At 39.6% G+C, this 271,464-nt stretch overlaps 25 protein-coding genes across 39 annotated transcripts; 12 read left to right on the forward strand and 13 right to left on the reverse strand.

Annotated features, from left to right (window-relative positions):
• Positions 1–14,599: 14,599 nt before the first annotated feature.
• On the forward strand, positions 14,600–60,744 carry RB195_017527 (uncharacterized protein; the record flags this gene model as incomplete). 4 transcript variants are annotated; one of them, XM_064184558.1, is made up of 19 exons in its annotated part: positions 14,600–14,679; positions 30,661–30,789; positions 49,025–49,123; positions 49,539–49,613; positions 50,554–50,646; positions 52,854–52,889; positions 53,116–53,215; positions 55,360–55,532; positions 55,626–55,789; positions 55,864–55,972; positions 56,040–56,132; positions 56,483–56,663; positions 56,739–56,758; positions 56,904–57,003; positions 57,493–57,553; positions 57,621–57,633; positions 60,347–60,400; positions 60,490–60,541; positions 60,604–60,744. In XM_064184558.1, the coding sequence occupies 19 exons, from the start codon at positions 14,600–14,602 to the stop codon at positions 60,742–60,744; spliced, it is 1,773 nt and encodes a 590-aa protein (XP_064040437.1). The 4 variants fall into 4 exon arrangements, with proteins under 4 accessions (XP_064040437.1, XP_064040438.1, XP_064040439.1 ...); XM_064184557.1 differs by lacking the exon at positions 52,854–52,889; XM_064184559.1 differs by lacking the exons at positions 14,600–14,679; positions 30,661–30,789; positions 52,854–52,889 and adding exons at positions 46,364–46,458; positions 47,624–47,659.
• Positions 35,513–35,773, reverse strand: RB195_017528 (uncharacterized protein; the record flags this gene model as incomplete). Its single annotated transcript, XM_064184560.1, has 1 exon — positions 35,513–35,773. One exon carries the CDS (start codon positions 35,771–35,773, stop codon positions 35,513–35,515), a length of 261 nt encoding a protein of 86 aa, XP_064040440.1.
• Positions 44,530–44,850, reverse strand: RB195_017529 (uncharacterized protein; the record flags this gene model as incomplete). The annotated part of the gene is made up of 1 exon (XM_064184561.1): positions 44,530–44,850. One exon carries the CDS (start codon positions 44,848–44,850, stop codon positions 44,530–44,532), a length of 321 nt encoding a protein of 106 aa, XP_064040441.1.
• On the forward strand, positions 58,335–60,484 carry RB195_017530 (uncharacterized protein; the record flags this gene model as incomplete). Its single annotated transcript, XM_064184562.1, has 2 exons — positions 58,335–58,400; positions 60,347–60,484. 2 exons carry the CDS (start codon positions 58,335–58,337, stop codon positions 60,482–60,484), a joined length of 204 nt encoding a protein of 67 aa, XP_064040443.1.
• Positions 60,745–61,097: 353 nt separating the features above from the next.
• RB195_017531 (uncharacterized protein) lies at positions 61,098–66,943 on the reverse strand (the record flags this gene model as incomplete). 3 transcript variants are annotated; one of them, XM_064184563.1, is made up of 17 exons in its annotated part: positions 61,098–61,196; positions 62,168–62,248; positions 62,307–62,444; positions 62,498–62,584; positions 62,720–62,805; positions 62,872–62,987; positions 63,605–63,693; positions 63,758–63,854; positions 64,047–64,171; positions 64,297–64,408; positions 64,868–64,965; positions 65,059–65,246; positions 65,404–65,563; positions 65,643–65,758; positions 66,363–66,471; positions 66,637–66,791; positions 66,865–66,943. In XM_064184563.1, the coding sequence occupies 17 exons, from the start codon at positions 66,941–66,943 to the stop codon at positions 61,098–61,100; spliced, it is 1,935 nt and encodes a 644-aa protein (XP_064040444.1). The 3 variants fall into 3 exon arrangements, with proteins under 3 accessions (XP_064040444.1, XP_064040445.1, XP_064040446.1); XM_064184564.1 differs by having other exon boundaries at positions 62,307–62,438; positions 66,865–66,910; XM_064184565.1 differs by having other exon boundaries at positions 66,865–66,910.
• A 759-nt stretch (positions 66,944–67,702) lies between these two features.
• On the reverse strand, positions 67,703–72,781 carry RB195_017532 (uncharacterized protein; the record flags this gene model as incomplete). Of its 2 annotated transcripts, XM_064184567.1 has the most annotated exons (13): positions 67,703–67,779; positions 67,909–68,032; positions 68,090–68,269; positions 68,343–68,486; positions 68,541–68,677; positions 68,779–68,897; positions 69,019–69,182; positions 69,742–69,808; positions 69,889–69,953; positions 70,097–70,251; positions 71,976–72,060; positions 72,138–72,156; positions 72,699–72,781. In XM_064184567.1, 13 exons carry the CDS (start codon positions 72,779–72,781, stop codon positions 67,703–67,705), a joined length of 1,419 nt encoding a protein of 472 aa, XP_064040447.1. The 2 variants fall into 2 exon arrangements, with proteins under 2 accessions (XP_064040447.1, XP_064040448.1); XM_064184566.1 differs by lacking the exons at positions 72,138–72,156; positions 72,699–72,781 and having other exon boundaries at positions 71,976–72,057.
• A 2,839-nt stretch (positions 72,782–75,620) lies between these two features.
• Positions 75,621–85,955, forward strand: RB195_017533 (uncharacterized protein; the record flags this gene model as incomplete). Of its 3 annotated transcripts, XM_064184570.1 has the most annotated exons (16): positions 76,917–77,003; positions 77,058–77,171; positions 77,354–77,441; positions 79,304–79,403; positions 79,679–79,754; positions 81,062–81,169; positions 81,276–81,477; positions 81,677–81,766; positions 82,502–82,657; positions 82,717–82,818; positions 82,872–82,962; positions 83,922–84,079; positions 84,182–84,363; positions 84,418–84,528; positions 85,709–85,804; positions 85,860–85,955. In XM_064184570.1, 16 exons carry the CDS (start codon positions 76,917–76,919, stop codon positions 85,953–85,955), a joined length of 1,857 nt encoding a protein of 618 aa, XP_064040450.1. The 3 variants fall into 3 exon arrangements, with proteins under 3 accessions (XP_064040449.1, XP_064040450.1, XP_064040451.1); XM_064184569.1 differs by lacking the exons at positions 76,917–77,003; positions 77,058–77,171; positions 77,354–77,441; positions 79,304–79,403 and having other exon boundaries at positions 79,704–79,754; XM_064184568.1 differs by lacking the exons at positions 76,917–77,003; positions 79,304–79,403; positions 79,679–79,754; ... (9 more) ...; positions 85,709–85,804; positions 85,860–85,955 and adding exons at positions 75,621–75,746; positions 76,568–76,666 and having other exon boundaries at positions 77,016–77,171; positions 77,262–77,855.
• Positions 85,956–86,820: 865 nt separating this feature from the next.
• RB195_017534 (uncharacterized protein) lies at positions 86,821–94,947 on the reverse strand (the record flags this gene model as incomplete). Its single annotated transcript, XM_064184571.1, has 20 exons — positions 86,821–86,899; positions 86,978–87,081; positions 87,163–87,227; positions 87,295–87,357; positions 87,440–87,530; positions 87,595–87,765; positions 89,700–89,828; positions 90,082–90,282; positions 90,336–90,408; positions 90,508–90,620; positions 90,773–90,869; positions 91,146–91,233; positions 91,313–91,493; positions 91,838–91,962; positions 92,752–92,924; positions 92,987–93,180; positions 93,310–93,452; positions 93,556–93,646; positions 93,703–93,792; positions 94,885–94,947. The coding sequence occupies 20 exons, from the start codon at positions 94,945–94,947 to the stop codon at positions 86,821–86,823; spliced, it is 2,334 nt and encodes a 777-aa protein (XP_064040452.1).
• Positions 94,948–96,652: 1,705 nt separating this feature from the next.
• Positions 96,653–102,397, forward strand: RB195_017535 (uncharacterized protein; the record flags this gene model as incomplete). The annotated part of the gene is made up of 26 exons (XM_013442184.2): positions 96,653–96,700; positions 96,752–96,899; positions 96,977–97,083; positions 97,162–97,276; positions 97,359–97,467; positions 97,587–97,686; positions 97,747–97,872; positions 97,970–98,125; positions 98,207–98,395; positions 98,454–98,546; positions 98,634–98,729; positions 98,832–98,916; positions 98,998–99,150; positions 99,291–99,450; positions 100,098–100,187; positions 100,253–100,383; positions 100,445–100,590; positions 100,677–100,827; positions 100,958–101,052; positions 101,118–101,200; positions 101,275–101,428; positions 101,594–101,683; positions 101,742–101,827; positions 101,881–102,012; positions 102,067–102,215; positions 102,276–102,397. 26 exons carry the CDS (start codon positions 96,653–96,655, stop codon positions 102,395–102,397), a joined length of 3,114 nt encoding a protein of 1,037 aa, XP_013297638.2.
• A 39-nt stretch (positions 102,398–102,436) lies between these two features.
• RB195_017536 (uncharacterized protein) lies at positions 102,437–110,021 on the reverse strand (the record flags this gene model as incomplete). The annotated part of the gene is made up of 17 exons (XM_064184572.1): positions 102,437–102,688; positions 103,184–103,411; positions 103,470–103,646; positions 103,706–103,798; positions 103,919–104,111; positions 104,430–104,530; positions 104,603–104,956; positions 105,718–105,955; positions 106,044–106,318; positions 106,386–106,709; positions 106,797–107,157; positions 107,295–107,518; positions 107,575–107,781; positions 107,846–107,989; positions 108,386–108,571; positions 108,630–108,921; positions 109,915–110,021. 17 exons carry the CDS (start codon positions 110,019–110,021, stop codon positions 102,437–102,439), a joined length of 3,756 nt encoding a protein of 1,251 aa, XP_064040453.1.
• Positions 110,022–115,175: 5,154 nt separating this feature from the next.
• Positions 115,176–131,634, forward strand: RB195_017537 (uncharacterized protein; the record flags this gene model as incomplete). Of its 2 annotated transcripts, XM_064184573.1 has the most annotated exons (35): positions 115,176–115,225; positions 115,374–115,569; positions 115,755–115,924; positions 117,423–117,628; positions 117,685–117,805; positions 117,878–118,039; positions 118,116–118,326; positions 121,306–121,383; positions 121,442–121,597; positions 121,658–121,795; positions 122,713–122,769; positions 122,855–122,939; positions 122,999–123,131; positions 123,185–123,338; positions 124,055–124,206; positions 124,276–124,432; positions 124,650–124,748; positions 124,965–125,128; positions 125,198–125,289; positions 125,563–125,705; positions 125,928–126,027; positions 126,092–126,186; positions 127,975–128,063; positions 128,132–128,219; positions 128,290–128,454; positions 128,522–128,599; positions 128,813–128,962; positions 129,028–129,219; positions 129,277–129,416; positions 129,502–129,608; positions 129,992–130,179; positions 130,266–130,388; positions 130,482–130,608; positions 131,259–131,401; positions 131,470–131,634. In XM_064184573.1, 35 exons carry the CDS (start codon positions 115,176–115,178, stop codon positions 131,632–131,634), a joined length of 4,674 nt encoding a protein of 1,557 aa, XP_064040454.1. The 2 variants fall into 2 exon arrangements, with proteins under 2 accessions (XP_064040454.1, XP_064040455.1); XM_064184574.1 differs by lacking the exon at positions 115,176–115,225 and having other exon boundaries at positions 115,441–115,569.
• Positions 131,635–137,682: 6,048 nt separating this feature from the next.
• RB195_017538 (uncharacterized protein) lies at positions 137,683–138,420 on the forward strand (the record flags this gene model as incomplete). Of its 2 annotated transcripts, none has more annotated exons than XM_064184576.1 (1): positions 137,683–138,420. In XM_064184576.1, the coding sequence occupies one exon, from the start codon at positions 137,683–137,685 to the stop codon at positions 138,418–138,420; it is 738 nt and encodes a 245-aa protein (XP_064040456.1). The 2 variants fall into 2 exon arrangements, with proteins under 2 accessions (XP_064040456.1, XP_064040457.1); XM_064184575.1 differs by having other exon boundaries at positions 137,953–138,420.
• Positions 138,421–138,724: 304 nt separating this feature from the next.
• Positions 138,725–140,315, forward strand: RB195_017539 (uncharacterized protein; the record flags this gene model as incomplete). The annotated part of the gene is made up of 2 exons (XM_064184577.1): positions 138,725–138,941; positions 139,996–140,315. 2 exons carry the CDS (start codon positions 138,725–138,727, stop codon positions 140,313–140,315), a joined length of 537 nt encoding a protein of 178 aa, XP_064040458.1.
• A 9,939-nt stretch (positions 140,316–150,254) lies between these two features.
• On the reverse strand, positions 150,255–150,503 carry RB195_017540 (uncharacterized protein; the record flags this gene model as incomplete). Its single annotated transcript, XM_064184578.1, has 1 exon — positions 150,255–150,503. One exon carries the CDS (start codon positions 150,501–150,503, stop codon positions 150,255–150,257), a length of 249 nt encoding a protein of 82 aa, XP_064040459.1.
• A 7,401-nt stretch (positions 150,504–157,904) lies between these two features.
• Positions 157,905–165,294, reverse strand: RB195_017541 (uncharacterized protein; the record flags this gene model as incomplete). 2 transcript variants are annotated; one of them, XM_064184579.1, is made up of 6 exons in its annotated part: positions 157,905–157,971; positions 158,440–158,515; positions 158,570–158,834; positions 164,836–164,955; positions 165,004–165,102; positions 165,217–165,294. In XM_064184579.1, 6 exons carry the CDS (start codon positions 165,292–165,294, stop codon positions 157,905–157,907), a joined length of 705 nt encoding a protein of 234 aa, XP_064040460.1. The 2 variants fall into 2 exon arrangements, with proteins under 2 accessions (XP_064040460.1, XP_064040461.1); XM_064184580.1 differs by lacking the exon at positions 165,217–165,294 and adding an exon at positions 165,156–165,158.
• Positions 165,295–167,702: 2,408 nt separating this feature from the next.
• Positions 167,703–168,173, forward strand: RB195_017542 (uncharacterized protein; the record flags this gene model as incomplete). Of its 2 annotated transcripts, XM_064184582.1 has the most annotated exons (3): positions 167,703–167,719; positions 167,877–167,963; positions 168,017–168,173. In XM_064184582.1, the coding sequence occupies 3 exons, from the start codon at positions 167,703–167,705 to the stop codon at positions 168,171–168,173; spliced, it is 261 nt and encodes an 86-aa protein (XP_064040462.1). The 2 variants fall into 2 exon arrangements, with proteins under 2 accessions (XP_064040462.1, XP_064040463.1); XM_064184581.1 differs by lacking the exon at positions 167,703–167,719 and having other exon boundaries at positions 167,869–167,963.
• Positions 168,174–173,239: 5,066 nt separating this feature from the next.
• On the reverse strand, positions 173,240–178,608 carry RB195_017543 (uncharacterized protein; the record flags this gene model as incomplete). Of its 2 annotated transcripts, none has more annotated exons than XM_064184583.1 (5): positions 173,240–173,367; positions 174,227–174,394; positions 175,684–175,829; positions 175,893–175,971; positions 178,461–178,608. In XM_064184583.1, the coding sequence occupies 5 exons, from the start codon at positions 178,606–178,608 to the stop codon at positions 173,240–173,242; spliced, it is 669 nt and encodes a 222-aa protein (XP_064040464.1). The 2 variants fall into 2 exon arrangements, with proteins under 2 accessions (XP_064040464.1, XP_064040465.1); XM_064184584.1 differs by having other exon boundaries at positions 175,893–175,980.
• An 8,199-nt stretch (positions 178,609–186,807) lies between these two features.
• RB195_017544 (uncharacterized protein) lies at positions 186,808–205,555 on the reverse strand (the record flags this gene model as incomplete). Of its 2 annotated transcripts, none has more annotated exons than XM_064184585.1 (8): positions 186,808–186,821; positions 194,211–194,391; positions 196,428–196,529; positions 197,040–197,144; positions 197,199–197,348; positions 200,882–200,989; positions 201,062–201,159; positions 202,928–203,042. In XM_064184585.1, the coding sequence occupies 8 exons, from the start codon at positions 203,040–203,042 to the stop codon at positions 186,808–186,810; spliced, it is 873 nt and encodes a 290-aa protein (XP_064040466.1). The 2 variants fall into 2 exon arrangements, with proteins under 2 accessions (XP_064040466.1, XP_064040467.1); XM_064184586.1 differs by lacking the exons at positions 186,808–186,821; positions 202,928–203,042 and adding exons at positions 191,641–192,103; positions 205,369–205,555 and having other exon boundaries at positions 194,288–194,391.
• An 8,745-nt stretch (positions 205,556–214,300) lies between these two features.
• RB195_017545 (uncharacterized protein) lies at positions 214,301–217,523 on the reverse strand (the record flags this gene model as incomplete). The annotated part of the gene is made up of 9 exons (XM_064184587.1): positions 214,301–214,326; positions 214,782–214,897; positions 214,956–215,162; positions 216,479–216,595; positions 216,680–216,765; positions 216,819–216,884; positions 216,987–217,147; positions 217,264–217,335; positions 217,463–217,523. The coding sequence occupies 9 exons, from the start codon at positions 217,521–217,523 to the stop codon at positions 214,301–214,303; spliced, it is 912 nt and encodes a 303-aa protein (XP_064040468.1).
• Positions 217,524–230,235: 12,712 nt separating this feature from the next.
• On the forward strand, positions 230,236–234,419 carry RB195_017546 (uncharacterized protein; the record flags this gene model as incomplete). The annotated part of the gene is made up of 4 exons (XM_064184588.1): positions 230,236–230,296; positions 230,382–230,440; positions 230,491–230,607; positions 234,327–234,419. 4 exons carry the CDS (start codon positions 230,236–230,238, stop codon positions 234,417–234,419), a joined length of 330 nt encoding a protein of 109 aa, XP_064040469.1.
• A 1,293-nt stretch (positions 234,420–235,712) lies between these two features.
• On the reverse strand, positions 235,713–247,941 carry RB195_017547 (uncharacterized protein; the record flags this gene model as incomplete). Its single annotated transcript, XM_064184589.1, has 15 exons — positions 235,713–235,788; positions 235,850–235,975; positions 237,737–237,927; positions 238,445–238,565; positions 238,640–238,719; positions 238,832–238,936; positions 239,023–239,152; positions 239,220–239,313; positions 239,620–239,780; positions 241,846–241,954; positions 246,038–246,189; positions 246,239–246,342; positions 246,421–246,519; positions 246,650–246,816; positions 247,899–247,941. The coding sequence occupies 15 exons, from the start codon at positions 247,939–247,941 to the stop codon at positions 235,713–235,715; spliced, it is 1,758 nt and encodes a 585-aa protein (XP_064040470.1).
• Positions 247,942–249,529: 1,588 nt separating this feature from the next.
• Positions 249,530–249,973, reverse strand: RB195_017548 (uncharacterized protein; the record flags this gene model as incomplete). Its single annotated transcript, XM_064184590.1, has 3 exons — positions 249,530–249,661; positions 249,716–249,867; positions 249,931–249,973. 3 exons carry the CDS (start codon positions 249,971–249,973, stop codon positions 249,530–249,532), a joined length of 327 nt encoding a protein of 108 aa, XP_064040471.1.
• An 8,969-nt stretch (positions 249,974–258,942) lies between these two features.
• On the forward strand, positions 258,943–261,881 carry RB195_017549 (uncharacterized protein; the record flags this gene model as incomplete). The annotated part of the gene is made up of 2 exons (XM_064184591.1): positions 258,943–259,046; positions 260,939–261,881. The coding sequence occupies 2 exons, from the start codon at positions 258,943–258,945 to the stop codon at positions 261,879–261,881; spliced, it is 1,047 nt and encodes a 348-aa protein (XP_064040472.1).
• A 3,419-nt stretch (positions 261,882–265,300) lies between these two features.
• On the forward strand, positions 265,301–267,361 carry RB195_017550 (uncharacterized protein; the record flags this gene model as incomplete). Its single annotated transcript, XM_064184592.1, has 1 exon — positions 265,301–267,361. The coding sequence occupies one exon, from the start codon at positions 265,301–265,303 to the stop codon at positions 267,359–267,361; it is 2,061 nt and encodes a 686-aa protein (XP_064040473.1).
• Positions 267,362–267,460: 99 nt separating this feature from the next.
• Positions 267,461–268,099, forward strand: RB195_017551 (uncharacterized protein; the record flags this gene model as incomplete). The annotated part of the gene is made up of 1 exon (XM_064184593.1): positions 267,461–268,099. The coding sequence occupies one exon, from the start codon at positions 267,461–267,463 to the stop codon at positions 268,097–268,099; it is 639 nt and encodes a 212-aa protein (XP_064040474.1).
• Positions 268,100–271,464: the final 3,365 nt, after the last annotated feature.

Genomic DNA, 271,464 nt, shown 5'->3' on the forward strand with positions numbered 1-271,464 from the left:
TCCATGTTTCTTTAGTTGTGTGGATATTCTTCTGCCCTCCTCAGCAGTTAGTTTCAACTGCTTCGCTAATTCAGTGTTAGTTTTTTGCATTTCACATACGGCACCCTTCAGGAAGCGGGAATAAGGTGATGCGATATGTACGTTGGCTGAAACTTGTGAACAGACTTATTACATATTTAGCAAAAAAAATTCTAAAAATTCAAACTATAGGAGAATGAAGCTCTCTCCTCCTTTTTTTCAGGTTTCAACGCACTTCTTTTCTGCTATTTCGCTATTTCTCCTTTTTCTTTTCCCAGACCTCGGATGTTGTGAATTCTGACAAATTCGTATGATGAGAATAAAACACAAGTCTTCTCGTACCTATTTTTCCTAATCCTACATACTTAGTCACTTGGTTCACGCTTTCAACTATTATACTTACTACTTCTACAAGATAAAAGCAGTCAGATCTTATGGAAGAAATATGCCTCGTTAACGTTTTGAGAACTAGTATTTCACGAAAAATGCACCACAGAGATACTTCTTCGTTAGAAATACCATTAGAGTGAGTCACGAATAACTTCCCGCAAGGGATTTCTGTTATCGCTACACAGGAGGAAATTCATTTAGTCTTTAGGTGGCAGTCCCATGTTGTGGAAAATTTAAAATAAAATTACAATAAAAAAATAAAACAAATAAAATAAAAATACACTTACGCTATGTGATGCTTGGGGAATTTAAACAAGGTAATAGTGCTGCGGCCACAAGTCAAAAAATATAAAGTGTACATAGTGGAAGAGTGTGAACCGATCGAGTGGTTGGAAATTGGTCGGTCAAATTTTGTTCCCGAGATGTGACTTCGAAAACCAAACAGAAAAAATAAACCAAAAACCAACCAACGAGGGTCGCCCTTTAGAGATATTAAGATATTTTGATGCCAATAATGGGATAAAATCCACGTCAAACAGTGAGAAAGTTAGAAGAGAATCTCAATACGGCACAAACAGAATAAATCATCGTTAAAATAAATGTTTGGAAAGACAAAAAAGGAAATTATTTGTGACTTTACCTAATAATTTGCTGAGTGATATTTGGTGTCCGAAAGTTTATGGTTTAGGAGGCGGCGGCTACGTTTATCGTGACTTCAATTTATATTTTTTTTTAGATTTTCGCGTAAATCAGTTTGGTTTGGTGTATGAAAGTGGAGGAAAATTTGGTTGAGTGCTCTTTTCGTTGGTGATTGAACAAATCGTTTGAGTTCTTGAAGGAGCAGGTGTAGCGCAGTCGGAAACAGTCTTCGCTGTGACTCGTCTCGATGGTCCGGAACCGTCCCAGTGATAACGGTGCCTTTCATTCCTCCTGGTTCGATAAATCGGTACAATAAGAATTGCCTGGGAGAAAAAAAATTATTGATTTGACATCTCGGCTAGCCCCGCAAGTTATTTTAGGGCCGCATAAGCGTTCATAGGGTCTCAACGAAGTCTGAACTGAAATCGAACTCGTAGGCTCCTTCATATAGGGATTGATCAACGGTATCCACTTTTTATCCCACCTCTTCTTCTCAACAAATCCTCAAATCTTCTCGTTAAACCTAGTACATATATTACATGGGGATTTTTCGCAATGAAGGAGAACACCTTCAGGAAAATCGTTTATTTGGGCATGAAAAAGAAAATTAAGAGGCCCAAAATCCAATATTGATCAAGCAGCTCTTCTTCTTTTCAGAATCATTTCAATTTCATGCAAATTTGTCCGTTTATTGTTCTTGGAAAGTTGCAATACTGGAATTATTATTATTATTATTTATTATGTCATTATTATTATTATTTATTAAGTTATTATTATTATTATTACTATTACTATTGCTATAACTATTACTTTCATCATTATTCATTATTATTTCACGATTCATCGCCGGTGTTCAACTGAAAATCTCATTCTTCTTTGTCTGAGAAGACAATGACACTGGCTCATTACGCTGTTCGGTACTCTAATTTGTTGTGTACACAAATGTTTCCATACCAAACTTCTGGAATAAATCTGACATCTGATTAGAGCAACTGTCGATGGATGGCGGTAATTATCTGCAATCCCACCTACGCTCGCCGCGAAAAAAAAAACAGCCCTCATCGACTGCTCTCCGCTTCAGCTCACAGCTATAGGTGTTCGTTGTAAAGTTAAGCGGGATTACCTGAGCAAAGTATGTTACATCAAGTCGGCGGATCACATAGACACCGATATTTTCGCGTTCGTCGTACAAAAATAACTCTATGCAAAAAGAAATTCCCCTGCGGGCTTAGAGTTATTTGCACTTGACGCCTACGGCGGTTCTTTGGTCTCTCTAGATTCCCGAACACCTCTATGATGTTATTTCCGCAAATTTTATGGAGATGAATGAACGTTTTCCGAAGATTTCCAGATGATCCGTTGAAGTGCGTGGGTTTTCGTGTAGCTGAAGGAATAGACGGGAATTGCTGAGCTTATCTTATTAGCTGTATGGATGTGTTGCAGAACGAACGTCGGTACTGCCATTAGTGGCTGAATCGATGGATGCCCGCACATCTGACTCTCTTATTCAAACCTAATTAAAATCATAGCATGGAACGTTTTGTAAAGAACGTGTCGCCGAGTCATGATTTTCACGCTTTTACACCCAATTCATGTTTGTTTTTTTTTCTAACTCCTTAATAATAATAAAATTTTCTTTTCCTTTTGTAATTTTTTCCACTCTTTATTGTTCTATCATTATTTCTTTCAGTACCTTTTAAACCTCTTCCAGTAGCCTGCAGAAGTTTTTTTTGAGGCATTCATCTTTTCTTTAAAAGAAAAATGGAGACGTTTCCCACATCAATTTCTTATTTCACTCGGTCTACTCCAGAGTTCGATCTGGAAGAATTAAAACTATTGAGCTTTATATTCCTTAAAATGATGATAAGCATCATTAAGTGAAAATTTAAGAAGTTAAATGAAATTTATAAGTTCGTGGGTGTATCGAGATTGGTAATTAAGCTGAGTGCTCCTTTGACTCCTCTGCCTTCATCTGCGGCCACTAGCGGAAATGATACTGTAGAAGTATAACCGCTGTTTTTTTTTGTTTTGCTTCTCAGCAATCAAATTTTTAAGAACTCTTGAGGATGTCACAAAGCGTATTCTTCTTAATCTGGAGAATCTACAGAATTTACGGCAATTGTAAAAGTCTAGGCTAAGGACTTCTTTGGCGTTTGAATTTGAATCGCCAACGGGGCTTGACCGTAATTCGTAACCGTTAAGGTTTTGGAACGTGTGTTGGCCTACACAACGACTTGCGGGCAAGCCGATTATCAAGTCAATGCTTTTATCCTTCCAGATAAGTATGATACCATTTTCTCTTCCTCGTACTGATGAAAAGCTTAGTTGGCACTGAGGCGGCTCCGAACCATCGATCCGTCGTGCACTCACAGTCGTGCCTCTTACTGACTGCGCTACATCCGCCCCACACCAAATATGGTTCGGTTGAAAAGGAAGTAAAATTGCGAGTCTTCCGTCAGCTTGGAGCAAAGTCATGAAACCAATGGTTTTTTTATTTTCTATAGTGGGAAGGGAACAGAACTTATTGTATCACAAAAATCGTTTTGTATCGTTTTCGTACGTAGTAGTACGTTTTCTATTTAAGAACGTTTTTCAGAAATTGAGATTAGCCACAGTTTACATTATTTGAAAAGGAACCCACCTGCACCATCTTTCAATCTAGCGCATGTGTGGTCAGATGTATTTTACTCCCCCATTCACAAAATAATTTTCAATGGGTAAATTTTTTTTGTGAAAGACAGGAGAGGTTCACTTGTTTGAAAAAACTCTTTCTGAAGTCGTGCCGTGCTCTGACTTCTACGTCGTTACTGCATACCTAGTAAAGGTAGTAGAATCTATTGAATTCTAGTGAATTTGTGAGAAAATGAATTAATTTGTTGTTGCTAATTGCTGCATATATAGTTGCGCCGTGGAACTTTCGAGAATCTCCGTTAAAGTTTCTATCAATGTGATTTCAATTGCTCTTACTGGGGAAGGAAATCTCTTAAAAAGAGCTTCGTCCCAACTCCGAATTTTGCTGCTTGCAGGAGAAACATTCTTTTTTTCCTTCTATAAAAATATTTGTAAAAGATGTGGAAAATGTATTACGAATGGGATGTCATGTGTCACAGCATGTGACCAGGACAAAATGTTTTCTGCTACTTCTTTGCTGCAGTTGTGCGTACATTGTGGAGCATCTGTTGATAGATAAAACTTTACTAGCTATTCAAAATCTGCCTCCTCCTGTTTCCTTGTTATTTTCAAGCACTTTTACTGCATTTATTTTATTTTCATTTATTTTTCAGCCCCTACTTTTATTATTTTTCTGAACATCACTTGTTTACGATAGTGCAATTTGTTCCTGGAAGTCGATGCATTCTTTTTCGGAACATTTCCTCTAAATGTGAAGTGAACAATAACAATAGGAACAATAACAAAAAAAAAACAAATTTTTGGAATAATTACATATTTAAAATACAACGTGCATTCGTTGTGAAGCCATTTTTTTACAAAAATAGTGACGGTTCTGCTGATGCTCAACAGCTCAACTTTCCCATAACTTTTACATGTTGGATCTCCACATATAGTTGGGTTAAAACGACACGACGCACGGACAACTACGCAAGCAGCTGCGTTCGAAGCGGTGCGGTGCGGTTGGAATCGAAGTGGGACTATCGCGAACTGCAGAGATCGGTGGCGGTAGTGAGGATCCTTACACGATCCCGTTACGCTCCACCGCGCCGCTTTGAGCGCAGCCGCTCGGGCAACTGTCCGTGCTTCATGTCGTTTTGATCCAACTACACAGATGCGTACAAGTATCGAGCGGACAGTTGTTTGGTTTAGATTCACTGCTCCTGCGTAAATCTTTGCCGATCGTTGTCGGCTCACTCCAATTGAACCCCAAACTGCTTCAATTTTCTTTGGGGTTCGCTGAGGGTGCTACTCTGATGGTTTCTTTTTAGAGCTGAAGCTTTCTCCTCCAAATCCTTAATGGGTATTAGTATTTGGTGACATACCTGGCTGGGAAGCTAGGATAAATCCCTAAATTGTAATGGCAACGAAGTTCCTGCTGTTACGGCATTGAGGGTTCCGGCGCCCTATTATCCACAACGAGTTCGATTGGAGCGCGCCGCATCTTCCGGGCCGGTTTTTACAGCAATTAAGAAGAAATGAATGGAATCACCCTCCTCTCCATAATCTACGACCCCGTATAGGAACTCTCCACCTGAAATCCGTACCACCCCAGATTTATGGGTTGATGCTTTTAAACAGCAGTCGCACTATCACAATTTTTGTAAATGCGATTTCAGAGCAAATCCACTTTGTGAACCGATCCACCAGTCCATGACTACTAAATGTCTAGAAGTTGTATACTGAAGGATTCCACTCCCACCCGTCTACCAACTTCTTAGAGCTGGCACAGAAATATTCAAGATTTCCCGTTTCCCTACGCAACACTGTAGAAGTATGGAAGAGCATGGTAGAGTTTGGTTGGAGCATCGTCGAGTGTAGTGGTGTATGGAAGAGTATGGAGAAGTGTAGAGGAGCGTAGAAGAGCAGGTAAATGTGTTTCGGTATCATCGAATCGCAGCGAAGGTTTAAAAGTCGTTCCTCATTTTGCTCTGGAATTTGATTTAATCAACGTTTGTATGAGATCATATCACAGATAAAGAAAATAGATAACGAATTGTTTTACTAACTCATTTATGCAAATCATATTTTGGCAAAGGTTCCAAGAAAATCATATTCAGCTGAGGTGTTTTTTTTTATTTTCCTCATCTTTTCGGATTATTACACATAGCAGCTAAGTATGGAATTAGATTTGTTTCACGGAAAATAGGGACAGTAATGTAAAGAAAAGCCGTTGAAAAAGCAGAAGCAACTTTTTCACCGTATTCAATACTTTTGTCGGTTTACTACAGACTATGACTCAAAAAAACATGTGTTTTTTCTGGAGCTCAACAGCCACTAGGCTCTTTAGTGAATTTATCGAATAGCGTTATGCAACTTGGGACTCAGTCTTTTCTGACTTTGAAACTCTGAAAAAGAAAAAAGTGCCTGTTCTGTTCAGACTCTGTCCTATTTTTTTTGAAGACGTCACCCTTCTATATTCGGCGATACTTTGCTCATATTCCCTGACTCCGAATGAGATTCCAGAGGTTTATTTTAGCTAGAAAGTCATTTAGTTAGGTTTCAGTTTTGCATACAAACCTTCACAATACATTTAAAGTTTTTTTTACTGCAATGTTAAACTGCAAGTAATGGCAACATTTTTCACAAATAATAGAAACGAAAGGAAGAAATATGTTCTGTTTATTTTGCTCTTTCTGGAAGTTTTGAGTTAGTTTTTTGAAAAGAAGTGATAGATTATTGGTTATAATCCTTTAGAAGATTGTTCCATTCAAGACACACCTCTTTTGATTCTTGGATTCAAAACTTCCATGAGCCTTGGGATTTTTTGAGCACAAAATGACATCATGTATTCGATTAATGCCTATCGGAATTTTTTCAGTAGATTTTAATGCTCGGCTTAATTAGTTCCTCATTTTGACGATATATATTTTTTTTGCTTATCATTCCATCATATTCCTGAAAGATTTCTACGATATCTTCCAAACTTTCCTTACTCCTTCACTTCCATCCGTTTTTGCACATTGTGTAGTCCATAAGCTTCTTTCGTTTATTTCTTGGCTTTGCTTTCCACCTTCTCCATTCTCTGTTTCAAACAAGGATTTTTCTGGATTTATCTATGTTTTCCATTCCTTAGTGTGTGTGAACCCCGAGATTTACACATCATGGAATTTAATGACATATTGACCTTTCTTCTAAATGTTTACATCTAGGTAGTCGGTCGTTTTTGTCGGAGAATAATTCCAGAGTTCATAGAACGATCAGGTTGAGAATAGAATGGCGTAATGTCGCATGGATTATTCCACATATGATTCCGGGATGCAAATTGCATTTATTTTTGAATAAGAAGCAAAGAAGAAGATTGAAAGAAAAAATAATACAAAATAAAGCTAATAATACAATAAAGCTATAATATGCGGAATGAACGATAAAGACAGTTGTTTCAGCTTGTGAGAGTCCATCTCTCTTTCTCTCCGTAATAGCGAGCATAACTTCTTCCAAACTTCTTCCAACTTGTTGCTGCTTTCATGTGGATCTGGTAAATTCGAGAAGAATACATAGCTCTAGATTGTTGTTTAATATTTAAGCACGCTTTCGCTCAACTGTTCTGTCATGCACGTGTTCACTGTTTCGTCTTTCGTCAGTAAAAAGTCCTTAGTTTACCCTCGATAATTCAGTGCCACTAAGGTTTTATTGAGGTGAGTGTAACGCATTCGCTAAGACAGCCAACTTATCCATGGTAGAAAATATGAAGATAAAAATTAGAGCACAAAAAGCGTGTTCACTTGATTGATACCGTATTTAAACTTTGTTTTTCTGGGACTTGAAGGTGGAGTGTAGTTCTAGATGCTGCTGCTTGGCCTGACATTTTAGGGAATCACAGATATCGTAAGCTTTTTTCTGGATCATATGAGGAAGTCATTAAGAAATTTAACTTGGGCTCCAGATATCTATTTGAATTTGGGGGAAATCAAACGCCTGCGGTCACTTCATGATAAAATTACGGCATTAGGTCCGATTTGGCCAGTTAGGAGTGTAGGTAAGAGGTTCGGCTGCGGCTGGACGATCGATCGATGGTTCGGAACCGCGCTAGAGCCGCAAGAGGCTTTCATCTCTCCCGGGTCGATAAATTTGTACAAAACTTGTTTTAGAGGATAAAAATACTGATATGACACATTGGCTCGCCCCCGCAAATCACTGCGTAGGCCAGTTACACTTTCGTAAACCTTAAACGATTCCGAATTGAAGTGAACGTGGGGGCGCATCCCAAAGGGTTACGAAGGTTCGTCACCGAAAAAAAAAACTCAGATGATCTCATAGATGCTTGTGGGTCTTCCAGCCATGTACGCCGTTGCCTCCATATATCATATTACATATATCTTTGTGGAGGTGTTTTCTTTCGTTGGGAATCGTCCGGCAGGATTAGTAGTGATGCCGAACACTTTGGCGTACTTATCAGAAGGTACTTCATTTGTTTTCTACAGTTGAATCCTCGACTAACGCTAAATACCTTATTGTTATTCTTAAGCTTTGCCTTCTCTAGTGTCTTTTAACGGTTGCCCAGACACAAAATCCGACAAAAAAAATGATTGTTTACTCGAAAACAATACCCTTCGTAAACATGGTTAACATAACTTTACATTACCATACTTTACAGACACCTTTTGACAGCTTTTCCTAAGGCATCCCGAAACGTTGATCTCACTTCCAAACATTCCCTAAATTAGTCTTGTAACTGAGGCTGAATGAACCCAAATGCAATAATTTCATAATTTTTTCGCTGACATCTAGCATGGTAAATTTGTTTTCTCGTACAACTGTTGTTGGCATTTCTGAGAATTCGCCACTCGTAAACATAAACCAGGCTCTTTCATGAGAAGAAGCTCCTTTCACTGTGCAAATTTCGGCATCATCAGAGCTTTTGGCGTCCTCGCCGTTTCTCTTCGCGCCCACTTTTGCTTCGCTTTGATCTGTCCTTGCAGCTTATCGGTTTCGACCATGAATTCGATAGGTAACTGGAGACCTTTTAACTAATGAACAGCTCTTGAAAATAGATTAACAGTTGGAATTTGCTGGATTCATTGTCGTTTTCCTGTGTGAGCAATTGAGAAGGAAAAAAAAAACAGCACTTTCGGTAATTATTCTTGGACAGCGATGCCTCATTCCATTTATGAGACAATTGACGGTGTGCCCTTGGGAAAATGAATGTAATTGGGGTCAGTTTTCATTCGAGGGATCTAATGTGCAGCTTTTAGAACTATAAATATATAAATATATAGCAAAATTAGGAGAGTACCTGGACATTTTGCGATTTTTTAGAATGAAAAGACTAATTTTGGTTCCGTTTTCTTGTTTTTACTAGTGGAATTCAACTGTAGTGTTTGTTTAGTGAAGGAATGATAACCGATCTGATGGTAAGAAATTGATTTATTAATTCTGTTCTGGAGAAATGGAAAAAAAAAATCCAGACCAACGAGAGGTGGTAGATGAGATCAGTACGTCACAAACACAATAAATCATCACAATAAATATAAAACAAAAAGGAAGTTAACTGTAACTCAACCTAAAAATTTGCAGTGTGATTTTCGTAGACTGAAAGTTATGATTTTGGAGGCGGCGACTTCTTTCTGTCTTTAATTTAATTTTTTTTTTCGGATTTTCGTATAAACGAGTTTAGTTCGAAGTATGAAAAAGGAAGGAAATTGGGATAGGTGCTCTTTACATTGGGGATTGAACGAATCGTTCTCGTCGTTGAAGAGCCCCGCATAGCGCAGTCGGAAAGAGGTTGCGCCGTGATTCGATGTTGTCTAGCCGCTGTAGTTAGAACGAAGCTTAAGAACAAAGAGGTAGTAGATGAGATCAGCCTCATCTACTACCTCTCGTTGTCTCAAACACAATAAATCATCACAATAAGGCTGTGAAAAAATTATAGGAAGTTATTTATGACTTAACACAATATTTTGAGCGGGTGTAGTGTAGCGGTTAGAGATTTCGCTGTCTGCACGATCGTTCGGAGGTTCGAATCCGCCCTAGTGCTCACCAAGCCTTTCATCCCTCAGGGTTTGATAAATTATTATATAAATTATTTGAACGTGGGGGCGCATCCCAAGCGGATTGATTAACGCCAGAAACTTTATCCTTTACTTTTAACATAGTATTTCTACAGGTATTGCAAAGGCACATTCATCTTATTCATAGAATAAAGTTCTTTGTTCGCACGTTACGTATTCCCGAAACAAAATGGAGAAAATGTCATGTACAACCGGAAGTGAGCTGTAGTTCTCGTGATAAGCTGCGCATTTGCGGCACTTCCCATTCAGAACGTTTAGATGCACTTCATCCCTCCAAGGATTCCTATCCTTGTTAGAAACTTCTAGAGACAGCTGCACGTTTGATGGTCATGCACTTCTCTTTTTAGACGATTCTTTTACAAAAGTACAATTACTTTAATATTGTCTCTGGGGAGCAATGTATCGCTGAAAAATCGTCCAGCAGTGGTGTTTGGATTTCCGGTTTCTGGAGACGTCGTTTTCGTCTGTTTTTCTTTTTTCGACTCCTTGTTTGATGTTATTCAGACAGAAACCTTTTGAACTTGTGAATAGACGTCAATCACGAGTCACGTGGATACGTTTCCACAACTGTTCGCCCTCGAACACCTGAGCGGATGACGTGAGGAGAATTTAAGCATCATGTTGCCTCCACTCAACTTTTTGACTAATCTTTTTGTTTCCGAACTACGTTTCCAGGCTTCAATTTTGGTTTTTTCCTCTGAATTATTTTTTTTGGACGGAGAATACGAGGAATTTGTCGACTAGAGTGGGTAGTGTATGTGACTACAGCTGTCGTAGATCTCCCTATGGAGTATTGCATCAGTGCGTCGTTTTCTATTACTTCAATGTGATTTCGTCCATATTTCTGGATACGAAGGCAATTTTGTTGCTTCACTGCGTTGGCCGATGATCGCTGTGTTCCAGTTCTCAGTCCAGTCACTTCTTCTCTTTTCAAGTACACATTTATTGTCAACTCAAGTTGCATACATTTAGGAGACTTCTTTTTTTTCGGTTTCTGTTTCCTTGAACATCGTAGCTCAAAGATCCCTTTAATATAAATTGGACGCGTCTATTCATAGAACCAATACGAGCATTCTTCAATGATGATTGCACCTAAGGGAAATTCCCTGAGTGAATTGGCTTGGAATTTTAATGCGGATGCAATGAACCAAATCAGGAAACGCGTTCAAAGCTCATCGAAGCGCAAATACCACCCAGAATCAGAGAAAACAGCCAAACACGTGTTTGAAAATTGTTGTGTCTTAAGCCATGTCAGTAAAAAAGTAAAAGTAAAACAAACAAAGTAAAGAAGAAAGCAACTGTTGGCGTTACTTATTGACTACTAGGCTCGTGAAAGAAGTTAGCATATCCATTTAATGCAAACGTGAAGAAGTTAGAAATTCGTCGGGATGTGATGGTGGAGAACCTCTTTTGTTCTCGAAAACTCGGATTACAAAGCTCTGGAAGTTTTTATCTTGTAGTTAAGCAAAGTTCCAATGCGTGGGCAGTCTCGGATTTCAGTTGCACGCGAATCACAAGAAATTCCTTTTATTATTTCAAAGTACTCCACAGAAATGAAGGATTCTCGCCTAATATCTTGCTTAGGATTTTTTTCAACAGTTTCTTTTGTTGTGGATATAAGGTTACAGTAAACGCTGTCTCTTCACAAATGGGCTTTCTCGAGTCATCCTATTAATATTCCCATTTAAAGTGTGCCTAACACCTAGTTTCAGTGAAAAACTGAGCAACCGCGACGCACACTCGAAGTTCTGCGCTTTCACTGTTTTTCGGCAAAAGAAAGAATTCGCCAGATAGACGAAATAAGTCGAGGAAGGAATGGAGATGGTAGTGGATGATAGAAAGTATAATTACCTATTGATGTTGTTATCACAAGCTATGCGCTTATTTCTACTTCACACTTCATACCAAACATTTTGTCCCCTTGGTTGACTGCATTCGACCTCAGCTTCCAGTTGCGCTTTGCTTTCGTTATTTGCAATGCTCAATTTTTCTCACGATTCATACAAAAGGAAAGACCAAACATCTGGATAAAGATTGTGTGTCTGGATTACTCAATCCGCTCAGAATGCGCCAATGCGTTCACATCAATTCAGAATCGTTTGAGGTTTACGAAAGTGTGCATAACGTACAGAATGACTTGCGAGGGTTAGCGGATGTATCACATGAACGTTTCTATCCTCCGAGACAAGACTGGTAGCCATTCGTCGATCTTGAAGGGATGAAAGGCTTGGTTGGGATTGGGGCGATTTCGAACCATCGATCGATCGCGCAGTCACAGTCGTAACGTCTCACCAACTGCACCAAAAACAACCCATCCCCAATATCTGGATATTACGATACTATTGTTTGTTAAAAGTAGATAATAATATGACATTCATGACAATGCGTCTAAATGAGAAATTTAGATGAAGGGACATTTGGCCTTTGAGGTTTACTGTCAATAGGATCAACAGGATTTGATACACTTTATATTTTTTGTATAAAATACAAAAACAATTGCAAAAAAAGTCATTCTCTTTCGGACCTTTAGGTTTGTTCCCGTCCTACTTGCTTCGCTCGAGCTGACCTCTCAAATCGGTGAATGTTTGACTAATGAACAGTTCTTTCTCCTTCTTGCTTTTTTGTAATAATATTGGAAAATATTTGGGAAAATTTTGACTTTCTCCATTTTGGTATTTTCTCAGCCTTTCTTCAAAATTTATTCTCTTTAATATAGTGAAAATATGATATAATATAATACTTAGCAGATCATCGGCTCCTCTTCCCAAAATAACTTCTTTTTGAACTTTTTCATACGTCATCAATTAAGTTAGCTCCTCAAAAATAGATGAACTATATTGATACTATATTGATACTACTATACAGTACAGTCCTTTACATATGTAGTTATCGAAGAAGATGGGTAGCTGTTGAAAAATTAAATTATGAAAAAATTAGATTTTAGACATCTGAAAATAAAAACCAAATTATTTTTATAATAAACAACTTGAATTAAATTCCATATACGTATTTAGAAAATTCATATAATAAGCTTTCCAGCAATGTATAATACCTCGTAAAAAAAGCCTTAGTTTATCAAAAAAAAAAATAGTGTTGAAACTAATAAAACAAAAAAACCTGCATTGCTTTTGCACCAACCTAATAATTCGAACTAAAATGTGAATGATAGAAAGAGTCACAAAAATGAAGTTGAATGTGGATTTGTTAAAGTTTTAATGTATGGACACCAGCTGGATCCACGTATTTTCACATTGTTTCGTCTTTGATCAGCTCAACTTCAATAGTTTCGGATGATGCAGCCACCACATAAAAACCTTTAATGTTACTGGGTTTCACTCTCTATTTCCCTCTTTACGTTTCCTCAACTTGATTTCACCTAGAGGTCTGTCCATCACTTTGTAATGAGGTGATCACTTCAAGACCATCTGTAAAAAATCGTAACGAGTTTCGCGATGATGTTTTCTCACCAAATATTACTAAATATATGTACAATTGCATTTGTTTGCATGATAAACAACCAACAACTACCCATAACGAATAAATCTGTGGATAGGGGGATATCTTCGCTTCCCAACCAACGTTATTTATATATTTATTTATCTATCTATTTATTTATTCACACCATATAGGTGGTGCACCGAGGATAAATAAAAGTAAATACGCTGCGTTTGAGTCGGAGAACAATAAGAACAAATCGAGAAATTTATTCTCGGTGGAGCCGGGGACAGTCCTTTTTCTGTGGCGAATAACATGTGGGACCCTTCTCCTACTACACATTGTGGAGAATTCTCTTATGAGATCGGTTTCCTTAGTTCAGAACGCTTACCATTGATCAAGTTATCCACATATCAGGGTTTGGGCAACCAACATGGCCGAAGGCAGAAAGAGCGCGTTGGAATCTCGCACTAATGCAGCTGATACCCACCCCAATTCAATTTTAGAACTCATCATTCAGTCCACTTCAAGGATTGAGAAGACTTGAACCGGGTAAGGATTCCGTAGCAGTAAAAATGAGACGTTGATTTGAAAAAAAATTAACAGTGGTAGATCTCTCTTATCCCTATTTCATTGTCAACATTACCTTTGTTGCCCCGAGTGACCGCAACGCGTTCACAGAAATTTGGGAGATCTTGCCGAAACTCCACCCGTCTGTCATCGTTACTCGTCCGAAACTACGTGGTGGCCGCGCTGCAAATCGCGTGCGCGTCACGGCTCTTCGGTGCTACTTAAGTGATAGTAGTACGGTAGTAGTACATGTATCTCTTACATGCGTCAAAGATATTTCTTCCTTCTATCACTTCCATTGTAAAAAAATTTCAGATAACCTTAAATAACCAGTGAAAAAAGAGCGAATTCACAACATTCATGCCAATTGCTTTCATGTCTCCATAACTTTGAATGCTTTGCAAATATTTTCGTTTTTTTTTTTTGATAGCTGGGATGATTTCCCTTTTATTTGCACGTTGTCACTTCTTTGTGATCCTATTCGAGCAAGCGTTGCATGGATGCATCCGTCTTTTTTAATCATCCAACGATTAGGGGCAGCCGTGCGTTAACGTCCCTGATTAATGCCATTATCTTAGCCATCTATATGATTGAAATGCACGCGAGACACGTACACGAGACGGGAATTTTTCGTCGCTCAGCTGTTGCTGCTCTAATCCGCTGGAATACATCAATACCATCTCGCAACCGTATAATGTTTAAGCTGTTTTGATCTATAGCTCATCGCGTCTAATCCATTGCTCACTGGAGTTAGGATCATCGCTTTTTTTCCGTTACGAATCCATTCAACGTGTCGTCGCGTTCGTTATTCTCTCCTCATTGTCGTGTTCTAGAAAACTGCAATCTTTGGCAGCTGGCTGCGCCCCATGCGCACACGTCAACCGAGTGAATTTAGTATCAAAACTCATCACACCGTCGACTACGACTGGGCACAGAAACTCACGAGGTAACTAGGAAGTTGGATGGGTATCAATGTATTCGTACTCGCAGAAGTATAGTCGGATAAAAACGACACAAAGGCTGATGCAGTAGCGCCTGCGCTCGGAGCGATGTGGTGGATCTGGCGGCTGCGATTTCGCTGGACGATCGCGAACTGCGGCGATGAACAGTGTTAGTGAAGATTTCTCATCGTTCCTAACCGCTACGCTTCAACGCACCGCATCCAGCGCAACCGCTTGCGCAACTGCACCGAGCTTCGTGTCGTTTTGACCCGACTATAAGGCTGCATTCTTCTGATAGTCGAGAAAAAAGTGTGCATTATGATATTTCTAAAATAGTCAATAGTCCTAGTAACTTCCGAAAAAGACGAGGATTCGTGATAGCGAATCCATCGCGGCAATTCATTACATTAGAAAAAGCTGCGCTTCCGACAAATAGCGCAAGTTTCAAATTTCATGGCAGAAAAAAAGAAAAGCTACTGGGAATTTCATATTTTCATCAATGTGTCTTCATAGCCATATTTTCCATTCATTCATTATTCGTTGGCACTCGGAACTTATTACTACTTTTTTTTCAAAGTGAATTTACGGGAATACCAATTCCTTGCGTATACCAGATGGTTGAATTTTCTTTTGACATTTTCACCAACAATTTTGCGGAACTTGTAGAAAAACCTTGGATAATTTGTGGGTTAATTTTTTTGTTATTGTTATTGTTTGGTTATTGTTTGTTACGCAAAACAGTTCAATATCCTACAATAAAATAATAGAAGGTGTTCGAGAAGCTTTTACTCTCAACATTGAAGGACCTCGATCGTGTTTTTTGAAAGATCCAGTCATTTATTTAAAAAATGTTAGGAATGTGAACAGGAATGCTCCTACATTACGGTAACGGTTTGTGAATATGGATTGAGCATACACGTTGCGTGGATACGACATGTCTCCGACAAGATGTACACCCAGTGAACCTTAATTGTTTAATTTTCAGTCCGGTAACTACGTTTCTCTCCTTTTGTATAGAATTTTCCAACAAATATTGATTGATCTAGTTATTACAGTAATTTCTACTAACCTAACCTGCATCCAAGCAAAGTTTTCGCTGTCATCATCATAGTTCTCTGGCTTTTACGAACTGCACCATATGTTTGGAATAGTAGGGTTTAGATGCAAATTTCTCAATTAAAACTGGCATTATGGGGATAGTGGATGAGGAAAGGGGGAGGGGATAATTGGGTGAAAACTGCACATGAAATGTTAGTGAGAGCTGCTTGGCATCCCTACTCGTTCCGATATTTTTTCGTTTTCCTCGTTATTTCGACGGATTTCGATAGTAGCATCAACAAGATTTTTTGGTTTTCACGGACGATTAAAAAGATCTTTTAACTTTCTCCTATTAGAGAAAACCTAAAATTTTCTCAAATTTGTGCAACTTTCTTTAGAAAAGATTTAAAATTTGTGAGTTAACGCTTAGAATTTCCTATCCTTTGCTTCGACATGATAGTGGTTATCAGAACAGATTTTGTTCATTTTGCTCTCCTTGTTTTTTTTCTCTGAAATTTCTCTTTTTACCTACCAGGAGTTTCGTTAACTCTAATTTCCCATCGAGCTTCCTTTTCACATACCAGCTTTATAATTCCTTTTTCTTTCTCTTGTTTTTTGTCGAATATTTCTTTTTCACATTCCAAAAATTTCCGGCTAATAAATGTTATATATTTGGTGGTAAAAGTCGTTGTAATATTAGACCACTTTTGTTTCCGTCCTTTTTATTTTCATCCTGAGTACACAATGAAATTTGACGGTGGAGCTTATCCTCTCTCTTCTTCAATGGAGCTCCGATTTTTGGCTAAGTTAGTCTCTCTTATCCTCAATTTGCTGAGAATATTTCCTTTAATCTCGTGCAGAAACTGGAAGGCGGTGGATTATTTCTTCGTAGAAGTTAATAACATAAATTATGCTAGATGTATTTAGTTAATCACGTGTTCTGTAAAAAGTTTGCAAAGATTTAACCAATCTTTCCGATATTTTTCGTTTTTAGTCTTTTGAAAATTCTTCTTTTGAAAACATTCGTAGAAAGTGTTTACTGTTTGAAAAAAAGTAATCTACGAGATAAATTGAAATTTCGCGGAATTCAATCTGTGAGAGTCAATAGATTGAGAGTGGGACCATAAGATTTTGAGGGAAGATCAAGCAGAACGTTTCTCTGTGTAGCTAAATCTTTGATTTCTATCCAGAAAAAGTTAACTTTTCTTACTACTTAACATTTTCTTTCATTACCCCTTCAATTAAACATGACTTTTGCTGTTTTGCTAAATTTATAGAACAAGAAAGAACGCTGTGATCCTCCTTCCCAATTTTCATCTCATTAAACCAATGGACATTATTAATATGTAATGAAAGAGATGATGATGGCTAAGCCGATGCTTTCAAGCGAGCAAAAATTTCCTCTTTTTGTATTGGCGACCACTCGCAAGCACTGCCCGTATTCGATGCGATGGCGCTTCATCCGCGTGGTTCAAAACTCGCACTCGTAACTGTACCAGTTCCCTTCACACCTTCGGAAGGACGCAGGTGTTGTATTTTTCTGCATTTTTTGCACACTCTTCCGTAAGGAAACTTTTACGCAAATTTGCTGCAGTGCGTTCAAAATCAACAAACAAGAACCTAGAAGTCAACGATCAGCGCAGCGCAAATCAGTTTGACAGCTTTAAAAAAATCCAAGGTGGTACATTATTACACTTATATCCATTAAAATGCCACTGAAAATGCACGGAAAGTAAAAATCACGATTTTTGTGCTGTTCGATCCCTAATTAATGGTTGAACGTAAACCTAGAAAGCAGATCAAATTTTGCGCACAACTCTGAAACAAGATACTCTCAAAACAATGTATTGTGTTTTCACTTAAGCACTACATTGCCTTAAAGCTACTACATAGCTCATTGATCAGTTCCGATTCTTCCGACCCCTTCAAAAATTGCTCACAAAAAATTTTTCACCTAATTTATCAATAATGATTTAATTATATTTTTCGCTGCAACAGCTTCTTCTCAAGAAGCGATGTGCCAAAAATCCCTTTCTGGATGCAACCACTTGGTGATTTCCCCATCTCCATCCGACATAACATGTCATTTTCTTTTGCTCACAGTAATTAGCGGCGATTTATTGCCTCTTCGTTGGTGGATTTTTTTCCGTTGTAAATGAATTGTTTCTGTTGTTTATTCCATGGCGTATTTTCCTGGAAGCAGGTATTACAAAATAGGAAGTTTTGCAATATCTTCCCTTTTCTTATTCATTTCAAAAACCAGATATTTTTGTTTTAGGAGAATTGCTTGGTTTTTGTCGGATTTTTTTCCGTGTTGTGCAGTTATCTGATTAACGCTTGCGTTCAAAAGAAAAAGAAAGAAGGAATGAATTTTTCAGTAAAATTTTTCTTCGACAAAATTACATTGCTGTTATTAAATTCATAACCTTTCCTCAAGGAAGCGGAAAGGGCAGAAAAATCGAATCCCATATCTATTCTTCTGATAATTACAAAGCAAAAAAAGATGAAAAATTCGAAAAAAATCAATTACTATTTAAAGTTTATGAATGTGCTATTTGGATTTTTCTCGAAAAAATCACAAGCAAAGCTAAGAAATATTTTTTCTTACCATTCTCTCTTTGCATCTCTAAGGAATACTCAAAAGTATGTTATTTGAATTCGATGGTGTAAATTTCCCTTTTCACCAGATTTTTTTTTTGAGAAAATTGAGAAAACAAACGAATTATTCGGTGGACCATGCTTGACAACTTCGATGCTGACCTGAAAACAACCGGATTCGCAAAAATCAAACATTCAAAAAAATAAATCCAATTTTATAGGTGTAAAGTAAGTTCACGAAGTGAATGAAGCAAAAAAAAAATCCAAGGTACTAACTCTGTGATTCTGGTCTCTGTGATTTTATCTCTGTCTCTGTGATCTCCGTGATTTATGAAAAATTGTTAAACGTTTATGAATAATCAATTCTTGTTAATAATTTAATCTCAATAGTTTAATCTTAAATAATAATTAAAGTTATTAAATAATAATATTAAATAATAACTTAATGTTTAATCACATTTTCTTGTGCGTAACTAATTTGCTTGTTTTCGTATTCATTCTTTTTTGTTTTCATTAAGTTTGTATTGTGTGTTATGGTAGAAGACGCATAATCTGTGTGTTTTATGATCCTGGGCACGTCGAAAAACACCGAAAGTGCGCCTTAACTTAATTCCTTGAGAATTCAGCGAAGGTACTTATCATCTTTGATGTCTACATCGTATGTAGTAAATAGCAACGTAGAATTTGAAATTATAATCTCTATGGGAATTAGATTCTTTCCGTCAGTCCCAAAGCTTATAAGTCCAAACGCGTCCCTTTCTTTTATTTTCATTCTTAATATTGAAGTTCCATTTTGATAAGAAAATCTGCTTTTGATGAGGAAAAAAAGAAAGAAAATATATTCTAAAAGTTTGTTCAAAAATTTTGTTTTTCTACTTTCCCCTGCTTCAATTCTCTTCAAAAACTCATGTGTTCGTTTGTGTTTTCGAATGACGTGCACTGAAAGGCACATTCTGCTCAGATCGTACATAAAATCGATAAAAGAAAGTAATTAAACTATTTTTGCTAATTATTCTAAAAAGTAAAAAGTCAACCTCTAGATTGATTCAGCAGATCACATAAATTGTTCGTTTTGTCTTATTGTTGTTATTCCCCTTCACTTCTTTATCTAGCCTATAATATCAGAGCTTCCTTTTCTACTCACCGGCTGAGCGAGGTGAGCCGGTATACCCGCTTGCCGAACTGCCGGTGTTGTACCTATTAATTTTATGAGGGCATCTTGCTGGCTGATGTGATTGGAAGCCACTAATTTTTATAGCCTACCTATACTTTCTTATTTTCCAAGAGTTTTAATTTCCAAGAGTCCCCACCCTGTCGAGTTTATGTGCTTTTTGAAATTACTAAATCTTCCCTTGCTTTACTGTTCGTTTGGCGTATCCCTGCTTATTCTCATTATACTCTTTTCTCGTTGCTGAATTTTCTATTGTTTATTTGTATTTACTCCTTGCCTCTTACTCTGGGTACGCCTTTGAGCGTAATAAATAAATAAATAAATAAATAAACTTTTCTTCTCGTTTTGCAACTTGTCGTTTTCGAAAAAAAAATCAGCTGTTAGAATTTTCTGAGAAGTCCTTGAATGTGCGTTAACATCGCTCTTTTTCTGAGTTGTGTAAATCCTGTAGGTAATCCTCTATCTTCTCCTTAATATCCTTTAATGCAATCATCCTGTTATTCAATTATTCCTTCTGGGACTTTGTTTTCGTTGGTGTTAATCTCATTCCAGAATCACATGACCAATCAATTTTACAACCTTTAAGGACATCGTGCATAATCGTGCATAAATAATGGCGGAATAATTGTTTAGGATTTTCTTCAATTCTTCGAAAAAAGACACCTAGAAAATATTTTCAAGCTATTTTTTTTGAAATTGTTGTAGTAATTCTTTACTATGAACTGAATTTACACCTTTGTGAGAAATAACATTTCTTATAGGCAGTAAAAAGGAATGATATTCTACTCACTAAGCAACTAAAAGAAGAACGACGCAATCAATGCATATATGATTTCTTGTTAGGACCCATATTTGGTTTTGAATTCAGTGAGATCAGATCGTATTTTCGCTACAACAGTGATGAAGGGAATTTCGAGGAGTTCTAGAAGTTTTCCTTAGAAATCCTCGACTTTGTATGTCCGGGAATTCCTAAAGATTTCAGAAGAAGCTGTGTTGAATTTTCACGTCCTTGTTTCTTTAATAGTTAAAGGCATCACCCCACGAATCTGATGTGGTGCAGATTTCAGGTGGAGTATTCGTATACAGGATGGGATACGGAGAGGGGGGTGATTCTGTCCATTTCATCCTAACTGCCGTAAAAAACGGCCCGGAAGATACGGCTTCGTTCGTTTTGGCGCACCATTTTCTGAAAGAGGTTCGATTGGAGCGCGCCAGTCTTGTGCGGCGCCGCAAGTTCCGGGCCGTTTTTTACGGCAATAAGGAAGAAATGGACGGAATCACTTCCATTTCCGTAGCCTCCCATCCCGTATACGAATACTCCACCTGAAATCTGCACCACCTCAGATTGGAGGGGTGATGCCTTTAACTCTCATGAACTAGTAGGAAAATCCTGAAAAAGAAACTAACCGAGCGGTTTTATTCTCTGAAACGCTGCTCCACCATATAATACAACTTCGTCTATCAGTCACAGACCTCTTCGGTCAGATTTCGAGTTATTTGGCAAAAAGTTCGGCTGCCAATTGAGTAAAGAGGATCCCAATAACCATTTATTTGTTTTTTGTCGAAAATCTCATCTGAAAGGTAATTTGATGTGGTTTTTTCTCTCTCAGAATTCAGGGATTTGAAAGAGAAAATTGCAGAGAAAAACTCCGTTGCCTAGATTTGTGGTTTAATGGACTCATTCTCTATCTGTGCGACCAACCACCACGTTCACGTTCGAGAATATTCTGTACCCCAAACTTGTGAGAGCGCTGCTTCACCACGTAACTTTATGGGGATCTCCTTGTATTCTCATATTCGGAAAAAACCACTGGAAACTGTTTTCACCTCCACTGTACTCCAAATGCTGCCTTTATGCCGAAAAAATATCGAGAATTCCCGTACAACATTATCAAAGTCCTCTCTTCTTGAGAACTCGGCACTGTGTCTTGAAAATAAGTTTTCCTATTGTGTCAACTACGTTTTTGTGAAACTTTGGGAAGCAAATTGCCTTGGGTGAAAATCCATAGCGCTTGAGCAGCTTCACTTCTCGGTGTCCTTTGATAAAAACGAGAAAGTCGAAAGAAAGAATTGTTGAGATGCCGGCGCATCGTAAAGTTTCGCCAAAACCTTGTTGGCGCAACAAGAGAACATAAATATTGAAGATTTGATCAGTTAAGGACATTTTTCTCTTTTTTTGAACATAATAACATAACATATAGAATTTGAATAAGAAGAATCTGGATAGCACCAAAATGATTCAGAGTGTAGAAGACATAGTCGGTGCTGAATATGTTTAAAGGAATGCCCGCGACGCATCTGCCGCAACGCACGTTCTTCGCCTGCTTGACAAATATCCGCTCTTCGTGCTTCGCTGCTTCGATCGTACCCGTTCGACTGAATAGATCCGACCACTATTATGTATACATATGTACCATAATATTTGCGCAGAAAGTTTTTTTTCATTGTTCAACTAATTTTGCGAAGTTTTCTTTCCAGAAAATCCATAATAAGAAGTTGTAACTGAAAGAAAGGTAATTTATACTATTTTTATTCTGTATTTATTTCTTTATTTTCTTTCTATTGTATCAGCAACAGTTTGAGATTTAAAAGAAAATAAATCATAAAACACATAATGGGGATTCGTTTAGAATTATTGAAGATTTGAGGAAACACTGTGGTTTTTTTCTTGTATTAAAACAAAGCTCTTTTTACGTCTATTTGTATATATTTAAATGTATTTGTATATATATATATATATTAAGATCACGTTGCTTTTATATTATATTTGTTTTATTTATTATATTTATATGTTTCTATATCTTCTTCACAACGTCGTTGTTTTCCACCAGATAGCGAATCTTTAATTTCATATTTGCAAATGGACGATGGGTTTGATTTGATTTTATTTGATTTTAAAAATGACAATACTGTAACAACGCGATTGGCTATCACTCTTTGGCCTTCCTTATAGTACGGCACGCAATTAGTCAGCTTTTTTTCCGGACTGAGTTATGGATAGGAGTCGAACAAGCATACGAAATTTGACTGACATGTCAGCCGCACTCAAATAACGCAAATTTGATGAGGTTTTAGAGCAATCAAAGGATGGAGCACGCATTATGCCTCGGTAATCTTGTTTACGCAATTTTTGCGACCCAACGCTATTCTTGAGCGGAATTTTTGAAAAAACAGTTTTTTTCACTCCATAGAACAATAACAAAAGTCATGAGATCATCGGTGAGAGCTAACACGCTAAAAATTCCCTTTTTTTTCCACAAAAAATCTCTACAAAATCAAAATCAATGCTTAAAATCACATTTTAGTGTACTGAGAACTATGAATCTTTTCTCGAGAACAAAGTGTATATAATTCACAATATCTCGTTATGTAGGTGCTTTCCGTGTTTCTCATTTCTATCCGCAATTATCTCATTTGTGTTTCCAAACAGCAAATTTATTTTTTGCTCGTCTCATAAATTCCTTGTAAATTTATTGAAATCTGTGGCAAGCAAGAATTCACCTCAAGTGGCAGTTCAGTTTTCCAACGATTCCTTACGTTTCAGAAGACGAAGGGGATTTTTTTGTTTGATTTCTAGCTTCGGTGAACCGTTCGTTGCTTACGGGTGCTATAAAAGTGCATTGATGCGGGTAACAGTAGAAAATCTGGAACTATCATTTTTTTAATCCCTCGTATGTGAATAAGAAATTGAGCAGTGCTTTTCTTGAGAGATTTTGTGCAATGCGGTTGAACGTACGTATCTTAGGCTTTGATCTTGCAGAAGAGGGGTTTTGTTGGATTTTGTAACACGATTCTCTTTCAGAATCCATTCAAAGATATTTGTGCAGCTGTCTAATCCACAAACTTTCGAACTATTTTCTGTTCAAATCCATGAGCACCTGATCATTTTGAGTTTTTAAATAGCACGACTTTGCTATTGCAAATTTTTGGACTTTTCACTTATTTTCTTTCTTTCTACCTACTTTACTAGCAATGCTTCTGATTGGACGTTTTAGTAAAATTAAAGGCATCCCCCACAATCTGCGGTGGTATGGGTTAAAGGTGGGTAATCCCTGGACGGGGTTGTAGATTCGTGGATTGCGGGGAAGAGCGTGATTCAGCCCATTTCTCCTTGTATCAGTGTAAACGGACGACACCAGGACTGTTTCTTAGGACGGCTTCTGTTCAAATCCGCAGCCTTTGTGCTCCGCCCGGCTGCGACTCGTGTGAGTGGGCTTCCGACAAATCCGCAGGCGGGGGCACCGCGCAAAAGTTGCGCATTCAAACAGAATGCCGTCCTAAGAAACAGAGTTTCTTAGTCGTCCGTTTCCACTGATGCAAGGACAGATGAACGGAATCACCTTCTTCCCCACAATCTACGACCCCGTTTCGGCATTACCTGCATGAAACCCGTACCACCCCAGATTAGTGGGGTGATGCTTTTAACTGTCGTTATTCTTTGGTCGTCGTTCATCTTTGGATATCGGAACATAAAGAATACTCTTAAAAATGGTGCACGGATGTCATCCTAATTTGTCACCAATTTTTTTCCCACTGCTGAAACACTTGCATTTTTTCAACAAAAAAAATGCCAGCAAACCAATGATTTGAACGGAAAAATCCACCTTAAATAATAATAAATAATAATAAATAATAATAGATAATAATAAATATGATTCTTAAATTTACCTTGATTATAAATCTATTAAAAAAGATAAATCATTATATTTCACCTATGTACAATTAGATAGCTTAATGGGGAAGAACTCAACTTTTTCCTCCTCAGCTACCTTTTTCTCCTTTTCTTGCTCTATATAGTTTAATAGCACTTCTGAGCGTAGATCTGTTCTGACTCGCTCCGTATCCGGTTAGAAGACTTACATTTACCTTTTACGATCTTCAATATCCCGGTGCGAGTTTCCGCTTCATCTCCTCAGTTACTCATATCCTTTGCGATTTACGATAAGAGGTCTGCTTCGATTGCGTCTCTACAGCATTTTCATCTCCCATCGTCCGTCATTCCCGCTTCCGTATCACCTCAACGACGAGCCGGCGGCGGCGCAGCTCGTACGACGACAGCGCCCGACGAGGGCGTGGTCGGTGAGTGCCGCACATTTCGGCAGATGCTCGATGCGTTCGTCAGGTGTGTTCAGTTTAATGTGGTTTAATAATGCGTATTTCGAACTTTCTACCAATCGTTTGAACTTAATTTCCCGGCAACCAACTTGATACGTTTTTTTTTCTCGGTCACAGAATAACATTTATTCTTTTTTTAGTTGCTCTTTTATTATTTTGATGCCAATTCTTTTAGTTTTTTTCACTTTTTTTTTCATTAAATCAACATCTTCAAAGGAACAGATGCTCCCTTCCCTTTCTGCTTTATCTACTGCTCCTCATGAAAATTTTTCACGTTATATTTCTACCAAACATTTTTTTGAGACACTTCAATTGAGGCGTAGAAGATAAATAAAGCAAGAAAATGAAGGGAAACGAATGAAGAAGCGAAAAAAAAACACAGAAGGAGTTTTCTTATTATTTCTTAAGTGAAAATATTTAAGAATTTAAAAAAGAACAAGATTTAACATAAAAATAAGGAGTAATGAAAAGCAAATTTTTACAAAATACTAGTAAATTAGCGTCAGAGGGAACAGGTAAACCTTAGAAGTGCTATTCCCTTTCCAGAAGTCTTTCCCAGAAACTGCGACTTCTAATAGAATAATCAGGGAACTTTCTACTTTTTCAGTGGAACACGCAACTAAAGATCTCCGTTATTTGTTCTCTTAGAAAAGCGTATCTATGGAGACCTTGTCGCTATTGCAATAATCTTACGAGTCGTTCAACTGATGGCTGATCTCACTAAAGCCGAATTCTGGCTATTTACGCAATTAACCACCAGAATGATGCGTGCGATTACGATAGCTATTGTGCGGTTGCGGAATGTCCTCGTAAAATGTTTATGAACCAAATGTGTCTCAAATCACGTGGGGCAGTGAATTGCCTTTCTGAGGGTTTTTGCGAGGGTTGACGGGTAGGCTTTGTCCCTACTCGAAAAAAGCTACTCGAAAAAAAAAAAAGATTTTTCGCTAAAAATGCGTGAAGCCACCACATAAAAATTCCGGCTATAAAGTTACTAAACGCTCAAATTCTCACTCTATTATGACTATACATTAAGTTTTCTCTAAAAAAGTAAATGTTTTTCGAGTAGAAGATACATTGGGACGTTCCGGAGTAGTGAGAGATTTGGCGCTTTTCTGCCGATTTAACGGTGCCCCGTCCCATTTGATTAATTATGGAGCCACCTTCACGAGAACCACGGTTAAGCTCCTCATAAGGTGAATGTTTTTCCCGGAGTACAGTAGCGTGTACTTGAGAAGAAGCGCCCTGTGTTGTTCACACCTCCGCGAAAGGATTCACTTTCATTTTTCTGCGTAGCGTAGCGTAGCGCGTAGGAATGCAATTTTCACTACAAGTATGAACACATTGCTGAAGGACACGAAGCAAAAAAACCATATGAGCACATGAACCCAACATCATTGCTCTGGAAAACATATAAAGCGAAATATGCGAAATATCAGTCGGTACCACTTAATACTTATTTTCAATTATCACTATCGTTTCTTCGTTTCTCTTTTTTTTTGTTAAAGCATTCTCATTTCTGCAGTTACCTGATTTATCCTTCCTTTTAATCAGTGATCAAGAAGAACTGCAATAAAAACGCATTTTTATCCGTTACTTTTACGCTTGCACTGCTAACCAGTTTACTTTTTTACTTTGCTAAAAACGATATTTAGGATTTGTTAACCAAATATGCAGCATAGCCGGGTTCTTCCGGGAAATCGCGATAAAAATGGTTTAAAAAATAGTGTAAAAAATGGGAAAAATCAAAAAAAAACTCGTGTAAAAATACAGTCTGCTTTTCGAAAATATCTGGGTGTGCGTTGCTTGAAAAAAAAAATACAGCATTCTCCTATAAAATTCTGGCGTTAAACAACTTTTTGAGTTTCTCTAATAGTGGAAAACATGGAAAACGAAGGAAAACAGTATCAGTAACAGCTCTACAATTTTTTTTTTGTATTACCATAGCTCTGCCGCGCTAATTTTCTAATTTATACACTTAGGACATATTGCAATAGCTTCACCTTAAGGACGCACATTTGCAATCGCTTCAAATTTCCTTCCTGTGGATAGCAGGATGCATTCACTATCAAGAAATGCGTTTCTTTCGCCGAAGTAACGACATGATGTCGTGTAATCCTATTCTGATCCGTTAAACCCTAAGGGCTCATCTCCTTGCTATGAAAAAAAGAAAGAAGAAGAGAGATGAAAAGAAAAAGAGTCGAATAAAGCTCTTAGGGATCTTGTGGTCTGCTAATGAGCAGAGTTGTATGGTGGTACGAGCTAATCGTGGGAATCAGCTGCCAGCGCTGCTTATCTCCGGACGCATTTACGTATGTGAATGATGGATTCGGCGAATGAATTCCAGTACTATACATGACCGCAATTTTAATAATAACAAAAATATCCTCCATCTGTCAGAAGTACGAGCAAAATTCTCGGAATTTTCGAATACTTCGGCAATAACGCCTTAATTTTGACAAGGATCTCAAAAGAAGAAAAGAAGAAAGAAAGAAGAAGTCAAAAATGTTCTACTCTTAACATGGTCACATTTCCGTACCATGTGGAAGAAAAGAGACGAAAATTAGATTCATTGCATTGAAACATTTTCAATCAATTAAATCAAGCAATTTTTTTAAGTTTTCTGATCGTTTTGGAATAAAAATAAATAAAAATAAATAAATAAATTTTTACACCGTAGATCAACAATCATATTTTCTGCAACTTTCTGTCTATCATGATTTCACGTCGCTGTGGAAGGTAGAATTTTTTCTTGAAATTGTCAAAATGCTTCCGAAAGATTTTTGGATATGGAGACATTTAATATTATATTAATGCTCTTTTAAAAATATTATTGATTCTTCTCTAATCACCATTTCAGTTGGTTATCTCTTTTTTCTCAGTTTTTGATTACATCACTGACTTTAAAGGTATGGGAGAAAATCACTTCCAAAAAGCGTAAAAGAGAGCTAAAATCTCCGGGTACGTTCCAATTCTTGACATCATTCGTAAATTTTCTAATTTGTATCTTAGTTGTTTCAGTGTAAAAATAGATTACAGAAGCTTAGCGAATTTCTCCACATTTTTCTGTATATTTTAACAATTTTATCCAGCTACCAATATTTTAATTTGACGCTATTTATTCTCCTTCGCTTTGAAGCAGCTAACATATTTCTAGTGATACTTCTAAACAAGGTTATTTCCAAACAAAAGAATTTTCCCAAACCAATGTTGGTGTTCTGGTTTTGTGCTTTCTGAGCATAGAGGAAGACTAGGTCCTTCTTTTTCTCTTCTTTCATCTCCTTATATTTCTTTTTTTTCTGAGAAATATGAAATATTAGAAATGATCTTCTCATTGACTGTATGCGAATTTCTAATCCAACGACATATCGCGCTATCTTTCACTGAATTCAAAATTGCTACGAGACGAACTTTGGTTTCGTAAGGAACAAATCTAAAAATTGGGGGCATCTCCAGCACTTTTCGGAAGATATTACTCGATACTCCGACACTTTTCGGACAATATTACTTCTTAATCAAACAGGGTACACTCATTTATGAGCACACTTCTAGGTTTAATTAAGAGGACGCAATGGGCTTAATTAGAAAGTGAATCGCCGAAATTTCTCATTGAAAGTTCAAACATTGTTTTTCGAGGATCAACGGGAATAAATTCTCGATGCTCTGCATATGTGAAAAATTGCATTTCAATGAATGTTTAGCATGTCGGGAGTCACATACTCGATACTGTATTAAACTGTAGCCTTGTGGATCGAAGAAATCCTCTTTGGATTGCATTATCATACACTTCTAGCTTCACATTCGTGACATAGGTCAAACCTCGCCGAATATTTCTAGAAAACTTGTCTGTAGAATTTCTAGGCGGTAAATTTTAAAGGCAAAACATCGAATGCAATTTTGTAAAGTGGGACGTTGAGACTATGTTTCATGAAGAAAACTCTTGAAAATTTCATACGTCGTCACACTAATGCTTAGTCGTCAAAAGTGCCCCAATTTAGTAAAAAACTTTTAAAAAAGTTATTGTGGTATCCGAAATGTTTATGTTGTGTGTCAAATTTCAATTTTGGGACAGTTGTGAATTACATAACTTGGACGCTTTTATTGTCAAAGATCACATTTTAATTTTAATTCTAAGTAGAAATTCTTCTACAGCACCACTTTTACGAATTTAACTTAACTTGATTTGATTTAACCTTTGGACTGAAACAATGCAAAAGTTTATAAACCTAGGACAAACTCATTGGTAACGGTGCTTCGGTCTTCTTCTCTACGTATTTTCAAATTTCTTGCATTTGCCCACAAGATACTCACTATAACGAACAACCGTTTCCAATTTTCTTGACAGATGATGTCGGAAACGTCAGCGATTAGCGATTTACTACATTGAATAGCAATTTTATCTTCATTCAAATGAAAACTACAACAATACGACGATTAGAAGGCGTGTACGTCGACGCCGCGTTTCCTCATCCTGTTATGACTACGGTTATCTGTCAACGTCAGCAAGAGAGTAATTGGAGATTTCCTACCATATGTTGTATCGTTCCCATATTCCACAGCTTCCTGATTTCATAGAATGTTGTCAGATCGCAAGATAATAGATCTGAGCATAGCTCGCTTGCCGATTCGTTCGGAAAAATTCATCATTTCAGCTTTTGATTATAAATTATTAACGCGCGCGTCCATTGAGGTTACACTTTGTGGAGGATCGATTAGTTTTGTGAATAAGATATGACCATCATTATAACTCGTATAGTCGGAAAAAGAGGAAAAAAAGAAGAAAGAGGGAGAAATACTTTAAAAATGTTGAGTTTCAATCAATTAAGTATTAATTTATTTAAATAAAAACATCCATAGATGTGCCACAAAAGAGAAACAAAAAAGGATAGAGTTCACTAGAATTTCGTCTACTTTTCGGCTAGCAAAGTTTGCGGTTTTTTACGAATTTAAACTGAACTCTAGAATATTAATAAATCAGTTTTTCACATAAATTCCACTTAAATTTGTTATGTGCCTTTTTCTCTTCTTAGGAATATGGAAATTTGAGAGATATCATTTTTCAAATTTTCACTGAAAAGTTGTCGCAATCCCAGTAATACACACAAATGAATCAAAAGCTCACAGAAAATTACTCGCGCAGAAAATAAAAGCCGTCAGAGAATTAAATGTCGCCGGTAACTGGATTTAGAGCAGAAATTTTAAAACTAAGTTACAACCACCGTAACACAAATGATAATGGGATCGCTTAAGAATGAACTAACGCGAGCAAACAGCGTTTACTACATACTGTAATGAGTAATCAAAAGTCCACGGTTATGGCTACAAGTAGATCAACGAACCCTAACGAAATCACATGCAGTGATTTGGATTATGTTTTTTTTTTTCTTTGTTACGATACTGAAGCAAAAAACAGTCTTGCATATAACCGATGTAACAATACTTGTAGTAATAAAACTTAAAATAAAATAATAATCACAAAAATAATATAATGAATTGCAAAATAATAATAAATTGCATCTTTTGGATGATTATGGACACAAATAGTTCACTGAGCTCCAAGGATTTCAGCTCTAGTTATTTTGGCCGAGAACGTTGAGGTTTGGGTTTGTTTTTTTTTTGTTTATTTGTCTTTTGCTATGATTCTGAAGCTAACAAACTCTTCAACATAATCACTGTAATAAAGATCGAAATAGTAATAAATTGTCTTGGGATTTTGGTTTTGGTGAAAACATCCCACAAATCCTTAGTCGTTCGACGCTGTGCTGTCCAAGTGGTTACCATCTTTTACCTTACGAGAGTGTCCTTCGACTTTTTGTTGAGGAACAAAGAAGGACTGGCGTACCTGTTATGTCTCCATTTCTCAAAATTGAACATGCACGTATCCTGCGAGACATGTAATTCATCCTGAGAAAATCGGCCGAAGAAGTTTCCCAGAGGATTGTTTTCATCCAGGAGTGTCAAGCTAAGCAAAGCCTGGCCAAAACGTTACGAAAATCTAGGAGTTTTTTTCCTATCTACCACATTTTGTAAAAATTGTCTCTATTGGAAAAATTTCCCTTTTCAGACGACTCGAGCAGGTTCTGCACGTGCATCCGGAAAAGTACCAACATTCACATTCCGATCGAAATAGTCGCTCTTCACGTCATGAAACACCGAACGAAAAGGATCGAAGTTCTAGCGTCGAATATACGCTGTAAGTTCGGCTATTCTATAATTCTACTATAATTCCGTCCAGAGATAGCTCCTCGACGGACATGATTAATATGCGAGCGGTTGCTTAACATCCGCGGAATACTAAGGAGTTTATTTGTTCTTCAGCAGAGGAAATTATTACGGTCATATAAAGTGGTGGGATGTCGACGGTGGGTAGAATGTCGCCTCAATGGCTAACGAAAGGTTCCGAGGAGATTTTAAATTCTCTCAGAGTAGTTTTCCCGAGGACCAAATTTCGAACCTAACGGTAAACAATTCTTTGTGGAGCAAACCCGTTGGGTTGCCGGAAGAGTCGTGATACAGTTATGCAACGGTGCAATGATGCTGGTGCATTTTTTAAAGGCATCACCCCACGAATCTGACGTGATATGGATTTCCGATAGTCAAAGACTATAGGGGATCGTAAGTTGCAGAAACGGGTGAGATCTTCTTCTCTTTCTTCCTGATTGCCGTGAAAAACGGCCCGGAAGATGCAGCTTCGAGCGTTCCGGGGCGCTATTTTCTACAACGAGTTCGATTGGAGCGCGCCAGCCTTGTGCACACGCCGCATATTCCGGGCCGTTTTTTACGGCAATTAGGCAGAAATGGACGAAATCACCCTTTTTCCCCACGATCAACGACCCCGTATAGGCATAACCCACCTGAAACCCGTACCACCGCAGATTTGTGGGGTGACGTCTTTGAGCAGTAGAGACATCTACGTCTATGTTATTGTTATGTCAGTTGATAGCCGGGAATTTCAGCTTGATTATTCAAAAAAAAAATAGCTGATCATGTAAAGATTTGCAAATTTTGCAACAAGTTAAAGATGAGAGGCAAAAAATGCACAGTCGCCATATCGTACTGTTTTACTTCCGTTAAGGGTAGATCGCGCGTCAGGCATATGGGACCTTACGTAAAGTACGTACTGTGCTCTATAAGTACGTTAATGCGAGCAATCTTTCCGGATCGTTGAATGAATGTTTTGTTGAATAACTGAACTAAAGTTGACAGAAATGGTCCCAACCTTGGTGATTATCAGAAGAGGTCTTCAGAAATGTCAGTGGAATATCTAAGAAGATTCCACTGACATTTCTGAAGACCTCTTCTGATAATGATAAAAATGTCAGATTCAGCAATTTCGTTCCTCTTGAGATCTGTTAGTTAGGAAAACCGAGAAAAACCAAAAAAAAAGAAAAATTTGTTGTTCAAATAAGGTGGCTCCTTTTGAAGCAGAGTGATGTTTGCCGAATTATATTGAGGTTTTAGTTTTATTCAATCAAACTGTTGTAGAAAACCGAGAACATCAAAGCAGCTGCATGGTAATCTTTGCTAGGGACCCGAAAAATAAGAAATTTCTTTATAATTTAACAATTTTATGCTAACAAATATTTAATTCGTGAACCATGTCCTCATGCACGACGTTAGAGCACTATAATTTCAAAAAGACGGAAGAAATGAGGTTGCCACAGCTACGTCTAAAAACATACGAGCTAATAACTCTACGGGATTATTGAATAAAGGATTATCCGTAGTATTTGCCGTATTTCAAGCTACATAGCTTTCAAAATTGTTCTTTTCTCATTCAAACACTTGTGTCAATTCTCTTTATGCTCGTACTGCTGTTCAAAACACTTCTGCAATCCTCTCTCAGAAGGATCCTTCAGCTGTCGCTAATTTTACTCACTTTCTAGGAATTCTTCTGAGAAGTTTTTCCCTAATCCTGTAGAGAACTAGGTAGAGAGCTGCGGACACGCTCTGGACAAGAAGAATGGATGTTGTACCGTTGTATCAATATTCTTACACGGGTAATTTCTCAACACTAGTCATATCGATGTGATGTGATGTTGTCATGCTGCAAAGCTCCAATCATTTCCACCGATTATTCAGGATTTTTACTTCTGAGTTGATTTTTCCCATTAACTCGTTTTTAGATGTTTTAATTAACCTTTGCGGTAAGAAAAAAAAGGTGATTTAAATGACGAAGCGCCTAATTTATGTTTCCATGGTAGCCGATAAATGAGATTTCGAAATCCGGTGACAAGGAAACATTATCTGAACGACCTTCAACGTCCATGTGCAACGATTGTGCAGTTTCTCGACTTTCCTACGATTTCTCTAACTGTGATACCAAGCTAGAAAAAATAGTTCCCATCAGTTATCACTCAGCATCTGTTTTTTTTTGTTTGAATTTTTTGACAAGTGCGGTAATCAAGCGTCTCTTCTTCTTTCCTATTTGTCCGTGAAACATTTTTTTTCCGTAACCCGGTGGACCTCTGTAACCATCTAATCTTAAACGCATTGGGAACCAGTCGGACGGACGCGGACGAGTTGCTGCCCCAGAGGCGGGGCCGAGACGGTTGAATGAGCCAATCACAAGGAGGTGATCCGCCAACCCTTTGATCAAAACCCGCCCATCCTTAGAAAGGGTCGGTATAAGGTTTTTGTGAAATCAATAAACGAAGCCAAAGAAAAGAACAACACTTAATCCATGCTAATCTTCTGCCGTAGCGGACCCATGGTATGGTAGATCAAAGCCCCGACCCAAAGTTTTTCTTCAAATCAAACCACAGTACTGTTCCTATCGTTGGCTCGGTGTATTGATTGAATTTTTCACCTATAAAACAATATAGCATTCAGTTTCTATGCGACTTAACGTTATTTCAAGACTACGGTCTTGAATGAGTCTGAAAAATTGGATGTAGTAAAATATTAATTGATCCTCATCTCATTTCCATGACCCAATGAAAACTACTTTGGTATTTTTTTCTGTGCAACTGCAACGCTCCATCTTTTTCTCATATGTTATTTTGATAACTCAAAATATTCCCACAATGAGAAATTATGGAGATTTCCGTGAGAATGGTGCGCAAAAGAAAATGGTTAGTGAACCATTGTGCAAAGAATACGTATTGATTGGCACAAAGTATGACTCAATTCTGAAACAATGCTGGCAAAATTTGCTGAGGTCCGAATTTTCTTAGACCTTGTGGATTTCCCTGGGATAGTATTTGATTCAGTAAATAAAAGGCGTATGTTAATCCCAAACACTTGTCGTATTACATCGACATGCCTTTAAATTCATTATGTTCCAAACCTATGCGTGTGAAACTGTTACTGTAGGATGTAATCAATAGGTGTGTGTATATAGAGAAAAGGAAAAACGACAATTTGGATTTTCTTATGCATCGTAGTATTTTCTAGGAAGTAAGGGCGTTTTACGCAGCATTCTACCCGGTGCACCCCAGTGCTTCACAGGGTGTTTTCTGGAAATTACCCACTGGTTCATTAAGTTTTCTCACTGCTCAATTTACTTGCTCCGTTTCCTGGAAATGCACCTTGGATTTTTTTTCGCTCACAAATCGTTCCCTTCATTTAGTTCGCCGTATCGTAAGAACTACCATCACCACTGCTCCGATGTTTCCATTCATACGTATATCTTTTGCACCATTTACTTCTACGCTTCATTGGATTGCTTAAAGCTTACTTCTCTCAGAATGCCAATATTTTATGAGCAGAAATTCGGAAAGAGAAAAAAAAACCACGAATCTTTGGCATCCGAAACAATGCACCTTGGATTTTTTTTTTTGGAAAAATCATCGGGTTCAAATCATTGTTTGCGTACAGGTTTTACGACTAAACATTTCTTATTTAATTTACAACCAAAAAAGCGAAAGAATGTATTCCTCAGCCAATATCTTCTTCGACTTTGCAGCTGTAGCGCAAGTTTAGTGAAAAAAAAATAGGTGCATAGTAATTCTTTTCTTTTTCCACACATCCTTCGCTGAGAATTCGCAAAAGAAGGAAAGGTTTTATAGTAATTTCCCAAGGTAGTCCTTCTTTCGATTAATAAACGTAACAGATTGTAATTAACCTTACATGCATTTGCTCCGTTTAGCAATGTTCCTACCACTTTATTACGAACATTTAGTTAATTAATTTAATAATTAATTATTTCAAGTGTAGCCACATTCGTAATAGCTTTTTATAACAATCTCTCTATAGTTCTTCGGGGAAAATTTATCTCTAATAATCACCAGAAGCTAAAATTTTCACGTTATGGGACTTCAGTCACTTTGATAGAAGAATATAATATTATAAAAGAATACAATGTTAGATTCTGTTAATCTTCTCACGATCTACAAAATTTTAAATTGTACTCTTTTAATGTATTATTCTATTTCCATGCTCTTTATTAACGTTTCTGCTACTGCGAAAATGTTGCTTTCGTGAAGAAAAACTTCTCTGACTTTAGTGAAGAGCGAGCGATGGATTTCACTGGTTTTTTAGGTGAGAACGTGCACTGAGTGATCATTGAGGATCACTTGAGGGAATCCCATTCTCTGATGTAATTTGGTGAAATACGAAGAAAAAAACATGGGAAAGATTGCTCATCTCAGCAAATCTACTCACCTTTGACCCAAAAACAAATAGTTTTCAAAAAATTGAACTTGTAGAAAAAATTTTTGGTTCTGGGTTTTTTCCACGCATTTAACCTCAGCTGAGTTTCTTAAAACTTGCATTGTCTTCCTAATATTTCTTTTTTTTTGGTTTTTCCTATAGATTTCTAAGAGATTTCCTGATACCGTAAACGAAATTCCAGCAACTCGAGTGAATAAGTTGAGAGCTGGAAAATTTCGAAAGTTTCGTATAAACAGAACATGATGTGGAATTATGTTACATTACCCGCATCACTTCCAAGTCCTTCAACGCAGTGTCGCACTTCAAAGGGCGGTCAACCTCGAGCTGAACTTAAGAGATTTTTCTACGTTCACAGCTGTGCTCATATTTCCGTCGAACAACATGCAAATGTGTTCTGCGTCAGCTGCTTTGATGAAAGTTCGAGAAATTCGAGCGTAGGCGGCGTGGCTGGCGTTGAGATCGAAGTCGTTAGTCAGCACGTCCAACCGTTGAATGAATGGTGGATCTGGATCACATGTCACATTTCGTCCAGTACGACTTTCGCAGCTGGAGCAGTTGAGCATCGTTTGAATTCTCATTTTTATTCTGATGCGTTTGGATTTGCATATATTACCTTTGCAGTTCATCTTTTTGCAAACCTCTTCATTCCAGAAATGTTACGGCCTTCGTCTTCCCCGCCTTAGTTTAATAAATGTAACCCTAGAGCATTAAAAAAAGCTCTTCGCAACCCCGCAACATCAAGCGTCCGCCCGTCCGTTGTCACAGGTGTTAAAAACTCTCCTACTTTTCAGCCCAGTTGTGATTCAACAAGTGATTTTGGCTTATTTGGCTTGTTCTGTTTTAGATGCCGTATGACTTTTTTGAATGTGGATTCCTCGTTCCAATCTTACTTTGTTCATTTAGCATGGAAAAAGAAACTAAAATAATAACTCTCATAACCGCGTTTGAAAAGTTGAAAGCAATTTAAAATGGTATTTTATGGGATCTACGGCGAAACCTTAAGTAACTAAATAAATCGTTAAAGTAATTTCAACGGACATCAGAGATTTGGAATATATTATGTCATTCTGAACCTCCTGATGATTTGTACTGTAAAGAAAACGGGAAGAAAAAAGGTAAACATTGAAAAACGAAGTAGTCTGGCGCGGCAAGACGTTGTTGCCGTTATAAATTAAGGATAAAAATCTTGATTGCCGACAAATCCTCTCCTTCAATGTCTTCTATGTGTTTTTGTAGGCGAAAGTTTGCCTGATAGGAGAGGAATTAAGTAGGAACCTGAACCTGAAGTAGGAATTAAGAGTTAATTAATTATTAATTAGGAATTCTTCATGCCCTCATGTTTTCCCAATACCAAAGCAATCCTAACCTAATTGCAGCCAGCAGAAAAAAAATGCAATTTCGCTTGAAATAATCGAACTGCATATATGTCTACTGCAAACTGCTGAACGTTTCACTGGTTCCCATTCAGCGAAAACAATTCAAAAAAAAGTACAGTAACCTATAGCACTTTTTGCGAAATTCTATTGAAAAAAATTGGAGATGTTCAGCAGGAAAGTCCTCTTTGTGAGAGTCAACACACATGCGAATGTAGAGAAATTCTTGAGAATTCTCAGCGTCAGTGGTTTTGTGGCTCGACTTTCGAATTCGATAGGACTGAATGTCGAACTGTTTTCGCTACACAGAAACTTTAGTGCAAGATTGAAATAATTTTTTTGTTTTTGTTTACAAAGATTTTTCCGTTCGCATTTCCTGTCATTCAGCTTTTAACGAAGAAAATTCTATGATCTGATTGTTCAGAAAATTTAAGGACGAAACAAAAAAAAAATTTGAAAAAATAAGAATAAGATTCATTTTGCCTTTATTTCTTCTTTGCCGATTTTCAATCTGCTCAAAAACTTCTAAACTAGGCAGTCATTTTTTCAATGAAGTATTTTAGCGCCAGTTTGAAAATGAGCTGTCTCCACAAAGACAAATTTAATTTTAGATTATGGCAAAAAAGATTAATTTTGAATGGATTTCTTCTCCAGTTTACGATGATTCCGCTCTGAACAATGAATCTGTAATGGCGATAAACGACCGATGAAACATATGCTCCTGATGCGAGTTCTACCGAATCTTCGCGAAGAAAAAAGCTAGTAGTCGTTCCGAAAGCACAGGTAGACATAAATCGGCACAAAGGATGCGCCACAATTTTTCCGTGCTGTCATAGCGACCGAAAACTGCGTTCTGGCTAGGAAGCATCAACGTAGTCTCGTATCGGTAAGCTTGCCTATTGCTATTAATGGGACCCTTTCGTAATTTGCTCCGATATCTATCTTTCATAGTGTCACACCACTTTCGGACCTTACCTGCTCCTTTACCTAAAAATGTCCTCTTTTCTTTGAACCTCAGCATTACGAGCCTCATTTCATTCTTCTTCGCCAACGAGATTGCTACAGGTTTAGGAACTAATTGATTTGATCGTTTTGGCCACGTCTGAAAAAAAATTGAAAATTGAACTCGAAAAGGAATTGAAAAGTTCGACTTTCAATGAACCTCGACATAGTTGGATGCCCTATTGATTTTGATAAGCTGTACACGAGGTTCCAAACTTTTTATTGTATACGATTTCAAAAAATCAACGTTGGCAGGAAAAGCCAAACAAAAATACTAGGAAAAGAATACATCTTTTAAGGGACGTGCCAAACTAAGATTAACTTACTGATCATTCCATTGTTTCGTTTTCGCGAATAAAAAAAAGCAAAAATGTTAGTTTGAAGCCACTACATAGAGGACAAAAAAAACGACTCACTGTCGAAACTTTAGGGTTGAAAGTTCTTAGGCAAATCATCTATTTTTCGCAAAAAAGCGGATGTAAACTATATCTTAGTTCATCTTAATGACTGCTGAAAAAAATGTAATATTAGTATTTCAAAGGATCTCACTAACCCTATTACTGACTATCTATGTAACTTAAGACATCGATTTATAAATAAGTCATCAGACCTGATCCATAATTCGTTATTTACTGGTAGTTTTTCACTGAAAAAGGCGGTCTCCTCCAAATTTCTGCTGAAATTACAAGGAGAAAAAAATGTTATTTCGTTTGTAATCTATTTCCGACGTCATATTCACTGTTTGCTATTGTTATTTCGGTAGAAATTACCTATTTGAATTATTACAGTCTCAAAATTTGTCACCGGCAAGATACTTTTTTCCTGTACCTGCAAGGATAAAACTTCTTTCTAGGATGCATAAGATAAACTAAAAATAAAAAAGAATTCCCAAAAAGCACCGCTGACATCATCCATAGATGCATTTGTTTAGTGATCCCCAAGTGACTTTTTTAGGTGAATTCTCACGTGATATTCGCACGAATATCAACTGTTGTATATATTTTCTTTGTACTGTTTTCTCTGAAATATTCTCTGAATGCAAAAGAACTATTCTTTGCCTTAGCGATAGTCGACGAAAGTCGAATAAAAAAATCTGAATAAAATTTTGTAAAGTGGTAAAAGAGCATTTCTCACCTCTGTACTTTGTATTTTCTCTCGAAGATGAAAGAAATTTGTGTGGCAGCCTATGGCATCCATGCATAATTCAGTCTTCCAACGTTTGCAACGTCGTACGCGTTTCCTTTTGCGCTAATTTCTATCCATCGAACGTTTCATCATCTTTTCACTGCAATGAATTCGGAGAAAAAAAAACGATGAAAAAAGAAAGAGAAAACAAAGTTGAAAAGTTCTTCAATTACATTCTTAAATTATACATATTCATTGGTGGGAACCAACTGGAATGTGTGCTACTTCTAAGTGCAATTGATATTATATTTATTTGAATAGGAAATGTAGATGTAGCGCCTATCTCAAATTTCCTGTGCAAAACAACTCTTTGACATCCTGTGTACATTTCCGTTTGGTGGTTAGTCGCTTTCCATCTTCGCCGTACTTTACCTCCTTCTTCACGGTATGTTCCCCCGGAACAGAATGTACATATCATAGTTAGTGTGAAAAGTTTTCGATTAAAAGAACGACACTTCACCGCCGTGGTTATGGCCGTTATACGGCTCATTCGACAAGCACCTCTTCACATTGAAGCGCATGTTATCGGCTGGGTAATCCAGGATTCAACGCTTTGTTCTCTGTCTGTTCCGCTCACCTCCACTTCTGCTTATCGACTTTAGTTACGACTCATTTTGGCGGCAACGGTTAACAACTAAATTCTCCTCTGCAATTATCTGACATCCGTTGTTACGATTTGCATTGCTTTTAGCTCAAATCGAAGCGTAATCCCGGAGCATCACTTTATAGAAAGATCTCGTAGGCATCACCTTATAATTATCACATTTCGATTGAATTATCCGGATTTTCTGTTTCTTCTCATTTTTCGGGTGGGAAATAACTGTGATGCCTTTAAAATGATCAATCTTTCACACATCATGTGTAGTGCAGCCGGTACCTATGTCCACTCGGACGACTGTGGCGCGTTCGCAGTAATTCAGGACCTATTCGCGGCACGTCCTATCGTGTACGAGTTTCGGATAAAGTAGCAGTTCGGATAAAAATAAGCGATCGGGTATACGTCCACTACTTTCGATGTATGTAGAAATTTGACTAACTCAAGTTATTTGACGCATAACACTTAGACAATGAGCATATTTTGACTAAAACTGAAGTCTCGAATTTTTGTTTTTTTTTCCTCATTAACAATTCGTTTTCTTGTGATTAATTGAGAAAAATGAGGAAAATTACTTTTAAAAACTGCTTAAGCTCAAGTAATGGGATTGAGAAACAGGCCAGTAAACAATTCGGTGCAGAGAACGTTTCTAGCAAGATTCCGTCTAGCTACCGCTGTCAATCAATTCATTTTGTTTATCGTCTCTTAGTTAATTTCAACTTGTCACAAACTTTTCTTTTTCTTCATTTGATGGGTGGGAGAATTCATTAATCACTTTTGAAAGCAATTATGATGGCATTCTGAGGAGTCGAACTATTCAGGATATCACGGATCAGCGGAGTGAAATTTTGTTATCCGATTGAATGGCATTGAAAGGCTAGAAAATGTAATTTCATTCCAATAGCGAACTTAACAGCAACACCTACTTAGTCCGCCATCAAGCTGTAGAGTGTGAAATTTGAATCCTTTCCTCAGGCAACTTCAAGTTTGAAGAGTTCAAACTTTTTCTGTGAATGAATTTGCCAACTATTTCGGAAAAGTAAGAAACGAGAAAACGATTACACATAGTAAAACAATTTTACTTTTGTTCTTCAAGAATAGGGACATTCCACGCAAGAATAAGACTTTTCTTTTTTCTGCTAAAGTTCTTGAAAATTTATGGGGTCCCTGATGCCTATATCCACAAACTCCATGGAAACACGTCTTAGCTTCTCGCATAAATTTCTACTACTCAGCTTGCTAACGCAGAAAAATTGAATGTTCCAATTGAACGTCACGGCTAATATCAAATCAGAAAATGATACTTCAAGAAAACTTGTTAAAATATTCAAAAAGATATTTTTAAAAGCATTTTCAGCTTGCTCATCAGTTGTTTTTGTCCTTGTTACCAACGTTTGATTTCCCGAAAAATTCCTCGCTTACACAAAAATTTGCACACGAAATTTTTGAGCGGGCCCGAAAATTCTCGAATCGAAACGCGAAGTTCACATGTAAGGAAGGTTTTGCAGCTGTAACGTTGCTCAATTTGCGATTTTTGGAAGTCACGAGAAGCCAAAGCTAATTTCGCTGGCGATTTGTTAGCTGTCAAATTCTGAAATGATGGATAATAATAAATTCGATTTGGATTTGACATGCACTGACAGACGATGCGGGTCTCATTTAAATCAACCGCATGGAAACGACAATTTCAGTTAGTTGAAATTTCGAAGCTCTGCTGCCAGGGCCGCTTATATTACTATTTTCTCAATTTTGAGCACTTATTTTTTGCTATTCAAGATAAAAGTGCGAAAGAATGTAAACTCTTTAAGGTTGTACTAAATCGTTGCCGCAAATCGTTGACGTCCCAGTCGATATTCTCTGGAGAAGCTTTAGTGCTTGGAATAGAAATCAGATTAGATTGGACTTAGTTCGACCTAAGTTTCTGCGTTGTACTATTCAAGCAGCGCATCCCAGAGTTGCATGAGAGAGCTTCGATTTCTTCGTCTTCATTGGTACAATCTTTTTTTTCCAAGTCTTGAGAACGTTTTAATGTAGGACCATATCAAGAGATTTATTTTCGGGCAAATCTTTCGGGAAAAAACATAATTGTACCCTAGATTCTATTTTCTACCAAGTTGCCTGGTTAATTGTTCTAAGTTTTCACAAAAATTCCATATTTATTTCAGTTTTTTGTGTATATTCATAGACGATAGTCAGGAATCTATGCGAATATACTTTATTATATTTTGAAACTATTTTCCCTGCACCGAAAGCAATTTAAATCCGAAAATCTAGATGTTGTGCTTTTATGTTCACAGGTCGTTATTACCGGAAAAAAAATATTGTTCAAACTATCGGAGAATATTCGGAAATTCAGCTGTACCGCTATTACAATGTGTAGGAAAGCAAATACCCTAAAATAAACCGTGGTTTCTCAGCAACACATCTTTTTTTCCATCAGGTAAATGGTGGTTTCCCAGAAATTTGTGTAGAACTTCCTCTCATTTGCAAAACGAGAAGGACATATCGGTGTAACAAACTCAGTCTTAATCCTTTCCTTTGTTTTTGCTGGTCGCACCGGAAGATTTTCGCCAATTTACGGCCCTATTTATGGACAAAAATGCCCGTAAATGTGTCCAGAATCTATGCGTTAGCGATTTCGCCCGTCCAAACACTTATAAGCTATGTGGCGTGACCGCAACTCATTCATTATACGCTTCTCAACCGTCCGTCCAGAATTTTACTTCGGCTCCATAGATTTGCGATAATATTCTGGATAGTTGTATACGTTTACACACATTTCAAACATGATTAGTTACGCATGTGTGCTTTTCATGGGCTTCTGGTTTACTTGATCACGCACGAATGCACCTCTGACCTCTATGGCCTTCCAACGACGTGACTATTTCCGGTTTAGAGTTACGCTACCGCTTTTTTCCGTTGACTTACCAGTTCCACTCAACTACGCAGCTTCTCTTCTGCTGAGACAACACCTGTGTCGCCATTTTATTGCTCATCATTATCCTAATTGCTAACCAAGCCGTTCATCGCTTGGGGACGATAAATTGGTGCAAAACTAGGACTACGACCTATCGGAGGACAAAAAAAAAACAATAATTTGACGCATCGGCTTGCCACCTCAAGTCGTTGTAAGGCTGAACCCTCACCCATAAACCTCAAACCATTCTGACTTCTAATGTCGAACGCGTAGGTGCATCCCCATGGGAATTAATCAGCGCCGTGCACTTTCTTATCCTTCATCCCCCCTCGTTATCCTCAAATCTGTGGTTCATCTTCTTTTCTAATTCACTCATTACATCCGCACTTTGCTGACACTTTATTTCTCGTCGACAAGGTTATTCCAAAAATCAGATTGTTGAAACTAGATCATTTGCATTTGAACACATTCCAGACATCTACTTAAAAATCCTATGCTTTACAAGATAATTCCTCAGTAATTCAGCTCAAAATGTGGCGACTTCCGCGAAGATATCGTGGGTGGGTTTTTTTTTCCATTTCAATCCGATTCACCATGAAAACAATCGCCGGCTCATTAAGCCATATGCATCACCAAGTAGCACTGAAAAGCCCTGAGCACTGCGGAAAAAACGGACGTTCCACATGTCAGATTCCACCTGAAAGCATGGATGTTACTCAGTTGTTATGACCACGGTGTTCCTCGGAACGCCACATGCACGCGCACAGCATTGCTCTTACGTTTCTTATATTTCTTACGGTTAGCAGACCATAGTAGCCTCCACCTCCCCAAGTATCACCCTGCTCCGATCTGTGAGTCTCTCATTCAGTGCACAAGGAAGATTCAAAAAACAGCATTCAATATTATTTATATCATATTTATTTCAATATTTATCAAGTTGGTATATCTGCGTCAATGGAGCGGGTGTAGCGTAATCGGTAAAAGGATCAGTTGCATCTGAACGATCGATCAAAGGTTCTAATCCGTCCCGGTCGCGGCCAATCTCTTCATCCCTTCGGAATCGACAAATTGGTAACAGATTTGTGTGGGAGGATAAAAACAATGACTTGACACATCGGCTAGCCCCCGCAAGTGCCAGTTACACGTTCGTAAACCTCAAACGATTCGGAATTGAAGTGAACGCGGTGACGCATCCCAAGCGGATTAATTGACAACAGACAGTTTACACATTTATTACTTATTTCAATGTTTATTAAGTAGAAATGATACTGTCTTTGAATTATTCACTAATGATAGTGAATTCCATATGATTCCATTCAACTTTGAGAAATTCCTAACTGTATAAACCTTATATGAACCTCATCGTTGTGAACTTCTGTTCTCTATTCCGGCCATATTTTTCTCATTTATTTCACTTTTTCAATAATAATAGACAAAATTCAACATTCGAATCCGAAATTCCTGTTGAAGTGTTAAGAGACTATTTACCATTTAGACGCATGTTCATTGATGTTTACCATTCCGGAAACCCAACCCATTCCTCCCTATATCCGCGTAACTTTGCGCTTGCTCCATTCAACAAATGCCTATTTTCTCTGTTATGTAACGAATCTCCTCAGCTTTGTATGATATCTGCTCAATTCTCTAAAGACCTTAATCTCCCTGAATTCCAATGCTGTCCATAACCCTTATCCTGAAATGTCCTACATTGTCGTTACAGACATCTTTGTTCAACGCGATGAATGTTACATGCGTTTTGGTCTGCTTCACTTAAAGGCATCACCCCACGAATCTGACGTGATATGGATTTCCGATGGTCAAAGGCTATAAGGGGTAGTAGATTGCAGAAACTGGTGGGATCCGGCTCTTTTCTTCCTAATCGCCGTAGAAAAAAACGGTCCGGAATATGAGGATTAGGGCGTTCCGGGCGCTATTTTCTACGAGTTCCACTGGAGCGCGCCAGCCTTGTGCACGCGCCGCATCTTTCGGGCCGCTTTTTACGGCAATTAGGAAGAAACGGAATCACCCTCTTCCTCACAGTCTACGACCCCGTATAAGCATAACTCACCTGAAACCTGTATCACCCCAGATTCGTGGGGTGATGTCTTTAATTTTACTAAAAATTCAATTAGAAGGATTGCTAGTAAAGTAGGCAGAAGGAAAGAAAATAAGTTAAAAGTCCAAAAATTTGCCATAGTAGAATCGTGCTATTCAAAAACTCAAAATGGGGGTGATGGCTTTAATCTGCTACCTGTTTATGAAAAAGTTGGTCGAGGGAACATTCGGAACTACCGTCTGATATGTTTGTTGAGCGTTCTGTACAAGCTGTTCGCGAAGGTCATCCTTATCCGCATCTACAGGATTCATCCGTAAAGATTGCACGTACCACATCCGACAGTCTCGAGGGTCATAAAGGTTTGCCGGGAATACCGTCTCGTATTCAACGTATTCACTAGTATCGCCTGACACGGTTGCCAGCGTAATCCTCTCTGTGTGCCATTCTTGAACATGGCCATCTACCCAATCTTCTCGATTTACAGCAGGAGCTCGCACAGAATCCGGGGCCATTCGCCAGTGTTCCGCATCCTGCGTGACTGGGGGTCTCCAGTGAACTCCCTATCGATGCCGAGTGACCCGAGTAGCTTAGGTCGGACAATCTCTGGCGATTCACCGAAACGAAGCGGAGTTTTGTTATCAAAGATTCCATGCTCCCTCTAAGTGTTTGACCTACTTGAGTTGGGCTTTGGCCGTGTGGTGGATGACAGCACTTTTTTGGAATATCTGAGCAACTTCTGCCATATAACGGTGCAAATTAAAATAACTCGTGCGTGCCCACTTCGTATACTTAAATGTTCCGTCACGTTTGATACAAGCAGGGTCACCGGGAGCAGGTGGCAATCGGACTTCTCTGGACGTGGAACTCTCTACATATTTTCCAATGCACCGACTTTACAGATGTAGATAATATGCTGAGAGAACAGCTGAGAACACCTGCACTATCTTGTAGATTATACTTTGAAAGAAGAAAAGAGTCATTTATCTTTTTCTTTACTTTGCTGTTTTCCTTGAAATGAAATTTTGGCTTTTATCATTGGTGCAAATGTTTTCCTTAACTAATTTTCCCCTTTGAATGCCTTTTAGCTGCAATTTCAATTTCACGCAAACGTTGTGCAATACTGATTTGTAGAAACAACGGTATGTCTGTAGATGTCACCGTCGCTTTTCAGAATTTTAGAAACGACAACAGTCTGGAAAAGGAAAACTATCAGTATTTAGGTCTGTTCAAGATGTTTACAAAAATGTACTCAACACTGAAGTTCATAACTTCCCAAAAAAAAACTGGTATTTAGCCGTAAAGAACCACTTACAATTCTAGTTTAGTATGCTCCTTTGAGTACGTTTACATTTTGAGGATGGACGTCTTCACACTCAATTCCCCCTATTCTTCCCTATAAACAGACTATGAAACGGGGTTCCAGTGTGAATTTTCCGACGAGGCACTTAGTAACGCGCCACACTGTACACGCGACACGTCTCGAACCGACGATAATCGAATAGTTTCTCACGGCGCGCACACAAAGGCGACGTCATAAGGCGGCACGTAGGAGTGATCGTACACTAGGGCCGTTTTCCGTCCTTTTCAGTACGAAAGGAATTGTTTTCCTTCTTCAGTCTGAAAGAAATTAAGAGGCTTCGACCTAATACTAGTAATCTACACACGTAACCAGTTTCTTGTCCTGCTGAGACCTCGGCATCGTAAATTTTGTAGTGATGGCTTTAGAAGTATCAGCGTACTCAAATTATTTCAGTATTAATTATTCTTACAGGTTTTTGATAGTTTTCATTAACAAAAACTCCACTTTATGCAAAATGGTCTGAAGCTACCTCAGCTATCCAACTTATGACGAAATTGGGTTTGGGGCCAAAGTAGCATGTTACTTGCTTACCACATACTCCGTTTATCCTGCCATCTCCAAGGAATTAGTTAAACTGACCAAATCATAGTTATCTGCTTCTTGATTTGTTTGAAACATTGCTGTTGGTCTCTAGATGACGTGACTCTTTCTCCAGTTTTAAGTCTATGGCATTGAACAGTACTTGTTACCGTATCCTTCAAAGCTCCCCGGAGCTACATACGCCTCCATCCAAATCGTCACTTTCCCACACTTTTTTGGGGTACGCGAAAGACCTTTTAAAAAAAAATCACAAACTTTCAAAGTACATGGAAACCTTGCAAAAATTCAGAAATTCGTTTTATTGACATTTCACTTGACGAACAGGCTGCCTGGATATCGTTTCCATACCATAATGAGTGGATCTTGAACTATGAATGAAACTTTCCCTCAGTTTATGGGTTATTTAGATTTAAATGTTATTATCTTTGAATTACTACAAAACGGAATGGCAGATTTTGGAAATTGTGGTTGTATTTTAAAAAATTGTGTTTTTAATGCTTCACATCCGACTACGATTAAATACAAATTGACCTTTTTTTACTCCAAAAAATGTTCCACCCCATAAATTTTTCATCGGTCGCATTTCATTAAACCTTCCGACCTACTTTTATAGTCTCAGAGTCGACACTTTACACAAAAGTCTGAAAAAAAAAACTGAACTAGAGGTCCTCTTGATACAATAACAATAAAATCTACGTCTCCTATTCTTTATGAGCCTTTCAAAAAACGTATGTTTGGAAAAGTGGTGAATCTAGGAAGTAAAATTTAGCGTTGAGTCACAAGTGAAAAGCAGAGCGAGTGGAAAAATTTCACATTGTTTAGTATGTGAATGCCTTTTATTTGAAGCATTCATTAACTTTAATTTCGTGCATTTCAAATGAGAAGTAAATGAGAATGATGAGATCCTCAATAAGGGTACCGTTCCTTGCCAAGATCTGCTTCACCTCACTGACCATTTGCTTGGTGTTCGTTAGTAGTGAGGAGGCAATGAGTTTAACTGTGCAGTTTATCTGTGCATTTCACAGGCTATTCATTCGTCCATCGTTTTCCCATGGTTCCCTGGAAATGTGTTTGTGATTAATAGTGTTTTCAAATAAGAGGTCAAGTTGATGCCCTTAGCAATTCCTTCATCGAGGATCGGTGCCCGCATTGTTACTGGTGGCTTAAGCGCTTTCGATCATCGAACTTCGTTGTCCGTCCGTCTCCACCCCAGCCGGCGATCAACAGCTGTCCGCTCAGTCATTTTCGTCTTCAACACCGCCATCCATCGGCTGCGCCTACTGCACATCGTTGTTGTCCTCGCGCCTCCCCTTAAACTATTCCCTCAACATTGGCTCTATTGATTAATCTCATTGTTATCACCTTCTCCATAAATTTTGGCGGAGGAATTCTGTTCCATCCTCATTATTGAGAAAATACAGGTAATTCTTTTGATCCAGCACATTTTTTCGTAGAGGTAATTAATCTTTTCACCTCTTTACTCTTCAACCTTTCCGTTTAAGCTAACGAAATTGATTCCTCTGAGCGCCTGTTTACGATGCATTTCCGGAGGCAGCAGACATAACAAACGAGAATCCAGCTTTCTCCCTCATACCCGTTTCGGCACCTTTCGCCAAATCCATGCTTTTCATACCTCCTCCATCCTCGTACATTCGCGCGATCGCATCTCATGGAGATGCATATGGAATTACATCTCTTTCTCACAGGTCTCTTCTTTTTCGGACTGTTACATAAATTATTGGCAAAGTATGCTTTTCATCAGATATGCATACGTCACGTTTCTTTCATGGCGCATCAATAAGGTTGAAAAAGAGGTATTAGTGGCGCTAGTTTTCTTTTCTGAAGTTTTCCGCGGTCCACGGGGCGGATAATCTGCAGTTTCTGCTCACAGATATTCCATTCCCCCATTTTGTACTTTGTGTTTTCCAACGACAGTTCGAAGACTGACTGTGTCGACGTCTTGAAAGAAATCAATCTGAAGCAAAGTACGACTTATCAGCTTTCCAGATAATCTGTTTTTTTTCCTCAGAAAAAGGTCTAAAATATTCATGATTAGCAACCTTTTCAAGAACTTGGAAGGATCCCAGATATATATCGTAATAAGAGTTTTGGGGTTAGACGGAGAAACGAGTTCATCGTTCGTTCAGAGCCAAAAATGAAGAACATCAAAAACCAAAAAAAAGGTGAGGAGGAAAAATTAGCCAAATAAAAAGCACTCATTGAATGGATTAAAACATGAACAATAAAAGTTATGAAGCGGGCACTTTGAAAAATTGCACTCATAGTTTTTCCGATGTTCAAATTCCCCTCCTCTGAGCGCCTCTTCGCATTCCTTCGTGAGAGGAGCTCATTCGACGGCAGACGACTTGTTTTTACTGACTCCGAGTCACATTATAAGCAGATGTTGCGCTTTCTTCTTTATGGCCTACAAAGTATTTCCTCTACAGCGACCATCCACCGTAATGTAATCGAAAAGTGCAGCCGTTCGGATATTTTTGAAGGAAAAAAACCATCTTGGTTTTCATCTTTGAATCATCCTCAAAAACGAGTAACAAATAAAACAAATAAATAAGGAGCCGCCCTTCAAATGGTATGAAAGGCTCTTAGTGAGGCGCAATTTTTCGTTATCATCCTAATTTGTCTAGACGAAAAAATATGAGCAACTGCAATGAGATGCGGTTCAGAATGAATAGCATTCTGAAATTATTCCAGATTCTAAAAAAAAAATTCCCAATTGCCCCAACCAGTTGAATATTGGTTTAATTACATAGTAAATGTTATTGCAGGCCTCCAATTATGGATCTGGAGGAGGCCAATGGGAATTTATTAGCAGACGACACAAGAACGGTCAGTCCTCAACGAGGAACACCGATGACAGATGACAGGCAAGCTTTTGAAGTTTTTTTTTTCAGATGAATCCACTAGAAAGAAATGTTTGAAATGCTGCGTACGTTGACAAAGAAGTCTGTGAAGAGTAATATCCTCAAAAAGTTAATAAATCATGAGAAATGGTGTGAATGATGAATTTTGATGCAGTCTCTTCATTTTTGCACTCCCGTTTTGCAACAGTATGGCATTTGCGGTGAATGAAATAGAATTGTTTACTTTGGATTTGCTCCTAACTTTTTTTCTGAAAATTTTACCATAAACACAATTTTCTGTGGGAAGATTCCCACCAGCAACATTTCAATAAAGAATTTTTCAAGTTCTATTTCGATTATACCACTTCCATCATTAGGATTGTATTTCCATGATCTTTGTCCTTCTAAACCATATACGTACGTGAATACATTCATTTAGGGTCAGCGGAAGCGATCTGGTTACGATCAACGTTTCCGGACTACGATTTCAAACATTCGAGAGGACGTTAGCCAGGTGAATTTAATTCCGACAATTCCTTACGTTGGGCACACTTTCAGGAAAAGAAATAACGAATCATTCAAATTCAAGGCACACACGGAAAAATCATCCTGCATTTTAAAGTCACACGCAGATTTTGGCAAAAAATGCTTACCTTTTTTCTTCATCAAACAGCTTTCCGTTTCGGATATGCAGTGTTCATGTGCAACAAGCGATGTATGCGGACACAATGAAGAGTTCAAAGATATCAAAGTTTTTACTAACAGATGAAACATGTGCAATCTGGTGCCGCTGCAGTAGAAAAAAACTATTCCATGTCTTTTATTTTAAAAAAGTTTTCGGCAGTAGCAACGACATTATTTTCAAAAATGCAAGAAATTTATGCATTTTCATGAAATGCAGTGTTTTCGGATCGCTGAACGGAAATTCGTTCTCTTAATTAGTTTGTTATCCAACTAAATTTCCGCTCGCATTGGGCGCTAATGAAGTCCTTTGATGCAGGAAAAAAATTATAGTTTAGAGGATCTATTTGGAGGATATAAATCCCTTAATATTGTTCCTGGACCTTAACATTAATAACCGTTCTCTTCTGGCAAAAGGAAATTGTACAGATCCAAGTACGTTGACCATTTTCTCAAAATCTCAGCCCTTTAGCTGAATGAACTTCTATAAATTCACAAAAAAAAGGAAAGATCAAAAGCCTAACACTGATCGCTTTTTGCAACGGAGCAAATCTTTACAGTCTCAGCAGTGATGACGAATGAAAGTGTTCATAGTCGATTGTAACAGTCGTTGATTGCAAGGAGACTAGCATAGTTGTGCTTGCTAAATTCGAATATGTTCCTAACTCTTTTTCTATTTTCCTAATTTTAGAATTACTTTTATGGAAACCTAGGGACTGCATGCGCCTAACAAAAAGAAATTAGTGGTATCTGTACACGTCCTATTCGTTCAGATTCCCAAACAGCCTTCTCGGAAATAAGGCGAAACGAGAACGATATTATGTGCAGGATTTAAACGAGTATTTTTTCGATCGACATCGATCCACGTGAGTTCTGGTGCTTTCAATAATTCTCACATACATAATTCTACGGCTGTCAATCAGCGAAAGAAGCGGAAAAGCTGAACCCGCTTGTTTCGTTCTCGTAAAATGCATTATTTTTATTATTCCCTCGCCCTAGTTCATATTGGATACAGAAAAATTGGCAAGAGGGGGATGGGGTGGCCATTCAACGAAAATACTCTCTAGAACTACAGTATTTTTGGTTCTCTAAATATTTCTATCTTTTGGATAGTAGCATGAGGGTGAAAGGAACGATAAAATATTTCAAATTTATAATTCGGAATCTCCTTGACCCCTGGTTCTTGTTGATGGATTTGTGAGGAGATGTTCCAGGTTATCACTGTGCTCTATGCAGTATTTAGAGTACTCGCGTGCGAAACTCTTCTTCCCATTGCGGGAATAAGGATAAAGGATAAAGTGTCTGGCGTTAATCAATCCGCTTGGGATGCGCCCCACGTTCACTTCAATTCAGAATCATTTGAGGTTCACGAACGTGTAACGGCGTATAGAATGACTTTCGGGGCCGATTTATCGACCCTGAAGGGATGAAAGCCTTGGTGAGCACTAGGGCGGATTCGAACCTCATTACGGGAATACCACACTAGAATTTCGTTAGAAATCCGTCCATTTAAGTAAATCCATGTCATCTGAAAAAATAAAACGCGTCCTTTTAAACGAATTTCACCTCATGGGATAGGATGTAGTGTAGCGGTTAGAGGTTCCGCTTCCTGCACAATCGATCGGAGGTTCGAATCCGCCCTAGTGCTCACCAAGCCTTTCATCCCTCCGGGGTCGATAAATTGGTATCAGACTCGTCTGGGAGGATAAAAACACTGACTTGACACATCGGCTAGCTACCGCAAGTCATTGTATAGGCCAGATACATACACGTTCGTGAACCTCAACCGATTCCGAATTGAAGTGAACGTGGGGGCGCATCCCAAGCGGATTGATTGAAGCCAGAAACTCTATCCTTTATCCTTTATCTAGCTGAGCTGAAACCTACATTACAGTAGTAGGTGCAGAAAATCTCCAGTTTGAAAGTGCAAAAGAATTACAACAAAAGGAATCATAAATTAGTGAAGGAGGAGCTGAAAGGACATAATCTTGTGCATTGTTACGTAATGAAATATCCTAATTCTAATCATCGATGAAGAAAAAATACAATAGATATGGACTTCGATGCTTTGAGAAGAATCTCAGACTTGAAACATTTTGAAGAATGAAGGCGACAAATGCGCTGGCAACGAAATATCCACTAGCCAGTAGTTGCGGTTACGTCTGTTTCCCAGAGTTTGCGGTTCTGGGCCTTTATCCAGTGAAATTCTTCCAGTTTGATAAAGCGCTTTTTGAGAAAAAAAAAAGAAGTGCTTTGGCTGGATTCATTGCTATCCAATATAAATATCCTCGCGTACAAACCCATCATGAGGCGGAGATATGTTTCCACTCGTTTTAGCACTGGAAATGTTTCCGCAACAAATGGCTAGGTCCCGCTGCGAAGTGCCCTTGCACCGAGTTTGCGTCTGCAAACCAGCCATTTATACTCTTAGGACATTGGTTGCTGTCTCGAATTGCAACCTCGAGACCCATTTCCACGCGAGATTTGCTTTAGAAGATCCATGGTTGAACATTTTAAGTGTAATGCAAAAACGATGCAAATACATAGCGCACTAAACCATAAAGAACCGGATTTTTTGCTTAAAGGCATCACCCACGAAAGTGAGGTGGTATGCACTTCAGGTGGAGTATTTGCATACGGCATAGTAGGTTCTGGAGAGGTGGGTGATTCCGTCCATTTCTTGCTAATCGGAGTAAAAAGTGGCCCGGAAGATGCGGCGCGTGCACAAGGCTGGCGCGCTCCAATCGAACTCATTGTAGAAAATGGCGCCCCGGGACGGTCGAAGCCGTATCTTCGGGGCCGTTTTTTACGGCAATTAGGAAGAAATGGAAAGAATCACCCATTCTCCTTAATCTACGAACCCGTATACGAATGCTCCACCTGAAATCCGTACCACCTCAGATTCGTGGGGTGATGCCTTTAAGCAGAACTTCAGGCTCTCTTGACTCCCTTGACTCGATTCCATTTTTTGGGTTCTGAAAAGAAATGCTGAGATTCATACCGTTGTCCGTTGTATTACAACAGGAATTTGAATAATTTAGCAGCAGTACAATACAATTGCTTTATATTTTAGCGATGACAACATCGATTGGAAAACACACGCGAGTCTGTAAGCGATTTGTGTGCGCTACTATCGTTGACTTCCCCCTCTTCCCAAAATCCCAGCACGCATCCTTTCGTAATACGATTTCATCATCTTCTAGGCGTTAGCTCTTTGTAACTAAGGAAGAAACAACTAACAATCCACACGTTCTACCAGCACGTGAAAGCATTCCTTGATGTTCTCATTTTCTGCGAGGAGCTTTTTCGACTCCGACACCAGCTGTTCATTACAGGTTCGAATCGATTCTATATATTTATCAGAGCGGAGGACGTGTTAAACGTCCAGAATCTGTGCCTATCGACATATTTCTCAGAGAAATGCGATTTTTTCAGGTCAGTCCCAGTTTTCCCGCACATATAATCTTGGTTAATAATACTTCCAGGGTGTAAACAACTGGGTTTAAATGCTTTTAGAATATGTCATTTTTTTACGGATGAGAAAGCATGGAAATGTTGCGTCACTTTGTTTTTGCCAATGACTGATTCACAAAGATGTTGTGTAATTGACGAGAGAAATGATTCTGTGCGTGTTAAGAAAATTTGTAGGAAAAGAAAGAAAGAAGGCAGGGAAATATTTCATTTCGTCCCTGTCCCCGGGGAATGAATAACAGTGGGAATAGGCCACTTCTAACGAGTGTAATATACTGTAACAGAATGTGCTCAGGTGCTTAAAACTTCGGCTTTTACAGCACATTTCTAGAGAGGAGAATGCTAGAGAACGAAGTTCTATGAAATGAACCTGGGCTAAAAGTAAAAGAAGTAAGGTTGAAGAGTTGAGACTTGACATAATTATTGAGGTTCTGAAGCCGTAAGCATTTCTGTGAACTAAACTTATTATTGACCTCACATTTGAAGATAATTTCGAAAACAATATTTTTAAGGGTTACGATGCGATTTCGTCGTTGTAAAAAAGAGTGTCCAACAGATCTTTGCATTTCTATCAGTCGTAGACGCTGAAATTCTCTTTTTGTGTCTTCTCTTCAATTACCTACTTTCACGCACACGCATTGTGACATGGGGATACGGATCTCTGAGTTCTCACGCGATCCCGTACCACTACAGCGGAATTTGCGCTAACCACTATGTGACATTGCTCTCGTTCCTCACAACTCGTCTTTGGACATCTTTTTTCTGTCGGTGACGGGGACACACTTTATAGAAGAGTCAAAACTATATGAAACACAGTGCAGTTGTGTAAGCGGTTGCGCTCGAAGCGCTGCGGTGGAGCGTAGCGGTTAGGATCGGCTGAGGACCCTTGCTACCACCGTCCATTGCTGCAATTCGCAATGGTCCCACCTCGATTCCAAAGCTCTCTGCACCGCGCCGCTTCGAGCGCAACCACTTACGCGACTGCACCGTGCTTCATGCCGTTCAGACCCGACTATACATCAGCTGTTCAGTTCACAACATACCTTTGCTTGTAAACAGCGACCAAAGGAACTTGATATCTCGCTTGAAAAAGTGACCGTTTTGTGTGTTTGTCTCAGCATTTTCTTCCCCAAAGTAGATAAATCTTTCTGTTACTTGAAAAGTTCGTGTACAACCTCTCATATAGGAGGGATTCGAAAAATTATCTGTCCACTACACATTCCTTACAAAGTTATCTGTCCAATACACATTCCTTACCGAATTCAGTGTTTCGCAACTGCGCCAGGATCTAAGCAAAAATCTTTGGTCAGTGAGATCAAAAATGAGTGAGGTTGCTAGTTAATGAGAACTAGCAAAGTAGTAAAAATCATGATCATTTCAAATTAATAGGAGACTCCTCCAGAGTTCTTAACAGTTTCCTGCACTGCGAGTAACGGCAGCATCAAGCAATATAAAGAAAAACATAGTAAATCCAAAACCAGTGGAAGAAATGTTAGTGAACAGAAAGAAGAGCATTAGCATTTGGTAAAATTGGTAAGAGCAGTGAACTGAAGAATAGATCTGGTTTCGGTTCATTACCAATTACATCATTACAATTGACAATTTTGGAAGCATGATAGACGGATCAAGATGAATGAAGAACTCAGAAATCTACCAGCTTATTTATTTACTCATTTTACACACACCAAAAGATGTCCTATTTACTGCTAAAGAAGATGGCAACACTATACGTACCCAATCCAACTCACTTTTTTTTTTTCAAAAAAGTTAGCACTGCAATAGACGAAAGTGGTTAGTTCCAGTTCTAAATTACAAGTTATATAATATTTAAAAAAAACACCCAGTGATGAGAAGGCACAACGAAAGGTTCGATATTTCCTATGCATCACTTCAGGCAGTAAATTGGGAACAGTGGGACATAGGGTAATCCTCGTAATGGAGAAGGAGAAGGAAGCTCATCATTATCAAAATTATATTAGAGGAGTAAGACCTTAGGGATATTCACCATTAAATAACAAATTTAAGTATCGTAGAAAGTGCTGGATTCTTCATGTTTTCCATCTTTTCTCTGATAATTTTCCATTCATGTTCTAGAAAATATTATTCAGATGGGCGATCATCTTGTAGAAGAGTTCTGGATTGCTGAAGGTTACGAAAAACCAAAGGAAGCAATTATGCCGACGAACAAATCGCAGCGGAGATTATGGGAATTGATGGAATATCCAGATAGTTCATTAGCCGCTCGTATTATCGCTTTTATATCCATAGCCGTGATTATAGTGTGAGTTCAACGCGGCACCACACCAATCCATTAACCTTATTACCGTAGTAACCTTATTAAAGTAGACCTAATCCTAACAGACATCAATTTCAGCTCAATTGTGTCCTTCTGCTGGGAAACGGTTCCGTCCGGTGACAACAGAGATCCTGGTGGTCTTATTACAATGTCACCGAATGCCACAGAAAAGGAAGAAGGCAGAAACTTCTCCAATCCGTTCTTTTGGATTGAATTCGTCTGTATACTTTGGTTCACTTTAGGTACGTTTTCATCAGAGGGATGTTCAAACAAATGTTTTAAATCGTATAACTTTACAGCATGAAATTTTTTCCAGAATTAACACTGCGCTTCATAAGTTGCCCATCAAAAGTCACATTTATGACGTCATTTCTTAATATAATCGATTTTGTTGCTATCGCTCCTTTCTTTGTCAACTTAATATGGTGAGCTTTGCTCTTTTTATCCTATTTAATCGTGAAAAATAAAAATCAACTACTTTTCATCATTCAGGGCCGACGCTAGCAAGTCGGGCTCGTCGATGTCATTCGCCGTTCTTCGAGTTCTTCGACTTGTTCGAGTGTTTCGTATATTTAAACTGAGCAGGTACTTCTGTCTAATTATTTTTTTCTTTTTTTCTTTTCAATGGATTTCTTCTGTATTTTTGAAACTCCATCGAATTCCTTGACTAGTCCAGTTCGATTTTGTTATTTCTGATCTCCACTTTTTTATGTTCTTTTTTCTTTTTTTCCCAAAAACATGTTCCATTTTATAATGAACGCTATCAAATCATTTCGGTTACTCTCAGCTTGTTGTTCCACTTCTCTGACTTAATGACATAGTAAGAATTCAGTAAATTCACCTTGTTTATGGGGTAGCTTATCTATCTATGTATACATAACCTTACTTTCAACATTTTCTCGAAAATGCGATACTTACAAGGATTGCGAATTCAGGCACTCGGTTGGTCTGCAGATTCTCGGAAAAACGTTCCGGGCATCAGTCCAAGAATTCTGCTTGCTCATCTTTTTTATGGTAATAGCACTCGTACTATTTGCCTCAGGAATGTATTTTGCCGAACAAGGCGAACCACAATCGAAATTCACCTCAATTCCAGCTTCATTTTGGTTTGTGCTGGTAAGCTGCTCTCATTTCTTTTGTAAATTTCTTAGTACAAACAAACTAAACAGGTGGTTTCGCCATTTGTTCCAGGTGACAATGACAACAGTCGGGTAAGCAAAATTGTAGCGTGGTGTGATTAATTAGTGTCCAGCGAGAACAACATTAGTGCAACTTTTGTTTTGTGACGTCCTCTACGTGTTACTAATCTGGAGCACGAGAAAAATCACTTCCAAAACTTCAAATGCATTCGTTTAGATATGGGGATCTCGTCCCATTGAGTCCACAAGGAAAAGTTGTTGGTTCGATGTGCGCTTTGATTGGAGTGCTTACACTCGCTCTGCCCGTACCGATTATTGTAAGTTTATACCACGTCGAACGATATCAACACAAACTGCTTTAACTTCCTCGACCATCCTCGATTGAGCACTGAAGGCAGTCAGGACGTCAGAGCTGAAGCTCTGAGTAGCCAATGCATCGAACGTTATATCCTATTGGTTCAGAATCTAGACTCATTCATTTCCTTCCTTTAAGCATTCCACGACATTAAGCCTGCACTTTAGAGAAGTTCAGACAAGAACTTCGCGTGGAAAGGCCAGAAATTGAGGAAATAGCGCAAAGAAAACTTTGTATAATTCCTAAAAAAAAATTACTTAAAGAAGTCCAGAAACACGTTTCCTCATATGGTTTGCGAGCGATCCGTTAACAACACCGACCGAACTTTATAATAGGCTCGCAAAGTCTCCAAAGAAAACGTATTCTTAATACTAGACAAAGTATTAGGTGGTACATACTGAGCAAACGGTGAAATGCTAATGTGGGTATCTCACGATTAATTTAATTTAAGGTGGCTAACTTCAAGCATTTCTATCGCCAAGAAAATCGTCTAGCCACTATGCGAACAGCTGGTAAGGATTCGGACGTCTTAGAAAGTGTGGAAGATGACAGCTGACTACTGAAGGGACTGCGACCCAGTGCGAACAGCGAGGTACCTTTAAACTTCCATGACATAAAGTCTGCATTTTAGAGATATTCAGACAATAACTTCGCGTTGAAAGGCCAGAAATTGAGTAAATAGTGCAAATAAAACTTTGTATAATTCATACCATACATTTATGTCATCTACCTCATTCATTTATATAATAGCAGCGGGCATTCTCGTGCGGAAAACGAACAATTAAGTTAATTAAGTAGCAATTAACTTGTTTTTCTTATTTGAATCGAATCAAAGAGATTCTCCAATTTTTCAAATAACACAACGGACCAAGGTTGTAGATTATTTCATTTCAGAGCTCCGAGCCCTGAAGTTAAAATTCAAAAATGCATCTTGGAAAGGTTAGGGAAAGTTCGAAAAGTTCGAGTCGTTCGATTCATTAGCGAAAGAGTTTACGATCCTGCTTATGACCACAGAATGAATGTACGTACTATTTTGCAACAGTCTTCTTCGTACAAGAGATATGCAGCTCGAGAATAACAATTCAGAAAATAAAAACGCACATAAAACTGATTTCGTATATTTTCTAAAGCTCAATTCTTGCTTCTTTTGTGTCTTGCACAAACTCAAATGAATTCAATAGCGCAGCATTTGTATCTGCATAATATTTTCGCACATATCCTATTCATCACTTGTTTACCTAAAATGCAGAGAAGCTTACATAAAGAACAATTTGCAATGACGGTTGGTGTGACATGATTGCGTGGTCGGAATGTAACAAAACACAAGGCAACAAACGTCGAAATTTTCAAGCCGAACTTGTACGTAAAGAGACTACTAATTAATATGAAAAACAAACTTTTACTTTCACAATTTTGGTTTCATTGGCAAATTATTTTAGAAAGAAAAGTCGCATTTTCCTGCCTAAACTTCGTTGCCAATGAAACCAAGATATAGATAGCAGAAAACAGTAAACAGACAGATAGCAGAAAAAAGTAGTGACGCACCAGTCCAGAGAGAACAGAGCATCAACACTGAGAAAGGATTAAAGCCAATAATCAGAATACTGTACACAGTAGCTCAATTCAGCTGAAACTAATCAACCATCTGTCTATAGTTAATTACCTTAGAAGCATACCGGAGCTTCGAAACCGGTGGCATCCCGGGTTCCCAACGCTTCCGTAAACGGTAATAAAGCACAACAGGGAGTATACGGATAGGGATATGGAAGATAAGGGAAAAATGACAGCAATATCATGGGGAACGGTCAAGAGGTACCCGTATGATGTGCCGCCGCGTATCCCGGAGGCTAATGAGCGTCGTTAATTGCACCTCGCGTCTCCTGATACCGTCATAATCGCTACAGTAGCCTGATTGCTCCTCTTGTGCTACGTCTTCAAGACGCCCCGCCCACCCGCCCCCCGCCCCATTTCGCCGCGTCTACCGCTATTACGACGATTTTTTTTTTCGCCGCGCCCACAGCTTTTATAATGCGTTTTTAAAATCGAATAAAAAGGAAAGTACCTGGTATTAGATGTTGTTCGAAGGTCTACAAAAAGTGAGCTTGTAAGTTAATATAAAAGAAGGAAAGAATGAAATAGGTTTTTATAAGTGACATGCCATTTAGAAATGCGAGTGAAAAAGAAATTATCCTGTCTCGACTTGTTAGGTGAAAAACACTCATTCATCTCTGGGAGTGCAAGAGATGTTTCAAAAAATGTCCCACTGATCGGTGTTATGCTATCTTTACCTTTTTTCCCTTTCTAAGGATTTCTTTTGTTTATCTAGCTGGGTAAGACTGGCATCCAACGATTAACGAGGCGCGAATAATGCCTCGCAGACATACACTGTACCTAAAGGTATATCTCGAAAATACAAAGCTCTCAGTTCGCCACTAACACACCTAACCTCTCGTATTGATTTTATGTAGAGAATAGATAAAAATGAAGCGATAAAACGGTGTTGAAAGAAGTTTGAAAAACCATACAAAGTTCTATTATATAAAACTGTATAAAACGTACAAGCAAGTATTGAAGTACTTGAAAGACGCTCGATATAAACATTATATCTAAGTAAAGTTTTGAAAAGATAAAATGTAGAAAGAAGTTTAAGGAATGTATACAAAGTAATTAGCGCATAAATTTACTGTTATTATAGGTGCTGCAGTTGAGGTTGAACACGAATTCGCTGAATGACATCGTGACAAACACATACTTATGCACTACTAGTCTATATAGAAAACTTGGGGCATGAAATGTGTTAAATTATGAGATCTTTGAAAATATATGCATGTTATTCTTTTTCCTGGAGCATCTTTTTGAGATAATTTTTACTTATGTAAAGTTACATTGGATAGAAGGATCCAATTCTTCTCTTTATTCCCAATAATATGCGCTTGGTTTACTATATCCGTACATCAGAATTCGCGCGGCAATTCGTTTTTCACCCCATTCCTTCAAAATTCACACTATCCACCGCTTCATCGCGGGCGTCGCGCGGCGGTGATCGGAGCAATAGGGAGGCGGGGTGTAGGTGATCTCAGACGGTCGTGGAGGATGCCTGGCTGTGGGCGGCAGCCGTAATTACGCGGAGGAGCGCGGTGCTGAAGGAGGCTGGCGGTGCCGTTTTCGGTCTCTTTCCCACCCCAATATCATGTAACTCAAAAACAATAATATTTACAGCAATAACTATATAGTAGTTATTGCTTTAGTAATAGTCGTAGTTTTTTTTTTCGATCCATTTCTCGTGAATAACATACAATTTTCAGATTTGCAGTGCGAGTGAAAGCACTACAAGCAGCGGAAATACGAAACAGGAATCGGTACTTATGCTTCCACTGGACATACCGACTCCCATGATCAGTCATCCACTTCTTCACACTCGCGCCGGATCTGTATTTTTCTGATTAAGCGGGACTTTCTTCTTCATACCGGTCGCTGCACTCTATCATAAAGGACCGCTGGTACTTTCCTCTACCCTTTTATCCTTCTTCTCAGTTACTATTTTGCAGCTCAGGTACTTCAGGAAAACAGTGGTCCTCAACTGTGTCGCCGTCCCCTCTTTGTCTTTTCAATTTCTCTTAGTGTTCTTCTTTTCTTCTGTTCACTGTTTCGTGTTATTTTATCGGGTCCTTATTGCTGTATCATAAACTCTGTTCCCTCATAATTAAACTAACCTGTATATTTTGTAAAAAGATCATCGATACGTTGACTGTGATAATCACAACCTTTTGCTATAATATTGATGAAAAACGTTTAATGAAAGTATATGTTCCTGTTACTTCTGTACAATGTGCAATTAGAACAATCATCGAAGAACCCGTACGATATATGACCAAAGTTCGAACAAATGATAAAATTAAAAGTTACCAATCAAACAAATTCTATATATAAAATAACGGAGATGGATGAATGACAATTCCGCTTTGGAACAACTTTTCGGTGAAGTGCAACAGAATGTTTGTGAAAACAAAAGCAGCGATCCTCGAAAGCAGAAGTGCATAATCTAGAGGAGCTTGATCAGCTACGCAGTACCGGTGCGCTATGTAGAGGGGGATCATTGACATCGCCACCCATCTCACACTTACCGACATCTGTATCATCCACATATATAACACTCTGAAAATATAAATCACATGAACAAAAGAAGAAGAAACGTTCGTGGATGGTAAATAAGTACAAATCCCAGTAATAATCTCTAAGTCCTCTCTTCTTGAGACCACGGCAATGGGAACTGTATCTATGTTTTCTTGATATACCAACGAAGTTTTGGTGAATTAGTGAGATGAGTTTAAAATAAAGTGTACGACGAGAAAGAAATATCAGCTAGGAAGGCATCAGAAGCACTCTGGATTTCTTTCAGGAATCCATTCACGAATAACAGAAATGAGTGTTTATCAGCTATTAATGATTTTATGCCGTTCATGGCACTATGTGAGCTATAGGATTGTTCCACATACAGTGCCTTAACACTACCCAGACATCAGTGCTTAAGGATACTGTACAGCGTGTAGATCTCATTCACCCTGGGTGACAACCTTTAAGAACGCGATGGCACACCAATCCCGCTAGTCGGTGACGCTGCTCGGTTTGTTTTCCTTTTTGAGTTCTTGCGCGGTGTACTTAGAACTATATCGAAGCTTCTTGAGGAAAGGGGAACAGAATGATGGGATAAGCGTTGGATCAAAGATCTCGAACTATTTTCAAGAGTTTGATAAAGACAAAGTTGCCGAAACGTCAGTCCAATAATGGTTTCAGATGATGTGGAGTCAACGAAAACGCAATACGTATTGAACATGGTTAGGTCCTTAACGTACGGATTTACGATGAAGTGGCTAACTGGGTGCAACGGAGCTACTCGCGATCGCATATGTTTCACATTGACAACAATGCGACTTTTTTGGCCATAAGGGACAATATGAGCCATAGAAAAAGAAAACGGATCCTATAGGAAGAACAAAAGATGTTTTTTATGCTCACATGGTATCATATTTCAATTGGTTGAGATTATTTGTTGTGCCATTAGTGCATAACAAACATTTGTTTTCTGTAAGTAAAGCTGCGCGAAAATGAATAAACACTTAACCAACCATATTTTCTAAGTTGTCACCATACTGCAACCGTAGCTGCTCGTATTGCTCTTCAGTAATTGCAATCATCTGTCCTTCATCCTTAATCAGTTTAAGTATCAGTGGAGCAGCGTCCGGAAAAATAAGATATGCTTCTCACTTCGTCCACCGGCTCCTCCACTAAAATTTCTCCCAACAGATCCGAAGACCCTAAACTTTGATCAGATTGCATTTGCAGCTGTGGCTGTCCTTGATCGAGCTGATTTATTGGTTGGTCATCGGATTCCACGCACTTGAACTGTATCGATAAAATTAAAGAAAATAACACAGAAGCATCAGTGTGAATCTAACTTGGGATTGTCCTTCTAGTTCAGTATCGTCTTCTATTACAACATAAAAGTCGCTGTTGCTGTTCATGATATCCTGAGGGACAACGACCTGAAACTTCACATATTTTCTGGGAACAAGTCAATTATTTCCTTGTTGAATAGTAAAAAAAGAGATACGATTAGCAGGGAAAAGTGAAATAGAACGAATATTGGGGAAAATGTGCTTAAAGGAAGTACACCACACCTGCATTGTACCGTCCGGACCCGCTTCTATTCTGCCTACATAGGATGTGCCATCGGCACTCTCCACACAAACTCCAGCACCAGGAGCTGAACACATTAGCAATTTTGGAAAGTGAAACACAATGAAGAAATATTCATCGTAAATAAACGTACTAAGAGTGCCATTTGGATGGATAGAGTCACCGTAGGTTTGATATTCAGACAAAGACTCAGTACCAGCCACTAATTTCTCAAGATGAGCGTTAACTCGATGGAGATAGAAGTCTCTCCTTAAAATCTGTACATTAACATGAAACTTGGGTGAAAAGTTTTGTCCTCAAACTTTATTCGAATATGGTCGTGTCGAAACGACATGAGTCACGAGTGTAGTTGTGATGCATTTGCGAACTCGCTCGAAACGGCGCGGTAGAGGCAGCAGTTGGAACCGAATTGGGATGGTCGCAAATTGCAGCGATGGATGGTGCCTTGCCGATGCGCCTCAAGTGCCTTGAGAGAAGCTGCGCACATGCATCATGTCGTTTTGATCCTACTATAGAATCCTTGCAAAAGATTCAAAAAACACTAAACCTTTAAAATGATCACTTTGCCTCTGTAAACATAAAACTAGTTTGTTATGAGGGAGAAACAAAGAATAGGAATCTTAGAGGATTCACAAGCTATTCTGCAAACGATGCTTGGGATACCCTCGAATGGTATCCCGTTTTGATAAATAACAGCGGCCGAGAAGTGCTTCTTTATGTAATTAATGATGCTGCTGGAGAGTTTCAATAAGTGCATACGGTTACACAGCGTAAGACAACATTTTTGTCATTTCTGAACTGTTGGACATACAACCTTGAATAATGAAATTTGTAAATGCCCTTGAATGTGAACAATAAATTCTTACCTATTCGAGAATTGGGCACTACAACAAGTCCACGTTATTCGATCAGAGTTCACATCAATACGGTAGTTACAGCACCCAGGTGCCTCAATCTAAAGCAAAGTGGAAAGGAGTTTAAATCAGCCGTATCATGCTACTTTGAAGGAAACAACCTGCCTCGCAAGAGAAAGCTCTTTTTGAATGAACTCTAAGCATGTGTCTCACTAACAGTGAAGGACGAACTAATCGCAAACCGCATTGTTCGCACGTTGTGCTGGAAATGAAATAGTCATACGAAAGCGTAAAAAAAAAAATAGATCAAAAGTACCAAATAGGACTTAACACCAACAATTACATATTAATCTCTTTGAGTACCTCCCAAGTAAAGGTAACTGTCATCAGAAAGTTGGAGCATTTACCGAATTCAGAAGTATTCAGAAAAAGCGACCGATAAAGGAGTACGAACCGAAACGAAAGGTCGTTATTCGATGTGGTAGCTGGGCCGTGTCTATCATCTATTTCATTGCTTCTTGGATTTGCTCCAAGAGCAATTAATCCGCGGGCTTGAAGATGATACCGCTTCCGCATTATCTGAAATCATGCATCAATGTTTAAGGTAAACGATCATTTCAAGGCTCAGCAAAAACGTGATAAAATCGGAAATGTGCAGACCATCGAAAAGCAACCAAAATGAGGAAACATTCTGGAAAACTCACTCTATCTCTGTCCGATCTAGTGGTAAATGGAGGCATCGCATGTACATCAGCTTTATGCACATTCAATTCAGTCATGGTATATGCTACATGTCCACACCATTTGCAGACATATCTGGAACAAAGAGAAATTATGTCAAAAATACGCTTCAACTGAAAAAAAATAAAAAGAGGGGATCTCACAAAATATGTGCTGAAAACTATATTTCCTTAGTCATATTAAATCCATACGGAAACTATAAGGTGCTCACTAAATATATACCTGATCAAAGTCCCATCGCTTTTTCGGATTCAAAATAATGAAGAATTTTATGCAAACAACGCACCAAAAATTTGACCTAATAGCTATATGATGAGATGTAAGATTGAGCGGGTCCTTTAAACTAGAATTACATTTAATGTGTTCATAAAGCACATGGTGCGATGTGAGATTTTAAAACGAGCACAACCATTCCGTTAGCATCGTCGCTTAGACAATAGAACCAAGTGATCATCACTAGCAACTCTTAACCAGGAAAGATGTAAATAAACAAGCTAATTTTAGGAATTAAATATTATTATTTTCGACACCCACTTTCTCCTCCTTGTATGCATTTGTTGGTTATGTACAATCAAGCTACACTCATCTCCGAATACCATATTACATTCGTTACACATCAAACGGCAAACTTCCTATAACAAGGTAACTGTGTAAAACATTGCAAGGATAAAGAAACGAAAGCGTTGAAAAGATTAGCGAACTATAAAGAATGACTAAACAACCACCTCGGGACCATATCGTGCCAGGAGCTTAACTTTGAGATCGTCGTTCTTTTTATGAGCACGCAAATGACTTTCCATAGCAGCCGAACTGTCCGAAGCAACGAGAATTCCACACAAGTTGCATGCTTTGAATCGACGTTCTCCTGCATCTGAACCTTCACCTCCATTTCCAGTAACATCGTCTCCAGAACCTGAGCAGACTAAACTGTACTGCTCAGTACACATCATAGTTATTCTTAATAACAAACTAAAAGGTTCCGGAGAAAAACGTCTATACGTTCGTATAATTGACGACACTTTCACAGGAATAGATCACAAAGACTGAATCGGTGAGCTCTCAGTACGTACCAGTAAATGCCCCGAGGGTCCCATTTGAGACCTGTTCAATGGCATGTCTCGTAATAGTTTCTTGCCGAAGACGAGCTGCGTAGACACGTTCACGTCGCCTTGCAAGCTCCTCTTCCCGGCGTCGCCATTCTGCACCGATTGCTTCGATGTGATCAAGGATCTGGAAGTTACTGATGTAAATCCACAACAGAATAAGACGGATTCTTGGTTTTTCATATACCATCGAAAAAATTGCACACCTCTTGAAGATGCTCTTGGTGATTTTCTGTTGAATGTTTTTCAAGACCGAATGATGTAAGGAACACCCTGTCCGGGCAGAGAGGACATGGATAAGATTCGACCTCGTCGGCTACTCCTGCAGATAGGATCTTTGAGAAGAGCTTAAGAATTCAAGATCTCAGAATAATACGTAACTAATACAAACTACTGCACAAAGCTAGAAATGAGGACCAATTTGTTGGTCAGTAATTTCAAGAAGAAATGGAGGTGAAAAAAGCTATGTTTGAGAATTAGAGTACAGTGAGCTTCTCGCATCTAGCGACTTTTCGATCCACAACGACTTACTGAAGCATTTTTTTTTACAATAATAAATTAATTCATTCAATTATTCATAAGAACGTCACAAAAACATTTGCGTTTCCTCGAAATACAAACCAGTAAATAAATGAATCACACGAACAATGCGCAGAGTTGATTTGTTTAGTATGAATTCTTAGAAATGGTGTCTCCGTGTTGGGAGCAAAGTGCAGCAGAGCAAAAATAGCATGCTCCTGTCATAAATCTCGACGGCTTTATGCTTTGAAAAAAGTTTTAGCGATAATCAGTAATTCTACAGAGATCGTATAAAATTCTCTAGGGATTGAAAAACGATGAAAGTAATATTGAAAAGAAAACTCAATGAGAGAAAAAGAACTAGTCAATGAATCATTTGTAAAATTATACGAAAGAAATAAACTCACCTGGCAATGCTGTTGGGACATACGGCTCATACTCGTTACTGTTCTCATTAGCACTTTCAATTACAATTCTCCTTGTGCGTGCGTTAGAATGTACAACCGAAGTTGGCACCTTAAGTTTAGTGACATGAACAATAACTGAGAATATCAAAGAAGTTTATCAAAACACCACACTATGTTTGTCCAAGATTGTCCAAGAATGAACGTTTATTTCGCCATAAAAAGCTATGTATAGTAAATTATCATTTAGTTATTCCTGAAGAAAGATTGCACGAACCTGCACCCCCGTTTCGTCCACAAACCGACCGTTAGGTTGTTGGAGACCAACTACTACGCCATCTCGTACGAGTAACTGTTCGTGATCATCATCAAGGTCATTTGATCTTATGGTGACGTCTTCGGTGGTTTCAACTACCTCGCTTTTTACAGGTGCTGTAAGCAATTCACATGAAGACAGAATATGAATAAAAATGTAGGCTTATAAATGTGTTACCCTAAAACCAACCACGAAGAATCGTTGGAGCCTTTGACACCCTTCCAGATTTAGCCATTATCCGAGGAACTTTTCGTTGCACCCCTGACATTTCGAAAGGCTTCTCTTCTGCGAAATTCTCAAACTATGCACCTGATTTCGACTATATTCCTGCAATATTTGCTCAAGTAACAATGAAGACCACGAATATCACGAGATCGCACAATGATATCAAAAACAGTAGTAATAAGTCATCAGAAGTTATGTGAGCAAAAGAGTTTTAAAAAGGATATATTCACTAGGTCTTGTAAACGATGAATATACGAAATACACCCTGAAATGAGAATTACTTGAAACTATTGAGTGTTTCGAAAGTAAACACAATCAAACCATTTGCAAGATTCACAACTTGGTCGACAAACCAAAATGTGATGCTCTAAATAATTCAAAAAAAAAAGAAACAAGACAGAAGAGATTTGCATTCGCAATATTTGAGTGCCAGATACTCAGAAATCAGACAATAGAAACCTTCTCTGTACTTTTTTTCCTTTCTAAAACAACCATTTGACGTAGTATATGTTAAAAGAACAAAAAAAAAACATAACGCTTAAAACACGAGCTCAAGATACAAATTAACTAGGAAGAAAACAGTGACATCACCAGTGGAGGAAGTTTTATCAAGTGCAACAAAATGGAAAAATAGAACTGAACAAACAAGGTAACATCAAATAGAACACCGCAACAGTCACCTGATTTAAAGTAATGGAAAAAGGAATTTAAAAGAATTACCGGATACTAGCACAACGAAACACTTGAGAACTGTGTTACTTAACATGAGATACTGAGAAAAAGGAAATTTAGAGATTATGATTTAGGCACTGTTCTTCGTATCTCGCTCCATAAACCTTGGCGGTTTTTTCAAGTAGACATCAATTGGACGTTCAAACCCTAAAAAGTGTGCATAAAGCGACACATAATATGTAAAAGCCAACTAAATAAGGAGGAAAAAGTAACAAAGAGACATCGACAAAGGAAGACGATTTCTACTGACACATAGAGAACGAAGAAAAACGTAACCTTTTGTCTTCGCACAAGGGGCACCGAGATGTTCTACACTCTCAAACCCAACTGATTCAATTAGATACATTTCAAAGTCCTCAGGCTTGAACTCTATAGCAGCGTAGTTCGTCTTCAATTTTTCCTAAAACAAAGGTGCATGAAGGATGAGCCGGGATTGATGGTGAACTATTAGGTTCACCGTCATCTTCGATCTTTTCCTGTAACTCGCAAACGGTTGAGGTTCCACTATGAATCTGCCTCCTGGTAGCAGTTGATTATAAGCTCGGCGGAAAAATCTACGCAAACCATCATCGCCAAAATTAAGGTGAATCCACTTGGTTATGCTCAGAGCAAGAATTACATCAAATTCTTCTTGAACCTATAAACTGTTTCTGAGTTTCCTTGGAAAAAAAAGACAACATGAAATAAAATTGAGAAGATTATGAATTTACCGTTTCTAAAAGTTCTTCGTTCTCTAGCACATAGTTTTCCTTTCGGAACCACACATTGTCCGGGAATTTCGTCGAAAATGATAAAGTATGGTTGGAAACAGGACCAAAGTTTGTGCAGAAGGATGCGGGAAACTTTCCGAGGAACTTGAAAATAAAGAAGGAATTGGAACTTAGTAGAAAATCCACAGGACAGCAAACCTCAATTTCCTGATCGCAGTAATGTCGGATATTTTTACGGGCAACACCTATCAGATGATCATCGATGTCTATACCAAGAATACGACGTGGTCCAAAATCCTTTGCGATCGAAAGAGTTAAGAAACCAACGTTGCAACCTAAAATTGTGCAGGTTCATATCTTCGAGATTCAAAAAGTTGTGCAGGAATACGAAAGAAAAGAAGCTATAAGAAATGAGCAACAAAAAAAAAAAACGAACCAATATCCAACACACTTTTCTTCTCAAACCATTCCTTCTTAAGGACCAATAATCGGGAATCCTTCTGACCAGGTTCCAAACGCGTACCGTAATACCGATCAAAATTCCCATAGCAATATCTGAAAAATTCGCCAAATTAGCAGAGAAAACATTTCTAAGGATAAAATAACATAGAACATGCTTTAAAAAAGTCCTATAAAGTTGTTGAGTATAAAACGTTGGAAACATTGTGAGGAATACCTGTTGTTAAAGTGCTCTTGACGGATCTTCTTTAGCTCGGCAGGACTGGGCTTACTTCCGCTGGCTGAACCTTCAACAGCATTCAAGCCCGCAGACTCGAGGCTACTCGCTGACGTCGATTCTTTCGGCTCCCGCTTCGGGCTGCTGTGATATCGCTGTTTTTTCTTAAATAAATAAACATAGTAGAAAGAAATTTAACTGTGAACTTATGAGCAAAGCCTTCCATGTGAGGTGTAGACAACGGACATATCAGGCTGGACAAACACAGCAATGACCGCAGCCGGTAGTAAATGAGAAGAACATGAAGGTGAAAGAAAAACGTGACATATTACATCGTAACATTTCGATCCTACCTGATTTTTCGTAACAACTTGTCGACTTAAGGCACAAACAAACAGATTAAAAGAAAACTCACGAACTTTGAACTTTGCTCAATTTTAGGAAGTACATCTATGAGAATATATTCTTTATCCTTTTAGAACTTCAAATATAGTGTCTAAGTAGCACCCTTTACTTTTATTTTTCTATAGCAACCTGTCTCGAGCCAAACTCGAAAAGGTTATAAAAACCACGTTCCAAAGTAAAAGTGAGAATAGACAGGTGGTAGAAAACTCAATAAAGCAAAATTTCTGAGGGTTAGAGGTAGAGATGGGCAAAATTACAAATATCAACAACAAAAAGATGAGATCAAGACTATGTTTGATTACAAATGTTTTGGTATACCTGTTTACGTTGGACAGGAGATACAATTTCATCTTCACTAACAAATGATTCTTCAGCATGTTTTCTCCTGGAAGCTAAAAGTTGTGACGAAGTAGTTCGGAAAAAGAGCCAGAAAACTCCGATGGCAGAATGAAATCATTAACCTACTTCTTTCTTTGTTTCTCGACACCAATCAAATTGAGAGGATCCTTTACATTCTTGGGGACAAGCACCTAAATTTACATGGCTTCAACAGCTCGTCTCATACTAACATAATACACCGAATTAAAAATAACAAGGAATACATAGAGGGAATGAGCGAATTGAAAAAAAAGAGAAGATAAATTAATTATAAGTGATTTAGAGAAAAACGAACCTCTAGGAGCTTGGAGCCTTGTTCTTCTAGCTGTTTAGTGTTATGAGATTCTTCAACAGGTTTCACGGCGTTAAGATTCAGGGGATCCTCTTTCGTGCCTCCATTTGGATAAGTAAATTCATGACCGAAACGACGTCGTCCGCCACGGAATCCATCTAGAACCAAGATTAAAGAGCAAAATAATTTGATGCCAATGCGAAGGGTATCCAAGCAGAGGTTATGTATTTGGGACTCCAAAAGTCTAATTTTCATCACAACAAAGTCTGAACGGAGAAAATCAACACAAAATCACTAGCATTAGGGTAGTTGTGTAAGTTCTCGAGTGTGCAAAATCTAGGAAAGCGATCCTTTTCTAATATCAAATAGTAGAATATGCAAACAACCAAAGTTCCAATCTCTCGAGTATATATGAAAATCGAACCCATCACTTTTTTTTTCAAATGACTAGAATTATTATAGTCTCCCTATTACAATCTCGAAACTAAAGTGAAACACCTAACAATCTATTGCATAAGAACAACAGAATTTTCTGAGTTGGAGAAAAAAAAACTTCTAAGTAAACTAACAAAAATACTAATATTCTGCTGGGTTACCGTGTTGCTAACTTTTTTTTTTGCATCCACCTCGTTATGGATAACCTATCCAAACGGTTATCCAGATTTAAAATCTGTTTCAAAAGATCAGTTGTTATAAACATAAAATGTGTAATTTCCTCGAAATAGGATTTCCATGAGTGCATGCCAATTAAGAAAAGGATAAAATGGTGTACACTTTCCAATAAGATTGCAGGACTTCTTTAAATATGTTACGTGGTTGTATTAATTTGTTTCTGGACAATATCTCAAAACAAAACTGTCGATTGCATTGAATAAACCACTTAGTATGCTTCTTTTCGAGAGCATGCAATCTCTATGTCCGAAAAAGAAGCTGGAATATAGTCATCTTGACCGCTCGTAAATCATCGTACATTTCGTATCGACTGGCTTAAATTTCACAACTATACATTAAAAAAGAGGATTAGTCTAAAAAGAGTGAAGACATGAAGGAATACTTTGTGGTGCTCTACGTTAAAAGCATCACCTCACGAATCTGAAATGTACTTATGTGAGGGTTCTTTTTTGGGGAAATTTGGGGTTTGGGTTTTTTTTTGGGGGGAGTTTTTTATTAGAGGTAGACTATAGAGGGGGTGATTCCGTCCATTTCTTCCTAATTGCCGTAAAAGACGGCGCGGAAGATGCGGCGCATGCACAAGGCTGACGCGCTCCAGTCGAACTCCTTGTAGAATATAGCGCTCCAAAACGCTCGAAGCAGCATCTTCTGGCCCTTTTTTACGGCAACTAGGAAGAAATGGGCGGAATCACTCTCCTCTACTATCCCGTATGCGAATACTCCACCTGAAATCCGTACCATCTCAGATTCGTGGGGTGATGCCTTTAACTAGATACAATGTTAAAACAAAAGTAGTGTTGTGTAGTGACCCATTAGTCTGTTTTATATAATGAGGTGTGTCACATACGGGTCCCCTTTGAAAAGCCTGAATGAATGTTCAAGCTTCCGAGTCCTTCGGCATTCCTATCAATAAAATTTCTCATTTTCTCCCCATAATGACGCGTTTATTATTCATGGACTAGACTTTTTACTGGTTCGTACAACTGTAATATTCGAACAGCAAACGGTACGCGCTATTCGAATAGGCAAAGTGGAAACACCATAAAATATAACGACAAACAGAAAGAGACAAAAGATACCCCCCCCCCCCCCCCCCCCCAAAGTGTATACAATGAGATTTCTCAACAAAAAAAAAATATTACGAAGAAAGTAAAATCCGAAATAATACTCAAAACGCATGAACAATATCAAAGATAAAAAAGAAACCAACGCTTATTTGAACGTCCACTAAAACTTCCTCTGCGTACATTGCGGTTTCCACCGCCCGATTGTTTGTTTTCTTCTTCTGGCATCCTCTGTAAAAGAGTATTGAGACGACGGCATGTATTGAGCAGGAAAGGCAGAATTGCTACAATAATGAAGAACACCTCACCTCGAACAAGAAGGAATTGCTAAAAGAGGCGAATTACACTGAACTCCCACAGAAAATTTAAAAAGTTGAGCTCTTCGAAAAGCAAGGGTTGAGCTTCAAGGCTCTGGCGAAAATCCAGGCTGACAACGCCGCGCGGCGCGGTGGAAAAAAATCGCGCGCGGCAGTTGGCACAAGGCAAGCGTGAGGTTGCGGACTTTGGTGTCTGTTGACGGGAAAACCATTGCAGTTGGAAATGCTAGAGCCACTATCGGGGGAGGCATGGAATCTACGACCCCGTATAGTCATTAGCCATCTTCAGATATCACCTCAGATTCGAGGGGTGATGCCTTTAAATGCAGAAATGGTCTTGGCGCTTAGCGCATTTTTGCTGAATATCTTTCTCGTAGCTGCCGTTTTTCTTCATCGTACAACTCAGGTAAGAGGACTCAATGACGAGTTCGATCGGTTTTCCGTCCAACCTGACTCCCGTTCGATGGCGCAGACATAGTCCACAGGCCCCGGCCAGCTTCGACACAAAGTTGATAACGTGTACTGTTTTTCGCGAACGCAACAATATCGTACCCAAGGTCGGTCATGGGGCACCCTTTATGATGCTGCGACGATGTTGGCAGGACACTGGTCGACTGCCCTTCGCATGATGTCATCGATAGCGAAGTTGAAGAGGAAGGGTCCTGCCACTGCTCTTTGTCCTACTCTAGTTAGTACTTCATACGGTATTGTACATTCCGGTGGTGTTCGAATTGCAACAGTTGTTTGTTCATTTATGTGGTGTGGTCAGGTGCACTAACGAACTTCCATGGTAATCCATCGAAGTGCGTTGAGATGACGGCCTCGATGTGGAGAGTCGAGGGCGGCTTCAGAGTCCAGAAAGGCTGACTGCATTGGGTTCGAATACCGCTGCCAGATTTCGATCACTCCTGATGATAAACACCTGATCAATCACAGATTGAGTAAGATTAAAGCCAGCTTTCTCGTAGCGCGTTGTTTTTTCGCGATGTTTAATAAGTTAATCCAGGAAAATCTGCTCCAAAACAGTGTACATAAGATGCAGCAAAGAGATTCCTGGATACTTTCTAGGGTCCGCTACGGACTTTTCGTGGAATGGAATTATGATAACGTGTCTCCATAAGTCAGCTGTACTTCTGTCGATCCATATTGAATGGATGACACGAATCCCAGACGAGAAAGATATTTCAGCATTTCTGCGCTAATTCCATCGATTTCACGAGATTTTCCATCTTTTTTCTTTTGGATACATACCAGAATCTCCCACTCAGCTTCATCTTTACCCGCTTATGTCGGTCCGTAAACGAGCTCGAGTTCAGAAGCTGACGGCACTCGTCAGTGCAGCACGGTCTTGAAGTGATGTCTCGAAATTGTAATGGTTGCTTCACCGACAGGCATTCCACCGGCAGTGTTGAGGACCGGAGAACATCTTTTCATCTTGCCGCCATACTGTTTTAGTAAAGCAAAGTCTTTGCGCGGGTTCTTGGTCTCCTACGCCTTCTCAAACTCTTTAGCTCTTCAAGTTCATTCGTTTTGGCGGTCTTTTTGTGATTGGCGACGCGACTTCTTTCTCAAGCGGTTTTCCTGCCTGAATTCGCTAGTGGCGAAATATACAGAACTACACATGGCTTTTGTTCCCACGGATGAAAAGGCAAGCTTCTTCAGTGGCTTCAATGAGGAGCATTTTCCTTGCCCCGTCTTGGATACACTTTGGGAAAAATGCGCATAGCAGAGCTTTCTCCTGGTTCACACTACAACATGAATAAAAACACGTTGGCGAAATTTCGTTCCCCATTCTTCGTTTTTTAGACCTGCCATGTCGATTCTCGGCTGAAGGGAAACTCCACGGCTTGTCTTGTGGAACCGCATCTTGAAGATGAGAACTGGACGGTGGTCAGAGGTGAACGCGACGTCTCGAACAGTTCCTGATTTTCGGATATCCTACTGAGGAATGTTCTTCACTAGAACGTAATCGAGCTGAAGATTGAGAGTTCTCATCTCAAACGTGGAAGCGATGCAGTGAACCTCGTTTAGTTTTTCAAGATGAGAAAAGGAAGTTGAATTCAGCTGCCAATTTAGACTTTAAAAGTGATCTTTTGCAGTTATACAATACATGGTATCGTAATTTTGTTACTTTATCTCTAAAGTAATCGTTTTAACATCATAATTCAATTAAAGAAAGAAATACTATGTCGAGGAAGAAGTCGTGCGCATCCTTTTTTGAAGTAAAAAATGCAGATAGAAAAAATAATTTTTTTTTTCCAAAATAATTCGAAAAGGATTCTCTCAATCTTCGAAAATGTCTTATTGTGATTTTTAAAAGTATTAGTTCTTGTTTGTCATGGTGTTAAAGTGGGGCGTGAAGTAAACAGAGTGGAGGATTTTCCAATTCTTTTTGCATTTGCTCGAAATGGTAAGGCCGCTGAAGCTGAGATTACTGCTATGTGTTGAGAAGGAGCAATGCTTGGAAAAGCTCTTGTCGTTTGCCCTTGCGCTTCAAATTAGGGACTTTTGACCTAGATAACACACAATTTGTAGTTGGTTTTCTCTTTTGAAAGAATGCTCTGCAAGTATGCTCTAAACTATTGTTCTTCCCATCAATTTTCTCCTATCGCTCAATGCTTGGTCAGCTTTTTCTTTCTTGCATTTTTCGTGTTTTCCGAACTCATTATGTTATCTACTATGTTTTTCATGGGTCATACGATACAGAATACAAATTTCAGAAACAGTTTTAGCGGCTTTGTCACCATTAATTAACTGCAAAAGAGTAAGATTTCAAAGCCGCTCCGTTTCGTCATCTTGATTCTCAAGTTTAATTATCATATAAAAGTGCGATATAATAAAAGGATAAAGGATAAAGTTTCTGGCGTTGATCAATCCACTTGGGATGCGCCCCCACGTTCACTTCAATTCAGAATCGTTTGAGGTTAGCGAACGTGTAACTGGCCTATACAATGACTTGTGGTGGCTAGCCGATGTGTCAAGCCAGTGTTTTTATCGTCCCAGACAAGTCCGGTACCAATTTATCGACCCTGAAGGGATGAAAGGCTTGGTGAGCACTAGGGCGGATCCGAACCTCCGATCGATCGTGCAGGAAGCGGAACCGCTATACCGCCCTACGGTCCAGTGCAGCTGCACCAGAACCGCTGAAGGCTTGAATCCCTGTTCTCGAGGAGTTTCATACATCAACGCACTATCCCAGTACCCGATTTTTTCCAGCTAATTCGTCGTTTCGACTTCCTTGTTTGAAGGACGCTTGGGGGCAATCGATTCCGTCCGATAATGAGAATAAGGCAAGAAGATTTTCTAGCAACAACGATACAGAGACAGGAGTGCTATCTGGAAGATGGGGAACTTGCTGATCCAGTTCCAAATGATGAGACTGCTTCAAATGAAAAAGGAGCGAATAAATGAACAAGAGAAATCGGTACTCGATCATTTGGAAACGCGATACAGTGACACTATCTACTGAATCTGATGGATCTACTGAATGGATCTACTGAATCCCTCATATCTGCGCATGGTAGCATCAGTCTACCACTTTTCAACAAATACGATCTTGATATTGTGAAGCATGGAGGTCATTTACCAACCGCAAGGAAGGTATATGTGAAGGAAGAAGTACTGGATAATGAAAAGAGTGTTACACCAAACAAGAAGTGAAACATGAAACAAGTGGATCTTCGAACTACTCGATCTATTCGATCTTCGAACACTTCGAATTACCAAGTGCTTTCAGCTTATTCTCTCCGCTACTTGTCCCACTCGACATTTCTTCGTCGGAGTTGATGGAAATGTGTTCAAAAATAATCGATCGTCCCTCAGAATTCAAACCTATCTTCTGTGAAAAAGTCCCTTCACCTCAGGCACCAGATGCTCCTGATCTAAAGTTGGAGTGCTCGCCTCCTTCAATGAATACCGCCCTTCTTCGATCGACTCCACATGTGGTCGTAGAATCAAGGAAGGATGCTCAAGCTCTTGAACTACAGAGATTTTGCGAAAGCGCTCCACTGGCGCTTATCGCGGGCTTACGGGTGTCCTTAAAATGGACCTGAGTTTGTTCTCAACAAAAATGCTCTTGGAGGTAGCGCCAGATCACGAAGTTGACAGGAACATCATGTCGTCTTGAGTCGAACCCAGTATAGGATGCCTTGTGGTATGAACGTCGACCATTCGGGCCAGCCAACTTGGGAATGTATGAGCGCCCGATCTTTCACGGTATTGAAGTACGCTCAGGTAGTCAAGTGTCAAGTCAAAACTTTCATGATCTGATCAAAACTGGCGATCTTGTGTGGGTAGGAGGTGGTTATGTTCACTGGGTGCAGGCTACTGGCTGTTGCAACAATATCGCGTAGAATGTTGGGCCTTTGACCGTTTCAGAATTGGAGATTTCTATTTTCAGTTATGAGTGTAACAAGTTGCAGAGTTACAAAACTCTCGTTCCAATGCAACACTTATGCTGCCAGTTGGCAAAGAAGATTCGATTCACGAACCAGGTGTTTAGTTTGATAAGAGGACAGCTGGTAAGATCTCTTGCCTTTGCAAAATGGTGGCAGATCTTGCTGCTTCTCGTGGAAAACAGCTCAAACCACAACCTCGTGTCAAGAGAGAAATTACTCATTACTGTACTGTTTTTTTTTTTTTGATAAACTAAGGCTTTTTTTACGAGGTATTATACATTGTTAGAAAGCTTATTATATGAGTTTTCTAAATATGTATATGAAATTTAATTCAAGTCGCTTATTATGAAAATAATTTGATTTTTATTTTCAGATGTCTAATCGCGATTTTCGTCAAATTTTTTTCTACGAGTTCAAACTGGGCCGGACTGCCGCTCAAACCGCTCGAAATATCAACGAAGTATGGGGCTAGGGAAGTATCAACGAATGCACAGTACAACGTTGGTTCCAAAAGTTTCGTGCCGACAACACCAGCCTCGAAGACGAACCACATGGCAGCCGTCCACTAATACTTGATAACGACTTATTGAAGGCGACAGTCGAAGCTGACCTTGGTAAGCTGACCTTGGTACGTTGCTGACTTCTTGGTAAGAACAAGAAGCTTGACAAGTGGGTTCCACATGAATTGACCGAAAGTCAGAAAAATCGCCGTTTTGAGATATCGTCGGCCCATCTTTTGCGCAATGAAAACGATCCATTTCTCGAACGGATTGTGATTTGCGATGAGAAATGGATACTTTATGATAACAGGCGACGACCTGCCCAGTGGCTGGGCCAAAAAGAAGCTCCACGAAATCAGCCAAAGCCGAAGACTCACCAAAAGAAGATTATAGTTACGGTTTGGTGGTCTGCAGCGGGTATGATCCACTATACCTTTCTGAACCCGGGTGAAACAATTACAGCAGAAAAGTACTGCCAGCAAATCGACGAAATGCATCAGAAACTGCGAAGTTTATGCCCGGCATTGATCAATAGAAAAGGAGCAATCCTACTTCATGACAACGCCAGACCTCTCGTCTCATTGATCACACGGCAAAAGCTGCATGGGTTGAACTATGAAACTCTGGATCATTCACCATACTCGACAGACGTTTCGCCTACTGACTTTCACTTTTTCAAGCACCTTGATAACTTCTTGCGGGAGAAACACTTCAGAAATAAAGACGATGCAGAAACTGCTTTCGATGAGTTCATCGCTTCCAGAACCCCAGACTTTTATGATATTGGCATTAAGAAGCCCGTTTCTCGTTGACAAAAGTGCGTTAATTGTAATGGAGATTACACTGATTAAATAAATTTTGTTAGATCTAAGTTATATTAATTTAGATTTTAGGTAGAAAAACCTGCATTTCTTTTGCTCCAACCTAATACATCCAGAGGCTACTTTTATACTCGCCAGCAATTCTTTTTTTTATCTCCTATTCATCAGCACTCTACAATGGAATTTCATTTGCATATTTCCTTTTTTAAGGCAGATAACATTTTATTCCTTCTTCCTTTGTCAGGTTCTGTTTTACGTTTTATTTTAGTCCACTTGAGAAATCTTGCGATATAATAGAATGAAAAAAATTAGGTATGACTTTTCTGTAAAGTTAGTAAGGTGAGAAATTCTCTGACGAATGAGACAACTCTTTAGGAGTGTTTTCTATTTATTCGTGCATTTTTTACTTTGAAAAAAAAAACACTCACTACTTATTCCTCGACCCAGTACATCCAGTACTTTTGATAGCTTCATTGTTCCTTACTTATTATCTCTTACAACTGCCCGGGGTGTATTAAAATATCTAAAAAAAGTGGACTGCGGAGTGAATGCGAAAAAAGAATTCGCTGTAATTGTATCTTATTCCGAAATTTTTCTCGCTTTCTACCTTGAAAGAACTAAGCAGGTTTCGCTATTCAATCCGAATCACTGATTGAGGAACTCTTCCATGGAATCTGCACTACGACAATTACATTCCCATTTGTAAATTTTGCAATTTCACTGCACATTCGAGAGAGCATAAAGAATTTACCTTAAATTGGTGAAATTTCGATGTTCAATCTTCTCTTTGGTGGCCTCAGTTCTCTGACGAGTTCGTCTTCACTTGTCACGCGAGCTCAAAAGTCAAAACTTTAGCTGTCATCAATTGCTTAATAGATTAGTATAAGAAATGTACTTGCTTAACACTAACTTTTTATCATCATATTTAAAGAGTACCGGTTTATGTTTATTATTTATATTAATCATTTATATTAAGCATCGTTTGTGAAAGACACATAAGGCGGCTGAACCCTTTCCATGGAGATATGCATATACCCTACCAGAAAACTATGTTCTTGCGCATCAAAGTTTTTCTTCCGACAAATAAGTGTTTGATGAAAAATAGTCTGGAACAATTTTTTGAATTTTTCATATGAATAGGACGAAAAGTAAAAACACTTACCCGCTATAGGGTACTTCAAATATGCAGCAGTTTTCTTGCTTCCGGAGCAATGAAACGGAGAAAGAAACCGAGATTTGTCGAGATACAGTGTATTTGTATTCTACATGAGTATCAAAAGATATTTCAATGATCTACCGTTAATGTTCGCCAGAATATACGTGAATGGTTCATGTTTGTTGAGGATAACGTGTTCGTCGGACTATATAAGACCGATTATAACGAGTGGAACTGACATTTTCGTCGGTTGCTTATATTGTAGAATTCTGCTCTTTATCAGAAATCCGTCAAAGTTTTGTTTTCTTGTCGAAATCTGCATTTCTCTGGTTTGTTTTCCTTGTTTTGCTTGTGTGCAAGCGGTTGTGCAAGTCCGTATCGCTGTAAGTTTGCAGTTGCTTACGTTAGATATATGCTCATATCGTTCTTGATTCGACTCCATTGGGGCCATCCCGATCGACCTATGACATTTTTTTTTATTTTTCACTTGAGCTCATTGATTTTATTTGGAAATTCTGATGGTTCCCTGCTCTTTAGTCGTTGATTCTTTTTTCTAAACTTTTTCCGCTATATTCACAATCCGTATCCAATTCTTGACAAGATAGTATTTTTTCTTGATTTTGTCGCAAGATAAGCATAAAAGTCTGTTTCACCTCAGACCTCCTTGTCCCTCCCATTCGGAAATGCACATGGCGGCCAGCATGGGTCTCCCTCTAAGCGATTTACACACTCAGGTAGGTCCCAGATAGTAGAGAGTTCACCTTGTTAAAACATGCCGGTAGGGAAGAAACCACGAAATTTAATACATCACCAGGCTCTGGAACTATCACGATAACTCCTGTTCTCTGATCAGAATTTCATTAAATTTAGATTCTTTTGAATAGTAAAGTAGGTGTCCGGCGTTAGTCAGTCCGCCTCGAATGCGCCACCACGTTCGCTTCAATTCGGAATCGTTTGAGGTTTACGTACGCGTACCTGTCCTATGCGGTGACTTGTGGGGCCTAGCCGATGTATCGGGTCAGTTTTTTTTTTACCTTCCCAGACGAGTCTGGCACCAGATAATCGATCGCGGAAGGATTAAACATTTGGTGGACACTAGTACAGAACCTCCTATTGTGCAGACACTGCGGAACCTCTCACTGACTACGCTATACCCCGCCCAATCTTTATATTAGGCTCGCAAAGTCTCCGGAGACAACATGTTATTAGTAATAGACAAAGTAATAAGTGGCAAATGAATGGATAAATTGATAGTGATCGATAAATAAGCGCCAGACATGTGTGGGAGGACAAAAACACTGATACATCGGCCTAATAAATCGGCTGACCTCTGAAACTTATTGCAGAGGCCAACGCGCACTCCAGTAACCCCAACTATTACGAATTGCAGTAGAACGCATTGGTGCATCCCATGTGATTTGTTACGCCGGAGATTTTATCCTTCAGTAGATTTTTTATTTAGATCTAATGAGATTTCATTACGATTCGGAAAATTAAGAATAACTGCGAACCTAGTAAGACAAGTAAACAATAAAAAGATTAATAGTAAAATATTTGGCTTAGGTCAGTCACTTTAGGATGCGCCAGCTAATTCAACTTCAGTTCAGAATCGTGAAGGAATACTGATGCGTATGCAGACTATACAATGGCTAGAAAGGGCCAACCAATATGTTAAGCCTATGCCCCTATTCTCCTAAATAATTGTGATACCAATTTATCATCCAAAGAGAGATGAGATCACTGGTTGGCTATGGATGGTGTCGAACAACCGATCATGCAGAGACTGTGGGAACTTCATACCACTTCGCTGGATTCCCACACACCCTCCGCCCTCTCCCTTTCCCCCACCCCTAAGAAAAAAAAAAAAAAAAACTAGATGCTGGTAGAACTTACTCAGATTTTCTTAGAAAGAAATGAATGGAAATTAAAAAATTAAAAAGTTATGATAAGAATGTTAGGATTGGTTTCTAACACACAATTTTAGTGCAAAAAAGGATTTTAGTTGCCTTTTTGGAATCGATAACAGTTTCGTTTTTTCCAGTTGGCTGCTCTCAGCTTGCAGATGCAACCGTTTTCCACCGAGTCACCGCCGAATCCTATACGTGTTCATAGTCGAACGTCAATCCTTGACGAAAATGTTACTTCTCAGGTTTGTTCATACTTATGATTGATGGAGAACACATAAGAGATAAGACTTAGTGCTTAAGGGAAGAGTCCTTTTTTTATTCAAAAGGATCACAGTTGACCGATTTTAGGCATACAATCCGATGTTCGGAGCAGAGAAATTGTTCGCCGGCTTCGCTCGACAACAAGCCATTGCTGCACAAAATACGAACATGATTAGCTTCCCATGCGGTAACCATTCCACTTCTGGACTTATGCCTTCTCGATTTGGACGCCCTGAAGATTCGCTGCCAATGTTGCTTGCGGCTGGAAGTGGAAATGTTTTCCTCAAACGTACGTTTACTTCGAGGAAAATTTTCCTGACCTGTAAGAAATGAGAATGAAAAATCCAATGAAACCATTTAGAATATCATTAGTATTATTGTAATAATTACTACTTTTATGGGCATTACTAGTAATTCTACTTCTCGCTAACTGTACGTGAAATCTATCATAAGATTTTGTCAAAAGTTATTCAAATCGCTAACTTCAGCTCCCACGACACCGACATGTTTGTCAGGAAACGCCAGTCTTTGTTCGAATGATAGCGTATCTAGCGCTGGTTCACCTACGAATACATGTGGTCAGTTCAATTCTATTTTTTTATTTTTCCATCTTTTCTATTTTCTATTTTTTCAACAAATAAATCAATTTATCTGATAGAATAATAGTAACAGTAACAATAATAAATTAGATAGATCATAACTGTTCTATTTATAAAAATGATTTTGTCCTCCGAAAACCATCTCAGAGCCTGGTTTTGAAAACTGATGTCTCCGAGTTATAAATAGCGAACGTCAGCTATAAATTCAAATTAAACTAAGCTTGAAATTCAAGAATTTTTAATATATCATCCTGCGCAATGTATTCTCCGTTTTATTCCCTTACATTTGACATACCTAGATTACACTATAAATTAATTTTTTGAAATTTATAATTTTCCAAATTCATCCATGAATATAAGGCACAGAAAGTCTCTGTTCCCAGCTCTCAAACATTATTTTCGCTGCACCCGCATAAATAAAAAGAAGCAATTTCATTCTCTCTTCGTAACTTCGTTACGAAGAAGTTTACTCGTTACAAGAGAGAGCTGAAAATTCGGCCACCCTTTCCTCAAAATGGAAATAAATTCAACTAGTTTGAGAAGAGCGTGATTAGAATCGACATTATCTTTCAATTTGAACCGCTCAATAGTTCTATTCCGTTCCTCGTTTAAAATGAGCTCAAATATTTGCTATCCTTCTGACAACGGGTACTTCTAACTCTTTTTCACAAATAAAAACTAATCGTATTGCTTCTTTTAAACAAAAATGCTTAGTTTCCTTGGCCCCAACGGCAGAATCGAAATCTCCTCTGAGCGGAAGAAGAGTGCTCGGCACACCATCGCGACCAGTTTCTCAGTTCCTTTCCAATGAAGTGGAGGTTTTCGCTCGCAAAGTTTTCGTTGGTGGTCTTCCTATAGATGTCACCGAAGGTGTCATTTCAAGTAGCTTTCCAAGCGCAATAAACATTTATATAGCGTGATCTTTTAAGATGAGATTTGGCAGACATTTTCCGTTTTTGGGAATGTGCTCGTAGACTGGCCGCGCCGCCCCGATGGTACTAGCGCCCGAGATGAAGAGTCAGGAAGAGGATGTGAGTGATGATTTGACTAGAGTGTTGAGGAAGTCATCGAATTGTTTTATTAGCACGTTCAATGACCGGCTACGTATTTCTTGTGTTTGAGGAAGAAAGCTCAGTTCAATATCTTGTCAGCGAATGTCACAAAGAGGATGATCGGTAGGTGTAGCATTTCTATAAATTTCTTCTCGAGAAGTTCAGTAGCCTAGGTGAAAATTGAAGATTGTGGCCTTTAGAATTTTCAACAAGATTCACCTAAAAAGATTCCTAGAGGAATACGAAAAAGGGTTCCGTCCAGAAGATCTACTCTTACTCTTTCAAGAATTGAAATCAATACCGAGACGTTTTTTTTCTGAACTTTTCGACTTTTGCATCATTTTCGTCGGAATATGTTTTTTTTCGCAACAAAAACGTCTGAACTGCACAACGCGTTGATCAGTCTACCTCCAAGCTTCTTCCTTTCTCTAGAAAAATGCTCCAGGTTAAGTACCGGGGCTACCTCACTTCTGAGGTGATTGGGCATTTATCCAGCCCATTGATTCCGTATATGGTGTTACACAGTCCGACACACAGAGCGGTCATTTTTTTCAAGGAAGATATCAAGTTCCTTTGGTCACTGTTTACAAGCAAAGATGTGTTGCGAACTGAACAGCTGATGTATAGTCGGGTCTGAATGGCATGAAACACGTTGCGTAAGTGGCTGCGCTGGAAGCGACGCGGTGGAGATGACGATTGGAATCGACGTGGGACCATCGCGAACCGTAGTAATGAACGGTATTAGAAAGGGCCTAACTGGATCCTAACCGCTACGCTCCTCTGCACCGTTTCGGGCGTAGCCGATTACGGAACTGCACCGTATTTCAGTCGTTTTGACTCTACTGTACCTAGGTGACGTACTCGCTGAACTCCACCTTCCTGGCTGGAAACCAGTTACTAGCTGCGATAAAATGGTGCGCTTCCAGTCATCTGTGAGCATTTCAAAATCGAAAACTTTTACGGAACTGTTTGCGCGATTTAATCTTAATAGTGACACTAACTGCTTATTTTGCTACTTCCTAAAATAAGTGATGTAATACCGTAGATGGTCTAGAGTGGGTTACAACAAAACTTATTTCCAGTTACTATCTCTTTGTTTCGTCACCGACAATGCGTGATAAGCCGGTACAAGTGCGACCATGGCGTTTGGCGGACATGGATTTCATCTCGAACCCACGTACTCTCATGGATCCTCGCCGTACCGTATTCATCGGTGGTGTTCCACGTCCCACGCGAGCAAGTAGGTGAACTTTATGGTGAAACTTCAGTTTGAAGAACCAGAGAGGCCTTTGAAAGTTACGAGGCGCTTTTCTTTATCTCGCTAAAGGCCTCAACTGTTCAGGCGAGTTGGCTGAGTGCCTTCAGCGTTTGTATGGTCCTGTTTGCTATGTTGGAATAGACATTGATCCGGAATTGAAATATCCGAAAGGAGCTGCGAGAGTTTCTTTCGTAACTACACAAGCCTTCATTGCAGCGATTAACGGACGCTTTGTTCACGTTCATCATGGAGAATCTCAGAAAAGAGTAATATAACTTCATCGATGAAATGAAAATTGTTCTCAAAAGCATGATCATCAGGTCGAAATCAAACCTTACGTGATGGATGAACAAATGTGCGATCATTGTGAAGGCAAGCAGTGCTCTTCTCGCTATGCTCCATACTTTTGCGGCGATGTTGATTGTCTTCAGGTAAGCTTGGATCCATAATCACTTCAATGCTTTTGGCATAAGTCACACACCTATAGTAGGGTCGCTTACGTAAATGCGCCGTTTCGAGCGCGTACGTAAATACACCGCAACTACTCTCGTCGTTTTGACCCGAATATACGACTGAATATCCGCAATTGAAGGAATCACACGCACTATTTTGCTGCGCAAGCTATGGTCGGGTCAGGACGACATGAAACACGGAGCATTTACGTGAGCGGCTGTGCTCGAAGCAGTCCAGTGGAGCGTAGCGGTTACGGTCTACGTGAGACCCTTGCCAGCTCCACTAGTCGCTGCAGTTTGCAATGTCCCACCTCGACCACAAGTGCGACGCAACTGCAGCGAGCTTCAAATAGTCGTTTGACCCGACTACGTCCACCACGTGTATGACTTTTCTGTTTTTCAAATACCAGCTCAGTCTTATACTTTTTCCTGATACAACACAGTCATTTGCTTCATCGTTATGCTTATGTGCTCTTGGATATCTCTCTTCCTCATTTTCTTTATGATTCGATCATTTATATTCCTTGGAGTCTCTTTTTGAATGACCATCCCTATTCTTCATAAGGATGTAAGTTAAATTATCAAAGCTTGAGATTGTGGTATGGTCAATCGCACATAAGAAAAACCGCGTGGGAAGTCAAGAGTTTGAGGCGAGCACTTCATCAACTTGCAACAACTCCGACAATCTGCTTCCAAACTCTCTCTTCATCTCTTCTGGTTTTGACCAACTCAGATGTAATTTTCATGAAGCTTCAATAAAAGGCATCACCCCAAAAATCAATGAAGCTTCAGCAGCAGCTTATCCGAGTAAAATCAATGAATAGGCTGCTAAGGGAACCGGCGCGTCTACGAGGGTGGCGCGTTATAGGGTGTACTCGTAGGAAGATTCGAGCGGCAATGCCGTTTCGCAGGACTGTCAGGGGATCGGTCGTGATCGCGATAATATTCGTTATCTATATCCCTAGCACTATCTTTCCGTAAGACCCCAGCAACGCTAATCTCGTAGGTTGCTTAACGTTCATTCTTATCGATTCCCTCGTCTACTTGTCAGTAATTCTCAAAATTCTTGACTGAATGAATTTATAAAAAATGTTCACGGTGAAGTCTTAAACAGAAACATTGATCATAGTAAGCTGATAGTAAACTGTTGCGACTTCAGTATTACTGCGAAAGCTGTTGGGACCGAATCCACTATCGTCCTGGTTCAAGACGTTCGGAACATCGTCCACTCGTACGCATGGGAGACCAAACAAAGGTGAAAAACAATGGCTCCGTTACCAGACTTTTGCCTAACAGAGATTCCCTTCTAGGTTCTTCCTCGCCCTCCTCATCATTGCAGCCGCACCACAAGAAACTTCGGCGGATCGAGTCAAACACGCCACTTCAGTGCATCTCTCAGCATTTAAACCCTCGAGGAAGACCTATGCGTGGTTCTTTTGCTGTGCATTACAACCGTGCTAACCAATTCGAATCCTGTCCCAGTTTTCTTTTACGTTCCATTGAGGTCTCGGTCCGATATTCTAATCAGCATTCCTTATGTTTGCTATCGTTTTTTTTAACCCCCAGACTTGATTCATGCTTCATTCAAAGTCTACAGACCTCCGTTGTGATATTGTTTGTAGGAACCATTTTAACAAGTTCTATACCCACGCGGGTACGATACGGTCAACAAGTTCTTACTCACTTTTCTCATTTTATCAGATTTTGTAAGTTATATCGATGGCTTTCTGAATGCAATGATTTTTGCTAGTCGATGATAACTTATTTCTTATCATTTTCAAGTTGTTTTTTCTATTAGTTGAATTTTTATTAATGTTTTTCATTCGTACACTTCATAGTTTTCCCTGTTTTATCCATGTTTATCCGTGATGCCCGAGCACAGGCAAATCAATGTAATGTGGCCAATATTGTGGCATCGCATTTTTGATGAAGAGTTTGCAAGCGAATCCTTCTGTGTCGCTAACATGACAAAATCCAAACTCGTACGTACAACTCTTTTAGGCTTAAACAGCGAGCTCTACCAATTTGTATCTTATGAACAACACTCGCTCTCTGGAATTCTCTGAAGGGAAAAGTATTTATTCCGAATCTTCATCACGAACCAATCTAAAACCTAGCATATGACTACAATTTCTAAAGGACTTTCGGATAATCCTAATAAATAATTTAATAGATACTGCATAAAACGAATAGCTCTGGGTTCTAAAATAATTATGAGTATCTACAAGTCATGCAATACGCAGAGCATTTCACTAGCCAGTGAGTTGTACATTAGTTGGCAAAAGCGCCAAAGCTAGAGAAGTCTGCAAATCCACCGGGAACGTTTGTAGCCTCAGAAGCAAAAGGATCCCTAGAATACATCACATTCTAAGTCGTTTATTATTTGGAAAGCTGGAAGCAGTTCATTCCCGAACGGATAACTACTCACGTGTTCGCAAACGGATCCCCATTTACAGGAGTTTGTCGTGCACTAGATTTCGGAGGGGCAGGACGTGGTGGTGGGGCCTTTCCTGCACTTGATGGCCTCATATCCTGAAACATATTATAAGTACTACTTTTATGAGGTTAAAGATCACGACAGCACACATTGATAACTACATATATTACACTCACCTGAGGGGCAGCCGAACCTGCAGCACCAGCGAATGGATCCTGGGGAAACTGGACAGCAAAACTGCCTTAAAATTTCATGTTAGTAAATGAACACTGCATCGTAAAACAGTGAAGGAATGAAGTAATCGCTACCTGTGGCGGCGGCGGCAGCGAAAGGATCAGTCTGGGCAAAGGGATCAGCGTGGTGAACGCCTCCTAAATAACCTAATAACAGCCTCCTACTATGTAACACTGAACATCTCAAAAAGTTTTTTTTTCGCGTATTGATTAGCTCTACCTGACTGAACGCCCGCAAAGGGATCAGGAGGTTGGTGAATCGTATTTGAGTGATTGGACGTTGAAGCAACAGCGAATGGAACATCGTTGAACTGAAACCAGCTTCTCGTTCCAGGAGCAAAATTTGAACGAACGCATCCAAGAAAAGAAACTTGCCAATTCCTTCTTAGAAATATCTTCCAGTAAATTGAGTTTGTTAGACAATGCAGTCGAAGGATCGCTAGACTTCAGCACCGCTTCCAAATCACTGACAACTGTCTCAGCATGTGCAATAGCATCATTAAGTTGCACTCGCTGAGCTTCATCACGCTGACGCTTGCGCTCAATCTGAAATCATCAAACTGCAATATTTCAGACATAATTTTTCCTTGTTGAAAAATTGTTTTACTCAACATAAACACTCTCCCTATTCAATTAATTCGGTTTCTTGACAACTTTCTTTTGAAAGTTGCCAGCAGGGTCAACTGGTGTGATGGGACACGACCCTTTCGAATACGACCCTCCGCCCCTCTCCCTTCCCCCCTTCTTTCTTCTTCTTCTTTTTCTTCTTTTCCTCCTCCTCCAACATTTTTGCGGCAGTTCTCGGTTGCTTTCAATTCAATATATTGAAAGTTTAATATGTTTCGAAAAAGACATACCGAAAATTAGCCGAATAACAACAGGAAATTTTGAAGTTCGGAGATGGCAGAAGAAGCATAGAAACACCAAGTACAGAAGAAGCTAATTTGTTGGAATATTGGTAATGAAATTTTCATTTTTATTCTAAGCTCTAGGAAATATCTTTAAATACTGATTGAAGGGTAAAATATGACGAAGAAAGAGAAGAGTCAGGTGCATAGGTCGGAATACAGAGGAATGTCGAAAAAAAAAAACGAAAAAAATCAACATTTTGTTCCTACAATACGACAATGGGACAATTCAGGTTCAACATTCCGCTGAGTCAAATTTTTGCAACAAAAAAAGTCAGAAACTTGAGACCATTTTTAAAAGATGAAGGATCATGGTATATAATAACGAGCTTACTCTGTGTGTGTGTGTGTGTGTGTGTGTGCGTGTGTGTGTGTGTGTGTGTGTGTGTGTGTGTGTGTGTGTGTGTATGTGTGTGTGTGTGTGTGAGTGTGTGTGTGTGTGTGAGTGTGTGTGGGTGTGTGTGTGTGTGTCACGAAATTCGAAATAGGAGTTGCGACTGGTTTACCCGGCGACGGATTGGTGCGCTATGGTCAGATAGCCATAAAATGGGTTGCGACGGATCCTGCGGTGTCGAATTGGCGCTTTTAAATTTTGTCTATAATATATTGATAAAGAGTGTTTGAAGCTGAGGTTCGAATGTTCTCGAAATGTAGAACTGACGGGTTTAGAAATATGTCTATGAAATTTTTCGCCCTTAGTTATATTATAAAAAAGGAAAAAAGATTGTTGGATATGCACAAGTCCAATTTCGTAGAAAACGGCACTAATATTAGTTTTCGTTAATCAGTGAAGGCGAGCGAAGCAAACTCCACAGAAAGTCTGAAGTCCGGCTTTAGCCGGACGTTCAGACTGGCTTAATTATACGCAGTGTTCAGCAGTTTTAAGAGTGGATTTAATGGAATTTAATGACCAAAAAAGACCAGATTCTGTGCACCTTGTTAGGTCTGGGAGAATAACTTCGCAATAAGAAAAGAAAAAATTCAGGGAGTTTTTCAGAGAAGAATGTCCGCCCTACAAAATAGTCATCTCGCTGTTTTTCCCACCTTCTAGTCTTTTTGGAATTTTAGTGGGACGACGTGAAATAAAAAAAAACTACGTAAAATTCAATTTTTCATCTTTTAGATGTGGTTTCAACTTTCTAATCCTTCTGCAAAAATTTGAGTCAGCCGGGTGTAGAACCTACTTCTGTCCTACCGGTCGAGGTCTCATTGTTACATTGTCAACACATTATACATTTTCAAAAGAAAATGTAGGGGCTTCCATGTTACTGTCCCACGCCAAAAAAGTAAATATAATAATTTGTAATTATTATTTATATAGTCATTTATTATTTGTTGTAGTATTTTATAATTTATGCAGTTATCTAATACTATTAATTACTATTAGTGATATTTTTAGTGGTAATCATGTTGCCCTTCATACACTACTAAACACCGCACAGTACCAGCAAGAGACCTCCTTAGAATCAAATCTTAAACTAGATGCCTAGTTATCTAGCACTGACTTCAGGAACGACTTCAAAAGATGAATTCTGATTAAAACAAGGAGGAAGAAACACTCAACGAACATACATCAGTTAGTTTATCGACAGCAGCTTCCATTCCTTTCTGCTCATTTGCTAGCTGGCCAGAGAATGTTAGACGCTCAGCCTCCAATTGGGCCAACTCTGCTTTAAGCTGAGCTATTTCTTGTTGATCTGACTAAAACACGAAAATAATAAGAAAGAAAAGAAGTTATATGAATACTTGTGACGAACGATTATAACCAGCAAGACACTTTACGACGTCATGAAAGTTTTTTTCCTTTGATTTTTCTTAAACGACGAACTAAAGGTCACGTAGCGTATCATATCTCAAGGATGATAGATGAAAACGGAACACGTGTCAGAAAATAGTTGCCTCACATGTTGTGGTATCCAAATGTACAAACAACTCTACTCTGCACAACGCCCACCTCTGCATGAGCAACATCCTTCTGAGTGTCTTCAACGAGTTGGTTCAATCTGCTTTGTGCTTCCTCCGCTTTCTTGGCTTGTGCAAGAGCAGCGGACTCTAATTGCCTTATTTGTTCATCCAAATCAGCCAAACGCCGACCTGCCTCTGCTTTTTGTCGTTCCAATTGCTTTACAGTCACCTCTAGCGTTCGCAGTTCAACCTAAACATATTTTCAGACAAAATGTAAAACATTGGAAGTAAGGTCGCGATCACCTGCAGGTTTTTTATTTGACTATCTTTTACTTTCATATCAGCTTCCAATTGTGACACTTGCACATCGGCCTCTCTAAAGACAAATATGAACGTAACTGTCCATCTAATGAGGATTTCACCATATCATATCAGTCCAAGGCTTACAACCAATTGAAAGAAAACACCGCAGTACCTTCTATCAGCAAGGAGTTTTTCCATTTCTTCAACTAATTTGCGCATTTCTTCTGATTCGCCAGCAGCCATCGCGTTGCTGACATTGACGTCCGCAGATGTGTGGCCATTTTCCTGCAAACAGAGCAATTTCGAGAGAATTATTAAGGAAGAAGGATTACAACTACACTTATTTGCCGTTTATAAAGTAACTAAGGGATAGAGAAGAAAAACGAATCGTAAGTGGTTGAAAAGAACTAACAAGTACAAAGAACAAAGAAACTAACAGGAACTGAAAGCACGCGAAGAGACGGTGGTACCAGGAACGGTGGCAGGATTTGTGGAAGGTCTTCTCCGCGCTTCCTCATATTTACCAAATGAATACTAAAATTAAACGAAAATCAAGACTGGAACCTGGCACTATCTTTGGAAGGGCATGTATACAAGCTGAGGCGATAGGAAAATAAGAAAGGATTTTCAAAACAACTATAAATTTCATATTGGGTTCTAGGGATCCTCCAAAGTCAAAGTCCAAAGGGAGCGGCAAACGTGAAATCATTCTGCGACATTCTCAACGAAAAATTAAAAGCATAACAAGAAATCGTGGAAAAAACAGGGACGTAAATAAAAAAATTCAAAATCAACAAAAAAATAACTTACATAAGAGCGAACTGCTCTTGATTAAGTCTTCCAGTCTGATTGACGTCAGAGAGCGCCCATACTTGCGCGAGTTCCGCCTGCGGCAGCCCTACAAGTTTTGATCAGAATGTAGAATGCTGCCAATAGTGAAATAGAGATACAAAGGCGTAGTGGGCAAATAGCTGTACCTGAACTGAGGAGTACATGCTTCACATCGTTTCCATTGACAAACCCATCCGAATCGGTGTCGCAAGCAGCAAATTGAGCTGCAGAAGCGAATCTGTCAACAGGCCACTCAAGGGATGAGTTACTACTGCTTGCCACCGACGTTGACAACGGCGCAGCCATTCCACGTACTGGAGTAGCCGGCTGGAAGTGAATGGATAATTGTTGGTGTCATAGGGTTCTCCGTTCTCTAAATTGTCTGTGCAACTGTTAGCTACAGTCGGGTCAAAATGGCCTGAGGCCTAATGCAAATGCCAGCAGTTGCGCTCAAAGTGGCGCGGTGGGACTCTCCTTAAGCTCCACTGCAGATCAGAGCTAGTGAGGGTCTTAAGGCGAACCGAACCACCTAGGCAATTGGACCAGGTTTCAAGTCGCTCTCCTCCTATTTTATACGTTTCATTTAAGTACGTGATTTCACTTACTAACGAATTAAATTAATTAAAGAGATTCATTTTCAAGAAGCTATTGAAAGCAAACGCAAAACCCACCGCACTTTCATTCCTTGGGAACTGGTTTGGCTGAACGGAAGCACTTCTGTTTTCGAACTGAGGAAGTCTAGGAGAATGACCGATGCCATCCAAAGATGTCATGCTTCCGGCACGCGAACGATAATCTATAACATCACTTTTCCTAAGAAAACTGAAAACAGCATAAAAAGATAAGACCTTATCTTATGGGTAAAGCTCAATGAGTGTTTACTAGCACTAAGATCTAGAAAACAACCCAGAGTACTCTCCGATTGCTATACAGCTCGAATACAATTGTTGATCGTTGCTACGATCATTGCTATAAGAGTAGGATGTGGCACACAACTCCACTACCCCATTTTTCTCATATTTTCTCTTTCAGGTCCCAAATAGCAGTTATTATTCGAACTCGTTTCAGTTATCCTCTCGGAAAATCAAACAAATAGGCGCTTGAAGGAAAAAATCCATAAAACGTGGAATCTAGGACACGCACCGTCATGACTTCTGCATACCGTTACTTCTAAAGCGGTATACTCTAAACTTCGAAAGTTCAGAAACAAAAATTTGGAATGGAATTCGAGAAACACAAAAGAATAAAAATGTGTTTAAATGCATTAAAACAGTGAGAGCAACAAGTTCTTGAATTCACGACTGTTTCTCAGGTAAAGCAGTTGCGAATTTTAGTGAGTAACAACTGGGATTCATATAAAGTTGCTTAAATCAACTGTATAAAGCACAGGAATAACTGATAGATGTAGCAAGAAGTTTCTGGAGTTCCCTGATCTCCGCCATAAAAATGGAAAAGGATCCACTATCGCAGCGCATTCACGAAATAATGTTCATTCGCTTAAATCAATAAGGAGAGCATAGAATGAGCATTCGTTTCTCATACTGTAACTTGTGCTAGAACAAAACCAAATATTCCAAAGACTCACTTGTTTGGCCAACTCCGATATGTGCGTGCGGCGGCATCGGAACTGGTGGCGGTACGCTTCCAGTAATACTCGATGTCAGGGTTGCTGCTGAGGTTCGCCGCGACAAGTTAGACTTGGATGGATGTATCAAAGAGTTGGGCAAAACTGCAGGAACTGGTTCATTTTGAAGAGCCCTGTAATCGCCGACTATCAAAAAGAAAAACGAAGACTGAGTATCGCAAAATTATCAACGAACCGGTACACGAGGTGCATCGCAACAGCCATTTCAATCCTATCTAGCTGACCATCTTTATCTTGATCAGCTAATTCCCATATTTTTGCAAGTATTGTTGGACTCAAGCCGGAATTTAGTAAGACTGGTCTTACTTTTGCGCCAGGCAATTTCCCATCAACTGGAGATAGCGACTCAAAAATTGAATCGTACTTGACCTAAATCCATGCATTCCAACAATGATCAGTTCAGTACAAGAGAATAGCAAATACAGACAATACGATACGATATAACATGCATAAACTATGTAAAGACTACGTAAGAAAAATAGTTCAATAACGGCAAACCTGATCAGCTGCACTTATACACCATTCACTTGGAGCACTATCTAAGGATGGACGATGGTACATAGGAGGTCTTGCGGGGATACCCTCAAAATGTGGTGGATTCAATCCCTTAGTGGTGACAGAAGGCGGGGAAATAGGGAGGCCTGTATAACAGTTTTTTTAATCGATAGATTCTGGTTACAACTTCGAAATTCTAATTAAATTTAATAGTCAGCAATTCTAACTGATTCTTTCAATAATTCCAACCTTGCTGGGCAGCTGCTATAAGTTTAAAGGCTATGAAGAAGCCCTTCTTGTCCAGGGATCCCTTTCGCTGGTAGTCGGCAAGCTCCCATATCTGAATTACAAATGCGACTGTACTCAACAACACTCGAAAGTAAGAAGGAATTTCACCTGTCCCAACTGTTGCATATTTAAATTTGAACGTTTTAGAAACGCTGCTGCATCACTGGCAGCAACAGCAACAGCGCTGGTAGGATTTGCCTGGAACAGACAAAAGAATTGAGAACAAGCTAAAGAAAAGTAAAGTAATAGAATCTGGACACTGAGATACAGCGCAAAAACTCAGAAAAAAGCAATACAGACAAATTCCATTTGGGCTAATGCAATAAAACTCGTGTATACTGTCGTATTACGACAAAGTTAAAGTTAAAGTTTCTGGCGTTAATCAATCCGCTTGGGATGCGAACCCAAGTTCACTTCAATTCAGAATCGTTTGAGGTTTACGAACGTGTATCTGGCCTATACAATGACTTGCGGTGGCTAGCCGATGTGTCAAGTCAGTGTTTTTATCCTCCCAGACAAGTCTGGTACCAGCTTATCGACCCCGCAGGGATGAAAGGCTTGGTGAGCACTAGGGCGGATTCGAACCTCCAATCGATCGTGCAGGAAGCGGAACCTCTAACCGCTACACCACACCCGCCGCTGTCGCATTACGATATGGCTTGAAATTGGAATTGAATTTTCGTGTTCAATCTTGCTCCATCTCTCAAGGTCTCAGTGCAATATGTGGTTTAAAAAAACAAGAAAAAGCTATAGCCATATGTCTGAGTCAATTGCAGACATAAGCCCAAGTTGTTCATAGAACTGATGGAAATATTTGATTGTGTTTCCATGCATCCAGGCGAAAGAAATTTTTACGCATTTCATACTTTGACGATCCAACTGCTACGCACTCAGAAGAGTAATCTTTGCCGAACTCCTTGATATCAATTTCAGTTATTCAATTTTTCCCCGCAGATGTTGAATATTGAGGCATCGGAGGTGGCCGATGGTTTAATTCATCAATGATGTCGAAGGGCATTCGTCCCCACATAAATCACATGAGTAAACATAAACCAGTCATATATAAACAGAATCTAGGAGAAATTCGAGAACAGATAAATGAAAATCGTTTCAAATGCACGTCGTAGAAAAGCACATGTCACAGGAAGAAAGAAAAATTCGATATGCATACTATTAATTACTAAGAATATAGCAGACAAATACTAGAAGTCGTTGTATTCTAATGAAGAGAAATGTAGAAATCGTAAAATGAGCAGTGACAATGTTTTTTCCTCCCAAATTTCAACTTACTTCTCTAAATAGCGCTTCATATTGCTCCGAATGAAGATCTGCTATCTGGGCAAGATCTGCCATAACTGCGATTAAATTTCTGTCAGCCCAGAAGAAAATCCAGAATCCCTGTAAGGAAGCCGCGAGATAGTGTGCATTTATTTACAGAAACAATAGAAAATGTAAATAATAGACAATATTTGCATGTCAAGTGTTTACGAGGTAGAACGTTGTGATGCTGAGAACGAAAATATCATTAATGGGAAGTAAACGAAGGAAAAAAAGAAAGTAACAAAGGTGGAATGGAACGAACTAGTCATTTGAAATAATGTAATTTTTCCTAAGGAATGGATTATTGCCAACTTCCTGGTTTGTTTTGTTCTGGAGGGAGATTTATGTATCACGTCGGAGTGGAAAACAGCTGCGCGATTGTCGCGACAACCGTGTGGCAGCAGTGACAGTTGCTATTTCGAATAATTGGTGATCGACGCGGGAAACGCAACGTTTTGTCACCTATTTCATGAAGTAAAAGAATGGATCCAAACGAAGAGAAGGAAATTCCAGAAAAAGATTAAAAGAGCAAATCGTTTCAATTGGATCACAACGAAAATCTTCATCTTAAGAAGATAGTGAAAGAAGTAAGGATGAAGAATGTGACCTTATGAGAGTTATCTCGTAGAAATTTAGAGATTATAAGCAGACAGAATTTTGAGGAGTATTTTTTCGAAAGGGAAAAAACAATACACAAAGGAAAAGGTCAGAAATGAAGACGTGAACCTACGCCACACTTCTGGTATGAGATCACGGATGTAGAGAAGTGATTGCAACACGTCTAGTAAAAAAAACCCTTCCCACTGATAGCGAGAAGGGGCAAATGACGAATCTTGCATGTCACCTTCTCTCCATGTCCAATATTCCAAAAAGCACACCGGTTCCATGAATTCCAGATAGAACCATCCTTGTAGTGACAGATATCCAACGTAACTGACACAAATCCTCGCGCGCGACAGTCTGCGACGTCGCGCATATTGTGATGCTTCAGAGCGCATTAGTGTTGTTCAAATGTTTCTTTTTGTCTGAACAGTCTCTTTTTACGGATGTATGTATTATAGTATTGATAGAATCTCTTCGTTTTTGCTGGTTAAAAGGTAGTTCGGGGAGAGGGCACTCTGCGGCCCTATTTCATGTTGTGGTGTTTCGTGTGTACTTCTCTTTTTAAAGAAATCTCAGGATTTGAGAACACAACTATCAATTATATGTCTTTTATTTTGTAGGAAAAAAGTGTTGTGTAATCTTCTGGAAACTGTTCTTAAAAATCAGTTTTCAGAAGATTACACATCAGTTTTAAAAACCAGTTTTAAAATCAGTTTTAAAAACCGTGTATGACATATAAACATATGTGAACGTACCTGTAATAAAGTTTGGGGGGTGGGTGGGGGACTCAGTGGTGCCCTTATTTCTCGAAGTAAATAACTAAATCAGTCGGGCCTTAGGCCCTAAGCATTAGTCTTAGAGGATCTATGACATGCAAGCTAAAGTTACTCAGGGAAAGAAGTAAGATAGATCGTCCAGAAATAAGGGCACTGCTGAGTGTCCATCCTCCAACTTTATTTTTCCCTTCCTTACTCCTACTTTTCATGTGTTTTTTTTTTCGCCTAAATCCTTCACACCTTGGCACTATCGTACAAGTTTGAAGAATACCCTTTTGCTTTAGCCCTTTCTTTTAGAATTTTAGAATTAGTTTCATAGACTGTATTTATTTTCGTTTGTTTTAGTTAGGAATTCAGAGATGGACGATCAAGAAGATCCACCTCCACCGAAACGTCAACGCTTCAAGGTCAAGGTTTTTTTCTCTGTTGAAAAATTGGATAAACTTTGCATTTTTCAGCATTTGACGTTCAATCAACTTGTAGCCTCTATTGGTGGCGATAATGCGAAGTTCAGCAAAAGATTGATGCATCGCCCAGATGATTGCGAATTGTTCTTCACAGAAGCTTTAACAAAATGGAATGATCAGAGTTTTGGTGCTGACTACAGTAAGTTCATCTCAATAACATCTTTCACTTTTCTCACACAGTGTACAATTTCCGTTCTTTTAACTTACTAATTTCAGCATCTTTCGTGGATAGTTTACCATGTGATGAGCTTGACACTCACGCGCAGCTGTTGCTCCATAGAAGGACTATCGCTGATTCATTGCTGAAGAGGTTACAGGATCCGGTGAGTTGCTGTCGTACAGCTTTTGTGATGTATTTTCCTTGTTCTTTCTTTATTCATTTGTTATTTCTCAATTTTGAGGGATCCAAATCCATACCTGCGTTCTGTGAGCTTCTGTCAGCGTTAGTACGTGACTTGAAGGAAGACTTCCATGATGACATGTGGGACTTCTTTGGTGCACTTACTAATGTGCTTGGTATGTGATCAAAGTATTCTCTCGGGTTTTCAACACATTTGGTTTTCCTTACTCATTAGAGTTGATGATCGTTTCGTCTTAGATCTTGGAGAACGAGATGTGGAGTCAGTGGAAGCCGCTTTTTACTCTTTGTCACTGATAGTGAAGGTTATGTGGAGGGCACTATTAAAGGAGTTCAATTCATCATTCGTGTGAGTTACAACAAATCGTTATCTCTTTTCTGATATAACTGCATTTCATTGATAACATTGTTTGAATCACCTTTTTGACAACGATTTTCAGTTAAATTTTTTATTGTTGGAACTTCTAGATGTTTTATACCACTATTCGGAAGCAGTCGTCCATATGTTAGGCGTTTTGCTGCCGAAGCCTTCTCTTTTGTTATGAGGAAATCTTCTAATCTCAAAAAGGTAGTTGCCGTAAGGTTGTACTCTCTGCACTTCTCACTATAATTTATGGCGCTGTTTTAGCTTTGTTGTCAAGTTGTGGAGCAAGCGTTCAAAGTTCACGATGACCACCTTTCTGAAGGTTGTGCCGAACTTTTTTTCCATGTTTGTAAAGGAGTTGTCGGTGGATTTCACAGCACCGCTGAAGAGGTCATTTTCTTTATTGCCACGTGACATTCAGTGGCTTCTTACACGTTGCTTTTTCATCATTCGTAAATTACTAGTTGACAAATATCTTTGTTTCCAGCAAATACAGTGTATCATTTCCGGAGTATTTTCGATAGCAGATCCAAGTATTCGTGAATATGGTGTTAATATCCTCGAACAAGCTGTACAGCTTATTGTACAGTATGTTCAAAAAGGGACGAAGTCGGATTTGTCGTTTCTTGAGATCATAATCATTGTAGGTCTTTTATACTTTCCTTTCTCATTTTGGAACTTTGTCCTTTGATTACCCACGTTATAATATCTTTTTTTTTTAAAGAAATTTATGGAGTCTTCAACATCAATGGCTTCGGTTAACTATTCTTCGCGACTCTTGCGACTGTGCTTTGTCCAGCGCAGGTGGAAAAATTTGTTCTCATCGGAAAAACGTTTGCTCTCAGCTATCGAGAAAGTTCTTGTCTTCGATTTCTTCGAGTTGTGCTTCGAGTTTATTGATTTTCTTCTTCAGGTGAACTATTTTGTACACGTTTCATTTTCTGTTTTCATTACTAAACTCTATTTTACAGTGCACCGTTCATGTCTTATCCGGCGGTGAATGGGGCAGCTCACTCGGTTCAGTTTACTCAATTGTTATTTCTAAGAAAGGAGATCTCTCATTGGTTCGGTTTTCTGTTAAATCACGTCCAAGTTCGACATATAACTCTTTCACCTGAGTAATGTCATGAGTAGTGCTTGTTTTTCTCTAGGTGTTTCATCTATTCAACAATGTGGTAGCTGTGTCGTATTTCAACTCACACATTTTGCCTGTTGTTGGACAGCTATCGGAGAAAATATTCTCTGAAGTAAGCGTTCCCTTTTGTTTTCCTTCCCTCCTTTGATTTGATATCTATATTTGTTTGGTATATAGTATTTTTGCGGGAAAACTATGGTGACTACTGTTCTAGGAAAGGTCACTAATACCAAGTATTCTAAAGCTGTACTCTTTGATTTGCCTGAGTAGACGACCTATTTTGGATGGCCTTTCAAAGCGTATGTTGTGATTCACAAAATCTGCGGCTTTGTTACGCTTGAAACTTCGCGTGAAGTTCTTCTATTTTTTCTCTTTTTTAGGCCGGCCCCCTTTACTGGATTCTCCATCTCATAAGTCCATCCGAGAGTACGTCCTTGTAGTTCTTGACCATCTTGTGGAAATAGAGAAGCCTCTTGCAGCATACATACTTGCTACATGGCCATGGATCGGCTGCGAGACGACTAGTGGAAAGAGTAAGTTTTGTGCTCCTCGTTTTTGGGAGGATGAAATTAAAAACTGTTAGAATTTAACTGTAAGTTTTCTCTAAATTGATAGTAGGATGTTTTTGACATATCTGTTCACATTTAACCGAACCTTTGGTCATTTTCTTCAGGTGTTGAACATGTTGTTCACTATATTCAAGCTCTAATTTCTGGGAGCGATTTCTCATTAGAGGCGTCACAACTTGCTCTTATCGCCGTTTCTTCTCTATATCAGGTGGATAAGAGTCAGCTGAAGAAAGTAGAATTCTCTGCTGTGGGAGAGTTCGTTAGGTAAATTTGAAGTTGCTTTTGAATTACTTTTTTCGTATTTAATTTATTTTGACGAAGGACTTATATGTTACTTCCTTATATTGTCGTAACTTTACACCTCCATGAAGTCTAGAAGTAAAGCATAGTTGCGATAAGGAGGAGCCGGACCCTACCCAGGTGAAGAGGATCTAGCTCGTGGGGTGTAGAGTGAGTGGGGTGTTGAAGTAGAATTTGTAGAACCCAACGTTCCCCACCAAAGATTCCAAAAGAGGCACCCGAAAATCTAGATTTTGTCGCCGCCAAGATTTGAAATTTTAGTCTGGGAGTAGAAAACTATTTCTTTCTTCTCCTGACTCATTTTATGGCATGTTTCCAAAATTTGGTTAAATCTCTCTTATTTCGTTTGCATTTCCTTGCCTCCGTACATCTTTTTTCCCCACTTGTGCACACAGGCAGACAAATCCCTGTGATTATGTATAGAACCAAATTCTATTTTTTTATCGGTAGCTTGCGCGTGCTAACTTCCGCTCGTGATTTCTTACATTTCTCAGGCATTAACTGTGCAGCAAAATCTTATTTTTTGAAGTACGTGTCGAAACTTCTCTGTTTTCAAGAATTCGAAATAACACTAAGAGCTAACTTCAAGTGGTTCATTGTTTTGGTTGCAGGAGCACGAAGTGCTGCGAATCTTCTCTGAGGCTTTATCGTTTCTATCTAGAAGCCGCCACCAGTCAACGAGAAACCATCAATTTGAAAAGGTTTGACATGCGTCAAGAACGTTCAATATTACATATGTAATCTGATGTTCAATCTTTCTCTCTAGAATCACCGAGCTACTGTTGCCTTGCTATTTCAACCCTAGTGCATCCATAAGGTGTAGCGCTCTAGAAATTTTGAGCTCAATCAACTTTGAAATTGAAGGAGGAGATGAAGAAGGAACAGGCATTGTGGCAAGTGCAATCTCCTCCTGTTTTCGTTGATATATATTTCAGTGACGTAACCATATTTAAGACAGTTGACGAAAATGTTTTCAATATATTGCTAGCTGCTGAGCGCTGTGACATCATAGACTTTCGGAGTCGTCTTCTGCAATTCCGGAAACTCATTTATGGTTCCCACAAGAAACTCCTACCTCGTGATTTGAGCACAGAATGCGACCATGTATGTCCGTTTCTTCTTTCTTCTTTTCTATTTTCTTCATTCGTTTCCGTATTCCTGTTTCATATATTCAAACATTTGTTTCTCAGATTGTCTTGCGGTTTGGACTAGCACAGTTCTTCGTGCAGTTTACGAAATTGTGGCCTGCTATGTATGAAATCCTAGAATCGTTCGCTCGAGGGATGACCATTGACGAGTTTTGGAATGTTTTATCCGAAACACTTCTCCAAGTCAACGCAGGTAAACTTACAATCCACTTGAAGTTGCAACATCCTCACGTCTATATTGTCCTTTCGAAGTTAAAGTGCACTGTACTGTAGAATTATTCTGCTTCATTTCTCTAATACGACCGACACGCGTGAAACTTAAGGGTGCCGTGAGTCGGATATTTCCTCGGATCCTCCACATTTATTGGAATGGTGTGACAATTGCAATAGGTTCGACTACCACTCAACACGTATACAAGTGCGTCTCCGATATCGTATGTAATTGTTACGTTCTTCTAGAAGTATTTACCTGGAACTTTTCAGATATTCAAGTTCATGGCTAACATTTCCGATCTGGCTCAAAGACGAACAAGAATTCTTTCCCCTATACTTTTGGAGATTTATAAGTAATATAATAGTTCCTTATTTGTAGTTTGTGCTGTGTTTTCTAAGTTTTGCGTTCAAAAGGTACATGTTTCAGCACCGATTACCTTCCATTCATCATTGAAAGCATGAGCTCTTGCACTCTGCACGCTTCACGCGTTCAGGAAAGGAATGTTTTGAACAACGAGGAAACTGAACAGCCACCGGAACCATCAGTTAACAAAACTGACCAAAAACTGAATGTTACCAAGGTGCACTTCACTTTAACGTATGGTGAAATTGGAGGAAATTAAAGTTTGATTGTTGGACATCTTAGGGACCAAGCGATTCAGAATAGGTGTTTTCTTCCATGTAAAGAAGAATCCTAGAATTGCTCACAACTCGTACTACTTGTGTAATCTCTCGCATCATTTCAGGCTTTGTGCGCTTTTCTCGACGTGTATTCTAAGTTCAGTGACGCTAAGTCAGTGTACATGGAGGGAAAGATCCGTGAAATGTATGATCACGTAAGTTGCTTTTTTTCACTCATCGTCCTTATATATTTCTATCGTGGAAGAATTTCAGCTTCTGATCGTTGGGAATGATATGGTGCAAAAGTCGGTCATTGCTTGCATATTTTCTTACAGAGACAGAGCATTACTTCCTTACAAGTGATTGGTTCATTTTCCTTCTATTATCCACATACGTGTTTGTTCCATTTGAGGGAGAATTTTGAACGTCTTCTTGACGAAAAATCGTTTCGTGAACAGCTTGTCTTATTTTCCATCAATGAAGAAGAAGGAAATTCTGTTGTACACAAGGATCACAGACCCACCGTGATGCGTGTACTTCTGAGGTAGGTTCTTCAAATGTTTTCTCTCGAATTTAGAAGCTAACTTTCGCTTCTTAGGTTCTTATATGGCAAGCTTTGGGCTCAAACGAAACGTAATCTAGTTGAGTCCCGACGTGCAGCTATTTTTCGTTACCTTGGTGGTTGCCGCGCTGACGAGCTATCGGATTTTTTGAACATTCTCTTCGCACCTATTCTAGAGATTATTGGTGGGTTTGTTAACACTTTACATAATAAGTTTTTTTAAACTCATTTCTTCTGAATTCCAGACACGAGTGATCTGGATTATAGCAAGATGGAATTGCTCTGTAACGACAAAGAAACATTGTTTAAAACAGATTTCGCAAAAGTGAACAGGTGCGTTAGATTCTATTCTCAAATATCTATCTAACCTATTTATACCTTTTCAACAAAACAAATGAACATTTGATCAAATGAAAACGGAACAAATAAATACCCATATCGTACAAACAATGAGAAGAACAGAGTTCACATTGGCCCCGTTTTCCAACAAACATCGTGTTGAATTCATATAATACTTGCTGTATACAAAGCTCAAAGAGTTTTCTTCCGACGGTTTGTTCTTACAGTAAACTTTCTCGAACTCTCTAGCATTGGTCCTTGACGATCGAATCCATTCAGTCACCCATGACATGGAGCAATCACATTGAATTGGATTTCCCTGGGATAATAGTAGTGGGTAGTTGCAGTGTAGCAGACAACTTTGACACTCTGTTTTATAATAATGAGAGAACATGTGAGTTTTTAAAGGTTTTTCGAAATCTTAAGTATATCAGTTCATTACTTCTATCTCTTTTCTACATCAAAAAAGTACTGTTCCACCACGAGGCCTTAACGGTTGTTTGAGCGTTACTTGCCAATGATTAGGATGTTATTTGTTTCTCTAGTGACTGTCATTGCTGTATTCTACTATTGATGCTGCCTTGAGGCCAAAGAAGCTTTTTCGTTCAAACCCTAATTCGTCTCAAATTTGAAACCACTAAGATTCTGTGTGGAAAACTACGACCAACTCAGGTGGTGAAATTCCTAACATTCATATCCACGAGTTAACCTACATGATATTCGTTCTTGTTTTTTGATTGTTCGTCAGTTGGTCGTTATTCTCTGATGAATAGACCTATGCCAACAATACAGATAGAAATTTTAACTATCTTACCGTAAGATCGATAGCCTCCAATATGGTACCATGTTGGTTGATCCATGGTTGAATAGAATTTTTGAATGGTTGTACAGTTCGAATTTTGTTGTGAGATAGAGACAAAGTGAGGAAGTATATGCCACCCAATGTTGTGAACAAAGAAGTAGGAAATTCTTGCAGGGAGGTGTTTATCACTGATAAATGAACTTTGTAACCCCTCAGCGCATGTACTGCAATCGAGCTAATCTGAAATTAAGCCGACTCTACTTCAAATATGCACTTTTGAAGTAATAATAACGTTTACATTAGTGATGTTTCTTCCAGTGATTGTCAATTGTCTCATGTGTGTCATATCGACATCATGCAGCTGACCATCGATTATTCGTTCTTGAAATTCGATGAAGAGCGATCGCAACGGGGGAAGATGTTGTAGTATTTGCGTAGTGTTATACTTGAGACCCGTACCGGCGAGGTTGTACAACTAAAAATAAGCTTTTCGAGCTATTAAGTTTCATTGATGGGGAGAGTTTTGTGCATCACTTGTAAGTTGCGAAGACTCGCGAGATGAGAAAACTCGGATGGGTTTGGAAGCTTTGAAAGTGATGGAAGATCGTGAATCGACAGAGTTTCAAGCTGAAATTCAACAGGTAGTTCACATTCTTCTATAAAATTTTTCTTTTATACTCCTTTGGTATTTTTACTATCTAATTATTGCTAGTAGTTACTGCTGAAGTTCATAATTTTACATTTTACCTGATAAAGAGGTCGGAAGTGATCTCCAAGAATTTCTTTGATAGGGTTTCCACTAATGTTCAATTCTTTGAGGTTGACTAAATCTTCGAATACATCTTCTTCAATCCTTTGTATGTTATTGTTCGAGATGTCCAACGAAATTAGTTGTGCGGTTTTCTTTATATCCATCCGTGATACGTCATAGATCTTATTCCTGCAAATGTCTCCAGGTTTTATCCTTTTCTTTGGATTCATTGATGGCACCTCAAGTAGAAGTAATTAATCTGTTCTTGCTAACTTTGAAGGGGACGGGATTTATTTACTTCCTGATTTGGCTGCGGCATATCTATTTTAGTTTATTTATTATTTTAGTTGGTTTTTCACTATTCAGACTCCTTTGGCCTTCGTCATTTCCACTCCATTTTTCACCCTCACTCGTTGTTCTTGAAACACAGTGCTGGTACGCCTCATATCCTTCTCTTGATCATAAGTTGAAGCCTTACGAGGAAGTTTTGTAGGTTGTGATACTCACATGCTAAGATTGAAGTGTCGTATGGCGTGGTGGTTCATTCGAGGTATTGAAAATAGTCCCGTGTTCGCTAGATTAAGGCTATCCATAGAGCTACTCATATCCTGAAAGCTTATTTATTTTGGTTCTTACTTATAGTTTGTTCACAAAAGCGGATATTACTATTGTTCACTTACTCGGAACGCAGAAGGACTCCACGTACTGATTGGATTATTGCTTATGTCCAGATATTTGAGAGCGGGGAGATGTTCAAAAGCACCGTCTTCAATAGTTTCGATAAAATTTCGGGAGATTACTAGCTGCGTAAGATTTTGTAGTCCGAAGAATTGCGATGATTCCAGTGTTCGAATGCGATTGTTGTCCATGTTAAGTGAAGAAATACAAGCTGACGTTGATTGTAGCGCTTCTATAGGAACTTTAGAAAGTTCGTTGAAAGCAGCATTCAGCAATAGAATGTTATTTTTTCCGAAACATCCGAGTTGGAAGTTTTGCAATGCATTGTAGCTTATGTCTAGACGATTGAGCAGCTCCTGAAAATCAGTTGCTTGAATGCTTCAAAAAAATGTGGAAATTCTCTATTTCTGTCCTCGAAATGGTTCCATATGTTTTGCTTTTCAGGGCAGGAATTTTGTAACAAAATGTATTTTGCCAAGTTCTTCTTGAGAATTCAGAAATGAGGTCTATCTTCCAAATCAATGTTGTGATCGTGAGAAGAGTTGAAATAGATAGAAATATTGCTTTTTTGGAACGAATCTTTGCATTTATTCGCTTGCAGATCCCTCATTAATGCGAAGACTGTTTTCAATCATCAAAAGCAATTAGGAGATCCGCAGGAACTTACGATCCTGTTTGCCGTACGGAAGAAAACTACAATTACAGAAGTTTCGATAATTTTTTTTTGGAAAAGGACCTCTAAAGAGCACTTAAATGTTTTTTCTTGGAACTTTCGTGAATCTTTCCGTGAACCTTAGAGTTTATTCGTTTTCTTTTTGCGGAGAAGAAAGTTAATGGAAGTGATATTCCTCTGAAGATACTTGTGAAAACTAGAATGTTGTAAATGTTGGGGAGAAAGAAAGTTGTTCTAATGCGGTTATTTTATCTTCACTGTGGTTTGATCACTAAGCTAATTTCATCTGTTGTACATTGCCCAAGATTTGACCATAACACATATAATCTACAGCTAGGTCCGCGTTTGCTCAGGAACTGACCCATTCTACGCTATGATACCCTTTTTCAATTCAACGTGTGTTTTCTCTTATTTGAACAGGAACTATGAGTTGCGAAGCTTTACCTGATCAGAAAAGGTCCCTTTTTGTATTGTTTTAAGGTGATTGTGCGAAAGATCAATCGTAGATAGCTTTGGACAGCAGGAAAAAGTGTTTCCTTGTAGCTCCAAAATTCCATTGTTTTTGAGAGTGATTTCCAATAACCTATCAGCACCATCCATCATACTTTTCCGAATAGTCTCGAGAAAATTATGCCCTAGATCCAGACGAACAAGGCTTCGTAGGATGCAGGTGAGATCAATCCTACAATACTTCATTACATAATATTGACTATTCTTCACAAGCACATTTCATTTCATTTTTACTGGAAACTTAGAAGCTGCGATCTTACTGTTCAATCCGATTTTGTGCGAGGTTAAGGTTGTAGACGGTTTGAATAGATCCGAGCTGCTCACAGCTAAAGTTCTTCAATTGATTATTGCTAAGATCCAGCGTCTCTATTCGATTGATTCGGTAAAATGCGGATCTATCGATTTTTTCTATTTGGTTATTGTCGAGCAAAAGGGTTTCAAGAACCGGCATGCTCGAGAAAGCTTGCGGATGAATCCAAATGATCTCATTGTGAGATAGGTCGAGGTGACGCAAATTGCGCAATTCTGCGAACACCTGAAAACATGAAAGGCTCAACCCTATCATCATTCAAAAGCATGAGTAAGAGAACATGGAGTCTCACCATTGAATCGATGGTACGAATGCGATTGTTATTCAATTTCAACACCTGTAGGTTATCCATATGCTGGAAAGCTCTGCTCGATATGTTTGAGATTTGATTCCCTGCTAGATTCAATGATTTGAGCGTCTTCGAATTGCTTGAATGAAATACTCGATCGTTGATCGAATGTATTTGATTCCCTGCTATAGATAAATGTTCCAAGTGTGGTGTTGAAGTTAACAGATGATCTGGGAGTTCTTTGATCTCATTGTTGTCCAAATTCAGTTGGCGTAAATTTTGCATACGCTGTGAAGCATGCAATGGTAGTTTCTTGAGTTTGTTGTTCTGAAAATGTGCAGAAATAGAAACCTTAAAAAGAAATTTTTTTTGTGGATTCTGCATGATTTTCAACACGGATTATTCAAAAACTACCTGAAGGTAGAGCCTTTCCAATCCGGGTAGTTTCTCAAACGTCTTCGGCTCAATCTCATCAAGTTGATTATAAGAAAGATCAAGATAGGCTAATGACGTCATGTATAGGAACACTCCAGGATCCTCTATGACCTTCAGTTGGTTTCCTGCCAAATTTAAATGAATGAGACTGGTCCCTGTTCCGTCAAATGTGCCGAAAGCTAGTCTGTGCAAGCTTTTGATGTTGTTCTTCGACAAATCCAGGTGCTGTAACCGGCTCATTCCATTCAGAAGATTCGTAGGAACCATTTTTAAGCGATTGTAAGCTAGTGAGAGCTCCACAAGCGCGTCTCTCAGTCCTTCGACAGCTTCCTCGTTCAACCTGAATACAAAAAGAGACCTTAGACTGATTCCTAAAGCCTTGCACTCTTACTGATCACACGTCTTTGACTTTTTTCTCCCTCTCTTTTTTTTTCTAATTTCTATGGTTTTTAAATTTTCAAATTTGTACAGCCTCACTTGGTCAACTTGTTTCCGTTCAAGTTCAGATGTGTCAGATTTCGAAGGTCCATCAGAGCATCTGGTAGGGTATGGAAAATGTTCTCCTCAAGATTTAACTTCTCAAGGTTTTTTGCCAAATTCTTCAGCGTTCCACGAGCGATAAAAGCTATAGAATTGTAGCTCAAATCCAGTGCCTTTATTTGACTTATGCCATCGAATGCAGTAGGATGTACACTCGAAATCTAAACATGAGTAATCCCTCTCCCCTACACATTAGGTAAAAATTTAATTAACTCACTTGATTATAGCTTAGGTCAAGCTCTTTAAATTTTCTGAAACTTTTGAACGATGTACTTGTAAGGGATCGTATTTTGTTGTTCCTTAGTACGAGCCTTATCTCATTTTTGAAATGAACTTCTGAGTTGGAGTGTAGCATTGATATGTTGTTCCCGTCAAGGTCTAATACCTGTAGTGCAATTTTGTCCTTCAAGGCGAGGTAGGGGATCTGCAGTTGCATCCGATTTAGTTGTTGTGAAATATCTTTTGTAGCTGAAAACAAAAACGTATACCTGAGTTAGGAGATTGTTTCTGAGTTCGAGAATACTCAGCGAAGGTGGAAGAGACATTTTCTCCAGATGGGTTATCCTATTGTTGGACAAAGTGAGAACGATCAATCGCAACCGAGCAAACGCCATATTGGGAATGAATGAAATCTGAACTTTTTTTTTAGTCAAAGACAAATTTTGAAGCAAGCATTGGCGTGGCTGGCATCTTGCAATGATTGCTGCATGGAGATCTTCCTATACTAGCGTTTATTTTCGAAAAAAAAGTGAAATTCGAATGAACGGAATGTTCAGTGACTGAACATCTTCGGTTGGCTATGATATCATCTCTTCATTGTATATTTCCGGGAAATGGAAAAATACAATGGTAGTCTTCTGATAAGATAATCGAGCTTGCTTTTCCAAGAATAGACAGTTGTCAACTATTTCTATCTCTCAAAAATTAAACTTGCTTATCTTTCAACTTGACTTGTTTTTTGCTATGGTCATTGACTTCTCTTCTCATTCAAACCTCTTTTTTTTGTCTAACTAATGAACAAACTACACCTGATTATTGTCAAGATGCAGGAAGTGAAGGTTGTTGAGCTGAGTTTCGTCAAATGTATTAGCTCGAACATGACTAATGCGATTCCCATCCAACCGCAAAACTTGTAGATGATGCAAATATGTGAGTGCCCAAGCAGGAATCACAGATAAATTGTTGTGCTTGAGACTCAGATGGGTCAGTTTCATCTGAAAAGAGCTTGTAACGTCCAGATTGTATTATGCTGAGTGGATCTAAAGCACCCACCTCGAGACCCCGAAAAGCATTCACATTCACCGTCTGGATTTGATTGTCAGAAAAATCAAGAGCTTGTATGTCATGCATTCGAAAAGCGTCTTGTTGAATAAATGCTAAGCCACCGTCAGTCATAGAAAGTGCGACTATACTTCCTGCTGTAAGCGTCTGACCATCGCCTGTTGGCAATGGTGGAACTGTGGACGCAAGCACTTGACGACATATGACATGAACAGAGTCATCATTACCCACCGGTACGCAATCGCATTGATGCCATGCGTCGTCTTCGGGATTTTTTGAGAACCTGAAAATTATCCGGCGTTTTAAGGAAACCTCTAGGAGCAATATTTCATGCTACTGCTGCATTCCTCCACTTTTTTTTTTACTTAAGTCGTCCAAGTGTAAAGCATGTACTATGATGGCACTTTATTGCTGCACTACGAAAGCCGGAATCTAGAAGGATAAACTATTATGAAACGCAGCGCAAAGGAGAACAAAGAGTAAGTGGAAAACGTGAAAATAATAGTATACAAAGTAAAAAAAAAACTTACTCTGCAAAAACTCTCATCCTCACACTTCTACATAGATGAAAGAAGGAAAATGAAAAACTACCTATTGAATGGACATCTAATCAAAAATTTCAGCGAACTAGTTACCACGAATTTGAACACAGAACCATTTTTGAATTGGATGAAAAACGATGAAATAGAAATTGTAATAATAATAATAATAACAATAATAATAATAATAATAATATAAGACCTAATAGATCGCTTAAATTTTTATATCTTTTGTTTTCGAGTATGCGAAAATTATGGAGAGTAAAATATTGAGGAGTTATCTGCGTCTTGAAAAAGTCCACTCTCAGAAAATTTCTCTAACACATTTCCTACCGCTGACCAATGTAAAGAAAACCGAAAATTATAATACAGGAAAAAGTAGGATATATTTATCTCTCACGTGGTGTTTTCTTTTCTCAAAAAAGGAACTCATAACTAATGCTTAGTTATTTTGGTTTTTGTTGCTTTAGTTTGTTTCTATTGCTATTTTTATCCAAAAAAAGATTGTCGATTGATTTATCCGTCTATTGGATGAAAATGAATGATGTTGATTTATCTGTCTAAATTAAGTTCAACTAATTACTATTCCACAATATAATAGTATTTTGGTTTATGAACCGAAGGTACTCATCATGTTCACTCTGATTCTTTTTATGATCTGCTTAAATATCGGAAAAAGTAAGCAAAAACGATTTCTTTAAAAAATAGAGTCATGCAATTAATTTGGCTTCACGAACCTGCATTTCATGGTTGTATTTGTTGGAAAAATTGAAGTGCTTGTCGGTAGAACAGGAATACAGTACAACCACAGTGTGTGCGCGAAGAGGAAGAAGGTTAAGACCATGCTGATCGGTCACATTGTTCATAAGGATGTCACGTCACATCGATGCTGGAATTTGTTCAGTTAGGAACGGGGATTGCTGGCTTCGAGTGAGCGGGGACGAACAGTTGTGTGGTTTCGGCATTTGACATCCATCTAGCACACAGAACGGAGGATGATGCGGAAAGCAGAGAATGCCATAACTAACAAAAAAACTATGGGGAAAATTTTTCGATTTCTTTTTTCGAAATTTTGCTACGCTATAGTTGACCGCAAAGATATTATTATACATGTATTATTCACAGTTTACTTTAGAAATCAACAAGCAAAAAATTAAATGATTCTGATAGACAGCGAAATAGAAGCATCAACCTTTTTGCGATAGATATCAGTTTGACATTCAAAATCATGCCAAATCCATGCAGCGGAGAAATGAACGCTTTCAGGCATGCAAAAGATTGTTTTGTTGGAAAAAGCTACATTCAAAATGATTTCCTAATTGGTTTTCCGAGGAGAGATGACTTTTTCATAGCTTCATTCTATAATTTGTTCTTTCTTCATGTAATTCTACTAATCTTCAATGAAAATACCCAGTATTTCATGTACACAATGATTTCGTGGTAATCATTTTTATCTATTTTAAAATAGAAGTTTTGATAGCGCTTCGTAGTCAACGAAAATGCAAAAATATGAGGAAAGAGGATCGAATTATGACATTTTTAGGGATTTTTTTCAAACACTAGTTAAAGTGGTTGATGATCACTTCATCTCTAGTAATTGTTATGTTGTTTATGTTTAGGATATTTACTTAGGAAAGAAAAACACTGAAAAGGAAAAATGATGTTTCCTATGTTTAAAAAACATTGGGAAGCGGACAGAACTCTATTATGAATTGTCGGTTTCTTTTTTTCTTCTCTTTCAGCTCCACATCGCCATTACTCATGCAAAACAAATGTTTTCAAAAGAATGAAAGTTCGATTTCATACTGAAATTCAGCAGAAACTTTCACGAATTCGCATTTCTAAGCTCAGAATTCAATCAAACCCACAGCCAACACATCTTGAGAAATGATTCTTTCCACATGGCGATCCATAGTGATGAAAGAAAGCAACGAGGATCCAATTCTCGTTCATGCGAAAACTTTTTTTTTGAGGATTTTATTTTAGATATGCAGATTGAGCCTCGCTTTATCTTAGATATTACTTTCATCTTTTATCTGGTTTATCCATCTAAAAATCTCATTCACTTTATCAAATGTTTTATTTAAACTTTTTCGAGTGAAATTACTGAATAATTCCCTCGAAGTTTCAATGTGCCGAATGGTCAACACATGTTCGTTGTTTTTGCACCACTTTTTTTTTTAAAGGATGAGAACTTGAAGCTTACGCATTGCCGACAAGAGACACATTCGCTGAACTTATTTTGGGACCTGGAGACCCATTCGAGGATCTTTTGTTTACTTTGCAGAAGATCTACAGTGCTTTTGTGCAGCAGTGACTTTAAGGATGCCAGTCACGAATACGATACCTGCTTTGGACCGTGTCCCATACACCAAGTACACTCAGATCAAAGGAAATGAGAATTTGCCTAAATCTTGAATATCGGAACGTTTGGAGTGGTGATTACACAAAAATATGCTAGAAACTTAACATGTTAATGAGTTCTCTCCACCAGTATCGATTTCATCTACCTTTCGATGGTTTATGTTCGAGAATGGACAAGAAATTAATCTTCCCCGCTCAGTGTAGCGAGCTTTTTTTGAGAGAAGCAGTTGCTACAGTATACCACAGCATAGTCATATCGTCACATCGATCTCATATTCGTGACCTCTACGTCGAATGCGTAGGCAAAAGAAAGTCTCTTACAGATTAAAAAAAAGCAGAGAATTGTTCTTGTACATATGTTAGGAAACGAAAAATGTGCTTTGCAATCAAGAAGCTAGAAATGTTTTGCATCACATCCGCATTTCGCATTTTATGAAATCTGTCAGATAAATATGGTATCAGAACAGGAATTTCTAAGACATATGTAGGTTGACTTTGATGTTTTTCTCTTTATAACAAACCTTAAAAAACTCCTTTTGACAGACCTCTAAATATCACTTAAAATGTGGAAAATCAAATGATTTGAAGTTTCATTTGTTGTTATCATGGAAATTCGATATGTTTTTCCCTGGTAACAACAAGTACTTTGAAAGCTATGGTTACTCTTTCTTTACTGCTCAGTGCAAAAAAGAGAGGCGGAGAGCGGAATGTCTAATTCGTTCGTTGGCGCCCATAGCTTCGCTCAATAATTGCCGCATGATGCGTAATTTTCGAGAGATTTTTTAAAGAAAAAATTTACCTTATTGCGGTAGAATTTGGAATTGTTTTTTGCAATTTGCAGTTTTTGATCGTATTTGTTCGGTTCTCTTTGTGTACGGACATATCCGTGTAGTTTGATTATTGAGTGGTTTCAAAAATAATTTCCCCAGACACATTTTCAAGATATCTAGACACTTTGAGGTTATTTCTCAAATGATTTCAAAGTCTTCCTTATTTTTTCTTCCGTCTTACTTCGTTTAATTTCCCTAGTGATTTCCGTTTTTATTTGTTTGTTGCACATTCCGACTATACAATTAACATTACATATATGATTATGTACTATTATTCTGCATTCAGCTGTGACAGCTTTTCGGTGTGACATGCTACATGGCATTTCAAAGGATTCTATTGAGAAGAAACGAGTCCCAGATATTGGGGATGCCAGATAGTGGAAGAATTTCCGACCAGATACAATAACTTAATCCCAAATTACCACGAAGAAAAATCGAAAAATCGCTGGTTATGCGAAGAGGAAATGCAAGTGCCGACCAATTATATTATATACAGACTAACAAACCACTCGATGCTTTCGGAGAATAGTCATGATCGAGAAGGGTTGATAAAAAAAAAACATGATGTCGTAGTGCAAACATCAAATGCGCTATAGAAAGCGATTGGTTCATTCATTTGCGCAAGACGTGTTCTGCTCATATGTGTCCGTGCATGTTTATCTATACTCATCAAAGAGAATAATGAGCCGCCAACACTACAAACAAACAAAGCTGTAAACAAAAGAACAAAGATGTAGATGTTATCACAGAAGAGATCGAAGGCGTTATCATTAAGGTAAAGTAACAAGCATCGCTGGAGATATGCATAATTTGTTCTCATTTACAGCAATTAATGCTACAAAAGTGTACCTGATTATAGTAGTTACTGTATGTAATAATCCAACTTTGTAATGTAGTGTGGTGGAGTCTGTGAGACTGCAGCGTATAATGAGAAATGAGAACTATTATGGTTCCCTGTCTGGATACCTTCGATTTCGATTTCTATCGGAACAATTCCGATCGGAAATTCATAGTTTCTGCTGCTCTTCGATCAAAATCTCAAATGATCAGCTTTCTCGCGAGCAGTCGGCTAATAAATCATTCTAAAGGACAACAAGGACAAGGGTTTCAGGATCAGGAGTGCATTCGCACGTGCATATAGGATTAGATGAAATGGATGAGGATGCGCGATGGTGATCAGTGAGCAAGGAAGGGTGTCAGCAAAGACCTTGGAAGATGAGGCTGTCGCAAGTTGCCGCCCATCCATTGTCAGGATTGTAATAGTGCGATAATGAGTAGCATGGCCGGCGCACACTCACATATTTCTGCCGAACTCACTGTTGTCGCCCGAATTTTCCATCCATATGGTACCTCGGAAGACTATTGCAAACGTTTCTTTATCATCGAAGGTGACGCTATTCCCATATTTCAAGCAAAGCTCGCGCTTGTTCATGAGACATGCTGGAGATATATTTCTCAGTGTAATACTAGTAGAAGAAAAAAGATCATGAGAAAATGGCGTGCAATAAGTGCAATTCGTAGTTGTGCTCCATAGCAAGATTATGGGAAATATGATCTGCTGTAGGTGCGCGCCAGATTGTATGTCAGCTCGGACAGCCGTGCTCGGGCGACTTTTGGAGGGAAAGGTCCTGATATGATTTGGAAGTGCAATCATGTTGTGGGTGCGTCTGTGGCAAGGCAGGCCGAACGAAGGGAATCTGAACAGAAGCGAGTGGACCATGTGTTTACTGCAGCACATAATTTGGGGCTGTGTAGATAAGCTGGGAAAGGAGTATGGCATATGCATTTAGCCGTCGGGGTATTCCTTGTTCGCGTGATTTCAGCCGGAAATATAAAAAGAATATAAATCAAAGAGGGAACTTATTTGCTTTTCAAGTGATACTCTCAAGAGGGAAATGGCGCTTATCTACGCGCAAGTTCACCGAAAATGTCTTTAAAGAAACATTATGGAAGAGTCCCATAGAAGTTTGTCAAAGTATGAGGTTTTCTCCTACTTCTTGCACTTTACTGCGAACCACCTCATATTTAAGATACAGGTATTTGTATACCCTTTTCTGTAAAAACTATTTTATGCTTGTTTTTTGGATCAGCTGAAAATGTTATGGCATCCTTTCTTTCTCTCTCCCCCCATCTCCTCTCCGTGTTACTCTTCTTCTTTCTTTGTGTAGCACTGACTCTACCTACCACGTAATCCAATCCTGCAACCATGGATTTGTTTTAACGATCAGAAGAAATAAGCTTGTCAGTGAGTTATGCATGGATGGCTAAACTGTGAAGAAAACATAGCAGTGTGTACGAAGAGCAGTAACGTTGTGTAAAAAGCAAAACAGCATGTATGAATGATCATGAGTGTAACTCATGTTTATTTCTGGTCTTGAAAAAAGAAAACAGAGTTATTTTCATCTTCGAAGCTCAGAGAATATTTTTTTATTTGTCCACAGAAGATTTAATGCCATTCCGATCTTTCTTATTCGTTCAGTGTTTCCTATATTGTTCCGGTTCTGATTGCGAAAGTTTTTTTAAAAGCGCACTGATGATTATTCATAACTAAGAATTTCAACGATATTTTCCAAGGAGTTGGGCGAACCTACGATGAAGTAGAAACGTTTAGGTTCTTAGTAAGAAGCGGAGAGGGCCAAACCAAAAAGAGCTAGATAAATTTGGAAAGAAATCTTCTAAAAATCTCAGAGTCTGTGTAGGTTCTCCTTTCGAGAGGAGTACAAAGAGAACTGAACTAGACAGTCAGTCAGACTAGACAGCATACTGCCAAAGTGCTTTTATACGGAAGAAGCTGGAATGGAAGCATGTTGACACTAAAGGGCGTGTTCCAATATGGAAGACAAAATTACGTTAGGTGCGTATACCACTATTTCAGCACGAAAATATGTCAACTTTTTGTAGGGGAAAAGAGAATTTACCTTTATTCTAAACGTTGTTACAATTTGTTCGCAGAATTAATCTGAAACGTATATGTTTGTGTTTTTTAAATGAATTAGTTTCAGATGTCTTATAAGCGTATCAAACTTACTGGTACGAATTGCTCGTGTTATTGTGGAAGAACAGCGAACAATGCTGTTTCGTCTTCTACTTGCAACAGCTGTGGTCATTAAAGCCGCCATAGTGCATCCGGATACTCCAAATTACCTATCGAGGAAGCTTCGTGACCTTCGAATGTCATTGACGGATCGAGTTGGAGAGGTTTGTAATCTGACAGACATCTACAGTACTCCGCACAGACTCTGTAAAAACGACGGTATGTTCGCGGATGCCACCGTCGCTTTTATTTTTAAATTCCAGTTTAGTGAGTGCGCAGTATTGTACATATTTATCCTTCCTAGAATAGAAGTCTCTAAAGAATGGATTGCTAAAATGATTCGTTCAAGTTCCTTGCCGCTTATCCCCAACGGATGTTCTCTGCCATGGAACTGCAAGGTGTTCTATCGTACATGATCCAGCCGTATCTTGTTGATGCGAAGAATAACCGAGATGAGCCAATCGTTGTCGCACCCATGTCCATAATCAAAATGCTAGCTTCAGTATGCGCTTATCCGTCGTAAGTTTTCATTTCAATAAAAAAACCAGCTTGTTTGACACCAGCAAAGACGGTTACTGCTCTTTGATTTTCACTGCAGTAAAAGAAAAAAACTTTGAGGAGACACTGTTTTGCAGTAGTCTTTTGCAGTTTGGAGTCTGCAGTGTTTTTCTGCTTTGCTGCGTCCTCTTTTACGCAGGCGGTTTGCCTTACTGATTTTTCAAATGTGAAGACAGAAAAAAGAGAAAAGAAAAAAGGGAAATAGTAATATTGCATAGTATACAACAAGTTCAGCTCAAGTTTATTTTCTGTACTTCCGGATCTAAGATCAAGTAGTAAACAAAAACGGCGAACAAAAATTTTGTTCTTTGCTCAACCACAAAAAAAATCGGATGTGTTATAATTAACAGAATGTGTTAATCGAATTAATAGAACAGAGATCGAATTAGTATCTCTGTTCTATTAATTCGATTTTCTGCATAGAAACACATAAATAAGTGAGGATGAAATTCTGATGTGAGGAAATTTTTACACTTTATTACTTCGCCTAACGTTCTTTCCTTATCAAAACATGTTCTTTGTGACTAGGCAGAATATGTATTGATCGACAAATAATCGAAGCACATCGACAGTTTCGAACGGCCAAGGTTTAATAAAAATGTCCTTCATAGAGAAGCTGTTGTTTATGTCTATATGTACTTCAGTGTTTGAGAGTTTCGACGCTAACACATACCTTAACATTTTGGAACATTCATACTTGAAGGGTTACTAGAAATTTCCTACGAAAAAAGTGCTGAACTTTTGAAGCCTTTGTTTGCTAAATGTTGTGCAATTCTTTTTTTTATTTTTCAATCATTTCTGTTGCAACGTTTTTGCATCGTTCACGTTTATCAGCAATTCTAGGTATATAAAGGACCATACCAACTCTGACAAACTTACACAAGAAAAAAATTCTCGCGTGAGAAGTTCATAAATTAGTTTCTGGCTTTCTGAATTTCCCCGTAAGAAATGCTATTACGCTGTCACTTCTACATTATTTAGCCTCTTTTTGTGAAAGTCAGCTGGTCACTTGTGAAGAACTCATCTTTTGGGGCTGCTTCAACGAAGTGTAATTCTGGTACCGAAATCTTTTTTTTCACGCTGGACAGGTGCTAAACTGACTAACAAAAAGCAGGATTACGTGATGTTTTACACTAAACTTAGTGCCAACAAATTACAAAACAAATAAATCTAGTACACAATTGGCAATGTGGCACATTTTTTCATCAGTTGCTCAGTTCAAATAAAGTGCATTAATGGCACTTTTTTCAATTTCTTCAAACTATTTTTTCATGCTACTGTCTGGTTCTTGCTTAAGGAAAATCTGCAACTTCCACTGATTGTAATAAATCAGAATTTAACCTATGCCCAAGGCAGGAGTTGCGCTTTTATGTGTGAAAAGCTTGCTGTTTTCCATCACAACTCCGAGAAATTTTCAACATAATTTCTGTTGTTTGAAGAATATCATACTCTCTTGCAGGCACTACCATTTGTTAGCACTTCGCTTCGCGTGGAATGAACGACGTGGAACCTTGATAGAGTTACTCGTATCGCCGCTCTCCTGGGCAGGATTAACCCCGCATATGTTGAATACCATCCGAAAAGCCCTTCTAAATCTTCTCACCTTGGCAGATGAACAGCTAAATTATACTGACTTGGATTACGAAAACATTCCTTTGGAAAAAAGTAACTCTACATAGTTTATTTTGGAAATATACATATTTTCTTTACCATTTTTACAGGCAGAAATTATGGTACTTCACTCGTTGTTGCACACATCCAACCAATAATCCAATTCCTTGCGGATGCTGTAAACTCTTCTGAGATGAAATTCAGTCAGAGCAATTTGGACTTATTGAGCAAGTGAGCTCTATTGTTCTTCTCTTTACTCCTTCTTTTTTTTCTGCTACTCTTCAACTCTTTTTTTTTTTGCAGACTTTCAATCTACACCCCTGATGGAGACCTCGCTCGCAACATGGCATCCACTATCTTGGGACACCTGGAAAGAAAGTTACCAAGAGAAGCAACTTTGAAGAAATTGCTGGATGTTCTTGGAAGTTTGATGAGAACCGTAAAGGGATCGAAGGAATTCTTGAGGTTTATCATCATCAGTTCAGCTTCATTTGTTGGGTTTATTGGGTAATTAGAAGATCACCTACATCACTATTTTTAGACGCGTTGGTCCTTTATTCTCCAAGGTAGAGGGTCGCACGTGTCGCGAGCCATTAGTACGGATAGTGGAAGGACTGCAGGCGAATCCAGAGGTCAGCGACGATATCAAAGATCTGCTGGGATTAGTGTCTGATCTTGAAAGCTGGGATCGAAGTCGTGTGGATGAGCCGGACCAGGATCGACGTCATGCTGCTTACGCTAGGCTAAACGATGTGAGTCTTGATTGGTCGATATCTCTTGATGATAGTACGAGTGTACTACTATTTGTCGATGCCCGATTAGATGTATATCTGCTCCTGTAGTATTCTGTCACGATTTTTCCTCCACTTATCATTCTTACGTGCATTTTGGCCTCTGTCGGAAGCCATCCACATCCTGCTCGCTGGTTCAAGTTAAAGGCATCACCCCACGAATCTGAGGTGGTGCAGATTTCAGGTGGAGTATTCGTATACGGGATGGGAGACTACGGAGAGGGAGGTGATTCCGTCCATTTCTTGCTAATTGCCGTAAAAAACGGCTCGGAAGATGCGGTGCTGCACAAGACTGGCGCGCTCCAATCGAACCTCTTGTACAAAATGGTGCGCCAAAACGAATGAAGCCGTATCTTCCGGGCCGTTTTTTACGGCAATTAGGAAGAAATGGACGGAATCACCTCCCTCTCCGCAGTCTCCCATCCTGTATACGAATACTCCACCTGAAATCTGCACCACCTCAGATTCGTGGGGTGATGCCTTTAAGAGCATTAATCATTCGCGTAAAAAGTCTAGTGGATACTGCAAGCGAATGCAGTACATCGGCTATCGTTGGTTGTTTGCTCAACTTAGGATCTTTTTTCGAAGATGAATATAATTTGATGACCTTGTTTGTCAAAAGGTGCGTATGAATGTTGCTAGATTCTAGCAACGGAAGAAATTGAACAGCGGCGCTCCGATGTTCACATGGAAGAACTGTTTTTGTCAACTTAGCACCGAACAACAATTCTGGTCATTGTCGTCATTGCAACGACGTTTTCCTCGATTGCATGCTATGACTGTGATAACACGGCTGCTATGGATGTCACGCAGAGAAAACTAACACATGAAAGTGAAAACGATATCTCCACTGATCATGTCTATCTTTCCTTCAAATTCACTTGAAACATGATATTTTCAGATGATAGCGTCATGTTTTGCTTTTTTTGTGGGTGGCACGTCCATGCCTTGACTCCCCTTATGGAATCATTCATTAGAGTAGAGTATCTCTTTCAGATGAGAGTTTGTGAGAGAATGCGGGAGGTCCCGAACCGAAGGGTCCTCTCTCAGAATATGGACGAACTATTCTAGACAACAATTCCTCTAAGTGAGAAAAATCAACGTTGACGAAATTTTAAAAGGATAAAAACTTAAAAAATCTATGTGACATTATTGTTAACATAATCGCATTATTTTCGTTGATCTCACTATCGCTAGCCTATTGGAAATCTGCGTCAAAAAAAAATCGTGAAACGATCACATACGCATTGTTTGAGTATCTAATATCATCTGAATGCGTAGTGCACATACGAGGCTCAGTCGATGTGAGTCTAAGCTGAGACACAGAGCTCATAATGATGCGTTACGTAGTTTCACACGAGACTTCGGTCGGGATTCGCGAGCCTGAGCAGCAGAGTTTCATACGACCGCGAAAGGAGAGGAGTAGCGACTAAGATCATTCTTTCTTAAAAATTGACTGGAAATTGAGAACTTACGCTTACGCGAAACGCTTCAACTGACTTTTTTTAAAAGGAAATATCCGTGTTTTCAAACTCTTATTTTTCGACCTCTGAGGGTTCTTCTGTTCGCACAGCAGCTATCTTGTGTGCAACGACAATAGAGATGCACTTATTATGACAACAACTAATGAGACTGAGGAGACAAAGCGCTACTGCAATAGATTTAGTCTCACCCACATATACGAACGATGGAACCAAATGTTTACGTAGTGCTAACGAGCTTTACATAGCGTGCGGTTCATAATCGTAATTTTAAGACTGAAAGGTAACACCAAGCAGTGGGTCTCCATAAAACACACATGGTTCCAATTGTTTATCGAACAAATTTAATAGCTTCATAAAAGCTCCCTCAAATTAGGCTTTTTAGAGGTGATTAGAAAGAAATTATGGTTCGCACTATTACGAAGCTAGTCCTGAAAATTCCTCTCTGGATTTTATAGGTGGTTGCTGCATGGACGTTAATAGGTGGGTCATTCAGTACAGGTGTGCGCGAAAATTCTTGCAATATTTGCTAGTCTAAAAGGTTAATGTAGAAGGTAGTGCATAGCGGGAGTACTGTACTCGTTTGATCTGCAGGGGTAATCATCGTTGTGGGTTTTCTTCGTTTTCAATAAAGAACGAATGTTGGGATTATAAAAAGATTAAATGATAAATGCAAATCTTGCTGCTCCTGTTATTTTCAGACATACTTCTCTGCCTTGTCCTAGTAATTTATGCTGTGAATTCCCCGAGTTAAATGAATCGTCATTTTTTTTCGGGTTTTTAACGGTAATCTTCCACATGTGCTCACGCTCCGTGTAGGACGTGTCCTCCAAAAATTAGAATACATGAATGCGCCAGCGATTCACTAATGCAAATTCACGTTTAAAATGATTTTTTCGGATGTATGCCGCATCACTCAGGCTGGTAACAACTGTTTCTGACGCGGTTCTATAAAAACGATTAATTATGTGATATTTTGAACACTTTCTGCGTCTACTCCGACTTGGTTAGCTCTAGCGAAAAAATGAGGGCAGCATATGCATCCACACGCAGCTCCTCTTTTTGCGATATTCACGTTCTAAGTTGAGACTCTTGAATCATAATTTCATAGAGAATTTGCCTTTTTTTAAAAAGTGTTCTTCATTCTTAAAAAGCTACGAATTCATTTTTTCTTGCTGTGGGACTTTTGTCTTTTCCCATCTGTGGATGGCTGCATCTAACCTCGTCGGAAACTGCGCCTCTTTGCTCTATCTCTATCTCCCTCGCTTTCTGTTGCACTCCTCATCTTCCTCTCTCCTTTTCTGCGTTTTTCTCTAGCAAAAGCGTCTATATAAACTAGTACAAGCTCAACTTGCAGCGAAACTTGATTTGAGTTTGAACTGCAGGTGGTATTTGATGAAAAAAGGTTTTTTCCACTAGCTTTCGATGTACGATCGATGCCCTCACACTTATCCTTCAGGTATGGCGTGCTGAAAAGATCGTCAGTTTGGACGTTTTGCGGATATTCGTGCACGCTCATTTCCACACTTATAGCACTGTGAGTTTAAGTTCTTTTTAGAAACCCGCATTTTTGTTCTCCTATTGATTCCATTTAGGTCAACGATATATCGTTGCGTACATCGTCGGCAGCGAATCTACGCTATCTAATAGTATACTTTGCGAGAAGCGCTTATGAGGAAAAGGAGAAAACGCTTCTCCTCAATTCGGACCTCATTCATGTTGTATCCCTTGGGCTGCGGTCTCAGAAAGATGTATGCGGACTTTTTTTTTGTCTTTTTTCGAGCTAAAAGTATGATGTGGTTTCTGTTCAGATAGTGCGAGAAGAATCCGTAAAATGTCTCGTTTCACTAATTGATGGATTCATTGAGCATAACCATTTGAAACAATTGGCTCAATTGCGAAATACAGAAGAGGATTTGGATTTTTTCACCAATATCATTCATATTCAGGTATATTTTTTTCCACGGGGTTATTAATTTAGAACATTTTTCCTGTATAATTGTATTACTTTGTAAATCCTTATGAATTGGATTTATTTTCGAAGATTTTTAAAGGCTATTTAGTCAGAGACCTGCCGAAAATCGTTTCACGGCGTTTCATTCCTCTCGTATTATGGATTTTCCACCATTTAATGTATCGGCATCTGTGCACCATATGTCGCATTACTTGTGCATGCTTAGATGAGATAATACTCCATTCCGAAAGTTAATCCAATGACCCCCTTTCTGACTTTGGTCTTTCATTGGCGTATTATCACGCATCTACTTTTTTTTGTTGCGAAGTTTTGATGCACATTATCGTCATCTGAATCATGAGGAATTAGGCTGCGATTTCTCGTGCGATTTCTGCGTGGAAATTCAAATTCGAAAACAATTCCCAAATCTGTGATTGATGTCTTTTTGCATGCTTGTTATATTTATGAGTATGAGATTTTTTCTAAAATATCTGGAACAGAACATTCTTTTCCATCAACAGTGCTCAATATTTTAAAATTATTTCGACATGTTTATGGAAGGGTGTTCATTTAGAATCCGTATAGATTTGATGTTAAACAAGTAAATCATGAGTCTCCTCTGTAGAATTGGATCTTTTGTGATTTGAGTGAACGAAGTAATTGTGCTTTCAATTTCGCTCTTGACTAACCATCTCAAGATTTATAGAGTTAGAATGGGATTATGAAGCTCTAAGTTCTTTGCTAGCTCCATAGTTACTTATGAATGTTTTTCGGATGCTAGTAGGATAGATTCAGCAATTGCGTCGAAAATTATATATTTTTGCGATTTTTAATTACTTAATTTCTATTTTTTATATTACGTGTTTTTTGGTATTTTCTTAGAGACTTCCATTAAATGAATGACCGTTTCAGTATCACCGACGCCAACGCGCTGTACATCGCCTTGTTGAACAATTAAGCGATGGAAAGGTTCTTTTTTTTCGAAAAAAAAAATGTTCCTAGATTCTTCATCCTTTATTTCATTGTCTTTATTTTTGAAGATGTGTTTATTTAGGTAACTATTTCCTTCGAAGTTCTCAATAAGTATCTTATTCCGATAGTTATTCCATATCTTACCAACACCGATAGCAAGCTATCTGGTAAGAAGCCTCTACTTCCTAGCGGTTTTAGAAGATACCACATTTCTTTTGATTTTTAGCGTTGTCTGACGAATGCCTTCGTCTTCTCAAATACACGATGGAAACGGCCTCTTGGTCAAAATATTTGTCCTGCTTGGAATCGTGGTTAAAGCATTTGAGCCAACAAGAGGATAATCAGAAAGCTATCGTTAGGTGAGAATGACTTTGCCGAGAATTGATTAGTTTTTAAATTTAAATTTGCTCAGAATTATCGTTGCTGTTGTGGACGCATTCCATTTTGAAGTCGCGGATGGTGATGAAACTGTTAATGAGGAAAGAAGCAACGATTTACGTATATCTGTACGCGACAAGCTGAACAAGGAAATATTGCCAAGGCTTACGAAATGCATCAATGGAAAAGTATGCTTAGATGTTTCTAAACTCGATCGAGAAAAAAATATGCGAATTTTTATAGCTTTGGGGAAGTTGGTGGGAACAGAAATTAAGTTTAATTTCTTCTCCCCGTGAGAGAAATATGTTTAGTTTTACATTTGTGATACAGCTCTGCCAAGAAGGGACATGTATACAGATTGCTGCTTCAAAATGTTTGAGCTGTTATATACCAGTCCTTTTCGCTTTCATTTTAGACGTTTCATTTATTCCTTTCTTCTAGTCAACAACTTTTTCATGGTGAATACGTATTTGTGCGATTTAAACTAACGTATGTTTTTCTTATCAGACGCATCTTTGATTTTTAAGCACCTTTTGTTATTGCTTCGATTAAGCTTAAAAAAGAAAGTTATACTCTTCATCCTACAAATGATGAGTGCCATGTATATCCAGCTATTTTTAGGCTGTTTGTGACGGTATGAGTATATCAGCGTTCTTTGATATATTTTTTAAGCACTTTCGTAGTATTAAAAATGTCAGTCATTTTAAGAATATCAACAGTAGTAGGACAACATTCTGAAATAAAATCCGTTCCTATGAATTCATTACTTATTTTTGTGTTTGAAGTTATTCTTAGCACTATTCCTACTGCTAATGAGCGTTGAAAAACTCTGTACCCAGTCTCATTATTTGAATCTCATCCTTTTAACGAAGTGGTTTTAACTCAAATTCACCAATTTTTTCAGTCTGCTGAGTTAGGTGTCCATCGAAAAGCTCGTACAGCCACCACTAAACAATATAATGAAGATGACGATATACAACGCGCTCCGGTTGCTCTGGCCACCGTGAAATTACTGCAGAAGGTCCCGGATAGTATTCGTTCGCAGTATTTGCATGGGTGCGTGTGTCATTTTGACGAAGGTCGAGCCTCATCACCTTATGCTTTATTATGATTTTTCATTTTTAGAGTAGTATTGAAGCTGTGTTCTCTCATGATCTCTCGTTCAATGAACGTTCGGGAGACAGCTCGGAAGGTCACTGTTCAAGTTTGTGAGTGTCTTGGTCCACGATATCTGTCGGTTATCATCAAAGAAATGAAGCTTATTATGAACAAAGGTTTCCAGGTACTTTTTTTAATCTGTTATTTTATGATAATTTTGGGGCGGGTGTAGCGCAGTCGATGAGAGTGTCTGCACGATCAATTAGAGGTTCGAGTTTTTTGACGATACTTGTCTTCTACAAATTTTGGGGATTTTACCATAAATTAGATACTTGGCTATGCTATTGTTCATCCGTTCCGCTCTTCCCAGATTTTACTCACGTGACTCCGCCATATTCCAGGTACACGTTATGATTTATACAGCTCACACTTTACTGGCAGCAATGCGTGATGTTCTCAAGCCTGGCGATATGGACGCTTGTCTTGACGACATTCTGGATGTAAGTCAACTCTGCGGTATTTTATTAGAAGAAATTCTTTAACCACTTTTTCCCTGTGGTATTTTTTTTTGTTTGCAAGAGAAACTCGTACGGAAACGTAGTGCTTGCATAGCTCTTCTCCATTAGTCCTATGCTGTTCCACATTATCTTTATTATTATCACACCTCGCACATTACGAGGTTTTAGCCATCTGTTTTCGTATATATTCTTCTTCAGATTATTGTCCAAGAGCAATTCACAGCCGTAGCGGAAGAGAAAGAGGTCGGAGAAATAAAGGCAGAAGTTAGTGAAGCAAAGAAGAATCCAACTCCAGGAACGTTATTATTGTTAGGACGATTTGTTTCTCCTTCAGCTGTAGGATTTTTCCTGAACCGTTTCATGTTAGTATTGGAAAATTTCTATTTTTATAACCATAATTACGAATACAGTTGACACTAATTCTTTCTCAGGACTATTGTTGACTCCTTGACTTCCGCAAAAATGATCTCACGTGCAAGAAATCTGCTTTCAATGTTTGCCAGCGGTCTGAAGGACAATCAAGGTAAAGAGAGCAACAAGTGCAGGATTTTAGACGAAGAAAGTGTAGACGAAGAAAGTGTAGACGAAGAAAGAGGAACTGTTGTAAATATCCAGTCCCGTGCGGTGTTTTTTTTTTTGTAATATCAATAGCGTGGGTGTTGATGTTGCTAATCGCTCACTCATTCATGCATTTAGTTTTTCAAAATAGTGGTCACTTAGAGAAGGATGTTACTGATAACTGGATACACATCTTTGCTTAACATTATTTCCAGGATTGATGTAGGGAAACTTTTAGGTTTCGCACCAACCTCACAGCTAATTCTCATCCATCAAATGCTTATGTCCAACATCGAGAAAATGAAAAGTGTCTCTGGATCTGAGAAGGAATCAAGCGATTTCCCTGCAGAGGAACACAAAAGTTGCTTGCTTTTACCACCGGTGAAGTTTATTTTTTGAGTAGAATTTTGTTTGCGATTTTACAGCCAGCAGGCGTTCTTTGTTATTTTCACCCACTCAATACTTCCTTCATTTTTCTCTTACACTTTTCTTCATTCTGCTTTCTTACAGTTTTCCTGTCTATTGCGCTAAATTGAGTTTATTGATAGTATAGGAGACCGACTTACCGCCACTCTTCCTTTTATTTTAGCATGAACGTTTCAGGAGCCGAAACGTATTGGAGTGCTTGTGAAACCTGTGCTAAAAAGTCGATCTCACATATTTCTAGAATTTGCCCTGCAGTTGTTAAGCGCTCTGATAGCCGGTGTGTTGATAGTACTGAAAAGGCATTTGTTTTCTGCATGTAACACTCTGATTAACGTTTGTAGGTAAACATTTTGATCGGAATGACTCGGATCATATTCAACGATTGGATCCCTTCGTTCCGCTAATCACACAATGTCTTGAGTTCAAGTATGAGAAGGTGAGCATTAAATTCTCCCTTAGTATTCAAAATCCGTTGTACATCTGAAGCTTACAATTTTTCTTAATCGAGTTGTTCAACTTTAAAACTAGGATGAGATAGTATAGTGCATAATGGTGCAATGATCATACATTTGCACCGGGATCCAAATGAAATCACACGAGCTTACTGTAATTTAGAAGCTGTTCCATTTATTCATTTAATTTACAAAATCTCGCATATTCTTTTTGGCTGATTGTAACTGGTGAAAATATCATTGCGAGCGTAGCTGCCGGAAGTTTCGGTGATGTAATTGTTGTGTATACTTCCCAGTTTAATTAATAGTTCGCTTTTTACCAAGCTGTCCAACTATAGAAACTATGCTGAGCTGTTTGGGACACATTTACTAACCGAAGAAGCTATACAAGATCAATGCATATCAGATAGAAATCCACCTCTGCCGTTGAATATTTCCATTTATACCTATTTCCACTAATAACAAGGGGCAGTGGAAGTTACTGAAAGACAATAAATTCGAATATGCGAACCAAACGTCGTTCATGCTTATTGAACGTAGAAATATCGCACCCGGAATGCATTGCTGTAACTTTATATATGGACTTATTTTGACTCAAGCAGAATTTGTTACTTTTGCTGCTTCTAGAAACTTTATTTGCTGACAATAACTCTAGTCGGTTATACGGTAGAAACAGAAAATGTCAGCTGTAATTAGGCTCTGCTATTATTACTGAATTAAATCTGCTCATATTATTAGATAGGCGGTAACTGCTAATGTCAGTGTCACCAATACGATATCACGAATTAACTTTTGGTTTTCGTTCTGGTTTTTGAAAAATCGCATCATTGCCAACATATTCTTAAGGACTGGCGCTTAACTACAAACGGTATCAACTAAACTACAGTATACAGTTTTGCTGAAAGGAAATAATTCTCTTCAAAAGCAGCGTATCACGATTTTGACGGAGTGTGGAAGCCACAACGAAAGCGTAGAGTTCCGGTAGTAAATTGCGGAATCCAGCGAGGTTCCACTCATGTTTTCCAGATCGTCGCAAAGAAAAAAAAACGCGGAAGAGGCTGTTTTTTTTTACAGCGATTTTCGTTGCAACGCCCTATCCTTGTGCACGCGCCGCGTCCGCGTGCGAGCGGTCGAAGATCGGTGATGTCTTCTCACCTGCCTATTCAAGCGAAAGCAGTGAAAAACCTGCTGAGGGGACCGGAACATGCACAAAGAAGCGCCCTCCAACGTACCTTGTATGAAACAAAGTGGTTCCCCGCCGTTTTTTTTTTAACCACGATCAGAGAAAGATGAACAGAAACACGCCGGTTTCCGCATACTACTACCCTATGAGTTCTGCACCACATGTGAATCACATTTCGTTGATTTTAACGCCATGAATGCGGCCACAATACGATGTACGGATGGGTCGTAAGCATTTACACCTAAGAAGCAATACGTAATTACTTGGGTAATCCTATTCATGTACTATTGTGCGGAAATGGATATGAAAGCTATCAGACACACGAAAAAAGTTCACTATAGGTTAAAGAAAACCTGTCATGTACGACTATCCATTAGTCATTAGTCTGAGAGTTAAATCGAAATTTTGGGGTTTGCTTCAAATATTAAAAATGAAAAAAAGTTGTACTGCAAGGGTAAATACTCCTACAACTGACCTAAACCGAACGTTTCATCTGAATCCTCCCCTGTAGAGTTTTTTTTTGTTTTTTCGAGGTCTGTCATTGAAGTTTCATTACATTTTTTTGCGGCAGGGATGTTATATCTTTCAGGTCATTTCAAATGCTCTTCGTTGCTTGAATGGAATGCTTCATATTTCACTGCCTTCAGTTCAGAATTCATTAAAAGCAATATCAGAGAGGTGAGGCGAATTGCTACGTCTCTTCCTCTCTTTAACCGCGCTCTTTTTCCAATATACACTACTTTCAGACTGTTTTTATTGTTGTCGGAATATTCTGTTCTTGGTAGTGCGGCCAATAAAGAATCTGTACTAGCTTTGAATCAGCTACTCTGCAAAGTAAGTCTCATTGTGTATTTTCGTTCTAGTTTAATTCCAGTAAACTTCTAAAATTCCAAAAGTCATTCAGTCGTTTACTCAACTCATTATCACGTCAAAGACACCATTTCTAACTGAGAAACACATTTCTTTACTGCTGAGCTATGTGGAAATTGATGTGTTGGATCCTAACAGACAGGCTACTGCATTTGCCCTCATTAAAGCACTTGTACGGAACAAAGTTGAACATTGTCAGGTATTTTTGTTGTTTATTTTTGAATTTTCAATGTATGCCGCAAATACCTATGTAGCTGTATTTTCAGATCGTTGAAGTCATGAAAAAGCTACGAGAATTATCCATAACTTCCACTTTTCCACATATTAGGACTCAATGTAGAGAGGTGAGCTATTCCATTTGCAAAAAGAACTGATCTAGAGGTTTTTGGAAGATGCTAGTGAAGTTGTGAAGAGTTCGTGTTAGAAAATGTTTGTGAAGGGTGTTTTGTGGCGGAAAACGAAAGGCTTACATGAAGGCGAATGTAACGATGTGACCGTTGTGTGACAGTCTAACAACATGCTATCTCTCACTACGAATTTTTAGCACTTTTTAACAGGTGCTTGCTGAGTTTATTGGGAACCATCCATGTTCTGATGATCCACAGAAAAGTATCGAATGGTTTATAGCTCAACTAGCTTATGAACTTGAAGATGGTCGTCTAAGCGCTGCAGATATGTTGAATGCTCTGTTCTCACGACTTCAACCTGTACGTTTTCGTTGCTTCCCAAGTTTATGAACTTTCCATCCACTAAGTAGTTAATGTTTTCCTAGGCGATACTTAATACCTCATGTTTCTTCAATGTTTCTAAAATGGGCACGATGTTATTCAATGAGGAAAGCGTGAAGTGTAGGCGATTCATCGCCGCAGCTCTGAACAAATTGCTGTCGTCTGTGAGCGACTCAGCCCGTGCTGATGTGTTTTCCGCTTGTTCGGATTGGCTTGAGCTGCAAGGAGAAGAACAAGTAAAGCGGATTGACTTTTTGTTTATGTGTCTGGATTTCTATTGATTTTGATTGCAGGAAGGTGCACGTTCCATTGCAATGGATCTATTAGCCCAAATCAGCAAAATCGAAGGTGACGGGTTTGCTTCCCGTTTCAGGACCGTACTTCCTTCGCTGCGGGAAATCATGAAATCAGAATCTTTGTGGTCCGATAACAGGTAGGTAAGACAGTGTAAACAATCTCAAATGATTTGAACTTCTGAGGAGAAACGGAGCGACCTCAAACGATATTACTTTTTACAGTGAACGCACAATCTCCGGTATTTGCTATGGAATAGCATCTATACTGCAAAATATTGGTGAATCGGCACGAGACCTGCTCGTTGCGGAGGATTTTTGTGTTCTTTTTGGTGAGTGTTGACCTTTTAAGTTGCTGAGCGTGTACAAACATCGCTGAGTTAATGCTATAAAAAAAGGATGCTTCTCTCTTTTTCCTTAACATTGAAGGACTAACTAAGTACAATTTGTGACGAATAAAGCAAGAAAAAAATGTGTGATAGAAATTGAGGCGTATTAGCAATTACATTAAGGATCCAAGAGAGTGGAGATTCTTGCATGAAGTTGTATAAAAATTAGAATATTAACACGCTGAGTACGACTCATTGCCAGTGGTTGTAGTTCAGATTCTACAATTTCTATATGGCTGTCTGGAACATGAGACTGTTATGTTTTCAGCTGCAGCTGTCTTCGCGGCAAACCCAGTGGTTGAACTGAGATTACTTTCGCTTTTCAGATTCCTTAGAACCTCTGATGAAATGCGTCGGTTCCTCCGCTATTCGCTTGTCTGCTTCGTGTCTCATAGGACAATGCCTTAGTATCTACGATCCAGAATTTGTCACTGCTGAACGATCATCTCGATTGATCACGTGGAGCTGCTGGCAGCTACGTGATAAACTGTTAACCGAAGATGTTTCGCTTCAGGTACATTTTTCTCTCTCCTGAGAAATTGTGTTCCCTGATGTGGACATTACATATCTTCTGCTCCTATTCTCCTGCGTGAATTTCAGGCCTCAAAAATTCTAATGGTTATCTCACGTCATCTAATTGGAGAGGAGTTCACATCATTTGTGGAGAAATTGGCAGGTATTTGCCGATTTGAGATTTCTCACCAGCCGAATGCATCGTTGAAGGTATTAATGAGTGGAATATAGTATTTTTTAGTGGAATATAATATTTTTGTAGAATATTAGAGCGAAACGAACCGACTGATACTATATTTCCAGCGCACAACCTGTTTGAAAATGGCTGCTGCTTTGGTTCTTCATGAGGAGGATTGGTTCAAGGTGGACACAACTGTTGAACACTTCCTTCCTCTGCTAGTTCGTGAAATGAACAGGAAGTCGTCAAAAGGTAGGACAGGTCGCCTCCTTTTGCAATCGGTATCGATGGTGCTGGTGATCACTGCCATTGTCGACGGGTCTTTTTTATCCTTTGTAGTTTTTAAATTGCATAAAGGATCATCGTGGGTATCGCTGTGATCGCACCTGTCAAGAATAGCCATTGTTAGCCACCAACACTGACGAAAGCGAAGCTTACTGTAGATCCTACTACAGACGAATTGTATTACTATCTAACTAAAGACTTATTTTACAAACAATGATCTCGAGAGGTTGAGCTTTGTACTTTCACTTGGAATTGTTCGTATTTGAACTTAGGCAATACGCCTTCTGCTCATCTTCTTCCGTTAATTACAATTTTCGGAGTTTTTATTCGGACTCTCCAGAACCAGGATTGTTACTATAGTTATTCGCAGAATAACTACACATGAGGTTGACAAAAAAAAGCTTTATCTTTCGTCTGTTGCTGAAATCTTTGAATACGACTATTTCTGATCTGCTACATCTTATGTCGTTACTGGGTAGTGCAGTGTTATACCATAATTTTTTTTTCCGCACTATTCGTCTGATACTGACGTAATTTTTCCATTTTGATAGTTTTTCGAAAGAAATTATTCGTACAACTAATGTGTTAATTAGATACATATAATTATTTGGTTGCAGACACGGAAGAGTTGTATTCGATATCTGTGGAAGTTGGCGAAGTATTCAAGAAGAAACTGGGAGAACAAATATACGCTGCAAAACTCGCAGAGTGCCAGAAATTTGCCATTCTAAAAACAGAAGAGCGGAAACGAAAAGCTAAGGTCACTGAAAGTTTCGCTTCATTTCTAATCTAATGCTTAATTGCCTGATCTATTTTTGCGGAATTCAGGAATTGGCGTTGACGAACCCCGAAGAGGCAGCTCTATTGAAGAGGAAGAAGAATGCGAAGAAGGCAGTGTCAAGGAAACGGAAGATTGATGCGTTGAAGCCGTACCGTGTTTTGAATCGAGTCCATGCCGAAAGTATTCGAGCTCAACGTAATGACGATGATTAGCGGTTATATAAATTTGTGTGGAAAGTCGTTAGTCGCCTTATTTCCCGTAGGAAAACTCGTAGATCAATTATGTAGCTTGTCGTTTTATGTTAATGACTATCTCAACTCGGAAAAATTCAAACGCCAATTCTTAGCTGATTTCTGAAAATTAATCTGGAATCAGTTGCTGTTTGAGATTATTGCGCTCATTTTCTTGTGGAAGGTTTGTTGGCAAAAATTTTGCGCCAATTTTCCACAGTCCAGCCTTTTTTGTTGATTTTTGTTATGTACATATGCTTATTGTTGACATAGTTGCCATTGTTTGTTTTTATGTTGTTATTTTGTTATTTTGTTGTTTACGAAGTTTGCTGCAATGACAAAGTGAAGTCAGGCTTTGCAAGTTGTTTTCGCAATGGACGTCGAAAAAAAAACCTTAGGGAAATGCTGAGTTTGTGGCTTAAAAATCTTTGGAAAGAAAGCTACATTTTTGAGGGTTCAAAAATCGATTCTGCTAGATTTTTCTATTGTAGAAGTAAGGACAGGGTAAGCGTGCACTTTCATCTTCTGTAACGTGAAGAATTGTCTCAAACTACTTGCCTGCATTATTATTTGAATTGTCTGAACTGGTACTTGGATTTTGTTCGATTCGGTCAAGAGGCATCGGTGTGGCGTATTGCTGGGAGACTACCACTAAGCGGCCGGTTGTACTGCTACAAACCGAAAATAGGTTTTTGAAATCATTTTGAAATGTTTGAAGAAATAGAAATGCGGGGAGCGGTCGTTAGGTACCCGTAGCCTGTTATCTGCAGCCGAATAATTGCCTGCAAAAGAGGCTGTCGGCAGGCCAGAACAGGCATGTCTTAGGCTAGTTGTGATCACTAAGCCACCCTCATCCATCACCGAGTTGGCTTCTAGGAGGATTCGAAGAACAAAAAGATAATAACGTAGCAACGTAGAAAGTGAAAAATGAAGCAAAAACGTGGACTTGTACAAGAACAAAACAACATCAGAAAACATGAACGAAGCTGAAAAAGTTTCAAAATGAAAGTTAAAAAGTGTAAAAACGAGAACTTGGCCACTGGAAGACGTAGATTTGTGACTGAAAAAGCTATATAGAAGACATAGATATATTTGTATTTATACAGAGTATTTAGTGCACGTAAGATACTGCAATAGTTTGTAAAAGTCTCGACTTGTTTTTAAAAGTGTTTGCTCTACACAAATAAAACACTATTATTTTCCATTTCTGGGATTTAGTGTGCAATCGTTCGATGTATCTCTGGACGTAAGCGATCGATACTCCGTGCAGAAGCAACACCAGAGATAGCGTGCTCCTGCGAGGCATGTTCAGCACCTCATCAGACGATGAGGGCCAAGATGGACGATGTGATGGACGGGGCCTAGGGCAAACGCAGCACAATGCTCTACTGACGCTATTAACTGCTGCGCAATTAAAGGCATCACTCCACGAATCTGAGGTGGTGCAGATTTTAGGTGGAGTATTCGTATACGGGATGGGAGACTATGGAGAGGAGGCTGATTCCGTCCATTTCTTCCTAATAGCCGTAAAAAGCGGCCCGAAAGATGCGGCGCCGCACAAGGCTGGCGCGATCCAGTCGAACTCCTTGTGGAAAATAGTGCGCCAGAATGCCTGAAGCCGTATCTTCCGGGCCGTTTTTTACGGCAATTAGGAAGAAATGGACGGAGTCACCCCCTTTTTGTAGTCTCCCATCCCGTATACGAATACTCCACCTGAAATCCGTACCACCTCAGATTCGTGGAGTGATGCCTTTAACGATGGCCGTTGCCAGTCATTTCCCCTAAGGATAGGTTGTCGCGGAGGCTGCGGGTATCTAACGATACGTATCCGAAAAAAGGGGAAAAAAGACTTTTATTCCGGTAAAAAGGACACTGACTTGATACGTCATCATTGACGCAGCGAATCATTCAATGACCGGACACACGTTCATTAACCTCCTGAGACTCTGAATTAATGTCGAAGGCGATCTAAGATATGACTATTATCATCCACTCTCATTTCAGTTTCATCACTCAGATGTCCATGGTTAAGAGGAAGAGGTAATTGCGTTAAAACTTCTGCAGAAACCCACAGACACCCATGATACCTACAGCTTGCAGTAACAAAATTACTTCAGTTATCTACTTGTTACGCGGTAGTTTTACTTTTCTTTCAGTTTCAATTTTTTAATTAAAATGTTTTTCGTGTCTTCTGAGAATAGTCAAGAAACTATGTGCGTTGTGTAGTTTTGGTGGTTCGATTCTGGAAAATACATCGTAAATAAAAATGAATGTTTTGAGATCAGAGACAACTTGTCTGTTTATTTGAAAATCAGTTCCCCTATTTCTTCATCTGATCCATTGCTGACAGATACGGAGGGAAGGCGGTCTAAAGGCATCACCCCACGAATTTGAGGTGGTACGGATTTCAGGTTGAGTATTCGTATACGGCATAGTAGATTATGGAGAGAGGTGGTTCCGTCCATTTCTTCCTAGTTGTCGTAAAAAAACGGCCCGGAATATGCGGCTCGTGCACAGGGCTGGCGCGCTCCAATCGAACTCGCCGTAAAAATAGCGCGCCGGATGCTCGAAGCCGTATCTTTCGGGCCGTTTTTTACGGCAATTAGAAAGAAATGGACGGAATCACCCTTCTCTCCATAATTTACGATCCCGTATGCATGTACTCCGCCTAAAATTCGTACCACCTCAGATTCGTGGGGTGATGCCTTCAAAGGAAGCATACCACGAATCTGACGTGATGAGGGAATCCGCGGTGGTAGCTAGAGATGAGGTTGTAGATTGCGGATCCGTTGTGTCTTCGTTTATCTCTCCCTAATCGTCGTCAAAAATGGCGTGGAAGCCGCACTACGGCAATTTCAATTGCAACGCGCCACCATTGCGAACGCTGCACATCCATGTGCGATTGGTCGAAGATTAGTGTCGCCTCCTAACCGGCTTATTCAGGCAAAACTGATGAATAGGGAGCTGGGGAACCGGAACGTTCATATATAGACGCGTTCTAACGTACCTCGTAGGAACTAATTCGTTTTTTTAAAATACGATTAGGATTAGATGAACGCATGCCTGGATCTAACAATCTACAATCCCATCTCTGGTTTTCTTTTTCTCGGAGATTCACTTACCACGTCAGATTCGTTGTATGCGCCTTTAAAACAAGAACACACCAAGCACAACTCTGGCATACATGAGAGAATACCACTTTTTTCACAGAACTTTTCATAACATGCGTTTTTCTGCGGCTGCACTGTTGTGCATATAAGTTGCTCAATCAAATCATTTGGAAACTACATGGACTGAATCCACATATCATTATCATCCCAATATATCATTTCCATGACTTTCTAATGGTTCCACTGGATCCCAACAAATAATCTGCACCGAGGTTGTCTATAAAAAGTGGTGGGAATATGACTACGCTTACAGCATGGGTGATGAGTATGCCCCCGCCTCTTCTGATGTAGTAATCTGCTGGTGCACCACACGTAGTCCATGTCGGATCTCAATCAAGAGGTTCACGTGTACTGTGTCCGTTGCAAGCAAAATTTCCACATGCATTCGTAATAAGTTACCATAGGAACTGAACATATGTTTAAGAACACCATCTCTTTGTTTCGTGATGATTTGATGCAGTTCTGTGCATTTGCTCATTCTCTTTTTTTTTTTAAAGATCATCCGCCTTGCTTCTTTCTTTGGTACTGTCCTAGAAATCAGATAGTTAATTTCCAAAAATGTCGGGAAAGAAATGATATTAGGAAAGAAAAGAGTAACATTCGAAATATTGAATCAAAAATAGCATCACAATTTGTGTCGGTCAAGGATTCTGAGCGAATTCATACAGCTTGCAGCTCATCAGTGTTTTTTTTTAAATTTTCCTTACATGTTAATATCCCGCTTCTTTTCTTTTCCCGTGTTCTTCCTTCTTTTCCTTGTCAAATATCTAAAATTTATAATCCTTCAGTTTAGTTCTTAAATTTATTATTAATAACTCTTCTTCATTCAATTTCTTTAACATCCGAGTATATCAAACAAATACCCCTCCATGAAAATCTCCAAACAGACTCATGTTCGTGAAAAACCACTTCTTCTAACAGATTCAGATCCGAGTACTTGTGGAGTGGTGATTTTCGAAATTGTTAGAATGTTCAAGATCTAACATTACCTTTACTAGAATGCAAGTTAGATCAATATCCGAAAAAAATGGTTGAAAAACTTAACTACTCACATATTTAAAATTCTACTATTCAAAAGCATTGAATTAATTTGACATGCAAAACATTTTTAAGATCGGCCTGCTTACCTGCATTTTTGTGCATGCACGACAATAATTGTTGGGATTTAACTGACACGGCTTAAATCCTTACGTTATCACGACTTGTCGCTGAGTAGCCGATAAAAAAAAACAGCATAGTTGATAAAAATAGTGTTCCTCGCTAAATCTCATTTTTGATCTAAAAAGCAGCAAAAAATTGCAAAAGTTCCTTACATTACACAGAATTATCGGATAATTCAAGGAAAAGACCACATTGCTTGGTTTTTTCTAGTGGAACAAATGATTATTCAAAATGATGAATAATGCATAGAAAAATGGCCTTAACAGGAAAAGTCGTAGGGCCTCATATAATGGCCTCACAAATCTATGTGTGTCATTGAGAACCATGTCAACCGCTGATTGTTCTACACAACTATTGGACTGGCCAACATCTGGGTTTTATTACAAGAATATAAACTTTTTTAGTATTAATTGTTCCTCTTTTATTTCACGTAATGGCTTTTTTTTAAATGTGAGCTAATCAGTGGTCGAAGTATACGGTCGAAGTATATATAAGTAAGTGTTATTTTACCCCTGATGAATGAAATCTATGGAAATTCTATCATTCTAACTTTTTTCTAGTTTAAGATACCATCAGGAATTGTAATTCTGATTTTTGATTCTACCAGTTCTTTCTAGGACTTTTCCTGCGTTTGGACACAGATCAATACCATTTTTATTACAATTGTGTGCGTACCCTATGAATATACTCTGTATGTGTATGTATGTGTAACGCTCTTCATCACGAACTTCATGTTATGCTCAGCAGCTTTTTCCCATCGGCATCGATGCAAGTGCGAAGATGGGACTGGAACAGTAGTCCGATGTGCTAGGAAAATGGTATTATCCAACGTAGCGCACGTCGGACAACGGTGACCGTCTGGCCGGCTTATGTGAACAGACGGGCCTCGTTATCACCTCCATGTTTAAGGGAAATCATCGACGCCATCAATTTTCGTGGCAGGAAGCAACCGTTTTAACGCCTGAAGAGCAACGCAAGCGGAAGATGAGGACTCTTAAACTTTAGCTCAACTGTATTCTGACGAAGAACATCCCTCGGTCAGATATCCAAAAAAGACTGTGACCACCGCCCAGTGGTTCTCAACCTTACGATGCGGTTCCACAAGAAGAGCCGAGGAGTTCCTTCTGCACCGAAAATCGACATGGGAGGTCTGAAAGACGAAGAATGCTGAACGAATTCCGCCAACGTGCGTCTGTTTATGTTGGAGTAGGTAGAAGCTTTGCGATGCAGATTTCTTCACAAACTGCATCCAGGACGCTGCAAGGAAAATTTCCGGTTCAAATGCCGCGGAAGAAAAACCAGGAAAAGCGTCTGAAAAGGAAGATGCGTCGTCAACTGCAACAAGACCGCGATAACGAGTGGATGTCAAGAGCGAAGGAGTTTGAAAAAATACGCGAGGAAAAGAACACGCATAACGCCTATACTTTATTAAAGTAGCATAGCGGCAAGATGAAAAGATGTCCTCCAGTCTTCAATACTGCCACAATGGAGCGGCTGGTGGTGGAGCAACAGTTCCAATTTGGAGGGATCGCTTTAAGGTCTTGCTGAACTGACACGCGCCGTTTGCTCGTGAACTCGAGCACGTTCAAAGACCGACATATGCGGTTAACGAAACTCCACCGACCAAGACGGAGGTTCTGGTCTGTATCCAAAAGATGAGAAATGGAAAATCTAGTGGAGACGATGGAATTAGCAAGAAATGCTAAACTATGTTTCTCCGTCTGGGATTCGTGAGACGACAAAGATCATGCGCTCAATGTGGATAGAAGGAAGGATACCTGACTCGTGGAGACACGCCATCCACAAGAAGTTATCCGTCGTGGACCATAGGAACTATCGAGGAATCTCTTTGTTGCGTGCTATGTACAAGGTTTTAGAGCGGATTGTCCTCGACCGACTTATTAAGCATCGCAAAGAAACAACACTTCAAATTTCTGAGGAACAAATCTGGCGGCGGTTTTCAAAGCCAATGCAACTAGGCTTTCTGGACTTTGAAGCCGCTTTCGACTATCCTCATCAAGGCCGTCTTTTCAACGCGTTCAGCGTCGATAGAGTACCAGGAAAGTTCGTTCACTTGTTTGATGACATGAATCAACGAACAACAGCTACAGTTCGAACATTAGCCGGAAGTACAACACCGTTTGATTTGGTGACTGAAGTAAGGCAAGAGACAGCGGCAGGACCCTTCCTGTTCAATTTCGCTCGGGGACATCACGCGAAAAACAGTCGATCAGTGTCCTGCCGAGATTGTCTTAGCGTCAATAGGCTGCCCTTAACCGATCTCGAGCTCACCGACGGTGTTGTGGTATTCGGGAAGCAGCACGGAACTCATCAAGTTGTTAGCCTTGCATCGAATCTACTGCAGCCTATGGACTACGCCCTGATAAATGCAAGCAGATGTGGACCTCTTCAAGACCTCGAACGGGAACCAGGATGACGAACAACTGATAGAACTCGTCGATGAGTTCTATTACCTGGGCTCTAAGCTGAAGATAAACGGCGGTTACGAAAGACAAGTTCAGCAAAGATGCGGTAAGACCAATTCTGCATTTAACTCCTTAACAAAATGCCTGTGGTCGACCCTCTTCACCAACGAAATCGAGCTGCGAGTCTACCTAGGCAGGACCATCTACGGTGATGGACAGCCTAGACAGCACGGACAGAAAGCTGCTTAGACGGCTACCTCTGGCCTATGGTATGCCACAATGAAGAGCTTTGCGGAGAAATCGATATGACGGCGGATGACACGTGGAAGATATCACCATCTTGAACCGCCATCGAAATTGGCTACAGAAAGTCATCTTCGCTTCTTTGGTCATATATTAAGGAGACCGGCAGATCGCCTTGTCCAACGAGTTCTGAGGAGTTTGTCGGGTTTGAGCTGGAAGAAGCCACCTGACAGACAACGGAAGTTCTGCACTGAGGTGGTGAAAGAGGACCTGAGAGCACTCGGTGTGGGTAAGCAGTTCAGGCCAAACGTAAATTTTCGTCGAGCTTGGAGTAGCGACGAATAGATTGATTCCGTATAAAGCTCTCAAGATCGAGAAGGATGACATCAGCCCACCGATTAAGTCAAGTAAGTCACCTCTTCTTTGCAGGAAATACCTTGCACTATTGAATTTTCGAAATGAGCTCAAGCACGGTGATTAGCCGCCAGCACCATGAAACCTCACCTACTTTTCTATTCTTGAAACGAGTAAAAAAATTGTTGCTGCCCAGATGAGGTCAGTACCAGTTTATGTGTGCTGCATGTATATTCTGCGACCGAGAGAGTGATTAGTATGTCGGTATTCGTCTTTGTTCTTTCTCCTTCTTCGTTTTTTCCTTTTTATTAAAGATACTTTGGCTGATTTTTTACTTCATTACTTTACTTCTCAGTCCGATTCTTTGTCTCATCTTCTAAATCAAACCAACAAGCCATCAAAGGAAATTGCTCAACAAAAATTTCAACTTTACTAGACATTTGCTGTTAATTTTCCGCACGTAAGATCACGTAGGCGTAATTTCATAGCATACACATTGGTTTCATTATTATAAAGTTCTTATAAGAATGCTCTATCAGGGTTTTTCAAAACGTCTGGATGTTTCAGTTTTTGATCGATACGCATAATGTACATATTACGTGGTATATACATTGAGGTGCCCTTACTTAACTTTACTTTAAAAGCATCACCCCAGGGTGGTGCGGGTTTCAGGTGGGTTATGCTTACACGGGGTCGTAGATTATGAGGAAGAACGTGATTCCGTCCATTTTTCCTAATTGCCGTAAAAATGACACGAAGATGCGGCGCGTGCACGACGCTGACGCGCTCCAATCGAACTCGTCGCAGAAAATAGCGCCCCAGGGCGCTCGAAGCACCATCCTCCTGGCTGTTTTTTGTGGCAATTGGGAAAAATGGACGGAATCACCTTCTTCCCCATAATCTACGACCCCGTGTAGGCATAACCCACCAGAAACCCGCACCACCCCAGATTCGTGTGGTGATACCTTTAAACACGATCTTAATCTCAGAAGAGCAGCTTCGGGCCATCGTCTTCTATGAATGGCGGTTCGGCAGTGGAACAACAACAGCGGAATCGCGCAACATTAACAGTGCATTGGAGGAGCGTACCAATGCAACCCCACAAATCACCACTGCTTCACTCGTCCTGAAGAAGGAGACACAGATTTCAATGATAAATCATCACTCAAGACATCCTACTCCTAGGATCCTAGGGCAATGCTGTATTGAGTTGCTCGCCAAATATACAGGGTTACCACTGTCACTTACCCCAATCAGTTTCGGAGTCTCGCAGAAGCTGTTCGAGAAAGATGGCCGAAACGATCTTTGATGCATCTCCTCGATGATCCGGAGGCTTGCACCCGCAGTCATGTCATGAGACTCGGATGAAGCCAACAGTCCTCATCTACGGAATAGTGCTAACTCGATAAATCCTTCATACCTTGACGGATGGCATGTCTGATGCCCGGGCATCCATCCGTCAGTATCTCTTTTTCCGCGCACATCCAAAGGAGATTCTGAAGGACCTGGTCACTGCAGATGAGAGTTTGCTGCTTTACAATACCAATTCACATCGTGCCGTGTGGATACCCCGACGAGAAGACCCACTAACACAAACCAAGTGGAAAATGCAACAAAAAACGGCTCTCCTTTGCTACCCCTAAGATTCGAGGGAATTACTGTACTACGAGCTCCTCTCACAAGGTGCATGGTCACCGCCGTCATTTACGCTACTTAGCTCGATAAAAGTCGCGGAAGCGTTCGAGATTAGTGGCCGAGACGAGTTCCGGCGCATGTTCTTCATAATAATGCGAGATCCACCAATTTCAGTGACACCGCCTGGGCTGACGAGACTTTCTTATCAATCTTATAAATGGCAAATCGTTGCTGAACAGCTTGTTCTTATCGACAAATAATACCTAAAATTGTCGTTCTGAAAAAAAAATGTTAGTCAAAATTAATCCCTATAGCGAAGCGGTAGGCTGTTCGAACAGCCTGCAGCTAAAAGCTATTTCCAAAATCGAACACCATCTTTTTGTTTAGCTATTGAATTACTGCAGAAACGTATTAATAAATAGAAACGGTAAGGAGAGAATTTAAAGGATGGAAAAGAAAAAAATCGAGCATTTACGACACTTGTGTCCCAGTAAAAACAAACAAACACAAACACACCAGCGTTAATACATACATAGGTACATAATTTTTTCATGGCAGAAAAAATGCCGAAATAAAACTTTACTCCGATTCTTTCCCCTTAAGAAGTTTCGTTCCAATATTCCGGCTTCTAGGAATTAACTCAAGTTCCTACTTTTAGCTTGCAATACGATGCAATATTTCATGGATGGGAGTCTTAATACCTCTATCTTATAATGAAATGAGCAGTTTTTAAGCGGAAAATTGCGGTCACAACATTCTCACTTGAAGTGACAAGGATAGCTCTTCGCAGGCAGAAAAAAAGACTTGGCGGATTCCAAAGTAGCACTAGAACTGTTACATAGAGTGAAGGATATTATCGAATCATACTTATGAGTTTTGCAGATATTCTAACTGTCAACAGTTCTCTGATGTTTTGAATGGGATTTTGCAACCTTCTGTTCTCTTTGAAATGAAATTAAAATGTTTCCGCTAGATTAAGAAATAATTGGGATCCCCCAACTCGTTTCATTGGAATTCATAATCGTTGAGGTTTTGGAACGCGTGTTGGCCTATACAATGAATTGCGAGAGCCAGCCGAGAGCTGATGAGATGATAAAAACCATCGACCATGCGGTCACAGCGAACCTCTTACTGACGGCCGCGCGCTCGCCCCATAATAAGCACTAAATAACAAACAAATGTACATTAAACGAAAACACGCTATAGTAAGGTCAAAACAACACGATGTCCGGTGCAGCTGCGTACTGTTGTACTCAAAGCGGCGCGTTGGAGCAAGCGGTGCGATCAGTTTGGGACCGCTGCGAACTGCAACGATGAATGGTTCTAGGGATTCCCCTCGCTCGCAGCTGTTGCGCTCCAACGCACTGATTCAAGAGCAACCGCTTACGCAACTGAACTGTGCTTCATATCGTTTTGACCCGACTTGTATAGCTTTTTTTTAAATGAGAGATTAGCTTGTGTCCTTTGTAGCCATTTTATGATGCATTCATTTAACTGCATTCATGGATGGTCGTAAAGTGTGGAAAGTGATGATAATGCCGAACTTCAGATTTTACTTTTGCCGAACTTTAATGATTCGGCCCTGGTGATGGTCCTGATGAGAAAGTAACGAAAACTTTGGTAGTACTGCTGAATTCTGCACAGTTTGCGGGTTGAGCGGGTGTTGTTCCAAGTTTTCTGGGATTTCTGAGCTCATTTGCCAGATAAGTGGGCGAACATCAATTCTTATAGTGCCATCAAGCATTACGCCAGCATCATTGCTAATTTGACATTTTGTTCAGTCACCAGTTCTTTGTAGGTCAAATGCGTAGGAGATGAGGAAAAGGGAAAAATGAAAAAAGATGAAAGGAAAAAAGGAAGAAGTGATTCACTAATCTGTTCCAAGTAAATATTTCTCCCAGTAACGATTATCCACGTACTTTGATGTCGTTCTGTTTCTACAGCCCTCATATTCTATGCTTAAGAAATTATGGAAAACTGTACCTCTATACACTCAGTCACAGCACTACATAAATACTTGAGTGTTTTGAGGTGGTTACCTCAAAAGATACTTTTCAATTATGGCAGCCTAAGTAGGCTGCGGAAGAAGTGACATAAGTCGCTTATGTTCTAACCACCTGCGGTTCGGATATGCCTACATGCAGTCGCGTTCAAATCCTCGACGTAAACGGCGATGATACTCCTGAATGGGAGGGACGTGACCGAATGTGTGGGGGTGTGCGACCGGCGAAATTGGCTGCGATCAGAACGCTTCGAACTGAGCTAATATCTTGTTGCTGGCTACCAATCTCGTGGACCTCTTCCGTGCAAATGTCAACAATTGTAACTGTCATTTCCGCCCACACTTGAATAGTTGTCACTTTTTCAGCCGTTTACTAATTGCTTCAATAACGTGCCAAAAATCTTCTTCCGCTGGGCTTTACCGCCTGTTAATGGTCGCTTCGTCGAAAGCATGTTGTTTACAGTTGCGAAGAAGCATAGGCAATCCATTATCCGGTGGATTAAAATTGTTGTCACTTAAGTGGGGAACACTAGGACGGAATACCAACTCGTCTTTCATTCATTGCTCACATCAATATTTCTCCATTTTCTTGCGCAGCTTCCTGAATTCTTGGGTTTAGATTCACGTTCTGTTCTGAGGATTTTTATCTGATCTCGACGGGACGGCTTTCAGTTGTTTTTAGACTCTATGTTCGCTAACATTCATCATTTCTTATCTGGAGTTCTGATCGTAACCGTTCATGGACCACCTCATTTCCTCGGATGACGTCCTGGGATTCCGCTTAGCTTTTTGTGTGCCGCTTCTTCTGAATAAATCCTCTTTAGCAGATTCTTCTTTCTTAATCAATGCAAGTGTAAGAAGTGTTCGCACTAAGCTATCAAATTGATATCGAAGAACTTTTGATTGTGGTGCGACGCGCTCAGGATTAGAATTTTCTCAAAGGTATCGATTTCAAAGCCGAAGTCATATTCTATATGAGTTCAAAAAAAGCTGACGAAAGTCCGAAATGTCAGCAGTGTGGTTCATCTTTGTGTTATGTGTAGCGTGCACTTTTCGTTGAATTATGTGTGGATTTCGTGCGATTATGGATAAATGGAGTTTAATTAGCAGCGCTTTTTATTCTTGGTTTTGTGAAAGAAATGTTAACAAGTACCTGCTGTGTCAAACACCCCTTACTCACCTATAATCTCATTCTCATCTAACTCTTTCTTTCGATTTTCATGAATGTTTTAAAATCTACCGTATCCATTATTTGTTAGACGCGATTGTTCGCAGATTTCCTTCATATTGAAACTCTTAACTTTTGACAGCTGAAATTCATGTTCTTTTTTGTAAATATTCTTTGTTACGTAGAGCTTCTGGAAAATTGTTGCCTTCGATTCGGCAAAGCCGCATGCGCATATGAAGATACGAGGATACAAATAATTTGATTCTAGAGCGATTCTGATGGTCCGCAGAACTGAGAAGGATGGTGACGAGCACGTCACAAAACGGCGCATTCATCATACACATCCTGACCGCACTAATCATCTTTAACAATGACTATTAGTCCTGATACGACTATCATTTGACAAAACGTTGTTTTACTCCAGTTTCAGGATAATTTCTCAACCCGTTGAGCTTTTTCGCGCTTCTGTTTTCGAACCTGAATTCATACCTTAAAAACTGTCTGTCTTCTTAGATGGATAAATAGGAAATATCTTCGTGTATCACGCTGTAATATATCCTAGTATATATGAGTATATAACAAAAACGGATGGAAAAGCCAATGTTAAGAAAAAAAAAACTTTTTTTTTGAAATTAATAATGTGCAAACTAGATAGAATAGAGTTTTTTGGAATAACAATCCATTATTCGTTGACTACATATGTTCCGTATATCACGCGGTCGTTTACTTTATATTTATTTACACACAAGTGCATAGGAATTCGCATGCCGTTTATGTACTATGACTTGAAGAGTGACTTCTTCTTTCTTGCCGGATTTATTTCTTTTTTCCTGCAATAGTTCTTTTTCAACACGTTTTAACATTAGAAAAACTAAAGAATCACAAGCGTTTATTTTATTTACTTTATAACAAGCAATCACTGTTCTAATTAGACCATATTTTACTTGGTATCTTACTCTGTAAGAGTGATGATGCTTTCTGTTGGCAACCCTGAAGTCAAAAATAAACCGTCAGTATTAAATAATAATAAATAATGAATAAATAATAAATCAAAATAGAAGTTTTTAAAGTGTTGATCGAAGACATGTTGTCAAACTCTTGATTAGTGCTTTAAAAAATGTTCCACGTTTCTCCACCAATATCTGACAAATTCTTGTCAGAGTCAATGTATTCCATAAAAAAAGCTATGTGATTATCAGATTGTATGCCGTTAATTCACTGTCGTATATTGTCAGGAAGCAGCTTCAGCCGAGGAAGTGAAAAAGTTCAAGTTGACGATAGTCTTGCAGTAAGGCTTCGTTTCGTGGACTCAAACGCCACAACGCTAACATCAGCCAAATGAGACCATTTAAATGCATTACTCCACAAATGTGAGGTGGAGCGGATTTTAGATGGAGTATTCGTATACGGGATAGCAGATTATGGAGAGGAGGGATTTCAGGCATTCTGGCGCACTATTTTCTACAAGTTCGACTGGAGCGCGCCAGCCTTGTGCGGCGCCGAATCTTCCGGACCCTTTTTTACGGCAATTAGGAAGAAATGGACGGAATCGAACACCTCTCCAAAATCTACTATCCCTTATAAGAATACTCCACCTGAAAGCTGCACCACCTCAGATTCGTGGGGTGATGCCTTTAAATGATACAAAAAGGATGAAGTCCCTGGCCGAATTCATTATCGTACTCCTTTCACGTTCCGTTTGAAGATGAGAGCTTTCCGAATTGTGAGTTTCCGTTTTTGGTCGTAATTATGTTATATAATCACAAAGTCCCTGCCTAGTGTGATATATTGTCCTCACAAGTCCCAGTCCTATATCCTACGGACATGTTCCAGCCTATTATGACGCTAATCCAATAGTGAAGTAGTAGAGAGGCTCATCTTTACTGCAGAACTTCTCCAGATCTATATAAAAAAATTTAGTCTTTTTTGATCTCCATAGAAAAATGTTTGAGCGTCAACGACGAAGGCGATCCAATCCGAGGTAGATCCACGTTTCCGCTTATGTCCGTGTGTGATTATTAGCTGTTTTTTTAGAAGAAAGAATTTTCTAGAAGAAAGGAATTTTTGTTCATGTCACGCTTGCGAAGACAAAAACATCAGCTCTGACAATGTCTCGTGATCCGAATAACAGTCCATCAGCGCCATGCACGAAGTTTGACGGAAAATGTCCCCTCTTCCTGTCAGGCCAATGGAAACGTACCGGAAATAGTTCTTTGCATTGTCAAAATCTCAATATTCGAATCAGTAACTAATCCACGGTCATTGTTTGCGCGCCACCACCGTACTACTCTTTTTCGTTGCCAAAACTGGTCCTAAACATCGTTTCTTCCTGGCGCTAGCGCTATTGTTCCAGGAACTCGTCTGATTATTGATCTCCACTTTCATGAGCCAATATTACCTTACTGGTAGAATGCCATTTTCTCGTGAAATGAACAGAGTGAATTATTTGTTAGAACTGATTGCGAACTTCCTTATTAGCATTTCTCAGTTAATTGGTTGTATGAGGCAATTCCGGCAAAAAGAAGGAACACTGTTTTACGTTCGTTTTTTATCTCAAGGCAGTCTGAGGTCGCTTTTGTTCGCAACCTATCCGCCACTTGGAACAAACAGACGAGGATCCGTTTGGATTGAAGATATTGTGGATATGAATACGTGTATAGAAAGTGTTTCATTCAACTTTAGAAATGAATTCCTCAGAGGACTATAGTTTCTTGTCGTAGAATGAAATCTTGACTTTTTATAAAGTGGATAAAGGAGAAAGTGTCTGGCATTAATCATTTCGCTTGGGACGCGCCACTACGTTCACTTCAATTCAGAATCCTTTGTGGGTTGCGTTTAGTTTTTTTTTTTTTTTTTTTTGGTAATAAGCTAGGTGGAAATTCGCACAATTTTAGACACCAGCGGCTAGATAAAGGAGAAGGTAAAGGTTTGACAGCAGAACTAAAGAACAAAAAGTTGGAATAATATGAATATTTGGAGGAAAGGTTGTTCGAGATTAAAAAGAAGCGATGTCTTATTGTTGTTGTGGACGATTGTCTTTTTGTTGTTGTTTCTTTCTAGCACCTCTCATCCCCTTTAGCTGTTATGTGTGGGAAATTTACGTGAGAAAATTCATTTGCATCTGCTAGAAAAATGACACCATGAATACATACATGCGGCTCTTCGTCTTAACCTCTTAAGAATTCCCTGAGAAACGGCAGCAGCTAGCAATTATTACATTCATCGAGTATACTGTCTGATGTACACACCTCCAATCATTTCATTCCATAACATTGCTCCGATAATTTCATTATAAGCTAAACAAGAATTCCTTTTTTCGGACGAATATCTTGAATTTCCCATTGTTTCCGATGTGCCGCATTGTGCATGTTTCTAGGTTTCGTAGCTGATTTCATGATTTCGCATTGACAGCCATGCGATGGTAGACTCTGAGATCACAAGTCTTCATACTGCATTTGTCATCATCTACCTTCAAGTGAGTTTTTTGTGTGTATAATATTTTTGTTCAACGTGAAAATGATGTCATTCTAATGAATGTTCTTTCTCACCAATTCTCGCATATTAATCTTTTTTTTTGGTCCGCAGATGAACGTTCCTTTGGGAAAAATTCTCTTCTTAACGGAAATTAAGTGTAACGTGCTTTAGTAAAGTGCACGTCATGGGTGAATCCTTATGAGGATGCGCCTACTCGTTCGACCTTAATTCAGGACCGTTCGAGGGTTATGAATGCGTGTGCGGCCTTAAAATGACTTCCCAATTTGTTAAGTCAGTGTTTTTTATCCTACCAGACAACTCCGGTACAATTTTGTCGATCCTGGAGAGATGAAAGACTTGGTTGACACCAGAGCTGTTTCTAACCAGCGATCTTGTAGTCACAGTCGTCGACTGCTACATCCACCCTCTTAGCGGCAATATCAAGTAATAATTAATTTTCGATTTTTTCGATTGTCTACTTTGATTTGAGCATTAGGAAGCACATAATACCGGAAGCCTTGCATTTAAACTAAAAGCACTATGTTTACTTCCAATATGGCGGTAAAACGTGTGGATAAAAACTTCTAGGGATAGAATTTCCATATTTGCTGGAAACATGATTATTTGCAGCAAACCTATGCGAATTTCCAATCCGTTCTCTTTGATGGAAATGTTTATGATAATAAAGCATTTTCCAGAGGCAAATGAATGAAGGGAAATTGTTATTGTGTTTACATCATCACCTCATGTAAAATCAACACGATAACGTAAGAAGATATTTTTGAAGTATTTTTTAGAAAACCGTTAGAAAGGTGTTGAAATAGAAGGTGAGCGGGTCATAAGAAAAGCTCGAACCTTCGTATCGTTTTATAGTTGAGTTGCAGAATTTCTCTTCTATTTGCAAATTTGATAAATTCTCTTCTTGCAAAGTCTTTTCAAAAGTTAATTATAGCTTTCTCATTTTTTCCCCGCAAGAACTCTTTTAGCACCCCAGACACAAGTAGTGAAACTTTGCAAAATGATTTGCTCCATAGGATATGGCGCTACGGGACGAAACGAAAATATTTTGATTCAGAATGTAAAATGACGTCTATCCATTATAGTGCTCTTAATTCGTAGTCGTTGGTATGTGCCTGCGGATAACGATAGTTCAACTAAAGGGTACAAAAATATTATAAAAATTTTAAAAAATTCTAGCAGTTAATAATTTGTAATAGTCCACCAATATGCCGTGAGTCAACAGTCAGCCAACAAAGTGAGAAATTCGTTTTCATTTTACCATTCCCAATCTCATTTTTTATCCGATCACTTGAAAAGGAGGGATATGGGTGGCGAATCAATCTCTTAATCACATATGGTGATGTCCATTCCGAGTTCAGTACGACTGCATTTTCCTTCATTTATACAATTCCAGGAAATCGCATGGATTTCAGCTCCGCTCCTAATCAGTGCGAATGTTTTCCTGCATGCATGTATTCGGAAACTAGAATCAGGTGAGCGCTCTTTGAATTGTCGCTGTAGAAAGTATCTTATTGTTTTGAATGATCAGAGTTGTTTTCATATTGATCACTTTGACGCCCGTTGCGCTTTAGAGTGATCAAATTCGACTCATTAATTTCTCTACCCGGTTGCGTGCGAGTGTCGCTGACTTCTCCATCAGCGTGAAACACGAAGAGCATCAAATTTTACCTGTTTGAACTTGCGTGGAGGTTTCACCGTAGAGTCAGCGATCTTCTTGAGTGAGTCTAATATCGCGTGAAACCCAGTCGCACACGGCTCTGGTCCAACGGTTTTTTTTGGAAAGCATCACCTGCACGACTCATACTATTTTGTTTCCCTTGGCAAACTCTGCTGTGTCTCTAATCTTCAATCTCTGAAGCAGGACAGTTCGAATTCTGCTCGTCATTTGTGTAAAGCGGAATACTTCTAGAATGTTTCGATTAAGTGTTCAATGACCCTTACCCCGTATTCTTCCTGTTTGCAAAGTGCTCAGGTTTCAAGCGCATGCTAAGAAAGCTCCTGACGAGCCCGAGAGTCAAGTCATTTTTCATTCTCTATTTCCGACTATAATCATAAGCTAGCGTATTCGAATATGTTCCTTTCACGGAAGTTAAATGGGGCATCCGGCATCCATCTGTTTTTCATGAACATCGTCTTTTGAGATTCAGCTTAAGACTTGTGCTTCCACAGCAAAAGATGGTGTTATTGCCGACCGTCAAGCTATCTTTATGTATAAAGTAGGAATACCTTGGTTGTCCAAGGCCTCCATGACCGCTTCGTTCTCAACGGCATCAAAGGCTTTATTGAAATCGATGAAAGTGAGACACAGCGGCGTCTTGTACTCTCACGATACTTCTATGAGTTTTGAAACCGTGTGTACGAGGTCAATCGTCTTGAACCCTTTCTGAAACCCTGCTTCATCACATGGCTGTCCTTCATCTGATGTTGTTTCTATTCTGTGCAGGATTACTCTTGTGAAGAATTTGTAGACAGATATTAAGCAGATCGGACGATAGCTGCCGATGTCATGTGGATCTCCCTTTTTATACAACACGGTCTTGCTGGTCTTCCACTGTTTAGGAGCCTTGCATTTCGACAGATAACGAGTGGAGAACCTCGCCAGTGTGTAGATGAGGACTGGCTGAAGCTACTTCAAAGGTTCTGGCTTGATTCTTTCGAGACCGTGTAAAGTACGATTCTTCACCGACATGATGGCAGTCATTGCTGTTTTATGACTAGCTCTTAGCTTAAAGTTCGGACGGGCGTAGCGAATGCTCTGTCCCGCCTCTGGAGCTTCAGTCAACACTTCTGCTCTTATCTTTGAGGTCTTCCTTATTGCCTCTCTGCAAACCTTTGCGAGCCTGGACGTGAGTTTTTGGTTGCCTGCAGCTCGTGCAGCTCCACGCTGACGTATCAGCTCTAGAGTTTTCGGAGACAGGTGTCTCTTGGTGGTTTTGAAACTCTTAGCTTTAGTCGTACAGTTGTGAAGACGTTTTAGAAGCGATGAATGTCGTCGATGAAGAGATCGTCGTCGATGTTGCCCATGGCGGAATCTTTCCAAAACTCGACAAGCGAAGCCAAGAGTTCCTAGCCACTGGTAGTTCTGGTTCTTCGCTTAGTGAATTTCGCAGTTTTCGCTTCTCTCCGTGCGAAAGAAAATCTTTTTCAAAGTAGGCGATGGTCCGATCCCGTGTAAAACTTTGGCACAACAGCGACATCCGTCAGGCAAAACCTTTTGCTGACGATGATGTGATCAATTTCATTATGGTACCCTCTGATAGGTGACTCCCACGTCTAGCGTTCAACCTCTAGAACCACCTTGGAGTTCCCATGGAAGGTCTTAGTCGTCGTGATGAACTCGGAGTGCCTTCCCCCCGTTCATTCCATTGTAGGTGGTGGGTCCCGATGTGACGTTCCCCAGGCGTTCTTCTCGGGTCAATTTTGGCGTTGGAATCGTTGAAACCAACTATGACCTTGTAGAAAGTATGATCTTCTCGGTAGAACTTCTAAAGATCCATATAGAAAGCTTCGATTTCTTCTTCTTCGTAGCTTGATATTGGAGCATAAACAACGAAGATTGTCAAAGCTGGGGTTGAACCACATCTTCTCATTCGTAAACGTCCAATTCGTAAGTTGTTCGAAAGAGTCGTTGTTTGCTGCCATATTCGTGTTGACGAGGTCACCAATTCCTCTAATCTACGCACAATCCTAAGAACAGTTCTCCAGTGTCATACACGACGTTCAGTGGGTGGTGTCTCGGTCAGTCCGAATACGTCGTACTCAAACCTCCTGGCTTGCATTATCAGATCTTCAATGGCCGCATCCGATGCAAGCGTCCGGGCGTTATAAGTACAGATCGTCATCTCAGTCCTTTTCCGTTTCAGTAGCCTACTTTACTCCTGCAACCCCGTCCTCCTGGCGCTACCGTACCAGGCTTTACTCCGGAATCAGGAGACTGATTTCTATTACTGTGTTCTGAATAAAAATTTAAAACCCATGGGCAGGTTGCGAGTCTCTAGTTCCATGAGTTTTGGGAGAACGCTGCGCTCTCCCTGAGTGGACAGATGGAGGTTCTTTGTTGGAGGCGACTCCAAACCGCTTCCCTTGCACCTCCCAGTCACTTGATTGCAGGCTTTTGGCCGGACAGGCGTGCGGAATACGGTAGTATTATAAGCCCATCTTGGCACAGCAGAAACAGGGAGTCCATCCCCTGAATGCACCTGTGTCTAAGGGCAGGAACAAGGTCTCTTTTGGTTTTCGGTTAGCCCCATATCCACTACCTGGAGACGCGCCACGTAACCTCGCGACTAACCGGCCGTGTCCCCTCTAATAAGGGAGATTCATGGTGTTCAGATCTTACATTATGTTGTTATATACCCATTTACTTATAGATGCTAGGACTGAATGAAATTAGGGGGCGGATAAACTGTATTAAGCAAGAAAAATAGGTAAACAAAGCAAACTTCCAGATCTGAAAAAGAAACAAGATGGAGTCATTATCAAAACCAGCTTGAGAAAATTGAGTTGAATTAATTGTAAAATTCTGACAAATACACTACTGGAATGGGGATGTTGTTAGGGGAATTTGAAAAGAATTTGTTAAGAGTTGTTTGATATGTAGATTCCTGCCTGTCGAAATCGGTGCTTCCGTTGTAGTATTGGATTTCAACCATTTTACCTCTTCTATTTTTTCTAAACAGAAAAACTAAAACTGGAGTTTCCGCAGCTGTAATAACCTACAGCAAAACTGTAGAAGCCGATTGAGTTGACGAAATGCTAAAAAAAAGTACATGAAAGGAGTCAGAAAAACCATTCATCACTCGGATGTTCTAGGTTCTGACAAAATTCTATGGCTCATGAACGGCAGATCCGCCTAATTAAAACATGCTCGAAATAACCAGTTCTTGAACCATTCGATCAGGGTGCGAAGATAAAACCTATGGTTTAAAACGATACAATTAAAATTTCAAGCCGTTTTATTATGCTTATTCAATCCCTCAAAACAATCGAAGTCCTTGATCTTGCTAGGAATTTAGTTGCTGTGATTCTACTGTTTCCATATTTTCTAGAATCAACGGTAATTGCTTGTAGCTACAGACTCATGACGAAGAACTGCAAATTGCAAAAAAAAATTAAATTGCAAAAATAAATCAATAGAAAAGACGAATAGATCTCATTTTGTGCTACATCGTGAATTTTGTTATCCGAGCATCGGCACATCAACGTCGGGTTTTGATATCCAGAGTTGGTGTTGGCATCGTTTCTGACATTTGGACGCTAGAATTTTCCCTTGGGAAGAATTACGCTTGTTACATGGAAGTTAATTGTCTTATAGAATAATTTAAGAAAAAGAAGAATGCAGGAATAACGGGGTTGTTTAACAAAAAAGCTAACTGTAAAATAATAATTTACAACTAATTAATGTGGAGAGGTTTCAGAGATCTTATATCTTTCTGGAGGAATATTTGCGTTCTTCTTGTTATCTGGTATTTCAATTGCTGTATCACTATGCTTAATTCATTCTCGAGCTCTCGGAAGGAAACAAGTAAAATATCTCTCTCCGTACATATTTTCGAAACTGTTTCGTATGTTAGCGCTTGGAACATGTGAGTATTTTACCTGGAAATTATCTTTTACTTCTTTTTGTTTGTTTTTAATTCACAAAACCTTAACTCATCTTGTCGTATTTTTAGTTTCCGTCGTCATACTCATTTCTCCCCGACTTATAACGACATACTTCTACGCCAGTATTTACGGAATGTTTGAATGCGTTGCTGGTGCTGTCGCTCTTGAGGTTATCAGTCTTTATGCTTGGACTATTTTTAAGACACATTCCCTGCACCATGATAATAAAATAAGTTTTGTTGTGTATGCGGTCGGTACTCCGGACACAGCGCGTGCGATCTTGATTGATTTCTTGATTATGACTGTCGTAGTTCACTGACGTTATTTGTCACAATCTCAGCAAACCAATTTTTGATTTTTCTTAGACTTTACTATAAGTCTTTCATATCACAAACTGATTTAATGCTACTCAGCAATTCCATTAAATGGGATATGTTGCAGAGAGGTAAGAAATAAGATTTTGATTTTATTTAGCATCGATTACTCTTGAAAATAGTGTGTGGTGCAAGTAGATCGAGATATCAAAATAAACAAACAAAACACGAAATAAACAAAAATAAACACTAAACAATAACGGCGGTGCAGCGGTAGAGTCGGCGCATACTTGCTTCCAGTAATTTTGGATACCTTCCATTCAATTGACGTGTCTGTTAGACTATATGATATTGTTAAAGGCTTCACCCCACGAATCTGAGGTGGTACGAATTCCAGGTGGAGTACTCGTATACGAGATCGTAGATTATGGAGAGAAGGGTGATCCCGTCCTTTCCTCTCTAATTGCCGTGGAAAACGGCCCAGAGGATACGGCTTCGAGCGTTCCGGCGCAGTAATTTCTACAAGAAGTTTGACTGGAGCGCGCTCTTGTGCACGCGCCGCATCTTCCGGACCGTTTTTTTACGGCAATTAGGAAAAAATGGACGGAATCACCCCCCTCTCCGTAATCTACTATCTCGCATACGAATACTCCATCTGAAAATCCGTTCCACCTCAGATTCGTGGGGTGATGCCCTTAAAACTCCTCGATTTTTGTTGAATACATGGCGTTTCGGCGTGATCGCTTTCATTATAGCCTTCGGAATGATTCAACATTAAGTGATTTACCCTCTCAAACGCCTGGTTTCCTTGCAGAAAGCATTCAAATCTTTCGTGTATTTGAAACGATACATCGGCCAGCGCGGAGCTGGCAAGAAGCGCACCACCTCAATTACGTGTGGAAGTAACGGAACACAAATTAATGTGAATGAATTGAAATGAGCGCGTTAGCGCATTCGAAGCGGACTGATTAATGCCAGAAACTTTATCCTTTACCCTTTGTTCTTCTTGCGCTCTTAATATTGCCTATATTTTATGGATCTTTGAAGGACATCCTTATTATTTGGACACCCTTATTATTATCTTTAAAGGACATCCTTATTATTTCTTGCACTTTCAGGTTACCTTACGAAGTTGGAAGATATTGAAGAGAAGCAGATGCGTTCCTAAACGTTTTCTGTCGTAATCGGAAATGTAAGGGCACTGCCCGGGTAAACAATACGAAGGTCGTCCTAACAGATACGCCATTCGTGAAATTTTCACGATGTGAAATATGAACGAAATTGTGGTTTGGTGCACAGTAAGACGAGGATAAGGATCATGATTGAGACTACGAGTCGTGTCGATGTTTCTCGAGATGCAACTGGAGAGACGATGCGTTTGGTGATCTTTCTATAATGATTCGAGCACTATATTTCTTCAAACTTAAATTATTAGATAATCTATAGATGTTCGATGTTATTGAGAAGGATGTTTGATTCTGTGACTAGTTTTTTCTTGTTATCTAAGCGAATATTTGTGTTTATATGGTTGCTGAAAATTTGACGGCCTATCATCGTTTCTTTTGTTGTCTAAACGAAAATTTAGTACTGCCTCATCTATTAGGTTGATGCATAAGTTCTTTGTATTTTCCAGAAAGAACTATAAAAGTAACAAAATCCTCTCCAGCTATCTTTCTGAATTAATATGCAGAGAAAAAGAGATCAAGTGGTTCCTTGTCTTCAATTTTTCTTCCGAAATGACTGAGAATGTGGTGTCAACAAAAGAAGTGCATAGACTCACTCTGACACTCTGACAAACGTATAGTTACTACTGTGAAACTGAATGAAGCAGGAAATGTTGAAAAAGAGGAGCACTTCTAATTTTTTTTTGCCAGCAAGATTATTATTTTTGTTAACCGTAACTATCATCATTTAGTTCTACAACTTTTATTATTTACACTTACTTGAAATCATTTACTTGATTCACGTAAAATAATTAGTTTTTTTTTTGCAATAAAGGTTTTAACATTCCAGAGAACTTATGCATCAACTCAGTGGATGCAGTAAACCGAAAACTAAATCCACACACTAACAATACAAGCCGGCAGATGTACTTCTAGCATCCATGAGTGCGTTCCGGGTACTATGTGCCTTTCCTGGTCCACTTCCTCCACAATTTTGGTGTAATGCCTCGGATTGCAATAGTTTTTATTTAAATCTCAAATTGATTTGCTCACATAAAGCTTTACCATAATGGTTGATATATGTTATTTAGATTATAGTAATTAAATTCACATATGAGTTCTATCTTCCGGGAGAAGAAAAGTATTTTTTGACAATGTCATGAGGTCGCGATGAACATGAAACATTATTGAAGTGTTGACTGTGAAGAACATTTCACGTGTAAAAGAGTTCCTATACGTAGCGTGGTATGCACTTAACCGAGAACATTGTTATAAGATTAGATATTTTGCTGGAGAAGCGTATGTTGATTTTGCTAGGAAGATTAGAAGAGAGTTGTAGTGAAGGAGTAATGCACATTCCTATTTGTTGAAAGATATCATTTGTGTATTAGAACAGTCTTGGTCCTCCGAAACAAACCCCAGCCGTACGCTGATTTAGGCAAAGTATTGGTCAGAAGATAAGGTTTGAAAAGAGAATATAAATGGGATGATAATGCTAACTCAACCACATCTTTTCTGCAATTATCGGCTGTCCCATTTTTGAGTCTCACCTATCAATTGTATCACTTGTGCTCCCGTTTTTATTCGATTTGCTCGGGATGCCACCAGTGATACTTCTATTACTCCCGATAGCACGAAAGAGTTGTCCAGTGGCATATAATCTCACGAGGGACACGGACAATATCATATTTTCTAACGGCCCTTGTGGAAACGGCCGTAGTTTGTTTGATATCGTGTAGTAGCAAATCATTAGTGGCTTTGGCAGGAAGCACAAACCATTTCCGCTGAAATGCTTTGTGCTTCCTACCAACCGAATCTTGCACTCCATACATTCCGTAAATGCAGCATCTTTGAGCTTCGATTGTTGTAGATACGTACTTCGAATCCCTTCTTCAACTTCAGAGGTGCTCCAATATCACTTTCGATTCTACGAATCCCGCATTTTCGTTTTGCTAACGAAACACGTAATTCAAATCAGGAAAAGTGATGAAGTTCCTCCTCCTTTCGGAAGTGCGAATTGAGGTCAAGAGCATGAAACCGTGCACAACTCACGGGTTTGCCTTTATATCAATAGAATTTCTCCGCGCTTGTGGTCATTGTATTCTTGTTCAAGGTGTTCACCAAGGTAATCTACGCATGAAAGAACACTGGGTGAATCCCTATTTGCCGGAAATATCGTCTGCCAAATCCTAATAATAGCCGATTACGAAAATGCCTTCGTCAGCGTAGGAACGACTGCAATGCTGTCTACTATAGCCGGCCAAGGTGTGGACACGTTGGATGTGGTAATATAAACCAATGCAAAAATTCACACTACAGCAGCTCTCCTACTATCCCTTGCCATACCCATTCGAAGGAAGGTGCAACAAGAAGATAGTATATAGGCAGAGCTGTTAACAACGGATAATAAAATCTGCTTGAGATTGAAGTGGAGTTACGCTAGATCTTATTATTCGTTAAGTGTTGATGGAGAATTCCTACCAAACACTCGTTTCACTGACAACATCGCCCTCTTTTCGACAAGTTTCGAGTTGTAGGAGAGAAGAAAAGTCAATGCTCAGAGATTTGATGGAAGCAGGGAAGATAAGAGCAACTTTATAGCACGTTTTCTTCAGTTGTTTCATGAATATGGACAGCGACTTGAAAAAGGAATTCAGCAGAAAGAGGAAAGTAGCCTTGGTGCGCAGATGCCAGCCAGGGAAGCTGCGTACGAAAAACTGCCCACTTTTTTGACCGGTCAGTTCCTCCAGCACTCTGTAACGAAGCGGAGACGTACGTCTAGGCAGCTACTTTCTACTCACAGAACGCTTGAGTCTTTTCAAGTTTAATCGGCACACATAACTCCTCGCCTTGCCCTTCTTCGCAGCACCGGCATAGAAAAATGTCCTTTCTTTGCTACGCAGTCTAATACATCGAATGCTGAACATAGGTGGACCAGCTACATCATGAGGAGAATTCGCGATAGATAGACTTAATGACAATTGAAGTGGATTTCTATAGATGCTAAGTGCGTTTGAATGAGACTTCCAACAACATAGACTGATGTGTTGTCTGTATGTATGGACAACCCGAGAACTCGGCTGGATACAAATCAAGGACCTCACGAGACTTGCATGGATCTTGGATAGCGATCGCAAGAAAAAACGATAAGAAACGATGCTGGGGCCTGCATGTCTTGTTATGATGGACCATTAAGATGATGTTAGTTTGGTTAACCTCTTCTGCAGAAAAAAAAATTACACCTCCTATATTTGGTCGTACACCTTTCTTCAGTTGTTTTTTTTTTAGCATACCTCCTTCACTTTCCATTGGTCCATACTATAATACATATTGTGGATGTGTTAGTTGTTTATTGTTGTTTTGTTTTGTTGTGTTTTGTTTGCTTTTAGTGCGACATTGCAAAAATACCGTAATTACATTTATCCAATAATTTTAGCTCATACTGTCCGTCATTCAAACACAGCGATGTTGAAACGACAAAAAAGTTAATATTTATTCATGCATAAATCTATTAGAACTACGCATGTGTGGTTTGTGCTACTGGTGGGAACAGCCTGTCCATGATAGGAGCTAGTAGGACACACCTGTAATTCGAAGTCATAATTTCCTTCTCAATTTTGGGTCTTCTGGGGTGTAAAAGCAGTGAAGTAAAACGACGTTTTTAGTTTGGTCAGTACTCACTGTCAGCTCTACAACGGCTGGATATTAGTGGTACGACTTTAATCAAACCTTCCACGGTAAATCGAGTGTTGGAATTGTGAAAGAGCTACTCCATTACAAATTTTTGTGTACACAGGCTGTTTAAACTCCTGTGCATAGGTACATGTTGGTAGTAATACAGAACAGAACAGATATGTGCCATGAAAATACGATTTATTTTGAATGAACATAGCTATTTTCCTAAGTTTTTAAAGGCATGGGAACTATTTTTAACAAGTGCTGAAATGAAGCTTAAACTGTTAGCCTTTTGTTCTTGTCACAACAAAGTGAGTACTTCTTAATTAACTTTGAGGCTTTCTCCTCCTTTCCCACCGCCATTAAATTTAAAATACCGTGTTTTGTTCTCTTCCTGAACCCGGAGTGCGCTTCTGTAGTCCCTGTCATCGAATACAGTCGCTGTATTTGCGTCTTAAAAAGCAACATCGCTAAGAGAAGTTGATAACCAATCTTAATCAAGCTCACCAGCATCGATATTGATACCAGTTCTACAGTCGATATCAAGTGGAGCGTCAATTGCATAAGGAATCGGGTCAATCAGCGACGCGGAACCAGGAAGATCCAGTATCAACTTGCTAGCTGAGAACTCGTAGTTGGTGAGATGCAATTCTATGGCGAACGCAAGCTGAGTCGCTGTTTCACAGTTTTCCTCAGTCAACCATTTTCGAAGGCACTCCTGGTTGTATTTGGTTACAGGTCTGGCAAAGACGTAAATCATTGATGCTGAACCCTAAAAACAACTCAATATTTGTTTCCCTATTCTTCTTCTCATCTCACAACTCAAAAAAAAAAAACTGTCTGAACACAAGAGCATTTCGATTCGAAAAGAAAATCAAACTTGTCCTTTCGAAATACTCTCAGATGATGATGGACGTGTCTTTTCGAAATACTCTCAGATGACTGCCCCAGCTTACGTTTAATCTAATTCACTTCCATCCAACAGCACCCTACTCAAGACAGGGGTCTCTGGTATCTCCACAAATTTTTGTAAACTAAGCAACGGAGAAAAAACCCAAATACCTCAAATGTGGATCTATGCTCCCAAAGGATTAGTTTTGTTAACACTTCGGCATTGTTCAAGGATGTCGTAGGAGACTTTTTTGTGGGCAATTTGCAATGATGGTAGGGGAGTCGGTAGCATCATAAAAAAATATGCGGACTCTTTAAATATTTATCATGTACCGTGATCTTTTCTTGGAAAATAGTTCGACGATCCAATCGAAACTTGGTGCGCAAAAAAAAATACGCATTTCCACGAGACGGATATGTAAAGACGGCTAGATCTTCAATGTGTCAACTTTGTGTGGGGAGAGTATCGCAGCAATGTTTGTTACTGCGTGTTCACTACAAACATCAATGAAAGAACACTCACGAAATGTACTATATATGACCGTCCATTACTCATTCATTGTTGTATTATTTTACTACTATATTTAGACTTAATCAGTTCAAAATCACTAATTCTTGAGGGTCACCTTAAAGACAGTGTATCAAAAAATTGACGTAATGTGGGAACCTGATGGAAAATACAGAATACGAGGTGCAGATTAAATATGAACGTGGGACCGCTCAATTCCTACTAATCGTCTTGGAAAAAAATGACGTTTGTTCCCATAAGATAAGTTGGAACGCACCATCATTGTACACGCGGCACATCTAGCGCTCGAAGGTTAAGCGGGTTTCCTCACCGGCCAATTGAAGTAAAGCCGATGAATCGCCAAATGAGAGGATTTGAGCGTATATAAAGGCACGTGTTCTAACATAATTCGTAGAAACAATCAAGCTGAAAAATTACAAACTTCGCGACACTGCCATTTAGTCATACATGTTTTTGTTGCCCGTGAAGGCAGCGCACATCGAGCAACTTTTTATTGATGTGCAGAGCATGATTATCTGATTTATACTTCAACTCCCACAACGGTTTACGTCCTCATAGTGGTGTTGAACTGTGATGCACAGCGGAGGTTCGTCCTCCGGCAGGGTCTCCCAAGTAGAGAAGGAGTTCGAAACATCCGATATTCCAACTTTTCGGAATCGGAAGTCTAGCTAAGAGTAAACCACTGCTAAAATTCACCGTCTTAGCAAGATGTCGGAATGTGGCTCTCTGATCCATATTGGTTTAGCGACGACCTGTGGTGGAAGCTACGCTCGCCGTTTTAGGAAAGGCCTTTTTGCCACTCCAGCATATTCACTGCCTCTGTACCATACACAGTGGGCCCTACCGTTCCGGACGTGGGACGGTATGGCGACCGGTAAGAGGCGATCAAATCTCAGGTTGCTCAGTACGTCTTTGATTCTGGACTAAGGCGACACACGCACGACTCGTCAGGAGACTGTTTCAGACTATGTACTTACAATGTGAGAACAGTGTCCACGGACACTGACCTGCATGCCCTTCTCGAAGCTGCAGAGAGTATAACATTAAACGTGGTAGCTCTGCAGGAGACCAAGAGCAGAAGGAGCGACGTACGACAGATGAATGACGGTACACTCGTCATTCGTGAAGAGAAGGTTCCGTCGCGAAATGTAGGTGGTGTTGGTTTTGTAGTGCACCCACCTGTCCTCTATCTTGTCCATTCACACGAGATCTTGTCACCTCGTCTGGTCATCCTTCGCCTCCGCTCTCTGCGCCAAAAAATCTATCAACATTATATACTGCTACTCAATAACATCCCCAGCTGATGATTTCGAATTAGACGGGTTTTACGAGGGGCTGGAGGAAGTGATCCGCAACGAGAAGTCCTTCTACAAATTCGTTGTCGGAGAATTCAACGAAAACTAGGAATGGCCACAGAAGAAGAATACAGTATCAGAAGATTTGGACTATTGGACCGGAATGAAAATGGCAATCGTCTCGCCGTGCTGTTGTCCGCCGCTCGCCTCTTTCAATGGAATTCTCTTTTCATGAAGAAAGGTCGTCTTCGGTGGATAGATGATATGGGAATCGCCCATGGCGCAACTCGTGCGGAGATCGACCACAGACTCTCCAATCGGAGGTGGTGTCTACTTGACGTCACGGTAGTACCATTCTTTTGTAGCAGTTCTGATCACTGTATTCTTCGTGCGAAAATACGACTTAGCCACACGATGGAAAAGAACATCTGCTATCGGCAACGAAGTGGAAGAGAAGTCCTCTGCGACGATTGCGTATTCGAGGACTCCTTGTCCCAAGCTGACTGGCACATCGAGGAGGACCCAAACGTGGACTGCGAGATGCTGCACAGAGAATTACGAGCCTGTGTTGAGCGTGCCTCGAAGCTGCGCGCGACAAACTTGGTTCAAATTTCGAGGACCACAAGGGAATTGTTGGAAGGAAGGACTTTGAGGCTTGATCCTAATACATATTGAGCGGTTAATGGCAAACACTAACTGCAGAAAAGTTTCGCTGGAGGATCCTCCGAAATACAAAGGCAAGGCAGAAGAAGATTCTGGAAGCAGCACAAAGAAGAAAGAAGTGTCTCAGACGTTACCATGTATCATAAAAATGAAGAAATAAATCAAGATCTATGCACTCTCGATGAGAATGCTCAGACAAAGATCATTCGAATAACAAGCAATCAATGAAAGTTGCACTCTCACGCAGCTGGCGCATATGGTGGTCAAAAACTACTCGAGCACAATCAGACTGGGAGAGTAACAGGGAGAGTTGTGCCGACCACAGACAAAGAAGCTGGACAGTATATAAACAGTCCAAGAGTGTTTATAGGTCAAAGCATCCCCGTGCATTCACCCATCTAGCATCTTTTTAAGTTTTCGCCCATTCCCATTCCAGTCCCATTTCTGCATGTTTTTGTTTTTATTTATTGTGTATTATTATTTATTGTTATTTATTTATATTTATTTTTATTTATTTATTTATTCTCGATTTTATTGTGACTTATTTGCAATTACTCATCTTATTGTTCGTGTAAAGTATCTTATTGGCACCATTCGTGTACTGCATCTTATTGGCATTATTCACTTGTATATTATACTACAATTGTGTTTAAAAGTTTAAAGTTTCTGGCGTTAATCAATCCGCTTGGGATGCGCCCCCACGTTCACTTCAATTCAGATTCGTTTCAGGTTTACGAACGTGTATCTGGCCTATACAATGACTTGCGGTGGCTAGCCGATGTGTCAAGTCAGTGCTTTTATCCTCTCAGACAAGTCTGGTACCAATTTATCAATCCCGGAGGAATGAAAGGATTGGTGAGCACTAGGGCGGATTCGAACCATCGACCGTACGGCTGCAGCAGACCTCTTGCCGATTGCGTGCGATGATCATAGCATTCAAAAATTGATTTTTTGCTTTTAACGTAACCACATTATACCTCTGTGACAATAGTTAAGAAAATGACACAATAAAAAGTTCTTGTGAGTTTGCTGAGGAAGAAATCTTACAAATTTCTGTACAAATGAAGGCAGTAAGCTTAGTAACCTTTGATCCACTGCATATTCTAATAGAATAAAGAAAAAAGAAATAAATTTTGCTTCTGAACACTTGACACTGTAATATTGCAGCTCCAGCCGACATGGTACATCGATCGTGCAGGAAGCGGAACTTCCAACCGCTACACCACACCCGCCCTATACTTGTGTATTTTTGATAAATGTTCAATTACCCAAGTTTGAGGCAAGTTTGGGTTTCTAACCCAAAAACAGCCGAACTACCGCCTATTCCTATGCAGGAATCTCTCTGCAATATTTCGCTAGCAGCCTTGCTCAGCGAGGACTGAACTCGCAACTCCTCTCGTTGTGAAATGGAAGTCATTACGGAGAGGTTCTACTCGAACCTTTTCCGTTCATCAACTCTTGTGTCAAGACCGATCATCCCTACTGGTGAAGCTCTACCACGGATTCTCCTTTCGGAAGTACAAATTGCTATCAACACCTCGCAACATGGAAAACGACTTGAAGGAAGAACTGAATAAAAGGATGAGACCAGTGTGGGCAGCAATTGCATTCGTCAGGGAAGCTACGAACCAACTGACGGACCAAGATCTCCGTGCCCATCTGTTTGACACGACAGTTCTTCCAGCGCTCTGTTACGCAGCGTAGACGTGGGTAGATACCGCTGCCACTTCTTGGAAGCTACCTACTACCCACAGAGCCCTTGAGAGATGTCTTCTGAAGTTTAACCTGCGCACGCAACACCTAGCCGGTCTTCGCAGCTCCGACTTAAGCGGAATGTGCCGTCTTCACGAAACAGCGGAATATATATCGAAAGCAAAACATAGGTGGGCCGATCACATTATGAGAAGAATCGACGACAGATGGGCTAAGAGAATGCTAGAGTGGATCCTAAGAGATGCTAAACGCCCTCGAGAGAGGCCGCCAAGGAGAAGGGGAGCTGAGCTGTCAGCTGAGTACAGGTCAAGGACCTCGTCAACGTCACTCACGAAACTTGAGGACATCTTGGATGACAATGGCGAGGGAGCGAAACGAGTGGAAGAGAACACAAAACATGTTCTTGCCTCAAGCGTCCAACGGTTCGCATGTTCATGTACGCGTGACAACAAAGGGTGACAGAAGATAGAGCAAAAGATGTCAAATGAAACGTGAAGAAGAAAAACAATGATATAACATTTATATAACATTGCACGTTATCGTATGCATTAAAGCACAAGGAACATCCGGGGAAAGTCCAAAAACAAGAGCGTTTATTAAAACCTAAATTTACGCCTCTTACGTGCAATTTGTAACAGATTATAGCAATGAAGACAGATCCTAGACCCGACCTTCTAACCCACGAAAGCATAGAGAAGCATATGACGGTGCGCTTAAGAAGGAATGCCGTTTACGCTACTGCCCCTTGCTTCATGTCGTTTTCACCCTACTATAAATCGAAGAAATTCCAATAAATAAAACTTATCCGGCAAGCACGAAAAGATGAAACCAAAATCAAACAATATTATTTTGTAAGTCATGAAAGGTTGTGCGGGCTGTGTAGCCTATACTCACAACAACATGTATGACGCCTTAATGGCATTTTTGCAAGGCTTGCTAGTTATAATTCTTCCATCGGTTTCTACACCGTTTTACAGCACGATTAGATGAGACACGAATGGAGCCACATCCATATTCGTAATGTACACTCCGAACTGTTCCATGAGATTTCTACACTGTGTCCGTTTCGTGAAAGGCTACATTTGATAACGGTGATAACTTCTTGGCTTTTTAGGAAAACAGATTGTGAATTGTTGCTTTTACGGGTATTGCAATAGGATAGCGCTGGAAATGCTTGTCCAGGTTTGCTTGTTCATTTGGAATTGCTGAAGGAAAAATTGAAAAAATCGTACTGAAAAGTGCGCGACTTGATTCTGCTTACGCATTAACTTTATCGTTCAGGCGTTCTCCGGTCTTGGGAGTTCGACACTGGTTTATGTTTTTTGTTACTGTGCCTACGACGTGTTTAGATGGAACCTTTGACAGCCTGATGTTTCGCCATCTCAGAAGTTCATGTGCGAACTCGGATAGCAGGCACTTGCTGCTTAGTGTACCAACGAATGAGTCTACTTTCAACTACTTTTTTGGGGAACGTGAATTGCTTAAGCAGAACTAGTATGAACGAGACCGATGACCAATCATGGTTGGACCGATGATCATCATAATCGGACGATTTGAAACAATTATTTATAAAAGTACGCTTGACCGAGGGCGAGAACTGTTACTCGTTTTGCACTTTTCTATGGAAGACATCCGTGGAAATACCTAGAAGAGTTATCTTTGTTACGTTACTCCTGAATCACCTTGGCAGAAGAGGCGAGCTCTTTTTCGTTGAATACCATGTTGACAATCACGTATTTCCTTGAATCAACCACAATTTTCTCTGCCTCAAACTGGAGTGCCCTTGGTGCATCGGATTTTATCTATAACCATATTTTTGTTTTATGTAATAAACATATTTTCAAACGCACCTTGAGCACAATGTCCTGTCTGGTGGTGTTTCGAATGACGATTTGCTTTGGTACTGAAGTATCTTCACCAGTGGGAAGAACCAATGTCGTTTTGTGCACCTAGAACTAGTTTCCTGATTCTCGAACCTCAGAGAAAATAGTGCATCTACAACCATGTTGTTAGTAGTTGTTGAGTACAGCCACTGGGGAGTGAAGTTGTCAAATGAGGCTTACTTTAGCCCACAAACACGCAGAAACATCATTCAGCATCGATAATAACACAATCCACAATGATAATTCGAAGAACTTCATTTTTTGACGTGTACTAAACAGCGAACGGCTTTACATGTGGTCATACTTTTATATGCTGCACTTTGGTGATTACATACTTATACATGTGTAGTCGGGTCAAAACGACATCAAGCACGGTGCATTTGCACACGCGCTCTGGAGGCAGCCGCTGGAACTGAGGTGGGACCATCGCAAACTGTAGCGATAGGTCGTGCCAGCAAGAGTTCCACTTCGTTCCACCGCACCGCCTCGAGAGAAGCCGCGTACGCTATTGCACCGTGCATCATGTTGTCTTGACCCTACTATATTTTTAGTGATTGCATCGAGCTACTAGAAAAGCAGAAACACGTTAACAAGAAACGGAAAATATATTTCTGAGTTTGTCTCCCTGATAATTTCAAAAGATAGTTTTTTTGCTCTCATACTTACTCCGTCTGTATCTGAGAGAAGAGGTGCAGTTGTTAGTAGCAAAATTACACCACAACCTAATCCGAAACAAACAACCCTAAAGACAATTTGTTAGTGATTTTTTTTCGTAAAGAATGAAGAAAATATATAGTTCAGACCAGCATAGTTCATGAAATGCGCGGCTGAGTCAAGAAATTGTCTCGTGGGGAGTTGACTGAGATGCGATTATGAAGGAACAGTTATAAGTTAAGTTATAATGTTCACACAGCTCAAGTTTACGAATTTTAGCCTTCTTCATCTTGCCCTTGAAAATTTAACAAAGAGAAAGACTTTTTTTAACACTACCTGCCAATATGCGCAAAGTTATCGCCAAACCCGTGCAACCGTGTGAGCACGAATGTGCGGAGTAGTGGAAGGCGGCCAAGAAGACAAAAGCTTGTGACCCAAGGCGCTTTTTAGGTTGAACACATCCGATTGGAAAGAAAATAAGAAAGTTGCAGTCCAGGCTAGCAGCATTTTAGATTAAAAACATCTTAACAAAAGTTTGCCATTTTTTCTCTTTCCGGGTTTTTATTCCAACTTTTCTTCTTTCTTTCTTCAATTCCGCATTTTAGTGATGTGTGTGAACAGAGCGCCGCACAGATCCAGTGCTTCAGCGGCATGTGCTTATCAACGCAATGAGATTCCCAGTCCTAATAAGAGCGGTAAGGATAACAGATGCTCTCTGAGTAAAACACTGACATGAGTGAAATTCAAGGAGTTTATATTGACTAACATCACTTTCTACTCCGCACTGACGTTGAGATCAGCTGATGCGCTGGTTTTTTTTTTACTAGCGCAGAGAGATGTCGACGATATCTGGATTTGGTAGAGATTCGGGACTATCGCCGAACCTCCTCAATGTGATAAGGATACCGTAGTTGTGAAAAATGCGTTCCCCTCCTTATGCAAATTTTGGGATTTTACTTGAGTGTGAATCTGATTTTTTTAAAATTAAAGCTAGCAGCACAAGTATGCCGGAAGAACTGTTTCAAGGTTAACTTTCAATTTCTATCTGAGGACATTCGGGGGGTCGTGGTCACTTTATCTTCTCTCCGGCAATATCTTCCCGTCTGAATCACTCTCTAGCCAATCAACCAGCTTGTAGCCCTCACGTAATAAATAATCCGAGGTGCATGATGAAACACTATTAAAGCTCTCTACCGGGTTTAATGAAGATACTTTTAAGAGCACATCTACTTTTTGTTGACAATTTTAATCGATCATTTAAGCACCGAGCGAATAAGGGCGAAAGTTTGGTATTTTATCGCGAGGAGAAATACGGTCCACGAGAATACACAGTTTTCCTGTACCTTTGATGCTGAAAGTCACACGGATCACATAGTCATTGTAGCGAAATAAAACGGACAACATAATCGCTAAACAAAGGTTTCTCCTGGTGTCTGTTGTTCGAGTGATTCGTACTGGATTGAGGCACTGGATCGAGCATCGCATCTATAGCGGAATAAATGTCTTTCAGTAAAAAATCAAATAATATTGGTTCAGAACGTTCGCCAACTGCACCTCTGCTCCCGTGAAGGAACTGCGATGAACAAGACTAAAGAGGAATCTAACCGGTCCCACAAACAACAAGCATGTCAGAAAATTGACGGGCTCACTGTGGAAAAATGTAGAGGTCTGGTTCTAGACTACAAGTATGAACTTGGCCACGCTCAGTTCTTCCTAACCGCCCTGAGAAACTGCTTGAGAACGACCCTAGTTGTAAGTCTACGCTAAAACGCGACATCCTTGCACATACCCCAATTCGTGGGGAAACTGCCTGACCAGAGCATAAGACGAACTATGTCGATAAAACTCCGACGAGCCGCCCTGTCCAGGTTCCCTCGATATTTGAGTACCGCTTGCTGCGCTTCAAGCAGCATGCATCAGAGACCGGTCTGTCATCAGTATCGGACACTACGTTAATTACTCCGGCGATGCTGTTGAAAAGAAGATAGGAGGGAGCGCGATAGCTGTGAGGAATGGCTACAACAACCTGGTGAAGGAATTTGCCTCAATGTCGTCTGATTTCGGCTTTATACGACCGCAAAGCTTAAGCTTAATTTCTGGATAGGATGTGTCAATACATCTGCGAAAACAGCTGAAAACAAGAATAAGGATGCTCTATCTGATGGAGTCAATGTGTTGATGTCCAGGGTACCCAGCCAACAGGAGGTCATTGTCAGAATCGACGCAAATGCAAAGATGGGACTTGAACAACAGTCCGATGTGCTGGGAAAATGGTATTGTCCATCGAGTAACGGTATCCGTCCGGTTGACTTATCATCCCTTCCAGGAACAAGAGGAATCATCGGCGTCATAAGCTCACGTGGCATCAGTCACCTATTCCGAAATCTGAAGAGCAGCGCAAGCAGAAGATGAGATATCTCAAACTACAACAGCAACTACGTTTTGAGGAGGAACATTCTTTAGTCGAGAATTTCGAGATCTAGAGCTGTTTAGAACGTCGCTTTCAGCTCTGGTCACCGTCCAAATTCATCTTAGCTTCAAGATACGGTTTTCACAAAAGACACTGAGGAGTTTCTCTTTTGCGGAAAATAGAAATAGCATGTCTGAAAAACGGAGAATGCAGAAAGAAATTTCCTCAACATGTGCACATTCATATACGGACCAAGAAGAACCTTTGCGATGCAGATTTCTTCACGAAGTGCATCCAGAACGCTGCAAGGACACGCTTCCGATTCTTATCCTTAGTGGAAGAAGTTTGCGACTACGCCTGCGGAAACCATATCCACGAATAATCGTGTATGTGCAGCCCGCAGCCAAGAAAGGCGTCTCAGAGGGAAAATGTGTCTGAAAAAAAGAGCGCGAAGACAAGCACAGTGAGGCGCAACAGAGAAGTCCCTAGAAATATGCCATCTGTCCATTCCAGAAGGACGCAGTGTTCTTCCAACACGCATGGGTCTAGGAGTCTGCAACCTGTCCATAGGTCTTAAAACTATACGCTTGATAAAGTAAAAGAAAAGAATTTCATGTCTCCGCAGAAAAGCCGGGTGCGGTAGCGCCATTAAGGACGGGGTGCAGGAGCCATCTAGCCTACCGAAACGGGAAAGCCTAGGACAACGATCTGTATTTACAACGCACGTGCTCTTGCATTCAAACGAGCCATTGAAGATCTGACGATGTAAACCAGGAAGTTCATGTACGTCGTCATCGGACTCGCCCACAAGAGCCGACGCCACCGACTAAATGCCGTGAATGATACTGAAAAAAAACTATTTTTACGAACCTACGACATTGGAGGAGCTGTTAGAGTCCACAACAACGTCAACTCCGCCAAATGATGCGAATCAGGCGTCATTTGATTGAAAGATGCGGTTTAATGCCTGCTTCGACTATCTTCTTCGCTTACGTTCCGACACGAACTTAAGAAGAAGATGCTAAAGCTTTCTATTTCGACATAGAAAAGTTCTACAGAGAAGATCATACTCTGTACAAGGTCACTGTTGACGATTTCATAGCGAAAATTAGTCCCAGAAGAACGTCTGAAGAACTTCACGTTCGGATCCACGGTCTGCAGCGCTAGTACGCTTAGTCCGATTTCGCTAATCGGGTTTTGGATTTGGGCTTGCTTAGTTTGAACTTCGCTACAGATCCCCTTAATGATGAGCAAACAAGGAATTTTTCTAGGAAGAGGAAATTCCAGCAACACAAAAAAAAATTCGATTATTTAAGATTTAGCTGGTCACATGAAGTTAACAGACACTATTAGAATTAACACGAGTTACGAAAGGAGCAATTATGCAGGGTTCCTTCGGCTGGTTTTTCGTCGCACGTTTCCACCAGTTTGGAAAACAAATTGAAATTGTTTTCTGGTTTTCGCTTGTTTGTAATTTTCTCTAATCCTAGGGTTCAAAGTGTACTATAAAACAGCTTCTTATGTACTCATCTTTGCGAATCCTTCAGATCATTAGGAAAATGATACTGCGGTCAAAGCAGTAACCCTGTTATCCTGTTAGACATATTGTGCAGATTTCCACAATAATCGTGTCATATGTGCCTTTTTTGGTTCATTTTTTTCTCATACACGTTAGCAGGTTCGTATTTCTTTGTTCGACTCGCCTAAAGTTAACGGCACATAGAATGGAACTCTTTGAACTTTGCACCAGTCTATCTTTACAACAACCTCTTTATGTTATATTAGCCGAAATTGACTGATTGATCGCATTGATTGGTCTGCCCCATTGTAGATGGACACCCTCTGGTTTCAGTTATTCGATGCACGTAGTCATTGAAACTGCTCCAGGCCGCACATACATTCGTACGAACAGAACTATTCGGTTCAGGATATGTTATGAAGTGCTGCACTTGTCATGAACACATAGATAATACAGTACAAACGATGCTTTCACTGCTTGCTTTTCGGTACCAACTCGCTAATGTCGCGCTTTGTACGCACAAACTCAAACGCTAAGGAATGCCATTCATTCTTCTTCAGTTTTCTTTTTTATTGTGTAAACTCAACGTCTGCGAACTGCTTGTTGAGTACGTCAAAGCAAGTGGTGCTTTCACCCTTTTGAGTAGGTCAAAACAAATGGTGCTTTCTGCTTAAAGCTATCAGTGATGTTACGGCTGCTCATCGCACTCCGTTATAGGTGTTTCACTTCTTGTAAAAAAAAAAACTCGATTACATCCTCGATTAAAAAAACTAAAGATTCTTCCTGAATCTTTTAGATAATCTTGCAAATTTCGCCAGAATGTCAAGTTTTTTTTTTTATTTTGACTGACGTCCTTTAACGGCATGATGTCATTAGATATCAGTGACATAGACGAGAAAAGAATATGCGGAGTTTATTGCGAGCAAGTGGGATCCATTGCAAGAAAACATCTTGCAATCCACGTATGAGATATTAATAGGACTATCAAGTATCACGTAAATTATGCGTTTCGCAGTGTTCTAAAATGGTCGCAAAAACGTCCCATTTTTGCTGCACACGATAAGAAGAAATTGATACGTATTTTTGGCGTTATCCAGTGCAAAAGAGTGGGTAGTGAATATGATGCGAGATGTGTGCTCAGGATCAAGCCGATTATCGTTGCTAAAATACTTCCGCTTTCCATGAAGAAGTGCTTTACATCCTTAAAGCCATCCACTTCTATGTGACGCACAAAAAGAAAATATCAGCTGAAATATACAGCAGCTGCTATCCGTACCCTGCAAAAGCTTTATGAAAAGGTGGTGGGTGTTTTTGCAACAAAAACATCGCCTATGCATACATTGCTTGATGTGCATTACACGGTTTTTTGGAGTCGTACAATACATGCGGAAAAATACGTCATTCTAGGAGGAAGCACGTGACGGAAGTCATAAAACCTGCATAGACCAATGCATTTCTTCACGAATTTGGCAACTTATTTTGAAGCGATACGTTTTTGGATGCTTGACATTTATTTATTTATTTATTTATTTATTGTGCGCATAGCGAAACGGACACTCCTGGTCAACGCAGAAACACTCACGTTGCGAAAGATCAACGTACGCGAAATAACGCTTACTCACAAAAGCACGAAAGACATCTTTTAATCGAAATCATCTATAACCTTGAGATTAAAACGTTTTTAGTTATCATTGACAACAATGTAAAGAAGTTCTACCTGCGAAGAAGGAGAAACTGTAGGTACAAACGTGCAAAAAGAAATATCTCCAACTCTTTTCGATGTGTAATTGCATTTTCTGTCGTATCTATAAGCGCTAACATTTTCCTCGTGAATCGCTAAAAATATTCGATGAAGTTAGAGTGACCACAGTTTTTCAAGGTAATAATGTCATCGCTAGGCTGTACCCACTTTGTCACGATCGCTTTATTCTTGAACAAATTCGCGGAACTACTTAATTTCTCCGTACACAATACGTCGATCTTAAAGTATAAAGGATAAAGTCTCTGTCGTTAACCATCCGCTTGAGATGCGCCCCCACGTTCACTTCAATCCAGAGTCGTTTGAGGTTTACGAAAGTGTAACTGGCCTATACAGTGACTTGCTGTGGCTGCCGATGCGTCAAGTTAGTGTTTTTATCCTCCGAGACAAGTCTCGTACCATTTTATCGACCCCGGAAGAATGAAAGGCTTGGTGAGCACTAGGGCGGATTCGAACCTTCGATCGACCATGCAGGAAGCGGAACCTTTAATCGCTGCACTACTTTTGGATGTTCCAAATCTTAATTATCTCTCTTTCAACTCGCAACCAAAAATTGTATTTATAATAATAATAGTAGGACGGGTGTGGCGCATCCGATTAGAGGTCCTTTGTAGCCACAAGGTCGATGGTTCGAAACCGCTCTAGTGCAAAAGAGGCCTTTCATCCCTCTGGGCTCGATAAACTGGTACCAGACTTGTCTGAGAGGACAAAAACACTGACTTGATACATCCGCCGGCCCCCGCAAGTCATTGTATAGGCCAACACGCGTACCAAAATCTCAACGATTACGAATTCCAGTAAAACGCGTTGTTGCATCTCAAGTGGATTTAGACGCCATTGACTTTATCCTTTATCCTTTTAATAATAATAATAATACAATAGTAATACGTTTTACGTAATATCTTTTACATAACTGTTCAGATTTCTTTTCCCTTCCTATAGCGTTTCATCGCTTCATTTCTATCCATTTTCTGCATAGAATCGATACGACCAGCTAGGTGTACGGGTGGCAACAGGCAATTCTGTATCTTCGAGATACGTTTTTACGTACAATGCATGTCTGCGGGACATTAGTTGCGCCACGTATGGCGTTGGTTGCCAATTCTACCTAGCCAAATGTCCAAAAACAAGTGTCTGGAAAACGAAGAAAATAAAGGAATACACTGTAACAGCTAACTGTATCAGTAGTTTCATAGACTATGAAGTGACTACGTAGACTACGTCTTGACCAGAAAAGCCTCTTCTCCGAGTACTCGCAACCTATGTACATTTCTCTTTCTTTCTATCTATGAGCATCCCATTTAAAGCTATTTCTCTGCTTTGAATTTTCTTCCTCAAACACCGCTCTGAACGGAATAATGATAATGAAATTTGCATTGCTATTCCGCCCGTAAATGCCTTGTAAACATCGATTAGCCCTTCTTTTCGCCATACGCGATTAAGGCTAAGTTTCCTCCCCATAAATTCTTAAACTAGTACAACTTAATAGTATGCGTTTTTCTTTGACATTCTTTATACATACACTAATAACAAAGTACGAGATTTATTCGACATTTCTGAGAATAACCTATTTATAAAACCCGTGAATAACCCTCTCGTAATCGAGATCCATACAACAATAAAACGTAAAAGTAGAGTAATGACTCCTTTTTCTTTACGAGCTTTGTAGGAATCGTAAACCAAACGTTACAGGAACTGTTTGAGAGTGATTGGCATCAATGATTCTTTGAAATTGTAACGATAGCATATACCTGGTTAGTGCTCAAACACAATCCGTTCTCGTACAAATGGGAAACGCAACGATAAACTGAGGGAAACACTGAGAAAATTAAGAATTAGAGACGATTGCTTCCGTTACTCGCTAGTATCTGCTATGAATATTGAATTGTTTCACTTGTCGTAAACGCCTCTTTCGTGGCCCCAGGAATCCGGAGAAAGCGTTGAACACCAGCTTGATTGACCTCAGCGCTCCCATACATTTACAAGTCCCTGGAAATAAGATGTGTTCAGCATCCGTTAAGAATTTTGTACCATTTTGTTACAAATTCTAGCAATAGTCCAAAAATTATTACCGTGCACATATTTAATAGCATAATTACGGAAGAGTGAACGAATTTAATGAGAAACAAGTAACAAAGTAAATGTCAAAAGAAAGTACAAAGAAGTATTTTTCTCTTGAAATTAATTCTGCGGACGCTTCATTTGTATTAGCGAAAATGACGCGGTTTGAAAGAAGATATTAGAGGTTTGATTCCGCACACTGTTCGCAAATGTTCCGCGGTTAAAGTACTGAGGTGTTCCAGTTAGATGTTCAGTCAAACACACATCTCTGTGATCACGAAAACGATTCCATTCAAATGCTGAATGTGGTCAGCTCGATTGCAAATTGTTGTGGATTCCAGAATAATATGTTTTCCCATATCTCTCAGAAGTTTTGAAGATGGCAAGAGCAGAACAGAATGACATCATTGAAGCGTTTCTAGCGATTTCCTCAACGTACCTAGCAGGATGGGATTACATCATGAAAATCACTTTTTTCATCCCATCTGTCTGGCCGTCTAAGGCATGTCAATCACCTCATGCGATTTAATTCATAGTGTTATGCTCTTACCTTCGCATATTAATGTACTTGGATCTTCATGAGAACAATATTAATGAGCTGTTTTTTTTTTAAACAGAGCTTACTAAAGTTTCATGAAAGTCACTGAACATTACAAGATGACTCTTTCTCATATTATTCAAGTAATGAAAAAACGTTGTACGTATACATATTTCCGTCACATCCGAAAACTTTCACTTTTCAAACCCTTACTTCCAGCTGAAACCCGAAACAAAGCTGTCCACAAACCGATTGTAGCATCATCATCTTCGTCATCGTCCGGAGTCCAGCTATATATTGCAGCTTCCGGGATCGTAAAGCATGCAGCCTTGCACTGATCACCGTCTAGACCTGCCAATGACGCTAGTTCCGGACCGGTGACAGCATGGTCTCGGAATCGGTCTCTCAGCTCGTCTTCTAAACGATCACATATGTTTCGTATGCTACTAGTATTTCTCGATGCATGAATGAGTGGGTGTGATTGCTGTTCGAAACGGGCGAGTTTTCCCCGGGGACGAAGATTTGGGGAGGGGCAGTATGACATCACTATCCTACATCATCTCCGCCCTCTTTCACTGATTGTCATTTCGTCAATAGTACGGGAATAAATAAACTTGCGACTATGTGGACAAAAATGAAATCACGTATGGTTTATGTATGTATGTTATTTTATGTTTATGTATGTGTGTCGTGATTAACCTAACGGCTCCTCTGACAGATACATGGGAACAACATATGCGAATTGTTGCTTAGATCAGTATCACACTTCTATCAAAATACATTAACTGGGTGTTGAAGAACGGCATGGAAAATCTGAAAAGGTTCACGAAATATCAGTTTTTATTGATGGGTTGGTAACTAGTAATATATGAAGTAGATAAAGCGATGCGAAGAATTCACACTAACTCCCTCTGATGAGGAAGAAAATTTAGCACTGTAACTGTATTATTTTGAGTCTTTTTCGCACTCATCTAAGGAGAGCTTCACGAGCAGGAAGGGAATATAAATACGTATGAATTCCTCTCGTTCCGCCTAATTATTTTTTTTGGAAACCACTGAATAAATAGCTTTTTTCTTCCTCACCTCTCAAAATGGATGAAAGAAATCTTCTAGAAAATTAGGGATTGTTTATTTTTGTTGTGAAATTAGTTATCATGGGGATGATATAAAATAGTACAGTATCTTTGGAATGTTTAACAGTGTGGTGAGGATATCAAGGAGTATGATAGCGATTCTCTCTAAGAAGTCCAAGAACATGAGATTACTTGAATGAAGATAACTTACTAGTAAAAACATATCGGTGACAACGTGGTCGTTGTAATGAATGTGAAAATTATATGCGATTTTCCCTATTTGAAAGATTTTTGAGCAAAGTTTGTGAATTCATTTCAAGTTCTTTTTTTTTTGATAAAATGTTATGATAAATGATAAATGTTTCGAGGCCAGAAATGTGTTGCTTGAAAATCGCTTATTATTAACTTATCCCAGAATTGTTCCCTCAGCTGTTTACCATAACTAATATCGAGTGCAGGATCCCCAAAACACTAACTTGGCAGCTGAGATTCCCACAATCATACTTCAGAATAGTGAGAGAGAGAAAAAAAAGGAGGAAGAAGAAGGATTAAAGGATGGACCTGGTGAAGCATCCACACAGCACAGGATTTTTTCAATGTTTTGTTTGCCGAGAACTCTTTTATCGTCCTTACCTTCATCCAAGCAGAATCCAATCAATGTGTCCTTTTTCTTGATGAGATCACCACTCAATGAACGTGACTTCAAATAGCACAGCTCCGCGCTTTCCATCCACTCGTACGCCAAACACGAAGGATCGTCGCGGCATTCCACAGCACATCTAAAAATTCACCATTCGGTGACACGACCGTGAATCCTTTGAAATATCGTCTCTTATCCCAACCCTCGATGATCGATGCTTCGGAGTCGTCGATAGTCTCCTCCTTCGATGCTCAGTCCCTTTTCAGTGTTGAAACATCGCCCTGGAAAAACTAAAGCTACACATCCTCAGTATCCATTAAACTCATATAAGGAAACACTATTTTAAGAGCTAGCTCCGCTAGTGATCTCTCTTCTTTACTTTTTTAGAATATCCATGGACTCTGAGTAGGCGAAGAGTTCACGGTTGAAAGGAGACCTTTTATGATGTTTTCGGGTTGAATGCTTCGCGAGTGGAACGATGAGGTCATTCGAATCAGGAACTGAGTGCCAAGTGAAATGTCATTTTCATTACGGAAGAAATACGTCACCTGTCAATCAATCATTGCCAACTAATGCAGAATCGAGACCTAACATCACACTTCACCGCATATCCGGGAAGGAAGGGGGAGGGGGAGAGGAGGAGGTGATGATCTGGCCAAAAATCCATTTCTGAGCATCAACATTTCATTATGCATACAACCCCCACTAATACAGTATTAATGCGCTCCTATAGTTATTTCCGGAAACTCGGAGAGCCTGTTCATTTCGGACAGACGCACATTTTCCAATTAATCTGTTCTATTCTAGTGTACATCTGGCGTGCGTAGTTGATTTCCGCGTAAATACGAGGCGCTCACTACGCTGTGGATTTTGATGAGTTGCGAAAACTTCGTCCCACTTCTGTAGTGTATGCGATATCAACACGGAAGTGAATTCATAAATTGCTCATAACTTTTCCAATGAAGCGAGCTTTACTTTAATCATGTAGCATAATTTTTCAGAAGATGACGACAGCAACGGAATAGAAAAACAGCTGAAGCAGATTAATTTATTCTATCTCGTTCTAGCCTTGTTTAACTTCCTCAATGTCAACAAAAGAAAATATTTCTGCAGCTTTCAGTCCTATTAACTTCCCATTAGCGAAGCTGTTTTCTGGCCGAGTCGTTAAAATGCCACTTTTTTCTACCAACCCAACTACGTAATTCATCCGTGAACTGAAGGACCTTTTCACACTGAATTCACTTAGAGTCGCACGGCAACAACACCTTAAATGGCACAACGTTTACGCAAGAGACGGTACTATGGATAAAAGGACCGTAAACTGGGGATAATCCTCCTCCCACAGTGGACGCATTTGTATCTCGGGGTTCAATCTGGTATGAACACTCACCCTTGTTTAGCATCCTACGTTTCCTAGGATTAGTTCTTAGGATACATACATTTTGATTTTGCTGTCATAAACTGTTTGAAGCGTACATTTTAATCTGTGAGGATATCCGAATTTTGACAGCAGATAAGCAAAACCTGGGTTTTTCTCTCAACAAAAGAAACGAAAGCACTGCCTTGAGGAAAACTGACAATCAAGATGTTCTTACCTAGAAAAGATATTTGCGATGTTCTTAGCACGCAAAAAAACGGGAAACGGCTCTGAACTCTAGAAATCCACAGGAAAAAATGCAAAACCAAGCACATGTTGAAAGCTGCACTCTTAAGAAATAACTCTAACATGGATTTTAATAGATTTAAACAAGTTGTGACACCTACAGGATTAATTTAAAGTGATATGATGCTGTATGTGGATTTCGTAAAAAAAATCCGATGTAATCTACATGTTACATGTTTTCAGTATACTCGTGGGCAAAAATAAAAAAAAAATAACAAAATGGTCCCTGTAAATTCGTCTTCGCCACTTAAAATTGATATGCCTCGCATGTTTGCGGACATTCATTGGTTCCGAACATAGGTTTAGAATGTCTTTTAAGGGAGTTTGTTCAGCATATTCGGAGATGATTATAAACAAATATACGGGAGCATATTTTTGCAGCTTAATCTATCTTGCACAATCCATACTACTAAGAAAAACTGCAAAGTTTCTGATTCGAAAAAAAAAATGTTTGGGGGTTTTAGAGAGTTTCGAAAGGAATATAAAAAACCTTCAAATTAGGTCTTTTTCCGTCATTTTTCATAAGCTGAGGCTGTGTGGCATCCAGGCTCACGAGTCGGTCAAAAATGGCAAATTTTTGCGATTTTCAAGGGATCACCTGTTCTTTGGCGACTTTTTCCCCCAATGATATCTTAATGAATGAACGTTTAAGTAGGAATTATTCAAGACTACGCGCTACTTACTTAAATAGCGATAATGTGACCACATTTGAAATAATAAAAAAGCAAAGTACTCATCCAACTAATCGTAGTGTTTCACGTTTTTCACGTTCAAAATGTGTTTGCCATTACTTACTCAATAGTATGATAGGGGCATCTTCGCTATTCAGCTAAAGAAATAGCTGATATTTAGATCAGAACAAATATGACAGTCATGAGATCTCTTGCAAGGAAAGGTCCTTGTCTTAAATATCAAGTCCCTTGATTTTTTCTCAAACTGTATGGAATCAGAAAAAATAGCTAAGACTCCTTTCACAGCGAAACTGATGAATTTTACATTCAGCATAGTTTTTTTTTAACTGAACTTCAATTAAATCCTGCATATGATATCCAGTGTGCAAAAAGAGCAACCAAGAGAGTAGCGTATGCAAGAAACACATCTCATTACCTGAGGCGTGGCTGGATGATAGAACCGAGAAAAACACCATGAAAGGATACAGCACTCGAAGCGACGAAATTGGACCATCAGTGGTAGACGTTGAGAAACTCGTGGGCATAGTGGTAGTCAGCGGTTCGCTTCCAAGAAGTGAAGCCATACGTTTCTGGAAGTGAGGATTTTCTTGTAGCCAGTATATGCTGCCGATGTGGTGACCACTTGTGACACAAAAGAGGAGTTCATAGAACTTCAATCGCTTAATGAGTGAACTAGGAAGCTGCAAACAGGTGAACTGAATCAACGGGATTACATGACATGACATAGTGACAATTGGAGAAAGTGATGGTCTTCCTGACAACCGCTCCCGGGCAACAGACATCGATATACTGCATGGTAGTTTCTACAACTTCTTCTCCTCAGGTCTCCTCAGAGTGGGCGGAGCTATGGGCGGGACAAGTTCGAATCGGCTTGTTGGCTACAGTTGAACACGCCCGAAGTAGAGCTTATGGTAACCACAAACACACGTGCCGGTCAGATAAGGCCAAGCGACATTTGAATAGTTAAAATGTGACCGACAACTGCATATGCAATTATCTATCCTTATCCGAGTTGCGGTGCAGCCAGCACGTTGCCTTCCTCCAAAGTTCTGCGTGAGCTGAACCAAATAGAAAGAATCAGCATATGAGAAAGAGAAACGATAGACGACGTGTGACCTCAGAACCAGATCTGTCTGTAACTTTGATCTCACGGGCCTAATGAACGCAAACTAAATTTTTAATGCCATAAGAATTTATTGAGAAGTATATATAAAGTTAAAGGATAACGTTTCTGTTGTTATCCAATGACAGCTGAGCTTGGTCTGTCACCAATTTATCGACCCCGGAGGGATGAAAGGCTTGGTGAGTACTTGGGCGGATTCGAACCTCCGATCGATCGTGCAGAAAGTGGAACCTTTAACCGCTACACCACACCCGCACTAATAAGTAGAAGAGAAGTATATACGTATAAATAATATTATACAACGTTTTGTGAGTTGGTGAGGTGAGCTGACTGAATAAGGGTTGAGTTCGGATCGTTTTCGAAAATCATTGCGGATAAGCAACTTCTCAAATCAACTTTACCGTGTAAATATGGACACCATAGATCATAAATTTTCGTCGCAACCAATAGAGCGCGGAATAAAAGACGATTTATAAGATTGCATTTTCCATAAACCAAAACAAATCTATGACTATCCTTCAGCTGGGAATATTTCCAGATTTATTGAGCTTAGCTCTTAGCAGCTTTTGTAAATTTCCGGAATTCATCGGCTCAAGTGTGCAACGACAATCTTTTTGAAAGGTGGCAAATTGTCGCTTGTTTCGAAGATCAGTGTATTATATAGTTCTAGTTATTTTCGTTTTGTAAAGAAATCTTTTACTCTTTCTTTTCTTCTGAACTGCTAGCAAACTTATAGTTGCATTTCAGGCAATTCTTGGATACCCCTTGAATAATACGAGGTAGGAGACAGATCCGTGTGTATACAGGATAGTAAGTAAATTCTGCATCACTTCTTCTCTCAACTAACGGCCGTTTCTCAGAATTCATCTTCAAAATTGATCTTTTTACTAACTCGAGCTGAAACCTTCAAATGATACACTTCAGCTAATGCATTCGATGCGAATCCAAAACTTTTTTTTTGCGAACGCAAAAGAAAAGAAAAGAAAAAGAAAAGAAATTTGGTAACGAGTTTTTTTTAATCGTGAAAGGGGGCTCGAGAGGCTATTTGCACATGTGAGCTCCCTAAATCACTTAATAGTTAAAAATTCTTAAGTTGAGCATTTTTGGCTGCAAATTATTTGAACTTCACAATTTCGCTTAAGAAACAAGGAAAAACAAAACAAAAAAAAATAAATGTGTTGAAAACTATATGTAACACATAATTCTTTATATGATTCAATTTTTCATCGCTGTAGCCGCGTATCTGCAACACGCTTATCAATAGCAACTCATCTGTACTTCTTCTAACAGATGGTCCCGTCCTATTTTTCGAACCTTAACTTGGATGTGATCACTCAGCCAAAAAAAAATCCATTAAAAAATCTGTCTGTTGAACACGTGCGTTATTATGATAAATTAGATATTTTCCAGTTTATGGATTATTAGTTTAAATCATTTTTGAAACAGCAGTTGCATGCTGCCATTGTATAGACATGACATGGATTAGAAGTGAGGAAACCTCTTACTATTTGGTATTCAGCCGTATTCGAGATGATTTGTTGGTTTTGCAAGCATTGGTTAGGCACTTGTTGTGATTATTGACTAATATCGGTTTTGAGAGGAGGTATACAGTATATTTTTCTGCAATTTCTATTTAAAATATAAAGATTCCAGCTGATGTTACTTCGATTTTGACTTTTCCCGCTGAAATTTTGAGCGACAGTCTCTGTGCGCTCATGTACAGGTTTTGGAAACAATTCTATGTCTTCTAAATCTCTACTTACTCACTCACGCAGGCTATCAACAATCTTTTTGTTTTAATTTCTCAGATTTTAGCCTTTCTTCTGTTCCATGCGACATTTTGTTGACATCTATCCATGCTCACATCTAAGAATATGCGCTAGAATTATTATCTTTGGTTCCTTTTTTCATATTTCTACTGGTCGTGCATGAGATTTCGAATAGTACCTGTTCTTCTGGAGATGCATACTTATACGGAGTTTTTTGTTGTTCATTTCACCGTTTATATTACACCACATACTGATTATTTATACTAATGTAATCATAAGGAGAATATCATTATTTGATTATTTTATTGAGTTAATTTTGTCTGCAATTGGATATACGTCAAGAGGATTTATTAGGTCTAGACAATGAAGTTAACCTTAACCTTAGGTTAACCTTAATTAACCGAGTAAATGAGCGATAACGAAAAGGAAGTGCAGCCGCATTATTCTATTTATTTATTATCTGTGTCAGTTAGAATAAGCAGTGAACAATCTTTCAGGGAAACTTTTTTTATTATGCTCATTACACCTCAATAAAGTTCCATTTTCACCCACGTCTCACATTGTCAATCAGTGAAGAAAGCCTCTCTCTCTTCTAAATGCACCTCAACCGGTGTCAACAAATATTAATGAATTTTTGGTGCAGTACTTGTCGCATTAACGTTCTGTTGGTACGTTCTAGGTTGACTCGTTGATAACTTCCGCCCCGGCACTGGTCCTTATGATTGTTCTTTACACATAAAGTGGTATACCAAACAAGAGATTTTTGTCATCATTTTCCAGGTAGAACTTTGGTTAGACTTTAGACGGCAGTCTAGTGTTCTGCACGTTCTGCTAATTTTTTCGTTCACCTTGAAAATGGGGGATCAAAAAATATCCTGATGTCATGTGATGAAATTTAAACAAGGTACTAGTGCTGCGGAAACGGCTCAAAAAAGTATGCAGTGAGTATGGTGAAAGATCAGGCGGTTAGAAATTGGTTTTTCAAAATCTATTCTGGAGATGTGACCTTGAAAGAAGAAACAAGGAGTAGGTCGTCTTTCAGACTTCGGCGAAGATATTTTGAAGTCAATAGTGGAGCGAAATTCCCTTCAAACAACGAGAGAGTTAGCAGAGAACTTCAATACGTCACGATCATTTTTTTCTTATTTTTTTATCCTGTTAAAAAAAGATATTCATGAAAAAAAACAAAGCTGGTTATTTATGACATACCCTAATATATCTTAGACGACCTTTAAATCTGATAATAGTTCGGCGCAAAAAACTAGAGAACTACGACTACGGTACCATAAAACTAGAACTTAACTTTTGTTATTTTTTCCATTAAAAGTTACTCTTCTAAGTCGACAAAGGAAAATGCATTACAATTGTCTTTCTGACTTCTTCTGATCTCAACATGTCTGTCTGAAAAACTAGAATGTTCCAATATTCAAACACCATACATAATTTAACATCCCATTGCGTAGGACTTCAGAAGGCAGCAACGACCAGCGACTATGAATAAGATGTGAAAAAGGTGATGAGCACTTGAGAGAACACACGTGACATCATGACGTGGGGATTCTCATGAAAGTCTGAATTGTGAAGCTTCGTCTACATGGAAATGGTGATAATTTCATGTGATTTGTCGTAATTTAAAGGTTTTTTCTAGGTACACCTAAGTGAGAAGACCACAAGACCTTCCTTCGTGAACAACACACGAATCCAGAAACTAGTTATTAGTTTAGTCCTTCGTAATCACTTATTAATTAATTGGGAAAAATCATGATATTTTCTCTTTCTCTTGACTCCTACTTTCCTTTACCCGGCGTCTAATTCTGCTAAATCATAATTCTAATACTTCTATGCATTATCAAACACACCATATATAATTTGAAAAAAAAATTATTGACGTACAAATGATATAAACCATAGAAATTTAAAATATTTGAGAAACTTTTCTCCTCCTTCACATATACAAATCAATCATACAATACTCCTTTCTCTTTCTTCAACTTCCTTCCTCACTCTTCTTGTAACTTTACTCAGTTTTTGCTAGTCGTTAGTTTTGCTTTACTTGGTTTTTTTAAATCAAATCTCAGTGGCTTATTTCATGTTGCTCTGCATTAAGACAGTTTGATAACTCGATTTGTACTTTACCTGAACCTTCTACCTCCCCACTAGAGGCTTTTGATCCCACTTTAAATGCTCTCAGATTAATTTTTTTCACTTGATTTTTCTGAATGTGCCCTGGCACTAGTACAGTGGTACTTTCCGTTTGTTTATGTTATGTCTATGTTTATACTCTCTATTTCTTTGTCGTCTATTTACATATTATCACTTATTTAATAAAGAACTCAGGTCTTCGTTATTTTTGCATTTACACCTAAGGTACATAAGAAAAATTGTCTACACTTGAAGAGTGGCGCTTTGTAAACGCTGCCATTATTGTATTGAGAAGAATAACAAAAAAGAAAATAAAATTTTGGGGTTCTCTTTGCAATCTTTGCGTAAATCATCTAGTAATCAATTTAATCATCTAATAATCAATTTAATCATCTAATAACCAACTTAATCATCTAATAAAGATTTTCCTTTCATCAATGCTTTTTTTCTGAAACGTTCGTGGTAACCAGTTCGATCGTTGTTGCCTTGTATCTGATCTTATTAACATTTCATTTCAGTTCATTAACCCAGAATTTACCTTAGAAAACAAAAAAAAAACTAATTTTGCCGAATCTTCGTCCTACTTCCGTATTTTTATCCAAAACGTTCCGATTCGTTATTCACTACATGCTGGCTCAAATAGCAGCTGCACTTGGAGATAAGGATATTCTGGAATGTGATACGGCTTGTGTCAAATTATTATTAGGTATTCCCGCAGATTAGCCAACCACATGAATCAATGAATCACGTCACAAGCTATCCGTACTAGTCTACGCGGTAAATAAGGTAGAGTAGACATATTCGATTCAGGGAATATTCACAATCAGTTGTTGCTTCACTTCTAGGAAGCGACAAATCTTGTTATCCTAAAAAGTTCAGTAATTGAATGATAAATTAAAGTTTCAGACTATTACTCTTTACCTGGAACAAACTTCTGCAAACATCTCTGCAGAATCTCCATATTTGGGAAGGTTCAGTCCGTACATTTTAAGGCCTGTACATTTGCAAAACAAAAAAAATTATGCTACCACCTAAACCTTTTCAGCCTATTTACAACTGTTTTGTTGTTCTGTGATCTCGTAAAGAAATCTTTTTCAATGGTCGTAACTTTATTTTATGCAAAAACTTTTGATACCCAGGAAGAGAAAGAAGTTGTTGTATGACTTTTATCTACCTTCACCCCAATTATGTATGGCCACTGAATCCCATTTTGATTTCGCTTCAAGCTTTCTTTTTTTTGGCATAAGAAATGAATCAAAGAGGTCAATAATAGTTTTTTAGATAGAAACGATGCAAAATCAATGGATATTTCGAAAAAGAAATAGTATGAATCTTTTGCTGTTGAAATTTTGTGATGAAAATGATTGAATTTTGCCCTTATGAGTCGATTACCTATAGTTCGTAACTCATCCACGCAAGTTCAACTGTTTTCCAACTTGTTTCAAAATCTCACTACTTTTTCTGGTCCTACCTGCGAATGACTACAGTCGTCGAGGCTATGGGATCCTGTCGGTGCGTGTTCGGACTCTGCTTTCCGCAGCGGAACAGTTTGCAAGAGGCACTGGGTGATGTTCGATCTTCGATTTCCTCATCAGCCCCATATATTTCGATTGAAGGCCGGTGAAGCAGAAGCGAAGAATGTCTGCCGTCATCATCCTGTATAGCTGAGAAGCTTAGGCTGAAGCTACGTTAATTTCACCTTTAAGTCCTATCTAATACTGGTTTGACGCATCACGTTTCGGCGTAGGAGACGCCGAAAATAATAATAATTCCGAGGCATTTGAAGAGAAAGCCAAGGGAATCAGAGTTAGGATACAATAGTTTTTGTAAAGTAGGTAACAGATTATCTAAACAAATCGTAGGTATCCCACAAGGCAGTAACATCAGTCCAGTTCTTGCGAACATTACTCTCGCGTATTATGAGTGCGTTTACGCTTCTAATGTTTATAAACCTAATTTTAATTGTTATTTATCTGAATATAAGGATGCATTATGTATACACAATGCTAAAGAACAAATTCTCACAAATATTCTAGATGTAACCTACCAAGAAGTTTTGACGTTAGAAAAAATTAAAACTACTAATTTTGAGTGTTATTTTTTAGACTTACATATTTACTGTTATAATGACCTTTTCTAGACTAAACAATCCAACAAGACAGATCTATTTAATTTTTCGGTTTCTAGATCCTGTCATGGTAATTCTTTTACTTCTAGCACTCTTAAAACCACTATTATTATACACTAAAACTCTTCGAATATCTAGAAACTGTAGTTATTTTTCTGATTTTATCGACAGACTACACATTATACTTAAACTTCTTAGTACTTTAAACTATGATAAGAGTATTACTATTCAGGTTCTTTTCAAATGCTTAATTAGTAACAAACATCATTCATAAATATCCTAACTATATGATATACATAACTTTAAAAATGTTTTGCACTAAAATGTTAGCATTTAGTCTGTTTTTGTGATCTCCTTGACCTGTTTCTAACATACACTCATCACTTTTCACGTCCTAATTCTTCACAAATAGCTGGCTCTAAATTTATTACACATTCTACTCACCCTTCCTTACTAAGAGCCTCGAGAGTGAACAGATATTATTTCTCTACATATTCTCTATAATATTACCCCTTCCATCTAAGCGCAGAGGCAAAATAAAAGCCTATTCTCTTCTAATATAATGTTAATCAATCATTAAAATCTTTTCGCATGCAATCATATGGTGCCAGCCACTAACAAAGTGATTCAGCCTGAGACTCTTTATGTCCGGACAGTTGTCACCGGGTCCGGTAATCGGTGTCCACTGCACCTTCACAAGCGAACACGAGGCACAACATTTTTACGCGATTACGCGGAACTAAAGGGCATGAATCTTCAGAAGCCAAGCTTCAACAGCCGACTTGCTTGATATTGTGGTAATCATGTAAAACTTCTATTTTTGGAACAACGAGAAAGCGAAACGTATCTGTTGAAGTTTACTCAACTCAACGTCTTACAAACTGAATAGGAATCGCTGTAAGCTCCTGGAGCAATGCTTGGCACTCTACCGTTACATTAAATAACAGCTCATTTTTGGGCTTGGAGTTTTTGACTCTTTTTCACGCTTATCAAGCGGACTGTTATTATTAAGTAGTGTTACAAAGTTTTCAGTGATAAGCCTCTTTTTGCCGATCAGTAATTTACAAAAGTTCATAATAACGTAAGAAAAGAGGATGTGACGAGAGCAGATGACAATCGGACCTGAGATCTGACTCAAGATCCTTAGAATTCGTGTAATTTACGGAGAAAATTAGAGCATATCTGGTGATTTTGGTTGAGCAACAAATCGACATTAGTAACAAAAAAGTGCTGATGATAACTTTCATATTTAGTGCGTAATATAAAATGCTAGTGTTTTCAATCTGAAGTAAAGAGTATGTACAGATAAGTGGTATGGTATACATTCACTCGCGATCAAATTTCTCAATGTGTGATTAGGTGTTTCTGCCATCCATTTCCTTCGTCATTATCTTCAATATTTAAATACCTTCAATTACATAAAAATGAATAAATAATTAATCAATTAATTGAAAATATCTATGCATTGAAAATATCTGTACATAAAATTAACACTAACAATCCTTACAAAAATAATGAAATTAAACAGGATTTGGCAGAATAAACAGGATTCTTCCGGACTTCCTTCTGCTACACGCCTTGACCAGTAATCGGTAATACTTTATATAGTGGCACCTTAAACTTGGGTAATTAAACCATAAAGAAGTCCAAATATAATGATATAACATAAAAATACGAACAACAAACAAAAAAAAACAACAAAATAAACGAATGTTTGGAAACGAATGAAGAAATGGGTCCATCTTTCTAATACTGAGAATCTAATGGAGCATGGTTCCTGAACAGAACGAGAATTTAAAGAACGCTGCGTCCTTTAAAATCTTTAAAGGCATCACCCCACGAATCTGAAGTGGTGCAGATTTCAGGTGGAGAGGGGTGATTCCGTCCATTTCTTCCTAATTGCCGTAAAAAAACGGCCCGAAAGATACGGCTTCATTCGTTTTGGCGCACCATTTTGTACAAGAGGTTCGATTGGAGCGCGCCAGTCTTGTGCGCCGCCGCATCTTCCGGGCCGTTTTTTACGGCAATTAGCAAGAAATGGACGGAATCACCTCCCTCTCCGTTGTCTCCCATCCTGTGTACGAATACTCCACCTGAAATCTGCACCACCTCAGATTCGTGGGGTGATGCCTTTAAGGGACGTCATGTGAAGTTCTATCTCGCGGAGGTTCCGCGATAGAAATCTTATCACATAATTGAATCCTACGAAAAATATAAGAGGCTGAAGCCTTGTGGAATAAAATAAAGCAAAGCCCAAATTCAAAGTTGTGGGTGATTATAGATACAGGATAAAAAGTACAAGATTAGTCCTATTTAGTCGCATTCACCGCAAATACAGAATCCTAATTTTTTCCCCTATTATATATATATATATATATATATATTCCTTCTGTCACCTTCCACAAAAAATATTTTAATAACATTCTACATATGATTACTATTGAAGTAGCTGTTATAACTTATCATCATAGCAATCGTGAATAGTTCCTAGTAGAGAACGTGAAAATAGAAGACATAGAACAAGCGCCCTTCTGTTCTCAGCAAATCTCAACGAAGAATCGGTGTTCATTTAGTTCCACTCATTCTAGTGATTAGGTTTTGTAACTGGGAATTCGGAACCATTGTAGACAAAGGATATTAACTTCTCTGAAAATGGCGGCACAGTGAGAGATCACCGTTCGTTTTGTCATGGATCTCTCCGGTAAGCATTTTTTTACGAACAACTCTCCATTAAAGAATCATTTACGTCATGTTTGCAATGTAACTAGCTGATAATCACCAATTTGCATATAATTGAGTAAACTACATATTGCGGGAACCAAAAATACAATTCTTATACAAGCGAAGCAGGCTTGTTGAAGCGTTTCGTGCTGATTCTAACAGGGAGCATGTGACATTTACAGTGGCTATTTTTGTACAGCTTCCTTGTACGAAGGAAATTCGTTCCGGATACGCTTACAGTACTTAGAAAAGTAGTACACGAATACGTGGAGACGCAGCTGCACGCGGAAGAAAAACAAGAAGGGCAACATAATAACGACATACGAAGAAATGAAGTGTTTGATTATATCGGATATCTACGTCGCAACTTATCAAAATTATCTAATGTGAAGTGGATCCTACATAATCCTAGAATCCACTAGATAAGGAGAAATAATCTAGAGTAAAAACTGACAGCCAGGATTTCAAGCTCGTTCTACAAGCAATGTATACATATCAAATTATTGAACAAAGTTGGAATAACATAACTCACTGTTAGGTGTTTAGACTCAACATTCTTTCACTTCTGAAGAAACATCCAAGCCAAAAAAAGGTTGGGCACTATCCGAGAGTATGCGTTAAATCAAAGAAAAATTGTGGACATATATCGCTGTAGTAATACTTGTTATAGTATGAATTCCGCCTTTAGGAACATAGAAACGGGAACCATGCATATCAAACAGGATTCATGTTATCCCGGATAATATAAATCAGTCTTAGTCGTCACGATCGTTCTAAGAATGTTTTCCAGCAGGACAATATAATCGTACGCTCGTTGATTCATAGCTAGAGCCGGTCTCATCAAATCTGACTTATCCGTTCCCAATCTTCTGGAGAATATACAGAAGTTCCTTGATGCGTAACATGCATTATCAGAGATTGCTCCGATAATGCATGTTGCATACAGAGAACCCCACAGAAGATCCCATAAGTGTGTTTTCGGATGTATAAAAATTCTCTACAACGAACATCACCATGAATATTGTTGCAAAAAAGGATTACTGCAAATGTATTTGAACATACAACTAACGGAGGAAATCCTCTAATTTTTTTGCCTTCATTTTTGCTTTTCACATTCTTTTGACAAACTTTTTCAAAAGAAGGAGCAAGGCCTCAAGCGTTTTAGACATTTTTCTCAAAAATAATAAAGAAATGGAAGAGCAAGTGAGAGTGGAGAACAGTGAAAATTTCTAAACGTTGTCTAAGATAAAGAAAACCTGAAGAAGCATCCTACCACCGTTGACGTATCATATATACAGAGTTAGATTCAGAGTGTGAACCACACAAAGTTCAGATTTCACGCTTCCTCCGTTTACTTGCTCATGTTACCTAGATTTTGTGGTTTGTCGTAGAGTGGGTCTGAGATCGGCGGTTATTCGGTCACCAAAAAGTAGTTGCATGCAAAATACAGTGTCGCAGAGGACAAGCATGACGGAAAATTCAGAGCGACATAGAATTGAATTCTCACTTAAACTATACGATCTTAGATAGAGCCGAAGGCGGGACCTATGAAGCTTATTTGATATTTTTTTTTGTAAAGATTCGCCTTGATCACCTTGAATTCCGTTGTTCCTCTAATTGATCGAGATCAATCCACCAATTCCTCTATTTGTCCCAATTGCTCGCTGGTTTCTCTTCTCACCAGGGACATGAAGAGTGTAAAATCTTTGTGTAGAATTCTCGCGTCTCGCCAACGAGTCGGCGTTATTCCTGTAGTGGTAGGGCGTCCAATATCGCAGTAGACCTGGCCTGTCACGACTCCGGTCCAAAGGTTGTGGTTAAAACATATCACATGTCAGTCGTTTTCAATTTTGCTTTCCTTGCAAATGTAAAAGCGTCTCTCTCTCCCTCTCTCTTCGATCGCCGACATAGACAGAACATCGAATCGTATTTTTAACTTTGTTGAAGGGTGATACTCTTAGCCTCACTCTTTCGTTTGAGTGTTCAATGATGCTGACGTGATTTTCTTCCTTGCGATTTGATTGCAATGTATCAGGCATCTGAAACATTGGTTAAAACAGAAAGCTCAGTGAGGTTGAAGTGATGGGGATGGAGCCGGCTGTTCTGGTCTTCTTCACTAGAACCTCGATGTTCTTACGTGTTCTCCAAGCCGTTCGGTCCTTCCCGCCCAGCTCAACAGTAAAGTCTTCTCTCATTCTCACTCTCCTCGGATGAACAAAGCTGATGCCCTCAAACATGTTCGTTCCGTCGAACGTGAATAAAGCATACCGAGACATATACGTTTCCAATGAACGTTATCCTTAACAGGTTCAGCTGAAGACCGATGCACCCACATGTTTCGTTATTTTCAGCCAGCCGTTATTTCCTTTATTCGTTCTGCTTTGCTAATGCCAGATATTTCCACTCCAGTGTCATTCCAGCTTTCACATCGCGATCTCGAGGGTAGCTGTAACTGTTTTTGATAGGATTGTATCACCTAGTCGAAACCTTCTCTTCACGTCGATGATAATGTTCTTATCGAATGGCGAAGTTGCGATTGTTGAGTTACTGTACGGCTTTCGAAGTACTATTATGCACTGAACAAGGTTCTTGGTTGTTCAGGGATTCCACTCGTCTGAACTGAGTCAAATGCCTCTTTCAAGGCGAGAAATAGTGACATCTTGTGCCCTTTTGATAACCCGATGAGTTTTGAAACAGAGTGAATCAATGGTCAATCGTTCTGTAAAGTGCAGGGGCTTGGTATCCCTGCCGGACGACTAGTTTTTGCCACGCGGGCTTCACCAGCAAACCTCAAACTTGGGTCATTAAACCTTTTAATAAGCATAAAAATCTACAACAAAAACAACGTTCAAAAGGAACGAATAAAAGTTAGTATTCATTAAAAAAAAGACAATCGCAAAAAACCTTCGCTATGTAAATTTACATGCAGAAATCGCCAAAATTAAAACAACAAAAAATGGGAGAAAATGAATAAAATAATGGAGAATATCGCAACTTCGCACTTTGCTTTTCGCATTTATGTCCCTTTTATACTGTCGCGCGCTTGATGTTCCCAAAACATATGCTCCGCTATTCTCTTGAGATAAGCCTTATCTCTTGAGCAAAGGAAATGTTTTGGGAACGTAAAACAATTTATTTTTACTCGCGTTTTCCGCGATATTCTGAATCCTTCTCGAAAGCCTGCTTCCTCTCATAGGTGTCTTTCATCCGACACCTTTCAAATCCTGTTAAGGATCCAATGCAGAAATTGCCAAAGTTAAAACAACAAAAAATGGGAGAAAATAGATAAAATAATGGAGAATATCGCAACTTCGCACTTCGCTTTTCGCATTTATGTCCCTTTTATACTGTCGTGCGCTTTATGTTCCCAAACATATGCTCCGCTATTTTCTTGAGATAAGCCTTATCTCTTGAGCAAAGGAAATGTTCCCTTTGTACAACAATGCAGACTTGCTGGTCTTCCACTGCATAGGAATCTCGTATTCTGACAGGTTATGCGCAAAGAGCCTTGTCAGAGTGTTGATAACAACGGGAAGAAGATTTTTCAAATTTTCAGGTCTTATCCTGTCGGATGCCGCACGATTTGTTACCGACAACACTTCGAACAGGAGAACCTCTAGTACGAAATATTCGTGTTCTCTCAGATGAGGCAGTCGAAGAAAAGTCTGGGTAGAACTCCTGAATGATCTTCTCCGTCGTCTTTGTCAATGCTCTAGCTGTTTCGTCTGGGTTCCAGAAAGCGGTCATTTTTTCTGACAGTTGGCGAAGTCTCCACGGGCATAGCGGCTTTAGTCAACATTTCTGCTCTCTTTTCTTGAGGTCTCCTTTTTCGCCTCTCTGCACAGCCTTCCGAACTCGATCGTGAGTTCTTGGTTCCCTGCATCTCCTGCTGCTCTCCGCTGGCGTATAATAGCTTAACAATTTCCGGAGACAGGCGCCTCTTGGTGATTTCAAAACTCTCAGTCGTGGAAGTGATCAACGAGCCGATCGTTGATGTTGTCCATTGAGGAATCCTCCCAAAAGCTGGCTTCAATAGCGAAGAGTTAGTGATAGTTCTGTGGCTTTGCTCTCTGAGCATCATGGCTTTCTCTTCTCGGTTTGAGGAAAGTCTTCCTCCTTTACAATCTTCCAAAATGTAAACGAATAGTTCCCAATACGTTGCTTTGCTCACAAACCTAGAGCGGAAACTAAACAGCGATTCTGGTCTAATGGTGGACTGCTCTATTGCATGATTAAAGATTCTAGCAGGTTATTAATGATTGTAACATGTGCATCATGCAACAACCTTCTAAAGGATTCAGGTTGATAGACCAAATCCATGCTGTTCCACAACTCATCGTGGTATCATAAGAGTAAAAGATGCCGCTATTTCTCACGAATAGACGTGAACAGAGGGCCCGACAGGCTGATACAATTTTACCTAAAAATTCACGGCCACTCTCGAGAACGCAGTTTGAAAGCTGGAAATGGACGACATGGGAGTGATGGTTGACCGTCAGCAGCTGCACCGTCTAGGCTTTGCTGTTGACATCGTTCTGATAACATTTATCATTAGACAACAGCCAATACAGGTCTCGGATTGTCCATTTACGCAAAACGGAACGCATATATCCGACTAGCTACGTTACGTTGCACTAGCTACGTTTATCTGGATCAGGAAATGAACATGAAGAACTGGCTAACCTCCGAACTGGGCAGAAGGAAACAGGTGGTTTGAGAGGTGTATAAGAGCATTGAGGGTGTATTCGAGAAGACCAAGAACACCCGGCTCCGTCTCTCCTTTTTAACACCGCCGTGCTTTCCTCTTCGATCTATGCTTGAGAAACCTGAGTACTTCGCGAACAGGAAGAACACGCGGTGAGCGTCATTGAACGCGCAATTGAGAGAGTGATGCTAGAAGTCTCCCACTTCACGCACGTAAGTGACGGGATTCAAATCATTTTCCTACAATCAGCGATCGAAGATTAGAGACGGTACCGTTTTGTCGCGGAATGCAAAATAAGTTTTGCCGGACACGTGATGTGTTTCAACGACAAGCGTTGGACTAGAGCTGTGAGCGACTAGGTTCCAAACGACATCAATCGCACTAGAAGAAGACCGCCTACCCGATGGTTAGATTACTTCACGATGCCCCTCAAAAAATTTCAATGCTCTTCGTGTCCCACGAGAAAGAAGAAGCCACTGAGTGACTCTGAAACGCGATCGAGACAAATGGAACGATTACTGGCGCACGCTTGACCACTTCGAAGATTAACCGGAATCAAGGTGATCAAGGTGATTCGTTCACGCTTATGACTAGCATCCCCCCAACTTTTTTTATAGACTCATAAGTATTGTAATTTTTGATTTTATACACTGGATCCATGTTAAAGGAAAAGGACAGATTTGCTGTAGTTTACATGCATAATAAATAGAGGCCGAATCGCACTAAATATTTTGATGTTCACTGCTGGATCGTTTCCGTAAGCCTTTCGTGACAAACGCCTCTGACAGTTTCACACGCGTTTTGTTTCACTTGACTTCCTTCACAACATCGCTGAAGCAAGCATGGACGTTGCTGGTGCACACCTCAATTTCCTGCATTTTTACTGCAATTTCCTCTATCCTCATAATTCTCCAATTTTTTCCTACATTTAGACATGTCCGAGTTCTTTCTAAAACCCTGTTTCCCTCAATCCAATAATTCGGGCAAATTTGGGGACGTTTCTTCGGATACTGTCAGTTTTTGTGGAGTTGAACTACTCTTCAATTTATTCGTTTCATAGTGAAATGACCAAATCTCATGAAAAGATCGGCCAAATGATCCAAAATAATCCTGATTCGTAGGAAATACTGATAGTTTTCTTGTTCTATCCACTTTACCCCAAGCAACGAAGTCTGGAGAGACCAACTGCAGATGAACCAGGAACGCTGCGATGTTAGTATTAAAGATGCTCAGGACTTTTTCTTCCATGATTCGTTTATCTGTGCTCGAATACATCTTTTAAGATATTTGAAGAGTTCTTTTTTTTTCTTAATTTTAGTACTAGTTGGGATATGGCTGGCTCTGATGCGGACACACGCCCTAGAAGTTGTCATCTAATGGATAAGAGGAAACGAAGAACTGCATCATCCTCCCTCGTGTGCAGAAATAGCCACTCAGTCTGCTAAAGATTTGCCATGCACAACATTTACATTTTCATAGATGTTCCCTTAAAAACGGAAAAATACAATTACATTTTGTTACAGTGAAGAGGACGCGTGACGAAATAATGAAGACTAATCAAACCGAGTAGTTACTACATATCGGATTCTTGACTCCTACAGTTGTTGATTTCAGAAACTTTGCCCTGAACGAGGCTGACAGGGCGAGAAGCAACCAAGGATTCGAAAGAGCAAAGTAGTCCGCGGAGAGAGTGAGCACGATTATCAAAAGAGCATGCCCGTCTGTCTTCAGAGGAAAGATGTCCAACGCCAGCAAACACTGAAACAGATTCATCAATTAATATTTCAATACACTCATTTTTAATTGCTTATAAAAACAAGTACTTGGATATTGTAAGGACACTTTTCATTAATGCACACCAATGTTCGTAGGTAAATAACCTGTATCACTAAGTAGAAATGTTGCTTTGTTTCAGCAATACATAAAATATGCAGGTGATGGTAGGCACTGATGTAAAACAACTGTGAATTGTTTTCACAGCTACAATCCTTACTCTTCCGTTATTTATGTTCCATACAATTTGCCTCTATTTTTCCTTGATGAACAACACGAGCCAACAACATTTCAACCACAGCAGGAACCCCTTTGGGCTCCGAGTCAAAACCATCCTTGACCTAGCTTCGTTAGCCCAACTTTATTTTGACCATAATTCCGTAGTATATAGTATAGTATATTGTACAGAATATTATTGTAGCATATCTTATTATTTATTACTACAGCATATTTTATCGTTGCTTGTTATCTGTGATAGCCTCGAATTAGGTTGGCTACTTATTCTTATGCATTAATGTTCATCCGTCTGACAGGGAAACAACTTTCTGGACCCAGAAGCTGGAGGACTGAAACACACAGAACAGCTCGTGATTTGAGGCACGGCAACGTGTGAGTTCGGCCACTTGCCATTTACCGTAGGCCGGAGAACGAAAACTTCTAAGTTTCATTGATCGGTGAAGGCAAGCGAAGCGTGCACTACAAGACGTCTGAAGTTCTGCTTCAGCCGATCAAACACAAAGAGTGTATATGGGAATAACTAGACATTCTACCAGTAAGCGCTAGGTTCTCTGACTTGAACTGTGTTTGCCATGCATGTATCGCTTGTTATTTATGAATTCATTTTTTCGTTGTAATCTAGAGAGGAAGGACGAATAGGAGCCTAGCAAGGGAGCCATACCAGTGAACTTTTGGACCACGCGGTTTTGACGATACCAAGACCTGGAAGTGTAGGCAATGGAAATGGTTTGGCATAGAAGTGGATGAGCTTTCTGTCCAAAGGTATCGTTACCAAGTCTGTCTGGCCACCTGTAGCCGTAATGATCTAGCCGTCATCAAGGAACTAGTTTCCCAACTCTTCAAATAAGGATGTAGAGTACGGCCTTGCCATCACTCTTTTACCTTTTACAGCACCACGTGCAAGCAAAGGTGTGCTGCAGGGAAAACCATCAGATTCAAGTCAACATTCCAACTCAACTAGTAGACAATAGGGGGATTATTAGGATGAACATGGACTGAGAAATGAATAGCATATAAATACAGTGAGAGCAATACACTGAATGCGTGATCAGGTATACCAAAATTGTCCACCAACACCCCTGCATTATTTTCAAAACATGATGAATTAGCAGTCACTTGTTTGTGACTTCGCAGTTGTAAAAAGCACAACTACATTTGCTTCGGTAATTCGGCATCACCTTAAAGGCATCATCCCACGAATCTGGGGTGGTGCGAGTTTCAGGTGGGTTATACCTATACGGGGTTGTAGATTATGGGGAAGAGGGTGATTCCGTCCTTTTTCTTCCTTATTGCCGTAAAAAACGGCCCGGAAGATGCGGCTTCGAGCGTTCCGGGTCGCTATCTTCTTCAACGAGTTCGATTGGAGCGCGCCAGCTTCGTGCACGCACAGCATTTTACAGGCCGTTTTTTACGGCAATTAGTAAGAAATGGACGGAGTCACCATCTTACCCACGATCTACGGCTCTGTAACGGCATAACCCACCTGAAACTCGTACCAGCCAAGATTCGTGAGGGGATGCCTTTAAGCCAGTAAAGGTTTCATCACACGGGATATCTAGATTGGCATCATTCTAATCTGGTGGAACAAAGATCCTATTTTGGTGCGGCAGTTGATCCTCTCAAATTATTGTAAGCATAGCACGCGTAGGCGCTTGTAAATATCCACGATTTTGAATTAGAGTCAGATGGTTCGAGGCATCACAAAGAGATTAATCAACACCAAGACAAGTATTCGTTTTTTTAAACCGAGAATCATAATTTTACGATTAAAAGGAATAGAACACCTGGCAAACAGTCATCGAAATAATAGCCAGCGTGAACGAGGAAGAGTAAACAAGTAAGTTAAGCTGAAGTCGGCGAGTCAACGCTTGTTGTTGGTCAAACAGCTGAAAAAAATAGAATCATTACTTTCGCATCTCGTAAATAAGTGTCACACATAATGATTCTTCACCATAATTCTATTTATTTATTGTTTATTTTCACTTTAAACCTTTTCACAACAAAAACAAGCGACAAGCAATATTTCTTACACCTGCAACAAAATTATTATACATTCAGCGGGTGAATATGGTTTTTCGGCGAGAAAATATATTGATACTTAGATTCCACTGGCTTTCACAAGACACGAAAGATTTCCGATCTAATCAAATTTGATTACAAGCACAATGGATTCTAAATCCATTCTATTTTGTATAGCTCTGTCTATGTGCTAGGTGCGGCTTGTAGAAAGGTTCCTTTGAAGTAAATTGTGCTTGGATGCAATTTCACCAGTTCGGCGACTTATTTTCTTATTAACAAAAAATTGTGGTGTCTGTGTATGAGCTCTATAAATATATAAGTATGTCATCCGAGTAAAAAATCTTCAAAACCAAACCCTAGAAACTCTTGAAGTGTACCTTCAAATTCCGCTGTTGAGAATGCTTGATAAGCGAAAATACGTTCAAAACGAAACAAAATAATCCGAAGAAGACATAAATGCAGCTTGATACGTAGGAGTTGGTCTAAACTGTCAGTCACTAGAGATTTCACTAAAATAATGTTACTTGGGGGCGAACCTTCTGATCTTCCTCATGTATAAGATATGGCACAATTTTTCCTTGAACGGCGATGTATCCAGCTTCTTGAGGTAGTCTCATAGCGGTAGGAATGAGAGCCAACAGAGAGCAGATGGCAAACAATTTGAGCGTCCTCGTCAATGTCCACCACTGCAGACGAAATGAAATGTTGTGTTTGAAAATATTGTAGAAACGGTACAATGTGAAGGTCAGAGGATATTTCTAGTTCGCTGAAAGTTCTCTCTCGAATTACTTCCGTGTCATGATTCTGCCAATAATCTCTCTTTCCCGTTTGTTGTTCTTTCAGAATTTTCTTATCTTCTTTTCCAAGTTTTTTTTTTCTCAAATGATTATATTTTAATTGTCCATTTTCGCATTTTGCATTATATCAAAGTTTGCACTTCACTTGCTCTCTTTTTTTTCCGTTCGCTTATTATCAACCACAAATCTCTCTTATAACTCTAGATCAGATTAGTTGTCGCGACTCGCACCGCTCCTCTCGATCAAAGCCTGGCAGGAAGCATTGCTTACCGCGTTCGGTAGCCAAAAGCGCGCGCTCTTACTAGCGAGCAGGCGCATTGGCTGCCGTCTCCCGCGAAGCTCCGCCCACTAGAGCCCAGGCTATATAAAGGAGCCGTTTTACCAGCCTTTCTGTTTCTCTTTCGATTTTCTTCCGAATGGTTTCGTAACAGTTGGCTTGGTATTTCGCTATCGTCATCGCCGTTTGCATTCGCCTCGCGTACGTGTACGTGCTTTGTTGTGTATCGCATTTGAAGAGCATAATACGCACGGGCCGGGAACGCATAACACCTTGAGACTGAGAGAAGGTGGATCACAGCAAAGCAGGGAGAGCCACGCCGTCGCGCAATGCCTCGGTGGCGGCGGCGCTACTCGGCATGGTCCGGATTATATTTCTCCCCCTTTAGTAGGTTTTATTTGAATCCCCATCTCCTCTCAAGATAATCTGTCATAATAGAGAAGAGAATGAACATGTTATGTAGCAGTACTGGGGCATTAGAAGACTTACAAAAGATAGGCGGCCCGAGGCCGAAGACAGGAAACATCTAGGTTGCATAGAGGGAAAGTAGGAGCCGGTTCGCTGACCAACGGAGAGAACCCCCTAACACGAGACAGAACCCCGAACCTATACGCAAGGTTGGTGGGCAATGTAGCATCCTTAGAGATTCTAGTACACTATATTTAAGGAGCCCGCTTGCTTCTATGTGCACGAACAGCAGAACAGTTCAGTCCAGTGGTTGCTGACCCACACGCTTTCCAGATAAGTAACTTCTTTGGAAAAAAATATGGATACACTGAAGAACTGAAAATAACATCAATGAGCATCAAAGTGCAGTTCGGAATCCTCATGATCTCTAGTGGATCAAGACAAATAAGAACGAATGGAAACCGTATTCGTTCAATAAACATTAAGGATGAGAAAAAGAAAAAGTGGTGCAGTGAAATGCCTGGTGTGCACCACTACAGGACGGTTGCACCATCGAAAGGAGATCATGGGCAGAATTTCATTTCAATATTTCGCGAATTTCACACTGTTCAGGTGGCGGAGTGGTTGAGGCAACTGACTGCTAATCCGTTGGGGTTTCCCCGCGTGAGTTCGAATGTCGTCCTGATCGAAGGTTTTGCAAGTACCAACGAAAACCAGTAGTGCAGTGAAATGCCTGGTGTATGGTGTTATCATAGCAGACTGGATGAGAATTAAATCCTGATGCGCACAGAAGTTGGCAGATCGAATATAGTACATTCCATGTGCGCCATGCTTGAATTTTTTTTTTCCGAAGAAACACTAAATACTTGAAATTTCCGTTGTCACCCACAAATCTCCACTTACGAACTTCAACTTATAGTAGGGTCAAAAAGACATGAAGCACGTACGCAGTTGCGTACGCGGTCTCTCTCGAGGCGCTTCGGTGGAGCGTAGCGGCAAGGAGCGTGGTGAAACCCTTGCTGGCATGACCCGTCGCTGCAGCTGGCGACGATTCCAACTCGGTTACAACTGCTGCTTCCACTGAGCCGGTACACAACCGCAACTACACTCGTGATTCATGTCATTTTGACCCGACTATACGAACATACGATTCCGGACATATAAACAAGGAAACCGCGAAAAGACCGACACCATCCGCAACTTTCTACTTTTTTCTACCTCCAGATATCCACTTTTTTCCAACTCCAGACCTGAGGTTTATCACGGGGGGTGAAACGTCTACACTGTCTTTCTCTTCTTTCTGCCTAAATGAAGGGGAAAAACAAACTGTTGAAACAATTTCTAAAGAAGTCCTACTCAAAGAAATAGAGATATTTAGCGAAGGTGACAATGATCTTCAAGATTTTCTACTTCTGTAACTTCATCCCTTTCATACTCCTTCCACCCACTACCTCATCCTTATTTTATCAGTTTTAAAGGTAATGAAACCAGCATTAAAGCAGAGGTGTTATTGCTACAATCCATTCTTGATGTGTCCATCACTTGATTACTATTGCTTGTAAATCATAGAATAAGATAACGTATAGTCGGTTCAAAGCGATATGAAGCACGGTGCAGTTGTTTAAGCCCTTGTTAACACCATCCATTGCTGCAGTTCGCAATGGTCGTAGCTCGATTCCAGCAGCTATCTGTGGTGGTAGTGTACGGGTTTCAGGTGGGTTATGCATATACGAGGTCATAGATTATGAAGAGGAGGATGTCCATTTCTTGGAAAGTGGAGTTTTTTCGAAAATTTTTACAATTATCAACCGAACCATGCTACCATTACAATACGGAGTCCCCTGCAGTAGAACCTAAATAAATAGTAAAAAAGAAAGTCTTACAAGACAGCCTCAAATCAGCTTTGCCTGATCCCAAAAATGCTTTTCTACTTAGTGGGATCTAGGGCGCTAATCTATGACTGTGTGGTTCTAACGTGTTCTAATACTAACCAAGCTTTTCATAAGACTTTCTTTTTTACAATTTATTTAGGTTCTACTGCAGGGGACTCCGTATTTATGTGTTCAATAAATTGGTTCCAGATTTGTCTGGGAGGATAAAAACACTTAAAGGCATCACTCAGGAATCTGGGGTGTACGGGCCAACATGCATTCATAAAACGTGAAACGATTCTGAATTGCAGTCAAACGCATCGTTGCATCTCAAGTGGATTGAAAGGCCAAAAACTCCAGGAAGCTTTTCAGCCGGTGTGCTACCTGAAACGATTCAGGTAGCACGCCGGCTGAAAAGATTCGGTCCTGCTGGCGGTCACCGTCAGACGATATTTGATGGATCGCTGCCTTAGTTTACGTATTCCCAGCACACTTCAAGAAGGGGATACCACGTGTTTTTCGTCAAAAATTGACTTTACTGCAAACTCTACAGATACTGCAATGTCCTACAGTAAAACGAACTCTATCAAGTATGAGTTTTGGCAGCACAACCTCGTATTCGAGTAGTGTATAGATCTTAAGTCTATCAAATCCATGCCAAATAAAATTAGTATTCTTGTTATGTGTACTCGTTTTATTTGATCATATTACTAGTTTTTTGGGAGAAGTACGATGAATTGCATCTTGTGACTAGTAGCCCTGCGTTTTTTGTTTTTTTTTCAGTTCTCAAAGTTCCCAATAGAATTGACTATGTATAGTTTTCAGCTTTAGATTTGTATAAGTAGTAGAGAATAATGAAAACATACACGATTGTGTCTTAATGGGAAGCAAATAGCGGTGAATCGATTGACGGAAAGAGAAAGTTGTGCGAAGAGTTCCAAAAGGCATGCATATTGCGAAAACACGAATCCCATCTGAAAGTTGATAGTAAAAAAGCTTTAGTCAGAAGTAAGAATTTATTGGAAAGAGCAATGTATGGAGTGCACCTTTGCGATGTATGGCTTGTCCAACACTGCGCCCCATCCAGCAACCGGAAACCGAAATGTTAATAAACTTGCTGCAACCTGTACCATGTCGGCTGGAGCTGCAATATTACAGTGTTAAGTGTTCAGAAGCAAAATTTATTTCTTTATTCAACTAGAATATGCAGTGGATTAAAGGTTACTAGGCTTACTGCCTTCATTTGTACAGAAGTTTGTAAGATTTCTTCCTCAGCAAACTCATAAGAACTTTTTATTGTATCATTTTCTTAACTATTGTCACAGAGGTATAATGTGGTTACGGTAGAAGCAAAAAATCAATTTTTGAATGCTATGATCATCGCGCGCAATCGGCAAGAGGTCTGCTGCGGTGGCACGGTCGATGGTTCGAATCCGCCCTAGTGCTCACCAATCCTTTCATCCCTCCGGGGTTGATAAGTTGGTACCAGACTTGTATAGGAGGATAGAAACGCTGACTTAGTAAATCAGTTAACTCCCTCATTCCATTGTCTAGATGAAAACGTATCCATAAAACCTCCACGTTTCCGAATCGGTTACTATAGGTCAATAGCGTTTCAAAACCTCGACGATCAAGGATCGCAGTAAAATGTATTAACACATCCCAAGTCGATTGATATGCCAGTGTCGACAAGTCAAGTCGACGAAGAAACATATTGTATAGTCTGTAAAATGTTAGAATAGCAGTTGTTGTTCATTTCTTGATGTAATGTTGTTATTCGCACTTTATCGGTATATAGATCTTGGATCGTGCATTGTATATAAGCAGTCGATTTCCTCGTTAGGGGTCTTTAGTGCAATAAGGATAAAATAGTCTAAAAGACCCGTGTTCTGTTCTGAGACAAGCGTCCTGGTCTGTACTCTTTGCCAAGTTGATCTGCTACTATTAAGTCACGCGTGGCACTATACAAGTTTAACTAAAAACTATAGTCAGAGACTTTATCCTTTACCATTTTATACCAGGTAATAGCTGAGAAGACCAGTGCATCTGCCGTTTCGGCACAGTTAATATGTACGCAAAACGTATATTTGTCACCTACTGGTGACATAACATAGTTTTGATGCATGTTTGAGCGGCACCCATTATTATTATCATGTGAAAATTTCAGACATAGCATTGTAGTACTTCCGCAGCAGCTACAAAAATATCCATCTTACGATAAGTTACATCTATTTACTTTCTAGAAGTATTTTCAAACATTCAAGAGTTGAGCGCGTCATCCGTGTAGTATGCACCAAACGTCAACCGATGCCCTCGACGAGACTGACGTGACGTGCTGACTTCTTCTATGGTTGACGCACAACACTTCTTCACTTCATCCTATCATAATCAAGGGCACATCGCATTTAGCGTCTTTTCGAAGAGAAAAGTACGGCACATGCCAGGCAAGCCGCCTGGTAGTTAGTTCTTCTCGGTTGAGAAAAAAACCCTAGATATATTTTTTTTTCGTTCTAGAACTTTTTAGAGGCTCAATTGAAACAGGTAAAAAAGTATAAAGTCCATCGCGTACCAATCCACTTAGGATGCGCTAATGCATTTTACTGCAATTCGTTGTAATCGTTGAGGTTTTAGTATGCGTGTTGGCCTATGCACTGACTCGCAGGGGCCACTCCGGAGGGATGAAAGGCTTGGTTAGCAATAGGGCGGTTTCGAACCATCGACCGTGCGGCCACAGCAGGCCTCTAACCGATCGGTGAACAACCGGCCATTGAAAAAAAATCTATACTAAAATATGATAGAAGGTTGCGAAATATTAACGCCTATTATCAGAGTAAAGAAACTATGACAACAGTTGATCAAAGACATCTGCGAGGCATCCTTTACTGTGAATTCCTATAATGCCACAGTCTAACCGTTGCCATCAACGTCTGCGTTGCGTTCAGGGACGACATTATCAGCTGACCCACTGTTCATCGCCGACATTGGCGGTTCCGGTGAGGAGAAATTCTGTTCGAAGACAGAGCTCATTATGGACGCCCTACTGCCGTGGACAACAAAACTCTGCGCAAAAGCAAACCTCATTGTCAATATTCGCGTATTTTAGAAAACCGAGCCCAGAAAACCACTGCCGATCACTTTTACGACCTTTGCTACCGTAACGGTGTCTCGGCTTATGTACTACTGTACGTGAGTCCAACAATGCGTCAAGAAAAGATATCTGAGATTCGTCCCCCACAGAGGGAGGACTTTCTAAAGCCAATGTTACAATAACGTTGTGAACGTAAAAGATTATTCTTTTTAAAACAACCGTGTATTCAATAACACTTTGGCGCATATCAAGACATTATAGGTAGAGTAAAAATACTACTGATGTTTTATGCTCTAAAAAGGAGCTTATTAAAATGTAGCAGCTTACCAGATGAATGAATGAATGCATGAATTTATGTCTTGCACTTAAGTTTTGTGATAAGGTTCACGATAACGCTTAACTAAAAATTAACTAAAAATGTTCATAAATGACTCCTTAGCGCTACTCTGATTCGAATATTCTGGAGTTCTCCACAACTTTTTTTTCTATTTGTCAAAATTGAGGCTGATCTTAGAACGCCTGCTCCATTTCCTCATGCATTTACAGGTTAGACTTATATTTACTCGTGAAATTCTAATTATCCTGTACGGAAAGCTTATTAAATCTATTATGGATATTATGACAATAGCAGTATATATGGGATGTACAAAAGAGTTCCCTTTGTGAAAAAGTAAATTCACTGCTTTAATCCAACTTGTGTTTTTCTTTCGGAAGGATAATGAATCATGAGAGGAGTATGTAGTTGGTGGAACAAAAAGTACGTTGTTCTCATCTTCAGCCTTCGAGAAAATCAGAGAAATACTCTTAGTAGAAATTCAACCTTTGTGATAAGTTAGATGATATATGTAAGTCATGACAGTGTTTGGATTATCTGATTGAATGTCCTGGTGATTTCATTTGAGAAAAAGATGGACATCGTACTCTCGTATAGTGTTCAAATATTGTCTTTTTGTAGTGTCATGTATAAAGCCTGTTACTATATGGTTTTCAGCTACATTTAATTTGTCACCTGGCAACAATTTGCGAGAAACCGTAAAGACTATGAGCAGATTGTTTATTTATAGTCATTTTGTTCAAGCAAGCAATATCATAACTTCCTCCTTTTTCATTTTCTTTGTTAATGAAATGCAAGGTAAATGAGAATTACGCATTACTGCTTGAATACATGGTCAAATAGAAAGTGGTGCTTGCAGAGTTATGGTCAACATAGTCACATGTTACCGCGGCATTTTTACGACGATCAGGAAAAGATGAGCGGAACCAACCTTGATCCCATAATTTACAACCCCATCTCTAGCTTTTCTCGCAAATTCCCTCACCACGTGAAATGCGTGGTATACTGCCTTTAAAAAAAGCATAACGTAAGGAAAGTAGCGTGTTAAGTGCTAAGTGCTTATAGGACAACTGGATACCCATTAAAAAATTCTATGAAGCTAAAATCCACTATATCTGCTGCACAAAATTCAAACGCAATTACCTGATTTATTTGAGGTTGTTATTCTTAAAATAATTTATGAATCATATCCGTACAATCGTGAAATCTAAGATCGATGCCTGTGTGTATTACACAAACTCCCAGTTAGAGTGAACTCACCTCAATCTTTATTCCAAAAATTCCTACACAATGTTAGAAATCGATTTTTGAAGCCAAACAACAAACTCTTCTTATTTTCAAGGGTTCAACAGTAAAAACATAGCTGAGGATTTGCCTTGTTTCCATGAGGTATTTATTAAATTGCCTGGTTTTCTAGCTACATATATGTTGTGCTCAAGTGTTTCTTGTGTACTTCTTTTTTTGAGGAAATCTCAGGATTTGAAAACACAGTTATCAATCATATGCCCGTTATTTTGTAGGAAAGATGTGGTATAATCTTCTTGAAACTCTTCCTAAATGAATCAGTTTTAAACCCTGTATGATATATGTGTATGAAAGTACCTGTAAAATTATGGGGGGGGGGGGGCGGTGAGGGGACTCAGTGAAGCCCTTATTTCTCAAAGTAAATAACTAAACCAATCGGGCCCCTAAGAATTAAAAATTCTTCTTACAGGATGTTTGGCATGCCAGTTAAAGTTAATAAGAGAAGAAAGCAAGCTAATGCGTCGAAAAATAAGGGCGTCACTGAGTGCCCTTCCCCTCCCCCTCCCAACTACATTTTCCCCCTGCACCGTATGTTGTTACAAAATATGGTTCGAAACCTATTCTGAACTGCAACTTGATGTGCTTATGTTCTGTATGATATTCGGGATGGTTTCAATTTTTCTTACCACGAGCTAGAAATATGTAATGGAAAGCTGTGGAAAATTCTGGATCCTTCGTTAGGGCGATGAAGCAAAACTGTGCGAGATAAAGCAACAAGCTAGGCACAATGTAGATCAGTTGCAGCGTTACGAGCAACGTGTAATTCATACTGTCGTAACGTCGACGCGGTCCTGAAAGAGCTTTTCCAAGCATTTGAGAGCACTTTATCAATAGTAACACACGTACGAAGACGAGAATGAGTAAATTAAGCACCTTTGAGCAAATTAGTGAAGAAGATATCTGCTTCGTTTCATAGAAATTTCGTTAATGTTAAATTCATGTTATATCAACATTTGATTTTTAACATCTATACGTATCGAAAAAGATCTTTATACATCTTCTGGATAGCAACGCTAGATTTTAAGTAATGAAGTTGAAGTTCGGCTAAGGGAAAAATTGGTGATAGCTTACGTGTTCGACAACAGAATAACTCGGACCGCGTCCTCACAAACTTGTTCTGAGTGCGATTAACACCATTTCATCTATCCAGTCCAAAGAATTGGTGGTCTGAGTTTGTACTTTAATTGAGTTATGGGGCGAAGCGATAAATATTATCGTCTGATCCGATTGCTTTCCAATTGATGCTTCGCCTAAGTATCCTCAGATATGTTATAGATACAATTGTTCCGCTCAGGGTGACGAAACGGAATTATTGCCAAAAATTCTATGCTTTCTTTGCTTACGGACTTGATCTACCCGGCCGCGGACTTCTGTGATGTACAGTCAGCTTTTTTAAAACAATACTTTAGGTACCTTTGGTAATTTAACAGTGTAAGTTATGCCTAAAATCCATACTCAAACTATTTAGTACAAAACTGGACCGGTGCAATCAGATAGCAGTCGCACTCGTTGTGGTGTGAACAGATATAATTCGGAATCCTTGACGAATTATGCGCTAAAATGATCGCCTACACTTTATATCATAAGAGAATCAATGAAGCCACGTAAAAGTGCAGGATACAGAAGAGTAGAGGAAGACACAAAAATACAACAGCGATTTGAAGCTGCCAAGCATCACAGTATAGGAACATCCCATAAATAATAGGTTTTTTTCAGTGGCGTGTATTAAAACCTAAGATAAAGAGGACCCAATGCCCGCAACAGCAAGCAAATTTCCCTCGTTCTTAGTCTTACAAAAAGTTTTGAAAGGTCCAGGTCAATTTCAGGAGCTATTTTCGCTAAGTTGTAAGTCAAAAAGGTGCAATTTCAGCATATCTTACCACATTAATTTGACCAAAGCAGCCATCTAACGAAAAGTGCGAAGAATGCTAGTATTGTGTATGGGGATCGGACAATAAGCATAAGTCAACGCTAGCGGTGGATCCAAGAATCCCAAAACTACCTAACCTAGAAACCAGAACGACAGAGGACGAGTACTTACCGTAAGGAAAAAAAGAATTTCGGAAGAAAGGCATTGAAAATCCACCAAAGAAATCGAGAATTCTTGAAAATGGTGGAGAGTTTATTTGGGAAAAGAAAAATGTTCGCCAACGAGATTTCGAAAGCAAAGGAAAAAGTATAAAATACCACATTTCTAAGGTGGTGATACAACATATTCACTCCTCAGTGCGTAAATAAACCTACATAGTGCGTGAATATATGCATCCATAGTTATTAGAGGTGCCCAGCTAAACCAAAACAGATATTCATGGGAGCCTTATTAAAAAGTCTCGCCCGTGAACAGACCAGTCGCGCCGAATCGATGGTACTTGGATCGAAAGCGAGTGATATTTCCTACATGTGAGCTATAATTCCGAAAGAAATATGAATAAATTCAAAGTAGTTTCAAGCAAACCATATAACCATATTGTTTTGCAGTACTTTTGCACTCCTGTTACTGTCATAACTATTTAAGGATAACTTGATTACTGCACTGTTTGGAAAGTCAAATTAAGAATAACCATTTGACTTGAGTAAACAAACATCTTGAAACCAAAAAAATTGGTCCAGGAACAAGTTTGGTGCTATTATCAATGAAGCCTAACCTTAAACAGACTTGAAAGTAAGGTGAGTACCTGTACCATCCACGGCACACCACGCCTACTGTTTTTATATCTTTTTATATCTGCAGCTGAGTAATGCAGCTACAGCGATCATCAGAAATGTGGATGTGTTCAAGAAACTCTGAGTACGAAGAAGTGGAATTTCCAAGGAACTTCGTTTAAAACTAAACGCTTCAATTATTCTTGGGGTCTCTTTAGCCGCTTTGCAGTTCTATGGATGTATTGCACAAAAAGAACAGATGTAATGTAGTGTGTTGTGCATTTTAGTTCTGCATTATTATGAGCTATAACAGAATTCCCGATATGTTTCCAAAAATCATTGGAACTTTCATATATTTAGGCTGTTAAAGACGGCGATGTTTGTATTTCTCTTCCAAATTCTCTAACACTTCCCACGCAAAAAACGAAGGTGAAGGTCTGATTAATAAATGTGACTCACGTCTATGTAATTAGTAAAGGTTGCCGGCGCATCAAGTCGTTTTTAACCTCTCACACAACTTTAGTACCAATTCATCAAACATTAGGATGAAAAGTTTATCTTGCTTTGAAGATAGAACTATCTTGCATACTAAGTGTAATTTCTCACGACCGATTTAAAGTGCCTCCACAACGGTTTACCGTCTCATAGTGGGGTGGGGCTGACTCTGGGCGTCGAACAGCGATGCACAACGGAGGTTCATCCTCCGACGGTGTCTACCAAGCTGAGCAGAGTCCGGCATCTCGACTTCTCGAAATCAGAGTTCTAGTTAAGAGCAAACCACTGCTAAAACTCACCATCATTACAAAATCTCCCATGGTGGTTTCATGAACCATATAGGTTGGACGGCGACCTGTGGTGAAAGCTAAGCTTTGGGAAAGTTGCGTTTGGGGCCAGCATATTCACTGCCTCATTAAACTGCACACTGGGCTATGTCGTCTCAGACGTCAGACGGTATGGGGACCTGTGAGAGGCGATCAAATCTCAGGTTGCTCAGAACGTCTTTGATTCTGGACCAAGGCGACATACGCGCAACTCGTAATGGAGACTGTCCCAGACTGTGTACTTAAAACGCGAGAACAGTGTCCACAGACGCTGACCTGCATGCACTTCTCAAAACTGCAGAGAGTATCACATCAAACGTGGTTGCTCTGCAAGAGGCCAAGAGGAGAAGGAGCGACGTACGACAGATGAATGATGGTACACTCGTTAATCGTGGAGTGAGGGTTCTGTCGCAAAATGTAGGTGGTGTTGGTTTTGTTGTGCACCTATTTGTCGTCCATCTTGTCAATTCTCGAGATGATATCACCTCGTTTGGCCATTCTTCGTCTCCGCCCTCCGCGCAGAAAACCCATTAGTTTCATGAACTGCTACTCGCCAACATCAGCAACTGATGAATAAAAACTGATGAGGAGCTGGAGAAAGTGATCCGCAACGAAGAGTGCTTCTACAAATTTGTTGTCGGTGACTTCAACGCAAAATTTGGAAAGGGTAACGGAGAGGACTACAAGATCGGAAGATATGGAGTGGGGAACCGGAATGAGAACAGACCCTTGTCCACTGGCCGCCTCTTTCATGGAAGTTCTCTTCTCATGAAGAAAGATCATCGTTGGTAGACGTACAGAACTCGCACGGAGATCGACCACATACTCACCAACCGAATGTGATGTCTACTTGACGTCGCGATAGCACCATCCTTTTGTAGTAGTTTCGTTCACCATCTTCTTCGTGCAAAAATACTACTTAGCCACACGATGGAAAAGAACGTCTGCTATTGGCAACGAAAAAAAAGAAGTCGTATAGAACGGTTGCATACTCGAGGACTCCTTGTCCTAAGGTGGCTAGCACATCAAGAAAGACCCAAACGTGGACTACCACCTGGTCCTCAGTGGACTGTGAGCGTGTGCTGAACGTGCCTCGAAGCCGCGTACAACAAATTTGGATAGAACTTCAAAGGTCATAGAAGTTTGTCGGGAATACCGCCTCCCTCTTGTGTATAGATTATCTTAAAAATAGTGTTAGCGGCGAAAGAGTAATGAAGTAATCATAATGTCGTTATGTTTAATAACGACATTATGATTACTTCTCAATAGTATTCTTCCGTCCTTGTAACCCTTGTAACCTGATATTCTTGTAACTTGCGTTGTTTTTCTTTTTTATCGATGTCTAGACTCATTTTATTACGCCTACTATTACTACTAATCAGCCAGCAAACCTTCGCACTCGATAGTCATCGTCCTACAAATGGTGCAAAATACATAGCCACAATTCTATCGGTGATTCGTCGAACTGTTCAAGGAAATGATATACCTCTCAAAAACTCCTTAAAAACCTTTAAACAGATGTCTTCGTTCCAATGTCTATTGTTTCATCACGAAGAACAAAGATATCGTTCGCAAGGCAAACAGGCAAAAGCAATTGATGGAAAGAAAACCCTCTTGATCCTTTTAATAATCTTTTAATAATTAATAATCTAAGAATTTAATAATCTTTTAATAATCTAACCTTTTATATCGAAAAATTACTAATAAAACGTTCAATCTGTAAGCTACAGAAGTCATTGATGTCAGCACGCAGACAAGAGTCAGAAGATGTATAAAATGTCTTTTCCGGTGAAAACTCTTTCAGCGAGATGACAGCTTCCAACCACCTGATAGACACAATTCTCTCCACAACTTCTGAAAAAAAGTTGTACGTACATATTCGGAAATACTTTAGTTTTCCAAAAAAAGCAAAAGGTATTCTGGCCAACCGAAGTAATCCCTTCATATTGGTGAAGCATGACCCTTTGCAGTCAGAATAACAACTCGCTGGATTATTCAGCAAAATTCTGAAGGACAAGGCCGACGTTTCATCAAACAGAAATATCCAACTACCAGAGGTTGCTCTCATTTGAGTAAGTAGAACGAATTCATCTTGAATTGTCTGAAGCACAACATTGACTCATTCATCTGGCATCTTCTGCACTTTATTTGCAGGAAATAAGCCAAAATCAAATCCTAGTCATTACGTTGTGTTTGTTAAGTCATTGCGTGCATTCTAAGCTTAAATATATTAAACACTTGTGTATTTTTATGTGTGCCTATACCTTCTACACATCCAGCCAAGGCCAATTAAAAATTACAATTCATATTTCAAAAAGCGATCCACGGTTGTTGTTTCACAATTGGCAAACCCCCACAGTCCATATTTTTACGTTTACAGCAGGGTTTTCGATAGAAAACCACGATAGAAGGATCCTTGAGGAATGAAACGGTATGAGGCTGCCTCAAATAAGTTTCTTTAGCCCTTTTACTCAAATTCAAAATGAATTCAATAAAAATGAAACCATGAATTCAAAGAAGGTCTACATTAGAACAGACAAGAATGTGCTCTCTCGTTACAAAAACCTCAGCGAAAACTTCGCATTCAATGCTTTGACGTTTATCAACATCGACATTTTCAATTGAATGCAAGACCAGTAGAAAACGTCTCCGAAATAATGGGTCTACCTTCGAATCTTCTTAAATGAAATATTGGACACGGAGAAAAAATGGAAAATAAGTTAGTCTCAAAATTACGGAAGTAACGGTTCACGTGAGATTGCCGTTGTGATTTCAAGTCGTGAAAGGATATGTAAAAGCTATGTGATCCCCGGCCAAGACAGCATAGTCAAAACAACAGCCACTTCTGGCTTTCCATTTTTGGTATAGCTCTGGATGTGTAAATTGAATTAAATAAACAAATAATCTAGAAATAATAAGAGCAATCGGCGAATCTTTTTAGATACCAGAACCGAATGCTGATGCTGTTACTGAGAAACCTAATACTAATGTAATGTACACCTTCTAAAAAAGGTATTAAATTGCTTAGTCTACTACGTCTACTAACGTGTATCAATTAAATGAGCTAATGAGAAGCAGTTTCCAGAAAGCAATTTTACGGGGCGGATTAGTGAGTTTTACAATGCGTTACGAAAAAAAGCGTTTGAAAATCATGAAAATTTGGAAATTCTAGTCATAAAAACCGAAAACTCACGAACGCAAAAAAAATCGCAGTCTTTTTCTCAATCGCGGACGTGGTGTATTCTTGAAGAAATTGCTATTGTTGTACTGCTGCTGATGTGATAGGGGTAGAGAGGAAAGATTAAGAGTGATAATCACGAACACATCGGAAAACTCGCGGAAGAAAATGTATATCTCAACATTCTCACGACCTCAAGATTCTATGATGAAATAGCTACAATTCGCTCTCCCTCATTAAGTCTGACGGTGTCGTAATGTAGCTAAATTGGGAGCAGCACGACATTTCATAGGACTAAACAAGCAACGGAATTTATGTGAAAGTCGAAATCAAATGAAGATTGCCGCCCAGATGACGTAGAACGGAATGGCACTATTGGACAACTTCTCAACATTGCCGCTGATTGTTTCTCGTTGTTTATGAGAGGCGTTTTCTTCTCTCAAAATAAACAACAAGGAAGATATCAACAATAGCTGAAGCGTGTAGAAATTTCACTCGTTTCTGCCCTCAAACCTTGAAGAAGTCACATTTTTAACTCCTTCTGTAGCTTTTTATCGAATAAAAAATTAAATATACAGGACGGAAGGGCCAGTTTTCTAAGTCGTGTATCTCAACCGATCGCGGTCCAATTTATTGACGCCGCTTCGATTATTTCTAATCGAACATTTAGACTATGCCTTCGAAAAGTTGATTCCAAAGTCTTTTCGATATCGACACTAATTTTCTATTCAAAAGTTTGTCATTTTGCAGGAGAAAATACAATAAGGAGAACGTTTCATTAAGAAACTACTACAACGAAGTTTTCTACGTCTTTTTTAATCACGAAGCAAGTGAATAAAATTATCCTTTGAGAAAAAAACATGACATATAGGAAATAGGACGATAATTGAAAATCGCACATAAATCAAACACAAGATTCAACAGGAACGATATCGATATACTTAGCTGTCGATATGATCCATACTCACAGTTGCAAGCATAAGCCCTTGTTTGTAGTTTAAAGAAACTTTCCAAACCTCTTCCCAATCATTTTTAACAGATACACTACGTATCCAATGAATATACCCAAGGAGATGTCGACACTCCTCGACTAAGCCACGCACCAATTTGCATTCTAAGTTCCCCCATACATTAGATGCAGAAATTATCAAACAGCAACATGACAAAACCTCATAGAAATCGTGACATATTTACGAAGAACAACCCATATATTGCTAATAAGATTGAAGATCACCTTTCACTAGTAAAAATAAAGCAATAACTTGTCATATTTGAACTTTTATCCTTTATCCAAAACGCCTCCTAAGTTCAGCAAACCACAATTCCGGGTTCGAGCGATAGGATCGTGGCACTTAGGCAGAGAGAAGCATTTTCTTGGGGTTGTCTGCGTTGAGCTCCAATGAGAGGGGTCACTGCGTTTGAATATTTCATCTCATCTAGATGTTCTTTAATACGAACACAAAGAGGTCGCCCTGCTTTGCCAATATACTGTTCGCCGCATGTTTTTTTTTTCACGAAATCAAATAAACTACACCAAACACCTAGTCGCCTGCCTTACCAAACGAGCATATTACACTGCTTGGAGTCAGGCAGATGCGATCGGATATTCTGTTTCGAATTATCTGCTCTTTGAGATTTGTGGGAAGTGTGAGACTTCTGCAACTCTCACTTGGTCTTCCAGACCGCACTTAAGAATACTGGCCCTTATCGCCCTACTCAAGTCCTCGGTTATGAAAGGTAAGCAGAAATTGATCATTTTCGAGCTATTCGCTGTGGCGTGTTTTTGTGTTCCTGTGTCTGGGGTTTGTGGTGTTGATTGGGTGCGTCGGCGCCAGAAGTCGATGAAGCGAGGTGGGGTAGGCGCCAGGGCGTCGGATTGGTGAGTCGGCACAAGAAAGCTATAAAATGGCGTGGAAACGAGACGCGTTGTGGGGTTGGGTTGGTGCGGCGGAGAGCGGTAAACAGTGTTGGAACGAGTTCAGTTGCGTGTAACTGGTTGTGCAGCAGTATCGCACAATTCATGTGGATTTGGCAAAGACTCTGTGAACCGTTCCATATCCATTGTCACTACACATATATGACTCCTCTGCCTATCTCTTTCCCTGTACGTTATCCTCATATTGGTAACATTCCGTCTTCAGAATGCGGGGACACGCATAAAAACAGCTGCTTAAAGGCATCACCCCACGAATCTGGAGTGGTGAAGTATTCGTATACGGGGTCGTAGATTATGGGGAGGAGGGTGATTCTTCCTAATTGCCGTAGAAAACGGGCCAGAAGATACGGCTTCGAGCGTTTCCGCGCACTATTTTCCACAAGGAGTTCGATTGGAGCGCGCCAGAATTCAAAAGTTTTTCGGCAGTTCCAATTAGATTTAAAAAAAAAATTCTGCACTTTGTTCATATTATTTCCAGTCCTTTGCCTTATTTTCTAAATCATTCACATCTCAATATATGTCTTCCGTACAAAATACAGATCTCACAAGAACCTTCAGCGGCCCTATCAAGCAAAAAAAAAAAAAAAAAAAGAAAAAGAAGGGATAGAGTTCTTTATCGAATTATATACAATTGGTTTAGACATAGTTTTTATTTCTATGTGCATTTTTGACATTGAAAGTAAAAAAAAAAACGTTAACGACTTATTACTCAGCCCAATATACTGTTTGCGGTCGTCTCATCATTGAATCCAGTACCTCATGGCTGCCCAAACCCACCATCAACACTTTAGCAAATGAGCTTCCTTTTTAATACACACGTAAATGATTTAACCATGCAATTATTTACAACGCAGACTGGCAGAAAAACAATAAGTTTGAATCAAGCTTAAACAGGAGGAAAAGGGATCTCGGAAGGAAAAATGTTGTGAAAAAATCAATAGCAACGAACATGTGCGGGACAGCTTTAAGACATCACACTTTTACCTTCGTCTTGTACCACCGTAGCCTGAAAGTTGTATAATAAGCGCATTTAATTCGATTATCCAGAACGAAAATGGAAATGAAAAAAAAACATTGAGAATCTACCAAGATTTTAGAAAAAGAAAACAAACATATGTAAAAAAAAACAAAAGAAAAAGAAACAAGAAATGCTAGATCAACAGGAACATATGAATCCTCCCTAGAGGAATGATTATGAGAGTGAGCGGCGAAAATCTCGCACATGTTTAACATAAACAATCAACGGTTATACTTCCATTAAACAAAAAATAAAATAATCCCCAATCCTGACTATGTGTACTAATTCTGCATTTGTTTAAAACTAGGTATAGTTGGTTTTTTGGCAGAATCAAGTAAAAACACGACGTAAATTTGCTAGAAATGGAACCTTGCCTGGGAATACACCGTGGCTAGGCTACACGCTTTATGACTAATACTTTGAGTTCCGATGAAAACACTAACCTGTACTTTCTCGGACCTCCGATGTGCTGGGCTGATCCACGTGCGAGTCATCGAAACCCGTATCTCTCATAAAACGTTCGTTCACCCTCGGTTGTGTAAATCCGTAAGAGGGCCCACTTTTGCGGAAAAAAAACAATAAAATGGATAAAATCAACGAACTTGCCCGAAAAATACCTGTTTCTCCCGAAAAGATAGCCACCTAGCGCTCCTAGACCTGCACCGGTCCAAAATCCAGGCCCACTTCCACTAGAAGATGCGCTAGAGTGATACCCACTCTTATAACCCATTGTATCGTCGTAACTAGGTGGTGGGGGAGGGGCGCTTGGAGGGGGATGTCCGCCCGGATATCCTGGTCCTCCATCAAAACCGCCTCCGAACCAACTGAAATAATTCGTAGAATGAGAGATGACATTATGACTAAATATTGAGAAAGATGTTAATGTGGACTTAACAAATTAAGTATAGAAGTTTCAGATTGTAAAGTATGAGACACTATTTTATTCTTTAGAGTAGCATCCAAGATAAAGCCATAAATTCATATAGATTGGGAGTTTCTCCCATTGGATCACACGTTCACGAAATGACAAACACGTTCACACGTTCACAAACGACAAAGGTACTCTAATTTCGTTAAATTAGCGCAGATAAATACACACTAGATTCGATGCGCTAGCTTACAGCATTTGCGCTTCTTGACTTATTCACATGACGTGCCTACATGAAAACAAAATGTATGTAATACATGTTGTGAAGGTTTGTTTTAGATTCGTAAGCACAGTTCATGATTGGTACACCGACCCCACCTTGACAACTACTTCTAAGCTTGTAATCAGTTTAGAGAGATTTGTACTTGCTATTTATTCTAATTCTACTGATTTGCGAAGACTGTAGTACGCCAAGGCAGAAACGTAAAGCAAAAAAAGTCTTCAAATTAAAAGAATAACTAAGAATATCTATAGAATTTTTAAGTTGGACTGCGTTTTTACGAAAAACAGAACAAAAGGAATGAACAAGAATTCTTGTCCTACAGAAAGGGTAAGAACAAATATAATTAATAATTCTATATTATCTATGCGTAAACTAGTCATTGCTTACATTTGGTAGCTTTCCATAGTTCTTTGATTTCATCATTCCCGTAAACGATATTTAGTTCAAAAAAGAGATGAAGTGAAAAGTTCCGCCAGATACAGCCCCCGACACCATCTTGCTATATTTGAGATTATTGAATACTACACAGGAAAAACGAGTAGGAAGTAATTTCGAAAATGATCTTCGTAATTTCATATGCGTTACATCACTGTTTAAAAAATTTCAATCGTTCAACTTCGTAGAGTTAATTGTTAGCCATCTCACAAAGCAATGTCGATATTGAATAACATTCGCAAAATTAAAATGTTACTTCTCCTTCTGAGCTAATGATTCCAAAACGAAGTAATCACGGAAATGTAGTTGGAGGAAGAGAGTGTGAGGAGTTCTGGAAGCCTAATCTTGCTTTTTTTTCTCCTAACAGCTTTAGATTACATATCATAAAGAAAAAAGTCATGTCAAAGAAGAAAAGGCAAAAACACATGAAAACGTGTTATTTCAAGTCAAATGATAAAAATGTATAATTAAAAGGTAGTTATTGTATGACATAAGTGATCGAATTCATGCTAGTTCAATGAAATGGCACAGAAAAACAAAAGTATAAAAGGTACCCGTATCGAGGACCAGTGCGAGGAGTTTGACGTGCGGTATTAGCAAAAAACATGGAATATAAGACGTAAAGAATGAAGAGCGCGACAATAGCGTTAGCGATGTTTTCTTGGGTAAACCTGCAAGTAAAAGCGTAAAAGAAAAACGTAAAAAGTAGAAAATAAAAGTAAAAAAAAAAACACAGAAATAAAAGAAGAACTCACCAGGACCACCAATGTGATTTAGTTCGACTCCTACCCACATCCTTTTTCGCATAAGCAGTGTTAGCATATTCTAAGTCGTATTCTAGCTAAAAACCAGAGAGTTGAAATGGAAAAGTAAAGAGCGGCATGTTTGACTTACTCCACAACTTCCTTTCAGAATATAAGGGTCCTCGGGATAACTGTAGCCTTCACAAGTGACAGTCACCTACATAGATATCAACATAAAATGTCCAGCAAAGCATTAAACAGAAAAGAGAAAGCTACTTGAATGGAGATGAAAACTAGGAAAATTGAAACGAAAGCTAACCTTTCCAAATTCGAACTCATAAGGCATATCAGCAGTGCACTTCCACTGGTAATCAATTCCGTCAAAACCTTGTTTTACGCATTGGACAGCGCGGGGCTTGAATTGTCCTTTTGCTTCCCCTCCAACACATTTCAACTGGGGAACAGGTGCTGACCGACGTCCTAAAGACAGAGTTAGGGCGTTAACTATAGAAACATAAGCGAGATGTGTAGAACCAAAAAAAATCTCTTCTCAGGAGGAACGAGTGGAAAACAAACATAACTGAACTGCTACGTACCAGTTGTATATTGTCCGTCTCGTAAAGTAATTGTATTAACGTCTCGCAGTAGGACACGATCGTCAGCGCAGGCTAAATCAATACTTACGAAAATTGGAAGGAAATTTAACGCAATGCTCATACCTAGACCAAAATCTAACCAAACATAAATTAAATATATAATGTAAAACTATTAAAAAAAAAACGGCAGCAAACAAACCTCCACAACCAAAATATAGAAGGAATGTGATCAAAACAATAAGTCTTCCAACGAAAAACATCTCTTGTTAGCTCTGTATTTCACAATGACTCAAAGAGTTAACTCTAAGAGTTCGTCATAAGTATACGTCAGCACAAGAAGTGCTGGGATATGGACCGTCATCTGGGGATACCGCACGCGGACGCATCGCGACGAGCCTGACTCGAGCAGGCAGTGATGTTGCTGGAGCGCTCTCCGCAAATACACGATTTTCAGCGCTTTTTGGGTAATGCTTCGGTCCACCGTTACGTTCAATTCGAATTTTGTGTTCCAGTTAGTTGTATTTGTGAATGTATTGTTATGGAGTCCGACTTCTGGCGAAAAGATGCTGAACACTGTTGGGTTGCTCGATGACCATCACTTCTGAAAATACGTTTCTGCTTTTCAAATAGAAAATGACTTTCCAATTTGAAAAGCAGAAAAACATTTTAGGAGGTGATAGTTCATCAATCGACAGATCGTTATTGGAAGTAGGTAGCTGGTCAGACGGTACCCTAAAACCTAACCGCTAGTTTTAGAGCGCCTATGACATGTTGGCTAGTGGTGCTAAGAAGAAAGGAAGATAGAGCAGGAAATACTACTGCCTTAACTTTACTAAACCTTCCAATCAAACATGCGTTTTAGGAACATCGATCGATCGTGCAGCCACAGCCAAACTTCTTACCGACTGCGCTACACCCTGTTTGCAACCAGATGGAAATGAGATTGAAATAAAGTGTACTAGCCCACTAGAAAGAAATATCTGCTAGGAAGGAATTGGAAACATTTTGGGTTTCCGTCAGGAATCCATCCATGGAAAACAAAAATAAGAGCTTATCAATTGCTAATGACCTTATGCCGTCCGCAACACTCTCTTAGCTGTAAGATTGTCTCACACGCAGTTCCTTGACACTACCCAGACATAAGTACTTAAGGGTTACTGGGCAGTGCGTGGATCTCATTTGTCTTGGGTTACAATCTAAACACGATGGTTCACTAGTCCCGCTATTCGGTGAGAATGATCGGCGTTTTTTGGTTTTGGGGTTCCTGCGTAGTATACATAGAACCTCCTTTCCTCCTTTCGCGTGGAAAGGAGGTTCTATGTATACTACGCAAGAACTCCAAAATCAAAACCCTAAAAGGAGGAACCACTGGGCTACTCTGGCACGCGATCGGGACAAATGGAAGAATTACTGGCGCCCGCTCGACCAGTTCGAAGATCAACGGGAGTCAAGGTGATCAAGGTGATACATAGACCATAAGTGCGACAGGGAGGAGACGGACCCTCCTCAGGTGAAGGGGGTCTAGACCACTTGGTGCAGATCAAGCGACGAGGGTCTCTTCCTCAACCGTCCAAAAGTGAAGAGGATCGGAGCACCGGCTCCTACTGTTGCATTTATGCATAGAACGATATCGAGACTTGGCTAAGAGAAGAGGAGTTTGATGGGACATGCATAGCATCGAAGACATTAAAGGCATCACTCCACGAATCTGAGGTGGTAGGATTTCAGGTATAGTATTCGTATTCGGGATGGGAGACTATGGAGAGGGGGGGGGGAAGGGTGATTCCGTCCATTTCTTCCTAATTGCCGTAAAAAACGGCCCGGAAGGTACGGCTTCAGGCGTTCTGGCGCACTATTTTCTACAGGGAGTTCGACTGGAGCGCGCCAGCCTTGTGCAGCGTCGCATCTTCCGGGCCGTTTTTTACGGCAACTAGGAAGAAATGGACGGAATCACCCCCCTCTCCATAGTCTCCCATCCCTTATACGAATACTCCACCTGAAATCTGCACCACCTCAGATTCGTGGGGTGATGCCTTTAAACCATTTTCAGGCCTTTAATAAAGGCGAGGTTGTGGAGACGTCACACCAATAATAAAGTCTCACCAAAATCTTGTTGGCATAACAAGAAAACGCAAATAGTGGCATAATTACAATACATAGTTACAATTACAATTGCAATGGCTAATAATGCAATGCTTTCTGAATTGCACTATGAAGTTACTTGTTGTTGCAACCAAAAAAGACAAGAGACCACAGCATAGAATGATTTACTCCCTCTCGCTATCAAAATGTAAAGGAACCGTTCTTCTTATCACCATCTCTCCTTCTCTTTGTTCGATATTGCTTCTACTGCTTGCTGGGGCTTCGTAGTGTTCGTGGATAGAAGTCGTCCAAAATTTTCAAGGTTACCAGTAAGGTGGCTCTTTTCGATATTTTTGTCCTTTTCTTTCAATTCTTTGAATATGAAAAGTGGCGAGTCCACGAACTCGGAGACACATCTGGATCTAATGTCGGATTTCGTCAAAATATTGCAAATAGGACTTTAGCTCTGTCGGTAAGAGGTTCGGCAGTGTTTGCACGATTTATCAATGGTCCGGAACCGACTTAGTGCCAACCAAGCCTATTCACATTTCGGAGTTGATAAATTGGGACCAGGCTTGTCTGGTAGGATAAAACACCGATATGGGACATTGTCTCGTCTCGCAACTTATTGTATAGGATAGGCAAGCCTTCGTAAACTCAAAAGGATTCTGAATTGAAGTGAACGCGTTCGCGCACCCCAAACGGATTGGTTAACTCCAGACACTTTATCCTTTATAATCGGAGCAATGTTGTGCTCGAATGAAAAACAGCTGCGACTGACTCAAATATTACCTCTGCGCGTTCCTTCTCTGTTGTTGTTATACTAAAGCTATAATCCATGAAATCTTTTCAGCATCATTATAGAGATCGTTACAACATCGCCGAAAAATCCTGAGTTTCCTGATCATCTATCGATCATCATAAGCTTATACCTAGTGTAGCACCACCCATGTATCCATACACGATTGAAACTGGTGCCGATAGCTGTCTTCGACTTAGAATAAGAGCCTGACAGTAATGTTTGAGGAGTCTTACATCCATCCCATCAACAACCACGACATCGACATCCTGAGAACTCAAAAGTGTACAGGTGTTTTTATTTCTGCAATGATTAAGATACTGTAGTTAAAGGCATCACAGCACGAATCTGGAGTGGTACGAATTTCCGGTGGAGTATTCGTGTACGGGGTCGTAGATTAGGCGGAGGAGGGTGATTCCGTTCATTTCTACCTAATTGCCGTAGAGAACGGCCCGAAAGATACGGCTTCGGGCGCTCCGGCGCGCTATCTTGTACAAGGAGTTCGATTGGAGCGCGCCAGCCCTGTGCGGCGCCGCATCTTCCGGGCCGTTTTTTACCGGAATTAGGAAGAAATGGGCGGAATCACACCCATCTCCATAATCTACTATCCTGTATACGAATACTCCACCTGAAATCCGTACCACCTCAGATTCGTGGGGTGATGCCTTTAAGGGGAAGCACATCTTCTGAACTAGTGCCAATGAAATTTTGTCCCCATCGAAAATTCTGAAAACCAAGCAGATGTGAGTCGGTCCTTTCTGTCGATTCACAAAACAGCGCGTTGAAGTCTTATATGACTAAGATAGCTAGGAAAGGAGAAGCGAAAACTGGTTTGACAGAGGTCGTGACATGTTTTGGTTACGAACCCCATTTGAAACACTTCTAACGTGGCTAGAACACATATGTTGGAGGATTATGACATAATTTATTCTATATAATATACCACAAGGGAGTTCCACATTAGCAACCAAGGAAGATTAAAAAAGCAAGTGAAGCGAAACTCAGTGAACAAAAGGAAAATGGACAGAATGAAAGAAACTATTCAACAAATATGGACTGAATCATAGATATGCTGTGGTGACTACTATTTACTACTCAATCCTCAACGCAAATATTTAGGTTCGCTATCAGTCGTAGATCCAGCAGGAGGGTCAAATGGGCACTGAAGAAATCTTTCTGTCTTTCACTGAAATAATTAATCTTTCATTAAAATAACGTGTCGGGAATTCTCTTGAACGGTCAAGACACACCAGTTGTTGTCTATTATATCACCATCATGCAATAGGTCACTTAAACACAGCATAGCGCGAAATTCACGATTTTGGAATCTCTCGTGAACAATATAGAGTTCGGGGTTGTAAGTCATGAACATGAGCTTGTTCACTCCCTAATTTTCCATAGAAACGGTGCGAGAAACTTTCGGGAACCTTAAACGTGAAACCCTCGCAAACGTCCGCGACCAGTTTCACGCGTCGTATTTCAGGACGGTCAGGAAAAATTGAGTTACTACTTCGCACTCATAATCTGAAGTTCGAACTCTGTATTGTCCGTGAGAGATCCCAACATCGTCAATCTCGTAATATGCCGGCTTTGATAGGAGTGGTTGGAAAAAAAATGCCGGTTTGCGCTCCCTGTAAGACACGACGATACTGTATCTGCTCCATCCCACTTGGGATGCGCTCCGAGTGCGGCCAATTTACCGACAATTATCTCTCAGACGCACAGCATCAGTCAGTCTTCGCCGTTCGGCGGACAAGCAGACATCGGAGACCAGTTTATATGACATTCTAGTAGGAAAATTAACCGCGTAGACTGCTATTATTTTAAAGACCAGACGAATGATCATTCCTTTTAAGACAATATGCAAGCAGAAAAATTCAACTTTTCTTCGCGATGAATGAAATTGAATTCAAAATCGAAAGAAGAGAATGGAATGGAATGTTAGGGGAAAATCCTTTAACCATAGTTGACAATCATTTTATGTTGGAACTTGTGGATATCAGCTACTGCAACCCTGTGAAGATGAGTTCCAGTTTGAGGCAGAAGTCTCAGATTGGAGTGACCAGGACGAAGGCAGTGCTGTCTTCCTCTCACCGTTTCACGAAATCCGTGACAAAGTACTGAGTAATGTCAACAGTCCGAAAACTCATCGTTTCGTTCACGTTTCAAGTATTGACTTGAAATCTAATTTTACCTTAAAGGCATCATCCCACGAATCTGTGGTGGTGCGTATTTGAGGTGGAGTAATTTTATCCGGGATAGTAGATTATGGAGAGGGGTATGATTCCGTCCATTTCTTCCTAGTTGCCGTAAAAATACGGCCCGGAAGATGCGACGTCGCACAAGGCTGGCGCGCTCCAGTCGAACTCCCTGTACAAGATAGCGCGCCGGAGCGCCCGAAGCCGTATCTTCCGGGCCGTTTTTTACGGCAATTAGGAAGACATGTACGGAATCACCCTTCTCTCCATAATCTACGACTCCGTATAGGCATATCCCACCTGAAATCCGTACCACTCCAGATTCGTGGGGTGATGCCTTTAATCCGCTGTTCTTGTTCGTCAGGAACACTCATTGTCCATGACCCAAAGATTTCCGCATCAGACCCTTGTTATTATTACTCCTCTGTTCTTCTTTATCTCGTGTACATTCTGAAGTCTAAAGTAGATCGAAAAGAAACATGTAATGAAACCTGAGCAAGTATGGCAGACGTATACTCGCAATTTCTTTTGACGCAGCGTACCATAAAATTAGGGGGTTGGGATGCCTCGACGAACAGATGGGATTTGTGGGGATGAGTTGTAATTCAATATAATAATATAAGTATAACTGCAATCTCAGTTCCCCTTAGTTATCCAGAAAAACTGCGTAGGAAATATCTTGTTGCACAGAGACCCACTACGAGGCACCTAACAACAAGTCATGTCTCCGAAAGCAGGAACATCCGCCTCGTCTGCGAGGCAGAGAGCAATCATTGGTTGATCATCGATAGCGGTCGCGGCTCGTTTGAGTGCTCTCGCGGACATGGGCCGTTACTAGGGCCCGTTGTGGGACTCGGTGCGACACGGCTGTTTCCCACGCCGTTTTTGCAAATAATTAATGGGAGTTGCGCTCATACTTACTAATTATACCTCTGAACCTAGCTATTCATGGAGAGATTCTAACACCCTCAACATTCTAGTATGTTGCATTTAAAAGAGAATTTCAATAACAGAAATTAAAAAAAATAAAATAAAAAATAGAACAAAAATTTCAATAACATTTCTTGACAGGGGTATGAGATGACTGGATCTCATGGCTAGTGATGTAAAAGTTTACTGCTAAATTTTGTCTTGGAAAGCGATAAACAGGCTCACATCCTTATTTGTACATGCAATCCATGATATATGCACAACTTCACAATCAGTATGTGCTGCCATTATCTCAACAGTTTTCTCCTTTCTTTCCCCTACTTCTCTCCTACTATTTTTCCCCCTCTTAATGTTGCAACAGCTCTGATCCAACTATGTACGTGTTCATCGGTCCGGTTAGTCTTTCGTCTTAACTTCTCTGGGTCTCTCGGATAGTTACTGATAATTAGTCGTCTAAAGATAATAAGGATTGGCGGACCCTTCTACCACAAATTTCTACATTCCGCCCACTCAGCGTATGTCAAAGAGATTTCTATCCGGTGGCATGTGCACGACACTCAAGCGAGGATGCAGAACTGTAGATCCATGACGTCAGGTCTTCGCGATTCTCCGACACACTTCTGAGAAGAAGATTTATTAGCTGTTCCTAATATACAAGTCAAAAGCTCCGTTCACTCGTTCACTCAATTAGTACCAATCTCACACTAAACGGGAGCTGACAACACTTCTTTTGATTTTCATTTGCTAACGGTAGAATCGCGAGGAATTAAAAGTGAATGCAGACATGTGAACAACGATAAGACGTCCTCCTATAGCTTGAGTGACATCATCGCAATCACGTTGTGATATCCAATTCTACAATATTCGCCATATTCAACTTCACTACTTCTCTGCCGATAATATCAAAACAAGAGAAGTGAACCTGGTTCGTTTCTTTAAACTGCTACTTTTCCCAAAAGGATTTTTTTTGTGTTTCTAACAGATCTAAACAAAGGTAAACAATTTGAAGAAGAACATTGAGACTAAGATATCCGAAAAATAGTAAGGGGAAATAGAGTGCAAAAACCAGTGATGTATTTTTACTTGAAGAAGTTACTGAGTGAAAGAAAGAATTATTTATATTGTTATTTCATATTATTTTATATTAGTATTTTTTCACAATATTTTTGTGGAAATATCAAAGGATTTGTTGGAGGTAGTGTACCTAGCTTGTAGATCACCAAAGTGTTTCGCCGTGGACATACTTCTTGTTTATTTATCCAAACGTAATCCCTTTTAAAATTCATCTGTCTTCGTTTCCATGCAAGTGTATGAGTGCTGGAAAATGATGTTTTTCCGTCCGACTTAAAAGAAAACAATTTCTTATTATATTTTTCTTTTGTCAATGATTTAATCATCTTTAATATCAACAAGTTAATTCTGCCATCAGACGGACGTACAATCATTCGAAGATTTGCGGAATAGATAGTCTGATGCGTTCCTTACAACGTATGACCTCGATGTACAACAATGGTCGTACATACTATGTGTATGTATGGTCACAGTTGCACATCGATGCTGCATGTTTTAGAAGAACTGGGTTGTGATTTGAAATTGTCATCAAACTCAGAAGAATAAATCCGTGTTGGGCAGAGGATGAAAGAAAACAGAAATTGTATGATCGCAGTCTTTGTAAAGTGAGAGAAAGGACGAAAAGACTTCAGCGTGACTTTCATAAAATCTGATTCTTCCAAGACTGGATTGATCTGTAGTGGAAGAGAATTCGCCGACAGTCAAGTTCGACTGCACCATTTTGTACTTCTCTAACATACGACTGTATTTCTTCCAACTTCTCACATTTCCACAACTGAACTTTGTGATTTAATTAGCAGCAAAAGAGCATCGTCAAAAGAACGTTTGAAAACGTTCTGCAATTCAACTCGGAGACGCTTCGCTTTCAGACAGGTGGAGACGAAAGTGCAATAAGTTGAAAACATTGTCACCCGTCGTGATCATCTTTGTTTGGCAACACGCTTTGAACAACGTGGTTTTAGGCCCGCTAGAGAACGCCTCGTTGTTGTTACGATTCGTCGACGAACCAGTCGAAGGTGATCGGCACAATGTTCACCTCGGCCGCTTCGCTTTATCTTTTCTTCCAACGATACCTCATTCTTCGTTTTTCTCGTTGTTTTTTCTGCACCTGTGCGATTAACATAGGATAATTCCACTTTTTTTGCATCCCACAATTTCATTTTAGACGTACACGCCGTTTTAATCACTTTCTAGTTCCCTTATGGACCCCGCTTCTGTTTAATAGTTGAGTCCTTGTAGGGAGCCCCTCTCTATAACCATTGTTTTCTTTTCGAATAACAGCCGGATCTCCTCACAAAAAGCGGCTAAAACGTGAACTTTTCGAAGCATTTGAAGAAAAAAAACACAAACATAAGATATTCTTTGACTGTTATGCAAGAACAGAAGTGAAGTCGGAATCCGTCTTTTAGTCTTTGAACCGGAAATGCATGGGGGCAATTAGTGTCACTGCATTTGACATCACCGTAATTGCTGTAGCGCGCATCTCCCAACATCAAATCTAAGCTCTGTCTCTGTTTCTAAATTCATCAGTTCGTTAATTCTTCGCATTCTCATGGTCTCTTTGTTGTTTTTCGATACAAGAGATCAAAGATGAGAGTTTTTTAAACAAATCAGACCACCTTTCCGCTGGAAACACGTTCTTCCTACCATTTCTATTAGAAAAAAAATACATTATAAACAATCCAACAAGTATCTCCGCGAAGGTGAAAGTTAGAAATGGGACCACTAATCTACTGAAGAAGGTTTCCCATTCTGTAGTGAACTGTCGTGAAAAGCGATATCTCTCCTGCGGAGATTGATACTCATGATTTTCTTCTTGCGGATTCCTAGAGAAACAAACTCTGAGCGCAGATCACCCAGGTTCCATCACAAAACTGTTCTATCTAATTTTGTTCTGCTTTCTGCATATATTTGCTCTAGCTTGACATATCTTTAAAGCACCGATTTCCGTTTGTTCACTAATACAGCTCCTGAGTGTAAAACAGAAATTTATTTATTTATTCATTTATTTATTACACTCAAAGGCGTGGCCAGAATAAGAGGCAAGGAATGAATACAAATAAACAATAGAAAATCCAGTAACGAGAAAAGAGTAGAATGAGAATAAGCAGGGATAAGTCACGCGAACAGCAAAGCAAGGAATGATTTAGTAATATATTTATTAGGTGTGTATACTTCTTTTTAACGATTTAGTGAGAAACAGATACACTTGAGAAAACTTTGTAATATTTTGAGCAGGAAACCTTTCAAGCGATAGCAACGGTATAACTGAAAACATTGTGGTTCCAGTGTGAAATTCGTATTCGTAACCGATCTTTCCCATTTTTTCCCACTCAATATTGATTTTGATTGATGCGCACGGATCGACCCAACAAGTGATAGCCATGAAATCGGGTGTGACGGCTAGATTCGAAAACAAAAGTGCACCGAAGTCTCCTACTGAACTAACAAGTCATCACAAAAAAGCAGGCAAAAACTATTCGCACTTGAAAAACTCAGATGATGTTATGGGAAAACGAAATAACATCTAACATAATAATACAGAGGTGAGCAAGACTTCCAATTTCTTCTCACCCAGATTCTTGATCCTCATGAAGAGTGGGAGAGCCATTATCAAGGAGTAACATCTCTGCAGTCCCATTGCAGCACACATGGGTCCCATCGCAGCTGTTGGCTCCACCGCGTTAAGTAAGGTGGACTCGCTTAGGCAATTACCTACCGTTTCAAGTCGTTTTGATCCGGATGAAAAAAAGTGCAACTGTACTTAGAGTCAACACATTGGCATCATTAAGAAAAATGTTTCTCTCAAATGAGAGGGGCCAACGTTACCACATTTGCAAATGCTGCTCCTGACATGAATAAGCCAAGAAAATACAAAGATAGGCTGAAGCTGGTCAGGATACTGTAATATGATTAAAGGCTTCAGTAAATAAGAAAAAAAAAGCGTGCTTAGCTCGCAAATGTCCAACGATATGCCACTGTTTATGACAGTCGAGCGCTGGGTGACGAAGAATACGAAATTCTTGCTCTTCTTTCATTTTTCCCTAGAAACTCTAACTGAAGATGCTTTTTTCTTGGTTACAGCTTCAGTTACTTGAGAATGTGGTGAAGAGGAATTGGAGTTTGAAGAAATCTTTCAGAAACAATCGTTAAAAAATCGTATAACAATCGTAAAGGAATCCAACGCTTGAAAACAACTTGCTTTGGCAATTTTTCGAAAACTTTATGGTCTTCCGAGTACTTCGAAATACTGCTTACTCAATTATTTAAAAAAGAGCCCAAGATCTTGTATATACTTATATACTTATAATGAGTACCAGATTAAACTAAATTGAATACCTTAATTGTTTTTGAATTATTTATGAATTATTTACTTATGTACATATGTAGCATTTCTGTAACCGCCACATCACTTTGTGAAATAAATGACTGAAATGACTTGAAATGCAAAAAAATGTTTATTTGTTTCTGTTTCTGTATCACTTTCTAGAAAACGTTAACTTTCTCTCGTCTTGTTCTCGTTTCTCACTAAAGCTCTGTTACGAGCTCGATGAACGACTCCCATGTGACCAATACAAAAATGAACAATTCCTCTCAGTATGGGTCCCGTGTTTGCATAGGCGCACATGACGCGAGTTTTTCAGTAATGATTGATTTGTTTCTTGTTAGTTGTACTGGAGGACGTTAGGAACGTCAAATGGCTTGAATTACTTGATACTGACAAAGACTGAAATCAGAACTTTCTGTTACGTAAAAAAAAAATCCATGATTAGGGAACGTTGCTATCGCATTTGTTTCAATTATTGCGATTTGGGTTCGCTTCCGTCTTCACCGTGACTGCCAGGATTTCCCTTTTTTTGCTTTTATTCTTATATTTTTATCAATTATTAGAAGTTGTTGATAGAGGCATGACCTCAAGAAAACCACCGAACAAAAGATAATCTATTTGAATTTCATTTGAAAAGAAAGAAAGCAACAAAACGAGGCGTTTCTACTCATTATTGACACTATTCTGCCTGAAGAGCCAGTGAACTTTTTCAGCCAGAATGTCAGAAAACATATACACATTTGGAATTCAGGTGTTTTAAGCTCCCGTTCGTTTTTTTTTTTTTGTTACCAAGCCTTCTCTCTCTCTCTCTATCCATCTATCTATCTCTCTCTCTAAAAAGAGTAGTGCTGGTAATAAGGAGTTTTTTTGGTATCTAAACTGAAGTAGTAACAGAAATTTACAAGATTGCATAGTAGTATTATTTACTATAGTGCAGAGAATAAATGTTGTATATGCGATGATCGGCGATCAGAACGCACTTTCGTGTTGAGAGACAACCGCCCTGACCATCTCTTGAGGTGCGAGATGGTCAATGGGTCAGAAAAAGTGGTAATAGCGGAAATTGATAATTGTTGGTGTTGGTAATTGTCTAACTGTGTGTCAACCAATGACTGATATTCATATAACACTAATGTGTAGACGAAGTACGATGTGTTAGATGGCATTTCAACGTCTGAGCCCAGCTACGTACTACACGGACGCATAATTTTTTTTAGCTATTTTTATTGAGGACCCAAATCATAGCGCGAAACTTAGTTAAAGACAGCGTGTCATGAAATCGACGTAGTTGGGAAATTTGTGGGAAAATACGGACTGCAGAGTTTAGATTACGAGTATGAGCGTGGCCCCACTCAATTCCTCCAAATCGTCCTGAAATGCTGCGTTGGAACGTAGAATGCATAGTTAGAAAGCCCTTCATTGTACATGCTTTCGTTCCCTCTGCAGCCTATTTATTGGTTTCACTTGAATAGGCTGATGAGTAGACCTCATTGATCTTCGACCGCTCGCTCGTGGACATACGGCGTGCACAAGAGAGGAAGCGTTTTCAAGTTCTTCTGGGAAGAAACAGAATTCCCTACGCCATTTTCCAGAACGATTTGGGGAGAATTCAGCAGTACCACGCTCATGCTCATAATCTGCAACCCGAACTCTGCATTCAATAAGTTTCTCAATTACCTCAGCTTCGTGATACCCTGTTTTTAAATGAGAAAACAAAACCGTATGGGATATCTATTAATTCGTCAACACGAAGTCCACATAGGTGATTTCATTTCAGCTGCTAAAAGCCTCGACATGTCGTAAACAAAAAACAACAACAATCATGCATGCATGATTCAGATTAGGAAATGAGAGTTTAATTCCCTAATCACACCAGATACTTCGTAATGGACTGATCTGGATGTGACATTTGTTGCGGATGCTCATCGCTAATGCTAATCTCTCATAGTGCTTCGCATACCTGTAGAATTTATATAGTTATATCAACTTAGCGTTTTTATTTTCTGTTCCTTCTATTTTATCCGCTTATTGAAACAGGCTTAAACTAGATTTTTAAGATTGAAGAAAACCTGAAACGGCTCACTGAACGAATTTCTGATCGTACAACACATCGCAAAGATACCAAAAAGTATCTGATTTTTGATGATAATTGATGATTTTTTTTTATCGAGTAAGTAGTTGCAGGCAAAAAAAAAAGCATAAATGACTAGAAAAATAAATAAAGATGCGATTTTTCCGAATATGTTTTCTGTTTTGTTATGGGGACTAACTATATTTAAAGCGGTAGTCTTCTGGAAAGAACTTTCCAGCCACTTTATATGTCCAAGACTGGTTTTAAATTTTTGACTGTAGGCAAACTAGATTCGTCATTCTGTATGGATTTTTGAAAACTTCTTCGGATGATGTCAATTTTGGAGTCATCTGATTTGTGGTCTGCACATGTTGATTAGGAAATGAACATGGTCTACTAGTATTACAACCAACCTTCTTGATCGAACATTAATCATGTTTACGGGTCAATCGCACCGGTTAACTCCCCGTCTCAGTTACTGTTTCATTTTTAGATGTTCGCCTTGCTTTTGATACTTTCTCTGCTGGCCGTAATAGACAGCGGCGCTGTGGGAGGTCAGTCTTTCCAAACTTTCATATATGTGAATATTTCGGGTATTTCACATCATTGGATAAATTACCAGTAAGTACATTTATTCAGAATGTCGCTCGGAGTGTGTAGAGCAGAACCTCTATAAGATAGTACGAGTTCATTTGAAGGTTGGTAACTTCTCAGTTAGCCAAATCAGTGCCAATCAGCGTATTTTCAGGATGATTTCGTGATGGCAGGGATTTGTCGGAACACCTCCGTTTCCACAGGAACTCTTTCCACTGTTATTCCATTCATATGCAATCGGCATCATGGTATTTGGACGTTAGATACAGAGGTAAGCTCCAGTATACTGTAATGATGTGCATAGTCACTGGTTTACATGACTTAAACGGATGTTATGGCCCAACGCAGGTTATCTGCATCTTCGCCGAGGTCAGTCGTTGAATATCTGAGCTAATTTTGCTCGATCTTTCGCTAGAACTCGCACAAAATCTGTTCATTCGTCGCTTTTCGATATGCTGCGCTACGTCTTCCCTGAGCTGTCTATCTTTGACAGTTTTCTTGGGATATTCCTTCACCACTTCAGTTCGAACCTTCCTCTAGGCCAAGATGCCTTCCCCAAATCAGGCCTGGTACTATCCTCAGGACTACTTGAACAAGGGGATCTGATGATCTCCTCATAATATGACCAAGAAAGCGAAGGCGGTTTTCGCGACTATTTGAGGGGACAAAACATGTTAATGTTTTCCTCGCGTCATTCCCCGTTACACCATATGTGCTGCTGCGTTACACTATATGTAAAGTTCTTCGTTATTTCGCACCACTAGCCAAAGGTAGCCTGACATCCATCTAAGAAGTTCTCTCTTCATGGAGTCAAACTTCTCCATCACCGTTGACGGTCCAAGCCTCCGCTCTGTACATCATGGCAGGCGAATTGCAGGCAGGTTGACTCGCAGCTTGACTTCCCTGGCGACGGAGGTCGACCACACGCAGTTTTGTTAAGGAGTTGAAAGCGGAACTGTCTTAAACGCATCTTTGCTGAAAATCTCTCCCGTAGGCGCCGTTGTTTTCCAGCAGGTGAGTAGATGTCAGCTCCCGTCCAGAGTATTGCGTCTCTTCGCAATCGCAAATTGTCGGGGACAAGGTCATAAGAAGATCAGAAGAAAGCTCCCTCGAAAAAAAAAACCCTTGTCTTACTCCAGTTTCCACTTCGATCGGTGAAGTAAATCGGGCTGGTGTTCGAATAGTAGTTTCTGTTCTTCGATTTATGACCTGAATTAGGCAAACGAACTTTCCGAGTACTGCATCGGCGAAGGGCGTTCGAATGACGACCTCAGCATAGTGGAAAGGCTTCGAAGTGCAGCCGTTACTCCGTCACCTTCGCGAGACTTTGAATTCTTCATTTCCTGAAGCCAGACGAGAACTAGCTACACCGAGGTAAGCGAGGAACCACCGACTAGCTCGAATGGCGCTTCCTCGCTGATCTCGGCGTAGATCATCGTTGGACATGCTCGTGTTCAGGGACTCGTGGCGCTTGCTGTGACAGAAAGGCTTTAAAATACATTTTCCAGAACGGCAAGATTGCTCCACCGACAGCGACTCCATAGCCATAGAGTTGAGAACAAATGAACAGCTCTTCATTTTGCTGCTGTACTGTATCAGAAGACCATAGGTTTTTGCCAGCTCCTTGTTCTACAACGCCCCTTCAAACTCTTCCGCTCTTGACGTCCCTTCATTATCACGATCGCGTTTCAGCTGACGACACGACCTCTTTCTCAGACGTTTCTCCTGGCTGAAGTCACCAGTAGTTCGGATTACACATAAAGAATCGTACGTGGATCTTGCCTCCACAGATTCAAAGCCGAACTTCTTTCTCGGTGTTAAAACCAGGAGCACTTTCTTGGTAGCGTTCCGACTACAGTTGGTAAAAATGTCGGGGACATTAAACCTCCTCTTTGACCGTAATCCAATGTTTATCGACACACGTTAGCTGGATTTCTTCTTAGATTCTTCGTCGTTCAGACCTTCATGTCCCCGGTTGAGGTTGATCTTCTCGACTTCTTTTTTTCTGGAAACGTAGTTTGAATTTCCGATTTCAGGTTACTTGCACAACAATACTAGTCTCAAAGCACTTCGGATTGTTCAGCGAAACTCATCGTGGAAAGCGCCCTTGTGGCGGTCTTCAGCTGTCTTGGTTTGTGCGGAAACACTTACTATCACTATTATCCAGAGATGATCTCTCTGCGATATGAGAGACGCACAAAGGCGTGACGAACCAAATTCCTCCACCAAGTTAGTGTAGTCGTTCCTTAGAGCCACCGCTCAGCCTCCTATTTTTCCTCATCGGCATCACAGCAGCATACAGAATAGTTCTCCATGCCGACAATTGGTTGCCCTCTGATGCGAGTTTCCTGGAATCCAACAAATGGGGCATCGAGATATCGTAGAAGTCTGGACAGAGCGGCATTTCGGAGTTCACTCTACAGCGATCGGCAGTTCGGTGTTACCAAACGGATGTTTGTTGCCGAAGATTCCATGTACACTCTAGGCACCTGACCTACGGGGCTCTGCTAGTGTGCGGTACGACACCATCTTTTCGTAATTTACGGGGAACTTGCGCTACAACACTGTAAATTGTGTATTTACCGAGACGTTTATACTTTTTCAACACTAGTGTGACCATGAATATAAAATCTTCCGTACATCCCAAGAAACTAACTCGGGGGCTTACGATTGAAAATAAGTGGAGCAACACGACTTCAAGTACACAACAAAACCTTGGCTGGTGGTGAAATTTTTGTCAGGGCAAAAAAGTTGATGAGCATGATGCACATCGTGTCCCTCGAGCGAGGAAAGACCAGTCTACAATTTCGAATGCAAAGGGGAAATACAAACGCCATTGGCCCCAGCTGAGGTCGAAGAACAACTAATTGAATTTCACTTCAAGAAATCACAGGAAAGAAATGGTGGCGAAATAACTTTTAATACGTAGAACTAGTTTTGACATCTTCGTCGCAATTAGCGTTCCATTGCTCATCAATGAAGAAGACCTGGTTATTGAAATCGAGTGCAAAAAAACGTGAAGGCCTTACTGCTTACGCGACTGCACTCGACGCAGCGCGGTGGAGCTAGCGGTTGGGATTGAGGTAGAGTCATCGCTAACATCACTTGGACCTTGAGATGGCGGCGTTTACGCAAATACACCGAGCTTTAGGTCGTTTTTACCTGACGACGTCGCAAAAATATACTGCTGCCATGAAATTCAACATCAGTTTCTATGAAATGCACTTTTTATATTGTATAAGCTCAGAAAAGAGAAGACGTCTGTAGCAGTAGCTCAGTCACTGTTTCAGTGCATTTAAATCGTATATAGCAACAGATCTTTAGTTAAACACTGTATATAGCGAAGTTGTTAGTCTGACCTCAAGAAACCCACTTTTGTTCTGGCATATATATGAAAATTAATTATTGGAAATAAATGGAAAATAAATGAATAATATTAATATTCTATTAGGGGAAAGCATAGCCCTTCTTTGAAATCTTGAGCATCTTTTAGTGTCAAATCGAAAATCGTATTGAGAAATAATTCGTTGACGTGAACTCTGTATTACAAATAAGTGCTATATCATATTTCTATCCTCCTATAGACGAATTGTCCCATCCAATCACATTTTTGTGAAACAACTGCACCTTGACTCATATCAGGATTTAATTTTTAGAAACTAAATTTTCCGTGGTTATTCATTAAATTCTTTGATAAATGTGAATAGTACATAGATCTGTTGCTTAGTATTTAAGTGATGTGAAATAGTAACGATGAAAAAGGAACTTAACTGAGTTAAATAGGAACGACTTAAAGGATTTCCCCTTTTTTCTTTTAAGATCGAAAAATAATCGTAAGAGTAACCGTAAATACAGACCTATGCAGATTTTATGTACAAAAAATTCTCCACTCTCACTCCAAAATTAAGCGTCCCTGGCCTAAAACTTGTAACTAACATCGCAAAAGTCCTAGAAGTGTTCTAGAAGTCTCATCTCACTTCTTTTTTGCAGGATGAAGAAGGAATTGTACAGTTCAGCGTGCGATGTCCTCCGAACGACCCCGTCAAGCCAGTTCAACTTGCTGCTTGTCCGCGTTCATTTTGAGCACAGTCATTTTGCATGTTTACTTGTTTTTGTTTTTGTATCTCGATTTCCTCAAATATCTCTACCAATACTGAACAAAACTTCACAAATTTACGATCTCACTATCTATGTAGATAGACTTTGTATTAGGTTGAAGCATAGATAATGAACTCTTTTTCTAAAATCAAATCTTGAACATTTCCTACGGGTTATAGGTGTCAAGCCACAGCTGACTGACCACGTTCTATTCCTTAATTCAATCCAACTTAAGCAAAAAGAAAATTAAACTTCTTCATGAAGAAGTTGATACAATTCATCTGCATCGGAGTCAACGGTCGGCCAGAACGCTCTATGTTGTTGAGGTCGAAATATCAAAATATAAATTTTGGAGCTTAAAAACCAGCGATGGCGAAAGCATCGAGTACTGTAGCTCACCATACACGATCCATATATCGTTGGAGAGCTTTGGGAAACACTTGATCAAATAAAAAAAAAAGATATCGAAAGTGTTTTTTTTTCCATCAACCTGATATTTTGCTTTGTTGACCTTAAAATAATTTATAATAAATCAAGTACAAAAACTGTCGAGCGGGGTCAAATGTGTATCTTTGAAACAGGTTTCCTAAATACTTTATTTTGGCGCGCATTCTCAAACCCGAAAGAAAAAACGCTAACAGCTTACGCATCAACCTAATATTCGCATCCAACTAGCCACCGGCAAGAACAGGCATCAGTATGGCTTGAAGAAGAATAAATAGGTTTATCACAGACACACAAACATCCAAAGTACGGATCGTTGATCACAAAACAGATATGATTCAAAGAAGATGAAGTGCGACAAGGATACAAAAAGTCATTTCTCAAAATCACGCCTAAACAACGCTTATATTACAGTGAGATAAACAACACGAAGAGACAGATGTACATAATGACAACTAAAAGCAACAACTAGCCCAGTGAAGGACATATAACATGTGAGGGAAACCGGGACATAGTGAAATGATAAGTGAGTGCGAATCGAGAGCAATTCTGGCCGTCTACTGGCCCAAATCGGAAATGGTGTCCTCGTATATCCATTATTAACGTAACAAGGGAAACTAGTTAATTGAAAAGCGGAAGCGTATGGCAATCTCTCCCTGCGTTTTAGAATGATTTTAGAAGTGAGGTCAGTTGGCATCTACTTAAACGCAAGTGCTATGCCATTCTTCTGCTATTTCATCAACACGTACTGCACACGAAAAAAAATCTACCTATATGAGCAGACAGAAACAAATCGTCGAACAAATCGTTGGGTGTGGTCGATTAACGAGAAGCCTACTTTTTAATTACACCCCAGTCCGAACGTGGGATTTTTTGGAGGTATTTGATTTTGTTGAACAACAATTTATACCTGTAACACGACGTACGTATGGAACAATAAGGATTTCGTTAGAGAAGAAAAAAGTCCTTACCAGATTAATCCTACTACCGAACAAATAGCCACGGCGATGTAATAGCCATCGATAGCCATCTCGCACACATCGCCTCCTGCGGCACATTGTTCAGCGAGGTCCTTGGTGTTGCACGAATATAAGATGCTAGAAATCAGAAATATAGTTAATAATAAGTTAATGAAATATATATATATATAATATAATATAATATATTGTAATATTTCATATGCGTTCCAATCAAACTCAACAGTAAGAGAATTTTGCGAGAATAAAGCGTGATAGACTGTGAACTAAAGAACTGAACTAAAGTCTTAGTTACACACTGCATGATCGGAACGAGTGCAGGTAGAGCGCAGAACATGTTATTTCTGGAGAGCAAAGAAGTAAGTGAGAAATAGCGATAGTTCATAGTGTATTATAATAAACAAGAATTTCTTGAAACAAGCTAAATCTGCAATGAAAGAACAAGAACATAAACTCGCTAAACCACAATCGTTCTTAGAACGTTGTGCTGATGTGATGTCCAGAGATTAAAATGCAACTGCGATTTAAGATTCAGAAGTACATGCGCTAAAACGCGCTCTATAAGGTTTCATGGATTTTGATAGGTTAAGTTATAACAGGAAATAGGTCTAGCCATAATCTTTCAGAAATACATTACATATACGTTCACATATTACCGGGATTTTTCTGAAACATTGATGAACCTGTGCACTTAATTGGTCTGAAACGTGGTTTTTAACAAAATTAAATCAAAATAAATTGGTAAAAGCTCCTCATAGTGTTATAAGGACACTTGGAGCATTATCCGTTAGTGTTGCATTCTGCATTTTCTTAGCGAAGAAATACATGTTGTTTCCGGTGTTACAATAGTAAAAGTTTCCAAATAATTGCAAAGACTTGTCGATTCTGCGCCGCCCACACCAAAAAGTCAAGAAGCAGAACGCATCTGCTTAAAAATTGCACTTGTTAGCATTATAACAGCATTATACAGAAGTTGTAAATCAAATACAGGAGAAAGCGTCCGTGAAACAATCTAATCTGAGGATATCTTCGTGGGAAAACTGAGCTCACAAGCTATCAATTCTTTCCGCTATTATAACGCTGTAGCTATTATCGTGCAATGCTGTGACAGTATACGATAGGCCTCACTTTTGCCTGTTGTTAAAAACTGCAAAATGTGATACAAGAAGGTGTAGTAATTCCAATAAAACAAGCTTTAAAGCGAACATATCCAAAGTAAGGAAGAATACTTGGGCACACTGGAAGCCTTAGCAATTCAGTATGAAATTAAACTAAAAAACAGCAGATTTCGAAAATCATGACACTGAAGAGCTCTTTCTTAAGCACTGTTTCTTACTAACAAGGGAGCAAAGGTAGTTGGAGTAGGGGGGACTTATTTAATTGAACTCTACTCGAACTGGAGTTGGAGCGCGAAAAGTGTTCCAAGGGTGCAACGATGGTTTTTAACTATCAAATGCGGATTAAGGAAGAGGCATCCCTCACACATTTTCGGTTCTTTTTCTTCGTTAAAAAGACTAGCTGCTATGACTTTGCTGTTCACTTCCAGTAAGCCTGTTCAGAGAGTTTTGTAAAGTTAACCCATTAGTAGTTCTAGGTCTATCGCCCTTTTTCCTCTTAGTAGCTTTAGCATCCATGTCATAGATCCTCTGGAACTGATGCTTAGGTTTTAACGCCCTCACCAACATAGAGCTATATAGCTGAGATAGCTATTCACTTCTATTGATGGACTGTCGATTGATGAACTATCGCCTTCTCAAATGGGAAAGACATCTGTCACTTAAAAATCGTTTATGTGCTCTATGAACGTTTTAGCGCTCGAAGGCACAGTTCAATTAGAGCAGCGTTTAGAATCAACGAAACGACAAATAATAAGAAACCCACTGTTTGGTACCCTTGACAACGCAGTCCTTGTAGGTGAACCAGTCTGTCACGGATAGAATCACCGTCACGGGCCAGTTCCCGCCGAGATTGTTCAAAGTATTCAGTAATGTCATGTAAGTGCCTCCAATGCGAGGATCAGAAACTTGAGCATTGAATGCCATCATCGATACGAACATGCAGTATGTTGCCACCTGCAAAAAGAAATTTAACAATTGTAAGTTTATATACAAGTATCGCTACTATTGGTATTTGAACAGTCCTACGAATGGGCCCGTAGCTCTTCAGAGAGTGGGCTTGGCTTAGCTGTTATGTCTAAGCAGAAAAATTCAAAGAGGACGAAAAACCAGTTTAAAAAAAGTGGTGTTACATTGCAAAAGACACTATATTCATGGTGATATTGATCAGCACTGAAATAATTTTGAGATTTTAACCTTCGTAACTGCTAATACATCGTTATTGTCATGGATTAGTAAACTTCGAGTAAACTTCTTCAACAAACAGGAGAGCTGCTGCTTTCATAGCACTCCATAAAACGTTCTAGTAGACAAGTGTTAGATATTAGATATGAGTCAGAAATGAGTCAAAATGAACTGGATTTCCTTGTATTCCTTGAAATTTTGAAAGGAAAGTATGACTACTTCAAACAAAAAACGGTTAGAGGATAGGTAGGAAAAAGGAAAGGAAGAAAACTAAAGAAAGAAAAATCACCTGGTGGAATACATATCCGATGATCCATACTACATAAACAGTGTTGTTAAATTTACCCGAATCAAGTTTGAATGAAGGAGTGAAGTACACAAGAGCAGCAAAAATTCCGCCAACGAACAACCTTCAACATATTTTAACAGTGGGATGGAAAAATTGGCACCATACTTTAGAGATCGCAGCAGAATGATTAACAACCTGTACGGGTAAGCTAACAAGAAAATGTTGAGTGGTCTTGGTCCAGCAGTCCACTTTCCAATCATCCATGGAAGTAAGATCTGAATTCAGAAAATCGTTCACTCTGACTATTGAAGGCACAAACAGAGAAGTGTTGTTTCGGGAAAACAGATGAACTTAAACGTAGTAACAAATATTTCTTAAAAAACGGGCCTGAAGTGGAGTTAGGAACAACCCAAAGCTGGCCAATCTATCTTTTGGCATGCCCATACCAATTAACTTCAAACCAGTGATGCCATCAGTCGCTGCGAACGCAATCTACACTGGTTTTTGGATTAAAGCATTAAAAGAAGAAGAAGTAAAGAAAAAGACGAACTTCACAAAAAAGCGGAAATTGAGCGTACCTTTCCAGTGAGAAGAATAACAAGCATCCACAACATAGGTTTCAATTTCAAAATCTTCCACAAAACAGTGTATGTCTCAGTAATCCCCAGGTCAAGCTCTTTTTCGTCATCGTTATCCTCACTGTTACCCCTACATAAAAACAAATTGCAGAGAAACAGTCAAAATGTTAGCTAAACATAACAGTAAACGCGCTTACGAGGAATTCTGCAAGGAGTTGTCAACCTCCTTTTTGAAAATCAGAACCAACGTGGTCGATATAATGAACACCCAACCCCAGAAAAAAACGAAACCTAAAAGCATCAAGCTATCATTAATAGGATATCACCGCATAAATAAGAATGTGACAAGAAAGAATATGTTGGATGTATTAAAACTTCTGCAGTGCGGACGCTATAAAAAGAGAAGTGATAAGAAATCAGGTGCGGGTCGGGCAAATTCAAGCTCTTCAAAAAGTTGTACAAACAGAATGAATGCACGCCATAAAACATAGAATGCTGACATTGTAACGGCTGGGAGCAAAGAGGACAGATATGATCGATCCGTTCAAGACCGCAACATAGGTGAATACGTTATCTGTAAGGAAAGAAAGTAACGACCTGCTAAGTCAACAATTCCGTAGGGCTTCTGATTCTCCGCCGAACGAAGAAAAGTGTTAGCGAAGTCTGCTGATTCCAACGAAAGGAATACCACATTTCCAAGAAAATATCCTGCAGTTTGACCAACAGCATTGCATGTAGATGCATATCCGACGTTTTTCCTGGCAAATAAAGGATAAAGGATAATGTGTGCGGCATTGATCAATCCCTAAAAGGATGCGCCTATGCGTTCTACTCCAATTCAGAATAGTCTGAGTTTTATGAACGCAGCGTAACAATGACTTGCAGGGATCGGTCGTCGTTTCGCGTTACTGTTTTTAGCTTCCCAGACAAGTCTGGTACCAACTTATAGACCTTGGAGGGACGAAAGGTTTGGTTGGCACTAGAGCAGTTTTGAACCATCGTGTGTAGTCACAGCGGAACTTCTTACCGACTGCGCTACACCCGACCATTTTCTATGAAGTAATAATAACCGCAATAGTAAACTATCCATAAAATTGTATCCGCATAACAAACGTATAATAATGAGAAGCTTCTACAGGTGGTATTCACACATACAATCGACGAAAAACGTGTTGTAATTTGTCGACGCGACGTTTTTCCTGGCAAATAAAGGATAAAGGATAATGTGTGCGGCATTGATCAATCCCTAAAAGGATGCGCCTATGCGTTCTACTCCAATTCAGAATAGTCTGAGTTTTATGAACGCAGCGTAACAATGACTTGCAGGGATCGGTCGTCGTTTCGCGTTACTGTTTTTAGCTTCCCAGACAAGTCTGGTACCAACTTATAGACCTTGGAGGGACGAAAGGTTTGGTTGGCACTAGAGCAGTTTTGAACCATCGTGTGTAGTCACAGCGGAACTTCTTACCGACTGCGCTACACCCGACCATTTTCTATGAAGTAATAATAACCGCAATAGTAAACTATCCATAAAATTGTATCCGCATAACAAACGTATAATAATGAGAAGCTTCTACAGGTGGTATTCACACATACAATCGACGAAAAACGTGTTGTAATTTGTCGACGCGACGTTTCTCAGTGAATCTGTGTGTGCGCGTGTGTGTATGTATGTATATATGTGCACAGGGCTGCTTCTACATCACATACACAATAGAAAACCGAACCTCTCTTCTTTTTGCTTCTTGTAGTTTTCACTATTTTCTCGTGCAACGGTACTTATGTGTTCTTGGAAAAAAAGTCCTCTTCCATTGGTTTTAATGTTTGTTTTATTTGTAGGATGTCTGTATGACTTTACTCTGTAGGGATGACCTTTCCGTTCTTTCTTTTATGTAAATGTGCACGATTACCATCTGTTGTGATCGGAATCGTGGCAAAGCCCCGAAATCCGATCTAAGAAAGAGCTGACTAGGCGCAGTTACGCATCTCTCTCAAAGTGAAGTCTTTGAGAAAGTGGCTTGGAATCAGTGAAAACTTCTGGACTAGCAATAAAAAGTTGTTCCCTATAGCAATTATGACAGATGAAAATCGTGCACAACTACATGAAAATGCGACAGAAATTAGATGGCCGCAAACGAAGATCTAAGAGCAGAAATAGAAGCAAAACAAAAAGGACTTCATCAACACAATTTAGTCCTATTTATACATCATATTAAACAAAAAGAGGGAAATCACAAAAAGCAAAAAGAGAAAGTTTCCCGGGAAGTTTTTTGTATATCATGCAGAGAGCTCAATGCACGCTTTCACCGAGGATGGGCAGCGTCCTCATGTTACAACCCAATTGTAGAAAACAATCAAACATTCACAATAAAGTGTCTGAGAAAATCAGAAATGTTAGGACCAAAGTGTACAGCCAAACGAAAGTAGCATAAAATAATAATAAAATGTCTTAAAATCAAACGGACATCCAAAAAACAATTTTAAAAAATTGAAGAGTTCGCCCAAATGTTATTCGCCGTTAAATTACATTTGAAAAATACCAAAAAAGAATTACGTTGCACAGATCAACGCGCAGCGGTATAGAAACGGAGACTGTAGCTATCACTAGAAGATCTTTTTTTCTGAACGTTCTCTTCATGGAGTACTGAAGTTTAGACAAAGGTAATGTCTCCAAAGTTTTGATCTCATAGAGGCGGTAACAATGCGCAAGTTATGGTCAGAAAATGAGAGCAGAGATTTCCAAGAGCAAAAGAAGAAAGCCTGAGCAGTTCTTTTCTTTTGATAAAATAACGATGTCCTTAGATCCGAAAAATATTTCCTCACCTTGATAAGATAGTCAAAGCCCAACCATCCACCGCAATATCCTGAGTAGCTGCGAGAAAGTTCAGTGGTAAAAATATTAACATTAGAAGGAGAACATTAGGGGCGGAATCTAAAATAGAACGTATTCACTTTGGAGGAAATTATCGTACATATCTTCATGTTGCATGTTTGATTATATCATATTATTGTGCCAAGCATTGTTATTGTCAGTTATGCCACAGATTGTGCAAGTCCACCTTACACTATTTGCGAGAATGGAAATTTTCCAGAGGACTATTGAATAGTTTCCACATTATTTGGAACAAATGTCCTTTTTTCTCTTTGCAAACGAGAAACATTGGAACACTGGAAGTTTTTTTTCTTCTTCTGTAGTTTCGACTGTTTTTGACACAATTACTAGGGCCATGCAGACAATAAACAAAAAAGTTAAATGTATATGTATTCGCATTTTAGTCTGTCGACGACACCTGACAGGTTAAGCACTTTTGCCCACGGAGAACCGTGCAACCTGTCTACGGCCCACACTTTAAAACGTTATTTTTACACAAGTAAATGGAAAAATCGCCGGTGTCCCCTACAAGTACAGATGTCTGCAATTTCCCCCCAATCATTGAAATAGGTCGCCATGATATAGCAATGATGTGTTACCTCTAGTAGCTTCATTATCTCCAGTAGTAGTGTTTTGTTCCGCGCTACTGCTAGTGCTAAAATGTTCACTGAGGTCCAAACGTTAACATGTTCTTTTCATAAGTCTCATCTTCAAGGTGCACATGAGTTTTTCTTCCTCAATTATTCTCTATATTTATGCATTTATAGCTTGTTCCACAACATTGGTCAACATCCATTTAGAGTTTTCTGAAAAATTCACGAATGATCCACCTTTTTAATTTTAGCCTCTGTCTAATTTCTTACTGCTTTTTTTAAAGATAACAACAGCTAGTTCTGCATTCGACAGTCTTTACGATTATGACGAATGTCATTCGCTCGTATTGAATTATTCATGATATTCCTTGGAAATGCTCTTTTAATCATGTGTCTTTTAATCATACTGGAGAAAAAACAGCATCCAGAGTTTTCATTTTAAATTCCACCTCTTCCTTCTTATTCCTTCGTTTTTCTTTGTAGTTGAATGTGAATTTGGGAGTGCTAAAATCAAACTTCAGTCAACCGTAAGAGAAGGAATGTTGTTACACATTAGGATTGACTAAAGAATAATTCGTGTTACCCTGTGGACTTTGTTTTGAAATTAAGCAAAATTTTCGGTGTACAGATTATGCGAAACTGTTTGCTGCGCGCCAATTTGACTCAATAGAAGAAAGATACGGGAGAGATCTGCTACGGTGCTTTCCTTAAACACTATATAAGATACAAATTTAGGAGAGAACTCTATTCCAATCAATTCCACTAATGTTCAATGAACTACTTTTGTATATTAGAACAGAGACAGGATAGGACTCTCAGATGGCTCGTGTCCAAGTGCAAGTCCGCCATTCACAGTACCGAATCCTATAGTTCTCCATTCTTTCAGATCGGTTTAGGTGTAACTCGGTATTCCTATAACTCAGGAGCCATTAACATTACATATTTTCATTAATTTTCGCTATGTTACTCACTCAGCCTGCCTCAGAAACGTGTATTTCTGATAAAACCGTTCGATATCTTCTCGATGAACACCTTAGGAAGTGGAGACTACTGAATCATTTAGCTAGCAACCTTATCACTTACCTTAACTCTGGTTGAAAACTATGACAATAATTCCAACACATCGAGGATCATATGTCCTGCTATGAGTTTTTTTTTTCAATTCGTTTTTATTTCACTAAATCTGCTCTTTTATTTTCTCGCATGTAAGGCAAGAATACGACAACCATTCTTCAGGGCTCCAGAATTTTTAAGCAGTAAAAAACCATGCACCAATGTGGGATTGGATCGATGCCACAGTCATGATAGTTTTCTATAGGTGCTATATTGGAGCAACCGCCATATATGGAATTCGCATATAGATAATCTCAGCAAATGTCGATAATGACTGTTGTCGATGCTATTTTATCGTTGAAAGATGTTTTTTTTTTCCAAGATCGTTCTGCTTATTGTTCACATTAGGCGAATTCATCTCATTTCTATCTGATTATACAGCAAAAGTTCGAAAAAGGAAGGCGGCATTACGTGATCTTCTTTAGTTTTTCATTATCTTCTGCAGCAAAGTAGTGACATTTCGAATTCAATTAGAGCCTTACACTACTCATCGCTTTTTTTTTAAATTTCGTGGGTTTCAGCGCAATGTTTTTCCCAAAACAGAAGGGGAAGAATTACACTGCACTTTGTCAGTATGGAAGCCAAAAGGCTCAGTAAGTGCAAAAAAAACAACGCATATTCCGTCTTAGGAGACGATTTCATTACAAAAAAAATCCTAGGCTAGAGAAACGGTTGACGGAAACATTATATGCAATTACCTTATGACTACTAAACTCTTATGTTACTAGGAAGTAAACACCATTAAAGGATAAAGTGTGGCGTTAATCAATCTGCTTCGGATTCGCCACCACGTTCACTTCAATTCAGAATTGTTTGAGGTTCACGAACATGTAACTATACAGTACCTTGCGGGGCTTCCCGGTGTGTGAAGTCAGTGTTTTTATCCTCCCAGAAGTCTGGTACCAATTTATCGACCGCGGAGGGATGAAAGGCTTGGTGAGCACTAGGGTGGATTCGAACCACCGATCGATCGTGCAGGCAGCGGAACCTTTAACCGCTAAACTACACCTGCCCCATAAACACCATTACGATACCGGAACACACCAACATCACAAGAAAACGAAGAGAAGTATTCAAAACGAAGTGTATTTGTTAACATTTGACAGATGTTGAAGTGAAAAAAGTGGAGAATGTGAAAACCCTTAAATGCAGCATACCACAAACTGACCTGGTGAGGAAATCCAAAAAAAAAAGAAAAGCTAGAGATGAGGTTGTAGATGCGGATCCAGGGTGGTTCCCTCAGCTCTCTCCAATCGTCGTAAAATATAGCGTTTCTTCCTTTTACGACGAAATTTTACGTGAGGGAAAGATGAGCGGATCCACTCACGACCCAAATATATAACCTTATCGCTGGCATTTCACGCTGGTAACCTCACCACGCCAGATTCGTGGTATGTAGTCTTTAATTAGTTAGACCTACGGTGGAATTGTGAAGGGAAAACATAGAACTAATATATACTTCTTTAAGAGTATGAGTATGAACTCTTTATGAGCTATGAATTTCACTGGTGACACAGGGCTCCCCGCTAAAAAATGAGAAATAAAAGGAGGGAAATTTGAAAAAAAACATAGTGGAATCGAAGGGATTACTACTCCTTATTTTGTTCTAACAATGTCTTACCAATGGTACCACTATTCTCTATCAATGTTAACATTACCACCTAACCGTACACCAATTTTTCATCCTTTTTAAAGTAATCGTAAGAGTAGCACAGAGCGCGAAAATCTTTTTGTAGACAAGGTATTATGTGCAACTTATCAGTTGTTTGAAAAAAACATATCCACTATCTGCGGGACCGTAGAACAAGTCTCAGAGATTGATATTGATCACTAAGGCACCAACAATGACCAACTTAAACTCAACTCAACTCAACTCATTAAAGGCATCACCCCCACGAATCTGGGGTGGTACGGATTTCAGGTGGACTATTATATATGTATACGGGATCGTAGATTAAGAAGAGGGGGTGATTCCATTCATTTATTCCTATTTGCCGTAAAAAACGGCAGGAAAGATACGGCTTCGAGCGTTTCAGCGCGCTGTTTTCTACAAGGAGTTCGAGTGGAGCCTTGTGCATCTTCTGGGCCGTTTTTTTAATTAGGAAGAAATGGACGGAATCACCCCCCTTTAAATAATCTACTATGCCGTATAAGAATACTCCACCTGAAATCCGTACCACCTCAGATTTCTGGGTGATGCCTTTAAGAATAGCACCTTCACACCGGTAATCTCACACCGTAACCGTTGATCCTGTCAAATTCGTACTTGATCTAGGACACACATCCATTCAAAATCTGCAACACTGCACTTCCATTATAGAGAAATGACGGTACGACCAACACAGGGAGGTTACACAAAGACGATTTAGAACACATTTCGCCTCTATTTTTCGTGGATGATCAAACAATTTCTCAATATACATGAATGGAAACTAGCCTGTTCCTTCTCCCATTATGTACGAGACTCGGAATGAAAGAACGAGCATGAATAAGCCGATAAGGTATTGGCAAGGAACCATCCATGATTTTCGTCGACCAATGCGTTTCCAATAGACAGAGTCGACAACGGGGGCCCATAGAAGTTTCATACTGAATGTTTTTTTTATTAGACAAAGAAAATGCAAGTAAACAGAACTACCTAAACGGCCAATAGGCGAAGGAGAACACAGCTTGCTGCCCATAAGAAACATTTCTGCCTTGCAACAAAAGTGGAATTGCTCCAATAAGACCTAGCGGTACACCCTGAAAACTACGTGCCATAGAAAACACCGTGAAAATTGACTACTAAAAATCTCCATTTAGGTAACTAATCAAGATTACCTGTAACAAGTATAAGAAGAGAAGAAGACAGATAGATGAGATGTCACCTCGGAGGGATTCGCGCGTACGAGTGAACCAGTTCCCACCTGAGCTCACTGACTGAAACGAATAACTTGAAACACTTTTAAGTTTTAGAAGTGACGCTTATGATGCTGTTTGGTAAATGCGCCATTACTGTAGATAAAACTAACAAAAATATTTATTTCAGCAAAGAGTTTATGTAACTAACAACGTATTTATAGGAAATACTATCTGCTTCATCGCCGCTATCACTTGGACGGTAAACCATCGGAACATGAGGACCAGCATCAGAGAAGCCAAAGTCCGGCTCTTTTGCCATAACATCTCCACTGGAGCTAAGTCCACGATTTCGCCGACGCACCCGATTCGCCATCACTGGAAGCGCCACCTTCAACAGGACGGAAAACGGGTGCAGGCGTATGGTTATTGGAAGCTGACAAATGGAAGGACGAACAGTTACTTTAAAGTAAAGATATGCAAGGGGTATAAGAACAAATCTTGTGAAGTCAAGAGAAATTCATATAGTAACTGCCTTAAAGCTTCTAGCAGCTGCTTTAAAGCTTCTGGCCAAATCTTTGAGTTTGAGTGAGTGGAATTAAGTGTGACGAAGTGAACATTCGATATTTAAAATCGCAAATTTGTTAGAATAACCTAGTAACCAGCCTTCTGAAATATTTGTATGCTAAAACGAATGAGGAATTCCTACAAGTGCCTGCATCAATTGACCCTCACTCGACATTCAATATTGACAAATCTTACAGAGATATTGGAAAACTAGTTATGAACAAGAGTTATTATTGAAAATAAAGAGAATTCGATGAAATAAAATGTAAAGTAGAAATCCCTTCATTCCACTTACGTATAGGTTTTATTCTGTTGTCTGTTTAGCAGTTGCAAGCGTTTTGGACAGAAGAACAATGAAAACTGCACGGCTTCTCCAAACAAACCTTTGACAAACGGAAGTGATAACAGCTTTCTCGGAAGCAAGAGAAGCTACGTAATAGCGTCGCAAAACATTTCAGAAGAAAGAAAATACGAAAATACAGAATACAAGGCCAGGACCACGAGAATATGAAAAGATTAGTGGAAGAGAAAACATCTGAAACCATTGCATTTCCTACAAATTTCAACTTGAAAGTAGCTTAAAGCGATCAGGCAAGAAGTAATTGCTGCTGACAGAAAGTTCCCCAATATTCGAATATCTGATGAAATATTCGAACAAATCACCAACATCAGAAAACCATCAGAAAAACTTATCTCTTTCGCGTGACTACAGAGGAACTAAAAACTTAGTAGTATTCACATCTAGGAGGTCACCTTTAAAAGCATATTATTCTGGAAAGCAAAAAACAGCAAAGGACGGAATTACATGAAGCAAAGACAGCGGTTATTAACAGCAAAAAAAGCACTCCATAGTGAAAAAGCAAACCCATAACAATTGAATTCCAAAAACTAACCTAACGCCAGATCCTCGTCTATATCGATAAAAACATCGTGCATCGGGACAGAGTATAAATCTCAGGAAATAAATGCGTACGAGGTAAATGGAGGTTCAGCTACTTCTACGGGGCTTGCAACAGTACAATATATATTAGCAGGAGCACAGTATCCGACCTGGGAAATTGTTACGTCAGAGAATTGAAATACAGTGAGTTCGCCGCATGTAATCACATCGTTTCCGAAGTTTAGTTCAAATAATGTAGATCTAGTAGCATACAGGATGAGTCGATGCGATTTAGAATACTTCTATCGAATTAGTAAAATCGGAAATTTCCAACAAAAATACGAGGACTGCATAATAATTGAGACTTTGCTAACAATATTTGAATTTATCATCGCAATGCATGAGATCCAGCATATGCAAGCGTTGCTGCTATTCGAAATAATTGTCTTTTGCCTTCTAATCGTGATTAGATCACCGAAGAAGGTCCTTAATATAGAGCAAAGCAGAGAGAATAACCAAGATCTACAAAAGGAGCTGAACCAAAAAGTACTAAAATTAAGTGCGAAGTAATCAATTGTGAATGACTGTGAATATGAGACAAAGTTGGATCAAATTGGGTCGGACCGTCATAAAGAAACAATAAGGGAAAGTAATAGTGCGAAAACAAAGGGAAAGAGACACTCCCCTCAGGCACAAGAAAATAAATAGGTGGATAAGATGGAAAAGACACGAAAAAGAAAAATTTCATGGAGACGTGCCTAGCAATTTGGCACACCGTCATAACACGCGACACTAAGCTGACGACGCAGACATTGAACCTCGAATGGTCGTGAGCGAATAAGCGATCGCTGCAGAACTGATCAATCGCGCGCAATGGCCAGCTGTGGGCTTCCGCTCTTTGCCGCATCGGCTTACCTTATTCTGTTCGTACGTCGTCGATTCTAGGCGTACCAGGGTGCCGGGCGGTACTGGACAGGTCTCGAAGTGCTCGAAGCGTTGAGCCATCACCGTGTCCAGGAATGTATCGATCGGTTGTAGAGAGAGTGGGAGAGATCGGATAGAAATAGGATAATTTGATGATATCCCCGCAAGACGAGATACAGTCTCGATCCGTGTATGTGTGTGTGCGCGTACCACAACTGGTTTTGGCACGGTGCGGCTCCAGCTATGACGCTTCAGCTACCAAGTTGCCATCATTACCGTTGACTGCGGCGAGGCGGAGGTGAGACCGAAGTGGATGAGGTCGGCACGGCGGACAAGATGATGTTGCCCAGACACTAGAACCGGCCATCCCACTCCCCATCAATGCATCGAGAACCACTTTGTAAAGTGAAGTGAAATGTGGCGGGATCGATCGAGAAGGCTATTGCCGAAGCGTGGAACTTCCTCGTGTGGTCAGCCTGCTTCGCTTTATCATTTCACACACCAGTCGCTTATTCGATCATGTTACGGTTCGAATAACTCGATTTCCTTCCGTGCGCTAGTGTGCTGGGCGTTGGCCACGGGCGTCGCCACTTTCGCTCCTTGCCATTTTCTATCATTCCTGTCGATGATCATAAACTATCACCTTTCCTCACATTCGCAGAAGAACGTGTGTACGCTAATTTTTTTTTGCGCGCCACAGGCAATGTACATTTCAAAGTATCAACAAGAAAAAAACTGCGCTGCAACGGTCAAAGATGAACTTTCAAACACGCCTACCTTGAGCTGCTGTTCCTGCGCTTCAAGGAAGGCGTCCTGCTCGACAAAAAGGTCCTTCTCTAAGGTCTTCATCTCCTTGAGAACCACGGCGAATTTTCAGCGCTAATGGAATCGCTCAGTTGCGGTTACCTTGTGGAAATCACTAGGAAAATGACACATCGAATTATCTTCAGAGGAGATCTTTCCAGGGCCGGACAAATTACGACGTACAGTTCGTTCGACGCTGAGGTAACCGTGTTGATAAGATGTCGTCGTCGCTGAACAGACGCGACTGCTTCTACCTGAGATGTGTTTGATTGATAAAGACGCTTTCAATTGATAGGAGAGCACGAGGAGAGACACACGTAGCGTGAGAGGCGGTCCGTAGCCCCTTATGAAGAGAAGCATTCCAGCGACGGGTTCACCGCTCGGTGCTCGTTTCCAAAGCCGTTATCTTGCAGTCACGTGCTGCATACGCATGAAGGGTCACATCGGGAACTCTCAAGTTTATTCAGGCAACATCTGAGTCGGATTTTATTCTTCTGTTTGCATAAAATCCATGGGGACCATGTAGTGATGGTCACCGTGCGTGTTCTTTCAGATTTCCCGGAGTAATTTGTCGTAGATATCCTCGCCCTTTTCAGTTATCTATGGATATTCAGTTTAGTCGATAAAGTGAGAATTCTATCCTTTTTGTTCCATACTGTCTGTGGTATGCGGCACGGTGAACGCCGAGGCGATGTGGTCGTGGAACCTTGCGAAAAGTGTGTGAATTTGGGTTAAACTGTTACTCTTCCTGTTGACAACGTGCTTGTCTTGTGCAGATAATTCTTACGATACACATGAATGAAAGATTGATAAATCTGCAATCGTTCTGTCACGATATTGTATATAAAAGATTGTTCAGTTAGTGTGTTTTCATGTTGTTGCGGAATTATGGGACTTTTATCATCTTTAGTGCCGTTTGCTCGTAAAAATTCAGCTTTTATCGTTGCACTATGGAAGATAACCAATGTACGTACTGTGTTATGATGTAAAATTCTCGGAATTTTTCCTCTGGTAACCAGTCGTTTCTTAATCGAGAACAAAAATGGTTAATCTAACGCGGATGTGGACGAGGGCAACTGGGGGCACACACAAGATAGAGTATACATAAGTAGGTGCCCAGAGGAGTTGTAAAATTGTATAAAATTTACTCATTTACTTATCTATTTATTTGTTACCTCCCCTTATTTACGGTTTAGCAAGGAAGGAGTGCATGAAAGTGTTTACGTCCCACCCTCTCTGATCTTTTAATGTTTTTTTCTTTTGAATATTTTCAGCAAAAGTAGGATAGTGTCGTGCGGTACACAATTTTGCTTCCCAACCTACACAGATTTTGCATTCCGTTTATTGTTTGACCTTCTTAATGGAATCACCCAACGAGTCTGAGTAGGTACGGATTTCAGGTGGAGTATTCGTATACGGGATCGTAGATTATGGAGAGGGGGGTGATTCTGTCCATTCCTCGCTAATTGCCGTAAAAAACGGAAAGGAAGATGCGGCGTGTGCACACGGCTGGCGCGCTCCAATCGAACTCATTGTAGAAAATGGAACGCTCTAAGCCGTATCTTTCGGGCAGTTTTTTACGGCAATTGGGAAGAAATAGGCGGAACCACCCCCCTCTCCATAGTCTCCCATCCCGTATACGAATACTCCACCTGAAATCCGTACCACCTCAGAATCGTGGGGTGATGCCTTTAAGTAATAAAGTAAAGTTTAATCATTTTCATTGAATAGATCTACTGCTACGCATTTTCGACTGGCACACTTCTGCGTCTTAGTAATGCCTCGCATACATAGATAGATGAATGGAAAATATCGTTGAGATCCTGATTCAACTAATCAATTCTTCTTGACATTGAATAACTAAGTTACGAAAGTAATGCTGTGGAATTGAACGTTTTCCTAAACGATGCTTTCCAGCAGTTTACATGCATAGCTGCGTTCTTCGGCAGAAATAACGGAAGTGAATGAATCGAGAGGCATAGGGTTCAGGTGATTCTAGGAACATTCTGTGTGTGGGAAAAGGAATAAATTGGAGAGATCCACGTCCTCTATACATAGGACTATTTTCAGTCAGGAAAAGATTGACATCTTTTGGGTTCTCGGTCCAGTTGTCGGCTTTTTAGAATCCTGAAGTTTTTTTTATCCGTGTTCCCCTACAAGTACTTTTCTAGCGAATAAAGATTAACTTCTTGATTCTACAATACATATTTGTCCGTCTAGAAACAAAACATTGAAAAAACGTGAGTGTGTGTGTAGTGACCAGAGTAGAAAAAACCAGTTGCTGTGACCTCTGGAATATTTGGTCATCGTCACATTTTTACTGCAGAAATTCTTTTGAAAGGTTAAGAAGTAAGACGGGCCTTGAGAAGAGGAGACGTGGCGTTTGAAAATATGTAAAGAAATTTAAATTTGAGCAAACCCTAAGCTATTAAGAGTATGCTTTTAGAAATTTTGGAGGGAAATGAAGAATTAAATGTAGGGTGATTATAAAATCATAGAAACTATGTTTTTTTCTAAAAATCATTTGAATTCTAGAATCAGGATCTTAACGATATTTTTCTGTTCATCTATGTATGCTAAGGAATTATTAACGACATGGATGGGTGTTAGCCGAAAATAGAGTAACAAGAGAACTAACCCAACGAATATTTCCAAAAATTCTTCCTAACTTATTTTGCGTATTTCGCTGAGAGAGAAAAAGGTCCCGGAGCAAAAAAGTCTCACCTCAAGATTTCTTAACAGTACATAGGATGAGATCCTGAGCAGAAATGAGGGAGTTATTGGCCTTTATAATTATATCTAAAAAGGTATATTTCTCACTGTATCTTAACCCTTTTAAGCAAGGAGTTTTAGTTTTAATTTCTAACAAGAGAAATATATTTTAAAAAATTGTTGTTGTACAATTTAGATAGTAAATTGGAACTATGTACGACGTACATGTCTCGCAGCGCATAGAAGAAAATAAAAAATAGAGATAGTTAAACTTTTGTTCTACTTGACATATATTTGGATGAACGAATTTCATACATAACTCATATTTTTTGGTGGATTTCAGCGCGATCTGTTGGACGATCAAATACCACCGAGAAACTCCTTGGCGACGCATTTTTAACCAAATTAGCGCCGCAAGAATCAATAAAGTTTCCGGACATCTTTCTATAGTCTTCTGGTTCTTATCATTCTATAGTGCTCCATTTCGTTTAAACTTAGTAATTTTTATTTTTTATGCCTATTTCCATGATGATTTCGAAGAGACAAGTGATAGGGGTTCTAATTGGTGTTCCTTGGAATTCTCACTAATTTGTCTTATTGATTAATCAATTTCTGACCAGTTAAGGTTACTTCTAATTTACTGGAACTTTGTCCCATCTCTTTTTCGCAAGAGGTGGAATGCTCAAAGATACATGAATTCCTTTACAGTCTGAATGTGTTTTGTTACATTTTACTAGAAATTTTACATAACTAAATGCTAAAATTACAATTAGGCTGGGAACTCAGCATTTGATGCAACAAACCTTCTCTTTCTTCTCTTCTTCCACATCAACCGTTTCGAACTTGGTTGGAATGGAATCATTTGGTGCGATACAGTTCGTCATGCGACTTCCTCAACTAAACATCTTGATAAGCGATAGGAATTCAAAACAATACGGCAGTACCGACGAAGAGAACTTGTGAACGTTGTTGAAGGTAATCAGCACCTCCTAGTTTACGAGATATTGTGGATGAAAAACGCGAAAACATTATGGAACAAAGAGGTTCGGTTGACGAACGCTGTTTGTATCGCATGATGAGAATGGTTACGGCCATTCCTTATGACCTTGTCTACAGAGACAACTAATTTGGAGTACTAACAAAACCACAAACAAAGCAGCGAATAGGGGGAATGGCAAGCTTGCGAGCTCAAATTCTCCAAGAGAACTTTTTCTTATCATTTCTTTCAAATCTCATTTTATTTTCAATCAATTCAAGTTGTTTTGAAATGCTCTCAGCAAAATCGTAATTTTGTAGATTTCATTATAATGACTTAAAAAATCCGAAATGATCCCGAGAAGGACCTGGAAGTAAGTCGGTGGAGGTGTCCAGGCGAGGGAACCGCGGACATCTGAAGAAGGCACCAGTCCGGTAGGAGGCTCTCTGTTTGTGTGTTGATCAAGAGGATCATCCCACTGTGTCGGGAATTTGCTCCGTTCAGTCTCACAATCCTGGTTTCTGAGACGCCGAAATAGATAGGTCCACTAGAGCAGGTTTATTGGAGAGTTTTAATGTTAAGTACTTCTGTACAATGTGCTTCAGCTCAACTAATTCCTGAAATAAAACATCGATTTCCGAACACAGGGAGAAGACTGTAGATCACTTAAATTAGATTGTATTCGCAGGAGGAGAAACCGGTCTTCCGCGCTCCCAATGCTTTGATTGTAAAGCGTTCATTTACTGTAGATTTCTGGGTTAGTCGATCAAGCGACATAACGCTAAATCGCTCTCTCAGAGGATGATATCCAACAATTTGCACTGATTTGTTTCGTTTTTTTTCTCCCGCAACTGTGCAGTGAGATGTGACGCACTTTCTTCCATTTCTGTTAATATAAAATCATATTTATCTAACCAATCAATCGATCAATTCAACAAATTTCTCTGTGTTTTCTTTCGAACCAGGACTTATTCTTCGAATAACTAAAAAGATTGCTATGAAGTTTCTTTTGACTTGAAAGAATTTCTATTATAATAGAACGAAAAAAGAATAGAAATGGGAACATGTTTATTTTTCGCAACAATTCAACAATATTAGTCAACGTTGAATGATCATTTCAAAAAAAAAGTTTAAAAACAGTTATGTTAAAAAAAAGTGTCAGCAAGATAACCCGCTGGGTTATCGTTGCGTGTTTCTAGAGTTCCAGAAAAATGCCTTATTTTTAACTGACATATGTATGTGTGATTAAGTAGGTTTGATAAAATTTCCAGTATGAGAGCGATAAATAGGTAATTACGGATTAAAGATCACTGTTTACTGAGAAGAGAACTATTCGAATATACGTAACGTAGTGGAGGTGGAGTGGACAGTGGAGAATGTTAATGAATCTTTTTTCTCTTATTTTTCCCAGTTAAAGAACTTTTCACTCAAAGCGCAAACTGGATAGAAGGTTGATATGAAAAAAAAATATAAAATTAGTGCGTAAAAATCCAATAAAGTGAATCATAAAATAGTGAATAATGACATTATTCGTTTGTTTATTTGTTCATAAGATGTGCTCCTGATAAACAAAGGTAATCGCAACAAAGTCACAACAAGCAAACAACAAACAAAAAAAATCAAGAACAAACAGAGGAAAAAAAACAGAATCAACAAGATGAAGGAGAAGATAATAAAGTAAAATGAGATATACAATATGATAAGTAGAAGAAATATGAACATTCGAGTTCTTAATATTTGTTGCTGAAGGTCAGTGTTTGTAAGGAGTGAAAAAAAAAAAAAAAAAAAAACACGAAAAACTCAACTGAAACATTAATTTATTAGTGGGGATTTTACTTGGTTAAGGTAGCTCAGAAATATATATATATATATATACAGAAATATATACAGTAGAAAAGCATAATTTTTACATATACGATGTAAAAGTACAACCATTCTCTTCTTAGAACGTGATATGAACCTTTAACGGTTTTTGTTTCGAGTGCTTTGAGCAGAAGGAAGAAGTTTTATTCTCTTTTATTACTATTTTTTACTCTGTTATCCATCAATGAGCCAAAATATTCAAGAGCCAGAATCTTTGAGATCATCCAGATGACAAGGTATGATATTTCTCCCTTTTCTAAACAGGTAAGAAATTAACCGTCTCAACTAAAATGTCCGAAATTGTGATCTGGTTTTCAATAAATTCAACTTTTAACCTTGATCATCGATTTTTTTTCGAAGAAATAGGTCCTACAAAGAAGATTTTGCGTTTCTACACCTCTCATAATGTATTGCGAATCAGCTGCAATTTTATACATAGGAACTTAAATGACATGATCAACGTTCATTATAAATTCTAATTTACCAAAAGTCAGTTTATTTCGCCAAAAATAACACACATGTTATTGAACCCTTCTAACATTTCGATGGATTTAGATGGTACAGACTACGTTAGGTGAAGGTCCTAGTAGGAATGCTCTGAAAAGTAGTAACAAGCGACAAAACCTACTGACAGCCACGCTGATCAGTTGTATTACCTGAGCTACGCTAACGAAAACTTCACTATGCTGCCGATCAGCACTTCTGTCGGTAAATAAACAAAGGCGTGCACATATTAAGTAAACATTTCATGAAAGAATACTCCCCTAGACGAGTACGTTGAGTTTTCATATGAATTTCTCAGGCAAATTCGAAAAGTGAAGCAATAAATCACAAGCAACATTAAATTTGTTCCCAAAACATCACTCAGTCTCTCTCACTCACTCACAGCAGTCCAAACCGCACCGTGTCCTAACGAAAAAAACAGGAAAGAGGAAGTTATTCACCGGCAGTGAATTATATCCATCTCCAACAGTGTTCAAACGGCGTTCCTCTGGACTTCTAGAAACGGAACAAGGTTTCTTAAATCTTTAATATTTGGATTGTTGGATTTTTTTAAAGGTAAATTTCATTGTTTTAGTCACGCTTATTTATTTTTCAATAGGAATGACAACTATTGGAGAAGTTAAAGGGAACGTGGAAGAAATTATATTAGTATAAAAAGTGTACAATAGTATTTCTACACTGCGTCGATGCTATCCTTAACATTTTCTTCCAGAAATTCTTCTTTTACTTTGCAGCAAACCACCCATTATGCCTTAAGATTGCATGGAAGTGCACAGACATGGTGTTAAGAGCACAGAATTATGATAATCTAAAAATGCCGTCTCTGAATTTTTCATAATAATCGTTGATGTTTACTCTGATGATTTAGAAATAATAATAATCGCTGTGTTTACTTGGCGATACAGAACATTATGCATATAGTTAGGATGGAGCAGTCAGATCACATCATTCTCGTATCATTGACGTGACGAGCTGATCTCGTCCCAATAAAACCTGCCAAACAAATTTTAGCAACATGCATCCGGTTCTCCGCGCAACCTGTCTGGTAACGGCATCCCACAAAATTCCGTTAAATGCAATTCTGCTTGAGGAAATGTGTTATAAATCTCGGATGAAAGATGGAGTGTTATGACCATTTGCTCTTTTTGAAACTCAGTGATTTTTCGTAATCTTTTACTGTGATGTGTTCCGATTTCCCCTCTTATTGGTAACAAGGATTCGGAGTTCCTGGGGACTCCGGATCCTTGTTACCAATAAGAGGGGAAATGAGGTTTTGTTCGCATCCGGAGAAGAAAAACCGGATTTCTTCCTTTGTTTCGAATATTACAGGTGGAAGGCGACCAACTTAGAATTTTAAAAGCTGGCTGCTCAAAATTTTGGAGCATTATGTTCTCTAGCATATTTGTAGGATAACAAGACTGTCAAAGATCATCGTTTTTTTCCTAATGTCCATGGCGAAAAAAAAAGACTGAGATTCGTCTTGTTTTGATACTTGATTCGAAAAAATTGGGTAACTTGTCTAGAAGAAATTCATTTCAGGATTACATCTTTGTGTTACCTGGACGTATATTGTTTCAGAAAGAAAAATTAAGAACAAATACAAAAACAAATGGAACCAAACGACGTTTTCACTAATAAATTGTTACCACTGAAGTGAACTAACTAACAACATTACTTTATTTGATGCAGTACATATACTTTACCTGATTTGGTTTATTCGACACTAGTCCGTTTATCCTGCTAAAGCCGGACTTCATACTTGTTGTGCTGCTTCGTTCGCACACCTTCAATGATCGACAGAAATGAAAATAACGGAAAGTTTCTATGAGATACAGATATTGAAGTTTGGATTTTTTTCCAACAACGCTTTCTTTTTTGAAGAAATTAAAACATTGGTGAATTATTTTATAGTTTTTCCCTCAACGCTCAATATTTGGAAAATATTCAAACTTGATTTCATTATCACGAACTATTAGGAGCACGGGTTTCTCTTCAGCATTTCTCCAACGATTAGCGCAGGATGACTTGCCATCATGAAAAAAAAGCGTGAACGTAGTGCTGATAACGATAAGGTTTTATGTCAGATCATGTAAACTGTTAGCAACTATTTAAGAAACCGTTTGCAAGCGTGTTTCTTATTTTTGAAGAAGTGGTCTCAACAACCTGATGAAGGAGGAGGAAAAAACATAGAGATGAAATGCAACACATGCAGTCTTTACGGCAATGAAACGGTTCACAAGGTCTCATTTACTTCCTGACAAATTCGCTTAGAGCTATTTCACAGCACTACCGCCCTGCGGAACACCAATCAAGCACCACTTTATCTATCTTATATCACTTCGTCGATTACCAGCTCGGACACAGAAATCCAACGCTGGAAGAGCCGTCTCGCCTCATTTTTTAGCTTTCATTAGCCAATGCCCCAATACAACGCCGTTGGACCCGTCTCACTGCCTTCTGGAATTTTGTGACACACAAACTCGGAATAAGCCCGTTATTATATAGCATGATTACATCTCTTAGCGCTAATCAAAGAATTCAGACGCTTGGTGCAAGTGTCCATGTTCGAGTTTCTTTGAATCTTGGCATGTTGAAGACGTAGACTGACGTCTCGCCGCTATTGCCTACGTCAGAACCTGGAGAATTAAAGTGAAAAGTGCCATCAGTGAATTATCCTCCTAAAACCCTCATCACCCTACATAAAGCATTCAAACCGTAGATAAACTCAATGACCAACAGATCGCCTGGTGCTTACCTCATTTTCTGGAACTGGTAACTTAGGAGACCATCACTTACCATGGCTATGAGTCACGAGGGTTTTGTAAGGGAGCTACGTTCCCGTTCCGTAGATTAAAAGTGCAGAGGTGTATATATGGGGCTAGTTCCTTTGTTATCGCAATAAGCTCATCAACGGAACCTTGTTGTTGATAAAGAATAACTAATACCAATCTTTGCTACAGCTCAAGCAAATCAATAAGAAGTCTTAACACATGCTTTAACGGATCTCCATTTTGGTTCTGCACAGCAGGACGATTACCAAAGAAGGATACTTAGCGCCGGCTATGTTTAATCCCTGCAAATGTTAGCTTGGTTTTTTTATATGCTGTACGCCTTAAATGTTAGGAATTTTATTATTCTCCTTTAAAGCATGAATTTCGTCGATTCCATGGAAATTTCCTCCCTCCCTATTAGATTTTCCCAAGTAAGCTCCAAACGAAATCAACTCTTGGAATTGTATTAAAGAAGATTTTTCGATTTCTCTTCCTCTTTCAAGATGAGCAACTCCCATGGAAATGTGCCTAGACTCGACTTAGCGGAGTTCAATCCCACCAAGCTGCGCTACTCGTCAAGATCAGTGCTGATTCCGGTTCTTTTAGAGTTTTGAGCTGAATTTTTCGGTTAATGGGCGTCTAATAACCTCTAGAATTTGGAAATTGCTCATTTCCTATCACGAGAATATAGCCTTGACATTGACGACATTCCATATAAGCAGATCATAAATTTCAACCAATCCCCGATGTCGTTAAAGTTGTTCCTGTTTTGCGTCCTTCACATACCATGTACGGTTTTATGTCAAATGTCCTAGTATTTACAATATGACCGCTTTTCTGGGATTTCACTGTTAAAAATGCTAAATACGGCATATCAGGGTCGAAATTCACTGTAAAGCCATGCTAATTTATTTTAACTTAAGAGTACAATCGTACCTGAGTATTTGAAGCACTTATTACGGTAGCGGTAGATATGGTTACTGTAGTTATCGTGACTAAACTCGACAAGTACGGCTAGAACGTATAATTCGAGTGAAAACAGCAAAACCCTCTAACCGCATCGACGATATTAGCTGCAAAGCAAACACGTGAAATATGAGAGGAACTTGTTCTCTTCTCCCGCATTGTTGGATTGATACGTGTAGTACACTAGGATAATACTACGTAATTTTATAAGTTTCCGGCAGATTTTACTCTTTTAACTTTAACTTAACTTTAACTTTTCCTGAACACTTCTTCTGCTCAAGGATCTTCTTCCATTTTTTTTCAAAGAACTCCGAAGAAACTCATTTTTTTCATGCAGTATCAGATAAAAAAGTCTTAAAATATGAGGACATAAATTAAGTTAAGTAATCCGAATTCCTCAAATTTACATATAGGTCGTTTAGGTTTAATTTACGTTTTTACGTTTATAAGTTTTCAAATTTACGCGACTAGCACAGCGGATGTTCCATGTTACATAATTCATCGCAGTGTTCTTGCTCGACACAGCAGCTCTTCGATGTTCTACCAGCTTTTTCCGACGATTTTTCACAAACTCTTTAATTTAGCTTTATTGGAAAGGTTTTATGCAAAAATGTTACCGGCTTGTTGTACTGAAACCTGATTTTAAAGTTGCTTTGTACTGAAGAGAGTTTCATGTGTGCATTTAGATAGTTTTCAAAATTTTATGTCAATATTTTCAACATTCATGAAAATCTGATTTTTCCTTGCCTTTCGAGAACGAAAAAAAAACTGAGGTTAGTATACCTCAAACAACCTTTAACATCCGCTAGTTTTCTGCTCAAAGTGACAGTTTTTATAGATTTTTCGGAAAGACCAAGCTATTACAGGAACCAGTTTGCATTAAAAGGTTCCATTTCTGAGGTGAAAAAGTTTTAAAAGGTACTATTTCTAAAATAAATGTAATTTTAATGTAATATTCCTTATTGTGTCGAGAGAAGAAAAAAAAACTCCTTTGTTAGAAAACGCTTTTTTTTTCGGCATCTACGTAATGAAAAACTCCAACTTTTACCACTTTTTTCTTTTAGTTACGCCATTTGGAACAGTTATAAGAAGATGATTATAGAAATATTGTCGGGAACCGATCGTACTGATCGTAAAATATGACAAAAAAGCGAGAAGACTTCTTTTTTGGGCATTTCGTGCCCATTTTTTCTTCACCTTCTTCTTTCTTCTTGTTTCCGAGGGTTCAGACCAGAAAAAATAAGATAAGCAGTAGCGATAGAAATAGTAATATGCATCTATTTAATTATTTCCCAACGGAGACTTTGACAGCTCTCACGCTCTCACAGCTGGAATTTTACTTTATCTCAGAATTCGTGCACGTAAAACTGAAACATGAACTATTCAAATCATGCTTTCGTGTTAACACTTCCTGCCTTCTCTATTTCCACAAAACATATCCTGATTCTTCCAGCAACATGCATGCGACGTATTTATTTCCCCGTAAACATTACAAGAATCTGTGTTACTTTTATAATATCGCCATATTTAAAGAAACTTCGAAATCCTTGTGCTATTATTATTATTATTATTATTATTATTATTATTATTATTATTATTATTATTATTATTATTATTATTATTATTATTATTATTATTACTATTATTATTATTATTATTATTATTATTATTATTATTATTATTATTATTATTATTATTATTATTATTATTATTATTATTATTATTATTATTATTATTATTATTATTATTATTATTATTATTATTATTATTATTATTATTATTATTATTATTATTATTATTATTATTATTATTATTATTATTATTATTATTATTATTATTATTATTATTATTATTATTATTATTATTATTATTATTATTATTATTATTATTATTATTATTATTATTATTATTATTATTATTATTATTATTATTATTATTATTATTATTATTATTATTATTATTATTATTATTATTATTATTATTATTATTATTATTATTATTATTATTATTATTATTATTATTATTATTATTATTATTATTATTATTATTATTATTATTATTATTATTATTATTATTATTATTATTATTATTATTATTATTATTATTATTATTATTATTATTATTATTATTATTATTATTATTATTATTATTATTATTATTATTATTATTATTATTATTATTATTATTATTATTATTATTATTATTATTATTATTATTATTATTATTATTATTATTATTATTATTATTATTATTATTATTATTATTATTATTATTATTATTATTATTATTATTATTATTATTATTATTATTATTATTATTATTATTATTATTATTATTATTATTATTATTATTATTATTATTATTATTATTATTATTATTATTATTATTATTATTATTATTATTATTATTATTATTATTATTATTATTATTATTATTATTACTATGTTTAATATTTATTTATGCAGAGGAGTCATAAAGGTGAAGAGCAAAGCGCCAAGTGGTTACGGCCATGAAACGGCTGCAACCATTTACCTTTTGCGTCATGCACACTAAGTTATTGCGCCCCAATGACCGGGGCCACCGACGCCGTTGGACCCGTCGCACCCTTTTTTATAGGTGTCTGGCGCCGGTGGACCCGTCCCACCCCTTCTCTGGGTATCTGGTGCCGGTGGACCCGTCGCACCCCATATTATAGCTATCTGACGCCGGCGCACCAATCGACACCGCAGGACCCGTCGCAACCCATTTTATAGCTATATGACCATAGCGCACCAATCTGACGCCGGGTGGACCCGTCGCACCCCCTTTCGTGACACACAGACAAACACACAGACAAACACACACACACACACACACACACATACACACACACACACACGAAGAAGACAGGACACGAGACAGACAGACACGACACGCGGAGGAGTCGTAAAGGTGAAAAGCAAAGCGCTCATTCGGTTGCAACCATCTATCTTTTGCGTCTTGCACACTAAGTTATTGCGCACCAATAATCGGATTCACCGACGCCATTGGATCCGTCGCACCCCATATTATAGCAATCTGGCGCCGGCGCACCAATCTGACGCCGCTGGACCCGTCGCACCCCTTCCATAGGTATCTGGCGCCGGTGGATCCGTGGCTCCCCCTCTATAGATGTCTGGCTCCAGTGGACCCGTCACACCCCATTTTATAGCTTTCTAGCGTCGAGGCACCAACTCGACGCCGGTGGACCCGTCGCACCGTCGTTTCGTGACTGACACACACACACACACTCACACACACACGTGACAGAATAAGCCCGTTATTATATGTACCAGTCTGAACGTCCGGCTAAAGCCGGACTTCAGACTTCCTGTGGAGTTTGCTTCGCTCGCCTTCACTGATGAACGAAAATTAATATTAGTGCCGTTTTCTACGAAATTGGACTTGTGCATCTCCAACAATCTTTCTTCCTTTTTTATATTATAACTAAGGGCGAAACATTTCATAGACATCTTCCTAAACGCGTCAGTTCTACATTTTGAGAACATTCGAACTTCAGCTTCAAACACTCCTTATCAATATATTATAGACAAAATTTAAAAGTATCACGCGAAATATGGGTTTTCCTCCTCTGTTCTATAAACAGTTATCAAAGAATGACGTTTCGGGATAAAATTACGTGAAAGATATCATCCTACTGATAAAGATAACGTTCCACGTCAGATCACATAAACATCTTGCCACTATTTAAGCATCCGTTTGCATGCGGGTTTCCACTTTCTGAGAGCGGCATGCTACCAACTTGAGGCGAACGAAGAAGGAGATGGACACGCGGAGGAGTCATATAGGGTGTAAAGCAAAGCGATACAGTGGCCACGGCTATGAAATGGCTGCAACCATCTATATTTTGCGTCATGCACACGAAGTTATTGCGCACTATTTCGACGCCAGGTGGACCTGTCGCACCCCCTTCTATAAGGATCTGACACCTGTGGACCCGTCGCACCCCCTTCTATAGGAATCTGTCGCCGGTGGACCCGTCGCAGACCCGTCGCACCCCCTTCTATTGGTATCTGGCGCCGGTGGACCCGTCGCACCTGCTTCTATAGGTATCTGTCGCCGGTGGACCCGTCGCACCCCCTTCTATAGGTATCTGACGCCGGTGGACCCGTCGCACTCCTTTTTCTGGACATCTGGCGCCGGCGCAGCAATCTGACACCGGTGGACTCGTCGCACTCCTTTTTCTGGACATCTGACGCCGGCGCAGCAATCTGACGCCGGTGGACCCGTCGCACTCCTTTTTCTGGACATCTGGCGCCGGCGCAGCAATCTGTCGCCGGTGGACCCGTCGCACCCCCTTCTATAGGTATCTGACGCCGGTGGACCCGTCGCACTCCTTTTTCTGGACATCTGACGCCGGCGCAGCAATCTGACGCCGGTGGACCCGTCGTACCCCCTTCTATTGGTATCTGACGCCGGTGGACCCGTCGCACCCCCTTCTATAGGTATCTGACGCCGGTGGACCCGTCGCACTCCTTTTTCTGGACATCTGGCGCCGGCGCAGCAATCTGACGCCGGTGGACCCGTCGCACTCCTTTTTCTGGACATCTGGCGCCGGCGCAGCAATCTGACGCCGGTGGACCCGTCGCACTCCTTTTTCTGGACATCTGGCGCCGGCGCAGCAATCTGACGCCGGTGGACCCGTCGTACCCCCTTCTATAGGTATCTGACGCCGGTGGACCCGTCGCACCCCCTTCTATAGGTATCTGACGCCGGTGGACCCGTCGCACTCCTTTTTCTGGACATCTGGCGCCGGCGCAGCAATCTGACGCCGGTGGACCCGTCGCACTCCTTTTTCTGGACATCTGACGCCGGCGCAGCAATCTGACGCCGGTGGACCCGTCGTACCCCCTTCTATTGGTATCTGACGCCGGTGGACCCGTCGCACTCCTTTTTCTGGACATCTGGCGCCGGCGCAGCAATCTGACGCCGGTGGACCCGTCGCACTCCTTTTTCTGGACATCTGGCGCCGGCGCAGCAATCTGACGCCGGTGGACCCGTCGTACCCCCTTCTATAGGTATCTGACACCTGTGGACCCGTCGCACCCCCTTCTAAGGCTATCCGACGCCGTGGACCCGTCGCACCGCCTTCTAACGCTATCTGGCGCCGATAGACCCGTCGCATCCCCTTCTATAGGTATCCGACGCCGGTGGACCCGTCGCACTCCTTTTTCTGGACATCTGGCGCCGGCGCAGCAATCTGACACCCGTGGACCCGTCGCACTCCTTTTTCTGGACATCTGGCGCCGGCGCAGCAATCTGACACCGGTGGACCCGTCGCACTCCTTTTTCTGGACATCTGGCGCCGGCGCAGCAATCTGACACCGGTGGACCCGTCGCACTCCTTTTTCTGGACATCTGGCGCCGGCGCAGCAATCTGACACCGATGGACCCGTCGCACCCCCTTCTATAGGTATCCGACGCCGGTGGACCCCTTCACACCTCATTTTATAGCTTCCTAGCTTCGAGGCATTAACTCGACGCCGGTGGACCCCTCATTTTGAATTTCGTGACTGACACACACACACACACACACACACACACACACACACACACACACACACACACACACACACACACACACACACACACACACACACACACACGTGACAGAATAAGCCCGTTATTATATAGTAGATATATATATATATATATATATATATATATATATATATATGTCATGATCATGATTATTATTATTATCATTATTATCATTATTCTTATTACTATTACGATGGGGCCGCGTATACGAATCTGATTGCTACCTGCACGTGGTGGCCCTGCTTTAGCTAAACGCAATCAGGCGTTCTAGCGTACGCATTAGGAACGTACGGGCTATATAACCTGCACTGTTATATGGCGAAAGCTTCCCATACATTGCAAGAAGGTGCTGTCGTCCAGCACACCGCCAAAGCCCATAACCTGAAAGGTCAACTGCCTGAAGGGAGCATGGAATCTTTGGCAACAACCATTCGTTTCGTCACGCTGAACTGCCGAACACTATCGAGTGAACTCCAACAAGCCGCTCTATCCAGACTTCTGCGATATTTCTGTGTGCCTTTTGCTGCACTGCAGGAAACACGCATGAGAGATCGGCCCGTCATCAGCATCGAAAATTACACCATATACTGCGGCGATGCTGATGAGAACAAAGTAGGTGGCTGCGCGATAACTGTGAGGAACGATTACAAGGACCTGGTGGAGGAATTTGGCTCAACGTCGTCTAGATGCGCATTTTTACGACTGCGGGATCGCAGAGGACGTAAACTCTGGTTCGTAAGTGCTCACGCACCTACGGAAACCGCTGAGGACCACAGTAAGGACGCCTTCTATGATGAACTCAATGCGTTGATGTCTAAAATACCAAGCCAGCAGGTGGTCATTGTCGGAATCGACGCAAATGCAAAGATGGGACTCGAACAGCAATCCGATGTGCTAGGAAAATGGTACTATGCAGCGGAGCGCACGTCGGACAACGGTGACCGTCTGGTCGACTTGTGCGAACAGACGAGCCTCATCATCGCTTCCACGTTTAAGAGGAATCATCGACGCCATCAGCTCACGTGGCAGGGATCAACCCTTTTAACGCCTGAAGAGCAGCGCAAGCGGAAGATGAGGACTCTTAAGCTTCAGCTCGACTACGTTCTGGCGAGGAACATTCCTCAGTCAGATATCCGAAAATCTAGAGCTGTTTGGGACGTCGCGTTCGACTCTGACCACCGTCCAGTTCTTCTCAGCTTCAAGATACGGTTCCACAAGAGAAACCGAGGAGTTCCTCTTCAACCGAAAATCGACATGGCAGGTCTGAAAGACGATGAATGTAGAAGAAAATTCCGCCAAGTTGTGTCTATTCATGTTGGAGTACGGACCAGGGAGAAGCTTAGCGATGCGAATTCCTTCACAAAGTGCATCCAGGATGCTGCAAGGGAAACGCTCCCGGTTCTATGGCCGGGGAAGAAGTTTGCCTTTGCGTCTGCGGAAACAAAATCCACATACAATTCTGTATGTGTCGCGCGCAGCGCTGGTGACTTCAACCAGGAAAAGCGTCTTAGAAAGAAGCTGCGTCGTCAACTGCAACAAGACCGCGGTAACGAGTGGACGTCAGGAACGATGGAGTTTGAGAAGGCGTGGGAAGACAGGAACCCGCGGAAAGCCTACGCTCTACTAAAACAGTATAGCGGCGAAACGAAAAGATGTTCCCATGTCCTCAACACTGCTAATGGGGTAGCTGTCGGTGAAGCAACCCTTCCAATTTGGAAGGAACACTTCAAGACCTTGCTGAACCGGCTAGCACCGTCAACTCCTGAACTCGAACAGGTTCATAGACCGACATATTTGGTTAACGAGGAGCCACCGACCGAGTCGGAGGTCCTGGTCTGTATTCAGAAAATGAAGAATGGAAAATCTGGTGGAGACGACGGGATTAGCGCAGAAATGCTAAAATATCTTCCTCCGTCTGGGATTCGTGAAATGACAAAGATCATCCGTTCAATATGGATAAACGAAAAGATACCTGATTCATGGAGACACGCTATCATAATTTCCCTCCACAAGAAGTTATCCGTCACGGACCCAAGGAATTGTCGAGGAATCTCTTTGCTGTGTGTTATGTACAAGGTACTGGAGCGCATTATCCTGGACCGACTCATTAAACATCGCGAAGAAACAACGCGCGACGAGCAAGCTGGCTTTCATCCTGGCCGATCTACGATTGACCAGGTGTTCATCGTAAGGAGAGTGATCGAAATCTGGCAGCGGTATTCGAAGCCAATGCAACTAGCGTTTTTGGACTTTGAAGCCGCGTTCGACTCTCCTCACCGAGGCCGTCTTCTCAACGTGCTTCGCGCCGATGGAGTACCAGGAAAGTTCGTTCGCTTGCTTGATGACATGAATCAACGAACAACTGCTGCAGTTTGAACACCAGCCGGATGTAAAACACTGTTTGAAGTGGTAACTGGAGTAAAACAAGGGACGGTGGCAGGACCCTTCCTGTTCAATTTCACCATCGACGACATTATGCGAAGAACAGTCGACCAGTGTCCTGCCGACATTGTCTTAGCACCATCAAGGTGCCCCTTGACTGACCTCGAGTACGCCGACGATGTTGTTATATTCGCGGAAAGCAGAACGAAACTTCAACATGTTGTCAACCTTGTATCGAAGCTGGCTGCAGCCTACGGACTACGCCTACGCCCTGATAAACGCAAGCAGATGTGGATCTCTTCGAGACCTCGAACGGGAATCAGGGTGGACGGACAACCGATAGAACTCGTCGATGAGTTCTGGTACCTAGGCTGTATGCTGAAGAACAACGGCAGCTACGAGAGAGATGTTCAGCAAAGATGCGCTAAGGCCACTTCTGCATTTAACTCCTTAACGAAATGTCTGTGGTCGACCCCCATCACCAACGAAGTCAGGCTGCGAATCTACCTATCTGCAATTCGCCCCATCGAGATGTACGGATCGGAGACTTGGGCAGCACCATCAACGGTTATGGAGAGGCTTGACTGCACGGAACGAAAGGTGCTTAGACGGCTATTTGGCTACTTTTGGCGTAGGGTATGCCACAATGAAGATCTTTCCGCAGAAATTGATGTGGTTTACCGGCGGATGACACGTGGAAGATATCAACATCTTGCCTTCGAAAGCGGCTAAAGTAAATCGTCTTCGCTTCTTTGGTTTTATATTAAGGAGACCGGCAGATCGCCTTGTCCAACGAGCTCTGAAGAGTTCGTCGGGTTCGAGCTGGAAGAAGCCACCTGGCCGAAAACGGAAGTTCTGGACTGAGGTGGTAAAAGAGGACCTGAGGACACTCGGCGTGGATAGGCAGTTCAGGTGAGACGTAAGGTTTCGCAGAACATGGAATAGCGACGAATGGATTGATTCTGTGCAAGCTCTCGCAGAAGATCGAGAAGGTTGGGCAGAGCTGTGTTCGAGGACGGCACACCTCGGCGAAGATGCGGGTAATCGTGTCAGGCGATGACATCAGCCCGCCGATTAAGTCAAGTAAGTCAATTATTATTAGTAGTAGCAGTAGCAGTAGGCGGGTGTAGCGTAGCGGTAAGAGGTTCCGCTTCCTGCACGATCGATTGGAAGTTCGAATCTGCCCCCTGCTCACCAAGCTTTTCATCTCTCCGGGGTCGATAAATTGGTACCAGACTTGTCTGGGAGGATAAAAACACTGACTTGATCATCAGCTGGCCCCTGCAATTCTACGTTTCAGTTACACGTTCGTAAACCTCAAACGATTCTGAATTGAACGTGGGGGCGCATCCCGAGGGGATTGATTAACTCTAGAAACTTCATTCGTTATCTACTTTATCATTAATAGTATCCTATAGAAAGCGAGTTGTCCACCCTACGATTCATCTTAAGAATAACCCAATATTAAACAACTACACTTACTCCGAAAAGTGTTTTTTTTTCAACGAGAATCACCTACTTTTCTCGTATAGACTTTAAAATACCATCTGAAACTTTTGGAAATAGATAGCCTTCCTGCGATTCGTTCTTATTGAAGAGTTTATAGTGAACGCCAAACGTAATCAACCGGATAGGAGTGATGCGTCTGGGCACCTTAGTTCCTTCCCATCGGGCTTATTCGCCTAAAGATACTCGACTCCGACTATATATCCATTCATTTTCTCTGGACAAAGGTATCTGACCTATCGATAGGAGAGCGGAGGTTGTTGGAAGAACTTAAAGAGATCTCTTCGAATCTTCGATGGGAAAGGCAGAAGATCAGGTTAAGTACTTAACTTTTCAAATTTTCTTTGCAAATTAACAAGCAATATTGGTAGTAATCCTAACTGTGGACCCCTGTTTATGTTTGACTGAATTGTCTTGATCAAATGACTTTGAAAAGGGGCCGAGAAATGAAAGGAAGCAGCGGCAAAAAGTAAATTAGTGGATTTGGAGTTTTGTCAAGGAAGGTGGTGTAACTTCGTTTGGGTAGCTCCACAAAATTGAAGGCAGAATTTGACGTAGTGTGGAAGCCTGATAGAAAATAGGAAAAGAGGATTTGCTCCTACGAGGTACGCGAGAACGCGTTCCCTTTACACCTTCCAGTCTTCCCAGCAACCGATAGTCGGGTCAAAACGACATCAAGCACGGTGCACTTGAGTAAGCGGCTGCTCTAGAAGCAACACGGTGAAGAGAGCGGTTGGAATCGATGTGGGACCATCGCCAACTGCAGCAATGAACAGTGGTAGCAAGGGTACTCAGCCGATCCTAACCGCTACGCTCCACCGCAGCGCTTCGAGCGCAACCGCCCACGCAACTGCACGTTGCTTCATGTCGTTTTGACTCTACTTTATTTGTTGGTTTTACTTGATTGGACTGATGAGGAGACCTAATTGATTTTCGCTCATCTACTCACGGATGCGGCGCGTCTAACAGCACCAAGTGGTGCGTTCCAACTTACCTCGTATTTGGGAAGGAATGCCTTTTCCCACTGCGTTCTATAGAACGATCAGCGGAGAGGAAGCGGGGACATACACGTCTTTAAAGGCGGCGTATCACGAATCTGAGGTGGTGCGGATTTCAGCTGGAGCATTTGTGCACGGGATAGTAGATTATGAAGAGAGGTCTGATTCCTTTCATTTCTTTCATAATTGCCGGTGAAAACGGCCGGTAGATGCGCGCGTGCACAAGGCTGACGCGCTCCAATCGAACTCCTTGTAGAAAGAAGCGCACCGGAACGCTCGAAGCCATATCTTCCGGGCCGTTTTCTACGGCAATTAGGAAGAAATGGACGGAGTCATCCTTCTCTCAATAATCTACGAATACTTCACCGGGAATCCGTACCACTCCAGATTTGTGGGGGTGATACCGACGTCTGGATAACGTTAAGGAACTGCATGTGGGACAGTCCTATAGCTCACGAAGTGATACGAACGGGATGAAACGGGACGGTAAACGGGACGAACGGGATGAAACGGGATGATACGGACGTCAATTTTGTGATACGCTGCCTTTAACGGAACAAAGTGCGGACGAGAGGTCGGTGCTGAAAGAGAATTTGATTCTTCTTCCGGGTTTGATTGCTCTCTATTCCTGTGTTTAGGGAAGACACTAAGGATGTCTGTTTACGGTGCTGATAGATTATTAAAAAGAAGATGAAAAGAGAACTCTCAACACCCCGAAGACCACCATTAATAATTCCCTAAATTTACGAATATCTTGCCGACACAATTGCTAATGGAGTTCTATATTTCCGCACTACTCCATCTATTTTAATGCCTCAATGAAATAAGGCCGAGCTTTTGAGACCCATAATAGTTCCGGTGGCGATGTTTTCTGAGCGCCCCATTCCATTTGAAAAATGTCACAAATCGGGATGACTGAGCTGCGTAGGCTGGAAGAAGAATGTGCCCGCAATGGTTCTAGGTCCCTCGCGACCAAAAGAAAACCGAAAGTGGGCGATCCGAATCTGAGCGAGTAGGAAAAGCTCGTCTGTCTTCTTCAGTGTTTCTAGAACAAAATTAAGAGCATTGCCAATGTTGGAATTGCTTACTACCACTGTGTGCCGTGTTTTTCTTGCTACCTTCGCTATTTTTGTATCGTTATTTCTTTTGACGCGAATCAAATCTCTCGCATAGAAAAATAGGGAGAAATGGCTTTTGTTTCGGCTTTTTTGGTCGTGTATACCTATTGCGTGGTACAGACGCCATGATGCTGTTTTGCTGGAAAAATGAAAATTTGGAAAATTGAAACGAACATGCGTTTTCTTTCAAAATACCTAATTCAAGTAGCTCCTCAGTGATGAGCTCGTAGAGAGAATTTCAAAAGAAAAAAATTGTGGAAAATCTTTTTTCTTCCTTTTTCTTCCTTCCTTTTCTTCCTTCTCTCAATACGAATTCTTACTTTCGAGAACGTAAACGTATGCGTCAATCATCCATTACGTTGAAATTAAGATCATTGTTAGGAGACGCGTTTTTTTTTCTTTATTTTCCTGGCTCTGGTAATCATATAGAAAGTAGCCTAATTAAACCCAGTGTTCTATCGCGTACCAGTGCATT

This window comes from Necator americanus, chromosome II (assembly GCF_031761385.1).
Source record: "Necator americanus strain Aroian chromosome II, whole genome shotgun sequence".
Classification (NCBI taxonomy): Eukaryota; Metazoa; Nematoda; class Chromadorea; order Rhabditida; family Ancylostomatidae; genus Necator; species Necator americanus.